The sequence below is a fragment of the Artibeus jamaicensis genome, unplaced genomic scaffold (assembly GCF_021234435.1).
Source record: "Artibeus jamaicensis isolate MK-2021 breed Jamaican fruit bat unplaced genomic scaffold, CSHL_Jam_final scaffold_847, whole genome shotgun sequence".
NCBI classification, from domain to species: domain Eukaryota; kingdom Metazoa; phylum Chordata; class Mammalia; order Chiroptera; family Phyllostomidae; genus Artibeus; species Artibeus jamaicensis.
The window spans coordinates 6,855,642-7,133,882 of NW_026522057.1; the positions used below are offsets into that span (position 1 = coordinate 6,855,642).

The 278,241-nt window shown below is 50.0% G+C and overlaps 11 protein-coding genes and 3 pseudogenes across 21 annotated transcripts; 8 read left to right on the forward strand and 6 right to left on the reverse strand.

Moving 5' to 3' along the window:
- Positions 1 to 1,911: 1,911 nt before the first annotated feature.
- UTP11 (UTP11 small subunit processome component) lies at positions 1,912 to 11,348 on the reverse strand. The gene is made up of 8 exons (XM_037149679.2): positions 11,191 to 11,348; positions 8,011 to 8,072; positions 6,735 to 6,837; positions 6,242 to 6,355; positions 5,691 to 5,784; positions 5,464 to 5,594; positions 2,881 to 2,991; positions 1,912 to 2,163 (listed from the first exon to the last, which is right to left on the reverse strand). Exons 1-8 carry the CDS (start codon positions 11,251 to 11,253, stop codon positions 2,080 to 2,082), a joined length of 762 nt encoding a protein of 253 aa, XP_037005574.2. The 5' UTR covers positions 11,254 to 11,348; the 3' UTR covers positions 1,912 to 2,079.
- A 5,219-nt stretch (positions 11,349 to 16,567) lies between these two features.
- FHL3 (four and a half LIM domains 3) lies at positions 16,568 to 24,140 on the forward strand. Its single transcript, XM_037149759.2, has 6 exons — positions 16,568 to 16,769; positions 21,314 to 21,487; positions 21,575 to 21,749; positions 22,741 to 22,910; positions 23,035 to 23,221; positions 23,348 to 24,140. The coding sequence occupies exons 2-6, from the start codon at positions 21,332 to 21,334 to the stop codon at positions 23,500 to 23,502; spliced, it is 843 nt and encodes a 280-aa protein (XP_037005654.1). The 5' UTR covers positions 16,568 to 16,769; positions 21,314 to 21,331; the 3' UTR covers positions 23,503 to 24,140.
- A 2,341-nt stretch (positions 24,141 to 26,481) lies between these two features.
- Positions 26,482 to 26,574, forward strand: LOC119052527 (uncharacterized; annotated as a pseudogene).
- An 11,205-nt stretch (positions 26,575 to 37,779) lies between these two features.
- SF3A3 (splicing factor 3a subunit 3) lies at positions 37,780 to 52,201 on the forward strand. The gene is made up of 17 exons (XM_037149595.2): positions 37,780 to 37,976; positions 38,244 to 38,291; positions 39,601 to 39,653; positions 39,759 to 39,864; positions 40,751 to 40,823; positions 41,199 to 41,290; positions 42,215 to 42,297; positions 43,442 to 43,580; positions 44,096 to 44,164; positions 44,614 to 44,681; positions 44,847 to 44,954; positions 45,815 to 45,884; positions 47,739 to 47,903; positions 47,998 to 48,108; positions 49,681 to 49,771; positions 50,777 to 50,832; positions 51,899 to 52,201. The coding sequence occupies exons 1-17, from the start codon at positions 37,881 to 37,883 to the stop codon at positions 51,974 to 51,976; spliced, it is 1,506 nt and encodes a 501-aa protein (XP_037005490.1). The 5' UTR covers positions 37,780 to 37,880; the 3' UTR covers positions 51,977 to 52,201.
- Positions 52,202 to 59,730: 7,529 nt separating this feature from the next.
- Positions 59,731 to 114,063, forward strand: INPP5B (inositol polyphosphate-5-phosphatase B). 3 transcript variants are annotated; one of them, XM_037149403.2, is made up of 24 exons: positions 59,731 to 59,811; positions 60,502 to 60,566; positions 60,918 to 61,012; positions 61,855 to 61,952; positions 62,062 to 62,091; positions 63,256 to 63,393; positions 66,831 to 66,962; positions 91,098 to 91,194; positions 92,840 to 93,007; positions 93,851 to 93,952; positions 94,861 to 94,975; positions 95,313 to 95,429; positions 96,067 to 96,254; positions 97,741 to 97,852; positions 103,193 to 103,302; positions 104,073 to 104,208; positions 106,245 to 106,355; positions 107,289 to 107,451; positions 108,251 to 108,486; positions 109,512 to 109,625; positions 110,934 to 111,027; positions 111,320 to 111,447; positions 112,853 to 112,964; positions 113,211 to 114,063. In XM_037149403.2, exons 2-24 carry the CDS (start codon positions 60,510 to 60,512, stop codon positions 113,324 to 113,326), a joined length of 2,769 nt encoding a protein of 922 aa, XP_037005298.2. In that variant the 5' UTR covers positions 59,731 to 59,811; positions 60,502 to 60,509; the 3' UTR covers positions 113,327 to 114,063. The 3 variants fall into 3 exon arrangements, with proteins under 3 accessions (XP_037005298.2, XP_037005299.2, XP_037005300.2); XM_037149404.2 differs by having other exon boundaries at positions 63,283 to 63,393; XM_037149405.2 differs by lacking the exons at positions 59,731 to 59,811; positions 60,502 to 60,566; positions 60,918 to 61,012; ... (2 more) ...; positions 63,256 to 63,393; positions 66,831 to 66,962 and adding an exon at positions 67,117 to 67,205.
- On the reverse strand, positions 84,011 to 88,419 carry LOC119052292 (zinc finger CCCH domain-containing protein 15-like; annotated as a pseudogene).
- Positions 114,064 to 115,127: 1,064 nt separating the features above from the next.
- MTF1 (metal regulatory transcription factor 1) lies at positions 115,128 to 161,031 on the forward strand. 3 transcript variants are annotated; one of them, XM_037149268.2, is made up of 11 exons: positions 115,128 to 115,207; positions 116,841 to 117,299; positions 133,723 to 133,961; positions 135,165 to 135,296; positions 137,224 to 137,297; positions 137,755 to 137,891; positions 144,562 to 144,639; positions 149,950 to 150,046; positions 150,732 to 151,327; positions 154,200 to 154,263; positions 155,395 to 161,031. In XM_037149268.2, exons 2-11 carry the CDS (start codon positions 116,892 to 116,894, stop codon positions 155,823 to 155,825), a joined length of 2,256 nt encoding a protein of 751 aa, XP_037005163.2. In that variant the 5' UTR covers positions 115,128 to 115,207; positions 116,841 to 116,891; the 3' UTR covers positions 155,826 to 161,031. The 3 variants fall into 3 exon arrangements, with proteins under 3 accessions (XP_037005163.2, XP_037005164.2, XP_053516260.1); XM_037149269.2 differs by having other exon boundaries at positions 115,134 to 115,207; positions 116,845 to 117,299; XM_053660285.1 differs by having other exon boundaries at positions 115,134 to 115,207; positions 116,845 to 117,299; positions 154,203 to 154,263.
- Positions 146,216 to 146,299, reverse strand: LOC119052558 (uncharacterized; annotated as a pseudogene).
- Positions 161,032 to 161,157: 126 nt separating the features above from the next.
- CUNH1orf122 (chromosome unknown C1orf122 homolog) lies at positions 161,158 to 162,353 on the reverse strand. 2 transcript variants are annotated; one of them, XM_037149275.2, is made up of 3 exons: positions 162,248 to 162,353; positions 161,826 to 162,027; positions 161,158 to 161,625 (listed from the first exon to the last, which is right to left on the reverse strand). In XM_037149275.2, the coding sequence occupies exons 2-3, from the start codon at positions 161,871 to 161,873 to the stop codon at positions 161,530 to 161,532; spliced, it is 144 nt and encodes a 47-aa protein (XP_037005170.1). In that variant the 5' UTR covers positions 161,874 to 162,027; positions 162,248 to 162,353; the 3' UTR covers positions 161,158 to 161,529. The 2 variants fall into 2 exon arrangements, with proteins under 2 accessions (XP_037005170.1, XP_037005169.1); XM_037149274.2 differs by lacking the exon at positions 162,248 to 162,353 and adding an exon at positions 162,114 to 162,217.
- A 20-nt stretch (positions 162,354 to 162,373) lies between these two features.
- On the forward strand, positions 162,374 to 166,597 carry YRDC (yrdC N6-threonylcarbamoyltransferase domain containing). Of its 2 annotated transcripts, none has more exons than XM_037149272.2 (5): positions 162,374 to 162,765; positions 163,331 to 163,445; positions 163,567 to 163,686; positions 165,283 to 165,425; positions 165,700 to 166,597. In XM_037149272.2, the coding sequence occupies exons 1-5, from the start codon at positions 162,374 to 162,376 to the stop codon at positions 165,767 to 165,769; spliced, it is 840 nt and encodes a 279-aa protein (XP_037005167.1). In that variant the 3' UTR covers positions 165,770 to 166,597. The 2 variants fall into 2 exon arrangements, with proteins under 2 accessions (XP_037005167.1, XP_037005168.1); XM_037149273.2 differs by having other exon boundaries at positions 163,606 to 163,686.
- Positions 166,598 to 166,649: 52 nt separating this feature from the next.
- MANEAL (mannosidase endo-alpha like) lies at positions 166,650 to 173,283 on the reverse strand. 2 transcript variants are annotated; one of them, XM_037149270.2, is made up of 4 exons: positions 172,656 to 173,283; positions 171,402 to 171,511; positions 170,470 to 170,546; positions 166,650 to 168,769 (listed from the first exon to the last, which is right to left on the reverse strand). In XM_037149270.2, exons 1-4 carry the CDS (start codon positions 173,197 to 173,199, stop codon positions 168,133 to 168,135), a joined length of 1,368 nt encoding a protein of 455 aa, XP_037005165.2. In that variant the 5' UTR covers positions 173,200 to 173,283; the 3' UTR covers positions 166,650 to 168,132. The 2 variants fall into 2 exon arrangements, with proteins under 2 accessions (XP_037005165.2, XP_037005166.2); XM_037149271.2 differs by lacking the exon at positions 170,470 to 170,546 and having other exon boundaries at positions 172,656 to 172,743.
- Positions 173,284 to 186,462: 13,179 nt separating this feature from the next.
- Positions 186,463 to 215,077, forward strand: EPHA10 (EPH receptor A10). Its single transcript, XM_037149496.2, has 17 exons — positions 186,463 to 186,594; positions 188,715 to 188,779; positions 189,517 to 190,195; positions 194,487 to 194,642; positions 195,148 to 195,501; positions 202,966 to 203,099; positions 204,631 to 204,802; positions 207,053 to 207,161; positions 210,279 to 210,340; positions 210,488 to 210,613; positions 211,699 to 211,884; positions 212,333 to 212,394; positions 212,632 to 212,835; positions 213,111 to 213,260; positions 213,497 to 213,690; positions 214,322 to 214,477; positions 214,573 to 215,077. The coding sequence occupies exons 1-17, from the start codon at positions 186,489 to 186,491 to the stop codon at positions 214,685 to 214,687; spliced, it is 3,030 nt and encodes a 1,009-aa protein (XP_037005391.2). The 5' UTR covers positions 186,463 to 186,488; the 3' UTR covers positions 214,688 to 215,077.
- Positions 215,078 to 221,912: 6,835 nt separating this feature from the next.
- Positions 221,913 to 234,272, reverse strand: CDCA8 (cell division cycle associated 8). Of its 2 annotated transcripts, XM_037149527.2 has the most exons (11): positions 234,117 to 234,272; positions 233,837 to 233,949; positions 233,573 to 233,701; positions 230,932 to 230,972; positions 230,042 to 230,114; positions 228,332 to 228,411; positions 226,968 to 227,032; positions 226,397 to 226,492; positions 225,112 to 225,238; positions 224,258 to 224,344; positions 221,913 to 223,174 (listed from the first exon to the last, which is right to left on the reverse strand). In XM_037149527.2, exons 2-11 carry the CDS (start codon positions 233,931 to 233,933, stop codon positions 223,130 to 223,132), a joined length of 840 nt encoding a protein of 279 aa, XP_037005422.1. In that variant the 5' UTR covers positions 233,934 to 233,949; positions 234,117 to 234,272; the 3' UTR covers positions 221,913 to 223,129. The 2 variants fall into 2 exon arrangements, with proteins under 2 accessions (XP_037005422.1, XP_037005424.1); XM_037149529.2 differs by lacking the exon at positions 234,117 to 234,272 and having other exon boundaries at positions 233,837 to 234,102.
- An 88-nt stretch (positions 234,273 to 234,360) lies between these two features.
- On the forward strand, positions 234,361 to 242,474 carry CUNH1orf109 (chromosome unknown C1orf109 homolog). Of its 3 annotated transcripts, none has more exons than XM_037149532.2 (5): positions 234,366 to 234,701; positions 234,892 to 235,166; positions 237,115 to 237,294; positions 239,716 to 239,838; positions 240,008 to 242,474. In XM_037149532.2, exons 2-4 carry the CDS (start codon positions 234,892 to 234,894, stop codon positions 239,816 to 239,818), a joined length of 558 nt encoding a protein of 185 aa, XP_037005427.2. In that variant the 5' UTR covers positions 234,366 to 234,701; the 3' UTR covers positions 239,819 to 239,838; positions 240,008 to 242,474. The 3 variants fall into 3 exon arrangements, with proteins under 3 accessions (XP_037005426.2, XP_037005427.2, XP_037005425.2); XM_037149530.2 differs by having other exon boundaries at positions 234,370 to 234,701; positions 239,720 to 239,838; XM_037149531.2 differs by lacking the exon at positions 239,716 to 239,838 and having other exon boundaries at positions 234,361 to 234,701; positions 242,050 to 242,474.
- The last annotated feature ends 35,767 nt before the right edge of the window (positions 242,475 to 278,241 follow it).

Consider the following 278,241-nt stretch of genomic DNA (forward strand, 5'->3'; position numbering starts at 1 on the left):
CTGGAACTTACGCTGCCCCACGAGGATGGACTTTCCAGCTCCCTTCCGCCCATGTACACGCCTCTTCAAGCAGAACGGGCACCTACAGACCATGTGAGGGCTTGCATGAGTGTAACCTCTGTATGTGAAACCCCGGCGGCATGTTCGCTCACCAGAGGGTATGCAGATGTGCACGCACCTGCGTTTGAGTCCTGAGTAGCATGTGCCTTTTGCCATCTATTAATGCGGGAGCTTAGAAGTATACCTTTGTGTGGGTGTGTGCTTAGGGAGAAGCATCTAGGCAACTACCCTACTACCTGCCACCTTCCAAACCAGCAGAGGCAAGGGACAGTCAGAGCAGCCATCAAGCCACTTTGTCCCAGGAAGAGAATGCCTATTGGCCTTCTGACTATCGCCATGTACTTAGCACCTCCCCAGAAGGGAGTTCACGAGCAGGCTTGGAAGCGCTTCCTTCCTGAGGGCAAATGCGGGCTTCCATTCCCCTGGCCCGCCTTCCTATTTTCCAGCCCCACGAGGCCACCAGACCTCAATCCCACTGGGTTTAACAGGGACAGGCTTTCATTTCAGGCTTTATACATAGCAATCATGGGAACTTACGTTTTAACAACTTTTTTTTTCAATTATTAAAACCCATGTCCTGCCCCGGCTGGTGTAGCTCAGTGAATTGAGTGTGGGCCTGCGAACTAAGGTATTGTGGTTCGATTCCCAGTCAGGGCACATGCCTGGGTTGCAGGCCAGTTCCCAGCAGGGGACACACAAAAGGCAACCATACATTGATATTTCTCTCCCTCTTTCCTTCCCTTCCCCTCTAAAGATAAATAAATAAAATCTTAAAAAAAAAAAAAAACCCATGTCCTGGTTGGTGTGACTTGGTGGATTGAGTGTGAGCCTGCGAACCCAAGGGTCACCAGTTCGATTCCCAGAGGACATGCCTGGGTTGCTGGCCAGGTCCTGGTGGGGGCACCGTGAGAGGCGACCAGACATTGCTGTCGTTCACCCTTTCTCTTTCCTTTCCCCTCTAAAAATAAATAAATAAAATCTTTGAAAAGAAATCCACACATAGCTGTTCCCCCACCAAGGGTCGAGGTGTAAACAACCCTGCTCCTCCCACATTTGCTGAGCATGCTCAGTTCTGCCCTAACAGCCTCGGCCTCCCAGGCCTATTGGGCAAGTAAAGGAAGGGTGGGGCTCTGACAAGGGAGGAGAGCTGCCACCCACTCTGGGGTCCACCTCTCCAAAGTGAAGGAGGGCCGTCCCAAGCCATGTATCACCTTGGATTTTCGAGCTGGCCTCGAGTGCAGAGGCCAGGGGCAGAGAGTAGGGTCTGAGAGCAGGGTCTGTTCAGATTAGAGCTTCAACAGAGAGGAGGGGGTGGGTCCCCGAGGGTTTCTATCAGTAGCTGTAATGAGTAGGAGAAAAAAATCCCTCCTTGGCTAACTTACAAAGCCACCTGCGTATCCGATAATGCAGAATGAATGAGGGTAAGATCAGCCTATCCACTGCATAAAACATGATGCAAACATTAAAAATAATATTTTATTTTTTACTATGAACATATATCGCCTTTTAAAAATTTAGTGATGCAACAAATGGGTAACAACAAATGAGTTAAGTGAAAAAATGAAAATATAAAATTGCTTACTGTATTTCCAACTACAAAACATAAAAACAGACACGAAATCCAGTGCACACCTTTATGAAACAGAGGCGATAAAGGAGAATGCTCGCCTCCTGTCAGCTCCGCCGCCCCAGCACCGTAGGTGCACAAGAGCTACTTGTTGTTCTTAAATGAGCACTAGGATTAGGAATGGACTCACTTCTTTCCCAAATTGGTTGTGATGAGATTATATAACTTTCATAATGAAAAAATAAGTATATAAAAATAAGACTAATTTCATAACCCAAAACCAGTAAGAGGAGAGGAGGAGCTTTAATGTTGTTTCTATCAAATGTTAGATCTGCAATAAATAATTACAAATAAGGAAACCATGTCATTTACATTAATGGAATTTGAAATCATTGGGGGGAAAAAGAACACAGAATTCTTTTCCAGGTGGAATGACAAGGCTTATAGAACACTCAGCGTTTCCGACGACTTTGAAATTTGTAAATAGCTGGGGAGTTCACCGTTTCTTTCTTTACCTTCACCTTCTGAGTTTTATCCTAGAGAAGAATAAAAAAAAGGTTACCAGTAAATAGTAAGAGGAAGTTTTGTAAAATAGGAAAGTTCGTAAACCACTTTGCTTATTGGGACCCCGAAGCCCTTGTCCCAGTGCAGGCAGGAGACAAAGCCCAACCACCCCAAGGCATCATCCCCGGGCACAAAGAACCAGCTTCTCCAATGGGCATCGACAGCGGTATCAGTGTGCAGGGGTTCCTGAGAAAACTAAGAAACATACTCAAATCTTTTTTTTTTCAGTAGAGTTTTTCTCTCACGAACCCTAAGTAGTAAGGCACAACTACATGATGTGCAAAGCCGAAGATTCTGACATTAGAGGAATCATAATATGAGCAAGGCACGTATATTCCTCAGCTCTGTTATTTATCTGCACATTGTTGCCTATTTTTAAACACCAAGGAGTGACACGCACTGTTTTGTTAACCTGTCTAAATGTTAAAGATAGCTGTTCATAAGCTATAAAGTTCATATGCCACCCGATCCTACCCTCTGCTGTTCCAAACCACTGACTAAGAAGACTCTTATTACCTTCTGAATCAAGGCCCGTCGCAACAATGCCAGAGTAACAGACACTGGCTTGAAGCGCTGCCCCTGAGGAGCAGACATTTTCGCTGGGGTTGATTGACACACAGCTGAAATCTAGTCCCTGTTAAGACCTTTACAAGGACGGGGAATGGAGGCCTCAGGCTCTCCCTCCTTACCAGAAGATCTTTGCGTGTTTGAATTTTCTGTGCAATAACGAACAACTTCTTCTCACGTTCGATCCGCTGTGTCAGGCAGTCATACTGCTTTTGCCTTTCTTTAGCTATCCGCTGCAGAGGGGACACATTTTCATGAAACACTTAACAGGATAAAAAAGAAGTAACCAGCTGTTTCTTAATCCACTTACGCCGCAAGGCATAAATGGCTCCACTCCCATCTCAGTCTGAATCAAAGGTACTGTAAATTACTATTAAGTCATGATACTACAAAGTTGTCCATTTTAGGGACTGACATTCTAGAGCTGAATGGAACCTTGGAGACTTGCCCCAGGGCACATGGTTCCCCTGGAGCAGAGTCAGGGCTGTCCTGAGTCTCACCGCCCTCAGGAATCTTTCCACTACTACACTAAGCTGCTTTAACCTTCATGTGAGCGTGCAGGTACCTAAGGTGGTACAGACAAGAACCGCTCCTGGTAACCCCGCACGCGGTGAGGAAAGAACAAGAGCAGCGCACCAGGCAGTGAGCTGGCACCCGAGAAGCGCAGACTCAGACTGCAGGAGGGCTTCTTCGGCAGAAGCCGACCTGAGGGTTCTCGCTGCTCACGGCTCCTCAAAGACCAGTGGTCCTTCCATCTGGGGGAGTTATAAACCTCTGAGACACTGACGAAAGCTTTGGACTGTTTCTTGAAATAAATGTACAGATGTATGTACAAATTTGTAGAGCTTACTCTCTCACGGAACCTCAGGCAAGAAAGGCAAAACTAAATGATCTAAATTTGTATATATACGTACCCATTTGCTCAAAACTCCGGTGTGGGAAGAGGGCGCTCACAGACTTCCTGAGCTCGTTTATGGACTGCCCACCCACCTCCAACTTACAGGCTGATCGTTCCTTGGCGGTCCACCCACCCGCAGTCTCTTAATGAAAATAATTTTGCCTTAAACACAACCATCAAAACCAACACCACTAGTAGGCATAAACAGCAAGACGCACACTCTCCCAGTTTCTCAAACGGTATGTTAGTGAGCTATTCTACACAGGAATTTGGAACACCGACCTCCTTAGGGACTACACCACAATACCTGAAAAGTATCAGTGACTCAGCTAACTGAAAACACAACTTATGGCAAACAGGGTTATCACGAGAACCCGAGTCAGCCAACTCCTCAGCTGGAAGTGTTATCTGCACAGAGGGGAATAGTACTGGGCCTCGATTTAAACAATTCCCTAATCCTAGCAGTCTCACAGCAGTGGTTTCAGACAGCTTTTGTTTTCACTTTACTGCACAGACTGTCAAATTTATGGGATTACCCAATATAGTCAAACTAATTAGGGGTATTTATATTACTAAAGCAAGTTTAGCTGCCTCTGAGCTAGAGAAACTGCTGTGAAATTAAACATTGGAAGCAAAGCTGATGCAGTGTAAATGATTCAAATCAAAATAGAACAGCTGTCTGACTGAAACACATTCACGGTGTTTTTTTTTTTTAAATGAATCAGTCAGAAGTGAGAGTTCAACTCCAGACGGCTTTGAGAAAAAGCATGTCTTCCGTACAAATCCAGTTACAGTGATGGAAAACACCATAAGGAAAAGTCAATTCAAAATTCTGGCACAGCCGTGGCCGGGTGGCTCAACTGGCTGGAGCATCATCTGGTGCACCAAAAGGCTGTGCGGTGACCTCCAGGAGGAACGCGTACAGGAGGCATGTCTCTCTTTCTCTCTCACATTTCCCCTCTCTCTAAAGTCAATAAACAGCCTGGCTGGTGTAGCTCAGTGGATTGAGCACGGGCCTGCAAACCAAGGGGTCACAGTTTGATTCCCAGGCAAGGCACATGCCTGGGTTGCAGGCCAGGTCCCCAGCAAGGGACACTTGAGAGGCAACCACACAGTGATAGTTCTCTCCCTCTCTTTCTCCTTCCCTTCCCCTCTCTCTAAAAATAAATAAATAAAATCTTCAAAAAAATAAAAATAAAAATAAAGTCAATAAACATATCCTTGGATATAGATTAAAAAGATTAAAAAAATTGGTGCAAATGCACATTAAAGACTTTTTGACATGCGTATTCACCACTAAAGATTCACTATCGAAGTGCCCCAGACCCGTTACCCTCCGGTGCCCTCTCCTTTCTATTTTAACTGTTGACATCTGGCCCTGGCTGGGTTGCTCAATTGTTTCGCACATCATCCCAATACACCAAGGTTGGGGGTTCAGTCCCCTGTCAGGGCACATGCAAGAAGCAACCTGTGCATAGATAAGTGGGACAACAAATCAATGTTTTCCTCTCCCCACCCCCTAAAATTAATTTTTTAAAAAATGAAAAAGAAAAAACTGTTGGCACTTGTTTACAAGCCTTAAAAGCACAAAGCCCAGGATCAGAGTTTGGATTCAAATGCAGGACAAAAAGCCAAAACCTGAGCTCCTGACCACTAGGCTACCCATCCTCTAAACTTGGAAACCAAGAAACTCTTCCCCGCTCCCGTTCCCACCATCAAACCCTCCTTCTAAGGGAATTTAATAAATCTTCCAGAAAAAAAAAGCATACAAAATTCAGTGGCAAAAAAGAAAAACAGAGTAAATTACCTTAAGTCGAGTCTGATGAGTGACTCCTTTCACTCTCTCCTTCCGCAGGGTCTCTATCGTGGGTCTGTTGAAGACCCTGTCCACCAACTCCGGGGCTGTTTGCAGGTGCGTTGCAATATCAAACTGTTCAACTAAAAGTCAAAACGATCCATGAGGCACCATCTCGGACACCAGACCACACAGATGAGTGTGCCAGACTGTCCCAGGAACCTTCCAACAGTTCATACCTTCCTTTTTGGTGTCGAAAAAGAACACGTGCTTATTCTGTTGCTTCCCCTGGAAATCCAGCAGGTGGAGCTCTGACTTTAGTCTTTCAATTTTCTAGGACACAGAATATGGTCTCATTTTATATTGGGTTCTTGTAGGGTATCACAAATGAATTTGCAAAACTTAAACTATACCAAGACCAGCCAGCAAAGAAATTGCTTCAGTCTTTTAAAGGGAAAAACCAGTAAAATGTACCAAGCACCAAATATGTGTTAGACTTGGTATAATCCAAAACTTGTTTAACCCTTACAATCCAATGAGACAGAAATGAAGAAAGAGCTTCACAGAGATTAATTTGCCCATAATTTGGGGGCCAGAATTCAAATTAAGCCCGTCTCATTCACCATATTCAACTCTTCCCATTCTACCATGCTTCTAAATCACTTTCACAACGAAGCATATTTCAAGACTGTAAATGCCAGAAGAAATCAACGTATAACTTTGGACTGATGAATTTATATCTCTTCCTAACCAAGAAAAATACACCAGAACAGAGAGTTTCAGTTGTTACCTTAGCTTCTGCAACCCTTTTCATTTCTATATATTTGACATCCTGCGTTCTCATCAGTTTCAGCTGTTCTGGAGTTACTTCTTCCTTAGTCTCCTTAATAACATGAACTCCATCCTAAAATCCAAATTCAAAAGATAGCGCCTCTATTAGATTAAAACCATTAGTAAGTTGTCGACATAGCTTATGATCAGAACAAAGACACCCCAATACAACAGCCATTCAATGCACTAGGCCTCAAGGTGCGTGGTCAATTTAGCACCTCCAGCCACCCATTCTCAGAAGAGCTCCAGGCAGAAGACAACTCAGAGTCAGGGGCAGAAACCCGTGCTGCACTGAAGGGGCAGTTTTGCCCAGGACACTGGTCAAGAGCACCTGGACCAACTGGAGAGAGGCTACACAAAAGCCAACGTTCTGTCCCTCCATCTCCTCCCCCATCTTTACTTTAGGTATTATGTTGAAGCTCAATACACCAACTGATCCATTAGACACCGACCTGGAGTTTAACGCGAGTCATTTTATAATAAAATTCATCTGGATTTTTTTCAAGAGCTTTCTTCCGGAGAGCTCTGAGGTACTCTTGCTTTCTCCGGTAGTCACTGAAAGGCAGGTTAAACAAAGTTCATAGCAAAGAAGAAAAAAAACACAACAGGCAAACTTCCCAAGCATCTAAAGTTCACACGAAATGAAACTTACAAATGCCACAGCAATGACGATTTGACCCACCCTCCACTGTCACTGATGTTGAGCCCCGGTCTCTGCAGGTCCTCTCCTAGCCCCGTCCCACTTGAAATTAACTGTTCCTATCTCACATGTATTTCAGTGTCCTTTCTATCATCACAAGGCAAAACCAAACAAAGCACAAACTAAAACTGGGTTCTGATGGGAGCTTGGGCACCAAGTGCCCCAGTGAGACTCAGAAGTCACAGTGCAGTTATACCCTAGTGGCTAGAACTGTGGGCTCTGGAGCCAGACACCCTGGGTTCAAACCTTGACTCCGCCACTTCCGGCTGAGCAATCTTGGGTAAGTTAGGTAACCACTGTGTATCCCTGTTTAATCTGTACAGTGAGTGTATTAACAGCAGTATCCCAGAAGGCTGTTGGGAGGAATAAATGAGCGTAAAACCTATAACTCTCCTAGAACACTATCTGGCCCAGTAATAGCCCAAGGTTATATTATTATCAGCCTTAAAAACTCTGGGACTCAGAGTGACCCATCACCCACCATCTGTACCATGAGCATGGAAAGGACTTCAACTGACACGCACAGCTAACAAATAATTATAAAGTATTTTGAGTGTTCTGCAAATGAAGTATGAGAAAAAGAATGGGAATAACTGTTTTATAAAACATTTTCAGAGTTCATTATCACCCACGCCCAGTCTCATGAATCCATCTTTCACTTCACTTCATTCCACACTCAATGACTGGAATTTTAGATTATATCTTGCACTTCAAGAAAAGGGAGAAAAAAAGACTCAGCTTTTGGCTCAAACACCAAGGCAGGGGCAAATCAAAGCCACTGAGAGAAAATGATCTGTAGCAATATAATAAAAAATTTCACTATGCAACTACAGTTAAAAGAAATAATGGTCTGCCTAAATAAAGAGAGAAGTCTAGGGTCACAGACAAGTATCTGACAGGCTGCCAGAGCTGGCCATTCCATCAATGGCAGGAAATTATCCCCTGCTGGACACTCAGGCAATTCAGCTGCAGCGCAGGGAGGCTGTGAGCTGCCTTGGCAGCATCCCTACCAGAAAGACTGAACTCACTTTGCACGAAGTTTGTAATCTTTCTTTTTTTCCAGCAGGCCCAGATGTTTTCGAAAGCCAGGCTAGAAGACAAAAAAAAAAAAAGTTAAGTTTCCTCACAACATGAAGGGAATAGGCGTCTGGAGTGCCCAGTAAACCCATGTCCTTGGAGCCAACTCGATACCCTGTTCCCTTCCCTCCCCCAGCTGGGCTCTGCCCAAGGATGAGAGGAAGGGTACAGGTGCCAGCGAGGTCACAAGCACTGCCGTAGTAGGTTTCTTGGCCTATTAAGGACAGAGAGAAGCAACAATGACTCGGCACTAAGCGAGCAGTTGCCAGTTGTACTAAAATTACTACAGACTTAATCCAAGGGTTTACAAAATACTATGAAGGGAAAATATAGTGACAGGGAGGCAACTGTGCTAAGAGAGCTAAATTTAGAGTCTGGAGAATTGGGCAGAAATCCAAGCTTTACCTCTTAACAATCTGTGACCTTGGGCAAGTCACTTAACTTCTCTGAGCTGCTGTTTCCTAAGTGTAAAATGAGAACAGTACCCACTTCTCGGGGTTATCGCGAGGATGAAATGAGCCTCTGGAGCAGTAGTGGCAGCACACAGCTTGGCACATAGCAGGTGCCCGGCACATGTTTACTGTGATTGTTGTACCTTTGGTACAAAGCATGAAAGGGAACCAAATATGACAGAAGACACTTTCTGCGGCACTTGGATAGCATGGAAGGTGCAAGGATTATATCTGTGTTATCTTTCCACGAGCCGCCATTTGTGGAACATCTGGTCTATTTCAGGGTCTGTGCTAGATGTTTGTGCCTGCGTCATCATAACAGGCCACGCTGATTAAGTACTTACTCTGCTACAAAGCAATCTGCTGTGCTCGTCACATACAATCTCATTTAACCCCCACAACAATCACAGAGAGTAGGCACAGCAGACAAAGAAATGGTTATCCCAGTACTCCAAAGGGGAATAAGGTTTAGAGAATGACTTGGCCAAGAACACAGAACTAGTAAGTAGCAAAGCTAGAAGCAGAGCCCACTCTATCTGGGGCCAGTCTGCACTCCTCCCCTCCCCACTGGACTGCACCCTCTTCCGCTTTGAAAAATTTCAACTTTTGAGGAAGTGCATCCACTTCTCTATTGTTTACACTTGCATAGTAATTTTGGTGGAATTTTTAAGTCATCTTTCTCATCTTTTATCCTTGAAGTAATGCAATTAAAATAACTCAATATTTAAAAATAACACCCAAAACCTCTCCTGATAATTTTTATTTTAATTACAGCAGACTAAGGGAAGCTGACAGAGAGTGGTGGAGAAATAAAACTCAGGGGCAACACCACGGGGCACAAATCCTGAAAGCTGCCATGTCCACTTGAATGCACATGAACTTTAAAAAAAAAAAAACTTGGCATCATATCTGAAATTGTTCACATAACTACACATCCCCCTCCGTACAGAATACCTTCAATAGTTCCCCACTGCCTCAGTGAAGGACCCATGAAATAAAGTCCAAACTTCACCCAAACAGGAGTGCTCTTGTCAATATGCTTACCAACCTTTCCAGCACAGCCTTCTCCACACAGCTCCCACAGACACCCTCTCTCTATTCCTTTAGCCATGGCCTGGGCCTGTTCATGACCAACCTCAAAAGCCCTCAATCTTCTATGCTAACCCAAATCTGCTACTTTGGACACACGGTTCAATCTCTTTAAGCAGCAGACACCTCATCTGTAGAATGAGGATAACACCCACCTCATACCGATGCCATAGGATTGTATGAGATAATCCTTGTACAGCATGCTGGGCTGTACCTAACAGCCAATGCTCAAAGCGTGGCAGCCATTATCACTGCCTTCCAAGTCCAACAAGCTTCACCACGATGCTTTCGCTCATCATCTCTACCCTTCCCGCCTAAACTTCTCACCTGGCATTTTTTATATGCCACCTCTCATAAAGTGGCCTCTTTATTCATCTTCTAGTAGCCTCTGGATTCAAAACACTTGGTCTGATTCCTGGCTTTGCCACTTACCAACTAGAGCTGTATGTCTTTGGGCAAATTACTTTACCCATCTGAACCTAGATTTCCCCACCTGCAAAGGAGAGAACGCGCAATTGCACCTACTTCCACACCCTGTTGAAAGTTAAATGAGACAATGAGAGCACAGCCCTTTGCACTTCGTCTGGCTCTGGCACACAGTAAGTAAGCACTTCTAGCTCCTACTACTTTTAGATAGATCCCCACATAGGTCCAAACAAGGTGGCAAATTATGCTATTGCTCCCAGCACACCATGGAGCACACAGTAGATAAACAATAAATGTCTGATAAATGCTATTAAGTAGGAAAGCTGAACTGTGGCTAAGGAGGCCTTGATTCTACCCCATCAGTTGGCGCCACAACTTTAGCCACATCCCTCTCCCTCTCTTTTCCATCTGTAAAAGGAAGCTAGACCAGATATCTCTAAGGGCATTTCTGGATTGGATATGAAGTGATTCCCATCCTTTGCCTTGCAGACGGGAGTGGAATCAATTGATTCTGCATACATTACGAGAATTCCTACTCAACCTTCCCCCACACACTCCCTCCAGAGAAGTCCTACAACTGTTTATTCGGCCTGAATTTGGTGTTTGTGACTGGGCAAGTCGCTCTGGCCCTCTGGACCTCAGTTTCCTCATTTGTATAATGGGGATGGAAAACACCAACATTACGGGGTGAGACACACACAAAAAGTACATGCGGCGGATCTTCATGATCCAAAAAACCCGCGATGACACCGTATTTATAATCCCCACCTCTTCAGGCAGAGGTCCTTTAGGCAGCGAGCAGAGCTGAGCTCCTTTAGATGTGGGTGCCACTTCCAACCGGGGATCTTATTGGCTGTGTGAGCTTTGACCTCAACTTCCGCAGAGGTCAAGCCCTTTACACACAGTACCCCCATTTAATTACCTCATTGAAAACTTGCAAGATAGCTTTGATTATGCCCGTACCCTTCCCAGAGAGAACAAGGCCCCCCCCTTTCCAGAGATCGTAGCACCACCCCAGGTACGCCGGCGTCATTACAATATTTTTGCATTCACTTAAACGCAGAATCTGTGTACCGAACAGACTGGTACCCGCAGGCAAAGAGGGGGCTGGGGCGAAAGACATGTGGAAATGAGCCGGCGCTCCTGGAGCCCGTGCGGTCCTACCTGGCTTCGCTCTCGGTGTTCCCGCTGTCGGGACTTAGCTGCCTTCCGAAAAGCCGCCGCCATGCCTGTTCACGCGTGGAAAAGCTCGGTAGACAACGCCAGTTCCACGCCACCTCAGTCGCCGGGTCCACGGATCGCACAGGAAACAGGCCCAGCTGCGGGAGGCTTAGAACCGCCCCCTTCCTTTCCGCAGCCTATGCGGCGCCTGCTGTTCCGGAAATACGCCCTCTAGCCAGAGCGTCCACCACAGGCTGCCCTGGGAACTGTAGTTCTCTAAGTCCAGTCTCCTGACTCTACAGGAGCCAGTTCTCATTCGCCAGAGTTTGTCTACGTGTACCTCGCCTTCGCGCTCTGCTCGCGTGGGCACCTGGGAACACGTGGCTGGCGCTGACTGCTGAGCCGAACTTGAGTGTGCGCATGCGCAGGCACCTAGGGCCGCGTTCCACTTGCGGTATTTAGGCGGCGCATTTAAAGTCTGGAGCTTTGTGAATTTTAGGATATACCGAAAAAAGCGCCCTATAGAGCAGCGGTCCCTAACCTTTTTGGCACCATGGACCGGTTTTTCAATGGACTGAGATGGGGTGGGGGGGGTCAGGGAGCTCAGGCGGCGGGGTGGGGGGGGGCGTCAGGAGGCGGAGCTCAGGGGAGCTTCACTAACTTGCTGTCGCTCACCTCCGGCTGCGAACTACGGGCAGGTGGGGGGAGGGGGGTTAACGGGGGCGGAGACAGGAGGCGGAGATCAGGCGAGCTTCCTTCGGTCCCGGTTTATAACAGCCCACGGACCAATACCGGTTCGCGACCCGGGGATTGGGGACCTCTGCTATAGAGAAACAACATATCTTAAAATCATGACTGGCTGTGTCACTTACTGGCTTTCTGACTTCTGACAAGCCACTCGACTTTGATGAGCATCATTTTTCTCATCCATAAAACAGTATTACTGGCATGCATTGCTTGCCTTATAGGTCCATCAAGGGGCTCACAGTTAAATGGAGGAGTTACATCAAGGCAGTAGCTTTACAATTGAGTTTACACCCTCAGGAGAACGGCTGGTTGACAGAATGATTGTCAGAGGCAGTACAATGTAAATGATTGGGACCTTAAACCATAGAGGTGTGTTCTCCTACCTGGTGCCAGCCAAGACAAAGTTAGCTTCACTCAACTTTGGTCTCCCCCTCTGTAAAATTAAGGTAATAATACTATTCCCAGAATGGTTGTGAGCATTAAATGAAACAGTATGTTTAAAATGCTGTGTTCACAATCAAGTGGAGCTATTATTGTTATTATCACTAAACGTAACTGTAAGGACAGAGAGAGGGTTGAGCACAGCAGAGCACTCCAGAGGCACTTCGTTTCCTTTCCACCACATAAAGCTGGACTTCAGAGAGTCCTGTAATTGTACCCATTTCACACAACGGGGCTCACTCCAGCTGAGGAGCTGTGGGGAAACCCTTTCGTCTGTCCCTGGAGGTGCTAGTCCAGTAGACCAGTGGGCATGAGAGCTGAGAGTAGCTGGGATCTGCAGTGTTGAAAACTTTTTTTTCTGCCTCTGAGTCTGAGCCTTCCCCAACTAGGGCTCTATGCACTAACACATTCCATCTCATTTGTTACTTAACCATGGAAAGACATGATCTGGCCTATGCCCACCTTTCCAGCTTCAATTAAGAAGCCCAGCCTTCAGGCAGAGTGAGGAGGTGGCAGCCCCAGTCACTCCTGCCACTTGCTCTGAAGAAGGCATTGAGTGATAGGTATACCCAGGAGAAGAGAGCTCTGTACACTGGGAAGGGAGAAGGAACCCTAGGCAGCCCAAGGGGTAAGAGTGAGCAATACACCCAAAGAAGGAAAGAAGTTTTCTCACTGTGAGGAGGGCTTGTGGTTACAAGCATCAGAGTGATTCAGCACCCAGAGGAAACCATGAGAGGCCTCTCAGTCACCACCCAAGGCCTCCTTTTGAAAACCCAAGGTGAGAGAACAGTTGGGAGACCCTGTGCAAGCCCCCTTTCACCACAAGATAAGGGTGTGTGGGGAGCTCCTGAGTGAGCAAAGGGACAACCAGATCTCATTTACCCAAGGATAGTCATCCAGCACTCAGGCTCTGCTTCCAGCCCTGGGCTCAGACACACCTGTTCCCTGGAGGGGGGGGGGAGCTGGGGGGGTGAGAGGGGGGAGACCGATGGGAAACAGGAACAGGGAGTCCATGTGGCTGATCCCTGGACCTCCCTGGGGCACGTCCTCCTGACTCACTGGAAATAGAGCAGGCAAGGAAATGTGAGCCCACTAGGGGAGCTGGAAATGGAGAGGGGAACCGGAGGGGGCACTTATAGTTTAGGCATCAGGAACAACAAAGATAAACAGCCCTTGCCCTTCACCAGTTCCCTTTCCCCAGGCTGGGCCAAGTCAGAAATCTCCCAACTTTTTTCTGGCCTCCAGACTCCAAGTCCAGGAGCAGAACCTAACTCTTGACCATGAGAGCGAGTGTGTGTGGCAGGGAGAGGTCCCACATATTGAACACCTACTGTGCGTTCTCATCCAACCCTCACGAGAATGCTGTGAGACAGGGAGTCATCCACTCTTTCCAGATGAGGAGACTGAGGCTTAACAAGGTGAAATGACTGCAGAGACTGTAGAGTTTAACAGTTAAGCTCTTGAAGGGAACCAAAGTTTTGCTACCCTGAAGCTGCCTTTTTGGGATATTGACTTGAAGCTGTTAATTGAGGAATGAAACACTCAGAAATCTAATACCCCATTCCCTTCACTTTCTCCTCTGTCCAAAAAAGTCTTCTGTGCCCCTGGTTGCCTTGACATCTTTGAAATTTTCATGCCTACGTGGATTCCCCATGAACATGTATTAAAATCCTTGATTTTCTCCTGTTCCTCTCCGGTGTTAATTTGATGATTAGTCCAGCCAGAAGAACTTAAAAAGGTGGGAGGAAAAGTATTAATATTTTTAGCCCCCACATTCTTTTTCGGCATTAGGAGTTTTGACACTTGATTAAATATGAATCCAGTCTGCCATTAGTAGCTCTGTCACCACTGGCAGGTCACTTACTTTCTCTGTGCCTCATTTCCTCATCGTTAAAACAGGGATACAAATACATATTGCAAAAGCTGTTGGGCCCCGGCTGGTGTGGCTCAGTGGATTGAGTGTCAGCCTACGAACCAAAGTGTTACCGGTTCCATTCCCAGTCAGGGCACATGCTTGGGTTGTGGGCCAGGTCCTCAGTTGGGGGCGTGCGAGAGGCAACCACACATTGATGTTTCTCTCCCTCTTTTCCCTTTCCCTTCTCCTCTCTCTAAAAATAAATACATTAAAATCTTAATAAAAAGAAAATCCTATAAAAAAAAAAGTTGTTGGAAAACCAAGTACATTAAATACATGGAAAGTGCCCGGACAGGGCTGGTGCAAAGTAGGAACACAGGAAAGATGGGCTTTTATTAAGGCTGTTCAAACCGCTAGTGAAAACCGGAGACCCCAACTCTACCTTTGACCCAGCACCATCCTTATTCGCTCATTCACTAGTAGCGCCCCCACCCTGTCCCATTTCAGAAGGCTGCCCACTGGTTCCCTTCCCCCAGAGGAGACTTTTTTAAAAAGATTGTATTCATTTATTTTTAGAGAGAGGGAAAAGGAAGGAGAAAGAGAGGGAGAGAAACATCGATATGTAAGAAAAACATCGATTGGTTACCTCTCACAGGTGCCCCAACCAGGCACGGGGGGCCTGCAACTCATGTGCTCGGACCAGGAGTCAAACCAGTGACCTTTCTCCTTGTGGGAGGACGCCCAATCAAGTCACACCAGTCTGGGACAGAAGGGACTGTTTTGCCATCTACTCCAGACAGGCAGTCTTCCCTGCACTCTCTAGGGCTGGGAGTCTCCTACACTTGCGAGACAAATCCCAGAGAAAGGGCCCACCCACGGGCTAGCTGCTCCCTCCCTGGATTCTGGATAGCTGGTGTCTGTGGTCCAAACTAAGGGGGAAGGAGGGATCTGCACTGAAGCATATCTGTTATTCGTGCATCACCAAATATTCGTCACGCGAACATTAGAGTAGGTACTGGGGATAGATAGGGTCATGATCAGAAAGGACCCATTCCCTGCCCTCATGACTCTTACAGTTTAGGCATCAAGAACAACAATAATCAACAAGCAATTAGTTAATTTGAAGGAAACCCGGCCTCAGGGGTGACTTGGGACCCAGGAAGGCAAGCAGTCGGTTCAGAGACGGCGGAGGAGGATACTCAGGACCCCAGCCTGGGTGGGAATGAGTCTTTACCCTGACAGCTCAGCTGGGCCCAGCCTCTGTGCCCACCTGAATCTCCACTCTAGATGCCGAGGTGTTTCCAAGGTTGGTTGGTTGTCTTGTTTTGCAAACAGCGCAGCAGAACCTCCTCCTCCCCCCTCCCCTTCCAGATTGAGGCTATTTATTCCTAGTGACAAGCCTGAGGATCCCAGGGGGGATGGCCTCAAAGACTTGGTCGGGCTTTGTGTCCCTGATAGGCGCCAGTCCACGCTCCGGGCACAGTGAGGAAGCCAGAGGGTTGGAAACTGTAGAGTGAGGAAGGAGGGGTTCCCTCCACTCCCCTCCGCCTCCGCTGCAGTGCCCTGACCGCGCGCACTCCTCACACCCCTCCCAGAGAAGCCCAAACTTCTAGAGGCCAAGGATTAGGGTCTCCCCTGGGCTTCAAAGGTCAAAACTATTCCTGGGCACTGTGGAAACCTAGGCCAGCCTTCTCGGTCCCAGGATGCAGCTGGAGGCGAGGAGGTGACTACTTTTGTTTTTGCCACTCGTAATTGTGGAATAAAACCCTTGGAAAGTCAAGGGCGTAAGGTTGCGGGGTGGGAGTCCCCCGTTCACTCCACGTTCCCAAAGATTACCTAGGTCACTGACAGGGCTGAAAGAGCAGGGTCAAAAAACCCACCCGCTCCTCCAGGCTGGATTGAGGCCTCTTTCACAAACTGGGGCTGAGTGTCACTCCTGGGGGCAATTTGGGGGCGGAGGGAAAACACGAAAAGGGCATGAAAACTCTCGGTCCCCAAATGGACCTCGGTTGGCCGAGTCCTGTACCCCTGCTTGAGACTGAATACAGCAATCGCCAGCTTGCAGCTGGGGGGCGGGGGAAGAAGAGAGGGGGAGCAGGGAGGGGACAGGGGCGGGGTCCTGGCCGCCCAGGAAGGTTGGGAAAACCAGGTTACGCTGGGCCTGAGGAGGGGGGCTGGGGTGGGGTCCAGTCTAAAAGAAAAGTGGGGGCGGGGTCTGTACCCCCCACCCCTCGCCTCGGGGACCAGGGGCCGGAGGCGGGGTCCGCACCCAGCCAGCAGGGGCGGCTGGGGGCGGGGTCCGGGCGGGGCGGGTCCCGGCGCTCACTTCCTCGGGGAGGGGTTGGGGCCGCGCTCCCACTCGCCCACACGGTCCGGGTCGCAGTCCGGGTGCAGCCAGCAGCCTCGCCGGCAGCTCGCTTGCTCCCCGCGCGGCCCGGCCCGCAGGTAGAAGCCGCCAAGGGACGCGGACCCGGTTTTTCGCACCACCCCCCTGCCGCCGCCACGAGCACCGCGCCCCGCTGCGGCCGCCGGCTTCGAGGTGAGACCCCCCCCCCCCCCCCCCGAGTCCGACTCCGATCCCAGCTCCCGGCCCCAGCCCCGGAGCCGCGGAGGGAGCGTTGGCGGCCCGCCCACTACCTCCTCCTGGGTCCCGCCGCGGGTGCCAAGGGCGCTAAGCCCCGAAGGGCGTCCTCCGGACCGCGCGGCTCCCGGCCGCCGGGAGGGGCGGGGATTGCTGCAGGAGTTAGGCTGGGGAGGGGGCCAAGTTTGAAATGGAAAAGCCCGAGTTTAGAAATAGAGTCCCGGAGGGTTTGGGAAACTGAGGCTCCCAGAAAGCCTCGTGGAGAGGGAGACCCGGACACGAGCGACAGGCTTAGACAGGAGGCTGCTGAGTTATTCGAAACAGAGACAGAGACTTGGGCGTAGCGTCACTGACATCTGACGCATAGGGACAGACCTAGGTTTTGCGGAGCATTTTAGGAAAAAGCGGACAATGACTCCAGCGAACACTCCAGGGCCCTTCCCAGGGCCTTGGAGGGTCCTGGACAAGTAAGCCTCCTTAGCGCGTGGTGAATCAGCCTCTGTGAGGCCTGTAGGACATTCAGAGACCGGAGACAGAGACAATGAGGCACACAGAGATGCTAAGAAGTGGAGAATTAGGGTGGGGTGGGGACCAAGACATTCCTCCCAATAGCGACGCTAAGAGACCAGAGCTGGGTGTTCAGAGGTAGAATTCACAGAGGCGGGCAGTTGGGAGATGGCCAGTCAGAGATATGGAGACTCCCACAACTTACAGACGGCTGTGAAGTGTGCAGAGGTAGGCAGAAGCCGAGTGGAACAGCGCTAGACACGGAGAGACTGAGATTTAATGGAGGCACACTGACAGCCTCCAAGACAGACCCTGAGAGCCTCAGGCCAGGAAGATTGGGAAGCAAGAATGTGGGGAAACACAAACTCTGGGCCAACTGAGTCCCCATGAGGACGAGACCTGAGACAGCAAGACTGAGATCAAGAAAGAGCCCCAGGCATACACCAAGACAGCCCCAACTTATTTTTAAACTCAGATCTTGGACGGACTGCTTCAGCCCTGGGGGACCTGGGGTGAATGAACTGTTCCTCTCTTGTCCCCAGAGCAGCTGCTCTTCCCATCCACCCCCCTTCCCCTAAACTGCTGTGACTCCCAGGCTCTCTTGGGGGGTGGGGAGGAAGGGAGAGCAGAGAGTTTGGGGTAGGTGCCTGGTAGCAACGGGTGGGGTGGGGTGGGGGGAATTAGATTTCTTGCCTTAAGTCTCCTGTCAACTCCAGAGAGCTGAGGGAGGGGGTCTTTTCTGATCCTGACTCACAGCTGTGGGGCCTGGCCCGGGTTCTGGACAGTGGGGGCTGGAGGGAGGCAAAAGGGTTGAGTGGTTGGCATGGGTAATTGGAAAGGCTCCTGGGTGTCTTCCAACTGAAGGGCTGGCAGCTGGGGAGAAGAACCAGGCTCCCGTACTACTGATGTCACCCAGCGTCTCATGTACCCCTGCTCTTAAACGCTGACTGCCCCCTCTACCAGCACGGCAGCACTTCCAGGCAAACAGAAACAGGAAAGGGCTCCTGGGCTCTCCCCATACCCAAATGACCTGGAGTACGCCCCTCCCCTCTCCCTGGCCTCTGTGCTCAGCTGTAAAATGGGGATGACCCACTACGCAGCCTGCCTTTTGTGAGATGAAACAGTGGGTGGGTGGGTGGGTGGGTGGGAATGCACTTTGCGAGAGGCAGAGCAGCATGCAGATGTGTGCACCTGTGTACCTGTGTGAGGGTCTCAGAGTTATGCTCGCTGGAGTCAGGCTGGCCCCATAGCCTGGGCCTCTTTGGTGCCCCAGCAGAACTAGGAGTTGCCCCTTTGTTCTTTCCCTGGGCCTACGCTGAGAATGTCCAGGTCAAATCCCAGGCAAGCTCCCTGACCCAGGCGGGGTGAGAAACTATTATCTGACCCCAGTATGAGGGAAGGGCTAACAATCAAAACACTAATATTCTCCATTTCATGACAACTAACTAACTGCGACGTGCTTTTCAAGTATCATCACACTGTAGCCCCAAAACAACCCAGTAGGCAGGGGGTCCTGTTAGATGGGAAAATGGGATCAGAGAGCTTGAGTGACTTGCCCAAGATCCCCAAGGTGTATGTCACAGCTCCAGCCTCTGCACACCACAGGCCACACCATTTATCCAGCCACTCTGAGCTCTGAGAGGTGCCATATGTGTGTGTTTGGGTCAGGTGTGGGGGGGGGGGGGGTTTGTTAGTGGGGGCAGGGGCTGAGAGCCATCTGGCCAATGGAATAATCTCCCTTGCATAGCCCTCCCCACCCAGAAGGAACACAAGACTGGCTCCCTCAGTCCCCTGGACCTGCCAGAGAAAGGGGGAGGAGGGAATGGGCAGGGACAGGTGGGCCTTGATAGTGCCCTTCACTCTGTCCTCACTGGAGCCCAGCTGGACAGACTGGGGGATTCTGGGAAGGGGAACAGAAGCCATGCCCATACCCTATTTGGGGTGCCCCTGTCTCAGAGCGATGACTACCTCTCAGGGCACAGGCCCAGGGCTAGCATAAACCTGGAAGGCCATCGCTGCTTAGAGCCAAGCCAGGAAGGAAGGAAGGAAAAGGTCTAGCATACTCCTGGACAGAGGAATGGCCACACTCCACCTGGGTGGCCCCCTGCTGCCCAGTGGCTGATGGCCCAGGCAGTCCTCAGATGTTGGGCCAGAGGAAACCCAGGCCTGGGTGGTGGGGAGTGGAGTGAGAAGGGGGGTTACCCTCCACTCTACAGCTAACCCCCTACCCCAGAATTCCCTGCTGTGATGACCCCAGCCTCTGGTTGCCTCATGCCCTGGCCTGGGCTGTCAACTGAATGTCCTCCCATGGTACAGAAGGACAGTTGTGAGCTCACGAGCCATCCCTTCACAAGAGCCAGACTCTACAGGCTTGGGGAGTCTGCCGGCGCCTGGAGTCTGAACTCCAAGCCAGAGCAATGCTTGATTGGGAGAATTTCCCACTAGGGGTGGCTTAGAGAAGGAGGGCTTTTCCTTCAACTTGAGCCAGGACAGGCTCTGGGGACTGCCAGTTCCTGAGGCCTAATGTGGAGGGAGTGGGTTGGTGGGTTCCTTTGTACTCCCCAGGCTCATCTGCAGCTGTGAGAACATCCCCTCCCTATGGGTCCTGGTGGTTTCTCTCCACCCACCCCGGGATCCCAGTCCTCAGCAAGCTTCATGATGGAGGAGGCTGGAGGTGGGGAGCTCTGAATCTGGGGCTAGAGACTGGAATCGGGCAGCAGAAGGGACCAGGAACCCCACTTCCCTACCCGCCCCACTCCCCATGCTCCTGTTCCAGAGGCAGCTGTGTGGATGACCTCATCCCACAAATATGCTTTGTTCCTGAGAAAATGGAAAGTGTCTGAGGTTTGGTTGGGGGGGGTGGGTATCTGCAGAACAGCTTTTAGGGCTCCCCCTTGCCGGACTCCCCATCTGAGAGGGGGCCTGATTGGGGAGAAGATATCTTCAGTGGCTCCCCCTCTCACGCTTGACTCCCCCTGCCCCAAACCCTCAGAAATCACGAAAGCTGGGGAAAAACTGTTTCTCCCAGAGGCAGGAGGGAAATCATGACCCAGGGGATGGAAAGCTACTGGGGCTTTGCCAGATGCTGCCAGAAGTGATGGCCCCCAGCAGGAGCAGGCAGAGAGGCACACTGCATAATCTATCTCCCCTTCCCCTCTCCCTCTCTTTTCCCTCCCCTGTTGCTGGCAAAACCTGACATCTGGCCATCTGGGCTGCCACAGCTGCTGCAGATGTTGCAGGCCAAGGCTGCCCAGGCTGGTGTGACCAGAGACTCAGTAGGGGGTGAGGGCAGAGGGTCCAGCTGGGGAAGCTTAGCTGGGTCCAGCTTGCAGGATTTCCTTCCTGCTTTAACCTAAGCTGAGCCTCTGAAGTCCTTGTTGCTGAGCTGATTCTCCGGGGAGGTGAGGCTTGATGACATCGCCGCTTCTACCTCCACCATTCATCCGCCCAGCATCCCCCTAACATTCCACTGTTTCCTGAATGGGGACGGGGGTGGGAACAGCCCAGTCCCATCCCTGAGCTCCCCACCTCAGCCCTCTGCATAGGGGTACTTTTATCTATATCTCAAGGTCCCTGCCTAGGAGTCAGGAGAGGGTGGGTGTGCTATTTGTATGGGACGGGACAGGGTGGCTCTCTGCCCCTGCTCTTGCCCCCTTGGGGACAGTAGTGACTGTGGAGGCTAAACTCGGGCTGGGGCAGGAAATGAGTCACTGACCCAGGAAAAGCCCCCTCCCCCCCAGATCTGCCAGGGCCCAGATAAGAAAACAACTTCTGCTTCCTGATTTTTTCCTGACCCCCTTCCACCCCAAAGTTAAATACGGAAATAAACATGCAGGGTTCCTGGGTTCCCAGAGATATCCCTTCCCCATCACCACCTACTCTGACCTAGAATTTTCTGCACCTGTTCTCTTGCTCTTTATCATGCCAAGGGCTCTTGCAAGGGGCTAGTCTACAGCCCCTCTTGGTGACCCTACTGCACTTTGTGTCCCTAACAGGGCTCACTCACAGCCACCATGAGCGAGGCCTTTGACTGTGCAAAATGCAGCGAGTCCCTGTATGGCCGCAAATACATCCAGACAGACAATGGCCCCTACTGTGTACCCTGCTACGACAACACCTTTGCCAACACCTGTGCAGAGTGCCAGCAGCTGATCGGGCATGACTCGAGGGTAAGGACCGGACTGGGCAGGGCAGGGAGTGGGTGGAGGCTGGTGATAAGGGGTAGAGGTGCCAGTGCCCCTGCCATGTTGCGGCAGGAGCTGTTCTACGAAGACCGCCACTTCCACGAGGGCTGCTTCCGCTGCTGCCGCTGCCAGCGCTCCCTAGCCGATGAGCCTTTCACCTGCCAGGACAGTGAGCTGCTCTGCAACGACTGCTACTGCAGTGCCTTCTCCTCACAGTGCTCTGCCTGCGGAGAGACCGTCATGCCGGGTACGTCCCCGAGGGCTTATCGTATGTGGGGCCGGCATGCCTGGCATCTTGGGACACGGTTCATGCATGTGCAAGGGACTGGCATGCCTGTCTGATACACACATGGAGGCCACACATGAAGACCTGCGCAGACAGCAGGCTCCTGGAAACTTAGTGTATGCGGGATCTGTCCTGCTAGGGTGCTCTGGGGGATTTAGCAGACAGAGGGACTGGCGCTCTCCGGTGTACACACGAAAGCCCAGCGTGTACAGGAACTGCCAAGCTTGGTCCGTTCCTGAGGGTTTAATATGTGCTGGACCAGTGGGCCTGGTGTACACCTGTGGTCTTACCACATGTGGGCAGACCAACACGCCTGGGGGCTTAGCATGTCTGAAGGGCTGCATGTTTGGTACGTGTAGGCGCTAAGAGTATGCTGAAACTGTCGTGCTTGGTGCACTGGGGCTTGGTGTGTGCGGGGACAGATAAACAGAGGGTTTGACGTGTGCACTGAGCTGCATGCCTCATAGATACATGTTAGGATTTAGAATATGTAGAGAATGACATGATTAAGGTATGCAGTGGCTTAGCATGTACTGAACTTATGTCCGAAACATTAGAACTTTGTGTGGGCAGAGACTTGCTAGGCTAGTGTAAGTGGGGTCTTTGTGTGTGTGCTGAAACCATCATATGCGGTGTGTAAGGGCTGAGCATATACTGAGTCATAGTGCCTGTGACTTGAGACAGTCATGTCTGGTCCATATGGGAACTTCACATATGTCAAACCCTCATGTCTAGTTTATGGGGCTTAGGAGGTGCTCCGCCAGCATGTCCAGTGCGTGGGGGAGGTTAGCATGTGCAGTATACGTGGTGGGGGCCCTGCTGCATGTGCATGGACACCGCCCTGCCCCGGCTGTGGAAGCTGTGGGGATTCCCCTTGGAGGGGGTGGGTAGCAGAGGGTGGCACTCAAGAGCTTGGGACACAGGTTCTGAGTGGGACCCCTGTTCCCCACAGGGTCCCGGAAGCTGGAGTATGGCGGCCAGACCTGGCACGAGCACTGCTTCCTGTGCAGTGGCTGTGAGCAGCCGCTGGGCTCCCGTTCCTTCGTGCCCGACAAGGGCGCTCACTACTGCGTGCCCTGCTATGAGAACAAGTTTGCTCCTCGCTGCGCCCGCTGCAGCAAGGTGGGGGCTGGACCAGCAGGGCGGGGACACTGCTCACCACTGCACGCATGGGTAGGGGTGAGCCAGACTCTGTTGTGGGGTGGGAATACCCACTCCCCCCTGCTGACAGATGCTGCCCCCACAGACGCTGACACAGGGTGGCGTGACATACCGCGACCAGCCCTGGCATCGAGAATGTCTGGTCTGCACCGGGTGCCAGACACCCCTGGCAGGGCAGCAGTTCACCTCCCGGGATGATGATCCCTACTGTGTGGCCTGTTTTGGAGAACTCTTTGCACCCAAGTGCAGCAGCTGCAAGCGCCCCATCACAGGTGGGATAAGGGTCAAATAACTGAGTGGGTAGGGTGCAGGCAAGGGATGGGGGCCTCGGATGGGGTGAGACTGAGGGCCAGGACTGCCTTCTAGACCTACAGAGCTAACCTCCAGCCTCCCTTCAGGACTCGGTGGAGGCAAGTACGTGTCCTTTGAAGACCGCCACTGGCACCACAGCTGCTTCGCCTGCGCCCGCTGCTCCACCTCCCTGGTGGGCCAAGGATTCGTGCCAGACGGAGACCAAGTACTGTGCCAGGGCTGCAGCCAGGCAGGGCCCTGAGCCAGGGCTCCTGGGCCCAGGCCCTCCCAAACCAGGGCTCGAGGACTAAGGCTCCTTTTCCAAACCACTTCTGGGTCCCAGCCTCTCCCCAAATTGGGGCTCCCCCTGGGCTCCAGGATTCAGCTTCCCCACTGCAACATCCACAGACTGGTACTCCTTGACCCAGGCCCCCAAACCTGGGCTCTTACAGAGAACCTCTCATTCAGATCCCCTCTCATGCCTGAACTCTAGAACTCAGCCCTGTCCGATATTGTCATGGTTCCCAGACCAATCCTCCTCCCCAAATCAGGGATCTAGACCCCAGCCCTTCAAAGCGAGACTCTGGGACCTAGGCCCCTTCAATCTAGGCTTCTCTGCAGAGACTCTAGGTCTGTGATGTGCGCCTGAGAAGTGCTATACTCAGGCTTGACCCCCCCCCCCCATTCCACTCCTGTCCCCAGGGCTGAGGCTGTTTGGGCAACAGATCAGAGGTTCGCTGGCTAGGGGGTCCTAGGGTTCAGGGTTTTGCCCAGCCCATGTTCGTTGAGTGTTCTCTCATTTCAGCTCCATTTCGCCCAGAGATGGGCAGAGGGGTGGAACTGTTTCATCCACTTAGAGATTCTGCAATAAAGCAGCGTGAGGTAGCACAGGCCTCTGTGTGTTTGTCTGGGGATGGAGGGGGAAGAAAGGTTTCTTTGCAGACCGGAGACTCTGGAGGCTATTCCAAACCTCCTCCATGCAGGGCAGAGGGGGAGCTGTGGGCCACAGGATGGGAAATCTCTCTGGAGAAAGGGGATCCCCGCCGCTGCTATAGTCCCTCTAGGGCTTAGCCTGCCTCCCTCCTGCTGGCCAAGGGCTTTTTCCTCCTGTGGAGAAGGGAGGGATTTGGGACAGATTCTGAACGGACGCAGGGGTGCCAGTGGGTTACCTCGTCTCATACAAATCCCGCCCCACCTCCCTTAACAGTCCTTTCCAAATCCCGCAGAGTACCGGTGCGGATCCCCAGTCTGGGCCCAGACCCTCAGCCCCCTTCCCCCTCTTCCCGAGGATTAGCCGAGGCGGCCGGGGATCCGCTCGTGGCCACACGTTTTTTGCCAAAAAAGGCAAGGATGCAGCTGCACGCGCCGCGGGAACATCTGGATCCGATTCCCGGCATGAATGGGTCATGGCCCCGCCCCCGCCCCTTCCCCCCCCCCCCAGTGCTTCAAGGGCGGGGGCGGGAATGAGCCAGTGAGCGAGGGGGGCTGGCCCCCAAAGTGGGGAGATGGGGTGGAGCGCTGCCCGCCTTGCCCTGCGTCCGACGCCTCGATTCGTGCCTGCGCCGTGGCCTGCGGTCTGGGCTCAGTCTCGGGAAGGAAGGCGGAGGAGTCTGGGTACTCCCTGCACGCCTGAGCTCGGGCGCTCAGGGTCCCGCCTGCAGCCTCCTGGGGTGGGGGCGATCGCTGCGAGGCGGGCGGACCCTGGCGCCCGGTGGAGGAGGGGCCCTCGGAGACTGCGGAACCGCGTGATTATATGTATCTCATATGAAATCCTCCCAGAAATACTATGGGGAGGGCATTTTTCCATTTCACAGAGGTGGAGACTCCACTTGCCAAGTTCCATAGGTAGCCAGTGGTAGATGTGGGATTCTAATCCTCTTCAAACTGCCTCCCTGACCCTATTCGGATTCTAAACTTTCTGAGGCCGTGGTTGACATTTTCAACAAACCTTAACGAATGCCCACTTACAATTAATGATTATATGTTTCTATTTTTGTCTCTTCCACCAGCCTCTGTGAGGACTGGGCTCCTGTGTGCCGTGCCCATCCCTTCATTTTCAGCTCCTGGCACTTGCTACACGTTCAATAGTTGTTGAGGAGGGTAGTCAAAGCCTAGAAAACAGCTAAGGCCAAGGCCTGGAGACCTGAAAAAAACATATGTGCTTTAGGGAAGCAGCAAGTAATTTTATTTGGAGGAAGTGCCAAGAGACTAAAACGCAGGCAGAGACCAGGTCGTAAAAAGTCAAATGTAAAACAGTGGAAATATTTAAGCAGGGACATGAGATGATCACTCTGGCTGCAGCATGAATAATAGATTGGGAGGTAAGATGAGCAGGCTGGCTAGGAGGCTAGTGCAGGGGTCCAGGTGAGAGATAATGAGGCAGGTGGCAGCAGGGGTGGAAAAGACTGGACTTCGTGATTGGTTGGACAGAGTGGGGAAGGAGAAGGTTTTAGGGAAAGGAAGGCATCAGGTGAATGGTGTTGCTTAGGCGACCTCCCCACCAGGAGGAAGAGATGTGCACATACAATACCGTGTCATTGATTTCAAGGTAAAGTTTTCAGATTTAACATAGCAGAAACCCAGATGCATTGTTCATTCAAAGATGCGACATAGTTTAATTGGCAATTTCCCCTTCCTCCCTCCCTTCCTTCCTTCCTTAGTGGAATATAAAATAATGGTGAGGTCAACATTTGACAGGATCTCATATCCAATGAAATATGGCAGATCCCAAACCTTACCTAAATAAATAAGTAAGATACCAGCTGAGTCTCTGCAATCCTGAATGGAGATTTCCTACCTCTTTCCTGGTGGTGCAGGAAATGCCTCTGGAGAGGAGGGGTCCTCTCCCTATTGTTGGGGCCTTGCTTAAATTTTTGGACATAAATAGAACCCTCACAACATCATTTGATGTGAACCCCAGAATTTAGTTGCTAAGCTGGACTCCATGGTCAACTGAAGACTCAAATTTTACGAATAGAGAGAGCCTAGCAGCCATCATGCTCTGTATACCATGAAAAATCTCTGGTTGAGCTCAGTTTCCCGCACTGCCCTCCTTGTTTGTGTCCTATGAGTCAACTATTACAAAGGAGTTCCTGGTTTCAACTGCTGGGCTGAGACTCAGCAGTCAGACCTGTGTGATTCAGACCAATCAGAACCATGTGAATTTGGATATCTCATTTACATGAAATGGTCCTAATGAGGAACCTGGGTGAGAACTTTTGGTATAAAGAACAGCCTCCCCCAGACTATACTTTCAGGGATCATTTCTAGAGTTTGTTACGAGAAGTTTCCAAGTACGTAGAGCACCTGAAACCATAAGGAGGCAGCTCTTGGTGTTGTTTTGTTGCTTTAGAGAGAGGGGAAGGGAGAGAGAAAGAGAGGGAGGGAAACATTGATGTGAGAGAGACACATTGATCTGTTGCCTCTCATTGGTACCCCCAGTGGGGACCAAACCGGCCACTCAGGCATGTTCCCTGACCAGGAATCGAACCAGCAACCTTTCACTTTTTGGGATGATGCCTAACCAACTGAGCCACACTGGCCAGGGTCTTGGTGTTGTTTTTGCATTTACTGTTGGTCATTGATGATCCTTCTCTTCCTTAGGAAGAGGAAAAGGATGTAGTCTAAGTGATTTTTGGTAGCGAGGAGCCCCCCTCTTATCTCAGGTGGAGCCCGCTTTCACCTGTTTGCCTGAACAAAGCCTATTCTTTTATTGTCCCGATACTTTTCAGATGTGTTTATATTTTGGTGGCAGCGGTGGGATCTGACACAGCACCCAGGCCGTCTTCCCAATGCCATCTCAGAGTCAATGCCCTGGTACCCCCAAGAGCCCTGCGTACTCGGTTGTTTCCTAGTGTGCAGAGAGGCCTCGGGTGAGCCAAACCTCCCACGCTTCCATGTGAGGTCTCCGGGACTCCGTTCACTTCAGGGAGGGGACCCTTCATAAAGTTTGATTCGGACTCGGTCCATATGGCTCCTAGAACCTCATCCCTAAGGCTCAGACTCCATACAGTCTTTGGACCTTGTCCATAAAGCTTTTGGGGGACAGTTGGGTTCAAGGGGCACTCAAAGGGATGAAGGGGCACCTTCACTGGGTGAGTGTAAATGGGGAGCCCATGTTCTAAGTTCTCTTTCAGTGAGACCTTAGCACCCTCTGGTACCCCAGCCGGCTTGACGCACAAGACCTACGGCTCAGAAAGTTATAAGTGGCTGGGTCTTCAGACAAAAATCACTGAGATCCAGAATGATCTTAAAATTTGCTGACCCAGATGGGCTCTTTTCAGATTTTCTAAACTTTCTTATTCGCACGCACGGTGGCAACAAAGAACACACCGAACCTCCCACGGACCATGGAGGCCTTCTTTAACTGGTACCTTGAGAATGCTAAACAAAACCTGTTCTCACTTCTCGTAGAGAGAAGAATTCTTAATCGACTAAACATCTTCATTATTAGAAAAAAGACTTTGCACCTGTAAAATTGAAGTCGAAGAGGAACCATGTGGAAACTCTTCCTCTAAATTTTGCACGTTATTCGGAAGCTAACTGCCCCCAGAAAAACCGCCGTCTCCACCTCTTCTGCCACTCCCACGTCACCCCGCTTTCTCCTCCCTTTCCTGCTCTTTCTGAACTTCCCTTTTTCTCCTCTCCTGGTATCTCTGCTTCCCTTAGTGCACCAGGTCTTCCATCCCTTTCCTTAACGGCTCCTTTAAGGTTGAATCAGGTGATGGAGACAACCAAAATTCTTACATAGCTCGGACTAAATCCAAATTTATGCCCCTAGTAAAGGATTTCCCTGACCTTAAGCTTAATTCCCTTGAATTTGAATGGCATTTCGATCTAATTATCAGTGCCTATCAGCCTGGATTTTCTGATCTTTATCAACTTATTCACATGGTTGTAGAAAATGATTAGCCTGGACATTTTTCTTGGCTACTAAATGGAATAAACCTCTGGAGGACGTTAACTGATGCCCAGGGCTTTGAGAAGGCTCAGCAACAGGCCGCTGAATTACGGAGTTGTCTCCTACATCTTTCCTTGCCAAGTTATTTGGAAAACCGTACATCATCACATACAGAAAAAGGACAAATCTGTTCTTGCCTATTTTGATAGATTTGAACAGACTTTCCAACAAAATTCAGGGATAAAAAAAATGTGAATGATGAAGCTCTCAGTCCGTTCAATTTCATGCTTGTGGCCGGCTTTCCTGAGCCTTCGGTACCTTAGTGGAACAAATGACGTTAGCTGGGCCACAAGACAACCACACAACAAAGCCTCTTCGCTTAACCAGCTAAGACTTTGGAGAAAGACGGGGAAGCCAGGGCTACTTGAGCCCCAGATTATCAGGAAAAGGCTGCTAAGCTGTGGCATTCCAACTCCAACAATTAAAAAGACACGCCCCACTCTTCCCTAAAGTGGCCAGCAGTAACCGCTGAAAATGGTTCGATATTCAGTTGACCCAGAAAACCCCACAAAATCATGCATATTGAGTTTCAGATCTTGTCCTGGTTGGTGTGGCCCAGTGGTTTGAGTGCTGGCTTCAAACTGAAAGGTCGCTGGTTCAATTCCCGGTCAGGGCACATGCCTGGGTTGCAGGCCAGGTCCCCAGTTGAGGGCCTGTGACAAGCAACCTGTTGATGTATCTCTTGCACTTTGATGTTTCTCTCCCTCTGTTCTCCCTCCCTTTTCCTCTCTCTAAAAAAATTCCTTTTTTTCCATTTCTATTTTTTTTTGTTTTTTTTAAATGTGTCTAGTTGCACATTTCGTCTCTATTTTTTATTTTTTTAAGATTTTATTTATTTATCTTTAGAGAGAAAGGGAAGGAGAGAGGGAGAGAAACATCAATGTGTGGTTGCCTCTCATGAGTCCCCTGCCGGGAACTGGCCTGCAACCCAGGCATGTGCCCTGACTGGGAATCGAACCATGATCATGTGGTTCGCAGGCCCGCGCTCAATCCACTGAGCTATGCCAGCCAGGGCCTATTTATTTATTTTTAGAAAAAGGGGAAGTGGGAGAGAAAGAGAAGGGGAGAAACATTGCTACAAGGAAGAAATATCAATCACACCTTCTCATACACACCCCACCTAGGGACCAAACCCACAAGCCAGGCACGTGCCCTGACTGAGAGTCGAACTGGTGACCCTTGCCTTGCAGTACAACACCCAACCAATTGGGTGCCACGCCAATCAAAGCTAAAATCTTTAAAAATTAAAAAAAAAAGTTTCAAGTCTTTGTGTTTATTTTAAGAACACCGATGAAACTGCCCAGGCCATCAAGGGTATGCATATTCAAAAAGCCACCAAGTATCTGAAAAATGCCACTTTTCGTGGTGGAGTTGGCAGGTGTGCCCCGGCCAGACAGTGGGGCTGGGCACAGGGTTGGTGGCCCAAAGAGAGGGCTGAATCATGTGCTGCGCATGCTTCAAAATAATTCTGAATACTTATTTCAGAGAATAAGGCTGAACTCGAGGGTTTATAGTAGTTTTTTCCCATTGACTAGATCTATCTATCTATAGATATCTATAGATATAGATATCTATATCTATAGAGATAGATAGATAGATAGATAGATAGATAGATAGATAGATAGATATAAACATCTATTTGTTGTCTCACTTATTTATGCACTCATTGGTTGCTTCTTGTATGTGCCCTGACCAGGGATCAAACCCGCAACCTTGGTGTATTGGGATGACGCTCCAACCAACTCAGCTGCCCAACCAGGGCCAAACTTGAGGGTTTAGATGTAGATTCTCTGGTCATTGAGCATAACCAGGTGAATGAAGATTCCCAAGATGCCACATAGAATTTACAGAGCTCATGGGCAGATTAACCCACACATGACCTGTCCCTGCCACACTGAGACGATCCTTGGTGAAAAAGAGCAGATTGTTCCTAAACAAGAAAATGAGGTTGCACAGCAGAAAAAGATATCCCAGGAGAAACTGAGCAAACTTACGGCCCAGGAGTAAATTCAGCATAAAATAAACACTAATAAAAGAAAAGAGAGAGAGAGATGCCCCAGAATTGCCAGCCCCTCAAAATCAAAATCAGACACTTCCTTTTTTCTGTAAATGCTCTGGACAACTTAAAAGGGACTCTCATGCTCTGGCCAGGGTGGGTCAGTTGGTTGGGCACTGTCCTGTAAACTGAAAGGTCATCAGTTTGATTCCTGGCCAGGGCACGTGTCTGAGTTTGGGGTTTGGTACCCAGTTGGGGTGAGTGCAAGAAACAACCAATCGATGTTTCTCTCCCTCTCTTTCTCACTCCCTTCTCCTCTCTAGAATCAATAAAGAAAAAAAACTTTTAAATTAAAAGGGACTGTCTCAAATATGAACAATGGTTGTAGCTAAATCCCAATAAAGTTTACCAACCCTCACTCTCTAAGCAGGACTAGGGATGCTCCAGGGACATTAAGGGGATATTCCCCCACTTAAATCAATTAGGGGAATTAGATATAAAAATCAGGGACGAATTCTACTTGACACTGGAGCCCTGTCGGTCATCAGCCCCAACATGCTTCCAGAACTCCCCCCAGTCCTGAATTTATGCAGATGTTCGGTGTAGCCAACCAGCCTCCAACAGTCCCTAGATCCTTACCCAGGCCTTTTCACTGGCAGTCATCACTTCTCACTCATTCCATCAGCTCCCATACACTTCCTGGGAAGAGATATTTTAGAAACCTACCAAGCCCATATTCCCTTTTCTCACCAGGGCATCCTATCTCTAGGTTGGTTCCCATCCCCATCCCCATTTATTCTACCAACCTCATCAACTATATACATTAACGGTGTACAGCCTGTCCTCCAAGTGCTGTCCAAAAGCCTTTGGACACAGTCCAACACTGACGTGGGCCATATCCATCCAGCAACCTCAATTAAAGTACAGGTAGACCCTCCTTAATATTAAACAAAACCCCCTAAGCCCTGAGGCCTTAACCAGGATGCAACCTACAGTAGATGACTATATATATATGAAGGTATCCAGTCATGCACTATGAAAAATAGGGACATTTATTGAAGAAGATACAAAATACAAGAAACATTGTACACAGGACAATGACGCCTCAGTCCCCTTTAAAATAGGCACCTTGGGACCTCACACAGTTCTCCCCATCACCACCAGCTGCCCCATTATATTTTTCTGAATCTCATGGACAGTCTGAAATCTCTCCCTTTTCAAAGGTGATTTTAGTTTTGGGAAAAGCCAGAAGTCACAGGGTGCCAAATCTGGGCTGTAGCGGGGATGAGTTACCTGAGTGATTTGATGTTTCTCAAAAAAACTCTGCATGAGACATGATGCATGAGTGGGTGCATTGCTGTGATGAAGGTGCCCATGGCTGTGGCCTTCTGAAACATCCGAATAGTTTCCATAGATAAATATTCAAGCTTAACGCAAAATTTGATGTAGATTTGTTGCTGTACTTGCTCGGTCATTTTGAATATGATGGCCACACAGTACAGATGCTCACTCAATAGCATCCGCCATTCCTACCGACTTCTAGTACAGTGAAGTCATCATTGTTCACACATGTGCATTGCAGTCCCCTCTCCTTGGCTACTGAGTTACACTGATGTTGCCCAAACCATTCTCATTACATTAACAATGGCTGGACTTTTCCCAGACAGACTATATATATATGCCCCCTTGAAATACTCCCATCTTACCCATCTGCAAAATGGAAGAGGATGGAAATTTGTTCAAGACCTCAGAGCTATGAATAAGTCATTCCTTGACATTCCATGGTTTCCAACACGCACACTCTGTTCTCTAATGTCCCCTCTGAAAGTTCTGCAGTGCATTTTTCAATAGATTCAGACAGCCAGTCTCTTTCTGCCTTTGTGTGGAAAGGCCAACAGTTTGCTTGGACTGTTCTTCCTCAAGGATTCACAGAAAGCCCGGCTTATTTCTCCCAAATCCTTAAGGCCAACCTAGCCACTATTTCTTTCCTACATTGATGATTTACTTTTTTAAAGACTTTATTTATTTATTTATTTTAGAGAGAGGGGAAGGAAGGGAAAAAGAGAGGAAGAGAAACATCAACCAGTTGTCTCTCATACCCTCCCAACTGGGGACCTGGCCTGCAACCCAGGAATGCGCCCTGAGGAAGGGTGCAAGGGTGGGTGGGAAGGAAGGGGGGGACGGACCACCGACCTTTTGCTGCACAGGACGGCACTCAATCCACTCAGCCACACCAACTAGGGCAATGATTTACTCTTACGTTTGCCTTCTGAAGACGCTTGCCTCATTGACAGCCTCCATGTACTTCCTAACCTAGTTTCCAAAGGACACAAGAGAAACTCTAATTTTGTCAAATCTCCATTAAATTCTTAGGACACCTCCTAACTCCTGAAGGAGTTTCTTGATCCACCTTGCCTACATGACATTTTAGACTACCCCCTCCCTCAAACAAAAAGGCAACTTTGGGGGTCGATAGCACCTGCAGGTCATTGTCAGAACTGGCTTCTTAATTTTTCTTTAATGTCTCAACCACTTTATGAACTACTCAAGAATCCCTCTCCACCCTGGCTGGATAATTCAGTTGGTTAGAGCATTGTCGTAATATGCCAAGGTTGTGGGTTAAATCTCTGGTCAGGGCACATATAAGAATCAACCAATGAATGCATAAATAAGTGGAAAAACAAATCAATGTTTCTCTCTGTCTCTCTCCCTCTTCCTCTCTCTCCAAAAAAGAATTCCTCTCCTGTTCCTCTACAATGAATCTCTGATGCCCAACAATCTTTTGAAAGGATAAAAACCGAGCTTACCTTAGCTCCCACTTTAGAGCATCCAAATTATAACCTCCCTTTTCACCGCTCAAAACCTTGAAGAGAATGCCCGAGGGGCTCTTACTCAACCTCCTGCAGGGCAGAATAGGCCTATAGGTTATTCCAGTCAGCAGTTAGATGCTATTGCTCAAGGACTTTCCCTTGCCTCAGGGCAGTTGCTGCTGTTCCCATCCTTATAAGGGTACGGAGAAGATGATTATGGGATATCCTCTTACTGTCTATGTTCCACACTCTGCTGAAATGCTCCTTAATTCCCATCATGCTCAGTATCTTTCTGCTCAATACCTAGCCAAATGTAATGTCCTCCCTCTGTCCTCACCCCACCTATCACCCAATGCAACTTTTTCCTGCTACCCCACTTCCTCTTCCAGAGGATAACATTCCCCCTGATTGTATTATGTTGACTGGCCAACTCCCTACCGAACTACTGGATCTACAAGAAAGTCCATTTCCAGTGCAGACCAGGGATGGTTCACCAATGGATGCTATTTAAGGGGAACCAATGGAAATTACCAAGCAGATATGTCAGTGTCTCCCTCAATAAAATCATAGAACCCAGCCTTCTTCCTGATGCCAAACCTGCCCAACAGGCAGAACTATGTGCTCATACTGATAGAACTCCAGAGTTAAACAGTTTAGCTTTAGTTATAGTTGATAGGCTTAAGTGATTAATGCACATGGAAAGCTGTTATTCCAGGAACTGGAATTCATGACCCAAATGACTCCAGGATGTGAAAAGCAATTCAACCTTTGTGCCCCAGAGTGTCTGCAGATGGTATCTGAGCCATTGTGTTCCAGGGAGCAAACACAAATAAAGAATTGTTGATCACTAGATAAAGGAAACTTATGCAGGACTATAACTTTTATCCCATTAACCTTTCTTCCAAACCTCTTACCTACCTTTTCTTTTCCTTATAAAAAGCTTAGCTTGAGCCCTGGCTGGCATGGCTCAGTGGATTGAACACTGGCTGAAAGGTTGCCAGTTTGATTCGAGGTCAGGACACATGCCTGGGTTTCGGGCCAGGTCCCCAGTTGGGGGGGCGTGCAGGAGGCTAGTGGCCAACATTTCTCTCTCTCCCCCTCTTTCTCCCTCCCTTCCCTTCTCTCTAAAAATAAATAATTAAAATCTTAAAAGGAAAAGGTCAGCTTGAGATGAAATGTTAAGTTGGTTTTTGAGGGACATAACCCACTGTCTTCTCAGATTGCCAGCATCTCAATAAAGCACCCATAAAAATTCAATTCTTATCTCTACTTATTGCTTCTGGTAGCAATGGGCAGCACAAAGGCCAGCTTTCCTGGTTTCATTACCGAGGCCTGCTTATTAGCCAAAGATAACTGGCAGCAGATATACTCTTGGAGTAACCCGTGACTTTGCCATGCTCTGGAAACAACCAAGATTTGCTACCTCATTTGGACAGAAAATTAAAAACAAAGACTTTGTCCTGGCACTCCCAGATGCCATGCTGACTTTCCAAGCCTTTGCTGTTATTAACATGCAGGGACATTCTTCTGCCCAAAATATGGAGGAACAAGAAAATGAAAGGGCTGATATGGTTCTGCCAAACTGGCTACTTTATAGGAGGTAACAACAGCCCTGCCTATAAAACCTCATCTACTCCTGCCTTACCTCATCTATACCAAAGGCTAGTTAAACCTCATGTCATTTCTCTGGAAGAGGAAAGGGGAAAATGGATTGAACAAAAAGTTGGTTGTTCCTTTGATTCTTCTTAAAGCATATGGATAGGCCCTACTAACTGCCCCATCCTCCCCAACAGTCTCCAAAAGGAGATTTTTAACCTCCATCCGTGAGTCAACTCCTGGAAACACTGAGAAAATGATCCAATGAGGAAAACAATATTACTGGGGCCCTTCACCAGTCCTGCCCATGGGACACGTCAGATGGGCAAAGTGTGTGCAAAATGTAATCCTGGAAAACTGTTGCACGCCTCTCTGGGCACTTTCCATTACCAAGGGGTCCTTTAGAGGTAAAGCAGTTAGACTTTACCCAACTCCCCCCTCACACGGTCATGGATATGTGCTGGTCACAACCTGTGTGTTTTCACCTAGGTTGCGTCTTTCCCTTGCCATGGCCCTGGCAGTAGCTAAGGCCCTATTAGAAAAAAAATTATTCCAACCTCAGGAATCTTAAGAGAACTTAGTGACTGAAGAACCCATTTTATAGGATAAACTGTTCAATCATTTATAAAATTTGGCCTATCCGTCAGCATTTCCATTATGCTTATCATCCTCAACCCCCTGGATTGGTTGAACAAACCAATGGAACAATAAATACCCAATTGGAAAAAATTCACACGGCATTTAGTCTGTCAGGGCCCACGATCCTCCTTAACCCTCCTGAACCTTTGTTCCCCCTCAACTGGAAAACATGAACTTTAGCCCCTTGAGATGATCACGGGTTGTCTCGCGCACCTAGATGAAGAGCTGCACTAAGCAGCACTTGTCAAAGGAGATCTCCTATAGCACTGCAAGGAGTTTGTCAACACCCTACAACATAACACTAACCTTTTAAAGATCACTTCAACCATGCGCTCCTGGGAGACAAGGAATGTCCTCACAGCCTCAAACCCAGCGATACCGTGTGCTGGAAAAGACACCAACTCAAAGACTCTCTTCGGCCCCTCTGGAAAGGGCCTTATCAGTGCTTCTGACCAATCCATGTGCTGCTAAATTCCACGGTGTTGACTCATGGATTCATGTTTCTCATTTTAAAAAGTTCCCAGACCCTGTTGCTGAATGGGTTTCCCAGCCCATGACCACCACCAAAATTCTGACCAAAATTTACACAACAAGAAGAAAGACGGCAGCTGAAGAAGACAACTTTTTCCAAGGAACTGGATAAGGACTGTAACACACCAGTCCTTACAGAGATTCTTAACTTGAATTTCTTGTCTTTATCTCTTGCTGATTTTTGTTTATAAGGCTACCTTGTGTTTTAGAGAAGATTATCAATATGATAGCAAACCCAATTGTTCTCCTTTTTCTTACTCTCTCCCTCATTTCTCTCTCTAATGCTTGAAAAGATAATATTTCAGTAAAATTGCTGCTGAGGGAGAAAATTTAACAGATTTTCAGTCAAGTCACCAAAACCCTAAATCAATAAAAGACAAATACATGCCACTTGTTACTCAGTTACCAACTTTAATACCGTGTCCAATGTCACTGTCTTCCCACACCAACCCATATCCAACTTGACCTTTCAGGTAGACGTGATTCAGAAACCAGAGACATCTGCTCCCACTTATCATTACTCATTGTCCCTGTCATGTCTACTGAATTTAAATTTAACTCTTCCCCCATCTCTTTCTTACCTGATCTCTAAATGTGTACATGACAAAACGAAAAAGAAAGATATAACCAAATTATGTAAACTTGTTTCTTCAGTTGGATACCACCCTGATGGGTTTCGAAAAGCATGTAAAGGATTTCACCCTGGGATGGAAAAACTTTTCTCAGTCATACCTGTGAATAAATCCATAAACTAGAACACTTGGGAGGGAGGGGATGGTTTGTGCACCTCCCGGGTTCATTTTATTTTTGGTGTAGGAGAAGATACCTCAACTAAAGGATGGGCACGTCAGTGTTTAGACAGTTGCTTGTTGGGACAACTTATCACTTCTTTATTCATAAGGATCCCTGCCTTTCTAAAAGTTCTTTCTTCTTTTTTCAAAGATGCAATTTATTTATTTTTAGAGAGAGGGGAAGGGAAGGAAAAAGAGAGGGAGAGAAACATTAATTAGTTTCTCTCATATGCACCTGAACCAGGACTGAACCTGCAACCCAGATATGTGCCCTGACTGGGAATCGAACCTGTGACTCTTCATACTTCAGGGATGACACCCAAACAACTGAGCCACAGCCCCACCAGTCGGGGGTCCAATAAGTTATTTTAACAAAGAACCATTTCCACAGGACCAAAGGCAGATCATGAAGCTCAAAAAGGAAATGCTGGCCATTTATGATGACAATTCAGGACAAAGTATACTCAACACACTAATCCCAAGTGCCAGAATAGATGTCAATAAGAATATAATTAGGAATTTATCCACCACCATTGGACAAATAGGTGAAGAAGTGGCCAAGACCTGTTGCTGCTCAACAAAAGTCCCCGGGGCCCTTTGTTCTGGTGGCCCTCTACAATCCCATAGCTCTTGAATACTTGCTGGCCAAGAGGGGTCTGAAAGAGAGGATTTCTCTGTCTTTTCGGAGGCGTGTTAACCTGCATGCACCAGAACAATGAACAGGGCTTACTTCAACTCTTTACTAAAAAGGTTATATGCCTGTGGCATGACTACTCACCATGACCTACCCAGTCAGGAATTCATGATCAGATCACCCCGTGAGGTTACATTTCTTCACCATGCCTATAGGTTTTATTATACGATCCCTTTTTCGTTCACAAAAGAAACAACATAAAACTACTATCATCCCCATTTTACTGGCAAGGACACTGAGGTCCAGAGAAGGGACAAATGTTGTCAAGAGTCACCCATCCTTGCTCTTCCGTACTCCTCAGTCCACACAGTCTCCCCTTGTCCGCCCGGCGGGCCCCGGGAAGGCGCAGCAAAACGACAGGTTCCCGGACTTTTGTATGCCCCCTAGAGGAAACCTGCAGACTACCACACCCCCGGCCAGCAGAGGGCACTGCTACCACCTCGATAGCACAGATTGGGTCTCCCTGTGGTGCTCACTTTTCCTCCATTCCCCGGGACACTTCCGGCACGGCGGAACTTCGGTGCAGCCGGACGCGCCGCGGTAGGGACGCTGGCGAGCAAGGCGGCAGCAGTTGTTTCCGGTGCTGTGGGTGGTGTGAATTGAGTGGCGGCGACGGAGTGAACATGGAGACAATTCTGGAACAGCAGCGGCGCTATCATGAGGAAAAGGAGCGGCTCATGGATGTCATGGCCAAAGAGATGCTCACTAAGAAGTCCACAGTGAGTGGGGCCTGGGTAGGGGGACCGCTTCCCCGTGTGTACCCTCTGAGAGCTTTCTTTGACTCTCAGGCCTGCCCCGCTCCCCGCCCCCTCCCGGGGCTCCCCCTCCAAGGTCCGCCCTTGGTAACCTCCTCCAAGGGCCCAGCGCCCCCGGGGGCCCCTGCTTTAGCTGCTGAGACCTGAGCGCCTAAGTTCCGCCGGCGGGCGGCCTTTTCAATTCCAGAGCTCGAACTAACGGCGTCTGTGTCACTCTTTGCTTTTCTTCAGCTCCGGGACCAGATCAACTCTGACCATCGCACACGGGCCATGCAGGATGTGAGTACCCCGCTGTCTGCTTCTTTTTGGGACAGAGCGAGCTGGGAAAGAGAGGCAAGGAGCGGTGCAGAATCTAAGATAACCAACCAACCAGATTGGCCAGTCGCGGGTTGTCTGCCCGGAGTTGTCCACGCGGCTGCTAAGTTTGAGGGCGCTGGACGGCCCTTCCTCGCTTCTCTGAATAGGGAATTCTTATTCATTCTTAGTTACTCGAAAGGACACCACTAATAGCGTCCTGTATCACATCGATGTGCAAAGTATAGTCATGACAAGTAGATTACTCAGACGCAGGAAGTATTATCTCTTCTCTTCAAAACAGAACGCATCTTTGACTTATTTGTGCCTACATTGCCTGCATTTACCTAGGAATAGTTCAATTTATTACTTTCAGAAAACTAATCAAAATGTTGATTCTCATTAAACCTGAGTGATAGGTAAATGGAGGTTCATACTGTGCTCTTTCTTGCGTTTGCTTGAAATCAGCTAAGAAAGGCATAAAAGACCTAATCGTTAAGTTACTAATCCTGTATGTAAATTCCCATATTCAAAATAACTCTGAAAACAAAAGGGTTTTTTTTGTTTGTTTGTTTGCTTTGGTAATTATTTGGTGGCAAAATCTTTATCCCACTTAGTAAGTAATGCATACGTTTTACTGCAGAACTGTTAATATTTGTCCCAGATTCCACTAGGGATCTTACATAGCATGTAGTACTTTTCTGAACCTTAAAAGTCTCTTCTGTAACAGATTTGTCCCCGAAACTTGTGGAGACGGGACCATGTGCCTCTTCCATCCTGAGTTGGAATCTAAAGGCACCTGTGTGATGTTTTATTTAGCCTGTGCCCTCTTCAGTCATGCTTTTCTTCTAACTTTATTTTTATTGTTGACACTATTACACATATCCCCATTTCCACCCTCTGTTGGCCACCTCTACACAGCCCCTCCCCCCCTTCAAAAGCTCAGTCAAGCTTTTTGAAGAAGTGCAAATCATCTTGAATAAAACCCTTTTGTCTTTGAGGGTCTTAGGTGGAAACTGCAGTTTAGCATATGGCTCTCTGACATGACTCTTTTAGGGAAAGTAAAACATCAGTAGCATGTAAATACAGGGACCTTCTGTCACCCCTTTATTGACCCATTTGAAAAGCTAACAGGAATCAGTGCCCTCCACTAAAGGTACCAGGAAGCACAGGAACTTGTTATACCACATCCCTGGAGGTTTCCCTGGGCTTTGAGGAGAGAGCCCCTCTTGGGTGCTTAGCTCTGTAGTTGTACAGAGTGCTTCGTTCTGATGGGTTTGTGTTTGTGTTCCAGAGGTATATGGAAGTCAGTGGGAACCTGAGGGATTTGTACGACGATAAGGATGGGTAAGTGACAGTCCCAGCCAGCCCAGGGGTTAGTACTTCTGAGGAGCCATAGTGAAAGGGCTGATTGTATGCTCTGTGTTCTCTGTATTTTTTATGAAATTACAGGTTACGAAAGGAAGAGCTCAATGCCATTTCAGGACCTAATGAATTTGCTGAATTCTATAATAGACTCAAGCAAATAAAGGAATTCCATCGGAAGCACCCAAATGAGGTATGGCCTCAATAAGTATACTCTGTAAACACGCTCGCAGCTAAATAACACGTTCTTTTTTGAGGGACATTTAAGGGGCACATCTCCATTTTCCCTGTACCTTCTCTCTAGTAGGCTCTTGCAGTTGTTTGCCTGGGAAATAATACAATAATCGATAATACAAGAGTAAACTCTGTTTCATGTACTCACAACTGTAAACCCACTTTTCCCCCACCCTGTATATTTAAATACATAGAGCAGTAGTTTCCAAATGCTGCTGCTCATTTGAATCACCCAGAGATCTTTAAAGAGCACCGATAGCTGCCCTGCCCCTTCTGTTTTAATTGGTGTTAGGTGCATCAGGGTTTTTTAATGCTGTTAGGTGATTCTAAGGTGCAGCAAACTTCGGAAGTGGCTGGCATTGAAAAAAGTCCGTTGATAGCGTTAGCTATTTGTAGGAGAATTAATGAAAGAGGACTTTGAGTTTTCATTTTATCTCTTATATTATTTGAGTTTTTGTGAGCGTGTGTTACTTTAGCAGTATTTAGTCAAACAATACAAAAAGGAAAAGAAGAAGGTAAATGGAAAACAATAGAACAGTAGTAGGCTCCTAAGAAAAATACAGACTTCCAGGACCAGTGTGGCTCAGCTGGTACGTCGGCCCGTACACCGAAAGGTGGTGGGTTGGATCCCTGGTCAGGCACATGCCTAGGTTGCGGGTTTGATCTTTGGTCAGATTAGTGACCAACCAATCAATGTTTCTCTCTCTAAGATCAGTAAAAATATATATATATTTTTTTTTAAAAAGAAAAATCCAGACCAAAGTGTCAGAAGTCCCACTCTCTATACAGCCCATTTTTGTGATGTTGCAGCTTTTTTTACATTGAAAAACCTTTTCTCTCATCAGATCTGTGTGCCAATGTCGGTGGAATTCGAGGAGCTCCTAAAGGCTCGAGAGAACCCGAGTGAGGAGGCACAGAGTGAGTGGGATTTACCTTCTCTATCCAGTACTAGCAGGAGTAAGAGTTAGTAACACAGCTCAGTTTGCCCTCCAAGCCCAAGAAAACAGGGCCCCAGAGAAATCTGTAGCCAGGTTCTCTTAGTGGTTTTCTCTTTGCTGGTTTCTCTGGTCTAGATTAACCTCCTAAATCGGCCTTGGACAAAGGATGCAATCTCGTGCTAGCCTAGCTCAGATTTACTGGCCTGGAGAGTTGGGGTCTGTTCACTTCGTGAGCATAGGGAGGACATTTTGGTGAAGGGCTGCTTCCAGAAACAGGGAATAGAAGTGCATTTGAAAAGCCGAGTCCAAGAAAATGGTCTTTCGTATTTGAATCACTGGTATCTGATTCCTTCAGATCTGGTGGAGTTCACAGATGAGGAGGGATACGGCCGTTACCTGGATCTCCACGACTGTTACCTCAAATACATTAACCTGAAGGCCTCTGAGGTAAGACACAGGAGAGGAGAATGTGGTTTTCATACTAAGGGGGAGTCAGGATGCCGGGCTGGGGCTCCCGGGCTGGGGCTGCCGGGCGTGAAGCAATTAGAGTGTCTTCCTTGGGTTTTGTAACTGTTGCATAATATTAAAGAGGTAAAGTGTTTTTCTTAGAATGAAACAGCACTCAAAATGAACGTCAGGTTTCTACAGTAACTGCAATAAGCATATTGTTAATGTTTATTAATACAAGTGTATTTTGCTTTTGTAAAAATAAATATTTTTAAAAACTCACAAATACATATGCTCCTGTGTTAGGCACATATGGTACCTGGTACCTGGAAGATACAAAACAATCTCTCCAGCAGAGGGCTGTTTGGTGTCTTTCTTAAAAGACATTTAAAAAATAACTTATTGTAGGAGATGTGATTTAATGTGACAATCTCAGAAAGATCTCAGGAAAGTGTATGATAAGTTCCTCTTGGAGTTGTGAGGCAATGTCCCAAAAGCTCAGTGACTAAACTTTAAGCTCCATGAGGGCAGATTCCAGGTTTGTCTTGTTCTCACCTGTATCCGTGTACTTGGCCCAACGATGCTCAATAAGTGACTGAATACTCATTGAGTATGAGTATGGGCTGGCACCATCCAGCATTTTATGCCAGGGTACAGCGGGTATCAGAGTCGTTAACCAAGTGCCTCCATGTAACGCTCAACGAGTATTTCTTTCAGTTTACCATTCATTAACCTGATCTTGATTTCGCAGCATTAAGTGTATGCCTGCCATTCTCCCCAGTTAGTGTAGGAATTAAATGACAGAACAGAAAAAGGCTAAAATGCTCGTTAGGCAACATTCAATTTTGACTTTACTTACTGGAGATTATATTTAACCTGGTGGGAACCCCTAACCGGAGCTCTCATCACCTCTTCTCTTTCCAGAAGCTGGATTATATCACATACCTGTCCATCTTCGACCAGCTGTTTGACATCCCTAAAGAAAGGAAGAATGCAGAGTACAAGCGGTAAGCAGCACTAGCCTCTAGGCCTCTGCTGGGTTGAGTAGAGTATTCGGTGTGAAGGACTGAGAGCGGAGTCCGAGTCTTGTGTGGAAGGCGTTCCTGGTGACTTCCAGGCTTTAGTGAAGGAGGGAGTTTGAGTGACACGGTTTTAAAACCTTTGTGACGCTCTGGCCCTGGAAGAACACACGTCCATGACGAGCGCATCTGCACTCTTACACCCGTGCTGGTCCTAATTTTGCCTCATTGTAGAAGGAAGTCTCCCATCCAGGGACCCCTCCCTCCGGAGTTTAATGGGGAAAAATTAAACTTTCTCAGGTTGTGACTGAAGTGAGGTGCCTGGGTCTGATGTGTAGATGTTAGGTTTTGTGTTATACCCCGGTTAGTGATAAAATAAAATTTTATTTTTACCTGAAATAAATTTAAAAAGGTTTTTCTCCCTCTTTTATCGAGTATATCGTGGCGATACTGGTAACAAAATTACACAGGTTTCAGGCGGCCTGTTCCACAGCGTGCCGTCTGTACCGTCGGTTCGCCAGCCCCAGTCAGGGTGACCTCAGATCTTTCATGTGTGAGTCAGGACTTGAGTGTCTGGGCCCTGGCCAGTGGCTCAGTTGGTTGGAGCATCGTCCCGGAGCACCAAAGGTTGTGGGGGTTCGATCCCTGGTGAGGGCACTCAGAAAGCAACCAGTTGGTCGATCTTTCTCTCTCTCTGTCTCTCTCTCTCTCTACCACCTCCACCCCACATAGTTCCTCTTTCTCTAAAATTGATGAAAAGCAGATCCTCAGGCGAGGATTAAAAAAATAAAAGACTTTAGTATTTGCAATTATTTTCAAAAATGAAAGAAGATAGGAAAGATCAAAATCAAGATGTCATGTTAGGGAAAAAGTCCATTGTAAGCTCATTTTAAAAAGTAGTAGTATTACTTTTAAAAACTAACATCATTAAAATGATAAGTATAGCCCTGGCCGGTGTGGCTCAGTGGGTTGAGTGCCAGCCTGCGAACCCAAAGGTTGCCAGTTCAGTTCCCAGCCAGGGCACTTGCAACAAACAAAACCAGAATTCTAAGTATGCATGTGTTTTACAGGGCACAACAGTTTGTCAAAATAGAGACCCTCTTTGCTTTTTCTGAATTGCTTGTTCCTCTAGATACCTGGAGATGCTGCTTGAGTACCTCCAGGATTACACAGATAGAGTGAAGCCTCTCCAAGATCAGAATGAACTTTTTGGGAAGATTCAAAATGAGTTTGAGAAGAAGTGGGAGAACGGTACCTTCCCTGGATGGCCGGTAAGCTTCGGTGGAGGTGTGGGCGGAGGACATGCCATGGAATTAAAGTAACTGTTTTACTTTAAACTTGAGCCCCTGCTTCAGGGCTTTCATATTCCGATCCTGCGATCAGCGTGGCCATGAGGAGCTCTGTGCCCACTGCGCTGGGTCTTCTCTGTGTGCTTTGAAAGGAGCTTTGTCAGGGCCCACTCGCCACTGGCTGAGCCCAGGCTCTCCATCAACCAGGTCATCACTGCTGTGTGCTTCCCGCTGATCAGAAATGGATGGATTGTGTGCTAGGAAACGCTGCTGTGTATTCTTACAGACCCCGCGGATAAACTTGAGTCTTCCTGAACTCTCAGGAAGAGAGGGTGCCATCTCTCGTTTTAGGGCTTGCTCTGCTCTTGTAGGACTTTGATTTGTATTCATACACGTATATAACAACAGAGCCAGCCAGCACCTGGTGATCAAGGTGGCTCCCATGCCTTCTTCCTAAACCTTGATCTTAATAAACGTTGTATTGTTTCTCTTGCCAGAAAGAGACAAGCAGTGCCCTGACTCATGCTGGAGCCCATCTTGACCTCTCTGCTTTTTCCTCCTGGGAGGTATGTTTTCTTTAGCCCGTGTACTCGTCTTGCTTGTTCCCTCCTCAGAGGGACCACTCATTTTTCCTGTTTTAATGCTGTGGACTTACAGTGGTAAGACACAGTTCCTGGGACCAGACGTCTCCAGAAAACACAGAAAAAGGAAAAGAAAAAAAAAAGTATAGTACTTTGAAAACTGTGAAATAATAATTCAAACTGTATTCAGCTATAGTGGAGGTCATGGAACACTCCCAGTATGGTTATTTATGGACTTGACCACAGAGTCAGTCAGTCCTTTGGAGGGTGTGAGCCGAATGCTGGCGGGTGGCTGCAGAATCTGTGGGCGTGCCACAGCTGCAGGAGCATCCGCGCCACCAGCCTGCACTGACCCACGTTTGAGCATTTGTTGTTTGTCAAATGCTCAAAATCTGTTTAAATAAAATTGTTGTAACTTGTCTTTTTTTATATAGGAGTTGGCCTCCCTGGGTCTGGACAGATTGAAATCTGCACTCTTAGCTTTAGGCTTAAAGTGTGGCGGGTAAGAGCCTGGTTTTTCTGTCGTAACTGTCCCAGTTACTGTGTTTGCACAGTCTGCGTGGCTCTGATGCCATTCGTCCTCTGCCCCAACCCCTCACCGCACTGCAGAAATAAGCAGGTCTGTATGAAAAGTAATCCTGAGACGCTTCCCCTCACGTCTCCTTAGGACTCTAGAAGAGCGAGCCCAGAGGCTCTTCAGCACCAAAGGAAAGTCCCTGGAGTCGCTCGACACCTCCCTGTTTGCGAAGAATCCCAAGTCAAAGGGTACCAAGCGGTGAGTGGCGGGGACAGCACCTCCGCTTGCAGTTTTAATGTGTGGTTCCCACGCAGAATTTCCTTGACAACAGACCTGAAACTCTATTTTGTCACCATTCCTGATCCACAGAAGTCTGGCCTGCTCTTTTTCTCTGCTAACGGCAGAAGGTGCTTCACTGTCACAAACCAAGCACAGTTTGTACTTGGCCGATTGAGAGTGGCTGACAGCTCTGCTGTTGCAGCTGCTCTGGGGACCCGCGTTACCGTAATAGTCTGTACATAGGTTCAAAAACTATTTCCCTAAGTTCGTGTTTCCTAATGACAGTTGTCTCTGTTCTTGAGCCACATGTGTACAGGGTACTTTCTGTATGTGCTTGTTCCGATTCTCACAACAGCCCTGAAAAGTACTTGTTATCCTTGATTTTTTTTTTTTTTACAGGGAAGGACTCAGAAAAGTTATGAGAAGTATCCACTTTTTTTAATTGTATTTTTTCCCATTACCACCTATGCCCCCCTTTTCCACCTCCACCCAGAAATGTATCCACCCTCTCGGTTGCTAAGTAGCAGGGTCGGGGATCGGCCCAGATCCTGGAGCTGCCTTTCTGCATCGCGTCTCCTCTGCAGGTTTTAGTGTTGGGAACTGACACTTCTGGACGTGCCTCCCACCTTTTAGACAGATGTCAAAGGAAGCTTCCGCGCGGTCCCAGAAGCAGCCTCAGTACTTCATCAGCAAGTCCTGGGCTGAACAGAGCATTTGCTTTCACAGCACCTTTCGCATGAGCTGAGAATTTTTAATGCACCTGTTGAATAAGTGTTTGGCACAGGAAACAAGCCATTGGTTAGAACAACCCTTGAGTGATCCAGCTCTTTTCTTCCTAGAGACACCGAGAGGAACAAAGATATTGCTTTCCTTGAAGCCCAGATCTATGAATATGTAGAGATTCTTGGGGTAAGTAGCCGACTCTGGTGAGGACTATAAATGCTCCAAGGTATGGAAGTAAGAGAAATATGAATTCAGGATACTTTTTCTAGGATGAAGGAAGAAGAGTAGGTGTTAAACTAGTTCAGCAGAAGATAGAGTTCTCTCGGGGCACTTGGCCCTTTGGCGAGGGCCTCTTCTGTGCTTAGGTGTCTGTTGTCAGGTGATACTCCCGAGGCCGCCCAGCTCCCAGGAGGCTGGGCAGAGAGAACAGGCTCCCCTCTCAGTACAGTATTCAGAATGGTGCAGGTTTGTTGCCTGAGAACCAGACACTCAAAAGGCAAGTAAGAGAAAGGCTATTCACAGCAGCTTTCAGCCCTGACTTAACATGAAAAGGCATTACGTGTTTGCAAGATGGCGAGAAACTTATTAGGGCTAGAACATTCATGGCACAGAGCTGTGTGTGAGCTGCTCCTTGAGTGTTCTCTCAGGAAGGAGGGCTAGTTGGGGGTGGGAAAGGCCTAAGCTGACCAGGATGTTTGTTTATCTCAGAAAGTAAGGGAAGGAATAGGAGGAAAATGGTTCTTTCAGGGACTAGGGCAGCGCTCACCGAGAGACGATGGCCAGCGTCCCTGCAGTAGGCCAGTCGGCCTGGTAGCGTCAGCTTTGCACAGTTTTCACTTGCTCTCAGAGACTCTCCCTTTGCAGATGCTCAGACAGCGCTGTGAGCGGATGACTGGGTCAGAGAGCTTGTTTCTGGGCTTCTGTCTGTTGCCGTGGATGTTCTCACTCTGCCCTTGTTTGAGGACCACACATAACAGCGATAAGTCTGGAGTCACCTATTGGTTCCCTCTGCTATACTGCTTTCAACAAAAGGAGGCTAGCTAGATGCTGGACACTGGGGACACTAGTATTCTCCACAGTAAACTTGGGCTTTGCTACTGTGGGCAGCAGCCCAAGGTGCAGATCCTCTGAAGATGCCCGTAGACCAGTTTTTCCCTTGTCTTAAGGTGCACTCACTACTTTCCCCTCCTTTGAGAGCGTTTTGCTTGCCCTGCCAGGAGGTGGCGCCATTCTCTTAGGAGTTCCGGACAGAGTGGTTGCCAGTAGTTGCTCTCATTGTACTGATGTGATTTGTATCGTTATTTCACCATTTAGTGCTGTCTGTTGGCTTCCAGACGTTGCGTTAAATCTTTGGATACAATAGTGAATGTGATATGGCCTTATGCCCCTGAAAGACCCACTTTGTGGTGGGAAGAGACAGGTGGATGCGGTAGAATGAGATCTATGCTGCGATATGTTCAAATTGCGTTTTCTGAGTAGAAAGAGGGAGGGAAATGTTTCTGTGGAGGAAACAGTAAGTGTGAAAAATTTTGTAAGCTATGCCAGAAATTTCGGCTTTGTCCTTCAAACAGTAAAAACCCAGTGCAAGGTTTTCATGTAAAGTGTACCATTAGATCTGTTTTCTTTTAAGCAGATAAATCAGAAAACAAAGTGGAAGCTGGACTGGAGTGAGGAGAGACTCAGAGCAAGTTAGAAGGTTCTCATCTGGGGGAGGGTATTAGGTGGGAAGGAGAGGAAAGGGCCGGTTCAGGAAACATTTCAGATACGACTCTGTCCTCTGGTTTTCATGGCAGTCCGTGGCCTCAGCTGAGTGATTTAGGCCAGTGACGTAAAACCTGTGACTTTTCCCTTGGGGTCAGGGAGGGCCTGCTGTCAGGATTCGTGAAAGGAAAGCAGACCCTCCTTTCATTATCTTCCCAGAAGGGAAACCTTGTCCTTGGAAGTGAGGGCCAGCGAGGGTTGTGGGAAAACAGGAAATTTCCTTTCTTGCTTTTCACTGCTTTTCTCTGACTTCCCTTTTCATTTACGGACCTGACTTAGGAACAGCGACATCTCACTCACGAAAATGTCCAGCGCAAGCAGGCAAGGACTGGAGAAGAGAGAGAAGAGGAGGAGGAAGAGCAGATCAGTGAGAGTGAGAGTGAGGACGAGGAGAACGAAATCATTTACAACCCCAAAAACCTGCCCCTTGGCTGGGACGGCAAAGTGAGTCCCGGCGCCACCGCCTGTGCCCCGTTCCCTGCTTTGGAGGCAGAAGCAGGTGTTCCTCTGATGCTGTTTGTTTCCTGATTTCTTTCAGCCCATCCCCTACTGGTTGTATAAGCTTCACGGCCTAAATATCAACTACAACTGTGAGATCTGTGGAAATTACACCTACCGAGGTCCCAAGGCCTTCCAGCGGCACTTTGCGGTAAGGGATTGAGAGCCATTTATTTCTCCCGGAAACCGATGTATAAAACACGAGTCCTTCAGTGAGGAGGATGGGAGCAGCCTGAGAGGGCCGCTAGTGTCCAGAGCTTACAAGAGACAGAAGGATTGGGCCTAAAGCCAGGCGTGCAGCGTGGGGCCTTCTCCCACCTGCTGTTTGAACTTCATTTCAGTTTTCTTTTGCTTACACTTTTCTCTGTCTTGCCAGCATCTTAGACCAGCGATTTTCAACCGGTGTGTCACAGAATTTTTAAAACATACAACACTTGACTATTTAGTCAGGGACACCAACCTCTTTTCCCTTAGAGTCAAATAAGGAAATGACAACACCCTGGCTGGTATGACTCTGGATGGAGGGCCAGTCTGCAAACCAGAGGGTTGCCGGTTCGATTCCTGGTCTAGGGCACCTGCCTGGGTTGCAAGCCAGATCCCCAGTTGGGGGCGCTCAAGAGGCAACCACACCTTGATATTTCTCCCTCTTTCCTTCTTTTTCCCTTTCTCTGAAAATAAAATCTTTTTAAAAAAATTCTTAAAAAAAGAAGAAAATGACAACAGCCAACGCAACAATAGCTGTTTGCTGTGAATAACTCAAATTACACATTTTTGTTGTTAGTTGGCGAATATATTTTGGGTGTGCCACAGAATTTTAGTCCATACCTTATGTGTGCCATGAGAGGGAAAAGGTTGCAGATCGCTGTCTTAGACCATCTCTGACTCCTTAGTCATTTCCCCACCCCACTGCTGGTAGTCAGGACCAAAGCAGCAATGGCTGCCTCCTTTGACTCTTAAAGGGCCTTTGCCTCTTTGGGGGAAAAAAAACTAAAGGGATGACAATTAATCAGACTATTCCTGAGACAAGGCATTATCTGGGTGTGCCCTAGTGAATGGATGCTCCCTGGTTTTGTTTCTGCCTTCAGATCTCAGGACTTGAAAGGAAATTTTACAGAATGAAAAAGACTTACTAGACCAAGGATGGCAAATCTGTATAAATTCCCTCCCTTCCTCCCTCCTTCCCTCCGACATACATGTTACTGATTGGTCCTGGGTCTTTTCTGCTGAGTCCTGAGTGGTCTCTGAGTCTTTCTCACACCACTTCCAACAAGTCAGAATTGGCACCAGGGAAAGCCCGTGCCGTTTGCCATCCCTGAGCCAAAGCTGTCATTGCATCGGCCTCTGTCCCTGCCCTCTCTCATGCCCTTGCTTGTCCCTGTTAGACATTCTTCTATACTTACAAAGGTGGCGCTGCCCTGCCACCAGTGGCCCTTCTCCTGCGGGCGGTGGGGGCTGCACGCGAGGCGTTTCTGTGGGCTTCACGCAGGTTCTGTCTGAAAGGCCTACTCACTGGATCTAGGGTCTGGGTTCATAAACCAGCCCAGCGGGTGGAAGCACAGTGCAGTGTGAGCTTTCGTGGTACAAACATGAACCACGAAGGAAGTGCTGCCTTTAGATGGGGTCCTTTGAAAAGGGCCAGGTTAGGGCTTACAGGGGAAGGGGGTCAGTGCCCTGTGTTCGCTGTTTCCATTTCACGGTGTTCTTGGTTTCTCTCTCCTTCCAGGAGTGGCGTCACGCGCACGGCATGCGGTGTCTGGGCATCCCAAACACTGCCCACTTCGCCAACGTGACGCAGATTGAAGATGCCGTGTCTTGTAAGTGAACTTTCTTCTTTGGTAGACCAGACCAAGGGCCACTCCTGCAGCTCACTGTCCTGGTGCCCTGGTGTGTCCAGGCTGAAGGCAGCTGTGGATGTGTGGAAGCCTCAACAGTCACGCGTTACCGTAGCTTTGAGGGTCAGGAGTACTGATGTTTCTCCTTTGAGAAGGGCCCGATGCTGAGCATAAAATAGGGCTTTTAGCCCTGACTGGTGTGGTTCAGTGGGTTGAGTGTCATCCCACAAAGCGAAAGGTCACTGGTTCAATTCTCGGTCAGGGCACATGCCTGGGTTGTGGGCCACATCCCCTGTTGGGGTTGTGCAAGAGGCAGTCAGTTGATGTCCCTCACGTGCATTGAAGTTTTTCTCCCTTTCTTTCTCCCCCCTCCTCTCTCTAAAAGCAAATAAAATCTTTAAAATGGGGTTTTTAACTATATGCAGGATTTTGAGCCGCTTCCCCCCACGGCCGTGTGTCTCCTGAGTAGTAAGAGACCTTACAAGACTTACAGGCAGGGGAGCATGGGCAGCGGCAGCTCGTTCTGGACTGAACCCCTGACCCTGTCTCCAGGACCCTTTTCACTGACTTCCCAGTGAGCCAGACCTGCCCCGGCTCCCCTGCTGCTTCCTCTGTGCTGAGCCCTTCCTTGTTTCACAGTCCCCAGCTTCAGTAAACATACTCTCAAAACAAACAAAAACAGTAAGGTCGCTTTCTCCGATACTTCCCATAGGTTGTGCCAGGTTTACTTCTTTCTCCAAGAGTATCAGTTCTCTATTTTAAGAGGTCTTTGGTTATATGTAATGCAACTTTCCTTTTACAGAAAAGATTGTGGTAAGTGTTGCAGTGGAGTTATCTACAAGTGGTCCAGAACCAAAATCCCAGTTTGGGGCAAGCCAGCACTTCAACAGCAGGGTCACCCTGGGGAGTCCTGATTGGGTGGGGGGCGGGGTGTTGTGAACACTGTGCAGCCAAAGGATACTCATCCTGTGCGTTCTTGTCCTGCAGTGTGGGCCAAGCTGAAGCTGCAGAAGGCATCAGAGCGGTGGCAGCCCGACACTGAGGTGGGTGCCACGTGCCGTCAAGAATGGCGTCACATGGTGGGGCCCCTCGCCGTGAGGAGGGGAGGCGGGACGTGGCCCCGGCTCACTGCAGCACAGAGCAGCAGTGTCCCACCTTTCTCATCTCACGGCACACGTAAAACTAGTTACCAAATTCTGCGGCACACCAAAAATACATTTTTTGCCAATCTGACCAAAAAAATAGGTACAATTTTTATTCATTCACACCAGATGGCTGTTTGTGTTGGCTGTTGTCATTTTCTTATCTGACACTGAGGAAAAAGAGGTTGATGCCCCTGACTAAATAGCCAGGTATTACATGTTTTAAAAACTCTTACAGCACACTGGTTGAAAATCACTGGTGTAGAATGTAATGTAACAGTATCCATATATTGATTCTCGGCGTGTAAGCCCAATTCATCTGTAATAATTGAATTTGTCAGGCTTTAACTCTGTGTCTTTAGACAGGCTGTATTCTCCCCCTGAAATTTTGAAGTGGCAAGAAGGAGCACCCAGTGTCTTGTCCTGCTGAGGGGCTGCATAAGCCGAGAGGTCAAGAATCCATATCTTACACGTTAGATACACTTGGAGGATAGCATCTCATGAGAGGTGGTCCTCGCATGAGGTGGGGAGGCAGCCTTTGGTCTTGAGATCGTCACCCCAAGCAGCAGTTTCAGAGCTGAGGATGCCATGTGTACGAGGGACGGTAGCAGCCTTTTCCTTGCAGATCAGTGGTCGTCGGCGTTCCTTTCCCAGTAGCGATGCCCTTTTCACAGCAGAATGTAGAGCTCATACACAGAAGAAGACAGAGCGGGACTGCTCCTGAAGTGCGGAAGCTCGGCCTGCCTGGCCTCCTTCCGCCCTTCTTACCTGCAGTGGCTTTCAGAGCAGAAACTAGGGTTCTTGGGACCATTTTGAACTCTTGTCTTAGGTCAGCCTTTCCCCAGCTGGGAAGGGCTGTCTTAGGTGAATGCCATGAGGTCAGGCGGGGGTGTGCTTGGGCACCAGACATTATTTCCAGCCATTTCGCCCAGGAGGCCTAGCTAACAGTGCCCCCCATCTTTTCCAGGAAGAGTATGAAGACTCGAGTGGGAATGTGGTGAATAAGAAGACATACGAGGATCTGAAAAGACAAGGACTGCTCTAGTGTTCAGGAGAGCACCGAAGCTCTCGGGCCTGCCCAGGCTTCCCCAAGGTTTCCTTTTTCTATTTCTCCCAACCAAGTGCGCCTAAAGACTCTGCTAGTCTCATGGTCTGGCGTGCGTCCTGTAGAGACAAGGCATGCTGGCAGATTGTGGGGTTGAAATGTGTTTATCTTTGTTTTATATTAAAAAAAAAAACTTCAGAAAATAAAACCAGCCCTTGTTCTCAATGCGTCTTGTTCTGAAGCCCTGGATCATGGACTCAGTCCTTTAGCTCCTAACACTTCCCTACCCCTTTCTCATCAACTTCAGTAGCCACTAAAGTTTAATGAGCACCTATTAGGTACAAATATTGTCAGTGTATCTGACCTAACCTCTTCCCCAATTCTTCAAAGGAGCATCACCCCAGGATACGCCCTGCCCTTGTGAGTCAGCCATTCATGCACACGCTGGGGAAAGATGGGGAGGGTAAGCCAGGGCCTCTGCTAGGGACAGTGATGTTGGCCCTGAGGTTTTCTCCATTTGCCCAAAGGAGTTGGGCTCCTTGGGAATGGCCCGCAGCCCTGCCCTTTCCCCACCCCTCAGCAGCCTGTCTCACAGTGAAACTGGGACAGCAGTGACTTCACCCGCTTGCTGGTTCAGAACACAAGTCTTTGGTGACCCTGTTTCTTCTGCAAAATCCCTATTAATATTCTTGTGTTCTCCAAGCCCAGGTAGCCAAGATTTGGGTGGAGTTGAGCCCCTGCCACAGGAGCTGAATCTGGTATCCCCAGTGGAAAGAATGAGGGGAGCCGTGGAAGCGCCAGTCTGCCCACTGGCACCACCGTCTGAAGGCCAGGGCCTGCCCCAGAACAGGATTCAGAGGCTCCTGGATCCAAGGAGGCTCGTGGGCAGGCAGTTGGAGCCCCGTGGCCAACTCCATCCAGCTCTGGGGAGCACAGACTACTAGGGAGTTTTGGGCAAACTTGGCATCAGAAATGGTTTTCCCCAGAGGTGACTCCTCAAAGTCTGGACTGCAGGGGGTCTACTGTGGGGAGACCAGGATTTCAGCTAAGCCCACTGATCAGACTGGGGCAGGAGTAGAGTGCTGCTTTTTCTTGGTTTTAATCAGTAGTTCTTAATCTTTTTAGGATCAGAGATTCCATTGAAAACGCAAAGATAACTGGACTTCCTCCCTAGGAAAATACACATGCATAGATACTTCTGCACACAATTGTAGAAGTGCACGAATCTCCAGAAGTCCACCCTTGATTCCTGAGTCTTTTAAGAATCTCCAATAGATACAGAGTCTGACCCCCTGCCAGGGTGTTTCCTGCTGAGAATGGGTGATTTGACTCACTCTTCAGGGAGGAAAGCCGCCCCGTCTCACCCAAGAAGCTGCAGCACTCTGCCTGCCCCTCCCAGGCCAGGCAGGAAGTATCTGGGAAGTTGTTCCAGGGACTGACCCCCAGACTGACCCTGCTGGGCCTGAGACAATCCTGGGAGGAACCTCCCTGGAACAAGAGCCTCCTCACTCCCCACCTCTGAGAGGAAAGCAGATAAATCTGTGTCCAGTCTCAACTGGCCATCCCTTCCTCCCCTCCTGTCCCCACATGCGGTCAGCTTGTACTGGACAGCTCTACAAAGGGGACACCCTAAGGGTAAGCAGCGTGTTGAGGAAGGTGAGGGACAAAGTTCTGAGACGTCCCTCCTCTGCATTTCTTTTAATCCTTGGGGTGATAGCTACCTCTCCCCTCACTGAATCCTGCCAGGAGCCTCGCCTCAAAGTTGCCGTGGTGGGGATGGGCCTGCGACCTCTCCCCACACACTTGCCCTTCCACTACCAGCCAGTCCTCCCATTCCAGGTGGGCTCTGGGAGGACACTGCTTTCCCCCCACTCTGCTCTCTTCTGAGAGCCCCTTCCACCTGCCAGACACGTCCCACTGGGATGCTGGGTCCTTTGATCTGCGCAAGCTGCCAGTTGGTTTTACTGTCTCCCTCCTGCATCAGCCTGGACTTCAGCTGTGCTTTCTTTTGTCTGTGGCCCCTGTGTGCCCCCGGTGGCAGCAACATCAGAGGGAATTCCCAGAGCTGGCCAATGATTGGAGGGGAGGAGGGGCAGCCACCAGTTTCGGGGGGGGGGGGCTGCGATTGCAGCCTCCAGGACTCACGCGCACAGGCTCACTGTGCTCCACACCTGCTGGTGTGCAGGGAGGTCTATAGCTGGGAGGGGGTGGGGCACAGGGAATACTGGGAATATTCTCTGGAGCCGTGGAGCGGAGCATGAACTACAGTCGATAGGCAAGGAGTCAGAACTAATATAGACTAGGAGGTAACCATCCAAGCTTTGCTGGCTTCCTGATTCTGTTGAGTGTCTGTCTGGCCCCCTCACTCCTGGACTGTTCTTGTAGCCTCATCTACCCATATCAGGGAGGAGGAGGAGGAGGAGGAGGAGGAAGAGAGAGCTTGTGGAGGAGGCCTGGGCTCTTCCTGTCACAGGGGCACAGGGACCTGGGTAGAACCTTTGGGCCCTTCTCTTAACCTGTTCCCGTCTGGGGATGGAAGTCCCATGGAATAGGTGCTGCCTGGATGAGAACGGCCTCCTGAGTGTAGTATTGGAAGCAAGGGAACACGGGAGGGCCAAGGCTCCCGGCAGTAAGAAGGGGTGAGGTGAAGGAAGAAGAGGCCCTTATTGCCAAGGGTCCCTATCCTGCCTCACCTCAGCCCCCTGAATCCTGAGCACACCCCCACTGATGCATTAAAGGCTGCTGCTGGAAGGGTCCCAGCCCAGGGTGGGTCCTAGCTTCAGCTGTCACCTGAGAGACAGACAGAGTGCTTATAGAGGACTATAGCCATGAGGACAAGGAAGCATACCCAGTTAGCCCTGGGAATGTTGGGGGCCGGACTGTGCTCAGCTTCTCAGGGTTGGGTGAGAAGATGGGGTAATGACCACTGTCTCATCTCCACCAGTTCTCTGCATGGAAAAACCTGAACTTGAGCTTTGCAGACCCTTATAGGTCTGACCCCTCTGTACTGGGGGAGGCAGAGCCAGGATCCAGATATCCAGGTTTCTGAGAGCTGTCTCCTGGCCTCGGCTCAGCTCTGATTTAAGATCAGGGTGAAATCTGAACCTGAAGAACCTGGTCAAGGTGAGCCCTCACTTCTGACCCCCTCAGTGACCCAGGGTTTCCCTGCCCTGGGTTCTGGGGCAGCCTGTCACCCCTACCCCAAACCCCAGGCCCAACACCATTGGAGTCAAATGAGACCAAATCAGTGGCAATGGCACTGGATGTCTATTTCCTGTCACTGCACCTGTTCCAGCTCTGTCTCCCTGGGATGCTGCTGTTGCCATGCCAACAACTTCACTCTCAGAGAAGCTGTTAACAGGCTGCAGGTCCTGTTGTGCCTGGGTCAATGTCACTGACAGCATGACTTATGGGAAACAAAAGCTCAGCCCCCCAGGATCACTTTTCCCTCACAGGTTGGCCTCCACTGCTCCCCAGCCTCAGTTTATTCATCTGTGCAGTGGAACAGTGGGACTCTCTCTGCAGCTCTCACCTGGGCTGCCCAGGACTGGTCCTGCACTCTCTCCGGCTCCTGCAGCGTCTCAACAGAAGATGTCTCTGGCCAATAGTAGCCCCAGGGCTGCTCTGCTGGGAGGTAGCTGTCCTGGGCCCAGGGATTCCAGCCTTTCCTGGACTCTGTGACCCACCCTAACCCTGGGACTGATCCTTCTTTGCCCTGACCTCATGACCTCTTCCACTTAACCACTGCATGACCTTTCCTTGACCTGTGACCCTTGAGCTGGTTACCCCTTGCAGTAGTCCCCTCTCCCCCTCTCCTTTTACCAGTCCTCCTGCTGGTCTCACTGACAGCCCAGAACCTGGTCAGAGGTCAGCTGACCCCTGCTCCTGTGCAGGTAAGCAGGCTGTGAAGGAGGAGAGAGCCTCCCAGATGCTTCATGCGTGGGAATGAGGCCACAGTGTTTGAACCCTTCCACAGACATGCCACAGCTTCTACTGCTTTGGAGAGACATGCTACCAGGAGGCAAAGTTCTCCAACCAAATGGCAGAGTGTGAGCCCGGGCAGCAGCGCCGTGAGGTGTGGGGTAGGGCTGCTGTGGAGGCCCAGGCCAGGGTGGCGGGGGGTGCGCTACTGTGAGGGGTTGGCAGTGGGGCCATTGGAAGGAGGAGCTGATGTACGAGTACATACAGGAAGGTGGTGGGAGAGAGACACTGAAGTGCGAGGGAGAGGAGTCAGCGTTTGAGATGCAGGGAGAGGCTGAGTTACAGCCCAGGACTGTCTGTGTCCCTCCCCCGCCCCCATCCTCATCCTCCTGGATTTCCCGGTACTCTCTGTCTACCTGACTCAACTCAGCACTTCCCATTACATGGCCTGGTGCAGCCACAGCTGTGAGAGGGAATATGAAACTGGTCTCAGCCCTTGCCAGCTGGCCAGCGCCTCTGCCCCCAGCCCAGGCCCCTGCTCTCTGCAACGCTGCAGCGGTGGCCCACACTGCCTGGCGCTCAGTGAGTTGGCCTTGGGTGAGACAGTCCCACCAGCCTGTAGCTTTGAGCCCCTTCTCCAGGGCCCTCCACCTCTGAGCCCTGCTCTGCTTCCTGCTCCCATGTGCCCCCCACGAGCTCTTAACCCCACCCCCTCTCTCCAGCCCTTGCCAATCTGATATCCCGCAGCTCAACCTCAACCCTTGACAGTTCCTCAAAGCTGAGCTCAGTTTTCACCAACTCCCCCATCTCTACCAACACCCTAACTTCTAAACCTTGTCAGGCTGACCCTTAGCTTTGAGGTCTACCCCATGCATCAATTCCCCGAGTCCGAGCTTTCTACCTTCAGTGCTCCCAGATGCCCCTCCCCAATGCCTCCACCTTTCCCCAGCCCAGCCTGGCCAGTGCCCCCTCTCACCAAGCTCCAAGGCGGCCAGAACAGTCTCCTGTGCTTGTCTAAGGTGGCAGCAAAGGGGGAAGTTTCAGGCTGGGGCTGTCCTCACACAAGATGTCCTCCATCAGGGTTGGGGCTGGGACTTCGCAGAATTGTCCCCAGGGGAGGTGTCACAGCACTTCCCTAGGCAATCCTGCTCTGCTCCCAGGTCTAGACCACCTGATTGTCCCAGAGGACAAGCTGGTTCCCACTCCACCAGCCCCCAACAGAAATATGTGTGTCTTATTCACACCTACCTGCTCTGGGAGGTAGAGGGAGGGATGGACTGCATGAGGTGGCTGGGGCCAGTGGGACAGGCATAGTGGGGCTCCATTGCCTCTGTCATTCATTCCCTGTCCAGTCTGAAGAGTGATCCCTACCCTTCCCCTCCCCTCCGCTTTCTCTTCTAGGAGAAAGCCTGTGCCACCTTCTCCTGCCAAGGCAGTGAATGCTTCAAAGGGCAGAAAGCTGTGGCCATGTGCCCTAAGGGCTTAGACTTCTGCGAGGTGGGCCCCTGGCATGCTCCAAGGATTGGGGTGCTGTTCTCCTTCATAAATGCAGGCCTTTCTCCTTCTGCCTGGACTCAGTAGGTCAGCAGCCAAATCTGGCTGGAGCTGAACCTGCTGGGAGCTAGGCTACTTGGGGTCTAGCATGCTTGACCCTCTTGACTCCACATTATGCCTAATCCAGGGCAGCAGCTGGAATTTTCCAAGTCTGCTGGACATGCCCCCTTGGTTCTGATCACCCTGCATGTTCTCTGAGGACTGGCTGGCTGACGTCATGGGGAGGAAGCTAGGGGCCCAGAAAGGTTCAGCTCAGCCCTGGCCTACTTAACACTTTCTGCTTCCGTGAGTAGGAGAGAGGGGGCAAGGAGAGGATGAATGGTCTCATCTCTCCTTGCAGCTGAAACTGTCCAGCTCAGGCTACACTGCAGGGTGCAGCCAGACCTGTGTGTCAAGGATCTACAGGTGTCATGGGGCCATGGTTCAGGCCTGCTCCCAAGCATCGGTCTCAGGCAGCGGCCTGCAGCTGGATGGGAACCTTGACTTCAACCAGGCAGCCCCAGAAGCCACCAGGAGTCCCCTGTCTGGTCCCTGGCTGGGGCGGTGCTGCTGCTCCTCCTCCACTCTGCCCTGCTCCCATTCTCATTGCCTTGGCTGGCCCAGCTGAATCAGGGAGCAGCAGCCAGGAAGACCCTGCAGGCCTGGCGAGCCCCTAGGCTCACCCCCAGCTCTGATTCCTGTAGCTGCATCTTTAGTGAAAGGGGTTTATCAAGTCCAAGCTACAAGCTTGAGGTTCCTCCCTCCTGTCCCTCAGCACCTGGGCCTGACCATGGTGCCCTCCAAGGCAGCAAGGCCTTAGCCCCAATTCCAAGGAGAGGTCAGGGTTTTTCTGGAAAAATAGAACAGAACAAATGTTTCCCCACCCCTGACCCCATGAAGTGGGAGGACCCCAAAGTCCTGCAGGGACAGATTGTAAAACGTGCCCAGCCCCATCCACTCTTCCCAGACCCTCCTCCCCAGCCTTTGACATTAAGAGTGGGGCTAGAATTTGGGTTCCCCTGCTTTCCTACAGTGAGGCCCACCTCCCTTTATCTCTAAGGGTACCCCAATCCCCCTTTCTCTCATCCCCCACATGACTTAGAAACCAAATTCAAATAAACTTGAGCTCCATTTGTGCTGTGGGTGTTTCCTGGGAGAGGAGAAGGTTGGGAGGAAGCTGATCTGTTCCTGGAGGCGGTTTACATGTACAGAGTTGGACTTGTCACTGGGGTGGCAACTCCTAGCTTAGGGAGGGGAGAGGGGCACTGGTTAGAAGTCACAGTGGTCATTCCTTCACCAGCACTGACGCTTCAGTTCGGGTCAAACTGGAGAGCAGGTATATTCATTAGGATACTTCATCCGCTGAATCACTAATTCATTCAGCACATTCTGAGAGCTGGGGTGATGAGGAGAAGGCATAGCCCTGTCTTCAGCGAGGTCACAGCTTAGCGAAGTAGCCAAAGGTTGAGAGAGACCAGTCCTGGCCTCCCTTATCTGAGCTGGCCCTTTCCGTCCACCTAGAGCAACCTCCTCATTTTCGACAGAGACATCAAGGCCCCAAAGGAGGAAGGCCTTGCCCAAGTGAACGTGACCAGGGGAATCAGGGGAAGGGGCTTGAGGACAACAAAGGACACCATTTCCGGAGGAGGAGGGAGAGAGGACTGGGTCACACCACTTACAGGGTGCGTTCACGTCCATTACTCCCAGACAGAGCCACAAGGCAGGCAGGGCAGGGCGCTGTTCATTGTACACACATTACACATGTGAGGCTAAGGGGGGAAATACCTCGGTGTGTGGCAACGTCAAAGGTACAGAACTGGACTTGGACTTGCAGGTGAGACCCAATTTTGCCACTGGCTAGAGGCAGGGCCTTGGCAAAATTGCATCACTTCTCCAAGCCTCAGTTTCTCCAGCTGGAAACTGGGGGTAATGGTCCTTCATAGTGTCGTTCCCCTTTAAGCTAGGGCAGGGTCGTTATCTGGGGAGGAAGAGTTCCAACAGAGGCCAGAGTTGGCCCACCTGGATGAGAGGAATTAAGAATGGAATTGAGGAGCAAATAAAAATGCACTGTTTTTTTCTCTAAGGCACTCGTGGCCATTCTCCTTCCAAGCCCTGGGTGGGGAAATCTGGCCCAGTGACTTAGAGGCTCAGGGGTAGAGGTTAGGGCATTTATTGGGAAAACCTTTCAGGAATAGGGAGCCAGCGCACCCGAGGCCCTAAGGGGTTAATGGGAGTGGGGAGACCACCCCCGTGATTGACGCAGGCGTGCTGGGACTTGCGGGCTGGGTGACCATCGGGCGCGCTAGGGCTGCTGGGAAACGTAGTCACTGGCAGGCCCAGAGCCACGGTGTCCCTCACACCCAGCGGTGACAGCTCAGGAGGTAGGCGGCAATGACAGTGGGCTGGGAGCAGGGAGCTCAGGGCAGAGCGTGGGCAGGAGGTTGTGGGCCAGCTGTGGCTGGGACCCCTGTCCTGCACACTGCCAGAACCAGATACCTCCCTGGCCTGCGGCTGATGCAATGGGGCCTACTGGGTGGGGTTGAGGGCGAAGAGCAATGGGACACTTTTCCTGTCTCCAAGGAAAGTGGAACAGAACTAGGAGCCTTGTCCAGGATGAGCCCCTCCCTTCCTGATAGTAACAGGATGCTTCCCTCAACCCCACGCAGACACAGCACTGACGGCTCCCAAAGAGGGGCCAGCGGGACTCATACTGCTCCCCAACAGGGAGGCAGAGCCTTGTCCCAGGTGCAGTGGGACTGTGTGTGCCCCTCTCCATTAATGGGACCAGGACCCCACTTCCCACAAGTAGACCGAACCCCTCTCAGGAACAACTAGACACCCTTCCAGTCAAAAGGCGGAACACCAAGTTGAACATCCCACCAGGGCAAAGAGACAACCCTTCTTCTTATAAACGTGACAAAGCCCGTCCTAGGGAGGACAGTCACTCTCGCTGCACAAGGGCTCCTTCTCCCTACCCCTCAGGCCTCTGAGGCAGCCTCATCACCTCCTGGCTTACTCGTTGACTAAAGGGGGCTCCCATCTACACCCCTCAGCATTTGTCTGCTCAGCAGGGGCCAGCATGGACCAGTCTGTGGCCATCCAGGAGACTCTGGCTGAGGGAGAATATTGTATCATCATATCCTTCCCACGCTGAGCTTTCAGCCCCAGGGCCTACCTGTCCTGGGAAGTGGAATAGATGGTGTCTATGTGCCTATGTGTCTATCTGCTCTCCTCCTTCTCTTTGAGCCATCAGGGGAGAAGAAAAATAGTATTCACTAAGTACTTACTGAGTACTGGAGTCTTCTTCCAACCGCCTGTGAAGCTGGGATTTATTATCTCCATTTCACAGATGGAGAAGCAACTTACCTAAGGTCACACAGTGAATCTGTGTGGGCCAGGGCAAAGCAGGGAAGGTGCAGGGGCTGGGTTGGGAGAGCCCTGGCCTTCTGTTTTGTTTCCTTTGGTTTCCCTTGACCCTGAGCAGCAGGCAGTGCAAGGTGTGCTGTGTGAGGGAGACAGCAGGCAGAGCCGTCTCCTGGGGCTTGTGCGCTACCGCCTGGAACGTGGAGGCCAGGAACACGCGTAAGTGGGGCGCTTGGTGCACCTTGTCTGTCGGGGCCATGGGGTTATTCTTCATGGTACCTTCCAGCTGAACTTCAAGCATCCCTCTGGGGCACAGTCTGAGTCTTCTAGAATAAGTATAGTAATGATAGTTAATAATTTTGGAATACTGTATCCTAAGACCTTCGGATGTATTAACTCATACAATCCTCAACGTTTGATGAGGAAGCTTCTGAAGAAGAGGCATTTCAACACCCAGGCCCAGATCTGGAGTCTCATGGCCTGACTGCCTGGGTTCAAATCCAGGCTTTGGTACTTTCAAGCCACACAGCCTAGAGCAAAGTGTTTCACTCCTCTGGACCTGTTGCTCCAGACTAAAGTGAGTTATCACTTGTAAAGGGTGTAAAACACTCTGAAGCACATAAGAAGGGCCCGGTAACACCCACACCCTATGCAGAGAGAATACTAGTACTTGTCCAAGGTCTCTTCGCCACCAAGTGAACCTCAGGGTCTCGGAGCTGGGAGAAGGGGCCTTGGACATTTTCCAGTCCACCACCCCCACTTTACAGATAGAGAGACTGGGGTTCAGGTGGGAAAGGGGGTGGATGAGGTTGCACCGTTTCTGTCACAAGCAGTGTTAAAATGGCAGTAGATAGATCCAGCTTGAGTTCTACTAACAAAGCACAGGCTCCTCAAACTGACCCAAGTTCAGCTTTGATGACCTCTCTGTAAATCGCAGTCTCTGAGAGGTACCGTGGACAGAGGGCAGGAGGATTGCGCGTAGCTGGGCCCCACCAGCACAGCTGTGTGGGCCTGAGGGACAGCCACCGGGCCCTCTCCTCACCTCTGCTTCCTGCCCTTAGTCTCTTCCTCTATACGCACCGGAGGATGGCCATTACCGGGGACGATGTCTCTTTGGACCAGATAGTGCCGGTCTCGCGGGATTTTACACTGGAAGAAGGTGCCACAGAGGGCTGGGGGTACATTTCTCCCCTTGTTGGGGGTGGGGCACTAGGAAAATTCTGGGGGTGGGGTGCTCAGTTGCTAAGGGCCTTTTTGCTTCCCCACAGTATCCCCAGATGGTGAAGTCTACATTCTTGGTGAGTGGTCCTTTCATTGGGGTTCGGGGTCTGGGGGTGAAGTCAGAGCACACTGCTAGCGTCACTGTAGCGAGCAAGGCTCTACAGGACCCGCCATGCCCACTCTGGGCTCAGTTCCTCTCACTTGCTCCCTTGCTTGCTGGGCTTAGAATCTTCTGAATTGCTTCTGTCACTTCAAACCTGACAAGTTCCCAGCACGGAGCCCTGCACATGCCTTTCCCTCTTTCTAAAAGCCCTCACGCCTCTTTTGACTTAGCCACTCATCCTTCAGGGCTTCCGTTCACACTTAACTTTTTCCAAGAAGCCTTGTTGAACTCCTGCAAGTGTATCTCACTGATACACATTGCTTTTTTCTCATCCTTGCCAGCTTCACAGGGATTTAATTACTTCTAGTAATTTAATGTCTATCTTCTTTGCCAGACATTACTAGTAGCAGTAATAGCAATGAACATTTAGTCAATGATTACCTTGTGCCAGGCACCATGCTGAGAACTTGACATACAACTCTATGAGGTTATCACTATTTTCATCCCCATTTTATGGATCAGGTAACTGTGGCTCAGAGAAATTAAGTAACTTAGTAAGTGGTGGAACCAAGATTCAAACTCAGAACCCAGACTCTAGAGCCCACACTCTTGATTATTCTGCTAGATTGCTCCTACTTTAAATTAGTTCAGCATATACATTTTGGGGTACTCCCATGCGGCTGCCCAGGGCTAGGGTTTGCCATGAACAAGATACCATCCAGGCTAGCCCCCTGATGACAGGCCACGACTGTTCTCTTCACCATAGTATTCCCGGTGCCTGGCACATGCCTGACCCATGCCTGGCCAGGCAGGTAGACTGGCTGACGGACAATCCCTCCTGTCTGCCTGCATGTGTTTTTCATTGCACTTGCAGGGGGATAGACTACAGGACAGGGAACTTGTCTCTTCCAGCTCTGTGTGGTACTGCTGTGGAAAGAACTAATAAGCTTTGAGAGCCTTGATCTATGCCCTCTACGGAGTGAGAGCCAAGGCTACAGAGGGTTCCCTTATTGCTCCAGCAGCAGCCTGTCATGGATTACTTTAGGGCTGAAGGGACTTTGGGAGCTTGGGCCGTTGATTCTCGATTCTAGAGACTTTAACCTGAAGATGCACCCATCCTAATCTCCTGATGTTCAAGGGCTCACTTCCGGCTTCCTCTGTGCAGGCTCAGATGTCACCGTCCAGCTGAACACAGCAGAGCTCAGCCTTGTATTCCAACTGCCCTTTGGTTCACACACCAGAATGTTTCTGCAGGAAGTTGCCAGGGCCTGCCCAGGTAGGTAAGACCCCAGGCTCTCTTGGGGAGGGTGGCTGGGCACTTATCCACTCCCAGTTGACTTTCCACACTCTGGACTCACACTCTGGTTTCTGTGCCCTCTGAAAGCTGCTGTCATGTGGTCATGGTGCCCTCAGGCCACCAGCCAACCATGGTGTTTGCTTTTCAAATTTTCTGTCTCTGGACCTGAATTGTAAGTCCAGCAGGATTCAGGCCTTTGTCCTCCTGGCTCTGGGCAGGGCTGCACAGGGTGGGTTATAATTCTGATGCAGGATCCTTTACAAGTTGTCAGGGTTAAGAGCTTCTAGAGGTCCATCTCCCCTCTCTCTGCCAAGCACAGCTAAAACCAAGTCTGACATATGGGCCCTCCTGCCCATGAACCCTGCTCTGTTCCCCAGTGCAGCTGAGAAAATGATCCAGCTTTGGTGTAGCAGTGAGACGTTACTGGCCTTTGGGGCAAGATTTGTTTAAAACCAGAAATCAGCCAGGCAGATTGGTAAAGGAGAGTTTGTACAGAGCAGAGGATCAGCCAGAAAACATGCAAATTTGAGCCACCAGGTGCTGGGGCTTAGATGTTCACCCAACACTATTACTTGTTTCCTTCTATGGAGCATGATGAATGTCTGTGGGGTGTGCCAGGAAAACAACTGCCTTTTGGATACAAACTGGGGTGTGCCTGGTTAAGGAGTTTAAAGTTTATTCTGTAAGTGGGGGGAAATTTTTCTCCAAACCTTCAACTAATAAGGATAACTTGTTTTATAATTATTAGTAGTACTTGTAGGAGGGGTAAAAATAGTAAAAACAGCAAAGAGCATGGACTTTGAAGTTACACAGCCCCTTGCATTTGAAACCTTTCTTTGCTGGTTCCTGGCTGTGTGACTTTGGGCAAACCACTTTACCTCTCTGAACCTTGGCTTTTTAGACTTCTATATGTAAAGACTATCTTCCTCTTGGAGCTGTGAGAATTAATGGATGATAAATGGGAAAGTACTCGGCTCATAGTAGCTCAGAAACATTTCCTCCTTCACTGTAAGTAAGACAGCTCACACTTAGCTAACATTCATTGTTGACTTGTGTGTTCAACACGGTTCTAAGAACTTTTCACACATTATCTCATTTTCTTTATTGCATCCCTACAAGGTACGCATGTATTATCAATGTCTCCGTTTTACAAATGAGGTCACTGGCTCAGAGAGGATGCATTGCCTAAGTACATAGCTGGTAAACAACAGAGCCAGGATTAGACAGGATTTAAGTCTCCTCCAGAGTCTGAGCTCTTGAGTTCTGCTCTAATGCTTCCTAAGCTCATGCCACCCTGTATCATATAAATGATTCATGGAAGGGTTTGAGTAGGAGGTGATGTTTAAGCTGAAGCTTGAAGGATGAATGAGTTTTTTTTTTCTAGGCAGGCAACAAGAAAAGAAGGGCAGTTGGAGGGAAGAACAGGTTGTTTGATGGGAGGAGGGTGTGGAAAGAGCTGAGTCGGGAGAAATCAGTACAGGCAGCTCATGAAGGGTCTTAAATAAGCAGCAAAAAGCTTGCACTTTGCCCTATAGCTTGTGGGGAACTGTAGGAGTTTTAATCCTAGGAATGACAAGGCAGGATTTGCATGTTAGAATAAGTTCCTCTGGCAGCTGGCACGGAAGGGGAGAGCCTACAGCAGGGAGATCGATAAGAAGTTTTGCAATGCTTAGGCATTAAAATTATGAGGCTTGGACCAGGGCCTGGTACTGGTGATGGGGAAGAGAGGATGGACTGGGGAGATCAAACAGATGAGAATGACGGCACCATGGGACAATGAGTTTGGGGGTTGACAACTTTAGCCCCAGTGCTTGGAATAGCACCTGTAATGTGGTAGGCACTTAATAAATGTGCTGAGTGGATGAATAGAGCTTGGTACCCGGCTGTGAGAAAGCAGGAGAGGAGTGGACGATGACTTCCCTCTTTTAGGCTTAGTTATCTGTCAACCCCTGTACCTATTTTTCCTTCTGGGGCCCACACCTGGAGTAATCAGTGGAGAAACTACTAACTCAACATCATTGAGCAGTTGTTAGGGTAGGGCCTGAGTGATAAGGGACTCTCAGAGCTGACAGTCTCTTGGATATCCACCAGTCCCAACTCTTCCATTTTCGATAAAGGGGCTGAAGTCCAGAATGGGGTTATAGGTGAAAGTAACTAGGCTTTTTCTACCCAGTCCTTGGCAGATAATGTGTAGCACAAAAAGCCAGGGAGCAGAAGTACCTTGGTCACAAGACCACAGTTACAGAAAAGAATTAACTAACATTAATTAGCATCTACGATGTGTCAGACATTTTTCTAGATATCTAGACAACATACAACAAACATATTCTCCTGTTCAGTCTTTTGAGCAGTAATAAAGACTAGATATTCTGTTATATAGATGAGTTAATTGACACAGAGAAGGTAAATAATTTACCAAAGGTCATTGATCAGTTGAGGTAATAGACTTGGAACCCCAGTTTCTCACCCCGAAGCCCACGGAATCCAGAGATTTCAGTTCAGATCCCAGCTCTGCCACTTCCTAGTTGTGAATGTGAATAATGTATTTTATTTCTTCAGGCCTTGGCCTTATTATTTGTACAATGAAAACATGAACTTGCCTTATTTACTACTCCAAGGGTTTTATGAGGGTCAGATGAGGCCCAGAAAAGGTTGATAACATGCAAATGCTGAAAATAAATTAAAAGCTGTGTCTGACAGTGCCAAACCTCTTAATTTATTGTGCCCTTGCAAATCCATTTTAGTTTGGTCAGGTTCATGCAGTTCTACAAGGGATGCAGGCAAGATAGAGTAGGAAGCAACAGCAAGTATTTGGAAGCCAGAAAGACCTGGGCTTGAGTGGTAAGCAGAGGAGAGTTAATAATTTCTGGAATCTGGTTAAGGGGTTATCGGAGGGCTCGTCTTGAAGGAGTACTTTATAACAAGCACACTGCTTTTAGAGTATGTATTTATTTGGAGTGGCTTGCAAGTTGCTGATAGAGATTAGTTAAAGTATCCTATCCACTCCCTAGTACTGACATCTATTTGAGTTCCCACTCTGCCTCCCACGCTGTGACTTTAGACTTCACCACTCTGAGCTCAGTTGCCATGGGATGATAAATAGTTCCCTACCCGCTCAGATTTGCTGTGAGGATTAAGGAGGTAATATACCTATGAAGCACAGGACTTGGCACACGGTTACCACGAGGCTGGAGGAATGGCACGGGTCTACCTCAGAAGGGCACTTTTGGTTACACATTTATTACTGCATTTGAATCACGGACCTACCCACCTACCCTGTGCGTGAAGGGAAACAGGGAAGCAGGCTTGGAGAATACGGAGAGGCTAAGCGATTTGCTCACGGTCATACAGTCATGCACAGGTGAAGCCAGTTCTTCAAGCCCGTGGCTGAGTATTTCTCCTTGTTATTGCCACAGGCTTGGATCCTGAGACCCCGAATCCGGAGTTCCTGTGGCTGTCTCGTTACAGGTGCCCGGAACCCGAAGCCCCGCCGCCTGGTTGGAACTCGGCCCTAGGCACCTGGACCGGGTGCGCCAGAATTGGCGAAGGCAAGTATCTATCTCGAAAGAGGCGGTGGGGATTGGAGGAGACCCGGCTGCAGGGGCGGGCTCTATTATGCCTAGGGGGCGTGACCATAGAGCCGACCCACCTTTGATTGGAGGAGGTGGCATGAGGGGGCGGGCTCCTCTGTGGGCGGCAAGGGGTGGGTGGTGCGGCGGCGAGATGAAGAGCTTGAGGAAGCAGCAGGGAAATGTCCTCCGCCGCGGGTTCTCGGGAGCGAGGCTCTGCAGGTTCGGCGGGCGGTGGGAAGCTGGGCTGGGGCTCTGGGCCTGGGACGGTGGCGGCCTGGCCCTCAGGTGGGCAGGGCCTGCGGTTTGGCCGGTGGAACGCACGGGGCAGTGACCGAGGTTCGGGCGTTGCGGAGGCGGAGACACTAGAGCTGAAGTTCTGAGGGAGAATGTTAGTTATTCTAGGTCGGGCGTGAAGAGGGCAGGGGGGCAACGACGGCATATTCCGGAATCCCGAGGCTGGAATTGTACAGCAAAGCTCCGTCTCTGACTCGCTGCGTGACCTGGGGCCGTCGCTGCCCCTCTCCGAGGCTCCGTTTCTGCATCCTAACCTTCTCCCGTCAGTTTCGTCCGTCCTGCCGTTCCGAGCTTGGCCAGTGTGGGGGTGCAGGCGCCGCGAAAGAACCTTCCCTTTGCGTGAGGGATGCTGTGCGGGTCGGGCCTGTGTGGCTCTGGTGCCCGCCCCTGGGATGGATGGGGCTGTGCGCAGAGCCGGAGCCGGAGCCCAGGCCAGCCCTGTCTTCCCCGGGAATGGAGACCAGGATGAGGTTACAGGTGAAGGGCCCGGGTTTTTTTCCACCCAACCCTTGGCGGATAATGTCGTGCTGGACAAACGGTCAATTGTTGAGCTGGAGATTGCCTTTTGGAGAGCGCGAGCTGAAGGCCGAAATTTGGGTCGGTCGGGTGCTTTGGGAGGACCTGCAGACCTGCGTTTTCGGTCCAGCTCCTAGGTTTTCTGCAAGGGCGCCCCGGTGTTTTTTCTCCTGGGCGTGCCCATGTGGCTCCAGTTACGGGCAGCTTTGGCATGACCGCTAGTACCCATTTGTGCCCCTTTTCTCAGCCCTTTGCTAGAGATGAAGAGTCCGTCGAGTAGCTGCGTGAAGTGTGGGCCAGCACTTCATTGCCTCTTACCGGGCCTGGAAACTATGAGGGGCAGCGGAATGGCATGTGGCACAAGTTTGTAGAATGAGAGGAAACCAGGCAAGCCAAGGACTGCCTCAGTGCTTATACTTTTCCTTCGCTGCAGCCACTGCAGCCACTGCAGCCACTGCAGCCACCACAAGAGGTGGTCAGAGCACCTGGAGGGGCTGACAGTTTGCATCTCTCATGGGTTTAATCTCCGCTCACTTGAAGTGCTGATCTTGGGACAGTTGGACAGCTATTGCCTCAGTTTCCATGACATTCTGGGCGATGGTGTAGGGCAGTTCAAGATTAAGAACATATCGTTGCCCCTGGAAAGAGGCTGCCGGGGATCCAGGCAGTGGGTGGAGGACAGGCCCAATGGCCACAGGAAAAGGTGGGTTCTGTGTCCTCGGCCAGCACACCAGAACCAGGCTGTTAAGTAGAGCTGGGGGGGTCTTCTGTGAGAGGTCAGCACAGCCCTGAAGCCAGTGATCTGCCCCTGGGTTATAAATGCTGCAGGGATCTCAGCATCATTCATTTCCTTTCAGAAAAAATGGAAAGTAGCCACTTGCTGGCAAGACATTTTTGTCAAGGTTTTGGTTTTATTTTTGGTTTGAAATGCTACTTTCCCATCATCATATTTACAGTAAGGGGGGGGATGGTGGTAGATTATCTTATTAATTGCTAAGTTAAAATTGGGAAGAAATGGCACCAAGCCCCCATTTCCATCTGTTTGGGTCAGCTGTGTTTTGAGTTGCTTTGGCTTCAGGAGAGTCACAGCTTCTAAAAGAGGCGGAAGGAAACTTTGGGCCTCCTCTCTGTGGCCCCAAGGGAAACAGTGGATTTGGTTCTTCCTACATGCACATAATCAAAATATCTATTTCCTGGTAGCCTGGGGAACCAACCTAAGCTGCTTAAAAATTCCATTTGTCATGCACATCAGGAGAAACATGGCTCCACCAAGGAGCAGTCAGGCCCGCCGAGAATCCAACTGTCCATAAATAGAAATAAAAGAGTGTAGGGTCGGCCCAGTAGGAGATGGTCTTTGTAGAGTGAGCCAAGAGTAAGAGCACCTTAAAGGACTAGGTTTTGGGGGGACAAGGTGAATCTGGTCTTTACTCTTCACCTTTGCCTTGGTAGAGAAAGGAAAGATCTCACTTTGATGCTTCTCTCCAACATATTTCTTTGATTGGTCTCTGTTGAATTCAGGGTGTCAGGGCAAGCTTGGTAGGGATTGTGGTAGAAAAGTGAAATGCAGGTAATTTTAGATTGGAGTGCATGTGTTCAAGTTCAGACCAGTGAGCTAAGTTATGAGGTTGAAGTGAGATGTAATGCTTCTCAGTGAGTGGCAGCCTGTTTATCTGATTCTCTTGGCCTCTTCAGCTTCTGAGACCTTGCATTGGTTTCAGATGAGTAGCTGCTGCAGGTAAGGGGGGGCCTCTGTTTCTCCCCTTACATAACTGTTCTTCTTTGTGTAGCTTTTCCTTTCCTTAGAAAGCTATAAAGAGAAATGCCTCCTTATTTTGCTCTAGCAACTGAAGATGCTGTTATCCAGAAAACCCTTTGGGGGGATTCTGCATATGGCTGAGTACATGCATGTCATTTTGTAAAGTATCCACCTGCATTTTGTCCTGGGCTAATGCAAAGACCCGGAGCTGTGTTCTTAGAGGATTCCGAGCTATGCACTAGAGAGGAAACAGCTACTCACAAGTCCCATTGGGGCAATTCTGGACCAATTTACCAAAGTTGTAGTAACAAACACATTTTGGTCTTTTGAAGTGGTTTTCTTATTCCATGGTGATTCAAAGTGAGGCAGCTTTGTAGTAACTCAGTAGTTTTTCCCCTGGACCCAGGAAACAAAGTTTAGAGTCTGACTGGCCTGAGAAAGGAAGTGGATGCTATTTATATCTCAGCGTAGCAGAAAGAGTAATCTAGATTATCAGGGTAGAAGCCGGAGAGAATGTCGGAAAATAGCCCCGGGGTGTGTCTTGTCTGTCTGTCTGTCTCTCAATAACTGAAGTCCGTGTGACCAACATCCTTTTAACCCAGAGAAAATCAATTTTCCTAGATGTTTATCCTACAGGTAGAATTACCGCCTGCCTGCCTACCCATCATCTCCCCCTTTGTGGCAAGCTCTGCAGGCTGCCAAGCAGATTCATTTGAATCACTTTGTTTCTTTAAACAACAGAGAATGGCGTTCACTTTTCTTCCTCCTTTTGTTGTTCCCTTCTCCATTTTCCCTCTTTGTCCCATTTAATCTTGTGTTTGTTTCTAGAACTGGAGAAACCCCTAAAGACTTCCTTCAGAAAACAGTTTGTTTTGGACTTCTACAGTAGGCCTGGAGAGCAAGTGACGTGACCACAAACATTCAGTTAGCAGTGGAGCCTTGCACAGAGAAATCCTCAGGGACAGAAGGTTCAGGAAGAGGGAGGCATCAGTATTTATTAGAGCAGAGTGTTGGAACATGGAGGCTAGCTTACCTGCATGCTTTCTTTGCTGCTTGAAACACACTGTAACAAATTTGTGGATTTTCCCAGTGATGCACGTGTGAACTGAAGCCGGAAGCCATGAATGACGAGGATTTGAACAAAGTATATGTCTGAGTGGCCTGGATGTTTTTATTTTTGTATTCCTCTTTGCGACTGGGTACAACATTAGACATGTCTCTTGACTTTCCTTTCTTCCATCTTTAAAATGGTAGTGAACGTTTTTGAGAGGTCTTAAGGAATGCTGAATTATTTAGGGGTGCCTTATTAGGAAAACTCCTGTAGGAACTGCAAATTCATCCCTTTAAAAACTTAGAAACTGGCTGCTGTCTTCAGGGCCTATCCTGGGCTGTTTCATTCCAAATAACTACACTCATTTTTCTTTTTTACTCCTTCCTTCCCTCTAGTTTCTTTTCTATTAATGCAGTCACTAAAAACCTAGGTCATCCTTGACTCTTCTCTCCCCTCTTATGTCTAATAACGAAATTCTGTTCATTCTTTTTCTGCAATTTAAAATTTTTTAAAATTTCAGTCTCTATTTATTGCTCCAGTCATCGCCAGTGGATCAGCATATCATGTCATTCAAAACAATATGATTAAGAATTTTTTAAAATAAAAAATGCTGTAGTTATGTTGCTATCCTCTTACCAGGAGTAGCATAGTGATGAATGTGCCTCCCTTAAGCCTCTTTCTCCCTTAGGGATTGCTTTAGAACATAACTTTTATCATGCCTTACTATTTTGTATGTGAACTTCAATGTTGCATCATTTCCTGTCACCTACAGAATAAAGTTCTGATTCTTTAGCCTGGAGTTCAAGTCCTGCACAGCCTGGCTTAGCCCCCTGCATCTAGTCTTATCTGCCCCAGTTCACCTTAATTTCCTCTGACTTCACACTTGACTGCTCACTATGTCTGGATAAACCCCTGTGCTTTTTCATCTGTTTGTTAACTGCTCATTCAGCTACCTTTTTTTAAGCTTGAATTTGCTGCTCTTAGCACTTTGCACCCTCTCTCCTCCCCAAATGCCACACTAAGGCCTTGTATATCATCAGTAGGTGCTCAAAAGTGTCTGCCTCCTTTGTTTGAATCGTAGAGACCTTTACCGTGCACAGCCCGAAGTGTTTTCAGCCTGCACAACTCCTGTCCCCTTCCTCTTCAAGCATGCTCTGCACGTCTGTCCCCTCTTCCTGGTTTGCTTCTGTCCACTTCTCTTTCAGCTTTATCACCAGACCACAGGCAGTTCACAGAAAGCCCACTGAAGGGAGAGCGTGAAGGGAAAAGTCAAGTCATCCTTCCAATATCTTATCACCACTACAGCCTCCTATTGCCTAAAGTAGCGTAATTGCACCGTCTCCCTCCTTGAAGGCTAAACGGGTTGTATTGAGTCCTTGCTAACCTAAGTGGGATGTGCACAGGGTGCACATTGAAGTTTGAGTCCAGAGCTAAGAGTTTGCAGGGCACAGGATGTGTTTTTAGTGATGTCTGCTCATCTTAAATGCCAGAATCTATGGTACTTTTATTTTAAGCCATGAGAGAATGGGAAATGTTAAAAAGACTGAAAAGAAAGAAAACTACCTGAAAACATGATAGACTTTTAAGAAAGTAATAGAACTATTTGGGGTGGTAGCCAGGCTGAAATAGGAAAAATGGATTCTTTTCATTCTTTTTACTGCTGGGTGCCCCATGTTAAGGGCTTCTCTCAAGAGTTCCCTGCCTTATGCGCTGTGTGCTGTGTAATAATAATAATAACGCCTATTATTATTAACAGCTGCCATTATTATATTAAGTGCTCTCTGTGGATGCGTGCCTCACACCATGCCACAGAAGTTCCATGAGTAGATGTCCATTTTCAGAGGAAGAGATTGAGGCTCAGACAGGGCAGGTAACGTGCCTATGACCACTCGCTGGTCAGTGACAGAGGTGAGAATAGAGCTCAGGTTGTCTGTTTGAATCCACTGCTTACAAACCCTGCTTTTGTATCCCCAAATGCTTCTCAAACAAAGCTTTACTACTTATTTCTACTACTTGCTAATTTCTGAGTGTATACCACAATGCCATGTTTGGTACTGAAATCATTTCCTCTGTCAGACGTGCTTTCTGAACACCATGCTTTTCCAATAATTTCTATAGTTTATTGGTTTAAGAGCACAGACTCTTGACCCAGATTTCTTGGGTTTGAATCCTGGTAGTGTTATCTATCTATTGCTATGTGTTCCTGGAGAGTTACTCAACCTCCCCGTGTTTATCTCCTGGCCTGTAAAGTACAGGTAATAGGAGCACCTACTCATGGAGTGCTGGGGAAGAACATTTGTAAAGTGATTAAAGGCATGCCTGCTAGGTAATAAGCCTTAATCTTTGCTATAAGTAGTATTCATGATATTACTGTCGTTGTCAAAATGAGTTCAGCCTGACTTGGGTTCTGGGCGGTTGGATCTGGATCTGTTTTATGTCCTCGTGTATTGAACATATGTGCCTCTTGCTGGTATGTGTTGCCCTGTCTTAGACTGATGGAGCCCGTGGGATGGCTCCCTGGTGCTGTGTGCACAGCATAGTGTCACTGATAAGCATCAAACCAGCCCACTTACTCCTGCCAGTGTGAACTGTCAGCTGTTTTGCTCACAGTATTTTACAGTCTCCTAGTGTGCTGGAAATGGAAGCGAAGGCCAGAGATTGAGAAGATAGGAAGGGACACCTCCTCCTAGACCTGTCTAGTAGCAGCTCAGGAAGGGTAGGACGAGATCTCCACCCAGCAATGACAGCCACACACCCACACATCCTGTGGGGACCGTGATGGTACATCTACTCTGTTATCCGAACAGACCCGACCCTTCTATTCACATAGTACTTACCTTCAAGAGGTCATAGTTTCATTGCAGATGTGCGCATGTTTGCAAAAGGGGATGTCGTGGAGTCCAGCAAATCTGGGTTTTACTGCCAATAGTGCCATTTACGGGTTTGGCTCTGTGTCTGTGGACCTGTCTGCTATCTGCTCTGGGCCTCAGGAACCTCATTTGTAGAAATGAGGCCCACAATCAGAAGTCACATATGAAACACTTAGCACAATAGCTAGCTATTAGAGGGTCCTCGATAAGCAGTTGTTGCCATGGTTGTGAGAGCGGCGGGGGACTGCAGAGGTGCAGTGGAGGGAGAAGGACTGACAGCTCCCCGCCAGCTGCTGTGTGCCAGGCGTTGTGCTGGGCTCCCGACCCATTTAAATTTCATTTGTTTTTCCGTTTGGCGTCTCCGTAAGTTGCTTGGTGTTATCCTTATTTCACAAATGAGGAAACAAATTAAGTAATTTGCTTGAGATTTCATATGAGGTAGTGGATAGAGCCAGTAAAATAGCCAGGTCTGTTGTATTCCAAAACCCAAGGCTTTGTCCAACACACTCCAATTTCTCTTAACAAGTTACAACTTGTTCAAACAAGTTGTGTGGCTAAGAAGGCCTTCAGAATCCAGAGAAACGATTACCGAGCACTCGTGTGGCTGGGGAGTGAAGAAGGGGGTGTGACCTGGTGTGGAGGCAGGAGTGAGGGTGGCCTGCCTGGGGAGCCAGTCTGTTTATTCTTTTAAAAACAGTTTCATTGAAAGTAAAGTAATGAAAAAGTGATAAAAATGACATCCATGTTTTTTTTTACCACATTGACTTAATCTCATTGATATTCACAATTAATTTTCAAGATCTGCACTGTCTTGTATATACTTGCAAGGGTTTCTGAATTAGCCGGCCTTATTTCAAACTAGCAAAGGTCTTATTTCCCTTTGAGTTCCTATGAATAAAGAAGGGGGAAAATAATGTTAATGTTCAACCTATTTCCCTAATTATTGTATGCCTTCATCATCCCATCATTAACTCAAGTGTATTTAGAAATTTAGGGGAAAGAAGTAAAGACAAATTTAACCTGATCTTTGTTGGAGATATTGACTACATTTTTGGTGAACATCTTAGTTCCAAACAGAGTTGCTGTATTTATTGAATGAAACTGTAAGAATACTCAGTTAAATTTGAATAACTGGGAAATAGCTGCTTTTTTTAATATAAATATGTCAGAAGAAATTATTGTCTATTTGAAATTCAGATTTATTGGGTGTGCTGAATTTTATCTGGCAATACTAGTTCTAAAATGAGTAGAGTTTAATGACTTGGAACCAGGCTGTTCAGATTGGGCTGTCTTTGCGTGGTGGGTTGGTGAGAGAGCGTAGGGCCCGTTTGGGCCCTATATGCCAGTTCAGCCAGTTTGGATGTTAACCTGTGGGCAGTGGTGTCATGCTGCAAGTTTTAGAGCAGAGAGAGATAAAATCAGGTTTGAATCTGGCCTGGTTTGGAGACTGCATTGGTAGGAAGAAGTGGGAGGACCTCAGAGTGGGAGACTCTTGAGGTGACAGGTGGGGAGAGGATGGCCTGGAGCAAGGCCACTGTGAGACTGAAGAGACCGTATGAATGACTGGCTCTGGGGGCCCCAGGAGAGGGATGAGGACTGGCAGGATGGCCAATCTGGCTGAAGGGGAGAAAGATGGTGCTAGTGACAGAGAGGGCCCGGATGTCAAGGCACTGTTTTACCTGGGACTCACCTCTGGAAAGAACGTCTTGCAGAAACCCCCAGTTGACAGTGGAGGGACTGAGGTCAGGTAGAGCTGGACAGCATCCTTCAGAATTGACTGTGTTGGCTGATGATTCTTGTAGAAGATAAAGAACAAGATCCAGGCAGGTAATGATCAATATGGTAGCCACTGGCTGTTTAAATTTAATTTAGGTAAATAAAATAAATTCAGTTTTTCATCCTGCCTGGCCACATTTTTTAAGTGTTCAAGTGTGACTAGTGGCTACTGTTTTGGGCAGTGCAGTTATAGAACATTTTCATCGTCACAGGAAATTCTACTGGGCAGCACTGGTCTCTGTACCTACAAATAACTAGGAGACCTGCAGGGGGAAGCGGAGCAAGAGGAGGAGAGAGAGGGAACAATTGAATTAAGAAAAAAATGTTGCTGCTTCTCGGACAGTTCTCAAAAGAAATGGGGTATTTGGATTTGGGGTTGAATTTACTTTTTTTCCTTATATGGTATGATATTTTAGTAAAAGCTCAGGCCCCAAGTCAGTGGTAGGCCTGGCTGCAAGACATTGAAACTGAGGCCTTCCCTCCTATCTTCGTCTTGTAGATCTGGGCCTTTAACAGGTCTGGACTGGCCATGCTGTTTGAGAGAGCCTCAAGTTAACTGTGGGAGAAGAAGACAGTAACCATATGAAGCAGATAACTTATCTTTGCTAAGCTGAGGAAGCAGAAGCTTAGAGAGAAGTCAGACAACTTTCTCAGGGTCCTACACCTAGTAAGTGGCAGGGCCAGAAATGGAACCTAAGTCTGATCCCAAAGCCTATTTTACATATATAACTGAAAATAGAAAACAGTGCTGGATATGTGTGTGTGTGTGTGTATACATGTTATAAATAAAATAATATACATATTATGTTAAGCAAAAAGAAAAATCCTATCACTGGGAAATGACTACTATTGACACTTGATGTATGCTCTTCCACACTTTCCCATGTGTTTATATGTATGTGTCTACATAAATATAAATAAGTGTATGTTGGTAAACATGTATATGTGTGTGTAGACATACACGCCAGTCATTTCTGATGCATGTCAGGCTGTGCTCTTACTCCCATCCTCAATCCTTTATCAGCAGTTCAGAAGACTGAAAAATTTTTTTCTAAACTTGGCCTTAGCTCAGTTTGGCAGTAAGACTTGCTTGACTGATATGAGACTATTTATAGGCTTTATTTATCTCACAAAGTGTTACTACTCATAAATTGTACTGTGGAAATATTAGAGTTTTGATTACTGGGTATTGGCTCAGACTCTGCTGGGAGTGTTGTATAATATATGGTGTAGGTAATGTGTTATCTTTCTTAGATTCCTCCTAGTTCTCAGTTCCCGAATACACTCAGCCCCAGGGATTTTAGTAAGGGGCAGGGGATCTGATTCATGCTACACAGCTGCTTGGGCTCCGGGAAGGAGCCTAGAGGGTTGTCATTTTCTAGTTAGTGAAGCATGTGAGAAGAGTTTTGGTTATATAAGATGTTCAGTGCAATGCTCAGAATTTGCAAGAAAAAATGGAACACTTCCGTCCTTTTACACATCCAGATCGAGCTTCACTTGTTACTCTGGTTGTAAGTTGTAGATGTGAAAAGTGGTCATCAAGAAAGCACCCAGAGATGGCATTGAGCTTTTGCCCGGTGGCTGTTGTTTAGTGTGTGGTTAGTGACTGTTTGGTTTGTTCCATACGTTGTGGTAAGTAGGGGCCATAAGAAAAGACACCAGTCCTTGGTTAGCTAAAGAGGTAAGGCAAATAAAAAGAGCTAAACCCGGTTGTAATTTTCCTATGATAAATGCCTTGATAGAGGGAAACACTGGGTGTGAGAATCTAAGGAGAGGACCAGAGAAAGACTTTTGAAGGAGATGCTTCCTGAGCTGAGTCCTGAAGGATGAGTTTGTAGTTCACATGTAGGTAGAATTGAGGGGTGGTGAGGATACACCTGGAGTCAGAAGTAGGGTGAGGAGGCAACATCTAAAAACATTAAGTCCTTTTGGTGTGACTGGATTGGAGGTGGGAGTGGGTGGTGGGAGATGGTGCTGGAAACATAGTCTGGGGCTAATTACAAAGGTCCTTATGTTAACGAACAGAGAGAGCTCCTCTGGCTCTAGCAGAGCCAAACTCAAACCACTGAGAATTGCTGTCGGGCAATATTGGCTATTTTATCATGAATGGTGCTGCCCTGGAGAACCGGAAGCTCACAGTCAAAAGCCTGAACTCCATAATCGTGTGTGGGTTGCAGGGTAAAAATCACTAGATACCTTGGGTTAGGAGTTTGGAGTCCTACAGGAAGCTGATCAGAGGTGATATAAGGGCAGTGAATCATTTCTTGAGGTCCTGAGAACAGCTCTGAGGTCTGTTCTGGCATCCCTCTGTCTAGTTTCATGGAAAAGTAGCCAGGGGGTGGTTCCACCTTTGGGCTCAGGAACTGAAACATAGGTCAAGATGTTATCTTTAGCCTGCTAGAGGTCCCCATTGTGTGACCATTAGTCAGGTCCTGATTGTTGAGGGAAAAGCTAGGTCTCTGAAGTGTAGAGAAAGAGAGGTGATTTCTAGAGCTGGGATTTAGAATGAAATGTAATCAAAGCCACAAGGACCCTCGGTTTCATTTGTATGGAATACTCTAGGGCTTGGGTTTTAGTCCAAAGGTGATGGAAGTTATTTAGGGATTTTAGGCACAGGAATGACATATGCAGATTCGTTTCTTCTAGGCATTGACATAATGGATCAGCGGGGCCGAGAATGGAGGCAGGGAAATCACCAAATGTGCTTTCCAGAAATATCCAAGGCCTAAGCTAGGGTATTAGGGGGTAGGGAATAGGGTGAGATATAAAAATATTTAGGAGAACCCTGGCTGGTGTGACCGAATTGGTTGGAGCATTGCCCTGTAAACCAAAAGGGCCGAGTTTGATTCCCGGTCAGGGTGCACGCCTAAGGTTACAGGTTCAGTCTCTGGTTGGGACACGTAAGAGGCAACCAACTGTTGTTTCTCTTCTTCCCTTACCCCCGCCCCCCGCACGACTAAAATCAAATAAGCATGTCCTCAGGTGAGGATCAAGAAATAAAATACATAGGAGAGAGAATTTATAGGACTTGGTGACGAACATAGGAAGAAGGGACCGAGTGGGCGTGGGGAAGCAGGAGAGGGGAGGAAGGACAGGAAGCTGTGGCCAGAGAGGGGCTGTGTGATGGCAAGTTTGGTGAAGAGCTGCTGACAGCCAGCTTCCGTGCCAGATTCAGGAGAGAAAAGATTCCGAGAAGACTGCCCGAGGCTGGAAATCCCCTGACCATGCCTTAAAGTTTCCGTACATAGCGTGGGGAATGAAGGTGCGCCAGTCCCCGCTGGACTGAGTCCTGAGCCAGACGCAGTGTGAAAGCGTGGAAGCAACGCAGGCCTGCGAGGCGACTCTGCAGTCAGTGCGCCGCCCACTTACGGACCTAACTAAGCTGCTTACGTGTCCTATCAGTCTGACTGTTAGTAGGAACTACTTACAAAAAAAAAATCCTGGGTCCATAGAAAGCACTGACAGGCAGAAAGAGCCTTTGCATAGTCTAAAACCCCATGAGATATTTACATTAAAGTCTCTGCTTTATAGATGAGGAAACTAAGACCCAAAGAGAGGAAGTAACTTGTCACACAGGAAAGTGATGGTAGAGCTAGGCTTCAGCTTAAGTTTCCTGATACTTTCACGCACTTAACACATTGAACACCTAACTGTGCACCAGATGCTGTTCCAGGTCCCTGTGAAATAGCATAAAGATGACAAAGTCCTTGCCTCACGGAGCTAACATTTTAGTGGAAATAGCATCCAATAAATCAGATGGTATTAGTAGGATGAAAAAAGTTAATAGCAGATTCCCAAACTGTTTGGCGATGTACTCTGGGGCAGTGCAATGAACTCACAGGGACACTGGGCCATTTAACATTTTGAAGGTAAACACAAAGATAGGTGGAGTCTTTTGGAACACCACATTTAGCTTGGGGGTATTCAGTTTCCACATTAGATGGTGCTGCATTCCTTTTGATATTAACATCATATCATTTTTTTAAAAGATTTTATTTATTTTTAGAGAGAGGGGAAGGAAGGGAGAGGAAACATTGGGGTGAAAGAGAAACATCGATGGGTTGCTGCTTGTATGTGCCCCAACAGGGAACCGACCTGCAACCCATGGGTGTGCCTTGACCAGGAATTGAACTTGTGACCTTTTGCTTTGTGGGATGATACCCAACCAACTTAGCCACACCGATCAGGGCATATCATATCTTTTCGAAGCTGGGTTTTTGGTGGCTGCTGTGGTCAAACATAAGTACCATGAAAAATCAAATGTGGAATGTTGTGTGGTGTCTAGTCCAACTCCAAGGTTTGAGAACACTTCAGTACCCAGCAGGCATACACATCTCATTTGTAAGTAATTGTGGTCATTTAAAATGAAATACTATCTTTTTCTAATTATGTGTGTTATTTTTTCATACTGCCACTAAGTTATTAGGATTTAAATACTTAGTAATTCATTTGTCCCTTACTGTTTGAACAGAACTGTTACTTAGCTTGTTTGTTTTTTTATTTTGGCTGAGAGGCACTTCAAAAAAATAATAATTGCAACAGTAAGGGTGCTGTGAACTGGGAAAGTTCAGGAACCTCTGGTGTAAGGGATTGGAGTGATGTGGGGCAATGGGACCGGCTTTGAAAGAGCTTCTGACATTTGGGCAGGGAGCTGGGTGAAATGGAGTGAGTACCGTGGGACGTAGAGGAGAAGTGTTCCAGGCAGAGGGACCAGCAAAAGCAAAGTCCCTGAGTTGGGAATGAGCTTGACTGTTCCAGGAACAGCAAAAGAAGTGTGACAAAATCAGATTGAGTGACATTTAGCACAGAACACAGTGGGCGACCAAGAGAGGCGTGGAGGCCAGGTTAGGTAGGGCCCCGTCAGTTCTCTTCAGGGGTTGGATCCTCTTCTCAGTGCCTGGAAAGCTTTTTGAAAGTTACAAGCAGGGAAGTAACTTCATCAGATATAGTGATATACTTACTTCATCAGATATAGCGGTATACTTATTTCCCATTCACTCTGGCTGCTATCTGGAAAACTTACAATAGCAGTGTAAGTGTGGAAGCTCAAGAGCATTTAGGAGCCCTCGCTGGTGTAGCTCGGTGGGTTGAGTGCGGGCCTGTGAACCAAAGGATTGTGGTTCGATTCCCAGTCAGGGTACATGCCTGGGTTGCAGGCCAGTTCCCAGCAGGGAATGCACGAGAGGCAACCATACATTGATATTTCTCTCTCTCTCTCCTTCCCTTCCCCTCTAAAGATAAAGAAATAAAATCTTTTTAAAAAAGAGTAAAAAAATAAAGAGCATTTAGGAAGCGGTTATTATCGACTTGGTGGGAACTTGCAGGTACATTTTTGAAAGTAGAACTTGCCCGAATCTGCTGATGAATTAGATTATGGGTATGAGGGGGGCAAAAAAGGGAGACACCAGTGAGTCTTACAGATTTTGATTTTGAGAGGCTGGCTGCATGATGGTGGCATTTACCGATCTGACAAGACTAAGGGGGAAAGTCGACTGCTAGAATCTGGAGCTTTTGTCCAGGCTGGAGATGTAAATGTGGGAGGGATCTGATGGGGGTAGTTTTTAAAACAGTGAACTCACCTGGATGAGAAAGAGTGTGGCTAGAGAAAGATGATCCCAGGACCTTGGCTGGGGCCATTCCTGCGGGTGAGGGGTAGGTGGTTGGAGAAAAACAGGTGTCTTTAGGGACTAAACAAAGTACTTACTGACCCTGGCTGTCATGGTTCAGTGGATCAAGTGCTGGACTGTGAAGCAAAGAGTCGCTGGTTCGATTCCCAGTCAGGGCACATGCCTGGATTAGGGGCCAGGTCCCCAATAGGGGGTGCTGAGAGGCAACTAACTACACATTGATGTTTGTCTCTCTCTTTCTCCCTTCCTTCCCCCCTCTAGAAATAAATAAAATCTTTTTAAAAGACTTTATAAAAACAGTAAGTACTGGAGGGAGGAGTGGTCATCTATCAAGGGCTGCCTAAGAGGCAGAAATGGAGTTAGCTGGAAACTGGGAATTGAGCACTGGATTTGGCAACTGGAAGGTTTCCAGTAACCTTAACACAAGCCATTGCAGTAGGATACAGCAGGTCCCTGAATAAGGTCGTTTCATTCAGCATCATTTCATTCTAATACTGACGAGGGGAAAAAACATCAATTCCTGGCCAGGGCTGCTGTCTACGGCTGCCGTCTGTGTGGAGTTTGCATGTTCTCCCCACGACCGTGTGGGTTTCCCCCCAGTGTCCTGAAGACGTGCCTGTGGTGACCTGGGTGTCTGAACTGCCCCAGTCCGAGTGAGCGGGGTGGGAATGGGTGGCCCTGGAAGCGTGTCCTGCCCAGGGTGGGTTCCCACTGCAGGTTCCCACCTTGCTGCCTGAGCTGCGGTCTTTAATGAGAAGTTATGTGATCAGAATTATGCCATAGGAACTTACTTCTTGTTTCTATCAATCAGCCTGTGGTAAAATGGGTTTTCTTATATGTCATGTGCTTAAAGGAAGTTTCCAAGAACCTACTGACAGAATTAGGTAAGGACTCAAAGAACATCTATGAAGGAGCCGTGGACATGGACAACATTGAGGGGACTGATTATGGAAGCAGGGGGCGGGGCAGCTGGGTGGAGGGAGGGCGACGGGGGGGAAAAGTAGGACAACCATAATAGCATAAACAATAAAATACTAAAGGAAAAAAGGAAGTACTCACTGTAATGGGGAACCAGAGGCCCAGCTGCAGGGGGTTGAGAAGAGAATGGGAGGTGAGGAAGAGACTGGATAAGCCTTTCAAAGAGTTTTGAGTTCATTCCCCAGTATGACTTAAAAAATGTTATTTTAGAACAGTTTTAGGTTTTCAGAGAAATTGTGATGATAGCACAAAGAGATCCTATATCTCCCACACTTGGTTTCCTCATATTACATTAGTTATGGCATGTTTTTCACAATTAACCAACACTGATACATTACTATTAGCAAAGTTTACATTTTATTCAGATTTCCTTTGTTTATACCTTATACCCTCTTTTTCATGCTAGGGCACCACCTTAGGCTTTGCTAGGCTGCGACTATTTCTCAGAGTCCTTTTTCTTTTTTTTTAGAGAGAAACATGGACTTTTCTTCGTTGTTCCATTCATCTGTGCATTCATTGGTTGTTTCTTGTATGTCCTGTGTGCCCTGACCAGAGTCAGACCCACAGCCTTGGTATTGGGATGATGTGCTAACCAACAGAGCTACCCAGCCAGGGCCTCTTCCTTGTTTTTGATGCCTGGGCAGTTTTGAGGAGTGCTGGTCAGGTATTGTGTAGAATGAGCTCCATTTGGATTTGGCTGGTATTTTTCTGACAGACTGGAGTTACAGGTTTTGGGAAGAAGATGATAGAAGTGGAGCAGCATTCTCATCATGCACAAGTGTATTTTTACCCACATCGCTGTTGCTGTGAACCTTATTCACCTGGCGGAGGTCACGTGGTCAGGCGTCTCCTCTGCAGTTAGCCTTTCTCCCGCCCCGTATCCCCCCTCTTCGGAAGGATGTCACTGTGTGTAGCCCATGCGTAGGGAGTGGGGAATTGTGCTTCCTGTTCTTGAATGCAGCTTGTTTACCTAAATTATCTGGAATTTTTCATAGAAGTTTGTTTCTTCTCCTCTATTAATTTTTTATTCAGTTATTTATATCAGTGTGGACTGATGGATATTTTATACTTTGAATTATAACCCAATACTGCTTTTTTATTTTGTTGCTCAAATTGTTCCAACTGCCTTTCAGTTGGCTCCTGTGTCCTTTTGACATACCCTGATCATGGTGGGGTTTTTGTGTTTGTTTTTTGAGCACTTTCTTATTTTTTGGTACTACAAAAGGCATCAGGCTCATCTTTTATATTTCTTGCCTCATTCCTAAAATAACTGTGTCTCAAGGAGCCCTGGGTCCTTATATTGGAGAATGGTATTAGAAACCAAGACCTGGACATAAAACGTGGTTGTTGCTACCGGCGTGTTCTTGCATCTAGGCCCTGATACTGCAAAATGCTCCAGACTAGTACGGTGACCCTGACAGTAGGAAGACAGTGGTTTGAGTGGCATTTAGGAAGCAAAATCGAAAGGCCTTGGTGATTCACTGGGGATGTTGAAATGTAATTCTTTTCTTTTTAATGTGTAATGGTCTTTATTTATAACTTTATTGGCAAAAAAGAAGAGGGGCGAGTTTGTAAAACAGACCATCACAGGGCATTGCAGCTGATCCTGTCAGATTACAGAAGTTTCTTTTTTTTTTTTTTTTCCAGAAGTTTCATTTTAATTGTCCATCGAATTGTCCAAAGACAAACAGCCCTAAATCTGCAGATGCAGTTTCCTTTGTAAAGTGCAGTTCTCATCTTTTAGGCAGTCTTTTAAACATAGAAATATAAAAGAAATAAAATCACCCTTTAAAAACTGCATTAAATAAAGGGTATCTTAAATTTAAATTTATGTTGTTCTTGTAGTAACATGGCCCGTGAAGATCAAAAGCTGGCAAGGCAGTAACACTTCCTGCTTGAGTGGACAGTTCAAAACAATCAATCATTTTCTGCAATGACCATATCTTCTTCAATTTATAAACTACTCTGAACTTACTGTGCGATGTAGCCAAAGACAAGACGTAGGGAGAATATTCCTTTTTTGGAGGAGACTAAGCCGTCCAAAATCAGTGTGGGGAATAAACATCCAGTTGAAGAATTCTAGGTGGAAAAAAATTAATGTCAATTTCAATTCATGCTGAGCTGGCTTCATTTCTTTTTCATTGACTTGTTTGATGTCATTCTTCTAAATCAAGCAGGTTGAATTCTTCTAGTTCATCCATGTCTTCCCTGCCAGCCTCCCTGCCCACCCCAGAAAAAGATTTTCATCAACAGGAATGGCATCAATGGCTCCATTTACCTGTTCCTCCCCTTAGTTGTCCTCTTCTAAATCACTTCTTTTTTACTTAATTATCAACCTGTTACAGTTGTTCCCATTTTCCCCCCTTTTCCCTCCTCTACCCAGCCCACCCGTCTAAATCACTTTACCGTTTTTAGCTCTGTCTCTGGAAGCTTCACTTAATTTGTTTTCATCTTTTTCTGAAGTACATGTGCTGAATCTTTCAAGACTGGCTACAGTAATACCTGTCTCATCTACAGCTCTTGGGATGTACAGGCTTAAATCTATGTCATTTATGCTCACTGAAGCATCAACCTCATCACCACCTACCTGTTCCTTGGGTGTAGCAGGCATCATCTGCTTCCTTCTCATCGTCATTAATCAGTTCAGGATGAAATTCAAAAACCTCATGGTCACTGGTCACTAATGCTTTCCCTGCTTTGAAGTCTGCTTTCCTTCTTTCCACATCTTGCTTAAGCTTATCAGTCTTTTCCTTTTCCGTGGAAGAAAAGATTCGCAAATAATTTTGGTAAAATTTTGACTAGGGCGGAACACTCTTTTCACTTAAATCTAATGAAATTTCGTCTTCTTTCTATTTATCTTTTTTCAGTATAAATCCAGGAGGACGTGCATGATGATACATGCAAACATTGCCCCTCCAGGTGTTCCCCAAACCAGCCACATTTGTTTTCAGTTGTTTCAAGGAAATGCTTGCACACTATTTGAGTTTTTGTTTTCCCTTCTTGCCTTACTGTGCTTTTTTTTTTTTTTTTAAGATTTTATGTATTTTCTTTATTAGAGAGGGAGAAAGAGAGGGAGAGAAACATCAATGTGGGGTTTCCGCTCGTGCGCCCCCTACTGGGGACCTGGCTGGCAACCCAGGCTTGTGCTCTGACCGGGAATTGAACCAGGGACTCCGCTTCACAGGCCAGCACTCAGTTCACTCAGCTACACCATCCAGGGCTCACTGTGCGTCTTGTTCACTACTTCTTCCAGTTTTTTTCCCCAGTCAATTGTCCATAGTATCTTTTTCAAGTTCTTTATCTCTTGGATCAATGTAAACAAACACTTCCCTTCTCACACTTCCTCTTCAGAGTGAGGTCATGAGAGAACTTAACTTCTCTGCAACTTTACTTATTTTTTTGAGCAGCAAGTACAGTTCTGAACAGCTCATTTAGCTTTTGCAGTTCTTTCTTCATATTTTTCTTCAGTTTCTTTTCAGCTTCACTTCATTCTACCTGATCTGGATTTTATTGACTAAATTTAACTTGACGAGTGGCAGCCTTGATAAACTTCTTTTGCTTTGCTCCTTATTCTTTAGGCCAAAAGCTTTGTCTTCGATAATCTCCCTTTTTTTTTTCCCCTGCACTGCCTTTTAGCTGCCCCCATCCTGAGCCCTGTTTCTTGGAGGACATTTCGGAGACAGGTGGCACCAGCCAGACTGAGGCACAGTTAGGCTCTGTCAGGGTGTCAGGGAGAAGGAGGAAGACATGGGCTCTGTCGTTATTTTCATGTTTCAAGTGATTGTGTTTTCTTTTCACTCTGAAGTTTGTTATATCTGGTTCATGTGAATGCATGGTTAAAAAGTCCATGTTTAGTGATAGTCCTCAGAACGAGAGTCTTTAGTGATGTTTCATGCCTCTGGTGCTCCTTATGACTGGCGTATGGAAGCAGCATCTCTCTGCGGCCTCTTCATGCTGTTCCCTGTTAACAAGAGATCTGGGTTTTAAGGTGCAGAGAAGCTATTGGCCCATAACTTTTCTTTCTTTTTTTTTTAAGTATATTTTAGGCCCTGGCTGGTGTGGCTCAGTGGATTGAGCACCAGACTGGGAAGCAAAGGATCACTGGTTCCATTCCCAGTCAGGGCTCATGCCTGGTTGCAGGCCAGGTCCCCAATGGGGGGCACGTGAGAGACAACCACACATAGATGTTTCGCTTTCTCCTTCTCTTTTCCTCTCTCTAAAAATAAATAAATAAAATCTTTTAAAAAATACTGTCTAAAAAGAAGTATATTTTATTGATTATTCCATTACAGTTGTTCCTTTTTTTCTCTCCCCTTTCTCCCCCTCTGCTCTGCACGCCCCCACCCCCCAGTATGCTCCCCCCTAGTTCATATCCATGGGTCATACATACAAGTTCTTTGGCTTCTCCATTTCCTATACTATTCTTAACCTCCCCCTATTTTGTGCTTACCAATTATGCTTATTTTATGTACCTTTTCCCCATTTTCCCCCCTTCTCCTCCCCACTGATAACCCTCCATGTGATATTTGTGTGAATCTGTTCCCCTTCTACTTGTTTGCTTAGTCTGTGTTTGTTTTAGGTTCAGTTGTTGATAATTGTGAGTTTATTGTCATTTTACTGTTCACAGTTTTTTTTACTTTTTAAAAATAATTTATTGATTATGCCATTACAGTTGTCCCATTTCCTCCCCTTAATTCCCCTCCCGCCCACATTCCCCCCTTTAGTTCATGTCCATGTGTCATAAGTTCTTTTTTTTTGCTATTGTATAAGGCATTTATTTTATTTATTTAATTTTTAAAATATATTTTATGGATTATGCTATTACAGTTGTCCCATTCCCCCTTCACTCCCCTCCACCCTGCACACCCTCTCCCATCCGCATTCCCCCCTTTAGTTCATGTCAATGTGTCATAAGTTCTTTAGCTTCTACGTTTCCCATACTGTTCTTAACCTCCCCCTGTCTATTTTCTACCTACCATCTATACTACTTATTCTCTGTACGGTTTCCCCCTCTCTCCTCCTTTCACTCCCATTGCTAACTCTCCATATGATCTACATTTCTGTGATTTTCTTCCTGATCTAGCTGTCCACTTAGATTGCTTTTGTTTTAGGTGTGGTTAATAACTGTGAGGTTGCTGTCCTTTCACTATTCATATTTTTTATCTTCTTTTTCTTAGATAAGTACCTTTAACATTTCATGTAGTAAAGGCTTGGTGATGATGAACTTCTTGAACTTGACCTTATCTGAGAAGCGCTTTATCTGCCCTTTTATTCTAAATGAAAGCTTTGCTGGATAGAGCAATCTTGGATGTAGGTCCTTACCTTTCATGACTTGGAATACTTCTTTCCAGCCCCTTTTTGCCTGTAAGGTCTCTTTTGGGAAATCCACTGACAGTCTGATGGGAACTCCTTTGTAGGTGACTGTCCCCTTATCTCTTGCTGCTTCTAGGATTCTCTCCTTCATTTTAATCTTGGCTAATGTAATTATGATGTGCCTTGGTGTGTTTCTCTTTGGGTCCCCCTTTTTTAGGACTCTGTGAGCTTCCTGGACTTCCTGAAAGTCTATTTCCTTTGCCAGATTGGGGAAATTCTCCTTTATTATTTGTTCAAATAAGTTTTCCACTGGTGGCTGTGCCTTTCCCCCTTCTGGTACCCCTATAATTCGGATGTTGGAATGTTTAAAGATGTCCTGGAGGTTCCTAAGCCTCTCTTCATTTTTTGAGTTCTTGTTTCTTCATTCTTTTCTGTTTCGTTGTTTCTTTCTTCCTTCTGGTCCACTCCGTTGATTTGAGTCTCAGTTTCCTTTTCATCACTATTGGTTCCCTGTGCATTTTTCTTCATTTCACTTAACATAACCTTCATTTTTTCATCTAATTTGCAACCAAAGCCAACCAGTTCTGTGTGTATCCTGATCACCAGTGTTTTGAACTGTGCATCCGATAGGTTGGCTATCTCTTGGTCACTTAAAAGTATTGGCTCTGGGGCTTTGATTTGTTCTTCTGTTTGAGCCATAATTTTTTGGTCAGGTTGCACCTGTTATGTATGAGGGGTGGAGCCTTAGGTGTTCAGCAGGGTGGGGCAACCCCGTTGCTGGGTTGTGACACTGTATATGGGGGCGGAGTCAGAGAGGGAGCAATGGTGCTTGCTTCACTCTCTCTTGGATTTCAGTCCCCTCTGCTGCTTTTCAGAAGCAAATTGGGCCTTTCTGATGCTGATTGGGGGCCAGGTCCCCAGTGGGGGGGCACGTGAGAGGCAACCACACACTGATGTTTCGCTGAAACATCAGCGAAGCCCACCCAGGTGGGTGGGCTTGTGTACGTTCTAGAACCCTGTGGGTCTCTCCAACGAACTCTCTTGTTAAGCTGAGAGTCTCTCCTGGCGCCTTTTCAATCGGTGCTTTTAGGCTTTATTTCCTGTTGCTGGGGCCCTGGGTTCCATGGGCTGTCTCACTGTCCATTTTTGCCTGGTTTATCTGTGCGCGATTGTATGACGGTCAGCCAACCGCCTTGTGCGCCTCATTGGGTCTGCTCGTTTTCTCCTCGTGCCTGGGGTCTGCTAGCCTCATGCCACCGGTGCCGCCCAGGTCTGCCAGCCACCGCCTTTTCTTGCCCCGACCTCTCTCTGCCAGCCACCAACTCCACCCCTCTTACCCATCTGGATGAATGGTTGTTGAACTTTCATACAGTTCAGTTTTCTGTCAGTTCTGGCTGTTTTTTTGTTTCTAAATCTTTGTTGTCCTTAATTTTAGTTGTGCAAGGAGGTACATTGTTTCTACCTACACCTTCATCTTAGCCGGATTTGTTCATAATTTTTTATCTTCATTTTCTTAGATAAGTACCTTTAACATTTCATATAATAAGGGCTTGGTGATGATGAACTCCTTTAACTTTGCCTTATTTGGGAAGCACTTTATCTGCCCTTCCATTCTAAACGATAGTGTTGCTGGGTAGAGTAATCTTGGAGGTAGGTTCTTGCCTTTTTCATGACTTGGAATACTTCTTTCCAGCCCCTTCTTGCCTGTAAGTTTTTCTTTTGAGAAATCAGCTGATAGTCTTATGGGAACTCCTTTGTAGGCAACTGACTCCTTTTTACTTCCTGTTTTTAAGATTCTCTCCGTATCTTTAATCCTGGGTAATGTAATTATAATGTGCTTTGGTGTGTTCCTCCTTGGGTCCCATTTCTTTGGGAATCTCTGAGCTTCCTGGCTTTCTGGAAGTCTAGTTCCTTCACCAGATTAGGGAAGTTTTCCTTCATTATTTTTTCAAATAAATTATCAATTTCTTGCTCTTTCTCTTCTCCTTCTGACACCCCTGTGATTTTAATGTCGGAATGTTTAAAGTTGTCCCAGAGGTTCCTAAGTCTCTCCTCATTTTTAAAAAAAAAATTTATTTATTTTTAGAGAGAGGGGAAGGGAGAGATAAAGAGAGGGAAAGAAACATCAATGTGTGGCTACTTCTCGCACGACCCCTACGGGGGTCCTGGCCTGCAACCCAGGCATGTTCCATGACCGGGAATCAAACTGGTGATTCTTTGGCTTGCAGTCTGGCACTCAGTCCACTGAGCCACACCAGCCAGGGCTCTCCTAATTTTTTTTGATCTTGTTTTCTCATTCTGTTCTGAATGAGTGTTTATTTCTTCCTTTTGTTCCAAATCTTTGATTTGAGTCCCTGTTTCCTTCCCTTCACTGTTGGTTCCCTGTACATTTTGCTTTATTTCACTTTGCATAGCCCTCACTTCTTCCTCTATTTTGTGTCTGTACTCAGTCATTTCTGTGAGCATCCTGATTACTAGTGTTTTGAATTGTGCATCTGATAGGTTGGCTCTGTCCTCTTGCTTAGTTCTTTTTCTGGAGTTTTGATCTGTCCTTTCATTTGGGCCACATTTCTTTGTCTGGGCATACCTATTACGTTGTAAGGGGCAGAGCTTTAGGTATTCACCAGGGCAGGGCAGCTCACTTCTCTGTGTTGTGGCGCTGTATGTGGGGGAGGGGTCAGAGAGGGGACAGTGCCGCTTGCTCTGCCCTCACCCTGCTTTCAGTCATTTCCCTCACTATCCACAAGCAAATTGGGCTCTTCTGGAGCTGATTCCCAGGTGAGTGTCTCCAGTGATCTCTCCTGAAAGACTGGGAGTTTCTCCAGGAGCCTCAATCCCCACAGGTTCTTATAACCAGAGGTTTTGAAGCTTTAGTTTCCTGCTCAGGAATCCTGGGTTGCGTGGTGTCTCACTCCCCAGTTGTTTCTCCCCAGTTCTTCCTCCCGGCTTATCTGCACACAAACATGGAACTGCCTGGTCCGCCAGTCACCCTCTGGCCTGCCCAGTCTGTCACCTTGCCACCAGTCCCCTGCCCCTGGGCTGCTCATCTCCCTCCCTCCCACTGGTCTGGATGAATGTTTCTTCTTTAACTCCTTGGTTGTTGGTCTTCCATACAGTTCAATTTTCTGGCACTTGTAGTGTGTTTTTGTTTTTAAATTTGATGTTGTCCTTCTTTTGGTTGTGTGAGGAAGCAAAATGTATCTTCCTATGCCTCCATCTTGGCTGGAAGTCTAACTTTCTAATTATTAATTTTCTAATCTCATTTTAACAGCTTTCCCCAAATATTTCTTTGTTGCAAGTGCTTGGACCCTTTGGTTTTCAAAGGCAATTTGTTGACAGTGACAAACTCTTCTCATTCTCTAGGGTACTTAAGCCCTTTCCAGTATTAGATATGTAACCCTTGCCTTTTTCTGCCGTGGAATTGAAGTGTCTTTTGCAGAAAGTGGTAATATGATTACTGTCTTACATTTTATAATATGTTGTGTGGTTTCAGAGTACTTACTCACACGTCAGTTATTTGATGCCTACAATATATCTGTGAGGAAGGTAGGATAGGTCAAGTTACTGAGATTTGGAGAGTTTAGGTGACTTGCCCAAAGTCAGGGGACAATAAATAGTAAAGCTGGTGATAGAACTTAGGTTTGCAGATAATTTAGCTTTATTCTTTCTGTAATGCACTCTGTCTCCAAGAAAAGGGAGTCAGACTCACTGTGAGTGTGATGTTTTCAGCAATAAAGGCATCCAGATGAAATCCCTCTTCCTCCCTGTTGGTACGCTGTGTGGGAGCTTCAGCCAGACATCAGCATAGGCCTTCCCAATGCGTTTCAGCAATATGTGCACTACCAATAACCCCTGGTACAACCTGAGAAGCTGCAGCCTGTATGTTAGAGTATATGTGAGTATGTTTTAATTCCTTCTCTCTCCCCTCAGGTGGTTCTCACTTGGATGATTTGCGGCCAAATGGGAAAGGCCTGTTTGTGGACCAAAGCTCCCGGGGTTGTGATAAACCAGACAACTTGTTGACAAGGTAATGCAGCTCTCCTTTCACTGCTGAGTGCACTCCTGTGTGTATCCTAAGAAAGTCCTTTCTTAGGACTGAGGTTTTCCTTGTAGAACTGAAACCATTACTGTGCGTGAAGTATTGAGTAAGTTGTCCTGGGGTAGCTGGTCTAAGCCCTTAGTGTGTGTGCCAGACCCCATGCACTTACACAGATCGTCTGATTTTAACCTCACAATAGGTACCATGACCTTTTCTGTCTTATAGCCAAGGAAACAGGTGAGAAGAGAGGCTCCATAACTCACCCGAGATCCAGACCTAGCAAGCAGTAGATCTAGGATGTGAAACCGGCAGCCTCACTCTACCTCAGAAATGTAGAAGATTAGAAATGTTTCCCTTTCCTCTCCTGTTATTTGAGGTGTTTCCTGACCCTGAAGGATTGTCTTCTTTCCATTTTTATTTACTCCTGTGTTTTTTCTCTTGTGCCGACACATTTAGTCTGCACTCTGGTTCCCCTACTGAGCATAGCCAGGGTCTTCTGGTCAAGATAATACTTTCTTGTGTCAGTATTTTAATTTTGTAGTTAAGAACTTTGACTTGGTAGCCTGTTCTACCATTCTCAATTCGCTTTTGAGCCTTCTTGGTATACATAGATACATTTTTTTTTATTGTCATTTGAGGATATGTTTTTTTAAAGTTCATTTTGGGGATGGTGGGAGGGATAAAGAGAGGAAGAGAGAGGGAGAGAAACATGGATGACAGAGGAACACTGATTGCTTCCTGCATGCACCCCAACTGGGGATTGAACCCACAACCTTTTGGTCTATGGATCAGTGCTCCAGCCACCTGCACCACCAGGCCAGGACCACACAGATACAGTTTTACATGGCCTTAATTAATACAGGGTAGGGCAAATAGGTTTACAGTTGTTTGTATAGAAAATAATATAATAATCAATAAATAACAAAAGAATAAACTCTATGTTTCACATACACACAACCGTAAACCTGCTGTTACCCCACCTATGGGTACATGGCCAGAATGATATCAGACACTTATGTGACATTTATTTAGTGTCAGAAATTACTTCAGATGCTTTACATATCTTAATTTATTAAATGATCTTCAACAAGAGTTTCTGGAACTATTGGCACGATTCTGTACATGTCAAATTTTGTTCAACTTTAAAGTTGGTATGTGAATAATTTTTTGTATAACTATTAAAACTGCACAAATAAGAATGAGATACAACTTCTCGTTGCCTTTTGGGGGGGGTTACTCCTCTGGAATAGAGCTGTGGCAGAATTGTCACGTCGAAGGGTCTGGTCGTTCTGCAGTCTCGCTGTGTGAGGCACCCCTGTCACCATCCAGCTGCATGAATCGCTGTTGTGGCTCTCGTTTTTCTCATTTGAAAAAAGAGTGGGTTAGAGTAGACTGTCTTCAAGGATATTTGAGACCCTCTGAATTTATCATCTGAAAATCTCCGGACCAATGTACTGTGTAACCAACAACATAGAAGTAGTGTTGTTTTGGCAGGTAAGTTTTACTTTAGCCTCCTTTAGTCTTCTATGACTCGGATGCTCATGTGTGGAAACTTCTAGCTCTATGTTTATGTATTTTGTGCTGAAAGACTCATTAAAATATGATAAAAGAATTTTTGTGTGTTTTTTTCTAGACAGACTAAATCTAGGTCAGAAATGACCGACATGGTTCGCTCGTCCACCATCACAGTATCAGACAAGGCTCATATTTTGTCAATGCAGAAGTTTGGACTGAGAGATACAATAGTAAAATCACGTTTGGTGCAGAAAGAAGAGGATTATACCTATATCCGGAACTTCAGGTAGCTAACTGGGTCTTAGATTGTTCTCAAAGGAAAATGCTCACTCAGCTCTCTGAAATTTAAGTACTTTCCCCCATCCCTACTACCCTGGATTTCAAAGCAAATCTTACTACAGAATGTCCCCCATCATTTTCTGAATGAGTGATTCCTTTCACTCTTCATTAGCAAGCCTTATGTGCCTTCTCTGGCCAGGCCCTGTGGGAGGCGCGGTGCGGCGGGCACGCCGCAGCCTCTGGGTAGTTACAGGAATATCTGAGGAGCGGTGTGGGTGCAAAAGAAGGAACAGTGTCCTGACGTTGGTGTATCCCCTGGTCGTTCTGGGTCTTTGGAGAGATTTAAGTTGAAGTTAGCAAGAGGAAGTTAGTGTTTAGTAACTTTTTAGGTAAGATTACTGAAACTTAAATGAAGATTGCATGATTCCGCTAGATCTTTTAAAATTACTGCATTGTGACCATAAGACAAAGGAACATTGCTTCTAGGGACAGAAGTGGTCAGTCGTGGTGAGTACTGTGGTTGCTTTCCTTCTGAAAGGAATTACCAAGGTGCTTTTCACTATTTTCATGTTTGTAGCATACACAGGGTAAAGAGTCATTTTGTGGATTACAGCTCTCTGATGACTGTTAAACTGAAGTAGGAATGTTCAGAGTAAGCTTGTACTGTTTGAAGTTATCACAAAAGCAACAAATACCACAGCAGACTGAAGTCATTGGTCCAGGTTAGATGTGGCGTTTTCTGTGTCATGAAGTTCTACTCCAGAGAGGCTGAAACCAGCATCAAATGTGTTCCCCTGTTGTCTCCATAGTCCTCCCGACTGACTGACTGATTGATTCTCTTTGGCGACAGGTTTTTTGTGGGGACATACAATGTGAACGGACAGTCCCCCAAAGAATGCCTCCGGCCCTGGCTCAGTCACAGCACCCAGGCCCCAGACGTGTACTGTGTAGGGTGAGTGTGTCTCTCCCAACCTTTGCGCTCTCAGAAACACGGAGCTGTGGCTGAAGGGATGGGGACATGAACACAGGGTGGGCCAAAGCAGGTTTACAGTTGTCGGTATGGAAAATAATTCAATAATTAATGTAAATAATGATACAAGAATAAACTCTGTTTCACACACTCACAACTGGAAACCTCCTTTTGCCCACCCCTGGGCACACCCGAGCCTTCACAGCAGGTGAAGGCACTGAAGGATAGACACGTGCTTAATAGCAGCTGCTCCTCCGTTTGATGCTCTACCTCCTGGTAAACACACTTCTGGCATGATTAAAGTGATGTGCTTGGCATTTACAAGCTAGTGTTGAATTTTTAGTATGATCCTCTGTTAAAATCACTGCACCTTGAACTGACTTGCATTACTTAACACTTCAACATGTTGGTCACGGAGCAAAAATATTTTTTTCCAGGGAAGGAAAGTTAGCTTAAAAAAAAAAAGGCCCATCAGTCATTCCTTTTCTTTCATACTTTTTGTCCTCTTACCACTATCCTGGGCATTGTTGACAGTGAGGGGGCAGCAAAGAAGCCTGTATGGTAAAGTGGGAAGGGCCAAGGATTTGGGGTGTACATAGACCTAGGTTTGAACCCATTTGCTGCTTGGTGCTTCTGTGGGTTTGTGGTTTTGTGGTCTCAGATGTAAAATGCAGGCGCTTCCAACTACATCACAGGCTGGTTATGAAGGGAAAATGACCTGCTGTCTGTGAAAGCACTGGTAAGTTCCTTAGCATTTTGACCCTCAGCTCTAAGTTCTTTCCTCATGAGGGCCCTGCAGTTTAACCAGAAAGCTAGGATTTACACGCCCCAAAGAATCTGAGAACATGTCACCTTGCACATTACCTTTCTCTGCTTGCTTCTCGTGACAGCTTCCAGGAGCTTGATCTGAGTAAGGAGGCCTTTTTCTTCCATGACACCCCAAAAGAGGAAGAATGGTTTAAAGCTGTGTCAGAGAGTCTACATCCCGATGCCAAGTATGCAAAGGTAAGAGAGGAGTCAGGGACCTTTGAATTTCAGGTTGTCACGCAGGGAAGTTCTAAGGCAATCTTTCACTTTTTCCATAAGCCAGTCCTAATTATCCTGCTCTTTTGCTTCTATGTCCTCCATGAGTGGGTGGGACAGATTTAAGTCTCGGCACTTACAGGCTGTCACAGAACATGTTAAGTGAGTTGAACGAGTGAGTACCCTGGGTCTGAGTGTGGGGAAGGAGACACATCAACACCCTCAGCCAGCTTTGAGACCACTTTTCCTTTGGGGTATTTATCCCTGTTTTCAACCTCTGTTCAGTACCATGACTTGAATGTTTGGCTCTGTTTTCCAGGTGAAGCTCATCCGACTGGTTGGGATCATGCTGCTGTTGTACGTTAAACAGGAACATGCAGCACACATCTTGGAGGTGGAAGCTGAGACTGTGGGGACAGGCATCATGGGGAGGATGGTGAGTTCTCAGTGGTGTGTTTGGCACTCTGAGGGCCTGGATCCCTAAGGTTTTGACCCCGCTTCTCATGACACCTTGACCGCATGTGTCCAGTTTGAGAATGCTAGTATCACAAGGTCAACTGTACCCTCAAGCAGGACTAGACCAAGCAGACCATTTAGAAATCATATTTGGGGGATTGCTGGCTGATTTGCCCAACTAGCACAGATCCTTGTGTTTGCTCCACAGGAGCGCCTCTAGTTAACCCTCCCATCTAATCTGAGAAATACATTGCAGAAACTATATTGGGTCACAAAGAGAAAGAAAGAGTGCTGATGGAGATGCGCATTTTCCTCTTCTTGCGGCTATGGAAGCCCTGCTCTTAGGTTCTACTGCAAGAGCTCGGCTTTCTGTGGAGGAGGGAGAGAGTGCAGCCCTCCTGCGGTTTAGCAGAAAGTGAACTCAGCTTCCCACGGGCTGGCTGGTCATTCTGCCTTTGGATCTGTCTTCTCACCTGTAAAATACAGGCAATAACGCTGCTTTATTTACCTCACAAGATTATTATGAAGACTAGTCATGAGAAAACATCTCCAGTCTGTGGGTTTAAATGACTAACACAATGAGGGGTGAACTGGATTTCTTTGGGCTCCTTTCGTAGGGCAACAAAGGGGGAGTGGCGATCAGGTTCCAGTTCCACAACACCAGCATCTGCGTTGTGAACTCTCATTTGGCAGCCCACACTGAAGAGTATGAGAGGAGGAATCAGGACTACAAGGACATCTGTGCTCGGATGCAGTTTGGCCAGGTTGACCCAAGCCTTCCCCCTCTCACCATCAGCAAGCACGAGTGAGTCTGGGCTTCCAGCCCAAACAGGTTACCACCCCTGGTGTGCAGAGCTGTGGGCTCTCTGCTTTGTGAGGGAGGTCGCTGGGGAGGCCCGCCACTGCTGGAGTGGGGCTCTATCAGCTCCCAGTTACACGTGGATCACGCCCCTTGGGAACGTGAGGTTTCCTAACTTGCCATCTGGCAGACCTCGAATTGTTCTCAAATCATTTGTCCCTGGAAAATGTATAAGATTGATTGTAATATGAGTCTGCCTTGACACAGCATCACAAAGAAAACAACCAAGAATGAGCACCTCAATTCGAGGTTGTAGAAGTCTGTCTTAGCATTTTATACATAAGTTCTTTCCAGGAGCATATATAATTGAGGATGGTGACTACATGTGGCTGCCTTCACTTAGTCTTCGGTACCTCAGCTTTATAAAGATAATAGTTGTAGCTGCTGGGAGCATCTTATGCTCATTTTTGTCTATCCTCTTCATTTCCTTTATCTCTAAAACTTCCTCTGTGTCTACATTTAAGGGATCTTAGAATTTCAGATTTGAAAGTAACACTGGAAGCTTGTGCCACTTCTTTTCTAAAGAGGAAGAAGCCACTGGGGCTGTGGTGTCTGCCAGGGAGTGTACAGAGTCAAGCCTCTCATCTTGCCCGCCGCTGTGGTGGAACTCTCTTGAGCTCACCCGTGTCCCAGAAGCCTACAGGATGACTTTTCTTCTCCAGGGAACATAGTGGGGAGTGTATCTTCTCTTCTGCTAAACCTGCAGCATCCTAGTTTGTGAGGTTGCAACTTGCATGTCACTTTGCTTTTGTGTTGGGGTGTGTATACGGCTGTGCAGATTCTCTAATGACTTGGTGCTTGGCCTCTGATAGAGCAGCATCAGACTTCAGTGCAGTGTGCAGTGTCATCCAGGAGCATTTGGTTATCTTTTCCCCCAAAGCTTCAGGTGTAATAAAACACCTGTCAAGCTCTGCAAAAAGAGCCAACCGATGCTATGGTAGTGGTTAAACCCAGACTCTCTTGTAAAGGTTGAGCTTTGTTTCAGAGGAATTCAGGTCTAGAAACAAAGGCTAAAAGTGTGTTTTGTGGCCTGGAGTGTGCATGGAGGCAGAGGTGACATTGTGGCATCATCTAGTTCGGGGTCCCTGGGTGATTGACAAGGCTCTCAGTACTGGATCTTTTTTCCTCTTCCCAAGAATGAAGTAAATTATTGTCTTGCTTTTAGATCCTCTTAAACTGTCTTTGCAACCATATAAGAATAATATAGTCAAGGAAAACTCAAGGTGGCTTCTAATTAACTTGGACCAAGATAATTGAGTAAGCAGCATGTTAGACATGGTGTTAAAGACAGAAAGATTTCCTGAGCAGCTGCATTGCTTTCCTACCCAGCTCCCAAGAGGCTGCGCCTCAGGGGCCTTCTGTGAGGAGCCCGCTGGATAAGACGGGAAAAGTCCCTGCTAAACCCTGTCACCTTTGTGCTCTGTCCTCACAGTGTGATCTTATGGCTGGGGGACCTCAACTACAGGATAGAAGAGCTGGATGTGGAAAAAGTGAAAAAGCTCATTGAAGAGAAGGCCTTTGAAACTCTGCATGCATATGACCAGGTACAGATGGCCACCTGTGCCCTCTCAGGCAGCTGTCCCCACAACTGTGAGGGCACAGGAAAGCTTGGCTTCCAACTCTCAGCCTCTTCTTTCTTGGCTTGGGAGGTTCCTTCTCCTGAGGAGCTGATGTCTAGTCATGGCTTTCTTTCACCTGCATTTCCCTCTTCCATAGTTGTCCCCTCTGTGGCTTGTCCCTGGAGGCGCCTAGTCTCCCTCGGGAGTAGGATCATGTCCTTTCTCTCTCTCTGTATCTCTGTCTGCCTTGTGTATGCTCAATCATTCATTCAAGCTGGGACTAAAAGGGCACCAGACTTCTCATAAATAAGATACTTGATTTATTTCATTTTATTTTTATACAGGGTCTGGCAGAAATAACATCTGCTTGAGTATGGTTGGTAGGGTAATAATATTGGTGTACTAATTTGTAGTTTCAATTTGAACATTTCACCTAAAATGCCATATGATATGCTTGAATGTGATATTGTTATGGTACTGAATTACACACTTTGATTTTGTAATAAATGATTTTGTAGTAAAAAGGAGGTGTTATTTGTGCTGGACCCTATATTTTATTGATTACACTACTATAGTTGTCCCGATTTTTCCCCCTGTGCACCCCTCCAACCCAGCACCCCTGCTGCCTCAGGTAATCGTCCCACCTTTGTTCATGTCCATGGGTCATGCTCATAAGTTCTTTGGCTGCTCCATTTTCTGGACTGTACTTTACATCCCCATGGCTATTCTGTTACTACCTATTTGTACTTCTTAATCCCCTCACTTCTTCACCCAGTGCTTCATATCTCCCTCCCATCTGGCAACCATCAAAGCACTCTCCGTATCCGTGATTCTGTCTCTGTTCTTCTCAGTTGCTTAGTTTGTATTTTAGATTCAATTGTTCACAAATATGTATTTTTACCATTTTATTGTTCATAGTTTTGATATTGTTTTTCTTAAATAAGTCCCTTTAACATTTCATATAATAATGGCTTGGTGATCATGAACTCCTTTAGTTTTTTTTCTGGAAAGCTCTTCATCTTCTCTTTGATTCTAAATGAAAGCTTTGCTAAGTAGAGCAGTCTTGGCTGTAAGTCCCTGCTTTTTATGACTTTGAATATTTCTTGCCAATCCATTTTAGTCTTTAAAGTTTCTTTTGAGAGATCAGCTGACAGTCTTATGGGAGCTCCCTTGTAGGTAACTAACTGCTTTTTATTGCTGCTTTTAAGATTCTCTCTTGCCCTGGCTGGTATAGCTCAGTGGATTGAGCACAGGCCTGTGAAACAGAGTATCGAGGTTCGATTCCCAGTCAGGGCACATGCCTGGGTTGCAGGCCAGTTCCCAGCAAGGGACGCATGAGAGGCAACCATCATTGATATTTCTCTCCCTCTCTCCTTCCCTTTCCCTCTAAAAAAGATAGATAAATAAAATCTTTTAAAAAATTAAAAAAAAAAAGATTCTCTTTATCTTTAACCTTCGGCATTTTGATTATGTTGTGTCTTGGAGTGGGCTACTTTGCATCCATCTTGTTTGGGACTCTCTGTGCTTTCTGGACTTGTATGTCTATTTCCTTCACCAAATTAGGGAAGTTTTCTTTCACTATTTTTTCACATAGATTTTCAATTTCTTGCTCTTTATCTTCTCTTTCTGGCTTCCCTTTGATACGAATGTTGGACCTTTTGAAGTTTTCCCATGAGCTGCTTATAATATCCTCATTGTTTTGGGGTTTTTTTCTTCCTGTTCTGATTGGTTGTTTTTTGGCTCCTCATATTCCAAATCATTGATTTGATTCTTGGCTTGTTGTTTCCCTGTAAATTGTTTTTTATTTCATTAGTGTATCCTTTGTTCCTGACAGGATCTTTTTTATGCTGCTGATCCTCACTATGTTCACCAAGCATCTTTGTAACCAGTGTTTTGAACTCTGCATTTGATAGATTGCTTATCTCCATCTTGTTTAGCCCTTTTTCTGGAGTTGTTATCTGTTTTTTTCTTTTGGGCCATATTTCTTTGTCTCCTCCTTTTGGCAGCCTCCCTGTGTTTGTTTTTATGTATTAGGTAGAGTTGTTTTGACTCTATGTCTTGGTTGTGTGGCCTAATGTAGTAGGTGTCCTGTAGGGTCCAGTGCCATAGCCTTCCCATTACCCACACTGAGTACTCAAGGTACATCTTCTGTGTGGGCTAAGTACACCCTCCTGTTATAGTTGAGTCTTGGTTGCTATCAGCAGATCAATAGGAGGATTTTACCCAGGCAGTCAGCTGCAGGGATTGGCTGTGACTAGTGCCCAACAACCTCTGCCCTCTGTGGAGGATCAGCTGTACAAGGGCAGGGTAGTGGTGCTCCGATGTGGTCTTTAGCTGACCAGTGGGTATGCTGGCCCTGTGATTTCCCAGGTGGTGCAGGCCAAGGTCAGCCCCCATCCGTGTTCTGTCCAGGGCCACCTTGCCTGAGCTATAAAGCAATCTGGGATGGCTGCTGCTTGCACTGGGCTTGGAGATTCCCAGGTGAAGCCCCGCTGTGAGTCTAGGCTGGATGCTGCTAGTGCTGGACCTGAGGCTCACTGAGGCCAGCTGTTGTTTGCTTGAGAGGATTCAGGAAGTTGTATGAGCTAACACCAGCCATTCATATGGAAAACCAGCTTGGATGATCCCACAAGTTGGGTAGGAGTCTCTGGGGATCTCCAAGGCAGATCAGTGTTAGCCAGGTTGATGGAGTCCTGGATATGGCACCAGCCTGCTGGCTCTGCTGGGGAAGGTTTAGAAAAGGGACAATGGCGTCTGCTCACCTTGATGCTGGACACTTCAGTTCCTCCCCATGTGTCACTCGTGCCTTTCAAGCTGCTACCCCGGTGCTGGAGCTCAGAGGGAGTGAGTCTGAGTAGGTGAGTCTGTGTCTGGGTTCTTTCAGAGGAACTACTTGGGGCTGCAGCAGTTTTTTCCCACCGACTCAATCCCTGCTGGTTTTTGCAGCCAGATGTTGTGGGGACTTATCTTCCTGGCACTGGAACCCTGGGCGGGGGGTCCTGGTGTGGGGCTGGGACTCCTCGCTCCTGAGATATTCCTCCCAAATTTTTATCCACCACACTTGGGTGAGGGACCAGCCCATTCTATGTCCTCACCCCTCCTACCAGTCTGCATGGATATGGTTCTATAATTCTGTAGTTACCAGACTTCTGTTCAACTCAATTTCTGACGGTTCTGAGTGATGATTGTTCTGTATTTTAGTTGTAATTTTGATGTGGTTGTGCGAAGAGAGTGAGCCATGTCTGCCTACGCTGCCGTCTTGACCAGAAGTCATGATACTTGGTATATATTAAATGATTTACTAATGGTTTTTGAATGTGCCTCCTGTTCCTTTTTCTTCCTCCTCCCCAGACCAGTCCAGTGTGAATGACAGACAGCTCTTTTTCCTGAGTGGTTTTCTTCACTCCCATTGGGAATCCATTCTGTGACTTGCTTTTCTCTCTCACCATCGATTGGGTTCGCATTTCTGTTGGGCGCGTAAGCCATTCCACAGGATAAAAGAAATCAGTTTCTCACTGACTTTCTTCAGGCGCCTCCTCAGTAGATTGAAAAACTGTTCCTTGGTCAGAATTGTTCAGAATATTAAGGTTCTTTTTCTTTTTAGTCTTTTCCCCCCTTTAATAATCATTAGTCTAAATCTTTCTGTTACCTTTTTCCCCGAGTATAGATCAGTTGGAGGGGGAAAACCCTCAATTTTATGTCTTTCTCTATGTAATAATTTTTTTATTAACCCTTTTTTTCTCTCCAGTTGTTTTCGTTTGTAAATTACTTTGATTCTCTATAACCTCCATTTCAGCCCTAACCCAGTGTGTTGTCTTCTGTAACTGCCTGTTCCTTGCCTCTGTATTCTGGACTGAGGCATTCTCATTTCCCTAGGAGTTTAATGCTCATCTTCTCTTACCTTCTTTTTAGGTCTTTTCTCCAGTAAAAGTACCTGTTTTATGTGTTCTCTGCTTTCCAGGTGGTTTCAAGGTCTATATATACCCATTCGAGGAGTATCAGCTTACCTTAATGCGTACACTTTTATTATTTCCTGTTGCTTTTTCTTTAATAGTTTATATTAGGAATTCACATTTTGGGGAATTTGGCAGCTGTTACCTTCTATGTTAGAGCTGACAGTTCTGCTTAGTACCAAGCTGAGTGCTGGGGCCACAGAGAGGCAGGGGCACCTGTGTTCTTCAGTCTCTTGCTGAGAGTGTGATTTGGATGGAGCTTGTAGAATTAGTGCACCAGGAAGGATGCTAGCTATTACTGTAATGTGTCAGGCAGTGTTCTAAGTTGACAGCGCACATTGCCAACAATCCTGTGAAGCAGATTCTGTTGTGAATCCAAAACTTACAAGATGGGGAAACCAAGGCACACAGCTTCCTTCGATTCATATAACTAATTGGACAAGCTTCTTTCAAAAGTGGTTTTTAATTTAAATTAATTCATAATTGGTTTGGTATATTTTTTCTATACAGAGGGTCTGGCACAAATAACGCCCCCCCCCCCCCCTTAAAAGATTTTATTTATTTTTTAGAGCGAGGGCAAGGGAAGGAGAAAGAGAGAGAGAAACATCGATGTGTGGTTGCCTCTTGTGTGGCCCCACACCGGGAACCAGGCCTGCAACCCAGGCGTGTGCACTGATTGGGAATCAAACCAGTGACCCTTTGGTTTGCAAACTGGCGCTTAAGCCCCTGAGCCACACCAGCCAGGGCTATAACACCCCTTTTCTATTACAAAACCTTTTATTACAAAATCATAAGCATGTAATTCAGTAACAACAATACCACACTCAAGCACACCATGCGACATTTTAGGTGAGATGTTCAAATGAAAACTATAAATTAGTACGGCCATATTATCCCCTACCAGCCACACTCAAGCAGGCCTTACTTCTGCTGGGCCCTGTGTTTCTACGTGCATGGGAGCTCCCCTTTGCTTTATGGACTGTATCTTTCCAGACTCTTTTTCTGTGCAGTTTTATCTCTGTGTAATTGTAATAATTATGCTACACAGACAAAGCATCTGGTGCCTACAAGGGAAAAACTCTTGTGTGTTGTTACAAAATCCTCAGAGGGACCTCTCAGTAAGATGGTACTCAGGCCCCTTGGATGTAGGTAACTCTTATATAAAAGCCTTAAAAACTGTATAAAAGCAAAGGAAAGGTGGGCTTGCTCATATTCCTGGAAGTTACTTAACTCAAGATCTCACAGAGCAGCTTTGTCATGGGCCTCATCCCTTTGGGTTAGGGTTCAGACTTCAAATTAATTTCCTTTCGGCTGCTAATTTAAGGTTTGACTTTTTTATTCTGAGATTTTTTTCTTCCCTCTTTTTGTATAGCTAAAAATTCAGGTGGCTGCAAAGGCTGTCTTTGAAGGCTTCACGGAAGGCAAGCTCACGTTCCAGCCTACATACAAGTATGACACTGGCTCCGACGAGTGGGACACCAGGTGGGTCAGAGGCTGCTTCAGAGGATCAAGCAAATGGAAACCCCGGAATTGGGGAAGCACCTGCCCTCGGGGGCCCAAAGAAGACGGGTTTACTGTGACTTCTTCCCCATGTTTGCTACTCGGGTTAAACATTTTCTCTCAGTATCTGCTCATTAAGCAGCCTGCCTTCCTCCATGGTTGTTTTTTTTTTACTACCTTTTCCTTTGTTCCTTAATAATTTTTGTGACTGATTTACTTTTAAGCTATGCTTAGGGTGATGGTTCCAACTAACTTAGCTTGTATTTGGTCATTGCATGGTAGTTCATATATTAGTGCCTATGGTATACCATGCCCTGTTCGATACGTTTTACTTGTATTATCTCATTTAATACTCTCATTTTCTAGATCAGGGAACCGAGGTGTAGAAAAATTTAAGAGCCTTCCAAGCAGGCAAATGTAGAGCCAGGATCTGAACCCAGGCAGTAGGAATTCAGAGCGTGTTTAACCACCATTTTTTCAGAATCATAGAGTACTTACTGTCAGATTACCTGTTGACTCTGACCTCATCCCCACAGGAGGCTAAAGAGCAGGGAATCAATTCCGAACAGTGTTTTGGGTGATCCACAGGATATGTGCTTTCTCTCAGTGTGCCCGCATCACTCCTGCCCCCTCAGGTCACTGGGCCACGGGGACCTGAGGACTCTGCCCTGTTCCCAGCCGAGACGGGGCGCTGGCTAAGCAGTATGTGTGTCTGTGCCTGTAACAGCCCCGCTCTGGACTTTGCATTTCAGTGAGAAATGTCGTGCTCCTGCCTGGTGTGACCGGATCCTCTGGAAAGGGAATAACATTGCTCAGCTGAGTTACCAGAGCCACATGGCCCTGAAGACCAGTGACCACAAGCCTGTCAGCTCAGAGTTTGACATTGGGGTAGGTGGGCTGCTGGTGCCTACTGTAATCGTTCCATAGGGTGTAGTAGGTCCTCACAACCATGTCCACTTTTATCTTGCTGGCATCTTCTTCCTCCCTGAATGTGATGTCGCTCCTTTAAAAATTGTTTTAATTTCAGTCCACAGCCAAACCATGCAGCATGCACCTGATCTCATCTGGTCTCCGAAAATTTGTTTTAATTTCACTGTAATTCATAATTGCTTTGGCATTCTACTACTGTATGTTTCTGCATACATGGAAGTTCCTCTTACTGTTTAGACTTTTTCCAGATCTTTTCCCCCGCATTTACAAATGTGTGTTGGTATTCCGTATGTAACATAGTAGAGGATGTTTTTAGAGGATGTTTTTCCTTTTGTGTGAAGGAGAGCATATGCATATTGTTTTGAGAACATTTTTCCCCACTAACTGTGTCTTTGGACATCTTCGTGTGACACTGAAGGCAGAGCTTCTCGCCTCCACCGAGACCTTGTGTTCTGTGGGACACCCAACTGAGCCACACTAGTCGGGCCACTCCTGATTGTTTTTGTTTAAAAGTATTATTATTTATTTATCCTTACCCGAGGACATGCTTATTGATTTTAAAGAGAGGGTGAAGAAAAGAGAGACAGGGAGAGAAACATTGATGTGAGAGAGAAACATGGATTGGTTGGCTCTCATATACGCCCCGACCTGGGCTGAACCCACAACCCAGGCATGGGCCCTGATCAGGAATCAAACCTGTGACCTTTTGGTTTATGGGATGATGCTCCAACAAATCAAGCCACACTGGCCAGGGCCGGCCTCATTATTTTTAAAGGCTGCAAAATATTTCACAATATGGATGACCCTAATGTGTATACTAATGATCATTTAAGTCATTTCCAAAGTTTTGCTAGTATATACAGTGCTATGGTGACCATCCTGCACATATATTTTTGTGTACCAGTGTGAGTTTCTATAGAATGAGATTCTCTGAGGTAGATTAGTGGTTCAGTGAAAAATGTATTTTAAATTTATTAGATTTTGTGCCCTGGCTGGTGTAGCTCAGTGGGTTGAGTGTGGGCCTGTGAAGCAAGGGGTTGCTGGTTCGATTCCCAGTCAGGGCACATGCTTAGGTTGCGGGCTAGGTCCCCAGCGGGGGACATGTGAAAGGCGGCCACACATTGATGTTTCTCTCCCACTCTTTCTCCTTTCCTTCCCCTCTCTCTAAAAATAAATAAAAAAATATTTTAAATTTATTAGATTTTGCTAAGTTATTTTACCAACAGTTTTTACCATTTTACACTTCTGACAGCCATGTGTGAGCTTATTTTCCCCACACCCTGGCTAATATTGGGTTTCAGCAGTCTTTTGAATTTCTACCAACACAGTCAGCCAACAGGAAAAAATACTTCAATATTTTAGATTACCTCTCCCTGGTTACTGGTGAAGTCGAACATCTTTTCGTGTATTCCCTATTTGCATCTCTTCTTCAGTGACTTCTGTGTTTCTTCACAGTTCCAGTTCCCCAGGGTGCAGGTGGAGGCGTATCGGCATCCGTGAGGGTGCGGGTGGTTTGAAAAAATCCCAATGAATATTATGATTAAAGTTCCATTATTGGAAAGTGACAAAAGTGAATTTATAATTCAAAGTACAGAAGGGAAAACCTGACAAAATCTTCGTTGGTGGAGCACAGGTTTAGAAAGCTTGAGAAATGCTGTTTTTTTAAGAACTGCCACTTTAGATCAAAGTTTCTAGAGTAGTTTCTCACTGCAGGCTTTTTGGCAGTAGCAAGCAAAGCAGAGCTAGGCACAGAGCATCTCTCCGTGGTCCCAAGACCAAGTAGAACCGCCAGCCAGGTTTTCGCTCCACACCTTCGTTCCACCTCTGTGAGACCCTTCTGTGTGTATTGTTAATTGGGTTCTTTGTTGAATAATTAAATGTATTTAGTCTTACTCTCTGTATCACTGTCTGTTCCCTCACGCGGCATGTCCTCTATCTGAGAAAGAGGAGATGGGCAGCAGGCCTGGTGCTCAGTCTCCGATGTTTCCTTCCAGGTGCGGGTTAAAAATGAAGACCTGTACCGCAAGACTCTGGAGGAGATTGTTCGCTCCCTGGATAAGATGGAGAATGCCAACATCCCCTCTGTGTCCCTCTCCAAGCGAGAGGTAGGAAGGAGACATTGAGGATGTCAGCATCAGGCTCTTCTCTTCATAGAGCTTAACTCTCCTCTACTAGGGCTCAGAATTCCAGGAGGTACCCATAGGCCTGCTGGACTCTAGTCTTTCTTGATAGGCTACTCCTAGATGAGGTGAGGCTGATGATGCTAGCTGGGAAGAGAGGGGTTGTTGGTTTAAATTATGTTCATCTCTTGATTTTCTAAACCAGGAGCCTTTAACCTTCTGTGGCTCATATACTTCACCCAAATGTGGGCCATCTGTGTGTTAAATAATGGCATAGGTGATCCAAAATGTGTTGTGTTTGATTTTGGCAAAACTGCTATGCATTCTTTCATTGCATTTGTCTTCCTACTGATGCTTTCTTTGAGATTAAATTGAGTCTGAATTTCTTGGGTGTGCATGAGTTGATGGTAGAGAAAACAGTTTAGAAAACCAGTGGGTGGTGGGAGGAGTAAAGTTAGGGCTGAAGATTTGTCATGAAAGAGCCACAGCATACATCATTCAGAACGGACAGTACCAAGAAGTCAATCAAATGGGGATTTACAGTGAGAGTATTTTTAATATCTTCGATGTCCAGCTGCTTGGAAGGATAAGCTTGGTCTTCCTGTTTGGGGTGGAACTTGTGAAGGGTGTTTTGGAGATGGTTTTTGGGTATAGAAGATATAAACATTGGTTACTTCAGGAAATTTATTTATAAAACAACATGAGTTCTCTGAGTTTTGGGGTTTCTGGGTTAAACATAGACAACTGTTCGTTAGTGGTAGATGTGGCCTCCCAGGTAAATACTCAGAGCAGGAATATGATTTGAAAGAGGTGGGCCTTCATTTTCTTCCCAGAAAGGGCAGGGATCGTCCAGCTGGGGGTTTGGACAGGTTGCCGGGAAGGGAGCACTGGCCTGACAGGCCCCGGGCTTGTTCCCAGTTCTGTTTTCAGGATGTGAAGTACATGCAACTGCAAGTGGAATCCTTTACGATTCATAATGGACAAGTGCCCTGTCAGTTCGAGTTCATCAACAAGCCTGACGAAGAGTCTTACTGTAAGCAGTGGCTGAGTGTCAACCCCAGCAGAGGGTTCCTCCTGCCAGGTAAGGCCTCTGTGTCCAGGTGCCAGGTTACTGGTTTGGGGGCGACTCTACCCTATCTCTGCTCACTTTCCAGAGTTTCTGTTTGTTTGTTTCTGTTAGTGTTTTGTTGTCTGCTTGAAACTTTTGAAAAGGCCTCGGATGAGTCACCCATAAGTAAAGTATAAAATAGTGAGGAGCATGACTTCTGCTTCAGAAGCATTCTCAGTGATGTATTTGTTCCATAATTTCACAGAAGAAAACCTGAGATTCCTATGATTCAGGAGCTGCTGTAAAAAGAGCCATTTTCACTCTCTGCCTGGCCATAATCAACTCCCAAGTATCTGCTTTTATGGGGAAGGATAATGGGGTGGTAATCCAGAAATTACACCTGACCCTGTAACTTCTCCTTTGTTCTACGTTGTGCTGTGTAGCAGCAGAATTAAGCCTGTTTTGTGGACAGTTCATGGGCTGATAGTTGCATTGTATTTTCTACTGGATCAGGTGTCTTCACCTGACCTTGCTCAGGGCAGGCTCTTTGATCCCTGCCTTCTTAGTGTAGTAATAATTTCTAGTTGAGCTCTGCTACTTGGAACTTGAATTTCACAGTTTGGTTGTTGTTTTCATATCCCCCCCTTGGACTATGAACTCTGTTCATGTGTCTCCTGAGTGCTGAGCACATAAATACTTTTTCGTTGGTTCTTATTCCCTCCTTTCTTCTTTCCCCAGCCCTTTAAACCTGGCTCTCTTTCCCCTCTGTCTTCGTTCCCCCCTTTCTCTCAACCTCCCACCAGCCAACATTACTTTTTAAATTTTTCTTCAGAATCTTCCATTGAGATTGAATTGGAAGTGTATGTAAATAAGACCATGGCTACAAAGCTCAACTCGGGTGAAGATACAATTGAGGACATTCTGGTTTTGCACTTGGACAGGGGAAAAGATTACTTTTTGTCTGTATCTGGGAAATACCTGCCCAGCTGTTTTGGAACTCCCATTCATACACTGTGCTACATGAGGGAGCCAATCTTGGACCTGCCACTTGAAACTGTCAGAGAGCTGGTGAGTTACATGCCACAAGAAAACACCTGGTACTGTGCAGTGGCCAAGCCAGGCACACTTCCCAGGGACACTTCCTGGGACTTGAGCTGGCTTATTGTGCCAGCTATGTATTACCCTGTAACAAACCACTTTGAAATTTTAATGGTTGAAAGCAACAAGTTATTGTTTTTCCTGACTCTCTGAGTCTCCCGTGTGTCTCTTCTGCCAGTCTCGCTCAGGCTCATTTGTGCAGTTGAGGCCAGCCCAGATTCCAAGGGCGGGAAGAGACCCCACCACTTGATAGGAACATCTGCGAAATATTGTACCCATGATTTTCAGTACACTCATGCATAGTGCATTAGAGCAACCAGCCAGGGATAGGATATAATGAAGGTTTCCTGGCCCATGGCTTTATTCCTGTTTATTTTGGTTTGGTTTTAATCATCAGTTGGTAGTATCTCATCCCAAACTTAATTTTCTGAGATTTCAGAGCTGCCTATGGAGACAATGCTAATACAAGGGAACTAGTTTGGAGCAGCTTTATGGTAATAAGTATGCTTCTTCGACCCATGCATTTTTTTATTTAGGTACTCTTGAACACCATACTCTCCATTATATAGATGAAAACAGAGGCCCCATAAGGAGAGTGGTCTGTCACAGGTAACGTGGCAAGTCGATAGTGGTCCTGGACCTTGCATTCGGGTTTGGGACTCCCAAGTCTGTGCTCTTTTCTCACTGGACCACACTGCCTTTTAGTTCTGACAGTGAAATGCTATAGGCAGGGTTTTTTCCCCTTAGAAGTTGATGCATATTTGACTCACCTGACTCATTGACACTTCTTGCTATGATCCACTCCCAATTCTCAAAAGTCACCTTTATACTTTGTGCCACCTAATTTCATGTTTGACTATGAAATGTTTGTTTAGGGACATTGAAATGCTTCCCTTCTTCCATGGGTTCATTGTCTCCATCTCATGTGTTGTCCTTAAGCCAGCCTGGCACAAGTTCTGTGGGTAGGGCTTCTTATGCTTTTTGCTTCCTTCCAGACTCTGATGCCGCTTTGGACTGAAGATGATGGCAGCCAGTTGGAGAACCCCATGGAAATCCCCAAAGAACTCTGGATGATGGTTGATTACCTGTACCGAAATGCTGTCCAGCAGGTGGGTGACGGTTATGCAGTCAGACCTGATTGAGACCAGGCTGCCTCGAGCATCAGTCCCTACAAGTCTGGCGTAAGAAGCGCATGCTCCAGAGAATCTGTGGAAAGCTGTTCTTCCCACAGGGAGGGAATAAGGGATAAATAGGTGCCTGTTTCATTCCCTTGTGGGATGGTGAAATTACACGGAACACTTGATTACCCCCAAGGGAAGCAGCCTGACATAGGACGGCCTTCCCAGTGCAGCGTGCTCCCTCCCCTGGCCTCTGGGGTCACCCAGGTGGAAAGCCATCTGGAGACTTCTCAGGCTGGTAGCCTGCTCTCCTTTTGAGGAACCCGCCCCAGCTTCCGGGAATGGGAGGGACCAACTTGTCGTCAAGCCAGACAGAGGCCGGAGACCAGATGGAATTCCCAGGCCATGAGTCAGGAGGCCTGATTGCTAGATGACTTTGGCAAGCTTCATGAGATCAGATGGGCCAGTTTCACGGATTCATTTGGATAGGTCCTAGGAAGGCAGAGCAACATACATTCTTATGATACTCTTTTCACTTTTTTCCTTCACACTTACTGAGTGTGTTGTAATGTTCCAAACCTCTTCCTAAGTGTTTTATAGCATTGCCTCATTTAGTTCTCAGGAAAGTTAAATAACTTGGTCAAGGTCCCGAAGCTGATAAATGGGCAGGATTGGGATTGGAACCCAGCAAGTCTGGCTATAGAAGTCACCTTCTCAAGTACCATGCTTTCCTGCCTTCTCTGCGGAGTTCTTCTCAAGTGTAACTTCTGAGCGATACTTATAATATGGTTATTATTAACAATTGGATGGCATTAAATCAATTTATAAAACATAAATTGACTTAATTTCTGGTAGTTCCTTAGGACTACCAGAAATACCTTATTGCCATAAATATTGTTTTCATAAAGCAATGGGCTTAGTTTTATCCATTTTACAAGTGATACAATTTCTTCAGATTTTTCTTTTTCTGGTTAATCCCTCTATACCAAATAGTGCAGGAAACATAGCTACTTTTAAGTTTTCCCTTGTGTTGGCTCTTACTGTTGTATAGTCTGCCCTACCCATAGGTTTATAATAGGCGTCTTATCATTCCAAAGGCCTGCTGTGGGAACGTGCCTGGGAAGGCCTGCGAGACGAGTTAGCCACACCGGCCTGAACAAGATTGTCCACGTGGGTGACACACGGGCCTCGCTACACTGCTTCTTTCTGTTCTCTGCTGACAGTTGTATTTCTAGGTCAGGAAATCACTGCTGATTTTCTGAGAATATAATTACTTTGTGACTTTCTCCCCTTTTATAGGAAGATCTGTTTCAACAGCCAGGCCTGCGGTTGGAATTTGAGAAAATCAGGGACTCTTTGGATACTGGAATGATTGATACCCTCGATATTCTCTGTATCCTTTGTGTGTGTGTGTAAGAGAGGTGAGAGAAAGGAAAGAGTAACATTTTAATGCTCAAAATCAGGTGTCCTCAGCTACCATGTTTTTCTTACTTAAAGATAACAGAGGAGACTCTACAACTTTAAGTAACCAATCTAGGAGGAGCACAGGAGGCCCAGCTAAGCTGACAGACCGCTTGGCCCCTTCACGCTGTCGGGCAGGCAGCACTTCTGGCATGTGCTCACTCCTGGGCCTTTTCCTAATCCTGGGCAGCAGCATCACCTGTTCCTTAACGATGGGCCAAAAGCCATTAACAATCATTCTGTAGCTGAAGCCTTGCTGCTTTTCCTGGAGAGCCTGCCAGAGCCCGTCATCTGTTACAGCGCCTATCACAACTGCTTGGAGTGTTCTGGCAACTACACAGCAAGTAAACAGGTGAGGGGAAGTGTTGAGCGTCAGCATACACATGTCGCAGCCCCCAGGCTCCGTGGGCCCTGAGGGAGCAGCGTGGTCTCCCAGCCTGCCGCGTGCGGTGTCTTAGAAACTCAGCTCCTGTATCTTTCCTTCCCAAACCTGTTTTTCCTCTCACGTTCCTTTTTTCTTGTAATGGCATCATGCTTAATTGCAGTGACTCAACCCAGAAACCTGAGTCATTTCTGACTCCTCCACTTCTCACCTCCTACATGCCCCGTCCCCCTTGATCTGTCACCCATCCTTTTCTTCCATTCTCATTCCACTTTCCTTGGTGCAAGGCCCTGCGTCCAGGCTCTCCCTGTGCTGATTTATTTTGAATACTGCCATTAGGTGGTGTTCTAAAACTCTCATCGTGTTACTGTTGGTCAAAGATCATACTTGGCTTTCCATTGCCAGTTAATGATTTTTTTAAGATATTCAAGACTTTCTATGATCTACTCTATTTGTTCACATATGTAACAAGCCATAGCAGAAAAATCTAGAAAACCTGCTAATATTACAGGTCCTAGTGCCTGACCCCACATCTGCTGAATCCGAATCTCTTTTGGAATATGTTTTGTACGAGCTCCTGACTGATTCAGATAGCAGACAGCTGGCGGACTCACTGAATTCTAGCCTGACCCTGTCCAGGCTTAGCACGTGTTAGTTATGCTTCTGACAACAGTGACTTCTCACAATGTGTTCTGTCTCCTTATCTCACTGTTTTCTTCCTCTTCCCTTGTCTTACACTTTTTTTTCCTTTGGCTCTAATACCCTAGTCCTTACCTCTGCAAGTCTAATCTTGTCTTACATCCAAGACCCAACTAAAGCCCTGGCTGGTGTGGCTCAGTGGATTGAGTGCCAGCCTGCGAACCAAAAAAGTGGTTTCTTAAGTTATATTTTAAAAAACCAAGATTTTATTTATTTATTTTTAGAGAGAGAGGGGAAGGGAAGGAGAGGGAGAGAAACATCAGTGTGTGGTTGACTCTCACACGCCCCCTACTGGGGACCTGGCCCACAATCTAGGCATGTGCCCTGACTGGGAATCGAACCGGCGACCCTTTGGTTCACAAGCCTGCACTCAATCCACTGAGCCACTCCAGCCAGGACTAAATAAAATCTTTAAAAAAAATAAAAAGACCCAACCAAAATGTCTTTGATTCCCTGTCTTTGGAGAGCACTTAGTTGGAAGTTTGACCTCTAAATTCATGTAGCATTTGATCTGTGCTTCTCTTTTGGCACTTGTGCCAAATGGTAAGTAATCAAGGTTTTCTGTGCACAGTTTTACTAACGTACTTGGGTCATGTACTCAGTTCCTGGAATAGAGCAGACATGTGACAAATAACTGAATGGATGGAAAGACAAATCCCAATTCTCCCTCTTTCAGGTCATTTCTACTCTCCCCACATTCCACAGAAATGTCTTCTATTACTTGATGGCATTTTTGCAAGAATTGCTGAAAAATTCAGAAAAAAATCATTTGGATCAAAATATTCTAGGTAAGCATCCAAGTACCTGTGGAAAGCACCTCTGCCAACTGAGAAACTCATTATGAGAAATGTGGCTGAGGTAGGTCCTAAGTCCACTCTAATAAAACTAAAATCTCAAACTCTGGGTACAGTTTACCCTCAAATTGATTTTAAAGCAGAAAATCTGCTTTGGGGCGCCCTTCCCCACTCCTAATAACACAAAGAATTAGTACATTCTTTTGCTGAATGATTTGTTTTCTGCGTTTTTTCATGCAGCTAGCATATTTGGCAGCTTACTGCTTCGAACCCCAGCTGGTCACCAAAAGCTTGAAATGGCAGAGAAGAAGAAGGCTCAAGAATTTATTCACCAGTTCCTCTGCCACTCACTCTGAGCCTCTCTGTCTCTTCTCCTATTTCACCGGAGGCAGCCAATTACCAGCCCTACCTGTTTCAGTTCAGGAGTGGCCGTAAAGTGGGATGTGAGGCCACTTGGAAGCAAGAGTGGCAGTGCCTGTTTTGTGAGTCTGGGCCATTTCCCCACCGAGGCTGCCACACTCAGTGCTGCTGGGGGTTGTGAGGACATGAGGAGAAATCCACCACGAAACTGACATTCGATGTGCAACTTTGGTTAATTTAACACAGAGAGAGCTCTATTTTTTTAAATTTTAGAAATGTTTAAATAACTGTACTTCATGTGCTCACTCAGCCTGCCTTCTGAGTATAGTCAGAGCCTTCCCCCATAGCCTGGGTTGAGCCCCCCTTGGTCAGATATTCGGACACACTTTGGAACTGAAGAGAGAATGAGCTGGACAGTAAGAATGCAAGTGGCAGCTGCTGGACGAACAGGCCACAGCCACCCAGACACTTCCAGCACCCTGTCTGAGGACATGTGTCCATGCATCTGCAGACCCTCTCCCCTGTCCTACTCGGGTGTGGCACAAGAAATAGGGCTGGCCACGCAGCCTCTGAGGTCCATACAGTGGCTTGGAAATGAAAATACTGAAGAAATTGGGGGTTCTGGTTAAACAAGTGGGATTTTCTCGGCTAGCAAAGCCTCCAACCTGTATAAGATGCATCTTTTCTCTCATATGTGTAATATATTTTAATGATAAATGTATTTTTAACAGTGGTTGTTTGTATGCTTTTATCTCTTAAGATATGGCAGCTCTCTGCAGCCAGACCTTTGCCATTAAAGCATTGGGGCAACTGGTCAGGGGCCAAAGAGATATTTGCCTGGCGTCTGGTGTGTACAGTCACTATTCACATTCTTCAATTAAGAGATGATACAGGCATGGCCTGAACCCCTTGACCCCTGATCTAGTTAGTTTATGGGGGTCGTTGCACTTTGAATATTGTCCATGAGAGTAGCTTAGGGGAAAAACAGGCAGTGGGTGCTGAGAGGTTCTAACAGCTAGGTCTTCCAGGGATTTAGAAAAGACAGGAGCATAATGAAAGCACAATCAGAATCACTTCCTGGGACTTGGGACATCACTACTTGGAAGAGCTGTAAAAATGTGATTTACCATAATTACGAACCAGTCGTGTGACAATGTGAACGGTTAACTAAAGGGAATGGCCAGTAGGTGGCGTACGCTGGCTCCTGCGCGAGTCCGGTTAAGAGCAAACAATTCTCAGCAGGAGTAAAAGTTGGGAGACAGCTCAAGTGGGCACGAGTGTGAGGGAACTGCGCTTCTTATTATGAGAGGCCAAGAGGCGGCGGCGAGCTCTGGCTGGTTTGGGATACTCCTTAGTTCTGCCACGTGGGTTCAATCTTCCTTTCTCGGGCCCTCCTGCCTACATTAACTCCAATGAGTGATGAGGGAAAGCTGGGGCCACAGAGAAATGGCGGGAGTGTCACAGTCTGACTTGGGATGACTGGTCCCCTCTGCTGCGGTTGTGGCTGCCATGGCGAATGGGGCCAGCGCAAACCGGATTAAGACTATTTTGGATTAGTGCAGGGGTTCGCACCCCTTTCCCGGTCCCGCAGGCTCCCTCTGGGCTACAGACACGGCGGGCGCCTGCCTGCGGCCGGGTAGCTCAATGTCAGTCTACGCCTTTTGGTGCCCCGTCCCTTCCGACCGCCAATTGGAGGCTCGAGTTCAGCCCCCTCACGCTCTAAACCAACCAGAAGCGCCAAGAAGAGGCGGAACCGGTATCTCCTTTTTCCTCCGGAAAGCGGAAGCGGAAGTGACGCTCGGGGAAGGTTGGGGCAATCATGGTGCCGCTGGGGAGGGGAGAAGCTGCCGCTGCCGCCGTTGCCGGGAGCCGCGGAGGTAAAAAGCGAAACTAGACATGGCTTGGGCTGGGGACTTCCCTGGGGGGCGCGGGACTTAGGCACCCTCCTGAAGCATTTCCCAGTAGAGACCCCATTCCGGTCACCATAGGGACCCCACCCCTCCTCCGTTTCCATGGGAATGGGTATCCAGTCCCCCTCCCCTGTTTCCATGGAGACCCGGACGGACCCTGCCCCTCTTCGCCAGACTTGGAGCCCCCCAACCTGTCTTCAGTTTTTCTGTGTAGCTCAGGCCGGGAGCTGTCCCAGACAAGCTGCTTTGCCAACCTTCTCTCAGGGGTGCTCTGTTTGTACTCCTCGTTTGCCATCCTCAAACCTCCTGGTCTTGTTTGTTTCGGACAGTTGGTCTCCACGTTGCCGCTGATGGTGCCTGGGCAGCCTAGTGGGGCCCTGGGTACTCCTCTCTCTCCTCGCAGATGCAGCGAAATGTGCATCTGCCGGGTTGCGTAAGCCAGAGCAAGGGGTCGGGCGGTTTCTTCCCTGATCCGAGCCCTTGGCCTGTCTCCGGTAACTATCTCTCTGTCTAGCCGCCCCACTACGTAGAAGGTTCACTTTCTAATCCTAATCCAGAGCAGAAGAGAAAGATAAAATGCAAATCCAGACTGAAAACTAAAAGTGATGTGATTATTTTTAAATTCTCTGTACTGCCTGCCAAACCCACATTTGTAGAACCTCTGTGTTTGCAGGTAAAAGAATCAATATTCCAAAACGAGAAAGCTTCAGATTTGCTATTTTTTTCCAGGAGAGCATGTCTTCACAAGCGAGCGAATCTGTAGGTGTTTCATTCATTTAGTTGACTTCTCGTGAACTCCTAGCGTCAGTGTGCTGTGCTAGGGACCCCAGAAACAAAAGTAAGACTCCTCATCCCATCACTGCAGAGAGCACATGATACCAGCATGGCTTCTGCTGGACACCAGATTGTTTTAGGAGATAAACGGATAAAATGAATTCATTAGATATGCTTGATGAGGGATCAGCCCCTCGCCCCAAAATCTGAAACATCTGTTCTGGGAAGGAAAAATGAATTCACACTTGTTTCCTCTGCTGTTGCTTTAATGTACATTATCTGTTTCACTCCACATAACAACTTTGAGAGAACAGGAATTACCAGTCCCACCTTATAAATAATGAAAATGAGGCACGGAAAATTTCCCCAATTTAGTAGGTGGCAAAGATGGAATTTGTAGGTAGGGGACCCTGCCTTCCAAACTCTGCTCCTTCCACTGTAGGCTGCACTGCTTCATGGTCTGTTTGGGGGCTATATTTCAGCGGGGTTTCCTTTTAAGATTTATAGCAACTCAGACTCGTTGCCCCTTTATCCCCTTTAATTATTTTGACCAACCTTCAAATTGTTTGGCAGTAAGTCACATTTGGAAGGTCTTGTGAACTGCTATTTATGGCTTCAATTTTTTAAGAAGGCATTACTTTTAAAATGACTTAATGATTTCAAAGTAAACCTTACAAATTATTCCCAGGGAAGATGACCCTTCATTTACTTTGACCTGCCCTAGAAATGAGTGGGGGGCTGGGGAATAGCCTTGTAGTTGCTGAGAAGGCCCCGAAGTCCTATGGTCCTGTGGTCCGGCTTTAACTTGGGCTTTGTTCTGTTGCAGACAGGTTGTTACCTTTCCATTTCTCACAACTGGGCTGAGCACAGTTGAACCATGGGGGAACACAGTCCAGACAACAACATCATCTACTTCGAGGCAGAGGAAGATGAGCTGGCCCCCGATGATAAGATGCTCAGGTTTGTGGATAGAAACGGACTGGTGCCTTCCTCATCTGGAACTGTATATGATAGGACAACTGTTCTCATAGAGCAGGACCCTGGCACTTTGGAGGATGAAGATGACGATGGACAGTGTGGAGAACACTTGCCTTTTCTAGTAGGGGGTGAAGAGGGCTTTCATCTGATAGATCATGAAGCAATGTCCCAGGGTTATGTGCAACACATTATCTCTCCGGATCAGATTCATTTAACAATAAACCCTGGTTCCACGCCCATGCCAAGAAATATCGAAGGTGCAACGCTCACTCTGCAGTCGGAATGTCCAGAAACGAAACGTAAAGAAGTGAGTAAAGCAGCGGGTGAGGGCTCAGTCTGGCCTTGGAATGTCCTCACACGGCTCTTGTTGGCAGTTTTAGCTGGGAATAGAAAGGAGTCTCTGGAATTAGGACCTACGGTGGCTTTGCTTCTCAGGGATGCATATCCTTCATGTTGTGTTGTGACTGCTTTCTGGAACTTGTCATTTGTAAGATTACAGTGAAATTTGGGCAGTCTAAATTGTAATTTTTCATATTTTCCTCCTCACGTCACATATATAGTAAGAATTTCACTGAGGTCAATCTATATATCTGATGCCGAAGGGACTAGATTTGGCTTACCTCGGGGTTGTGTATAATCAATTTGTCTTGGAGATGAGGATCTGCTGCAATATGCTTTTTTAAGTGAATGTTTTAGGAATATTAAAGGCTGGCTTTCTTTAAGAGATTCAGGCAAGAGACACTGTGAGAGCAGGTTGTCTAACATAAGCTTTCATGCTTATGTTTAGCTAATGTGAGTGAGGTCCTGCACGTCACAGTGATTGAAAACAAAACTGCAAAGCACTGTACTAGTGGTGATGATTAGAATAAGAGGTGTGGTTTAAAGGTGGTGCTATACATCATCCAGGAACTAATTGAAGACCAATTAGGAAAATACTGTAATCGCTGGTAGTTGCAGTGCCAGGGACTAAATGTAAAATGTTGCCAGACAGACATAGGATAAATTGGCAAAATAGTTTTCTCTTTTCTTGTAATTAAAGGCTTAAAACTGAGGAATTTTATTTTTCGTGGCCTATGGATTTTCCTTTGCTAGCCTTAGGGTCTCAGAGCTGGAAGAAGCCCTAAGAGACTGTCTTGTCTGACCTCCTTACCCCAGTCAGGAATCTCTGTAGCATCTCTGACATCCATTCATCTGGCCCCCGCTTGGACACTTCCAGAAAGATGACAAGACAGTGTTTCACAGCTCGGCCTAATAGATTTGTTGGCCAGCTCTGATTGTTAGAAAGCTCTTACGCGTACAGAGCCAAAATCTGCCTTCCTGCAGTCGCTGCTCACTCTTTCTAGTTCTGCCTTTCTGAGTGACAGTAAGTCAGACCTTCCTCTGGTGGGACAACCCGCCAGATACTTAAAGACCACGGGTTTCTCTTCATCTTCACCTGTACAGGCTAAACACCTCCATTCATTTAAATATCCCTCATGTTTCTCATCAGCTGAGTCACCTTTGATTGGACGAATTCCAGTTTTCCTAATACCTCTTAAAACTCATAATGAAGCACAGTCTCACAGATGTAAGTCAACTAGTGCTGAATACTGTGTGGCTCTTATCTTTTAATCTAGACACTGTACTACAATTACTATATAGTCCGTGTTTTATGAGCCATGACATCATACTCTCAGCTTGTGCTTGGAAACCTCCAAAATAGTGGTTGTTAATTGGGACAGTCTGTCCCCAGGAGACATTTGGATACAATGGAGACATGTTCGGTTGTCATATGGAGGAAGTGCTACTGGAATCTAGTGAGTGGAGGCCAAAGATTCTGTTAAACATTTGACAGTGCACAGGACGGCCCCCTGCAACAAAGAATTATGTGGCCCAAAATGTCCATTGGCCATGTTCCAATAAAACTTTATTTACAAAATGGGCAGTGGGCTGGCTTTGGCCCACTAGCTGTAATGTGCCTACCCCTGGACTAGAAAATAGGGAGCAGAAGGTAAAGATGGGAAGATAGTTGAGGTCCAGACCGGTAGGGCAGCGATAGAATGCTAAGGAGTTTGGACTGTATTCTGGAACTAGGAAACCACTGGAAGTGGCCGAGCCAAGGAGTGATGTGGTCAGAGAAGCCATTTAGAAGGATTGTTCTGGTGGAAGTGGTAGTTTGGTGGTCCAATTAGGACATAGTTGTAGTTTAGGTTTGAGATTTCATTTGAGTCTGATGAAGGATAGTGGCTTTGCATATGGGAAAAAAAAACCCAGAGTTTTTCTTGAGGTATAAGAGAACTTGGTATGTTATTAGAGTGTGAAAAATTAGCCATAACTTGGGTATGATTCAAAGGATCCATTCAATTTTCCATTATGTTGAGTTTCTTCTTTCTCAGCCCAGGGGCCACACAGATGATTGACAGAACTCCCAGTCTAGGAAATGAGCTGAGTGGTTACAATCAGCTGCGATAGGTACTTTAACAGAGGCTTATTCATGACGCTGTGTGCCTGCTGAGAAGACAGCTGATTCTGCCGCCCTCCTCACCCTCTGGGAATGGTGATTCCATAACAGAAATCAAGAAGACAAGAAGAGGAGGTGGTCTGGTGGGGAAGTTGATGAGTTTGGTTGGAGTACGTTGAATGCACAGTCCTTGGAGGAAAGGAAAGTGAGCGCTTGAGAAATCCATTGGAAATGTGAATCTGAAGTCGAGGAAATGGCTTGGGATTGGAATTGTGGATCCATGAAGGGGCAGCACTTCAAACTGTGGGCAGTGTACTCAAGGGAGAAGTAGTATTGACCTGAGAATTGGAGAGTTAGAAAGAGGAACCATAGATCACATAAAGAGATGGGTGGGACGCAGGGTCGTGGAAGCTGAGGGAAGAGTTTCTCCAAGTGTGACTATTTGTTTGTGACCCTGAAGAGGGACTGAGGGACTCAAGAGAAGCTGTTAGTTCTGCCTGTGCAGTTGATCACGTCATGAGAAGACTTTCAGCAGAGCGCTGGGGGCCAAAGCCAGATTTGGCGTGTTGGAGAAGTGAGTAGGTGGTGAGGAAACGGGGCAGGAAGTGTCAAGTTGTCAAGTTTTTCTTTTCTCTTCTTTTTTTTTTAATGGTAGTTGGAGGGAGAAGAGCGATAAGGCAGTAGTAACTCAAGGGGATTGAATCATACTTTAGCACAGAAAATCTGAACCTAGCTTTGGGCCCGTGTTAATGATTGCTAGTGAAAGTGTTTCAAGAGCAAATGGAAGGGAAACATGAAGTTAAATCAGGACAGAGGTTTGGTTTTTACAAGGTTTCTCAGAGCTTTTGATGTGCTGATAACTAAGAAGAAAGGAAAGGCAGAATTCTCCGGATGTTTTCAACTTGGGAAACCATTTTTCAGTCCCATTTTCCGGGTCGGTGTTTTGTGGAACACATTTTGGGATCTGCTGACCTGGGCAGAAGAGGATGTGGTAGGGAGGGGATGATTATGCAGTGATATGAGCTGTCATTTTCCCGCGATTTACCATTCCTGTCTTCAGGTCACTGATAATGATGTCGAATAGGACAAGGTCGAGGGTACTATGAACTGTGGATCTAACTCAGTGGACTTTCCTCCCATCCCATTTTTTTGTTTCTTTTTTAAATTGTTGTTCTATTACAGTTGTCCCAGTTTTCTCCCGTTGCGTTCCCCTGCCCTGACGTTTTTTCATTCTGTCCATAAGACCAACATGGAAGATTCTGTAAACTGGTTTTGAAATCATTAGGTGTGGAATTGGTTGGGGATTGAGAGAGAAGCAGCAGTGGCTTTTATAGTCTTTTAAAATGTTGCTAAATGACTAGGCATTCAGGAGACTTGCCTTCCTGAAGCACCATCTTACCGTAGCTTTAGCTTTAACAGTGATTTTATTTTTTTAGCATTTAAATCCATTTAATTGGCCTGGAGAGGCCAATGTTTATGACTGTTTCATAACACTCTTCATGATTTCTTTACTTTCCCTCCCCTCTTTTTTTTTTTTTAATAAGAGAAAGTTTATTTAGAAAGTCACAGAGACAGAAGAAGTGAGCTGTAGACCAAATGGGCTCAGGGAACAAGTCACAGAGGCAAAAGGAGGGCCCTGGAGCTTAGGAGAGAGAAGGGTCGGGTATCGACCTGGGGGGGAAGCAGGGGCTGGAAAGGCACTGGACACTCAAGGGAGCACACACCCCCCCCTTTTTAAACGGAGTCTTTTTCTCCCTCTCCCATTCATTCCCAGGTGTTACTCTTGAGAAAGCGAATCATTTGAAAACTAGTTAATCGTCTTGGCTTCTTAAGCAGCTTATTTTCTGAGTCAGATTTTATCCTGAATTTCCTGTTTACCCCTGATCCTTCCATTGCTTTCTGTATGTGAGGTTGCGATACCTGTTACAGTCATGTGCTTCATAACAACATTTCTGGCACAATAAACCTGTCAACAACAGCCCCATATACAGCGGTGGCTCCGTAAGAGCGCAATGGAGCTGAAAAATTTTTATCGTCTAGTGATGTCCTGGCTGTGCCAACGTCATAGCCATGGTGACGTCCTTGTGCACTCATTACTCACGCGTTTGTGTGTTGCTGGAGTAAACACACCTGCACTGCCAGTTGTATGAAGCACAGCACATACAATAGATGTGCAATACATAGTGCTTGATAATGATAGTGAACAACTACGTCACTGGTTTACATATTTACTGTACTGCTTGCTAGACTATACTTTCTGTTGTAAGTTTAGAGGGTGTTCTTTCTACTAAAAAGAAAGTTTACTGCAGAACTGTATGCTGGTTAGGCCGACAGCAGCCTCACACATCTTGTGTTTACCTTGTATCTTCATTACATCACTTTCTCTCGCTCTTGATTTAATCTCACATTGTTTTGCATAGTAACAGGCTGCATAGGCTTGTAGCCTGGGAGTAACAGGCTGTACCATCCAGCGCAGGTGTGCAGTAGGCTAAGCCATCTAGGTTTGTGTAAGTGCACTCTGACCTTTGCCAACAGCGAAAGCACCTGAGGACGTATTTCTCAGAATGTATCCCTGTCATTGGGTGGCACGTGATGGTGCTTCATTGCTTTTGCCTGGTGCTTGCCTTGTGCAGAAAGAAACCAACCAGAACCTTGCCACAGATACTGTCTTTTCCTTCCACAGGGACGTGGGTCGTTCTGACTCTAATTTCATGTGTCTTCTCATTCCTCCTGTCTTACTACTGCCTACCTGTTGATTTGGTAGCTTTGAAAATTTTTCAATCAAATACTGTCATTCTGCTCAAGGTCAGCATTCTTAAGAGCGGCTACTTGAATGCCTTCCTACTCCAGGTTTCTGAGAAGTGTTTCCTTTAGTTGGGCCATGCAGTCCAGGGTTTCCCATATTTGCATCCGTGCCCTTCCTGAGAACCTGCCAGGACTGTCTTGTTGCCTGTTCACCCATCTCTCTGTGAAACACACTGGTGAAAGTAGCGTACACCCCACCTGTTGTAGCACTGAACCCCCAGCCTCCCCAGCCCAATGGCTAACTGTCTTTGTCATTTTTATGCTCAATAGTTAGCCAAGAAGTGTGAAGAAAGCCAGCAACCATACACTAAATATGTTCTTTTTAAAAAATATATTTTATTGATTATGCTATTACACTTGTTCCATTCCTCCCCTTCACTCCCCTCCACCTGCACACCCCCTCCCATCTGCATTCCCGCACTTTAGTTCATGTCCATTTGTATGTTGTACATACAAATTCTTGGCTTCTACATTTCCTATACTATTCTTAACCTCCCCCTGTCTATTTTCTACCCACCATTTATGCTACTTTTCTCTGTATTTTTCCCCCTCTTTCCCCCTCCCCTTCCCCACTGATAACCCTCCACGTGATCTCCATTTCTGTGATTCTCTTCCTGTTCTAGTTGGTTGCTTAGTTTGCTTTTTTTTTGGTTCGGTTGTTAATAGCTGTGAGTTTGTTGTCATTTTACCGTTCATATTTTTATCTTCCTTTCCTTAGATAAGTCTCTTTAACATTTCATGTAATAAGGGCTGGGTGATGATGAACTCCTTTAACTTGACCTTATCTGGGTAGCACTTTATCTGCCCTTCCATTCAAATGAAAGCTTTGCTGGGTAGAGCAATCTTGGATGTAGGTCCTTGCCTTTCATGACTTGGAATACTTCTTTCCAGCCCCTTCTTGCCTGTAAGGTCTCTGTTGAGAAATCAGCTGACAGTCTGATGGGAACTCCTTTGTAGGTAACGGTCCCCTTTTCTCTTGCTGCTTCTAGGATTCTCTCCTTCATTTTAATCGTGGGTAATGGTAATTATGATGTGCCTTGGTGTGTTCCTCCTTGGGTCCAACTTCTTTGGAACTCTCTGAGCTTCCTGGATTTCCTGAAAGTATTTCCCTCACCAGATTAGGGAAGTTCTTCAGTATTTATTCAAATAAGTTATCAGTTTCTTGGTCTTCCTCCTTCTGGCACCCCTATGATTTGGATGTTGGAATGTTTAAAGATGTCCTGAAGGTTCCTAAGCTTCTTCTCATTTTTTAAATTTTTGTTTCTTCATTCTTTTCTGGTTGAATGTTTCTTTCTTCCTTCTCCAAACCATTGATTTGAGTCCTAGTTTCCTTCCCATCACTGATGGTTCCCTGTAAATTTTCCTTTATTTCACTTAGTGTAGCCTCCATTTTTTTATATAACTTGTGACCATATTCAACCAATTCTGCGAGCATCCTGATTACCATTGTTTTAAACTGTGTATCTACTAGGCTGGCTATTTCTTCATCACTTAGTTGTATTTTTTTTCTGGGCTTTGATCTGTTCTTTCATTTGGGCCATTTTTTTTTTTTTTTTTTTTGGTCTTGGCATGCCTGTTACGTAGTAAGGGGTGAAGCCTTAGGTGTTCAGGGTGGGGCAACCCATGTAGCTACAATGTGATGCTGTATGTGGGGGAGGGGTCCGAGAGGGAACAATGGTGCTTGCTCTGCTCTCTGCTGGTTTTCAGTTAATTCCACTGCTTCCCCCAAGCAAACTGGGCCCTTCTGGTGCTGATTTCCGGGTGGATGGGCTTGTGTATGTTCTAGGACCCTGTGGGCCTCTCCAACTAACTCTCCTGTGAGGCTGGGAGTTTCTCCCACAGCTGGCTCCACCCCCACAGGTGTTTTCAATCAGGGGTTTTGCGGCTTTATTTCCCTGTGCTGGAGCCCTGAGTTGCTCAGTCTGTCTCGCCCCCTGTTGTTCCTCCCAGTTTGTCCGCATGCAAATGTGTGGGACTGCCCAGTCTGCCAGCTGCCACCTTGCCTGGAGTCCTCTCTACCCCTCCTACGGGTCTGGATGAATGTTTCTCTTTTAACTCCTTGGTTGTCAGACTTCCATACAGTTCGATTTTCTGTCAGTTCTGGTTGTTTTTTGTTTTTTAAATTTGTTGTTGTCCTTCTTTCGGTTGTGCAAGGAGGAACAGTGTGTCTACCCGTGCCGCCATCTTGGCCAGAAGTCTCCCTAAATAATGTTCTTCACGTACCAAAGTACTCCACTCCATTGATAGAGAAAGAACATCCTTTTCTACCAAGAAGCACGGTTACAGAGATGCTTTATAAATTAGGCTGCTTGCTATATTGGTGGTGACGAGGAGACTTACCATCTTTAGTGAAACACATTCTAAGAGTAAGGGAGAATATTTGTCTTCAATGTTTTGGAACCTGTTTGCAAAGGCCCCTTTACTTTGGGAGACCTGTTTCCAATCTCACTCCTTATTATCCGTCTCTCAGGCTGTGGGGTAATCTTTTCAAACCCGTATGGTACTGACTTTCCGAGGGAAACCGCCCACTTCCACTCTTTGCATATTAGCATTATGTTTCTTTACAGGTTCCTTCCGAGCTCCCACAGGATTGTCATTCAGAACTAGGACAGGCAGAGACTGTGCTTAAAATTTTGATGTTAAGGATTCATTCACTCTTTCCACAAGCTTTTACTTATTGAGCATCTACTTTTGTTAAATACCAGGAAAGAAATAGTTCCTGCCCTGGGGGCTTGCAGTCCAGTGTGGAGACTGCTAAAAGCTGCGTGTGCGAGGTTCTGCAGCGTTTTCCGCTCCCTCCAGACGACGCGGTTGTAGCCCCTCCCCCACAGACCTCTCCGTGGCCATCAGTGATTTACTCGCTGAGGTTTGCCGGCCTCGAAAGGGGACAAGGATCATTTGTGTCCATACCAGTTTTCCAAAATGGTGCTATAGGAACAACAGGTCTCAGATTTACATTTTGTACAGGCTGTACCTCTTCTGTATTGCTAAAATTTTGCTATTATAGAACTTTGGAGAAAGAACTCATATTTTCATGGCTTTCTCTTATTCAAATCAAGTTTATTCTTAAAATTGTTTCTTCTGTAGTTTGCACAGGGATAATTTGCACATAGGTTCTATCTTTGTTTTGGTATATACTATGTAGCCTTGGGCAAGTTGCTCTGTTACCACTTTTGTAACATCGAAATAAAAATATTTTATTGCCTTTTATGAAGGTGAAATGAGATTTATCCATATATAAATATACCACCTTCTAAACATAAAACATTTAGCATGATGTCTGGTGCTTTGCGGTTGTTCAGTAAGTGTTCATGGCCTTGTCTTTCTCGTAGGCCCGTGTGGTTCTTGAAGGAGGTATGGAGGTAATCTCCAGTTTGAGAAGAGTTTACAGTGGTCTTTGTTAGGAACTCTGAGGGGAACATTTTCTCCTTAAAATAAGGGTAGGTGTTTAGGGACCTAAATTGTGTTTAGGTCCCAGGACAGCCTGCAGAAGTCCCTGCAACTCCTAACTAGCTGAGTGGTCATATTAACACCACTGCAGTGTGAACCACCATTTACACCTGCATTTTGAAATGAGAACAGGGCCGGAGTCCTACTGCAGGGGTTCTGTGCACACCAGCCTGCACCCCAGGCAATCTTCTGCTCACGTACTTGGCTCCCTTTTGGCACCAAACCACTGCAGCTTCCTTCCATGGTGGGCGCTCGGGGCACCAGGCAAAGCTGAGGCTCCTAGAGCTAGAGAATGAGGACTCCTCGTCCTGCTGGCGGCGGCCGTGGTGAGAGGGCGCGGGTGAGCATCTGTGGAGTGCCAGTCGCCGTGTCGGGGGCTCTAATGTAACTTGGTTAAACACAGTTGAAGTTTCATAGCAGTCTTACAAAGTAAGTACTATTGACGCTCACTTTACATATGAAAAAACTGAGGCTTAGGAACATTGCATGGGCAAGTGGTAGAACTGAGATCTGAACTGAGGAGTTTCTGGATGCCAACACCTATGATTTTTTTATCATAACACACTATTTTTGCAAAGATGGAGAGAATGGGACACTAAGACCTGTCAGCTGTGAAAAGGGCTGAGAAATGAGGGGCAGCAGGATGCCCTTAGTTTCGTAGGGATAAAAGGTGGAGGAGTGGGAACGGCGGTATGAGTTCAGCTCCAGCGATGGGCAGTGGAAGGCCTGTTGAAGAAATGAGGTCGGTTCGCCGTTCTGCTTCTCCTTTGAGCCCTGTGGTTGCACATTATGAGTAGAAGAAATGAGATCAGTGCCAGCATAGGAACGAGTTTGTATTATAGGGAGAGAGAAGGGGACGTCCCTAGTGATGGGGAGGAAAGGGCAGCTCCTCCAGCACAACATCTCCGCAGGTGATTGACTTGTGAGGACGCTCACATGCCAGGTGCTCAGGGTCGGAGACTCCCATTCCTAGTGTGGGGCTGGTAATGTGTGAGGTCTAGTTCTCTCTGACTTGATTCTTTCTCCTGCAGCAGAAACCCCACCTTTTCTCTTTCCTGAATGTTCTCAAGTGTTTGTCTCCTGGAGTACAGGGTTTAATTTTCTCATTTTTGCTTACTTCATTCACCTTTCCTTTTCTGCTTCTGTTAACTGAAGAAGGCAGTCGGCATTGTTAAACATTCTCTGTTCTGGAGCTGCTTAGAGCACTTTGTGAAGCGGCATCAGCTCGCTGAGAGCGGGGGCTTCCTGCCCGTCACTAGCGTTAGGCCCCGTCCTCGGCCTCTGACGGGGCTCTCTGAGCTCCGTAACTTAGCATCGACAGCCAAGTGAAGGAAAATTTACGGGATGCAGTTCGTAAGCTCTTTTGGAAAAACACATTTTATTATCCAGTGGAATCTGCAGGGACATTATGTCCACGTTATATATACTCCAATTAATTTTGATAGGCATATTAATTATGAGTCACCTCTCCCTCAAGTTCTTTGAATTTATCTTGGGCATCATCTCCTTTGAGAATCTTTTCTTAGTCACCCCCAAGTATAAGTGAAATGCTTTTTCTCTACATTTCTCTATATTCTGACAGCCACTATCAGCACAACTTTTTGTACTGTCTTGCTCTTGTCTGTTTATTCGATTCTCCTCTTCACTTTGCGCCCTAGCCCCTGAGACAGCATATACCGGGAACACGATTTTTTGAATGTATGGGTACATGATAAACCTTAATTGTATTGAAATGTACTGCATGTTGCAAGACCTCCTTTATGTAACCAGGAAAACTTAGGTTTTTTTTTTTTTTTAATTTAGCAACTTCCTGTTCTGATCTAGTTTTGAGGGGTTTCGTTTTTCCTTTTTGTGAAATCTGATGATTCTGCAAGACAGCACAGTGACTTCCACCTACTGGCTCCCTGCCGGTGGGTGAGAGGTTACTCATTATGTAGCTCGTTATTATGAGGGGCAGGCATTCGCTTCGGGAATCTCTCCCATCTCTATTCTATTTATTTACCTCTATGTTGTTTGTTTATGTATTTTTTAATTTTTGTAATCCTCACCTCAGGACACGTTCACTGAAAGAGAGAGAGAAAGGGAGAGTGAGGGAGAGAGAGAAATATCAGCGTGAGAGAGAAACGGGATTAGCTGCTCCCAGATGCGCCCAACCAAGGGATCGAACCTGCAACCTTTTGGTGTCCGGGACGATGCTCCAACCGACTGGGCCGCCTGGCCAGGCTCTCCCACCTTTAAATACAAATACCTTCCTAGTCTGTGTCTTCTCCTAACGCTCTCTCCTGTCTCTCCCTCTCTCTTCTTAACCAAGTTTTTTTTTGTTTTTTTTTTCCCCAGAGGGGAAAGGGGAGGGCAGAGGGAGAGAAACATTAAGTGTGGTTGCCACTAGTGCACCTGTACTTGGACATGGCCTGCATGTGCCCTGACTGGGAACTGAACCAGCAAGCCTTTGGTTCACAGGCCCCACGCTCAATCCACTGAACCAGCCAAGCTTCTTAAAGGAGTGGTTATATTCATTGTCTCCAGCTCCTTGCTTTTCCTGACTTCTCAGCCCATTCCATTCTCGTTTCTGTTCCTCCAATAAAGCTAGTCTTGCTGGGGCAATTATGACTGAGTCCGCTGAAGCCGAGAATTGCTTTATCAGTCAGCTCTGCTACATTTGACCCAGTTAGTATCCTTTTGAAACTAGTTCCTTTGTCACTTGTGGCCCTCGTTACAATGCCTCAGCATTAAGTCCTGCTGGTTTTTTGTTCATTTGCTTAGTCATTTATTCTTTCATTCAACAAATAGGAATCAAGCGCCACTTCTCCACAAGGCTAGTCCCTGCGGCTATGGCAGTGACCAAGACAGGACACACGTGGTCCCTGTTCTCACGGACCTAATAGCTCAAATGGAGAGTAGACATTCATTCATTTAACTAAAGAAATACTTGTTTTTTGCTTCCTGTTTTTTAGCTACTGCTGTGCCTAGGAGCTAAATAGATAATGGTGTAGATTGTTTATGAAATTATTTAATCCTGATGGTATTGTAGGCTTTCAGAAGCTCTGAGAACCTGTAGTAAGAAGACTTATTCTACTGTGCGGTGGGAGTCAGTCAGGATAGGGTTCCTTGAGGAAGAAACATTTATTTGAAGCTCGAACTGGCCAAGTAGAAACCCTGGGTGGGAGCAGGGGTTGGAAGGGCAGAGAGACAGGGAGGGATAGTTAATTATTGATCGCATAGTTACCTATAAAGATATCAACTGCTGTAACATCTTAGGAATGAAATTCCGCCCCTGTCACTCATCATTTTCATCAGCTCTGGGACTGGGTCTTGGAGACGCCATCACCACAGCGCTCACAGTCCTGGTTCTCCTTCCTGGTCAGTGATTACCTGGAAATCTCTATCTGGCAGCACCAAACAGACTTGTAGTGTTGGTGGGAAACCAGGATACATGTGTGAAAAGGATAATTAACAGCGTAAGCTAGGTGTCCAGTGAATGGTGTGGTTAAATATTGGAATTCAGAGAAGGGCTCTGTCACTTTGACATGGAGTGATTATGGAGGGCCTCGGAGGTAGGGCAGTGAAGCTCGAATTGAAGAAAAAACATTCAGAAAAGCAGAGAAGAAAGGAACCGAGGAACCAGGCACTTCCAGTAAAGAAGAAGGGAACGAAAGGCAGGCGAGTGGAACTTCAGTGCTGCTTTAGGGAGGGCTGTGCTGCTGCCTGGAGGCCTAGACGGAGCCTCTGACGCACCGGGGCAGTGCAGTGGGAGGTGGAGGAGGACCCGGAACATCGGGCTAGGGAATTGGGACTTTATCGTTCAAGTAGAGCAGCGGCATGTGCAGAACACTGTTTTTGAATAAATCTGGCAATGAGTGGCTTCAAAACTGGACACTGAGACGTGAGAATGCCGGGACTGCTGGGCCAGTGGTTCAGTTGAGCAGATGTTTATGGAACACCTCCTGTGTGGCAGTGGGGAGGGTCAGGAATGCATCCGTGAGAGAGCACTTGCCTGAGGAACCCAAAGGCTTGTGCAAGATCCCACTGAAGGCTGGGCAGATGGGAGAGCAGTGGGAGGAGAGAGGGGCGGAGTCGGGCCCTTCCCTTCCCCACGCCCACCACAGGCCAGGTCCTTTCAGATGCCTGTTTTTCTAGAAGGTTTTTTACATTTTTAAATGATATTTTTAATACAAAAGTAAGAATAGTCTTTCATGATATATGAACATGATGTGAAATTCAAGGTGCATTGTCTTTAAATAGTTTTTTGGAGCACAGCCTTGCTTGTCCATGTATGTGTTGCTGATGGCTCCTTTCACGTGTGGCACCAGAGTGGAGCAGTTGTAACAGACTGCACGGCCCACAAAGCCTGAAACATTTACTGTCTGGCTCTCCACGGAACCTCGTCCGTGCTCGACTCACACCCACCACTCTGTTCTCTGCAGCTCAGCACCTCTCTTCCTACCCGAAGCTTCCCCTCCGCCGGCTGCCACCCTTCTCTTCTGCATGTCCCTCCCCAGACCCTCAGCTTCTTTTTCTCCCAGCACCTTTCCCCTCCCAAATATGCTCAGACATGCACTGTTCAAAAAACAAAAGCAAAGAAAAACGCTTCATCAACTCAGAAGTCCACTTTTGCTGCTGCCCTCCGTCTCCAGTCTCCACCTCCACTGCGCCTTTTGTTCAGTTCCCTTCACCCAGGCCTCTGACCCCGGCAGGGCGATGAAGCTCATCTTGCTAAGTCGTTAGAGAATTTCTAGCTACTGGATCCAGTAGTTTCCCCGGTCCTTATCTTTCTTGTTTTTGTTGATGTTTAACATTTTTTAATTTCTTTTTTTACTTTACCCAAGGACATTTTCATTTGCTTTTTTAGGGAGAGGGGGAGAGAGGAAGGGAGGGAGAGAAACATTGGTGCGAGAGAAGCACTGATTGGTTGCCTTCCTGTGCACCCAGACTGGGGGTTGGAGTCTGGACTGGGGGTCACGTGCCAGCGCCTGGACTGGGGACGAACCTGCAACCCTGTGGTTATGGGATGCTGCTCCAACCACTGAGCCACACCAGCCACGGCTTATTTATTTTGTACACATTTAACATTTTGATCGTTCTCTTTTCCCAGAGACCCTTTTTCTGTAGGCTTCTGTGACGTCATTCTCCTTTGCTTCTCTTCCTGTTTCGCAACCCTCTTCCCCGCTCACCTATCAATGGCTTCTTTTCTCTTACCAGGACCTTTAACGTTGGTGACTTTCATGGGTCTAGCTTTTGTTCTCTTATAAGAGCTATTATTTTATTGAGTACCTTCTATATGGCAGTCACTATATTTAAGTGCTTTACACAAACTATCCCTAACTCTGACAACAACCCTAAAAAGATAGCTTTTTGTTTCCTCCGTGTTACAAGTAAGGGAAGCGAGGCTCAGAGAGCTTAAGTGACCCTCCCAGGGTTACACAGTGAGCAGCGGCTGGGGCTGCAGTCTGAGCCTGCTGGGTGTGCAGGCGGAGTCAGCGCTGTCTGCGTGCCCCAGCCTCCTGCCAGGCTTGCTTCTTAGCTTCCAGCCCTGGTGTCTGACCGGCTACTGGACATTTCCATCCGCAGGTCCTAGCAGCACCTCCGACCCAACTCATCATCTCTCCCCAGCTTCGCTCCATCCCCAGGTTATTAGTGTGACCTCCTCCTCAGTCATCCAGGCCATGATCTCGGGGGTCGATCTCAACTCTGTCTCCCCCCAGCCCCTTCTGCTGCTCAGTACCCAGTTGTTCCTGCGCCCATCGTCTCTTCCCCTTTAATTTCTCCGGAACCCATCTCTCATATTGGCCACTATTGCTTCCTTAGTCCAGATTCTTTTCATCTCTCTCCTCCACTATTGTCCCTCTTCTCTGAGTCTGTCCCTTCTTCTACTCCAGTGCATCCTCCACAAGGACGTCAGAACGATCTCTCCTAACCCCCGGCCTGATCGTGTTGTCCTCTTGGTTTAAACCTGCGGGTGGCTCTCCATTGCCCTGTCTCTCTACTCCATAGGTCAGCTAAGGAGGCTCTGCCTGCCTTTTCTAGATTCTTCTCCCCCTGGTCTCTCACACACTGCAGGTATGTTTGTGGGTCACTGTACCATCAGACTCTTCCATCTCTCCATGCATTGGAAAGGCGTGAACTCTTTCTGTAATGTCCTCAGTTTGTCTGAGGAATATCTTTTCAGTTTGACCCTAAAAAAAGTAGGCTTTAACAGATTAAGCAAAAAAAAAAAAAACCACCTTCAGTGCGGAGAGCGTACGTGGTCTCTGAGCCCTCACCGACTTCTAGTCTTTCCGAGGGGGAGGGTTCCTGTTTTACGCTGGCACACGCCTCTGGCATGTGTCTGTTGTCAGGCACAACACAGCGTATGGTAATTTGTGTACGGCCGCCTCCTTAAAATTGGCGTTCCTTAGAAGCAGATTTTGATATCGGTACTTTTTTTTATTTGTGGTATCTAGCTTGCTTTGAACAAGGATTGGGATTAAAGGATAAAGATGTTTGCTAGGCCCTGGCCAGGAAGCTCGGTTGGTTAGAGTGCCCTCCTGCTATGCCCCAAGGTTGCGGGTTTGATTCCCCTGGCAGGGCACATACAAGAAGCAACGGATGAATGCGTAAAAAGTGGGACAACAGATCGATGTTTCCCTCTCTGCTCTCTCTCCTCTCCCTCTCTCTTTTTCTCTTTCTCTAAAATTGATTTTAAAAAAGATGTTTGCTAAAGCTGAGAATTTACAAAGTATTTTCGCAAATGTTTGATTATCTTTGGTCCACTCAAAAGAACTGCGAGGCTACCAGGGCAGTCGTTAATATTCACATATTAGAGATAAAGAACCTGAAGCTCCAAGTGGAACAACTTGCTCAGTCTTGGATGTGAGTGCCAGAAATCAGTCTTCTTCCACGGAGTCTGATGCTGCTTCCTCCGCATCCATGTGGAGATGGGGAAGGTTCGGGAGATGAGAAGGGAGCTTTGGAGTAAACCCACACAGAGAGGTAAACAGAAAGGAGAGGCTCAGAGAAGATGAGAGAGCCCCAAGGAATTACTGTGTGGGGAAGGACAAGTTTTCAGAAGCGGGCTCATCTATGAGATATTTTTGCAAATAATGAAGGAAAGTGGAGAGGATGACAGAGTTGGACCACCAGGAAGTTCAAGAGGATAATTGCACACAGTGGAGCCAGCTCGCCAAGGGGCAGGGGTTAATGGGCATCGCGGGAACTGGAGGCGCGAGTGATAGCTGCCCTTTCATTGAGTTGGGTGGTGAAAGGAAACCCAGGGGCTGGCAGTTGGAGAAATGTCAAACTCCAGGAAATTCACGATACATTATTTTCACTGTGTAGACTAGAAAAATATTCAGTGGGATCTGTGCTAGTGTACACCTGCTAATATGTATGACTGAATATATAAACTTTAGGATGTATTGCACTCAATATTGACTGCACTCAATATTGACCAATTAACATTGGTCAGTTCCAATCAAGGTATAGTGCCATAGGGCAAGATGTTTGCCTTAAAGTGAAGTCAGAATTTTATTTGAGCCCTGGCTGGTGTAGCTCAGTGGATTGAGCACTGGCCTGCAAGCCAAAGGGTCACCAGCTTGATTCCCCAGTTCGATTCCCAGTCAGGTGACGTGCCTGAGTTGCAAGCCAGGTCCCCAGTGGGGGGCGCGTGAGAGGTAACCACTCACTGATGTTTTTCTCCTTTCCTTTCTCCCTTCTTTCTCCTCTGTCTAAAAATAAATAAATATTTTTTAAATTGTATTTTAATGTAGGTAAGATTATATATCCTCCTTTAGAGGACAGATGTGCACTGAAATCTGAAAACACCCGTCTTATGTTCTCTTAGAATATTCACCTACCTACAAGCTTCTCTGTTCCCCGTCACCCAGTCTCTGTTGTCCAGGTGTGATTCGATCTGCGGGAAGATAGCCCCGCCCTGTTGTTAGAGGTAGTTTTCTGTGTGTTGTGTCATCCACGTCGCCTGGGAACCAGGCTCATGAGTGGGGTGGGTAGTTAGACCCTGAGCAGCTCTTTGTCATGTTGCTGTGTCCTCTGTCTCCAGGTAAAGCGGTACCAGTGCACCTTTGAGGGCTGTCCCCGCACCTACAGCACAGCAGGCAACCTGCGCACTCACCAGAAGACTCACCGAGGAGAGTACACCTTTGTCTGCAATCAGGAGGGCTGTGGCAAGGCCTTCCTCACCTCCTACAGCCTCAGGATCCACGTGCGCGTGCACACGAAGGAGAAGCCATTTGAATGTGACGTGCAGGGCTGTGAGAAGGCGTTCAACACGCTCTACAGGTCAGCCTTCCTCCCACCGCGCCAGGATGGCAGAGCACTCCCCTCCAGCGGTGCAGAGGGGCACTCGCAGGGCTCAGCTGTTTCAGAGGATAAAGAAATCCTATAATGGATTTCATTAGAGGACTGGTCACTTAGAGATTGGCACATACCGGGTCGGTTGAAAATGATGGTACATTTGTGTTGGGATTTTGTATCTCCTGTAGTGTCATTCTGGCCCAGGTTTTGATTTGATGGTACTCTATTCGGCACAGAGTACCATCTCCCCTGGCGCAGAACCTTGGTCCTAAGGCTTCTGTCATGTTCTTGCCTCTCTCGCTTTGACGATTAATTTCTTTCTACCCTGAGAAGGGGGGAGTAGTCTGCTCATTAGCCATTTCTCTTTTCCACCATTGGAATCGGGAGACTTACCAGTCTTCACCATCAGGTAGACAGTAACAAACATAACAGTAGCCAGCGCTTTAAGGACCTCCCTGCGTTCTGGGCACTGTCCTGAGTGCCGACCGTCACAGCCCGAGTGAGGAAGCGGAAGTCCGGACAGGCTTCGTAACTGGCTCAGGATCTCCCATCCGGTGGGAGGCGAGACCAGGGTTTGAGTCCTGGGCGGTCTGGCTCTAGAACCATGCTTATATGTACTTCTGTTTGAGGAAAGAATTTGGAACAGATATATATAAATACAGAATTCTTATGCACTTAACCTTTTAACAAGGTTATAGATTCTCAGTATTTACAGAGTAGCTCTATAAGGTTTGTTACAAAAGGGGTACCTCCCCATTTCTCCCCCTTCACGTGCAGCCACTTTCTCTGCTCTTAGCTTAATATGAATGTTTTTATGCCTACTTCCATGCTTCTAAGTATCAGGGTTATATCGCTCCTTCTAGATTTTTCCATGTTAGGATATCGACTCCGCACTGTGGACGTTAAGGGAGCTCTGTTTCCTCCTCGCCCGTGGCCACCACACTTGGCACCCTTCCCGAAGCCCATTCTGCCCATGTAATTATTTTATTTCCAGTATATGTGCATTCTTTTTGTTGTTAAATCAGTATTTAGGACTTACTTAGCCATACATAAAATTACTTTGTTCTCTCACAAAAGATTTTCCTGGCCGTGGGCATGTGTGTGCCTTGGTCCCGAGGCCTGTTAGGCTGACGCGGGGAGGCCCTGCCATGCGTAATGACGCAGGGACTGTCTCTGGGGTTCTTACAGGCTGAAAGCACACCAGAGGCTGCACACGGGGAAGACGTTCAACTGTGAATCCGAAGGCTGCAGCAAGTACTTCACCACGCTCAGCGACCTGAGGAAGCACATCCGGACCCACACAGGAGAGAAGCCATTTCGGTAGGTCTCACCGTCTGCAGTTTGTTCCCGACCAGATTTCGGCTGGGTGTCGTGAGGCACTCTGAAATTTCCCAGAACGGAGAGAAAACTCCCCCCAGGGCTTCTTTGGCAGTGTCAGCTCTCCACGGGGCAGCTGTAAGCAATTCCTGCAGGTTGGAGGGCGGGAGTGGATTCCAAGAACATCCTCAGTTTGGCTGATGGTTTTTTGCCTCATTTTCCCTTTTATCTGAAAGAAGCATTTGTTGAAACTCACCTGATGGTAGGTATTTCTATCAGTGATAGGGAAATACTAAGGCACAAGTTTTCTTCTCGAGAAATTTTGTCTGGTGGGAAAGAACCACAAGTAACCAGACTGTATCTGAGACTGAGACGCTCAGGGGGCGTTGAGCCCAGGGGAGGGGGTGCCTGCCTGCGAATCGGTGTGCAGAGCGGGAGGGGCAGGGAGGGCAGGGATCCTTAGGAAGTGGTGCAAGTATTTTATTTTGTTGCTTGTTCAGTTATCTCTTTGTAATATCTCATGTATATACACAAATGGGCACATCCATTTCTTGTATACATTTTTCTCAATTTATGTATCTGTGCACATATATATTTAATATATGTAGGTATAAATGTTTAAGCTTAAAGGAAGGACGTGTATCATCTACTTCTGTGTTCGTGGCGTGTAACATGGTTCCGGGCATTCAGTAGGGACTCAAAAACAATTTAGGGACGATGATGTGACTGTTCAATGAGATAATCAGTTTGTAAGGATGCCCCCTAAGTATAATACAGACACATTACTGAAAATCGTGTCAGCGGTACCTTCAACGCTGTCAGGGAAGGTCGTCGTCATACGCACAGCATCACAGGTGCTGCTGTCCCTGCTGGAGCCGCTCATCCCCTCGTTAGGGCACCAGGAGGTTGTCTTCCGGGACAGGCAGCTCTTAAACACCAGCTAAAAGTAACTGCACTTTAACATTACAGGTGCATTTCACAGTCATGGCCTCTCTAAAAGCCAGAGTAGTTAGAGGCCAGTTGGTTAGTCTCCGGGGGCTGCGACACTTACTTACTTTTTTCCCTTAGGGCTGTTGAGACTGATTTCTATTCAGTCACTTGCATTTTTGTGATAATGCTGTTGATTTTTCTTGAATATTTGATGGGATTTGAAACACAATGATTACATGTAATCAGGAAGTAAAATGCTTTAGAGAAGCTTGCTATTAAAAGAAATAAAATATTTTGGCTTATGAGAAAAAGCATCCATTCACATAAATAGTCATTGAATGCCTGCCATGTGCAAGAACCGCAGCGGGTATGCAGAGCTGCTTGGACCCTGCTCTCCGAGGATGTCCAGTCTTGGAGAACCATAACAGGAGTGTATACTGGAGATCAAACGAGATTAAGTCTTAAATGCCTTAGGAGCTCTGAGGAGGGAAGGATTACTTCTGGCTTTGGTTATCAAGGACGTAGAGGAAGGAATGGCCCTGATGTGAACACTTTAGATGACAAGATGAGTTAGGACAGACAGCGTGTTCCGACCGCATCCGAGTTACAGTTCAGGCTCCACGTGCTGTGAGAGCCTCCGGCCCCACCGTAGGTACTTCTGACAGTGCACCGGCGGGAGGTGCTCCGGGGGCTCTCGTTGCCGACAGAGATCCATTAAGTGCTTCAGCAGAAGGCTTTACTGTCAGTGCTCTCAACCCGTGCCTTACCCAGGGGGCAAGAAATACTCACCCCAGGCCGTCAGCTCCCTCTGATCTCAGCTCCGTCCCCTTCCTTTTCCAGGGGCCTGTCATCATTCTCATGTCTAAACCCAGCTTCGCTGGTCTGGTCCTGCTGTCCCTGGCATTTGTTTTAGTTTGTGTTTGTGTTTACAAGTGCTGTGGAAGGTGAAGTTCAGTTGCTGATGACTGCTGTTTTCTTTTTGCTTCCATTGCTGCCGTAGGTGTGACCATGACGGCTGTGGAAAGGCATTTGCAGCGAGCCACCACCTTAAAACTCACGTCCGCACACACACTGGTGAGTGTGGGCTCGTTTTTATTTTCCATTTCCACCTTCATCGAGCCAGTAAACACACATGTTGCCATGGAGGCCTGCAGAGCTCTGTGGAAGGAGAGCGCCTAATCAGCTCAGCCTCCCCTGTGATGTCTGGCTTTCTTTCAGAGGTAAAAGGATCCACAGGCTGGACTCAGGGATCCAACCTTAAGCAATGAAAGCAATTCAAAGATCCTAAACAAAAAAGAACCTGGGAAAGAAAACTAATCTTCTCTTTAAACTTCCCAGGAGCAGGCTGTCCTCAGTGCTTTGCTCTACGTTAAGTTTTAGGACTGAGATAGGTGACGTATAATTTATCCAACTTAAAACAACCATTACCTGAACTCTCATAAGAACACTTCCCTCTTTTAGGGAATAGTAGGTGTCTTAATTCAGTGAGATGACTGCATGGTAAAATTAACACTACTTGTCATTCTTGCAGGTGAGCGACCCTTTTTCTGCCCCAGTAACGGCTGTGAGAAAACATTCAGCACTCAGTACAGCCTCAAAAGTCACATGAAAGGTCACGATAACAAAGGACACTTATACAATGCACTTCCAACTCACAATGGATCAGAGGTGTGCAGTGTTTTGTCTCTGGGTTTGATCTGGGCACTACGGAACAGCAGCCGTTGTGTGTGTATTAAAATAAAAGGTCGAAATATCTCTATGTATCTGTTAGTGAGGGGGGGTGGGAATTGGCCAAGATCTGTGTCTTGGGGACGGGCTGGTAGAAGCCAGAACTTTCACCAGGCTCCCTGGCCTCAGGCTGTGACTCAGCTCCACCCCCTTTCATCAGGTATGGCGGAAGAGGTCTGGAAACCAGAGGTCTCAGAGTGGCTGCCAAAGGGCCAGCCAGAATCTCTAAAAAGGTGTTGTTTTCCCATTCATATCCATGAAATGGAATATCTGGCAGTGCTTTACCTCACACATCTACTAATCTATCATTGAAGACCTAGGAAGAGTCTGGGCTGTCCCTTGCCCTTTTGAACTGTCTGCTGGCTGAAAGGTTTGAGAGCCCCAAGTTCAAGGCACTGAGCCACAGAACAAGCCTCCGCACAGTTTTGGGCGGTTTGTCTATTCTTTGACAAGCTCCTCCACCATATTTCCCTCTCCTACAGATCATTCCAGTGAGATCCCGGGATAAGTTTACTGTGATTACTTCTAACATGGAATTGGGCACTTACCATAGGTCCGTTAAACCTAGGAAGTGAGGACTACTGTAGCTCAGTGCTTCATAGGTAAAGAAACTGAAACACACTGACCCCCTTTTGAGTAGTGAGGTTCTTAGAGTATGTAATATGAGTTTGATTTAGGGAGAGACAACATACTTTAATTCTGTGGCATGCAATTTTTAAATAGCAAAGGACCCCTTTAAAAGGACTCTCTCCCTGTGTTTTGTATTAGTAATAATAGCTAACATTTACTGAGCATTTACTGTGTGCCGAGCACTGTGCTAAGTGCTTTTATAGGTTTTATCTCACAAGAGTTCTGTGAGGTCAGTACTATTACTATCCCCTGTACTGATAACTCAGTACTGATAACTATCCCCTGTACTTATCAGTATCACTGATAACTACCCGCAAGGAGAAATTACTTGCCTAGGTGTCCAAAGTTTGTAATTAGTCTTATTTAGGCAGGCAGGCAGATTCCAGAGCCTGGTGCTTGACCCCTATGTTATAAGAGGCAAGGCAGCCTTGGTTATGAAGACTACAGCCCCGGAAGCTCCCCTGCCTGAGTTCAGATCTAAGCTTAGCCACTAATCGGATGGCCTTAGGCAAATGGCTTCTTTATGCCTCAGTTTCTTTGTCTGTAAAACCAGATATAAATGTTAAGGTTTGAGAGCCATTGACTGCTAAGCTGCATTTATTTTTTAAAAGATTTTATTTATTTATTTTTAGAGGAGAAGGGAGGGAAAAAGAGGGAGAGAAACATCAATGTGTGGTTGCCTCTCATGCACCCCCCTACTGGGGACCTGGCCTGCAACCCAGGTGTGTGCCCAACCCGGAATCAAACTGGGGACCTTTTGGTTCGCAGGCCAGCACCCAATCCACTGAAGCACACCAGCCAGGGCATAAGCTGCATTTATTAAGTCATGATCGTTCTTTTCACTTTCGTAACAATCCGAGGACAGTTCAACTGTTGACCGCCCCTGAGCATCGGAGGCCCCAGCACACAGTGTGAGACCCCGTCTTCTCTGATCACCAGCCCCTCTCCAGTGGCAGGAGTCTCTTCTGGCCCAGGCTTTATTTGTCTGTTTATTTAATTACCTATTTGTTGTTCAGTTACAGTTGTCCCTATTCCCTGTCTATTACTCTCTCCCACCCTACCCACCCCCACCTCCCACATTCAGTTCTCCCCCTGCGTCGCCTTTGTCCACGGGTCCTTTAGACACGTTCCTTGAGGGCCCTTCCCTGTCTTTCCCCTGTTATCCACCTCCTCCCCAGTTACTGTCTGTTTGTTTGTTTATTTGTTTTGAGTCATTTATTTCCATGTCTCTGGTTCTATTTCGCTCCCTTGTTTGTTTTGGTGACTTATAGGTGAGATCATAAGGTACTTGTCTTTCACTGCCTGGCTTATTTAACTCAGCATAATGCTCTCCATTTCATCCATGTTGTTGTGAAGGGTAGGAGCTCCTTCTTTCTCTCTGCTGCAAAGTATTTCATTGTGTAAATATACCATGCTTCTTTGATTCACTCATTTACTACTGATGAGCACTTAGGTTGCTTCCAGCACTTGGCTATTGTGAATTGTGCTGCTGTGAACATTGAGGTGCATAGGTTCTTTTGGATTGGTATTTCAGGGTTCTTAGGGTATAGTCCCAGCAGTGGAACTGCCAGGTCAAAAGGAAGTTCCATTTTTAGTTTTTTGAGGAAATTCCGTACTGTTTTCCACAGTGGCTGCACCATTCTACATTCCCACCAACACTGCACTAGGGTTCCCTTTTCTCCACGTCCTCACCAGCACTTGTTGATTTGTTAATGATGGCCATTTTGACATGTGTGATGTGGTATCTCATTCTGGTTGTAATTGCACCTCTCTGATGGCTAGTGATGCTGAACATCCTTTCATATGTCTCTGGGCCCTTTGTATGTCCTCCTTGGAGAAGTGTCTGTTCAAGTCTTTGCCCATTTTTAAATTGGAGTATTTGTCTTCCTGATGGGGAGTCATGTGAGTTCTCTGTACATTTGGGAGATCAGACCCTTGTCTCAGGCTTTACATGCCATCTGCATTGCCTTTGAATCCTAAATTCTTACTCAGCCAAAATGTCTTCCTCCACTTTACACTTGGTCTTAGCCAAAAGGCCGAGAAGTGATTCTTTCTCACTTTGATTCTTTACATTTGATTCTTTGAATATACAAGTGATTCTTTAGACTTGTATATTCAACCTCCCACTTGACATCTCCACCCAGATATCATCTACTTTTCTTTTTTTTAAAAAACATGTTTTAAATTTATTTTTAGAGAAAGGGGAAGGAGAAAGAAAAGGAAACATCGATGTGCGAGAGAAGCATCGATCAGTCACCTCTCACACACCCCCAGCGGGAGTGACCTGGCCCACAGCCCAGGCGTGTGTCCTGACTGGGAACTGATTCAACAACCTTTTGGCCCACAGACTGGTGTTCAGTTCAGTGATTCACACCAGCCAGGGCTCATCTGCTCTTCTTAAACTTGACGTGTCTACACCCGTTCCTCCTCCAGTTTTTCTCATGTCAGCAAATGGCACCTCTGTGGCACAGGCCAAAAATCGTGGAGTTGCTTTGACTCCTCTTTTCCCCCCACACCCCACATTTACTAGCAAAGCCCATTAGCATTACCTTGAGGATACATCTAGGATCTGATCGCTTCTTCAGGTTGCATCATGTGAACCACTCTCATCTTTTGCCTGGTTTATTGAGGAAACCTGCTAAGTGGTCTTCTTAGCACCTTCCCCCTTCTCCCCACTCTTGCTGCCCCGACACGTTTTTCTACATACGTAACCCAGGGTGATCTTTCTCAACCGTAAGGCAGATAACGTCTGTCCTCTGCTCATCACCCGCCGGCAGCTCCTTGTCTCCCTTGAGGCAGGCGTCCAGGTCTCCGCGGTGGTCTGCAGGGTCCTGCACTCCGGCTCAGGCGCTCCTCTGACCCAGCTCCCGGCTCTGCCTCTCACTTCGAGCACGCTGTCCTTGTGGTTCCTTGGACAAAGGGAGCTCACCTCTACCCCTTTGTACTTGCCGATCCCTCTGCTGGGAGCACTTTCCCAGATGTGTGCCTGGTCGATGTCCGCTTTCCTTCAGTCTCTGCTCAGATGCCACCTTGTCCAAGAGGCCTTCCCTAATCTAATAAGAGGGGGGGCTCCTACCCCAGCAGTCCCTGTTCCCCTCAGCCTCCATAGTGCTTGTTACTGTCTCCTATACAAATACATGTTTGTCCCTTCCCCCTACCCCCAGCTCCTCGCTAGAATATAGGCTGTGTAGTGGCAGGAACTTTGTCTTGTTGATTATTGAATCCCTGGGCCTGGTGCCTAAGACATTGTAGATGCTCAGTGAGTATAAGCAGGGCTGCCACATGAAGTGTGCGAATTACAACTGGCAGGCTAGGAATCCAGAGTTCAGAGTCAGCCTGGGCAGCCGTATTTGAATAGTGAATCCTCAGACACACTCTGAGCAAGGACCCGTGAGAGGCCCATACTGGGGACACGGTGACGGAATGGGAGGGAGACGGACTCTCAGTCAGAAGCGCTGGGTTTGTGTTCTACTAATTAGCCATACAATTTTGGACACTTCACTGCCATTCTTCACATTAATGGAGACGTAAAATTATACTTCAGAGTTTTATGTGAATATCAAATGAGGTGATATGAAGTCACTTTGTAAATGATAAGACCAATTATACAAATCGTATTAATTTTATATTATCACAACTGCATTACCCTAGAGCTTGAATTGTGAGATAATTTTTAGAACTCTTGTCCTGGCTGGTGTGGCTCAGTGGATTGATTGCTTGCCAGTTTGATTCCCAGTCAGGGCACATGCCTGGGTTACAGGCCAGGTCCCCAGTGGGGAGCATGTGAGAGGCAACCACACACTGATGTTTCTCCCCCTCTTTCTCCCTCCCTTCCCCTCTCTCTAAAACTAAGTAAATAAAATCTTTAAAAAAAAACCTCTTTAGTAACCATCTTTAAGAAATGTAAGGGCTGCTGGCCAAGATGGATATGTAGGTAGACATACTGCCTTCTCGCACAACCAAAAGAAGGACAACAATAATTTAAAAACAAACAACTGACAGAAAATCGAACTGTGTGGAAGTCTGACAACCAAGGAGTTAAAGAAGAAACATCCATCCAGACCTGTAGGAGGGGCAGAGTCAGGCAGCTGGGTGGAGAGGGCTCCTGGCAAGGTAGTGACTGGAGGACCAGGATGGGCAAGGCAACGGCTGGCAGACTGGGCAGTCCCACACATTTGCATGTAGATAAACCAGGAGGAACAACTGGGGGGTGAGACAGGCTGAGCAACTCAGGGCTCCAGCACAGGGAAATAAAGCCGCAAAACTCCTGATTGAAAACACCTGTGGGGGTGGAGCCAGCTGTGGAAGAAACTCCCAGCCTCACAGGAGAGTTAGTTGGAGAGGCCCACAGGGTCCTAGAAGGTACACAAGCCCATCCACCCGGAAATAAGCACCAGAAGGGCCCAGTTTGCTTGGGGGAAGTAGTGGAATTGACTGAAAACCAGCAGAGAGCAGAGGAAGCACCATTGTTCCCTCTCGGACCCCTCCCCCACATACAGCATCACATTGTAGCTACATGGGTTGCCCCACCCTGAACACCTAAGGCTTCACCCCTTACTACGTAACAGGCGTGCCAAGGTGAAAAAAATAAAAATGGCCCAAATGAAAGAACAGATCAAAGCCCAGAAAAAAATACAACTAAGTGATGAAGAAATAGCCAGCCTAGTAGATACACAGTTCAAAACACTGGTAATCAGGATGCTCACAGAATTGGTTGAATATGGTCACAAGTTATATGAAAAAATGGAGGCTACACTAAGTGAAATAAAGGAAAATTTACAGGGAACCATCAGTGATGGGAAGGAAACCAGGACTCAAATCAATGGTTTGGAGAAGGAAGAAAGAAACATTCAACCAGAAAAGAATGAAGAAACAAGAATTCAAAAAAATGAGAGGCTTAGGAACCTTCAGGGCATCTTTAAACATTCCAGCATCCAAATCATAGGGGTACCAGAAGGAGGAAGACCAAGAAACTGATAACTTATTTGAATAAATACTGAAGAACTTCCCTAATCTGGTGAGGGAAATACTTTCAGGAAATCCAGGAAGCTCAGAGAGTTCCAAAGAAGTTGGACCCAAGGAGGAACACATCAAGGCATATCATAATTATATTAGCCAAGATGAAAGATAAGGAGAGAATCCTAGAAGCAGCAAGAGAAAAGGGGACCATTACCTAAAAGGAGTTCCCATCAGACTGTCAGCTGATTTCTGAAAAGAAACCTTACAGGCAAGAAGGGGCTGAAAAGAAGTCTTCCAAGTCATGAAATTCAAGGACCTACATCCAAGATTATTCTATCCAGCAAAGCTATCATTTAGAATGGAAGGGCAGATAAAGTGCTTCTCAGATAAGGTCAAGTTAAAGGAGTTCATCATCACCAAGCCCTCATTATATGAAATGTTAAAGGAGCTTATCTAAGAAAAAGAAGATAAAAATATGAACAGTGAAAGGACAGCAAACTCACAGTTATTAACAACCACACCTAAAACAAAAGCAAGCTAAGCAAACAACTAGAACAGGAAGGGAATCACAGAAATGGAGATCACATGGAGGGTTATCAGTGGGGAGTAAGAGAGGGAAAGAGAGGGGAAAGGTACAGAGAATAAGTAGCATAGATGGTAGGTAGAAAATAGGGGGAGGTTAAGAATAGTATAGGAAATGTAGAAGCCAGGAATTTGTATGGACATGAACTAAAGCGGGGAAATGTGTGTGGGAGAGGGTGTGCAGGGTGGAGGGGAATAAAGGGGGGGGGGGAATGGGACACCTGTAATAGTATAGTCAATAAAATATATTAAAATAAAGAAATGTAAGAGAGTCTTCTAAGAATATCAGGATTTTAACAGTTGAAATAGTTTCCACAGTCCTTGCGGTGGCTGGTTTACGTCTAGATATTTGGGACACTGGTCACCTGTTTTATGACGTGAGATGCTCCTAGAAACCCCGGTGTTTTGTTACTCAGTAAGTGTTGTTTCTCTTACACAGGATGCAAATCACTCTCTTTGCCTGAGTGACTTGAGCCTTCTGTCCACAGATTCTGAATTGCGAGAAAACTCAAGTACAGTAAGTATTCCCGTGATGTGGTTGTGGGAGAGTAAGTGCAGGAACAGAGTACTTGCCTGAGTGGGGGGAGTGAGGGGAGCAGACGTGGAAATCTTCCAGATTTGGTGCTATCCAGTTACTGCTTAGGGCTTTTTTGCTTCCCTTTTTTTTTTTTCTTTCTTTCTTTCTTTTTTGTTAATAAGTGGTCCCATAGGCGAGGTTGTTCTCTCTGGTGCCCAGTGCCTTTTGACCTGGTCACTCACTTGACAACCTCTTGGCCCCAGAAAATTTCTTTCTTTATTCATTTAACAAGTATTTATCAAGTGATTTGCTGGTGCTGAGCTTGTATGGTAAAAATGTAGGTGTGGTCTGTCTTTGAGAAGCTTACACTGAGTCCTGCCCTGACTGGTGCAGCTCATTGGATTGAGCCTTGTTCTGTGAATGGAAAAGTCACCGGTTCGATTCCCAATTAGGGCAAATGCCTGGGTTGTGGGCCAGGTCCCCAGCCGGGGGCATGTGAGAGGCAACAGATAGATGTTTCTCTCCCTCTCTTTCTCCCTCCCTTCCCCGCGCTCTAAAAATGAATAAATAAAATCTTTTTTAAAAAGTTGGTGCCCCATATAGTAGAGCCAGAATTCCGGTTTCTAGACTTGGTCAAGCCCTGCCAGTCTCCCTTCCCTCTGAGCTCCCCGCTCTTGGGTTCTGAAGGGGACCCCCACTCTGTGCCCCGTGCCGAGGCACAGCCCCACTGTCTGAGATCTGATTGCCTCAGGTCACTGTGTTCGGAATCCGCCACCTTTGCCGTGGCTCCACGCGGTGCCGTGCAGACGCTGCATTAAGCCCGAGCGTGTGCTTTGTGAGCATCTGTGTGCTTTAGTGTGTCACCAGCGCGGATTGTTAAGTGTGCAAATGTTGTTTTTCTTTGCTAAAAGAATATAGCTTAGGTTAGATTTTCTGAGTAGGTGAGTGGTAAATAAGAAGGGGTCAGTGAGATAGGAGCAGAGACTAAATGACTCGGGAATGCTGTGGAACAGTATTTCCCAAAGCGGGTCATCTGCAGCACTAAGGACAAGGTAGGTTCTGGGACAGCATCTGGGACCTCACCCCCAGCCCAGTGAGTCAGCGTCCCCGGGAGCAGCGCCTGAACTGCACTTTCATATGAGCACCCCAAGGCCTCACTCCCATCAGACCAACTCTTGCTTAGAAAACAACTATATATTGGGCAAAATATAAAAAACAGCTCCTTGAAGGCACCAGAGAGCAGCCCAGATAGGCAGAGCTAACACTTGGAAGAAGAGCCCACTTGAGAGATAGCACAGGCACTTGGATGGGCTTTCGGGTGTTATGGCTTACCCACGCAGCGCGAGCCCCAGCGGACACCAGACAAGGAGGTGAACTCAGTCTCACGATAAACCAGGGCCCAGAGGTCAGGGCTACCAAGGCACCCGGAAGATGAGGGGGTGTAGCCTGGAAAGGAGAGAACCACAGACAGGGAGCCCCGAGTTCTGGTTTAAACTGCCCAAACCTCTAGTTGACCCTTGAACTATAGATGTGTAGGGCAGACCCCAAGCAGCCCAACATGTGAGATTAAACTGATTTTTTTTGGCTGGGAGATAAATGAATAGAGTCATATTTCCTATCCATTTTTTCCTAGCCTGTTTCAGCATTGCAAAGTTGACAAGGGTGTTTAAGTAGCTCGAGGACATAAAGGGATAGGCTGGTAATTGGATAGATAGGAAATCTCAGCAGAGAAATAGAAACTGTAAAAACTGTACCAACTGAAAACTCCAGAACTGAAAATTTATCTGAAACAAGAAATTCATTGGATGAGCTTAACAGCAGATTGGAAATGATAGAAGAAAGGATCAGTTGCATTAAAAATAAGTCAATAGAAATTAATCAATCTGAAAAACAAAGAAAAACATTAAATAAGCACTTTGTATGATTTTTATGCACATTCACGTTTTAGAGCTAATGCACTAAGAGAAATTTCTGTCTTGGTGGCCCAGATAACCTCTGAGCTATGCGGCCTAAGATTTGTGGTTACACTCTCTCTCTAATCTCAGATCGTGTTGGGTGGTGGGGTTACTCCCTGGCTAGGCGGTGACATAAGATTGAAGCCCTGTCTGGAGCCGCGGGGCCACCAGGGGAGGGATCCTGTGTGAGAGACGTGAAGTACCGGTAAAGAGGGGTCCTTTTGTACTGCGAGGCCCGCCCGCAGGACCGAGCCCAGGCTGCTCCCTGGGGCCGGTTACGGGCTGTGCCCTTGTCGTCCAGCGTTTACACCCCTGACTGGGAAACAGCCACACTGGTAGCCTTTCGGGCCAAGGCCATACTTCCTTGAAGGCATAAGATTAATTTTGCTTTATTTTACTTTGCTTTAAAAAAGGATGGAGTGTTAAATGATAAAATTTCATGCGATCATCACTTTGTGGGTTTCTGGGCTGCCCAGCAGGTCCCAGCAGTGAGCTTCAGTTTGCTCAGATCTTCGTACAGGAGGGTGGCAGCGGGAGGGTCTCACCTGGGGGAGAAGGGGCTGCTGGGCCTCCGGCCTTTGAGCTGCAGAACTCGGTCTGGTCTGGTCCCACACAGCTTCCAGTGTTCTGCCCTCGGCTCCGGCCCCAAAAGCTCAGCCTGTTCTTCACTCCTCTCATTTGGGGAGCTGTGCCCAGGGTTTTGCCCTGAAGCCTGGCAGTGGCTGAGTCACAGTTCTCTCAGCACTTAACTTTTTTTTTAATTAAAAAACTTTTTATTGACATTAACATACATAAAGAAAAGTACACCTGTCATGAATGTATAGCCCAATGGATCAGCACAGTTCATCACATCTATGTAACCAGCCCTCAGACCAAGAAGCAGAATGGTCCCAGCACCCCAGCGCTCTCTCCACACCCCCAACAGCTGTTGCCGCCCCCTAAGGATGATCACTGCCCGGCTTCTAACAGTCTGTGAGGAATCTGGACTGTTTTGTACTTTGTATAATTGGAGTCATGAGATATATACTCATTTTATGCTGCTTTCTTTCTTGCAACATTATGTTTAAGTAATCAATCCATATTGTTACGTAAAGTACTAGATCATCCTTCTCATCAAACAGTATTACACTAAATGAACACACCCCAATTTGTTCTTTCTACTTCCCATGGGTATCCGGAGAGTTTCTAGTGTGGGGCCCATATGAGTAGCACTGCTGCGAACATCCTTGTACAGAATGTTTGCAGTCACACAGGCTCATTTCTCTCTAACAGTGTTATTGCTGATGGTTTGTAAGCAGGTGGAACAACCACAGCAAAAAAACAACCACGAGGAAGTTGCAAAGTTTATAGCTTAGTGATATGATAGTTGTTAGCCCACTAGCTTTCAAACTGAGTCATGCCTCTTTATTGGGTTATAAAATAATATTTATAATCAGCATTTTATGGACATCAGTAGAATAAAAAGCATTAGAAGACATTGCACATACTAAGGATAGGCTTTTGTTTCAGTTATACACATGGATGTGAATTTAATATGAAGCGTGCGTGTGTGTGTGTGTGTGTGTGTGTGTGTGTGTGTGTGTACCTTTACTCTAAAACGTCAAGTGTACTACTTTGCATCACAATGAAAAGTTTGCCGGCCACGGGCCTTCCTGTGATTCTTATCTTCCTGGGGACTGGAAGCTGGAACCCATGCATAGATTTCTGCTTTCAGGCTCCATCATACTGGCAGTCAGAGTCACCCAGCTTCCTCTCTCGTTCTTCCAGATGGTAGACTCATGCTAGAATGAGTGGCCCCTCTGGGCTCACAAGGGCAGCTTCCCCCCGAGGACCTCTAGACAGGCAGGCGGTTCTGCTGACTGCACTGTGCACAGCCCCAGGGTGATGCTCCTCCCTCCCGGAGGCAGAGTTGTCACGGAATGACCTTAAAGTTGGCTCCGAGGCCAGATCTGGCCTGGAGATAGGTTTTGTTTGGTATATGCAGTGCTTTAAAAGTGTTTTCAGTTACTTGCTTTTAATTACCAATCAGCAGATTCCTCCAAAAATGCAAATTCGGGACGATCCTTGAGCTTCAGCGCTCCCCAGCCTGCAGAGAGGCCCTGGCCGGTTCCCCTGGAGCCCTCCTGGTGACCGGGTGCCTGCTCTCCAGTCTGCCACAGCCACCCGGTCCCGGCCCCCGTACTTCACTCACTTCTACCACTTGTCTGCACTCCTGGAGGTTGCCTTTGTCACTCTTGCCCTACAAAACGGCATGGGTGGAGGTGGGCTGGAGGTGGGTTGCAGAGAAAAGAATTGCTGCCCCGGCAGTTGTGGCTCAGTGGACAGAGCACTGGCCTGTGAACTGTAAGGTCGCCGGTTCGATTCCCAGTCAGGGCACATGCCTGGGTTGTGTGCCAGGTCCCTGGTTGGGGGCAGTGCGAGAGGCAACCAACTGATGTTTCTCTTGTACATCGACATTTCTCTGCCTCTCTTTATCCCCCCTTCCCTTCTGTCTGAAAATAAATAAATAAAATCTTTTAAAGTTTATTTTTGGAGAGGGGATGGGAAGGAGAAAGACTGGGAGAGAAACATCAATGTGTGGTTGCCTCTCATGTGTCCCCCAGTGGGGACCTGGCCCACAACCCAGGCGCATGCCCTGACTGGGAATCGAACCGACGACCTTTTGCTTCACAGGCCTGTGCTCGATCCACTGAGCTATACCAGCCAGGACTTGCCCCCAGTCTCATCTTCATTATGAATCACAAAGAATCAGTATAACGACAGACAGTAGTGCATACGAGACGATCACTGTCACCTGTCATGAAAAGTTCTTTACATGGTTTGATTCACTACCATGTGTACGTAGTAGAATATATTTAATGACCTTGGATGGTGCTAACAGTATATTATTACATGAGAAAAACAAGTTGCAGGTAATAGGTATTCCTCAATCCCATTTTCATGTTGAATTTGGCCTTTTAGAGCAGGGGTCCAGATACTTATTTTTTTTGTAAAGAGCCAGGCAGTGGACACTGTGGCTTTGCGCACTGTCCAGTCTCTGTCACAGCTGCTCAGCTCTGCTGCTGTAGCCGAGAGCACGTGGCAGCTGGTGAGCAGCACGCCTGTGCTCCAGTAAAACTCCATAAAAACAGGCATTCGGCCCGCTGCTCACCTTGTCGGGTTCTTTAGAGTGTCCGAGGACCCACGTCTTGAGCGTCTGATGTTTAGGGACATACATGTCACCTGAAAAAGGGAAAGGGGGCAACAAGGAGCACATCAAAAGGTCATCGTGGTCCTGCGGCTCTGTGTCTTCTCACGGTGAAGAGCTCCCTCCGACGGCGGGTCTCACACCTTTGTCCTTGTCCGTCTGCCACAGGCCCCGGATCTCAGCACACTCTCACCAGCAAGCATCTTTAAATCGATGTTCCAGAATTCAGACGATGCGGCAGTTCAGGAAGATCCTCAACAGACAGGTTTGTGCTACAGACTCTCCTGCAGCTCAGATCTCCGCCCTGGGAGAGGGGACTCACACTGCTCACACACTGAGTGACAGGCATGATGACACCTCTCAGTCCCTTTGAGTGAAGTGACTTTCACTGAGCCGTTAGAAAAGTAAGGGCCCTTTCCCCTACTTCCCTCAGCAAGGGTCTACTTGAGTTGCTACCTTCCCTAGACCCTCAAAAAAGAGGGTCTCCTATTTCAAAACCTCTCATTGGCTTTAAAAAACAAGAGGAGCTGTGAGCTCTTTTCCCGATGGGACGCCCTGTTCACGAGTGGGCGGGGTCCGGAGGCTCAGCTGTCGGAGATCACACTGTGTTTGAATGGGAGTCTGTCTCGGAAGCTTCACAGTAGTCAGTGTGCACCCTGGTCGTGCCAGCAAAGGATGTCTAGCCCCATTTCTAGAAAAGCCTGAAGACATTTCTTATGCTAAGACCTCCGCTATAGGTCTTCACATTTGGAAAGCGAGATTGACCATGAAGCATGGTTTTGGGACCAGAGGTGTCAGTAATGAAACGCAGAAAGCCAGCCTGCTAGCAGTGAGGGAATCGGCTCAGACAGACTTCAGCTGTCTTTGATTTACTCCACAGTGACTGTGTTTTTGTGGCTCCTGTAAGGCTTGGGATATGTATATATATTTCTATTTCTTTTTCTTGCCAGCTGCCTTGATTGAAAGTTTTAATGGTGATGCAGACTCAGTCAGTGATGTTCCGCCACCCACAGGAAATTCAGCATCTTTATCTCTTCCACTTGTACTGCAGCCTGGCATCCCCGAGCCACCCCAGCCTCTGCTACCAGCCTCAGCACCGTCCGCTCCTCCGCCTGCTCCCTCCCTAGGAACTGGTTCCCAGCAAGCTGCATTTGGCAACCCCCCTGCTCTCTTACAACCTCCAGAAGTGCCTGTTCCCCACAGCACACAGTTTGCTGCTAGTCATCAAGAGTTTCTTCCGCACCCCCAGGCACCGCAGCCCATCGTGCCAGGACTTTCTGTTGTTGCCGGGGCTTCTGCACCAGCAGCGGCAGCGACATCAGCCGCGGCAGCACCGCCCCAATCACAAAGTACTACTGAGCCCCTGCCAGCCATGGTCCAGACTCTGCCCCTGGGTGCCAACTCTGTCCTAACTAATAACCCCACTATAACCATCACCCCGACTCCCAACACGGCTATCCTGCAGTCCAGCCTCGTCATGGGAGAACAGAACTTACAGTGGATCTTAAATGGTGCCACCAGTTCACCGCAAAACCAAGAACAAATGGTAAGTATTGTGTGTGAGCAGATCCAGGGGGGTAAAGTGTTTTTACATGGGTGACGTGTTCAGAGGCTTTTACCTCCAAAGGGAAAATGGCTGTCTTATCTGACCTGAAACGTGGAATTCTGTCTCTTAGTCGTTTCCCCCGGAATCGGGGGTGTAAGTCCAGGGAATGCTGTGGTCGTTCCCTACAACTGGGAGGCGGAGAAGCAGCCTGCACGTTTGCCCAGCCGTGGGCACTCGAACCAGTGTTCCACCTGCAGTCCAGTCCTGACTCCTGGGGCAGGAGAGCAGTCAACACACTCGAGAGGCCCTCGGACATTTCAGGAAAGCGGGTTCACTGTCCCAGGCAGAGTCACAGTGACGTGAGGGACTGACGTGACCCCGTCAGATGGGCATGTCAGAGAAGTAATCTGTGCTCCAGAGGCCACGTAGAGCCATTTTCTACAGAAGCGTTTGGTCTCGATGGTAAGGGAATGACTTGCTCATTCCATTAAGTCTATCTGGAGAGCCTGGTGTTCCCCAGGTACAATGTGGATAATAAAAGTTTAACATTCTAGTTAAAGAGGCTAAAATGCTTAAAGAAAGTATTACCGGCTTTGGCTGCCGTGACTCAGATGGATTGAGCGCTGGCCTGTGAACCAAAGGGTCACCAGTTCGATTCCCAGTCAGGGCACATTCCTGCGTTGCGGGCCAGGTCCCTGGTAGGGGACGCACAAAAAGCAACCACACATTGATGTTCCTCTCCCTCTCTTTCTCCCTCCCTTCCCCTCTCTCTGAGAATAAATAAATAAAATATTTTTTTAAAAAGTGCTACCTGTAGGTAAAGTGCCAAATAATAATAAAAACGGTAATGGAAAAAATAATAGCTATGATATATTGAGACCTTACTATGTATAAGTAAGGGCTTACTGTGCTAACCAAGCACTTTTTTAAACTGAGGTTCTAATTTGTAAGTGACTACCCTGTGTACATTCTTTTTAAGTTACGTTTTTTCTATTTTATTGGGTAGTAGAATTCCCACACACCCTGTTCCCCCTCTCGCACCAGTGAGGCACGTTTGTTATGGTTGGTTAGTCAGTATTGATACATTACTTTTAACTGAAGGCCATGGTTTATATTAGGGTTTGTTCTCTGGTGGTACATGACAAATGCACGGTGCCCCATGTCTACCGTCACATTATCCAGAATACTTAAACGACCCTAAAAATCCAGCTTCACCTGTCCATCCCTTTTTCCTCTCCCCCAGAAAGCGCCGGTCTTTTGACTTTTTCTATATGTCTGTAGCTTTAGAGGCTACCCACTGTGCACCTAAGCACTTTCTAATGCATTGCAGCAATCCTGGGAGGTAGGTATGATTTCACCAATGGCGAGCGGGGCCCAGTTAAGTGACTAGCCCAAGGTCACACATAAGTGGCAAAGCTAGGAGTCTGAGCACAGAGTGATCCCAAAGCCTGTGCCCTTGACTGCTACATCCCGCTGCTTGATGAGGGCTTTGGAGACTGAGGGCTTGTTGGCTAGCCACAGCGGCCAGGTGAGCCTTGAGGTGTGAGTAGGAACTGGTACACCAGGTAAGAGAATGTCTGGAGAGACGTGTGGTGGATGCTCTCAAACGAACTGTTTAGGGCTAAACGGTGCGAGCGCTCCAATCCCACAAGTCGGTGCCGGCCACCTCTGGAGCCAACCCAGTGCCATTTCAGCAGGCCAGCGTCTCGGGAAGGGCTGTTTCAGGGCTGTGACGCCTCTGTGTCCTGTGAGCGTTCTGCCCCGAGTCTGCCCCGGGGAGCCTGCCCCGGGGAGCCTGCCCCGGGGAGCCTGCCCCGGGGAGCCTGCCCCGGGAGCCGCGTGGAGCAGGGCCGTCCTCCCTGCCCCACACAGTTCGACGCGGGCCTGGCTCTTCCATCGTCGTTGCACAGTGTCCTCTTCGGCAGCTTCGCCAGGAGCTTCCATGTTCCTCCTGGGACTCCTTTTTTTTTTTTTTGAAGAGATAGAAAACAAAGCCTTTTTAAGATAAGACTTGAAGAAAGTAGAAACTCTGTAGCCAATTTAATAGGAAGTGTACTAAAGTGATTAGGCTGATTTCTGGGCATGACTTTATTGTCCTACTTAGTATGCTGTTCAGTGTAAGTAGTTACTGTTTGCCCAGGACCCACCATGTGTCAGGGACCCTCCACGGGCATCCTCTCACTTCATCTTCTCAGGGCTCTTCTGGGAGGTTCTGCGGTTATCATGCCCACTTTTGCAAATGGGGAAGGAAACTGAGTTGCTAAGAGGTTCAAGCACTTGCCTGACCTTAATAGCTAATAAGGGGCAGAGTTAGGACTTGAATCAGGTGGCCGAGTCCAGGGCCCACCCTCAAGACACCACCCTGGGCTCAGGGCCTTTGGCAGGGCTGTTCCGCCTGCCAGGGGGAGTCTGAGCTTGTCCTTAGCTTGCAGCTTAACCCTGGGAGGTGGGGGCAGAACTCTCCAGCCTCATAGAAATACGGGGGAATGGCAGAAAGCTTGCAGGGGAAGCCAGCCCTGGGGCTCCCTCTGAGAAGATTATCCACTTGGGAAAAGCAGCCTCGGAGGAGCCTTTGGGTGCACCAAAGCCCTGGAGTGGGCAGCCAGAGGCAGCCAAGTAGTGGGGGAGAGAGCGCTCCATTGTCCGCACTGAATGTCAAACAGTGGGTTGACCTCATGTCGGCGCACAAACAAAACATCGCTCAGTGCAAAAATCCCTTAACACTGAGGGTTTCTGTCCTCTTCGTGACCATTACAAATGGGGAGGCTTCGGGGCCTTGGAGGTCTGCCATATATTCTTTTTTTAATTAATTGATTGGGGTAACAGATCTGCCATATTTGAGTGGCCATAAATGTGATTTTTTTTTTTCCAGCAGCAAGCATCTAAAGTGGAGAAGGTGTTCTTCACCACCGCGGTGCCGGTAGCCAGTAGCACAGGTACGTACGTCTGCATGAGTTCTGAGGGAAAGGCAACTGTCTGGGCCCCCCGAGGCACAGTTAGTTGTTGCTTTGCCCCAGTTTTTAAGACTTTAAAATCAAGTTTGTCACAAATAACAAATCGTATGTTTATTTATTCGAGTATTTCATATTCTTATAAATCCTGGGGGTTATGACGCAAGTACCACATATAACGTTTTTCAACTAGTGAGAGTTCTTTCCCTTTCAGATACAGTTTTCAAATGTAGCCAGAGAAAAAGTTTGAATCACAGTTAGTGCTAAAGAGGGCAGTTGTTAATTCACTGGACTCTCTTCTAATTACCGCAATGAAGAAATAGCATCTGGGTCAGTGACTAGATAGAGCTATAAAAGGTCTTTTTTTCCCAAACTCTTAATTTATAGATTAAGAAACAGGCCCTGAAAGATTAAATGACTCAAGATTAAATGACTCCCCCAGAGTCACAAATGAGCTTGTGGCAGTCAAAGCACTGGTTCTCAGGCCTCCCGACTCCCACGCGGTTCTCCTGCCCCTTGGTCTCTAGCTCTCAGCAGACACGCGAAGCCTGTCTGAGTTCACAGAGTGTGTGTGCACGCAAGGCTGGTTGTGTAAGAAGAGGTTATGGACACCTACTGAGTGTCCGTGCCTGGGGCCGTGTAGGTGAGTGAGACGGGCGGGAGGGGCTCAGAGCCTGAAGGTCAGCTGGGACTGAACAAGGCCGTACAGTGTGGACAGAGGGGATGGGGGAACCCAGCTCTGGGCGTTAGTCAAGGCCACTGCCCTCTGGCTGGCCCTGGGTGTAAGCCTGCTGGTAATGTTGCCTGGAGGCATCAGGAGAGGAGGTGAGCTGGGTCAATAGGGGTAAGAAGACCATGTCAGGAAAAGGGAGGTGTCCGCTGTGGCTGGCGTGGAGGATGCGGGGGGTGGGGGGGAGGATGGCTGGCAGCGAGGCTGGAAATGCAGGGCGCCTCCAGATGGTGTGTGTGGCTTTCTAAGGAAGAGAGAGTTGGTCTTGGCGCATGGCATCGGTCCTTTCCATCTTCCGCGCCTCCGCGGCACTCAGCTCTCACCTGGCCTAGACCCCCTGTGCCCTGCAGCCACTTGAAGAGCAGTGTCTCTCGCCTCTCTCGCAGGGAGCTCTGTACAGCAGATCGGCCTCAGCGTTCCCGTGATCATCATCAAGCAAGAGGAGGCATGTCAGTGTCAGTGTGCGTGCCGGGACTCTGCCAAGGAGCGCGCGGCCAGCAGGAGAAAGGGCTGCTCTTCCCCGCCCCCTCCAGAGCCGAGCCCCCAGCCTCCCGATGGGCCGGGCCTGAAGCTACCGCAGCAGACTTTTTCCGCACCCTCCGTCCCCCTGTCATCCTCCTCTGCCACACCCTCCTCCTGTGAGCAAAGCAGGCAAGCAGAGACTCCTCCAGACCCTCAGACAGAAACGTTAAGTGCCATGGATGTGTCAGAATTCCTGTCCCTCCAGAGCCTGGACACACCGTCCAATCTGATTCCCATCGAAGCACTACTGCAGGGGGAGGAGGAGCTGGGCCTGACCAGCAGCTTCTCCAAGTGAAAGGGCCCCTGGCGCCCCTCCTGGAAGAGGGCCAGCAGGAAGCATCCGTAAGGTGTGATGCCTGCCATCTTGGAATCAGCAGTTTGAAGGATGAAGAAATCTACTGTTTGAAAGCCTCACCTTTCAGATAGATGTATTTTCTTTATTCATATCCCAGGAGCATCCATTTTAAGGAACTGATCTTTGGGGGCAAAAAAACAACAAAAAAAAAGCTAAGTTATAAACGAACTGTTTGGCTGCACTGTATGTCACTTTTGCTTATTGTCATGTGAACTTGGAAATTAAGGTTACTTGTATGCATAAAAATTCTGAATGAAAGGGTGTGGTTTCCATCAATCTGATGTTGCCCATCACTTGCACTGGGGTCTTGTGGACTGGGCAGTGGAATTGAGTGTGTGTCGTGTGGCTCCTCCCTGTGCATCTTTTAAGATTGAGGCTGAAGCTTGCTGGAAGGCCAGACCCTCACTGCATCAGAGAGGAGAGTGGCAGCTCGGGTCAGACAGCTGTGAGCCGGCGGGAGCTGGGCAAGACAGTTGTGTTTGCGCTTGGTGTTGGTGGGACTCTGAGTGACCGCGGCAGGCGCCTTCCGCATCCAGCTACAGTGCTAGTGGGCAGCTAAAAGCCTGGGCCAGAGCCGTGGGGATGATCCGGTTCTGCAGGGGCCCCAGCTGAGCTGTTTGCTATGCATCGGTGTCTGCAGAGCAGGCTTTAGCAGCCCGATCACAGCCTTTGCCTTCCTGGTGTTTTTGGTCAGTTGGTGGCCATTGCAGTGAGTTTTTCTGGAGAAACATCCCTATTTTGCCCTAGAGTGGGCATGTGGGCTTGTGGCCAATGGCATTTTTCCTCCTCAGAGCGGAAGAGTTGCATTTTGCTTATCAGAAGGTGTAGCTTTAAGGGAGGTCTTTTAAAAGTGGCATGTAATTGGTAGGCCAGGTATTCTGGTTCCAGATTCTAGCCAGGCTTTTGGTTGCCCCTCCCATCTCAGCCCCTCACCCCTCTGGATTTTGCATACAGCCTAGTACAGTGCAAAGAAGGATGTGACTTGCTCAGCTTAGTTATAAGATTTCTAAACAAAAACAAAAAGAAAAAATACAAAACGATGATCTTCTACTCAGGGTAAAACAAAATTCCCCTTCCACCAAAAAGCCTGAAATGTTGCAATAAGTTATCTCATTTGGAATGTTTGATTAAGTTGTGTTATATTTAGGAAAGAAGAATTGTTTTTTGATTTGTGTATAGAATTACATCCATCTGTCTGCCTTTGGCTCCCAGTCCTTGCCTCTAAACATAAAACCTAAAATACAATCCATGCTAAAATGGGAAGTTACTCTCAACTGGCTTTATTAATGTAACCATGAGTGCTCACCAGGCTCGCCGGGCTCAGAGGCCGGGCACAGCCCCGTGCCTCGCTGAGGCCTCCGCCTCCCTGCCCGGAGCGAGCAGCAGGGTTCCACAGACAGGGCAACGATGTCAGGTGGGAGGTAGCGTGATTTCGCCTTCCTTTTCCACTCCCAAATGTAAGGAGATCTGCATTTGTCACTCTCCTGTTCTCTGAGCCATTACTCAGGGCCAGCCAAGACAGTATCCAGAGCAGATCACTTTGGGAACCAGAAGCTCTGCCTTTAATAAAATATCAAGGTTCAGGCTCGTGGGGGTGAGCATCATCACTGCCATGAGGAGAAATGGGTTTCACCACACGCAGCTGGTGGTTCCTCATTCCAGGAGTCTAGGCAGGAGAACTGGTTTGACCTTCTGCACTCCCCTTCCCACGGGGCTGGTGGGTGCTGGTGACCACTGACCACCACAGAAACTGATAAGGAGGGGGAACCTGCTGTTAGCACAGCAGGTTCGTCCTGGAAAGCTAACTGCCCGGCATGGCTTGTCCTCGGCTGTCTCTGCACCTTGAACCCATAGGAAGCTTTGAGGTCAGGACCCTTGCTATTTTTCTCTACCTCTTCTGAGAGAGAGCAGCACAATGGGATCCCAAAGGTATGTGGGAGGAGGGCAGGAATGACCTCCTCCCGGGTACCTAGAGTCACCAGGGACTCGGTTCCCGGGGAGCTGAGGTGGGAATCGGGAGTCCGGGGAAAGCCACTAGCCGTGTCCGTGGGTTGAGTGTTGCTTCTACCTTAGTTGGCCAGGGCTGTGCTACCACTGAGCCACCCAGGGCAGTGGCTTTTCCCCTCTCCAAAGACTGGAGGTGATGAAGAAGCATCTTAAAACAGTGCTGAGGCTGACAGATTTTTCCAGTTGAAGTGTCTGCCTTTTGAGGGTGACTCGAGATTACAAGGAGGACTGTCAAATCCAATTAGCTTTTGAAAAATCAGGAGTGTGTTTAAAATGTTAGTGAGCAGTTGTAAAGAGTAGGTTTATTCCATAGGGTAGACGGTCTTTCCTTCCTCTTCCAGCTCTCTCTCCCCACACCCCCTTCTACAGACCTGGCCTTTAATGCCAAGGACCTTGGAGAAGAGCTGGCAGCTGGCTAAAGGGGAGCCAGGCAGAGCCTTCCTGGATTTCCTGCGGTTTCCTCAACCCGGGAATGAACCCAGGGCAAGGTCAGGGAAGGCCTGCAGACTTCTCGCAGATGGGATCAAGCCCTCCTTCTTCCCATGGTAACCGGAACCGTTTTCACCCTGTAGATTTATGTTCCAGTTCCCACCAGCCTCTCTAGCTCTCCTTCTCCTTTACAGGGTGCCAGCCAGCATCAGGAATTGGCGTTCATGGGCTCGGGGGGTGGTAGGAAACTTGGCTGGCACCGCCAAACTGCCTTAGTGAATTTGGCCCTTCCCAGGCAAGGGGGTGGGGCATCGAGGGAAAGTGGCCCTACCTTTCCTGGCAGGGCCTGGTCAACCTCATGAGGGCATCACGTTTGGTGACAGGAGTTGGTGTCATTTGTTGAATTCCTTGGTCTTCCTCCCGCCCGCCATTCTTTCAGAAGGAGATCGTGGTACAAAGCCTAGAAGGGTCCTTAATGTGTGGGAGACCTCTCTGAGTAGAAGCAGGGGACTTGTGTTCTCCACCTCTGGGAGCCAGTAGCTTGGAGAGTTGTACCTTCAGTGTCAAGGCAGTGGGCCGATGGGGATGATGGAGGGTGGGCGGGTTTTCCTGAGAGACTATGTTATAATGCTGAATGTGTCCAGAGGGACGAGTTTGCAGAACCTCATTTTGGTATATTAAAGAAATAATAAAAGAAAAAGCACTTTAGGTTATTTTATCTTTAACCCAATTGCTGCAATTTTTTGTGTGTGTGCATATATATATATATATATATACACACACACACACACACTTTTCACAAAGTTTTATTTTTTGCTCAGAATAAAAAGTTAAATTGAGGTGTGAAAAGAAAAGCACTTATCTCGGTGCAATACGTGTGGCTTGACGGTCGTTGTCCCATGTGGCCCTGGCCTGGCCGCATTTTCTGCTCCACCAGCCCTGTACCAGGAGGCTGTCTAAAGGGAAACACTATTATTATGCATTCTCAGCAACTGGTCAATCTATGCAAGCCTTCCCAGTGTGCCTGAGGGCGCCCCCCTCAGGCTCTCTACAGAACTGCCGTGGGTCCTGTTTCACCACTTCTTGCTCCCTTGTCGTCTTTCCCCTCTTCACCATTACAGAATGATGCCTGAAAGGAAGGACCGGATCGTTCCTACGTAGAAACCTGGCACCTTCTAGACTTTTATATTTGTAATCACGTCCATTGTCCATAATCTTAGACTTCTTCAGAGTCACACAAACCATTGATCTGTGAAACTGCAACAGTATTGCTACAAAGACTTCACAATGTTCCTACGTCACCAATCAGAAATATGTGCAGGGAGGTGTTAGTGGTGGGGCGTGGATGGGAGCCATTTCCATACTGCTCCTGTACTGCCCCTATTGGCTCTTTAAACAAATAGGCCTCCAGCCTTCATTAAATCCAATAAACAAAGCTGTTAATAATTTGCTTTACCAGCTTTCTTCCTTCCCCCTCACTCCTCTCTTATTCCCCCTCCCACTGCATTTTATCTTCATTCTCAGGCTACAATAGAAAAGTTTTAAAATACATTTCAGCCAAAGCAGAAAGATTTTCAGAGATCCAATATACACGTGATTCTGTGACGTAGGTTGGAATTGTTCATTCCTTAATATTGGGGAGGGAAGAGGCAACGAAACTAAATTATGCATATTTCTGATTGGTAATCAGCTTAGCCTGTTTCCTCTTGGACAGTTTGGAGGGAGAGGGGAAAAAGGGTCCCTTATTTCTCCCCTCGCCCTGTGGGGAAGCTGATGACCACTGTTTGGGCATTTCTCACTGTTACTCCTATTCAGGGGAGAGCTCAGTCTGCACTGAAAAATGCAAATTAAACTGGATCTTCATGTCAATGTGTACATAGTACAAGCTTTTTTACTGGATGCAAAGTTTAAAACCACATACTGCCCTTTTGGTGGTGTGTCTGTTGGGCCAAAAACTGGGTGAGAACAGTGTCACTTTCTCAGCTCAATGCAGTTTCTACTCTTTTTCTTATGGGACAGTTTTTCATAAAACCTTTTTTCACCAAAACCCAGGGGTGTTTTTTGCAATATCCTTGTTATCCTCGTAGTGGTGCCAAGTCAGAGGCCTCTCTTGCCCTCTCCCCTGTGTCCTCAGGCCTCCCGTAGGGTGATGTTTGACCCCACAGTCTAGTCCTCTGTTGTGTTTTGGTGAATGTGGGGGTGAGGGTCAGAGTTTAGGGTGGTGGTTTCCTTTCCCTGTGAACTCCGAGTACCTGTTTGGGGAAGGCGGCTAGAAACACGATTTACTGCATCTCTGACTCAGATCCTCTGGCCGGGAAAGGTGAGACCCACGCCAGCCTCCTTTTTCTGACACACACTAGTCATTGGCCAGAGGTCTTGGGGACAGTTCTTTCAATCCGAGATAGTTTTATTTGGATTACGTAAAGCCTATCAAATTCCTTTAAGTGTGAAACATGGGAACAACGGACTTCCACTGAGCGATATGAAAACGTTACAGGTTCAGTACTTCCAAAGGAAGAAAACTCCAAACCCAAAAGAGTAAATATGAATTTGTATTTTTGAAGAATGTGAAATAATGGTGTTTGCTTAATTGCTCATTTTGTATAAACTTAATATTGTACTTTAAAATATCTGCTAAGTGAAAATTTAACTTTTTGGAATTTAAAAAGCAATATTAAATACTAATGAAATCCTAATTAAATGCTTATTTAAATCTGGTAGTTATCCGTGGTATTTCTTCCCAACCCTGCCCGAGGTTGACAGTGATCAACCGCCTCCCTGCTCCCCAGCCATCAGTCTTACAGAAGGGATACAAAGGAAAGGTCTGCCACCACCATAGTCTGCAGGTTTCCTTTAATCAAGGCTCTGCTAAAAGTGTTTTGTGGGGGTAGGAGCCCCAAAAGCATGAAATGGACATGTAACACCACCTGGATCCCCCAAAGCAGGCCCGACCGCTCTGGAGAGCACTGCTGGGCTGCCCAAATCCGGGTAATCAGACTGGGTATTCCTTGGCTACATTTCAAAACTCAGCACTGCCTTCAGCCAGGATGAAGTGGGAGTGAACCCAGCTGCTAGCAGAGTTGCCACCCCAGGCTGAGGGCCGAGTTCCAGCCACTGCCAGTGAGGACTGGCCCCTTTATTGAAGGCAGTTGTTCAGAGTCCAGCCACCAGCCCCAAAGAGGGAGAAAACTCAGGGCCACCGGCTCGGTCAGGGCTCCGCAGCTCCATCGCCAGCATCCTTTGGAAAGCCGCCTCTGGTGGAGACAGCTGGCTGGGAGGGCGCTCCGGGTTTGGCTGAGACGTTCTGATTGGAACAGAAAGGAAAAGAGTGAGACGGGGGGAAAAGGCCTTGGATTAGGCCCCGCAAGGATAGCACTGAACTTTTTCAGAGCCTCTCACCCAGATATAAGGTGGGAAGTAAAGTGGTGGGGAACACTTTCACCCATCAGGGGAGGCTTAACAAAGTCCCCCACCTCCCAGGCCCAGCCCGGGATGGGCACTGACCCCGCCACCAGCCGGCTCCGGGCGCCGACGGCCCAGCTGCCGCAGCATCTCCTCGCAGGCTGCGATGGTGTCCAGGAGCTGCCGCTGTCGCTGCTCCACCGCATCCAGCAGCTGCTGGGCGCGCTCATCCCGGGACGGCTGCGGGGGTGGCCTCCCGCCGAGACCCAGCCCCGCCTTCCCACGGTCCACGCCTGCAGCCTCCCTGCCCGGGAGAGAGCGAGACAGTCAGGGCCGGCTCTGGCGCGGGGTCCGAGCCCATTCCCCCCGCCCCGACGGGCCCCCTCTCACCCCCGGGACCAGTCTGAGCCAGGGCCCCATTCCATCTCCACCTGCGCGGCCCGACCACCGCCCCCCTTTCAGCCGCACCCCCTCCCCAGCGCTGCGCTAAGACTCCGCAAAGCCGCGCCCCGCCCCGTCCCCACCGGTCTCCTTCAATTCTCCTGGGGGTCGTGGTCCCTTTAAGCTGCCCGGCGCGGAGGTGGGGCCGAGCCTCCCGGACCGGAAGCTGACTGGGCGCGTCACTTCCTCCAGGAAGCGGGCCTGGGCGGATGTCTCCGGCGCGTCCGTGCAAGGGACTGAGGGCCGCGGTGGCTGCCAGCGTGGGGTTGAGCGAGGGGCCGGCGGGCTCCGTTCGGAGCGGCCGCCTTCTCCGCCCTCCGAGTCCCGCTCGGGCGGTGCCGGGGGCCCGGCTGTTGCGGCTCCCGGGGAGAGGGGCCGTGCGGGCCGCAAGCCCGGAGCGCGCCGGTTGGACCGAGGCGCTGCGGGCTGCCGTGGCCGAGCTGCGCGCCGGCGCCGTGGTGGCCGTCCCCACCGATACGCTGTACGGCCTGGCCTGCTCGGCGACTTGCTCCGCAGCACTGGGCAATGTGTACCGCCTTAAGGGCCGCAGCGAGGCCAAGCCGCTGGCTGTGTGCCTGGGCCGCGTGGCCGACGTCTACAGGTAAGGCCTCCCCGACCCGGCCCCGCTGGGGGCGGCACCGCGGGAGGGGCTTCCGGTGACAGGCTTGGGAGACTGAGGCGCAGAGAGCGGGAGGGGCTTGTCCAGGCTCACCCAGGAATCCGGAACTGGAAATGTGTCTCGAGCATTTAATGTCTGCCTGTCCCTGAGCGGGGTGCAAGGACGCAGCGATGAACCAGGCAGGCAGGGTCCCTAGTCTCCCGACGTTTTTGTGATTAATGGTAGGGGGTGAGGGAGCGGCGGCACTCCCTGGTTTAAAAGATAGAGGAAACACAATAGCGTAATTTAGTAGGGAAGGGTTTGAAGAAAACAAAACCCAAAGCGTGATAGCAATGCAGCTGTTTGTAGCCTCAGACCGGAGGCATGTGGGCTCTGAGCCTGAGGTGCTTCTCTAGCCCAATCTACTCAAGCTCTTAGGTGAGGAGGGAAGACAGATGGTTTCCATTGTAGTCCCTGGGGTCCCCTTTTCTAGATCTGCCTGAAGCCGGCCTAGGAGCAGCTGTGGCCCTTCATTCTTGAATAAATTTGCGCCCCCTTTGTTCCCCAGGTACTGTCATGTGAGAGTACCCGAGGTGCTCCTGAAAGACCTATTGCCAGGACCAGTGACCCTGGTGATGGAACGCTCAGAGGGGCTCAATAAGGACCTGAACCCCTTCACTCCTGTGAGTCAGATTTGTCTTCGTCCCCAGACTCCTGCCATTTGGCTTTAATATGGATCCAGGCTGGACCCATTGCCCCACCCCTTCCACCTTTCTCATGCTCCCCTTTCACCTTGCTTCATAGCTTGTAGGCATCCGAATTCCCGACCATGCTTTCATGCAGGACTTGGCCCAGATGTTTGGGGGACCACTTGCTCTCACCAGCGCTAACCTCAGCTCCCAGGCCAGTTCTCTGAATGTCGAGGTGAGAGTTACCCAGTTCCTCCCAACCCAGAAATATCACCAGGCCCAGTACAGTTTTCTGTGAGCCAGTGGGGTTGATGGTTTGCTGGAATTGCCAGGCAGAAGAGTCCAGTGGTGGGCAGTCTGCCCATTTGGCAGGGGATGGGGTGGGGGGGGATCCAAGAACCTTGGAAAGGTTTCATTACAAAGTTCAAGAAGCGAGGGGGAAGATTGGTGTTTTCTCCTATCTTTTAAAAAGAAACATTATAAGTATAATCTCATTTTCCTCCTTTTTGTGAGGGTAGCAGTTGTTGAAGACAGGCAGTGGTCTTTTTCACAGTGCTATAAAGAAAGTTAAGGCTCTAAAAAGTGAAATCACTTTCCCGGGGACTCCTGACCCTCTTACCTCTGCCATAAGCCAGGTCAGAGAAAGGATCGTCCTTAAGCCCATCTTAGCTGCAGAACTTAGAACAAATGAGGACACAAATTAAACCTACCACACTGTTGTCTTCGTAACTGAACTTGAATGTAAAGCATAGTAAAGTGGTGGGGTTTCCCATGCCCAGGCATAGAGAGTGGGTTCAGGAGCCTTGGAAAGTGAAAGGTCAGCATCCCTTCTTATTCTCAGACCCTAGGCTTTTACTTGGTCCTGGTGGCCATACTCAGGGCAGTGGAGGAGGGGTGGTGGGAGATACCCCTACCGTTTCAGCACACGGTTGACTTACCTTTCTGGTGTTCACCACCCCCATCCCAGACTCCCAGACCTGACTGCCACTGCAGTGTCTTCATCAGGAGTCGGGGTTGGGGTCGGGCGGGCAGTGCTGTCTGGCCCAGAGGGGAGCACCCTTCCTACAGCCCAAGGACTGAGATTTGTTGGTGGCATGCACTTGGGAATACACCCTGTTTTCCTCTCTGTACCTCGACCCAGAGTCCCACTGAGACCCTGGGATCAGAGTGCTAGAGCCGGAAGGGCCCTCAGGGACCATCTTACTTTACAGCCTAGATGATGTAACAGGAATGTGGTCACATGGAGATTTGGAAAGTCTGTCCTGGAGCCCACATGTTCGGGCTCCTACCTGGGATTCCAGTCATTGTACTTATATCTGCACACCAGAAACAATGTGTGGAATTTCCTCTTGGCACAGCAAGATATTTCTCCATCTGGCAGGTGTGGCTCAGTGGATTAAGTGCCAACCTGCTAACCAAAGGGTCACTGGTTCAATTCCCAGTCAGGGCACATGCCTGGCTCGCAGGCCAGGTCTCCAGTAGGGAGCGTGTGAGACGCAACCACACACTGATGTTTCTCTCCCTCTCCTTCTCCCTCCTTTCCCCTCTAAAAATAAGGAAAGAAAAAAGATATTCTTTGAGCTCTAGATTGCAACTAATTGGGGCTGGTTGCGGGGGACTTCAAACCTCATAGGAAGTAATGTTCTAGGTTAATGCAGTGTCCTTAGCATGGCTGACCTTAACCACATGAGGCTCCTTCCCCTGCTGGGAGGAAGGTGCCCACTGTCTTTGGACTATGTAGCCTTTGTCTGACTGATGAGCCCTCCCTGCAGTATGATGTCATTGTGAAGGCCAAGGGTAGTGTCCATAGTCTTCCTCTCTCCCTTCCTAGGAGTTCCAGGACCTCTGGCCTCAGCTGTCCCTGGTAATTGATGGGGGACCAATTGGGGATGGCCAGAGCCCTGAGTGTCGCCTGGGCTCAACTGTGGTTGACTTGTCTGTGCCAGGAAAGTTTGGCATCATTCGTCCAGGCTGGTGAGTCTTTCCAGTGGCTTGGGAATAGAATGTGAGGCAGGTTGAAAGGTGCAGACGAGGCCTTGACAAAGTAAAGGTGGTCACACCCTCTTGCTGTGGCAGAGGTGGGGAGGTTTGGGGAAGTTGTGGGTGGAGTGAGACTGAGTTTGCTGGTGTTCTCTGGCTTTTCAGGATTCAAAAGGATTCATCAAGGGTTTGACAATCAGAGTATAGCAACACCAGAGTTTGAGGTCCCTGATCACCAGACTCTAACTGTCCTCCATTTCCTCCTCAGTGCCCTGGAAAGTACCACGGCTGTTCTCCAGAAGTACGGGCTGCTCCCCTCGCACGGATCCTGCATGTGAAACTTGGGAGGCAGGAGGGCCTGGGGACTGATGCTGGACACCATGTGTCTGTCCGCTGGTGGCTGGCATGGCCTCATTTGCAGAGGCCACTGGGGCTAGTGTCGCTAGTCTGATGCTTTTCAGGCAGTTTGTCTTTCTGAACTTTGTAGACCGGGCCCCAGAAGTTGCTGGTATAGCCTCACACCCCAGGAAGGGCGCTATATTTAATTTTATATGTCAGCCAAAAGCTGATTAGAGACCTTAAGAACATTCCTAGGATGCTCTTAATTCTGATAACTTTCTTCTTCTCTCTTTTTAAAAATTTTTGAAATGCAACTTAAATAACATTTGGAATCCAGTGAGAGGTGGTGGCATTTGAGGTCCAAATAAGCTAGAGCTGTTGGTGCTGTTTAAAAGTCTCAAGTGACCAAAGACATGAGCGTTCATGCCTCCTGAGGCGAGAACCAGGTTAAGTTAAAGGTTGTAGAGCCACAGGCCCAACGCCGTGTCCTCTGAGCCAGGAGCCGGCGGCGCTCTGCTTGTCTGGCGGAGGGTCGTCCTTGTGGTCCGATGATGGAATGTCAGCCCAGTTGGCAGGGGGTGAGGGCAGGCCGCGGGGTATCCAAATTAAAGCATATTGGAAAATCTCTACTCTCTCTTTCAGACACGAAATAAATTATAATTAATTATACCTGTAATACCTTTATTTAAGTCTGTGTGTACATATGAATACAGCCTTCATCTGTATTTATATGTATCCCAAGCATGAAACATAAGTATTGTTGGGCATTTGAACTTTGTTTTTCTTTAATAGAAAATAATGCTGCTATTAAACATCTTTGAAAATGGCTTGTTTTTCTTCTTTGAATTATTTCCTCAGGGTATGATTACTAGGTCAAAGTGTATGAGCATTCCTATGGCCTTTGACACAGATAAGCCTTCAAAAGAACTGGTTTCTATCAGACTGCCATCAGCATTGCCATACTTTTAGTGTTTTTCAAACTATTTACGAAATGAGGCCTCAGTGCTCCTCCTTCAGTAAATTACTACAGCTCACCATCCACCCCTTTTCACCTGTCCCTACTTGCCTTGGTTTCCCCAGCTGTGTCACCAGCAGGATGAGCAGGTTTACCCCATCCACTGGCCATCTCACTGCAGTGGGAGTCCCTGTGGCACCCAGTAGGCCGGCTGCTGCCTCTCTGCCTGGTACCCCAGATCCCAGAATTAGGGTTCAGTCTCAAGCCCACAAACTTAATATAGTGGCTCCCAATAGACATTTTTTTCAAGTAGATCCTAAGAATCTTGCCAAAAAGGGGGTGGGGAGGGAGGCTGCCTCTGCAATTAGCACATTAGTTTATTTGGAAAGAAGCAGTGGTTTGTTAAATATTCCCTCTAGAAATCTTGTCTGAGCTACCTAAGCACACTCTCCACTAAGTGAACACTAGCTATCCCACGTGTCAGTTTGTCAGAATCTGTGAAGAGAGCAAGAGGAATGCTTGCTTGAGAATACAACATCATATTTAATTAATACAAATCACAGTCACACTGAAAATGGCTCTAGTGAATGGGCCTCATTCAGTTTAGGCAGCTAAAGGGAGGGGCATGTCCCAGGCCTCTCCCTGGAGCTAAATGTTCATCTGGGAAAACGGCTTGAGCACAGAGGTATTTTCTTAGAAGAAACAACTCCCAGCTGGGGTAAAACTGCAACGAGAACTTGTGGCTGCGCTTCAGCACTGGCTACAAGGCCGTGCCAGATGAGGGAAGCTGGGTCCTGGTCATTTGCTCCCAGCAAATGACCGCGCTCCGTTCAATGAATGTGTGGATGCTCTGGATTATTTCCTGAAAATGGGGTCCAGGAATCCACTGGGAAGAGCTTAAACCTAGCATTTCCCTTTTGGACAGTCTCAGATTCTGTCCCCTAACTTGGAGAAGATAGACGGTGTTGGAAGGAGGCCTGAAGAGAAGACAGGCTGGCAGAAGGGGGAGGGTGCATGCTAGCCCAGAGCCCTGACGCCCTTCGGACAGCAGTGGCCTGGCTCACACCACACCCACCTGCCGAGTGCAAAGCCCGAAGGGATCATTTTAAAGTGCTCTGACTGGGGATGCGAAGCTTCCCTGGGCTAAGTCCAGTCTCCTGCCAGCTTCTACGTACAGTTCCCTCTCCAGAACACCCCCAGTTTCCTGTCACTGCAGAGCAGCCCCAGCACCACTTGCCTGAGGGACAGGCTCTGTTCCCACACGAGCCCAGGCTTGCTGGTCCACCCAGAAGCACTCAGCTGCTGACCGGGGGACAGTGAGGGCCTGTAACGTCAGCAGAGCCCCTCATGGCAATGGGACTCCAGCGCGGCTGGGACAGCAGCACCTCGTGTCCTGCATCAGGCCCCTCACATCAGCCACTGCTCCTTCTCTTTGATGAAGTGCTCTGCCCAGCGGCGAGTCAGCTCCAGGTACAGACTGGGCTGGTGAGGCAGGTAGTCCAGGTACAGGCGCGTTGGAGTCTTCTTGGGAATGGCCTTCTCGATCTGGGTGCCCTCGTGCCACTCGTTGAAAGAGGTGATGGAAACGATCTCAGGCCTCACCGTCAGGGCCGCCTGCAGGGCCGTCTCATAGTACTTGCCGTTGACCCTGTTCCGTGTGTTGTGGTTATTCCAGGGCCGGATGCTGGTGTCGATGTAGCCAGGACCCACACTGGGAATGAACATGAGGTTGTTGGCATCACAAAAGCTCTTCACAGCTTTCCAGTTCTGATGGGAGGAGCCAAAGGAGAAACCATTGGAAGCAAAGTAGGTGTACATGCCGTCAAATCCGGCGGCCAGGATGTCGTGAGTGTGGCCCTCTTCCACCAGCAGCGCTATGAAGACCCCATCATAGGGGGTGTTGCGGATGGAGTGGGGCCCATTTGGTGTCAGGAGATGGGCCCAGGCCTCAGGGGTTGTCAGGTAGGAGTCGTAGATGTAAAAGAGTGGGAGGCTCTTCCCCATGCTGTTCTTATAGCGGTAAAATGCGTCGTGGGAGCCATACCTGAAGAGCAGGAGGAAGAAGAGCCTGAGACGGCAGCACAACTGTGGGGCCAGCGGTGGACGAGAGCTTTCCTGATGCCCCAGCACAATTCTGGGTCCAGCCAGTCTCCGTAATTGGATTGTCATGGCTCTAAGCAAGAACCTATTTGCCTGCTTCCTCTCCCCAGCCCGGCATTTTTCTTTTTCTTTTCTTTTCTTTTTTTTTTTTTAAGATTTTATTTATTTTTAGAGAGGGGGGAAGAGAGGAAGAGAAACATCGATTGGTTACCTCTCACATGCCCCCAACTGGTGATCTGGCTAGAAACCCAGGCATGTGCCCTGACCAGGAATAGAACCAGCCTTTCAGTTTTCCCAATGATGCCCAACCCATTGAGCCACACCAGCCAGGTTCCAGCCTGTTAATTTCTTTATTTAAGCCTCACCCCCCTGCCCTAGGCCAAGCCACCACCATCTTTAATCTGGGTAACAGGCTTCCACTTCTACCTCCTTATAACATTCTCTCTTTTTTTAATCCTCACCCGAGGACATGCTCATTGATTTTAGAGAGTGGGGAAGGGAAGGAGAGAGAAAGGAAAGAAACATTGATGTGAGAGAGAAGCATTGGTTGGTTGTCTCCTATACACACCTTGACTGGGGACTGAACCCGCAACCTAGGCTTTTGCTCTGACTGGGGATCAAACCTGCAACCTTTTGGTTTATAGGAGGACTCTCCAACCAACTGAAGCACACTGGCCAGGGCTCTGTTCTGCATTTAAATCAGGTCTGACTGCTCCTTACCCAGACCTGTAAGGCCCCACCTACTTGATCTGGCCCCGCCTGCCTCCATCCGAGCGGATACCCCTCCACCTCTGCACGCCAGCCACACTGGGCTTCCTGTTCTGCTGTCAGGCTTGTCCCATCCTGTGGCCTTCGGATCTCACAGCCCTCTGCCTGCCCCCAATCTGCAGGGCCACCTCTTCACTTAGTTGTTAGTTCGCATGTCATCTCCTCAGAAAGCAGTCTCGGCCACCCATTCCGACACAACGCCCTGCTCTATTCTTTATTATTACTTTCCATAGTACAGGGCACGGTTTGACTCTGTGTGTAACTACTCTGCTCCACTGCATCCCCAGCATACACTAAAATGTGAACTTCCCTAGCCCTACCCATTACTAGCGAAGGCACAGGGCAACTAGGGCTCGGGACAGTGCTAGACACCTAAAGGCACTCAGTCAACATTTTTTCAATGAATGGATGAGCATGCAAGCGCTGTACAAGCCACTTTCACATGTATTAACTTGTAACTCTCACAAGACTCAAAGGTAAAGAGGCTTACCTCCGATTACAGATTAGAGGCTGTAGGACCGGAATTCAAACCCGGGTTGCCGACTGTAAGCCCAATACTTCTTGTAAAATAATCACTGGGGCCCCTGGCTAGTGTGGCTCTGTAGGTTGGAGTGCTGCCCCGCACCGAAAGGTTGTGGGTTTGGTTCCCGGTCAGGGAGCCTATGAGAAGCAACCAATCTAATTTTTTCCCCTCTCTCTCTCCCCTCCTTCCTCTCTCTCTAAAAGTACAGAAAAAATGTCCTCAGGTGAGGATTAGAAATAATAACAACTGCTGGGGACACAAGCATTCTGCCCTCTGTCTCGACCTGCCCCTACAAACCTGTCCCTACCCCCAATTTGATCCCCACCAAAATTCACTCGCCAGAGCAGCCTTACGTGTCAACAATGTACTTGATGTTGTCGTGCAGAGTGATGTCATCCCGGCCCTTGTAGGGTTGGATGTGGAAAGCCACCTGCCACAAACAGGAGATACTGGTCAGGTGAGTATGTCTCCAAGGTCACAACCTTTAAGGCTCATGGTCCCACATGGCTGAGAGGAGAAGCTGAGTTCAAGACAGGGCCTGGCAATGGTGGGCACAGCAGACATAAGAGCAGCCACTGCCCTCAGGGCCAAAAAAAAGAAGGGCAGGAGGTTTTCCCACCTCTCACACGGGGCATCAGGGAATCACCTGATGGGCAGGATGGCTAGTAGGCTTCACCTTCTGTGCCAGTTCCACGTGATCAGCACTAGGTGCCTGGAACTATGGGAAGAAGTTTACCGGAGCTGTGCCGATGGGAGAACGTGCTACAGCCTGTTAGCCGTGTTAGTGATGGGCTCGGGAATGCGAGTACAGCGCTTCTCTGCTGTTTTATCGAGAGGAAAAGCACTTACTTGATTGGTCCATTTGGGGAAATGACGGCACATGGGTAGCTCAGCTCCCTTGCCCTCTGGAAAGAACACCTGCCCTCCGCGCCCTGAGGCCCAGCACTGCCCGCCGGTTGGCAGCTGAGCCTGGAGCTGTGTGTGGGCCCGTTTGGCCCTGGCCTGCCTTCTATCCAGGGTCAGGGTCTCTGACTTCACCTCTGTTATTGAGATATTTAGTCTCCCGAGTCTCCTATATTTAATTTTCCGAGCTTTTTTTCAGGATGGAAGAAAATAAGAGTGACATAGGCAGTATTTATTAGACCCCCACCCCCAACACCACACTTGCTACTTAGTTGCCAGAGCCATGCTACTGCGGAGAACTCGGTGGAGGCACTATCCCTCTGGATGGCGGGGACTCTCCAAAATGGGTTGGGGGACACTTGATCCCTTCCTGGAGACTCACCTGGATGTCGTACTGATGGGCAGTGTCCAGGATGGCGGGCACCAGGTCATCGGAGGGCTCCCCGTTGTCATCAGCCATGCCCGGTGGGTACCAGGACAGGACCAGGACGCCTGAGACACAACACACACTCCTTCAGAGATGCACAGGTTCCCCACAACGGGGGTCTCTTTCCTCACAAGCCACGCCCGACTGCAACATGGTTTCCGAATGAAATCTCAGAGCAAGGCTCCTGCCAGGTTCCCCTGCCGGCCCTGGAGCTGTCCCCACCCGCGGTGCTGAAGTGCAGCAGCTCAGGGAACCTTCACGTGCCAGGCCTGGAAGGAGCCTGAAAAAGCTCCGGGTAGGAGCCAGGCTTTGGCTGACATTAGCAAGTAGTAGAACAAAGGGAAATAGGTGGACAACGCCACACCCACCCGGAAGCCACAGCCCTATCCCGGGAAGAGAGGTGCACCCTCGAGCTCCGGAATGGAGAAGAGCCCTGAACGGAGAGGTCATCCTATTCTTCCCGCGGGAAATAGCGTTTGTCTAGGCTGCCAGGCCCTCCAGACTGTAAAATCCTGCGGGATAGGCTTTGTGCTATTTATCTGTGAACTCCTCTTCCCAGCGTCTCTGGCATTCGATTTTTTCCCCCTCACTCATTAATCGTTTCCAGATAAGTTGAAATGCGCTGTAAAATCCAGCAGAATTCGGTGACAAATCTGAAACAGGTGAGCCTCCCACCCCAGGCTGCCTCAAGGAGGCTCCCAGGGACCTCTTTTCAAGCAGAGCACTTGATGGAGAGCTCCTGGACCCCACACAGAGCGGCATCCATCATGCAACCTGGACGACCTGTCCTGCCTGCAGCCGCAGAAGCAGGACGCGCTGCTGCCCTGCCCGGTCCCTGGTGTGCAAGCGGGGGCCGTCCCAGGCGCTACTCCTCCTAATCCCAGGCTCCTGCGGGGCCAGGAGACCCAGGCCTCACTCACCCAAACCTGGATGCCCAACAGACATGAAGACCCTGCTCCCGCCTTCCACTGGCTCTCCCAGCAGCTCCGGCCTAGGAAAGGGCCCTGAAACGTTGGGAGTCAGAAGGCAGAGGTGGGTGCGTCTGAATCCCAGAAAGAGGGGCAGGGCCTCGCGGAAGGGATAAGAAGCCAGGCGGAGGGGTGAGTGGGGCCGAAGGCCCTTCGACTGGATCGGCGGGAGTTGCGGTGCAGGAAGAAAGAAGGGCGAGGCCGGGTCGGGGACGCCCAGGGGCGGGAGGAACTAACTCACCGATGGCGGCTTCCTTGAGCTGGGTCATGTGCTCCCGCAGAACGTCGGGGTCCCGGGAGCTGTAGGGCCCCAGCTCTGGGTAGAAGCTGGAGCCCAAGTCGTCCGGGGGGCTATGGCGGCCGCGGGGGTAGCTGGCCGAGATCTTGGGGTCCCAGTGCGGCACCATGACGTGGTCCCAGTGAATGTAGTGGCCCTCGCGCCGCGGGCTCCCATACCACGAATAGTAGAAGGCGTGCAAGTCCGAGTAGACGCGCAGACTCTGTTTAGGAGCCGGCTCGGCCTCTGCTGGGGCCGGTCCCGGGGGGCTGCCCGGGCCCACGGTGCGGGGCGGGGGTGGCGGCGGGGGCGGCACGGCGGGGGCGGCCGGGTCCCGGGCAGCGGGGACCCCCTCCGGGCGTCGCTCAAAGGAGGCCACCTCCAGGCCCGGGCCCAGCGCCGGGAGCCCGTCCGGAGCCTTGAGCGTGCGCAGGCCCATGAGCGTCCCGAAGGCGAAGAGCAGCACCAGGAACAGCGCGATGCAGGCGCGGCGCCGCCGCCGGGCCATGGCGGTCCAGCGCTCCCCGCGTCCGGCGGGTCACCTCCCTGCGCGCAGCGCCATGGCCTCCCGCTCGGCTCCCGCGCCGCGGAGCCCGCGCGCGTCCCAGGGAGACGCCGCTGCCGTGCGGCGGGCGCGGCGTGGGCGGCTCCCGCCTCAACCCCGCAGTGCGGGCGGGCCCGGCACACAGAGGATGCAGGCGGCGCAGACCAAGTGGTCGCCAGCCGGGGGGGGGGGGGGGGCGTGGACGCGGAGACGGACGAGGAGGGGCCGCACTGCGCGTTCCTGAGCAGAAGGAGCAGGGCCCCGAGCCAGGCCGAGTGGCCCCCACAGGGTTCGTCGCCTTTCAGCTTGGGGCGGCGGGGTGGAGGCGCCCGGCGGGGGGAAGGAGCGCCTTCCTCTTGGAGCCCAGAAGGTCGGTCCTGGCAGCGGCGCTGGAGAGCGTGGGAGCAGGGGGCAGTGTGGGGAAGACGAGTGTCCACGGCTGTCCCTCTCCCCAGGATCTCCTTCCCTACTGCTCACCCTTTACTGACTCCACCGACCCTCCCTTGCTTGCCCCATCCGGCCTCCTGTGGAACCCCTCTCACACGCCCCTGGGGAAGGAGGCTTGCGGGGCGGGGGTGCCAGAGTCGGTCGCCACACGCGGGCCAGAGCATCGAAAGGCGAGGGGGACTGTGACTTGCACGAGGTCACCTGGAGCAGGTCTAAACCCCAGAGTCAGGACCGGCTTGCCAGAGCTCTTTTCGCTGTCAGGGCTGCCTGGTCTCAGGCCTGTTGTCCTCTAGAGCCATCAGTCTGTCCTTGAACAATCTCCTAGCGTCAGCGAGGACTAAATGAGAGGGTTACCCTAAAAGCCCGTTTTACAGGGCCTGACAAAACTAGCACCGAACCCACGTTCTCTGTTCTTCCTGGACTCTGAGTTTCAGAGGGCAGGCCCGGGTTGTATTTCCCTGTGTAGATTTCTAGGGCTGCGAGAACAGGGTCTGCCTCTCCGTTCCCGGGTCCGTGTGTTGAACTAGACCGTGGTGTGATATACTGTAAACAAAGGTAACTCTTTCAGTCGACACTGGTTGAGTTCCTGCTCTGCATTATTCATTATTGGATTCATTCAGAAAATAGTTTTGCTCATTGTCTGCCTCCTTCACTGGTCCACAGCGACGGCGACTTTGTTCCGTCAGCCAGTCCGAAGTGTCTAAAACCCAACTGGCCTAACAGCATGCACCTGATTCTCGTTTCTTAAGTAACTGATTGTGGGAAACCCAGGAGGAGGAGGAGCAAGACTAGGAAATGTGGGTAGGTCTGGAGGCCAGGAAAGTGAATTTGAGAGAATTCACGGTAGTGGATGGGAATTAAGTGGATGCCTGGGGCTCTGAGCCGCAGAGCTGATTCACACTGGCGTACTCACTATGGAAACGGATCATCTCGTGATGCAGGAGGCCCGGGTAGGCCAGAGTGTGCAGCTTCCATGGTTCAACAACGTCATTACAAGCCTGACGGGCTTCTTCCGCACTGCTCTGCTGCCCCTGCTCCCCCACTGACTTCATTCCACAGCCACGCCCCTCATATCACAAAAACAGCCATAATTGTTCAGTCCAGGGCTAAATTCTGACCCAAGATGAACCAAAGATAGTGCCTATTTCCCATTGTACCAATCATGGACACTGACCCAACAGTCATCAATTACGACCCTTCTCTCTGATGCTAAGGACACGTTCACTCTTTCTCTCCAAAGGTAATGTCACTGGAGGACAAGGAACAAGGGACAGAGAGGAGCTAGTGGTACTGGGGCCCCTGATTTCAGTCTTCCTTGGGGCCTGGTTTCAGTGTGAAACACTAAATAATCTTCTAGTAAGTTACCTTTTTATTCTAAGCAAAAAGAGTTCACGGAGCAGACTTGGTTGGTTGCCTGTCAATCCCCAGCAAAGACTGAGAAAGGAGCTTGGAAGCAGGGAGGTCAGTTGGGAAGTAATCCTAGGGACCAAGAGTGAGGAATTATGGAGAATGAGACAAAAAGAAAAGCTGAACTGATGTGCTATAGATAATGGGGCTGTGGCGCCACCAGGAATTTCAGGAAGTGCACAGATGCCACTCATAACTAGAAGCTGGGAGGTTAAAGCCACGCTACTGGCCCCTCCCCCACTGGTTGACCAGTTTCCCTAAGGCTGTTAACGTCCCGCACTTCTGGTTTCCTGTGTGCCAGGTAGGCTCCCCAGATACCAGGGAAGGCGCTGTGGCAGGCACAAAGACAGGAAGACACATTGTCATGTTCGGTGGGGCACTGCTGGGAGAGGTAAGTCTAGGCTTGCACAGAGCTCTCTGCCCTAACTGTGCTGCCATGACAAATTGCCACCAATTTAGCAGCTAAAAACAGCACAGAAGTGTGTTATCTCGAAGGTTCTGTATGTCAAAAATGCAGGCACAGGGTGGCTCAGCTGGTTCTCTGCCCAGAGTCACAAAACCCAATTTAAAGTGTTGACGGGACTGGACTCGTTTGTGGAGGCTTCAGGAATGAGTCCATGTCCCAGAGCACTGGCGGAATTCAGATCCACAGTTGTAGAACTGAAGCCCTTATTTCCTCGCTGGCTGTGAGCTGGAGGTCTCTCTCACGTTTCCAGGCTGCTGGAATGTCTTGGCTTGTGGCTCCCTTCCACCTTCAAAGCCCCAACTTCAAGTCCCATCTTTCTCACACTTGGAATGTCTCTGACCTCCTCCTCCGCTGCTTCATCTCCACTGTCTTTCTCTTCTACTTTTGAGAGTTCCTGTGATACATCAGGCTCAGTTGGAGACTCTGGAAGAATTTTTCTATTTTAAGGACACTTGATTAATAACCTTGACCCTGGCTGCCAAGTCCCTGGGCGGCAGTAACTAGATTGGTGTTTGAAGGGGTAAGAGAACAGGATCTTGGGGGTGGGGTCAGCTTTAGAATTCTGCCTATCACAGAAGCAGTTGCTGAAATAAAAGTGGGCCATGGTGGGGGGTGACATGTGGCTTTGAAGGTGTTTGCTGCAGCCACGCTGTCAGGTAAAATGTTTCCGGCTGCAACTAGGAAGGGAAATAGCTAAATATAGCTTCAAGCAGTGCCCCTCAAACTCTAATAAGCATATCATACCCTTGGAGATTTTGTTAGAATGCAGATTCTGATTCAGTCCGACAAGGGTGAGGCCCAAGATTCTGCATTTCTAATAAGATCTCAGATGGTGCACTTCTGATGGTCTCCAACCGCATTTTAGCACTTAAAGTAGAGTGGGCTTGTCACTCCACATTTTGAGGGGTCTGTAGGTAGGCTGGTTTTCAGGATGGTTAATCCAGATGTTCAAAGACACTGGGGCATCAGATCATCTTGTCTGTGGTTTCTTTGGCCTTCCCCTCATGGCTGAAAAGGAATGGAGGCCTGACTGGTCACTCAGTTAATTAGAGCATCATCCCAATTTGCCAATACACCAAGATAGCTGTTGGATCCTGGTCAGGGCACATAAAAGACTCAACCAATGAATGCATAAATGGGTGGGACAGCACATTAATGTTCCCGTTTCTCTTCCTCTCTCTCTCTCCCCCCCACCTCTCTGTCTCTCTCTCTCTCTAACTCAAAAAAAGAAAAGAAAAAGAATGGACGCAGGCCCGAGCATCACAATCCCACCTCACACTGTCCAGACGAGGAAGTGACTGTCTTATAACCCTTTTAAAGAGTAAGACACACTCTTCCAGAAGCTCTCAGCTGACTTCCCATCACTTCTCATTGGCCAGGATAGTGTCATGTGCTCATGCTTAAGCCAATCCCTCGCCAGGACATCACCAGTGAAGGGGAATGAAATCAGAAAGAAAGAAAGAAGTGGGGATTGGGCAAACAGCCAAAAACGCCCCTCCTGTCTGCCCAGAGTCTGTGCCTCTCCTTTTTCTCACTGTGCTGAGAGAGCCCTCCCCTCTCCCCCGTGGCAGGAGATGGAAGATTTACTCTAGAAAAGTGGAACGAGAGAGCCTCCTGACTTGGGGCACCAGGCACCAGCAGAGGGAGAGGTGAGGTGCCCTGCTGAAATCCAGGAGAAAAAGTACAGTTAAGCTTGAAGAGTGCTGTGAAGCCCAGGCCCTGGGAAGCTTCCTTCCAAGCATAAATCCGAATGGCTCCTCTCTGGGGAAAAGGAAAGAGCTTTGAGAAAAATCTCACACATACTGAAAAGTCAGCTCACTGCCCGATCAATCCAGAGTGAAATACAAGAGTCAGCAAATCGGCCCCTTGCATTTAAATATATGTATGTATGTATGTATGTGTATATATACACATATATATATGTATATATATATATTTGTTTCAGGTGTAGAGCATAACAGTTAGACAATCACATAGTTTACGAAGTGATCTGATAATTACAGTGCCCCCTGTATTTTACATCCCTGGGACTATTTTGTAACTTCTTACTCCCTTCACCTTTTTCACCCAGTCCCCCAACCCCTTCCATCTGGCAACCCTCAGTGTGTCCACTTGTATCCGTGAGTCTGTTTCTGTTTGTCATTCAGATCTTGCAATCAGCTCACTAGTGCTTCACTCTAAACATGAATAGCCAGCCAGTGATTCCCAGACATTTAATGAAAGCCTCTTCCATGAAAGGCAGAGACAAAAATAAGCAAACAAACAGAAAAGAAAGCGAGAGAACAAAAGCAACTAGATCAGAGGAAACAGAGATGGTGTGGCAAAGCCAAATAGAACACTGTCATCTAATATGCCAGAGATTTTACATTTATGAAAGAAGAACAAAGTGCTATATAAAGTGGAGTGGGGGGCAGTGAGGACAGCCTGGCTGGTGTGGCTCAGTGGATTGTGCTCTGGCCTGAAAACCAAGAGGTCACTGGTTTGATTCCCAGTCAGGACACATGCTTGGGTTGGGGGCCAGGTCTCTGTTAGGGGAATGAAAGAGGCAACCACTTCTCTTTCTCCTTCCCTTCCCCTCTCTCAAAAAATAAATAAAATATTTTTAAAGATATTTGAAAACGAAGAGAAGATCCAAAAAGCTTTTGGGTGGGGGGAAAGTCATATGCCAGGAATTTGGAAATAGAATGGCGCTGAAAACCAGAAGACGGGAGAATTGACTGCAAGATTCTGAGGGAAAATGGTTTTGAAGCTAGAATTCTAGAACCAGTTTTTACAGTGTAAGGAGAGAATAAAGACATTTTTTAAATATACAAGGTCACAATTTTTCCTCCTATGCCTCCTTTCTCAGGAAACCACCAAAGGATACAGTAAGGAGGAAAGTAAAAAAGGGGAGGGGAAACTTGGGTTCTGGTTTAAAAAACTCTAACACAGAAGAAAAGCTTTTGGGAGCCTCCGGATGGTAGTTATGCAGGTTCGAAGAGCAGCCTCCGAGGGCAGGCAGCCCCCGCGGGACTGGACGGGCAGAGGGCCTCCCCATTCTCCCCTTCCATTGCCCCCATGTGGCTGTACCCGTGTTTTAGGTTAAATCTCCGGTGGATACATTACACCGCATCACATTTTTATTGTTGAGCTGAGTGTAAACTATGATTACATTTGCTTTCCTGTCCAATTTTTGTTCCTCCTGGGGCGAACAATTCCTTTTTGCTTCCTTTGTACTCTCATTAGTTGTTTTCCTGAACTCTCCAACACAGCTGTAAACCTCCTCTGAATACTGTTTTCTACACAGTTCCCATAGTAGGACGTCTGCCAATCAGTGAACAAGGTGGACTGGTCAGGTGGCGGTTTGTGCTCCAGAGTAAAGCAAAGCCGCAGCGGCGGGGAGGGAGCGCAGGGTCGGAGGCAGTGTCATTTCTAGCAGGTTGGTCAGGAAAGACCTCACTGCCGGGGGCCTGAAGGCAGAGGGGAAGGAAACTGTGCAGACATTTGAAGGAAGAGAGTTCCAGGCGGAGGGAACAGCAAGTCCAGTTTCCTGGGGACAGAAGCACGCCTCCACTGGACTTTTCCCTTGTGTGGTTTATGGTCACTTCCACATCCTCTTTCCCAACCTCTCAGGCGCCTGTGTCCAACCTTCAGTCACTATCGGTGCACTTTTTTGTTCCCAGGAGCCAAGCGGTGACCGAGTCCTATTGACACCACTTGCAGAACCTTCCCCTTCTTCCCCCTTTTCTCTATCCCCACTGTCCACCATACCAACCCTATAGTAATAGAAATTACAGACCCTGGGACTGCAAGGGCCCCTAGAGATGACCTGGGATGACTCTCCTACCGAGGCCCACGTGAAGTCACTTCTCTAAGCCCTCAGCCGGGTCTCCGGAGGACCAGGCAAAGCTTCCCTGTGCCACCCTTGGGTGCACCCCTTCCCCTCTCTAATCCGTTTTGCCTGCTGCTCACTAATGGGTGCTCCTCACACAGCACACTGCCTCGTTCCTCTCCACCCACCCTGCAAATGTCACAGTGACCAGAAGAGCAATTCAGTCAGGGTGAGGCCTCTGGCAAGGCAGGCCCCTCCGTTTGCTGCTGACCAGATTAGTGCAGTGAAAAAAAAAATAAAAGGCATGAATTGGGTGCCTCTTCACACCTTCTTGCTTAAGTGGCCACCCTTCTATGGTGAGATCCTATTCCCTTAACCACAGCCTTCTGAACTGATATCAATCTGACCCAAGCTAGGCAATTAGTTAGATTCTTCCCTCAAGATTTTGTCAAAATTCACTGTGGGAAGGTAAGTGGAAAGGTTATGCAGAGGCAGAGCCACAGTGGAAGCCAGAGTAGACCCCATAACAAGCCAAGGTCATGGGCAGATCCGAGTTATGAGGAGGCAGAGGCTACACGTAGGCTGAGGTGAGCCCTCTGTCTGCAAAGAGGAAAGCGCAGCAACTGTGCTAAACGAAGAAGAAACCAGAGAGGTGTGGCCCGAGGCAGAGAGAGAAAGAGAGCAAGCAGGAGACTTTTAAAAAGGACGGAGCAGCTGCCTCAGAGTGTGACAGCCTCCCGACCAGCCCCATTGCCTGCCAGGCGTCAGTTCAGCCCTGGGAGGTGTTTCCACCCACCAGCAACTGCTCTCCCCTCCCCTGGAGTAGGTTTAAATAGCTCTGTCTGTAGCCCTGTCTGTGTAGCCCAGCTGGTTAGGTCATCATCTCGATACACCAAGGTTGGGGGTTCGATCCCTTGCCAGGGCACATACAAGAATCAGCCAATCAATGCATAAATAAGTGGAATAACAATTAATGTCTGTCACTCTCTCTCCCCACCCCCTCCCTTCCTGGCTCTCCCTATAAAATCAACATAAAATATGAATTGTTCTATTAAAAAGTGTAAGTGAATATTTCTGTCTGGGGAAGACAGACCCTGGAGCGGTCTCCACGACTCCGGTCCCCTGGTGTTTATGCCTTTCTGACCCTCCGCCCTCCCCCAGTGTCAGAGTGGCTGTGGTGGCTGCTGCAGGTCCAGGTGTCAAGTGCCGCCCTGACGTACAGAGAGGAAATGGATGCTGCCTGGCGTGCACCCCTTTTACGAGGAGAAAAAACTGTTTCCAGAACCCCCAATTCAGAAAGCCAGGGTTGGGTCACATCCCCATGCCTAAGCCAACCCTGAGACATGGGATGGGCTCAAAATGATTAACAGTCATTGGGCTCAATAACAATCTTTATCCATCCCTGAACTTGAGGACAATGTCATCTTCTCTGAGCAAAGGGTTACGTAGATGAGCACCCAAACAAAACTGGGGATTTCTCAACAACAAAAAACATGAGCGGGAAGAGGTGTTGGGGCAGGTAATCAACACTGTTTACCTGGCCGACAGATACACTCATTTTCTGTAAGTGTGTGTGTGTGTGTGTGTGTGTGTGTGTGTAGAAAACATCATGAAGCATGTGTACCAACCCAGTAACGTGATTTAAGTTTTGAAATGGGACTGTGTAGAGTGGAACCAATGGGTATTTGACTTTTTACTTATGAAATTTTGACTAGCTTGTATTACTTTGGCAATTTTAAAGCACTGCTTTAATCTTGGAGCTGGCTGCTCAGAAATAGAACTAAGGTTTTTTAAAAACTGAGTCAGAGAATCGCGTGTCAATGGGTCCCCACGCCCGGCCGGGCTCTGTCACTCAGATGCCCGGGGCAAGTCCATTCCCACTGAGGATTTGGAGGCACCAGGCTCTCAGAGCCTGATGTCACCGGATGTTTAGACCACCCAACCACCTCCCCACACCCTCAGAGCCACCCGCACATCCTACATCGGCTTCCTGTGCACGTTTTCCTTCGGAGGTGAGGAATCTGCTGGACTCGGCCACGTGAGCACGCTGGCCCTCGGCAGTTCCTTTTCTCCTCGTGTGTTCTCGTGCGTTGCTTCTTTGGCTCCAGCAGGAAAGGAGCGAAGTTAGGATGATCTACTGCCCAACCCCCCAGGGTACAGGCTCTCTCTGAGAACTGGTAGGTCAAGTGTATGAGCTTGGGCCTTGAAGAATTCACCGAGGTAAGTGTCACCTCTGAAGCCACTTGGCAGCTGGCCAGCCAGCCTGCGCTGACGATATTCCTGTCTCTTGTAACACGTTTCCTTCCGGCTCCTTGCGTCCTAGCCCGTGCTTCTCACATGGCTGCCTCTTTCCTTCCCTCGGTCCGTCTTTTCTTCACGACACTTTCTCTAATCCTCTCGCTCTCTTCCTGCTTCACCACCTAACCTGCCTCTATCCTTTCCCTTTTTTCTTTCTGATTTTTACCTTAATTAACCATGGAGTTGAATAATAAAACATCCTAGAACTATGCCAAACACTGTTCTGGGCCACACATAAATTATATTCCAACCTCACGTTAACTCTGACAAATATTTTCATTCTTCGTTTACAGAGAAGGGAGCAGAGGCTCGTTGAGATCATGTTGTGTTTGGTCATCTAAAGGGGTTTTTTGCTTAATTTTCTTTTTTTTAAAGTTTTTAAAAGATTTTATTTATTTTAAAATCTTTATTTCATTCATTTAAAGATTTCATTTCATTCATTTCATTTATTTTAGAGAGGGGGAAGGAAAGGTAGGGAAATACCAGTGTGTGGTTGCTTCTCACACACTCCCACCTGGGAGCTGGCCTGAAACCCAGGCATGTGCCCTGACTGGGAATAGAACCTGCAACCCTTTGGTTCCCAGGCTGGCACTCAATCCACTGAGCCACACCAGCCAGGGCTGTTTATTTATTTTAGACAGAGGGGAAAAGAGGGAGAGAAACATCAGTGTATGGCTGCCTCTTGTGCACCCCACACTGGGGAGCTGGCCCAGCATGTGCCCTGACTGGGAATCAAACCAACGACCCTTTGGTTAGCAGGCCAGTGCTCAATCCACAGCGCTCTTTGCTTAATTTTCAAAGTCAATGAATTAAATGTTTTGTTTAATTTGTTTTAAAAAGACAAATATGTTTTCTCTTACCTTAGAAAATTACAGTTGAAACATTTGTTTATAGCCTCCATCTTACTTTGCCAGCAAATCTCTTGTCCTAGAAAAGAATTCGCCCAGACTGGAGGCCTGTGGCTGCTTCCCGCTGCACTCGGGTCTGCGTTCCCTCGGCCTCCACGCGGTGTGGGGACCTGGCTTCCTCCCAGAGCCTTTCCCCCCCCCCCCCCGCCCCCCAGTCCCCACCACCCGAGCTCATGCCCCTGCGGGACATCTCCTGGGCACAGACCCACACACTTTAATCCATCTCGCCCAAGAGAGTTAGTGTCCTGTCTGCCTGAGCCTGGCGTGCTTTTACTCACTTTGCTTTAGGATCTGCACACCTTGTGTGTGCGAGTGTGCACGTGTACCGGTGTGCTGTCTGCGTGTCCCTCTCACTCCCTGGAGTTACACTCATGGGTGCACCAGAGTGGGGACTTCAAGGATGCAACATTTATGAAGTATGGCATGATTCCTAAAAATGAATGTAACTATTTATGAGAGGGGAAAAAAGAATCCACCCTAAATATGTTTATTTCTTTCTTAAGCTAGGGGTTGGGAGGTGGGTAAGAGGAAAGAGACAGATTGGAGCTGTTTCTTTAAGCAGTAGGGCTCCCCCTGGCTATTTGCGCCTTCCCTGTCCTTTTTCCGGAGCCCAGGGCTTGGCCTGAGTTCTCTGGAGGAAGCTTAGTCCTCTCCATGGAGGAGAGGACTTGTCCTGTCCTGCCAGGCTTAATGTACTTTCTGAATCTGTGCAGAAGAAACAGACCAAGTTTTCAGCCCCTGGGTTTGCAGCTTTCAGTAACTTGGTGACAGAGGCTGTGGTAAAGCTGGATCTGCTCCACGGAAGATGATGTATCATTATTTGGTGTTCTCCCCCATTACCTTGGAGACCGTGAGGTAGGCGCAGAACCATCGCTCCATCCCATCCCAGATACGGTCTGGGAGGACTAGAAGAGAGAACGGGAGCTTCTGCGTTGGTCCCAGGCCCCTCCACTCCTACCCTAGGGAGTAAGGCTGCTTGTCTCCTGGAGACCCCACCCACTGGACATTAGTTATCGGCTGGAGGAGTGCACAGCAGCCCCGGGGCCAAGGATTGGAGTGCAGTAGCCAAAATGTCCCAAGTCCAGCTGAAGATGGGGGATCAGGCCCTGGCTGCTGTGGATTAGTGGACTCAGTGCCGCACTCTGATACGAAAGGTTGCTGGTTCAATTCCCAGTCAGGGCACATGCCTGGGTTGTGAGCCAGGTCCCAGATGCAGGCAAGTGAGAGGCAGCCAACTGATGTATCTCTCCCATGTTTCTCTCCCTCTCTTTCTTACTTCCTTCCTCTCTCTCTAAAAGTAAATAAATAAAATCTTTTAAAAAGAGAGAAAGTGGCAGGATCCAGACTCTGGTGGGTTCAGAACCATAGCCAGAAAGCTCATCTCTATACTCACGTCCCTCACCCTACCCCCTGACCCACTCCCCAAACCCACTATTTCAGGGAGGCATCTAAGCTGGCCCTCGGTTGACTGGCCCCCAGCAATTAAAGGGCACAATAAACTGTGTCCTTCTAAGGCCCTCGTGAATTTCTTCACGAGATGTCTATTCCCCAGCCTGCTGCTAGAGGGGCGTCCCACCTTGGAGCGACTCTTACTCAGATCTGGCTGATTTGCATGTATCCCCATACTCTGGGGCTTCTCCGTTTTGTTTTTATCATAAATGAATTGTCCAGAAGAAGAAAGTCAAGTCTTATTTCACTACATCTTTTTCTCTTCTCTCCTCCATTCCCAGGGTCCAGCTCTGCCGCCCCCCTGAGGCGCCTGCAGGTGCATGTGGTGGGAGAGGACAGGAACCAGACTCCTGACAGCCAGGGGTTTACGGGGCATCCTATGTGACTGCCCAGAAAAATTCCCCTGTAGGTTTGTCTTGGGGACGATCCTTGCGAAGCTTGTGTAGAGTCTGTATTTTGTTTTAGCACCAAGGGCCAGAGCCTCTGCCCTGAAATCTCTGCAGTAGTTGGCACCTTAGAGACTGCCAAGGGGGTGGGACCTGGTTTTGAAGACAGGGGTGACGGGTGACGGAGTGAAAACTCCTTTTGAAATGAAAGGAGTCCTGGGTCTCTGAGCAGCTTCTAAAAATACCATCTCCCAACTCTGGGGGTGTGGGGGAGAAAAGTGAGCGTGAGCAGAATGAAGACGGGAAGGAGGGGGTGGAAGAGTCCTTCGGGTAGATCTGATTTCAGGGGCCCGGTCAGCACCCAGGCGCTGGCTGGACGCCATACGTCCTTCGGTGTCCTAGGTGGGCTTCAGTGTCCGGTGGAGTCGGAGCCCCAGCCCTTCTGAGGATCTCTCTGTCTACAGGCAAAGGAATCCAATTCCTCCCAACCACTTTTATTGCTACTGCCCAGCAAGTATGTCTGTAAGCAAGCAAGTGTGCTTGTAAACGTCCCCCCCCACACACACACAGAAATGACACATGAAAGCAGCTTGTAAACGGCTAGCGCTCTGCATTGCCAGAAAATTTCATCACACTAGGGGCTCAGGGAAGTGCCTGTGGCAGAGACAAGGCCCTCGACGCGAGCGTCCTTGGCGCAGAGCGTGGGCCCCACTGGCTCGTGGCTGGAGGAGTGAGGGATACACACATACAAACCGCACGGACGCTCGGGTCACACAGGTCATGTAGACCCGGGACTCCCACTCATTCTCAAGAACTGCTCCAACTACAAAAGGGAGAGACAGGGGTTGGGTTTCCCCAAGGAAAGCTCCGAGAAGCCACAGGGTGGGTGGAGCCATCTCCTTTCCAGTGCAGCCCAGATGGTGGCGCTCAGTAGCCGCCTTCCTCGTCCTGGAGGGCGCCAACCCTTCCCACACCAACGCCTTAAACCCTCAGCTTGCACACAAATGACCTTCACTAGATAGAGGTCGCGGTCCACATTTCCTTGAGGCTTCTTTGGCGCTGGTTGAACTTGGCGAGGATTGCTCCACCTTCCCCACAGACGCCTAGTAGTCCAGGCGCAGCACCCCTCACCAATCCCCTGGGGTGGATGGAGAGGGATTAGCAAAGGGGGGACTCCAGGCTCTGAGCGGACTGTGGGGCGGGGGGAGCGGGGCACGGTTGGCTGTGGGCAGTGCTACGTGCGTCCTGGCAGCAAGAGCAAGAACCTATGAAATCGATCATTCATGCAAAATCTACCACTGCCCCATCCCAGCATCTGCATGGTTTCCCAGCTTTGGAAGCATTCCTGGTAGGGCGGGACTCTTTCCCACTTTGCTCTCCTTTCTCAAGCAGCTCCCAGGGGTGGGCTTGGCCCCCTCCTCCAGCCAGGGTGTGTGTGTGTGTGTGTGTGTGTGTGTGTACGTGTGTGCGTGTGCGCGCGTATGTGAGCAGAGGGCAGGGAGAGAAGGGGGCGGACCCAGCCGTGAGACACCAGGAGCCGCAGACGCTGAAGAAGCCAAGGGCTGGGAGATAGAGGAGCTCCCGGATTTGGGGGGCAGGACATCAGAACCCCTGCAAGTCCTGGGAACAAGAGACCTTGCAGGCTAGCACAGAGGCTGCAAGTGTCGCTGGCTCCCTGAATTTCGCCCCCTTCTTAAGCCACGCCCACATTCTCTACTTCTCAGCAATGAGGGGCTGAGGTTGAAGCTTGGGGCCACGGACACCAGCTCACCCCCTCCCAGGAATCAAGCCAGCGCTCAGTACTGCCCCACCCCCCAAGGTCTGAAGACCGCAGGGACCCCTTCCTTTCCCCCTCCAGTTCGCGGTTCCGCCCCTGGCCTATGAAACTCCACCCCTCTACCCTCTGCCGGCGGGCATTGGGGGAGCTCCAGCGGCCGTGCCTAGTGATTGGTCCCCACGGCTGACGGTCACCGGTGAGATCCCGCCCCGCACTGGTGCTGGGGTCTGGGGGCGCTGCTCAGCGGGGCCGGGGCTGGCGCGGCTTTGAGCCGCCGCTGCACTGACAGCTCGGTCTGCGGACCATGGAGACCGGCGCTGGCCCACATCCGCTGCGCCTGCTCGTTTGCCTGATGCCACTTTCTCTTGCGTTGCTTTTGGGACCAGGGAGGCCCGGGACTGCTGAGGAAGGTGAGGAGACTGGCGACTGTTCTTGGAGCCTGGGATGCCAAGAGATAGGGGGCTGAAGAGCCGGAGCGGTGGTGGAGTAGTATGGAGAAACTGGAGTCTGTACTAGGGTGTGAAGCATGCGATCAGCCAAAGCAAAAGAACTAGAGAGACAGAGAAAAAGGTGGCTAAGCAATGGAGAGGAGAGGGGCGCTGAGGAGCTCGGGGGCTGGAGACCGGGGAGGCTGGGAAAGAAAGAGACCGGGAACCGCGGGAGCCAGAGGCAGCGGTCCAGGGGCCGGTGAGACGGACAGGCTGGGCCATTGGAGGTGGGAAGTGAGGGGGCGGGGAGAAGAGAGCGGAGGAGCGGGGAGATGCGGAGGTGAGATGGGAGTGGGGCGGGGTGGGGGGTGGACGGGATGGAGCCCGAACCGCGGGGGCTAGGGGACCATCGTGCGGCCGGCTGGAGGCCGAAAGCTGGTGGTGGGCGGGGGAGCTGGATCCGGGAGCTGCCCGACGTGCTGATCCAGGAGCTGTCCGCACCGCAGTGCTGAATTAGGAGGGTGGACTCCCCAGAGCGGTCCGCGTGGTCGGGTTTGCGGCTGCCCGCGGTATCAGAGCCCGGGTCTTGCCTCTGATTCTGAATCTGGGGGAGCTGTACGTTCAGTTGAATCCAGAGGCGTCATATCCAGGTGCAGAATCCTGAGGAGTTGGAATCTGAGGCTTCAGCTGCGAGGTTTGTAGGGGCGCTGGATTTCTGACGCTTTCCAATATGCAATGTCCTATGTAATGTTAGTTATACTGAAATCCGGGTGCTGCTGGCGGCCCTGTCCACTGTCGCTGATGATGTTGGGGTCAACCCTCTTAAAAGCCCTCACTTTGGAGCCCTATCCACTTGCCTAAGCCCCAGAGGAGTAATCTGCCAAGATGTGGCGATGGCCGGGCCTCCTGCCTCTGAGCCGCTGTTGCGCTGCCCGGACCCGTGCTTCTCCGGGACTAATACTGAGAGCAGAATTCAGATGCTGGACCGCCGCCTTCTGCAGGGAAAATGACTCCCAGCCTCACTGGTGCAGCAGAAGTCGTGGTTCTTGTATATAAAAGGACATTCTTCCAAAGGCAGTGGCGGTGACAGCCCTTGGGAAAGGGGCTGGATGAGGAAATGAGAGGGTTTTATTTCCCCCGCTGCTAAGAGGATATCTTCACTTTGCCACAGAGGCCCTAGAAGTTGAGTAAAAAGGTTCAAGACTCCTCTCTCCTTGACGACCCCAGGCCCCAGAAGAGCCCCTGAGTCTGCATGGATTCTGGGCTGTATACAGGAATTCTCTGATACACTCACTTTCTCCCTCATCTTGATGCTCAGGTATAATTTAAGAAACCTGGGAATGCTGGAGGGTCACTGACAATGCCACCCCCCCACACTATTTTACAACCACCCTTACAGTACCTGCCATGGACTGTGGCAGGCTGAATAACAACTCCTCCCAAGTCCACACCCTAATCCCCACACCCGTGAATGCCATCCTAAATGGCAAAAGACTTTCCAGGTGTAATTACGGATCTTGAGATGGAGAGATTGCCCTGGATTGTTTGGACTGGCCTGGTGTCACTGCAATGGTCTCTGTAAATGGGATGCGGGAGGAGTCAGAGCCAGAGGAGAAGGCGGTGGGCTGACAGGAGCAGAGACTGGATGTGCTTTGAAAATGGAGGAGGGGCCACAAGCCAAAGACTGCAGGGGACCCACTAGAAGCTGAAGTCGAGGAAATGGAACCTCCCCTCCGAACACCCAGAAGAAACCCATCCTGCTGGCACCCTGACTTTAGACCCATGAAACTGATTTCCAAGTTCTGACTTCTAGAACTATAAGAGAATACATTTCTGCTGTTTTAAGCCACCAGATTGTGGTAATTTGTTACAACAGCCACAGAAAACTAATACAGGCTGTTTCCCTGATCATGTAGCTACCTGTCCCTGGACTTGAGCTGCTCACATGCTCTCCTGGGGGATGTATGGAGTGAGAAAAACTTGTCTGTGTCCTTGGTCACATTCACCATCCCTTTAGGTAGCAAATTTTCAGTGAACTCACCGGAGGGCCCACCATCCTGACCTTCTGGGTTTCCGACATCTCTGTTCTCCCCTCTCCCTAGTCATCCTCCTGGATTCTAAAGCCTCCCAGGCTGAGCTGGGCTGGACTGCATCGCCGAGCAACGGGGTAAGTGTAACCCTCCCCCTCCTGCCCTGTGGTGGTCCAGGACTCGGGCCCTTTAGCTCCCCCTGGTTCCATCAGGTGGAAATGCTCCTGGGAACATATGATCTGCGGCAGCCCTGGCTTGGAGCCAGAGTCGCCTGTTAGAAAATGTTGAGTCTTAAGTCAGACAGTCAAAATAAGGAAGTAAATACAAAAGCGTAAGCGAGGAGAGAACTGGCTGTGTCTAGGACCAGACTGTGGCCCCTGGATGGAGCCAATGCTGGGCGGTGCCTCACACGCAGGAGATCCTCTAATCAGTGTTACCTACTGATGGATTGATGGAATAAGCAGGGCTCGGGATCCTAAAAAGGATTGGAAACAAGGTCGGAGTGGGGCCACGTGGTCATGTGGCAGTAGCTTGGCATCATGGAAAGGGCACTAGGTGGAGAGCAAGAGACTCCAGGCCCCACTTCCACCTCTGTCGCCAACTCCATGTGTATATCTAGCCCAGTCCCTCTCACTCCGGAGCCTCAGTTTCTCCATCTATAAAATGAAAAATTGGACTTGGTTGTCTCCAACGTTTCTCTTGGCTTTGCATCTCATAATCAGGAAGTCTAGCGAGTGGAGGGGGCCACTGGGGTTGGGCGGGAGAGGAGAATGCGGAATGATGGGGCCGGGGTTTCAGTCTGCGTCACCACCAGGACCCTACCTACCGGGGGGCGCCTTGGCCCTGAGCTGCCCGCGTGTTTGCTCCTCCTCAGTGGGAGGAGATCAGCGGCGTGGACGAGCGCGACCGCCCCATCCGCACGTACCAGGTGTGCAACGTGCTGGAGCCCAACCAGGACAACTGGCTGCAGACCGGCTGGATCGGCCGCGGCCGCGGGCAGCGCATCTTCGTGGAGCTGCAGTTCACACTGCGCGACTGCAGCAGCATCCCCGGCGCCACGGGCACCTGCAAGGAGACGTTCAACGTCTACTACCTGGAAACCGAGGCCGACCTGGGCCGCGGGCATCCCCGCCCAGGCAGCAGTCGGCCCCGCAAGATCGACACGATCGCAGCGGACGAAAGCTTCACTCAGGGCGACCTGGGCGAGCGCAAGATGAAGCTGAACACGGAGGTGCGCGAGATCGGCCCGCTCAGCCGGCGGGGCTTCCACCTGGCCTTCCAGGACGTGGGCGCATGCGTGGCGCTGGTCTCCGTGCGCGTCTACTACAGGCAGTGCCGCGCCACGGTGCGGGGCCTGGCGGCGTTCCCAGCCACCGCGGCCGAGAGCGCCTTCTCCACGCTGGTGGAGGTGACCGGTACGTGCGTGGCGCACTCCGAGGGAGAGCCCGGCAACCCTCCGCGCATGCACTGCGGCGCGGACGGCGAGTGGCTGGTGCCCGTAGGCCGCTGCAGCTGCAGTGCAGGATTCCAGGAACGCGGCGACGTCTGCGAAGGTACCCGGCGAACTAGGGGGCGTGTCTCGGGAGTGGAGCCCGCAGGTGGCAGCTGGGAGAGGGAGAAAGCCCAGGACCGGAGAGGCAGGGCGGGGGGAGTGGAGGAGCCAGGAAGTCCTGAGTCTTTGTGGAGCTTCAGTGGGTCCAGCTGGGACCAGTGAGTGAAGTTACTGGGAGGTGAACTGACTCCATGTAAGGGGGCGTTAGGGGCCTATATTTCAGGCACTGAGATAAGTACCTCACACGGGCCTTCTCATTTATTCAGGGCAATAAAATAATGTCATTATTATTTCCATTTCGCAATTGAGGAAACAGAGGCTCAGAGAGGTTAATGCCTTGCTTGCAAAGTTAGGAAATGGGAAACCAGGACTTGCATCCAGATGTGCTCAACTCTTACGCTCTTTCTAGTACACTGTGGCGCCTCCCCTGTGCGTGCGGAGGACTCTACAGCAGCCCCACCCTACCGGCTGCTGGCGGTGCGGCGATTTTCAACCCGTGTGCTGCACGAATTTGCTGCAAGAGACACACTGGTGCGCCACAGGAATTTTTTTAAAACATGAAATGCCTGAATATTTAGTCAGGAGCACTGACCTCTTTTCCCCTAGATTATCAAATTAAAAAAAAAAATGAGAACAGCCAACACAATAATAGCTATCTGGTGTGAATGAATCAAAATTATACCTATTTTTTGTCAGATCAGCAATAAATATATTTTTGGTGTGCCGCAGAATTTTAGTAATCAGTTTGTGTGTGCCGTTAGATGACATAGGTTGAAAATCACTGGGCCAATGGGATTGGTCACATCGTAGGGAATGGGCTGCCCAGCCCCGACATGCACGGCAGAGGCAGGCACCTGGATGGGAGAGACGGGGAGAGGGGGAGAGAGAAAGAGATTGGCTTAGGAACTGCCCTGGATGGCTACTGATATCCCAGCACCGCTCTGAACTAGAGAGTCGCCATACTCCCTGGGGGAGACCCTCTGTGTCCAGGGTTCTGTGGGGGCACCAGGAACAGACCCCTCTTTCTCTTCCATATTTGTGGAACTCTCAGGGTGAGGAGGGATTGTGGATGTGCGCACTGAATGGAGAAAGATAAAGTGGTATCTTTGGTTTTGTTTTTTTTAAAGCCGTGCCACTTTCTGGGTGCTAGGACAACAGAAATTAATGAGGCACAGTTTCTTAAGAAGCTCATGGCCTAAATTTAAAAACCACAACAGGGCGATATATGCTGTAATCGAGGGATTAACACAGTGGTGGGAAGACAGGGGAGGAAGCGAGGAGACTTGCTCTCATTTCTTCATTCAGTCATGCACTCATTGTGAATTGAGAACATAAGTCTGCATTTATTAAGGGTTCATGGTATGGATACAGAATTGAGAACATAAGTCTGCATTTATTAAGGGTTCATGGTATGGATACAGATAAATGTCACCATCTCTTCCCTAGGGGAGCATATGGCTTAGTAGGGGGTTCGGGGACATGAACCTTCCTGAGCTCTCCGGGTGGAGTCAGGCTCCACCCCTGTGCTCTCCAGCACCCACTGCAACCTCTGTTTCTGCACCTGCCCCATGGTACGCAAGGTTCTACTTACCTGTGTTTCTACCGCTGGACTAGGAACTTCTTGAGCTGCGGCAATGGGTCATGTTGGTCTCAGCAGCTCCCATGTCCATAACAGGATGTGGTATGTATTGTAGGTACCCCATGGAAACGTATCAGGTGAATGAGTGATTACCATGGGGCGTGATATGTACAACTGGGAGCTGGGGGAAGTGGGGCAGGAGAAGGGAGAACCGAGTTCCTAAGGGTGGAGAGAGATGGCGAGAAGGCCTTTCTTTCAGGCAGCTAAGAGCGTTCTGAGTTCAGGGACTGTGTGCAGAAGCCTAGAGGCAGGAGAGAATATGGCATGGTCAGGGCTGGACAAGTCAGTGTGGCTGGGGCAGGGGGCATTTGGGGGCTGGGGGGAGGGGCAGATCATGAAGGGTCTCGAATGTTGGGACACAGAGCTTAGACTTCACGCTTTAGACCATTGGGGAGTGTTTGAAGCAGGGATCTAACATGTTTGGATTTGTATATTCAAACGTTCACTCAAGCAGCAACCAAAAAGAAAAGACTAGAGAAGGAAGAATTAGGGGCCAGGAGGAAGAGCACAAGGCCTGAACTAAGGTAGTAGCAGAAGTCACTGAGAGCGACCCTCCCCCAGCCACTAAAGGAATTATTGAAAGACTTGGGGAGAAAGCTTGGGTGCATGACCTGTGTCTTCAAATCCTATAAAACTTCCTCGGAGCAGAGGAACGCTGGCAGATGTCCTGTAAGGCTCCTCAGGGCACACTGAGACCTGTGATGGGGTGGCACCAGGGGTGATCACAGTTAGGGAGGCTGACTGGGGTGCAACATAAGGCAGCCCCTTCTAACCACCAGCATCATTCAGCAGAGGCAGCCTCAGAAGAAGGTGGTTACCGCAAGGGGAGTTGTGGAGGACTCTGCCCGTCAAACTAACAGCCTCTGAAATTGTGACTCTGACCTTGAGGAAGAGAGGGAGGGGCTGGCAGTCAGGAGCCCCTTCCTGAGTCTGCCCCTCAACACAAACCTCTTCTAAACACAGCCTCTCCAAGTGGAGATAACCAATGCTGTCTGTGAGGGGACCACCCGCCTCTGGGACACGTGTCCACTTACATACACACGGAGAAGGGTGGCCTCCAGCGTCTCCAGCATTCTTTCCCTACAGCCGTGAGACCTGCAAACAGATCGCCTCTCTTATTTTACCATGGAGGCGGGCAGGCTATGGTTGCTGTTTTTGTTTGACCAAGGGTTTCTTGAGGCCAGGAAGGCAAAGGAAGTGGCAGAGCCAACACTGGAACCCAGGACCTCTGAATCCCAGCTGGGGTCGCTGCTGCTCGCCGGCCACGGGCCACAGTTAGTGGGTCCCATACTTTGCTCTGAGGTGGAGACTTCCAAAGCCCCCTGGGCTGCTGAAGCCCTGCCCCAGCGCTGGGTTGCAGGGGATTCCAGGCAAGAGGGACCCTCCCAAGACCCAGCCTTCCAGATGACCGAGACCTTCAGCTCTTCCCCTCTTCTCCTAGGCAGGCTGGAACTTCTTGCCAAGGACTAGTCTGTATCCCTGCCTTCCTGGGGCTGGAGGGCAGCCAGCCTTCCATAACCAGCTAAATGACAGAGGAGGGACAGAGAAGTGCTGGTGGAGCAAAGGGGACAATGTAAGAACCACCGGGGCCCTGAGAGGAGGGGCCAGGAGCCACTGCCCCCCTCCCTGGCCCAGCTGGTGAGAATTTTCTTACAGTTCCCACTTGGGGTGCGGCAGTTTCCACTTCAGGCTTGCAGTGGAGCAACGGTAATTAGTACCATTATTGTGTAAATGTTGTCTGTACTCAGCTGAGCAGTTTACTTGTTTTGTCTCAGTGAATCCTCCAACAACCTTTGGGAGGTATTCTACACAAGGCTCAGAGAGGTCCATCGACCTGTCAAAGGCCACACAGCAAGTAAGTGGTAAGCCACTTTGCAGCAAACCCAGGTTGCTTAGTCATAAAAGCCTCGGCTCTAACAACCGGTGCTCTGGTGGAGGTGAGAGAGAAGCACAGTAATTCCTGAGGTGTCAAGACCAGAAGCAGGGAAACGTCACTGTCCCTTCCTCTTCTCCACTCCCCTCCCCTCCACCTGGCTGGCTCCACTCTCAAACTGGAACCAAGTGTGTGGTTCAAGGATGTAGGATGCACTGATCCTGAAGACTGGTGGGAGGATGAGCTTTGACAACATGTGTGTGTCAGAGGGTCTGCCTCTGTGTTTCTGGGAGCGCCTGGGTGTCTGTCTGTTCCTTGGCAACTGCGGACACACCTCTCTTACCTCTTCACGCCCAAACTGGAAAGTTGGGCCCATTGTCCTCCCGAGGGCACTGGGGCTGCAGAACCACCAGGCTGCTGGGGGTGGAATCCCAGGTTTACTAGGCGTGGGACATTGGATGAGTTACTTAGCCGCTCTGAGCCCTGGTGCCCTCATTTTCAAAATGGGGATAAAGCACGTACCTCGTGGGTCGTTGTGAGGACTAGAAGAATTGCTAGAAGCAAAACAGTCCAGTGTGCTAACCACGTTGAGCTCTTACTAAGGTTAAGTAGCATGGGGTCGTTTAGTTGGGAACTGCCACCCCACCGGGCAGTCCTGGAATAGCTAAGAACCCCACACTCAGAGGCGAGAAGTCCCCCCTCTAAGAAGGGCAGGCAGGACAGTGGGGGAGAAAGGGGCTGTGGAGGAGCCCCTCCTTCTCACGCGGCCCCTCCCGGCAGCCTGTCCCCCAGGGTTTTACAAGGTGTCCTCGCGGAGGCCCCTCTGCTCGCCGTGCCCGGAGCACAGCCGGGCGCTGGAAAACGCCTCCACGTCCTGCGCCTGCCTGGACAGCTACGCGCGCTCGCCCACTGACCCGCCCTGGGCCTCCTGCACGCGTGAGTCCCCCTCCGGAACGCTGCGGGGAGGCGGCGGGGGGGGGTAATAAAGTCGGACCAAGTGTCAGCAAGGGCAGGGGGCTCCGCACTGCGCACTGCGGAGGGTAAAGAAAGGCTTGCGGGCCGGCGACAGTTATGGAGGGAGGAGAGCCTCGGTGGGGATGGGGGCCGGGGTTTGGGTTGGAGAAAGGCGGAGAATTCCGACAGTGGGAGGAGGTTGGGCTTCTAGGCAGGTCACTGGGTGGACAGCCCCCATCCGCCGACCTCCCCTCGCCTCTCTCTCCAGCTGGGGGGCCGGACTCACACCCCTCACGCTTCGCTCTGGGTCCCCATCCTCCCCCCCTCATCCGCCCACTAACCTCCGCCCGCCCCTCCCTGGCCGCCCCCCACTCCCACACCCTCCCCCTCCCCGGCCCGGGTCTCCCCACCCCGTACTTGGCCGCTGCCCCCCACCCTCGCCGCGCCAGCCCCGCGCTGCCCCTGACGCCGCACCCGTGCCCCGCAGGGCCGCCGTCCGCACCGCGGGACCTGCAGTACAGCCTGAGCCGCTCGCCGCTGGCGCTGAGGCTGCGCTGGTTGCCGCCGGCGGACTCGGGCGGCCGCTCCGACGTCACGTACTCGCTGCTGTGCCTGCGCTGTGGCCGCGAGGGCCCGGCGGCGGGCGCCTGCGAGCCGTGCGAGCCTCGCGTGGCCTTCGTGCCGCGCCAGGCCGGGCTCCGCGAGCGCGCCGCCACGCTGCTGCACCTGCGGCCAGGGGCGCGCTACACCGTGCGCGTGGCGGCGCTCAACGGCGTCTCGGGCCCGGCGGCCGCCGCGGGAGCCACCTACGCGCAGGTCACGGTGTCCACCGGGCCAGGGGGTAAGGCCGCCTCGCGAGTGCGGGGACCTCTTTGCGCGCCGGCCCTTTCCACACCCCGGCCCTCCCCCGGCCACCCCGTCTCTCCCCGGGATCATCCTCACAGCCCGCAGCCACCGTGAAGAAACCGCAGTCAGTGCCACCGCCATCGCAAACAAACGCCAGCGTCTCTCCAGGAGACGAACTGACTCCCCAAATCCCCGACCCCGTAGTCCCACCGAGGGTCGGACCCCTTTTGGAAGGCCAGTGGGAGGGGGCGAGGATGTGAGGCCGATGCAGGCGTTTAGGAGAAGCCGGCAGAGGCCTGGCCCGGAGGCTCAGTGGGTCAGAGCGTCCTCCGGATACACCGCGGCGGCCCGTGGGGCCCGCGGGTCAGGGCGCCTGCAACAAGCGGCCAGTGAATGCATACACAAGGGGACAACACGTCGGGGTTTCCTCTCTCTCTCTCTCAAATCAATATATAAAATACAATTTAAAAAGTGGGTGGGAGTCGGTGGGAGCGTCCCTGACCCCCGACTGCACACACAGTCTTCGCCCTGCACCCAGCTCTGCAGTTGTCTCGCCTCAACCTTCCCAGGCGAAAAAGAGGTGGCACGTTCCTCAGTCTTTTGTTGTGTCTGTAACAGTAGGAAGCAGACTCACCGTCCTCTCGTGTCCTGGAGGCGCCCTCCATCCGTCAGCCTCCCCGAGGCTTCCGTGGACCGGTCGGCCTCTTTCCTGGCCCTGGGGAAGAGCGAGGAAGCACGTGGGTCAGACTGCAGGGGCTGTAAAATGCACTGGTCAGAACACAGCAGTCACATTTCGGAGTCTGGAACTGAGATGATTAAATAAAGACCCACCGCCCTTTTATCCTACATTGTCCTCATTCTCGAAGTTACTTTTGAGTTGTCTCTCATTCAGCTGGGGCTCACCTGCATGTATCCTTTGCAAGAAGGAAGAGTGGTTTGGTCTCTGTCTTTTCATATCTGAGAAGATATAATTGGTTTGTCCCTCAGCTTCCCTATCTTCCAGTAGTTGTAACTGAAGAAAGTCCGGGGCCAGGGTAGTTTTTCATCCTTTCGTAAGTAACCTGGAGATTATATATATGTACAACACACGCACACACACACACAAATACACAGATGTGTGCATCACTCTTAACCTGCCAATGAAAGTAGAATTTAACTATTATCACTCTTTTTTCATTGAGTTTGGCTGAAACATAGTAAAACTTTTTTAAAGGATTTTATTTATTTGTCTTTAGAGGGGAAGGGAGGGAGAGAGGGAGAGAAATATCAGTGTATGGTTGCTTCTCATGCGTCCCCTGCTGGGAACTGGCCTGCAACCCAGGCATGTGCTCTGATTGGGAGTCAAACTGTGATCCTTTGGTTTGCAGGCCAGCACTCAATTCACTGAGCTACACCAGCCAGGGCTCATAGTAAAACTTTTGATCTGCATACTTTTTTTTTTTTAATTCCTGGAGAAAAAAATACGTTAGTTATTGCTTTGACAAGAACTTCTGGTAGCTCTGGTATCATCTTAAGAATTTCTCTAAGCCTTAGGTTGTACATCCATTTCCTGATTCTCAAATCTTGTCACTTCCTTTGTCATTTTTAGCTCTTAATCCTTTTCCTCTGCCTTTTGGGAAAGATTGCCCAATTTGTCTGGTTTGCGGGAACATCAGTTCTGGTTTTTTACAATCTCCATTGTGATTTCACATTTGCTATTGCATGTACATTAGAAAATTCAGTATGGGAAAGAAGCACCCCTAATTCCATTACCCGGAGACAAACAACTGTTACTGCCTTGGCGTCTGTCCATCCACATCATTGTTGCCTCTATCTCTACACCAAGAACCATCTGCTAAAAAAGTCCCGTCTGTGTAATTCTGTATGCAGTACAATATTTTATCTGGTATTTCCTATTAACCGTCCAGTTGCTTTTGATAGAGCTGAATTTAGAAATAAGGAAGTACTCTTTATTTTTACTTATTGATAAAAATACTAAGCTTCCACTGGCTGAGTGCTGCTCTGTGTTCCACATCATGTAACACGACTTCCTACACTGACTCACTGAAAAGGGTTGATAATCATTTTTCAAACAGGGAAACTGAGGTCCGAGAGGCCAAGTGAGGTGTCCATGTCAGTCAGCTGGTAAGTAGAGCCCATCTTTGAATTCGGGTCTGTCTACCGCCAAAGCCCCTTGGCCATATAATACTTCTACTTTTAAGTGAATTTTTTTTAAAAAATCAGGAATGGATGTTAATTTTATAAAATGCCTCTTAAGCATCTTTTAAGATGACCACGTGTTTTCATCTCCTTTGACCTATTGGTGTGATGAATTCTATTAATGGAATTTTCAGTGTGAACTCTCTACATTTTTACATGATACCCTACTGGATACGATCGCATTATTCTTTTAATATTTTGCTGAATTTGTTTGAATTTTAATATTTTTCTCCATCTACATACATAAGAGAGATTTTTGTAGTGTTTTTTATCATGTTCTTTGTCAAGTTCTAGCAGTACAGTAATTCTGGCTTTGGAAAAGCTATCAGGAGTAATCACTTCTCTTTTTCTCCTCTGGAACAATTTAAATAGCACAATTATACATTCCTTGAAGGCATGCAAAACTACCTGAATAAATCTCTGAGAACTGCACTGTTCTGACGGCGGTGGCAGGGAATTTGATGTAATTCTCAATCTTTAAAGTACCCCAATATTTAAACTACTCACCCAGTACCATACATAGTTACTACAATATAATTGACTGTATTCCCCATGCTGTACTTTACATCCCTGTGACTATTTTGTTACTACCATTTGTACTTCTGAAGCCCTTCACCTTCTTCAGCCAGCCCTCTTACCCCTCTTCCCTCTGGCAACTGTCAGTTTGTTCGCTGTATCTGTGAGTCTGTTTCTGTTTATTTTGTTCTACAGATTCCACATGAGTGAAATCATGTGGTATTTTTCTTTCTGTTTGACTTATTTCGCTTAGTACAATGCCATTTAGGTCCATCCATGCTGTTGCAAATGGTAAGATTTCATTGTTTTTATGGCCTAGGAATATTCCACTGTATGTATGTACCACACCATTTTCATCCACTTGTCTGTTGATGGGCACTTGGGTTGCTTCCATATCTTGGCTATTGTAAATAACACTGCAGTGAACATAGGAGTGTTGCATCTTTTCAAATTAGTGTTTTGGATTTCTTTGTATATATTCCCAGAAGTAGAATTGCTAGGTTGTAAGGCAGTTCTGTTTTTAATTTCTTGAGGAAATTCCATACTGTTTTCCACAGTGGCTGTACCAGTCTGCATTCCCACCAACAGCGCACTCCAACATTTGTTGTTTGTTGATTTATTGATGACAACCATTCTCACAGGTGTGCATGATATGTCATTGTGGTTTACATTTGAATGTCTCTGATGATTAGTGATGTTTAGCTTCTTTGCATATGTCTCTAGGACCTCTGTGTGTCCTCTTTGGAGAAGTGTCTGTTCAGGTCCTCTGCCCATTTTTTAATTAGATTTTTTTTTTTTTGGTATTGAGGAGTATGACTTCTTTATAAATTTTGCTGTGGCTATTTAGGGTCTTTGTGGTGCCATATAAATTTTTACCTTATTCTAGTTTTGTGAAAAATACCATTTTTGATATTTTGATATGGATTGCATTGAATCTGTAGATTGCTTTCTATAGTATGGACATTTTAATGTTAATTCTTCCTATTCATGAGCATGGCATATGCTTCCATTTATTCCTAGCTTCTTGAATTTATTTCTTTGGTGTTTTATAATTTTTTGAATACAGGTTTTTTACCTCCTTGGTTAAATTTACTCCTAGATATTTTATTTTTGTGATGCAATTGTAAATGGGATTGTTCTCTTTATTTCTCTTTCTGATAATTCATTATCAGTACATAAAAATGCAACTGATTCCTGAATGTTTATTTTGTATCCTGCTACTTTGCTGAGTTCATTGAACAGTTCTAGCAGTTTTTTGGTGAAAAAAGGTGTAGTATTTTTGTTATGTAGTGTCCCCCTCTCCTCTTCCCTTTCTTTCTTCTTTTTTTTTTAAATTTATTGGGGTGACATCGGTTAATAAAATCTTATAGGTTTCAGAATTTTATAGGTGGTGGATAGGCACATTCTTACCATCCAGAACAGAAAATGAATTCTTTCTTTCTTGTAGGTACCTTTTTCAGAGCATGAAAGCTTTTCCAGAATCGTCCTTCTCTCAGCTGGTTTCTCCTTTTGTCGGTCAGAGCTGGGTTGCAAGTCCAACCCTAACACAATCGTCGGCAAAGGGAATGAATGCACATAGATGTCTTAGCACGATCGGAGTTAACTTGAGTCATGGGGGGGAGACACTAGACCCTGAATCAAAAACTGCACTCGGCCATCAGGGGGACGTGGCCGTCACACAGGTGTCCCATAGCGCCTGCTGCACTCCTGGCCCCATGTGAGTGCTGGGTGACTCTCATCACAAATTTGCAGTGGGAGAGCAGGTGCTCGGGCTGTTTTTAGCGCCATCCCCAGGGTTTAGGAGGCTTCCATCTAATCTCTGAGGGGCTGAAATGGAACCTTCTCCTGCCTCTGTATCCCAGCCATCTGATGCTTTCAACAAGTGTGGTTTTGAAAAATGACGTTCCTAGCCTCTTATCTGCGCTGTCCATCTGCATCTGTAAGGGACTGTGCCGCCTCCTAGGATACTGCATCACCTTGACCCCCCTCATGCCGCATCTTTTCTGGGAGCTGCCGTGTTCAAGCGGATGTAGCTGAGAGGCACTCCACGGAGATAAGGAAGAGCACTTTTCCTGAAAAGCAGCCATGCAGCCGAGTGACGGCTGTGCATTGTCCAGTGGACAAAGACTTTGCTATTTTTTAAGGGTCAGACAGTGGGAGGAAGGATCCAGGACCTTTCAAATTATTTTTAGGCTGGGAGGCAATGTCACTCTGTGGGCAGCTTAGCCTGGGGTTGACTACAATTGCACTTTTCAGTCGAGTCCCACTGGCTTTATCACGGGGAGAAAGACGCCTCTCCACTCCTCCTCTGCCCTCCCCTGCTCTGGCAATCAGCTGTCAAGACAACTTTATGGTGATGTTCTGGGTGTTTGACTCTTTCTGTATCTCCATTTTAACTGAAATCCAAGAAAAACCAGAGGCGGAGCTGCTAGATGGATACCATTCAAAACTGGAAGCTGTGTGAACACACTTTTCAAAGCACGAGCTACATATGCCCTGTCCCCACTCCCTGTGCCCCTCCCCACCTGGCATCAACTCCCCTTTAGTCCCCTGAAGTCACTGGGAACTTCATATTGTTAAAGCCAGAGGGCACTTTGAATCACCATCTTACCCCCATCTCTTCTCAGCGCGTGACACTGCTGACCACTGGCCCCCCTTGTTGGCAGCCTGCATCAAGTGCTCGTTCTGTGTCAGCGTTGTGCTTTCGCGCTTATACTCGTTATTTCGTAAAATTCTCACAGCAAGCCTGTGAGCGGTCACCATGGTTTCCATTCTATGGGTGAGGAAACTGAGGCTCTTGCTCATGGACCCAGAGCTAATAACTGAAAGAGGTGGGAGAGAAGCTTCTTTTTCTTTTTAATTTTTTAAATGTAATTTATTTATCTTTAGAGGGGAAGGGAAGGAGAGAGGGAGAGAAATATCAATGTATGGTTGCCTCTCATGTGTCTCCTGCTGGGAACTGGCCTGCAACCCAGGCATGCGCCCTCACTGGCCTGGGAATTGAACCACGGTTATTTGGTTCACAGGCCTTTACTCAATCCACTGAGCTATACCAGCCAGGGTGAGAAGCTTCTTAAATGTTCTCCTCTGGGGCTTCTGTGACCTTGGTGGCTCTTGGTTTTCCTCCAACCTCTCTGGCTCCTCCTTTTCAATGCCCTCTTCATTTGCCTGCCTCTTTTTTTTTTTTTTTTTTTAACTTTCAGTACTTTATTTTTTAAAACATTTTTTTTGTTGTTGTTCAAGTACAGTTTTCTGCCTTTTTGCCCCATCCCTCCCCACCACCCCAGCCCTCCCCATGCCTGCCTCTTAAATATTGTTGTTTCTTGGGCTTACTTCCTTAAAAGTTTTCCTCCTCTTTGGGCAGTTCCATCCAACAATCACTTTCTGGTGGCTCGTAGCTCTGTACTTCCTCCCAGACACCTTTTGTGAGTTCTGGATTCACCCAGCTGCCTCTCCAGCCTCCTCTCTTGGAACCCCTGGGCTCAGCACGCTGGAGTGAAGTCCCATCTTTCCGCAGTGACCTGGGGTGGTCCCTGTCTTCTTAGTTCAGGCATGAGTACCTGTTTGCTTTTCTTAATGTTCTCCATTGACATTAAGTTTATTCCTGAGTATTTTATTCTTTTTAATGTTATTGTAAATAAAGTTTTTTCCTTACTTTTCTTTTCAGACTGTTTGTGGTTAGTATATAGAAATGCAGTAGATTTTTGTGTGTTGGTTTTGTGCCCTGCACTTTTGTTGTATTTGTTTATCAGTTCTAATAACCGGGGTTTTATGGGGTTGTTTTTGTGGAGTCTTTAGGGTTTTCTCTATATGAGGTCATGTCACCTATAGACAGAGATCATTTTACTTCTTCCTTTCCAATCTGGATTTCTGTTATTTCTTTTCTTGCCTAATTGCTGTGGCCGGGACTGCCAATACTATGTTGCAACAAAGTGGCAGGAGTAGACATCCTTGTCTTGTTCCTGATCTTGGAGGGAAAGCTTTCCACCTTTCACTGTTGAGTAAGAAAAGATATCGGCTGTGGTCTTTTCAGATGTGGCTTTTATTGTGTTGAGGTAGTTTCATTTTTTTTTTCCTTTAGATTTTATTTATTTATCTTTAGAGGGGAAGGGAAGGAGAGAGGGAGAGAAACATCAATGTATGGTTGCCTCTCGTGCATCCCCTGCTGGGAACTGGCCTGTGACCCAGGCATGTGCCCTGACTGGGAATCTAATCGCGATCCCTTGGTTCATAGGCCCACACTCAATCCACTGAGCTACACCAGCCAGGACAGGTAGTTTCCTTTTATTGCCAGTGTGTTGAGTATATTACCTCTTGACCAGATCATTAGAACAGTTAAGTAGCTGGTCTTCCTGCCTCTTATACTCTCTAATGTCTCTAAACCACAGAAAAGGTAGAAAGAGCTGGGCGGGGATTAGAATTAGCCACCACGAGGGGAGCTAAGGTGTAGGGGATGGGCAAGCAGCAGGAGCCCTGGCACTTTTCCCCTTAGGAGCCACTGAAGTGGAGAGCTATGTCGGGGGTGAAAGGGGCCTCCTCTGCTCTCACAGACGCTACCCCTCAGGCCCCGCCCCTTAGGAGCCTATAGCCCCACCCACAGTTGGTTAGGCCCTGCAGCTCAGCCATCCCTAGCCCCGCCCCCAATCTCCCCTTGCTGACCCTTCCAGCCCCGTACCCCACAGCCCCCCACAGCCGGCCTTGCCCTACAGGCCTGGTCAAAAATCCAACATTACTTCCTTTCAAGGGCCCTGGGAGGAGGATGAGATTCGCAGGGACCGAGTGGAACCCCAGAGTGTGTCCCTGTCCTGGCGGGAGCCTATCCCCGCTGGACCCCCTGGGGTCAATGGCACAGAGTATGAGATCCGCTACTACGAGAAGGTGAGTCAGGGTCTGGGAGGAATCCGGTGCTGCATGCCCCGTTGCTGTCCCCCTTTCCCACCCGCTTCCCCTTCTCCTCTTCTCCACCGTCTCCTCCCGGGAAGAGCCCTTCTCACTGTCTTTCTAAGCATTACCCACAGGCCTCCCCAGTGGCCTTCCAGGCTGCGGTTCCTTCATGCGCCGTGCATGCCATGGGCTCCCCTGCTCTTCCTCTTTCCCTGAAGTGGTCTGCTCATCACTAGCCACCATCTTCACTTCCACCATGTTTGCCCAGTGTTCACAGTTGACAAAGAGCTTTCTCCAGGGGCAGATCCAGATTTTGTGTGCCCCGATGGTAGACATACAATTGGCGACTCTTTTAAGAAAAAATGCAGAAATATTATATGATCTCAACTTTTACAAAAATGTGTGACTGTCGGAGCACATTGTGCAGTCAGGCGCACACTGGGGCTCAGCAGTGCGCGGGCAAGTGTTTGACAGTCGGCCCTCCGGAACCGTGAATGTGCGAGTTGTTGTTACAATTTTACTGATAGAAAGGATATGTAACATCACTTTAAAATAATAGTAAACACGAACAGTGCTCCTGCTGATCCACGCAGCTCTGCTTAAGTAATTCCCAACTCCACTCCCCCCGTGACAAGCAGTGGGGGCTCTGAACGCCATCACGGTTAGTTACCAGCCAGCCCGAAGCCCCAGGACGTCACTGTCCGAGAGCCTGCTGCACTGTGCCAGTGTGAGAGCAGGCCTCCGCCCACGCACCGTCCTTGTGGAACTTGGTGTGCCTCTGTCCCCTGCAACCAGTGTCCTGCTGTTACCTGAATAAGCCTGTAGTGCATAGATGCCTGTTTTTCTTCCGTGAGGGTCACGGGTGGGAGGGAAAGAGGAGGCTGATGGGCAAGGCGGGAGTTTCTCCCACCTCTTCCCGAGGAGGCGCCCACAGGCAGGAGAGCTTCCTGCTGCAGCAGCGGGGAGCAAAACCGCAAAACCGAAGTTCAGCTTTCAGCGGCCAGCCCTCCCCCACACTCAGTGTGGGCAGCCTTCTGCCCCAACTTCATAAAATTTCAGGTGAAATTTTAATGCATTTTTCAATTATACATATATAGTCAGAAAGGCTTAGAGGCTTAGAAAATACAGAAAATTAAAATAGCCCTATGTAACTTATGATTCAATATGGTACGAAGACACGGGTGAATGTAAAGGAGGCCCCAGTGAGGTTTTCCGGTGAAGCCATGCTAAGGAGATGGCCACCAGACAGCGCCAGGGCTGTGATTAGTGTGCAGCTGTAGAGTCCTTCATCTACAGTTGACATCCAAACCAGAACCTTTTCTGTAAGTCATCTGCCACCAAAACCTGGGGAAAGGGTTGGGGATCCTTTGGAAGAAGCCTGTGGAACCCCCAGGATGAGCGGATTCAGCTTCTTCCGGCTAAGAGTGCCCTCCTGCCTCCCTATTCCTCCCCCCCCCCACCACCACTTTCCCAGGAGCCTGGTGCTGGCCCTGAGCGGGGGCCTCATTTCTCGGTCCCTCCCCAGGGTCAGAGCGAGCAGACTTACTCCACGGTGAAGACAGCAGCACCTGCCGTCACCGTCACCAACTTGAAGCCAGCGACTCGCTACGTCTTTCAGATCCGGGCAGCTTCCCCGGGGCCCTCCTGGGAGACCCAGAGCTTCAGCCCCAGCATCGAAGTGCAGACCCCAGGGGAGGGTAAGTGACCTTTGCCGGTGGACCTGGGCAGGGCGGGGATGGGGCGGGGAGACAAATGGGAGGGGTGACTGTCGGTGTAATGAAGGGAGCCTGAGAGAGTATGAAACAGACGTCACTGAAGGCTGGAGGCCGTGACGGGGCTTGACTGCGACAAGCAACAAAACGAGAATTGTCCACCTTCGATGGTGAACTGGATGGTGTGTGAACAATCTCTCAGTAAGGCTGTTACCAAAACAAAACGAGAGCTGAGCATCAGATACGTGGATCCTAAATGGCTCTGGTTTCCCCGCAGCACTGCCCTACCACCTCCCCCACCCTGCGCTCCCCTCCCCGGCTCCTCTTCCCCACCCCCCCAAACTCCCTTTCTGGATGCATGGAGAGCATTTAGCTTCCTCTTTTGTCATTTCTCCTGCTGCTAACCCAGCCCTCAGGGTCTCACCTCTATCTATCCCAAGCAGCTCATGAAAGTATTTTCCTGGACAAAGGCAGTTCCCCCTAAGAGGCATTCTGGCACCAGCTGTCAAGATAATAATTCTCTCCAACCTGCTACATGAGTCTAATCCAAGATAGGAAGAGCTCTGAGCCCAAAGGGAGGTGGAGATAAAATGTTGGGGGAGTTTGAGTTCTGGGAAGGGAGGCAGCGCTTCTTGCTCGACTGCCCGTCTGTGCCAGACCTCAGCCAGGTGCTGGCAAAAGGAGATTAGAGCCATGTCTTCAAGGCTGGGGAGCGTGTGGATGTGTGGAGATGGGCGGGGAAGGCAGGTTGGGTAGAGGAAGCCACCTGAACGCGGGCTCATGGGTTTGGCCGGAGTCAGTGAGTGTGTTTGTGGGGGCGGGGGATGCAGGGACTAAGGACTTCCATTCGTTTGGTGCTTTTTTGGTCAGCGGCTGTGTGCCCCAGCCTCCTTTGCTGTGGCCCTGGCTGGGACAGGGAAGGGTGAGGTAGGAGGGTGCGCCTCCTAATCTGTACAGCATTTTTTCCCAGTGAGCTGTGACCCCAAATCAGGGTTGTGGGGAATGAAAGACCAGGTTTCAACACTCTGTTGTTCCATAACAAATTGCCCTGAAACTTAGCCCCTGAAAATAAACATTTGTTATTGTGGGTCAGGGGTAGAGGTGCAGCTTAACCGGGGGCCACTTGACTCAGGGCCTCTCACGAGGCCGCCATCAGGGTGTCCCCTGGGGTCTCAGTCATCTCAGGGCTTAATCGGGGGGAGACTGTGTCTCCTGCTCAGGTTCTTGCCGGCTCTCTGGTGGAGGCAAGCCTCGCGGGCTTCTCCGTAGGTCTACTCATCACACAGCAAGTCGATTCTTTCAGACACTGTGAGCGAGCAAGAAGGCACCCAAGACAGAAGCCTGTCTCTTGTGGCCTGATCTTGGAAGTGACTTCCCATCGCTTTTGCTGCATTCCGCGAAGGCTTTAGGAGGAAATGACCGTTCCTCAGCTCGGCCCTGCCCCTTTCTGTTTCTGTTCCCGTTCAGTTCAGGTTCCGTTTCTGTCTTTCCCAGAGGTTGGCACAGGCCTCCAGGCACGGATTCTGACTATTCATTGCTTTCTGCCCAGTGCCGGGGGGACTGTCTGATGGATGGACGGATGGATGGATGGATGGATGGATGGACAGATAGGGCCGAGAGCTCGGGGTCCTCTTGACCTCTCCCTTGGTGAAATAATCCGGAGCAGTGGCTTTGGGAATCCAATTCAGATTTTAGGTTCATTATTTATTAGCAGCGTGACCTTCAGCAAATGACACAACTTCTCTCTGTGTCAGTTTCCTCACCTGAAACGTAGAGACAGTGACACCTCACTGGCCTGTTGTGCTGATGACATAGGGTCATTCAGTTCAGGCACGTGGCACAGTGTCTTGAATGGAGTAAGTGTGCGTTAAATGTTTACTTTTGCTATAATTGCTGGGGAATAGTCTCGCTGGGTACTTGGGGAGCTCAGACAGGGGCCGTTCCCCCTGCAGAGCCACCTTAAGTCTCTCATTGTGCAGCTGAAAGGCAAAAAGGGAGTACCAGGCCTGTCCGTCCGGAGCCCTGCCCCTGTCTCTCAGAGCTGGGCTGCAGGGGGAGGCGCCCTGGCCCCAGGCGAAGAGGAAGCTCCAGGTGCCACCGGGTTTGGCGGGACTGCCGAGGCGGCTCTGCTGCTGGGAGGCAGAGGGGCTGCGGGAGTCCTGCTGCTGTGGGCTGAGGACACTTACCCAGCAGCCCCGTCCTCTGCCAGCCTCAACCTCCTGCTTTTCCTCCCAGCTGCCTCAGGCTCCAGGGACCAGAGCCCCGCAGTGGTCGTCACTGTGGTGACCATCTCAGCCATCCTTGTCCTGGGCTCTGTGATGAGTGTGCTGGCCATTTGGAGGAGGTAGGTGGCTGGTCCAAGCTTGGCTGACCTCTGGTGAGGCATGTCCCTGTGCTCACAGACACCTATATCTATGCCAGCATTTGTGCACATGCAGGTTTGCACACGCAAGCACACTGTAGAGATACAGGCATGGCTAGCATATCCCAGCCCCTCCCCCCTTACTGCTGCTGCGGCAGCCGGCACTGCAGCTAGCTCAGCCGCTCCGGGATGAAGGGGATTTAGCTCCTTAACTCATTAAATGTCAGAAGGCATCACTGAGGATGGAATCAAGCTGCGGCTGCTCTAGTGTGATTAGGGTTCTCCTGAGGCGCTCAGAGGCCCCCAGCCCCTGCCCACAAGGGGTCCTGAGGCCCTTGAACATGGGCAAAGGGAAGAAAGGCATTAATTGTGGTGTGTGTGTGTGTGTGTGTGTGTGCACGCGCGCATGTGAGGGAGGAGGGTGTGGGGTGTGGGGCTTATAAACCAGAAACCCCCACCCCCAGCAGAAGGAAGCTTGCAGGAGAGTAGGCAGAGGAAGGGAAAGCTGTGGCTCCTGAGTCTGGCAGGAGAAGATCCCAGTCCTCTCGCACACAGCGGAAGCCTCCTGGCACGGGCTCCCCCAAGCAGGTACCAGGATGGGGCGGAGCTCAGAAGGTCTGAGGCCTTGGAAATTCTGTGTGCAGAGGGTTGGAGTTCGAGATGGAGGAGAGAAATAGGCCTGAGAGCCACAAGTCAGTCAGCACTGGAACTGCCTCCGCACTGGGGGGACAGTGAACATTCATTTGGCACTGACTGCCCTTGGATGAGGCACAGAAAGTGACAGGTGGAGGGGACCTAGCTCCACCTGGGCCCAGAGGGTGGGGGACGGGGGCGGCAGGAGGGCAGGACAGGACAGGAGGAGTGGCTCCCTCCGCACAGAACTGCAGGCTCCTATGTTGGACCTGTTGGAAAAGCAGCCACAGACAGGAACCTAGAGCACTGTGTCCTGGCCATGAGTCTGGGGGCTCAGCAAGGCCGAAGGAGGAAAGGGGAGACTCTGCAGCCAGCCCAAGCAGCTGCCACCCACCCGGGGAGTGCCCGGAGACAGGTGTACTAGGCAGGCAGAGGGAGCCAGGGGGTGGCAGTGCGTTTCAAAACCTGCTCAAGGTCAAACGGCAGTGAGGTGGGGAGCACCAGCCATCTGTGCCGAGCAAGGGGCCTGGGGGCAGACTCCTCCAGCAGGCAGCTGCAGTGTAGCAGACCTCAGCATCTCCACCACGCACCCACTCCTGTCCGGGGCTCTTCGGAACTTGCTCTGTGCCATGGTCCCCTCCCCTCCACTTCCCTCCTCTGTCTATCCTGGCTCACCCCGCCGGAGGGCATCTTCCAGGGGAAGCTTCTCGATTTCGCTGCCATGCCTCCATCCACTCAGCCTGTCTCCCTTCTCTTCATCTCTGCCCCCCTCTCCTGAATGTCCCCGCCTCCGTGGACGTCCTGCCACCATGCTGAGCGACTAGTGTAGCTTGGGTGTGGCCAGCGCCAGTCCCTGGCCTCTGGGTTCCTTGACTTCCTTACTCCCAAGGACCTTCGCTTCTGTTCCACACCACCCCCCATCCTTACTCGGTCGCTGCCCCAAATATCAAGCCACTTCTACTTTTGCCCTGCGGGCTCCCTCTCCTGGAGGCTTGTTCCCTCAGCCACTCCCGCTGCCTGCGGCCCTGCTCTTTATCGGCACCGCGAGCCCCTCGCCCTCTGCCCACCAGGTCCGCACGTCTGCCTGTCTCCACAGCCACCCTTTCCCTCCGTTTGCTCCAGAGGGGGTGCCTTCCTCCTACCTAGGACCTGAACCCACTCCCTGTCACAACCCAGGAACTTGTACTGTTTATAATGCCCCCCCCCCACATAACATCTAACGCTTACTGAGGGCTTAGCATGGGGACCATCTCCCTGCAGCCTCCGTTAGTCCCCCCACTCTGGCCTTCCCCGGACCCCTGCTCTGCCTTTCCTTGGTCCCTGTGATATCACCACCCCGATTTCCCTTTATTTATTTTTGACTTCTCTGGCGGTTCTCTGCAGTCTCCTTGGCTTCCCTCTCTCCTCCCCAGTCTCTAAATGTTGGGGTCCTCAGACTTGTTCCTGGTCCCACTTCTCATAGCTTCTGAATTCGTATGTCCACAGCACACACACACACACGTCCAGCTCCCTCCTCGCTGGCCCACCCTGCTTACCCCGTAGTCCCTGCAAATTCAAGTGTCCACACATGTGCCCTTCATCGCCACCCTGCCCCAGTCTTGGTGAATGGTAGCACCATCAACTCTGCTGGGCAAGCCTTCCCCCGCTCCCCTTCTGCCTTCTAGCAGTCTCCAAGCCCCGTGGCCCTGCCACCTAAATGTCTGAGTTCTCTCCCTTTCCTCTCCACTGTCACCCCCCCACCCCACCTGGCCTGAGCCTGAGCCAGCACCACCACTGGCAGGGAGACAGCAACAGCTGGGACGATCTTTCTGAAATGCGAATGGCGTCATGGCAGGCCCCTGCTCCGAATTCCCTTGGGGCGCTCCTCTGCTAGGAATGGAAGCCCAGCCTTTATCTGGGCCAGCAGGGCCCGGCCTCAGGGGGCCCAGATGCCTGGCCTGCGGCTTTGTCGATTGCCCTGAAGTCCTTTAGTCCCACAGCTGCCTCTGCCTCAGGACACCGTCCCGTGGCCCCGGGAAGGGGTCAGGGCCCTTTGTGGTGTTCCACAGCGCACAGCCCTTCTCCGCTGGCCCTGCGAGTGGGCCGAGGTTGCCTCTCAGTAATGATGCTTCCGGCCAGACCTGCGTGTGGGGCCTGCCTGTGTTGTTCACCTGCAGCGGGGCTGGGGTGGGAGGCAGCTGGAACTTCAAGTCAGGGGTGTAGATTTGGGCACCTTCCCAGCAGCAAGAAGGTGCACTGCGTCTCAAAGTGCATGCACCCCTAGGCGTGCAGGTGGGGGTGAGGGGTTAGGTGAGGTGCTAGGATTACCTATGTATTTGCTGGGTTCAAACCAGCAAAACAAGAAGGTCCCTCCCCTGGGGCACAGACCTCGTCCTTTTGAAGAGGTGCCACCCTGGGTGCTGGTGAAATGGGAAGGGCTGGGGCAGCCTGGCTCAAGGAATGACTCTGCACCCCCTACATCCCCAGGCCCTGCAGCTATGGCAAAGGAGGTCGGGACGCCCACGATGAGGAGGAGCTGTATTTCCACTGTGAGCTGTCTGGGCCTGCTTGGGGTGGGGTGGGCGTCCCCCCACCTCACTCCTTATCCCCTTTCCTTGCTGCCATTGCACACCCCACCCTCCAGCCACGGAAGCCCCCTTCTTCAGGACCATCTCTCTCTTTCCCTGTGTTCCCAGTCAAAGTCCCGACACGCCGCACGTTCGTGGACCCCCAGAGCTGTGGGGACCCACTGCAGGCTGTTCACCTGTTTGCCAAGGAGCTGGATGCCAAAAGTGTCACCGTGGAGAAGAGCCTTGGAACAGGCAAGCTGGGCATCCAGGAAGCCTTGTCCCTGCTGGGGCAGCAGGGCAGGCGGGGGGGGGGGCAAGGGGGCAGGGGGACAGGGGGGGCTCTGCCTGTGCCCCAGCCCCGCCCACTCTAGAAGTCCCACCCCCCACTCTGCCCCACTCTGATTCTAGAAGCCCCACCTTCACCCCTGTCCCCACTCTGCCCAGGAGGCCCCACCTCCACATCAAGCTGCACCTTCGCCACCCAGGCTCCAAGGTAAAGAGATGGCAGAGGGCTCTGTTTCCTACCTTCTCCCAGTCCCCAGGGTCACTGGGATGTCTCCATACAGGCCCTTTCAGAGCTGGCCGCTGGCAGAACGTTCATCCAGGCCTTCGTGGGGCAGTGGGGAGGGGCCTCTGCAAGCCCGGGGGCCAGATGTACCTGAGTTCTAGTTCTGGCTCTGTCACTAACTAGCTGCGTGATCAGGGGCACTTCCTTCTTCTGCTCTGAGCCTCAGTTTCTCACCTATGAAATGGGCCTGATATCTGCCTCAAACGGGCTGACACAGGGGCTTCACAGGCTCGGCGCACGGCCTGGCTCTCAGTGGGTGCTCTGCCCCTCATGGTCAGCTCCTGGCTTGCTTCTTCCTGTCTGCACACCCTCAACTCCTGTGCTCAGAGAAGGCAGCCACTGTCACCAGGAACCAGACTCTAAGCCTTGACACTGGGCAGGAGCCAGGGAGGGGCAGTGTGGCAGAATGGATGCAATTGTCACCCTTCCTGGGCCACACTGGGCTGCAGTAGCCCCTGACGTGCTGGCACACACAGAGTCCTCTTTCCGAGGCTCTGGACCTCCCGCTGAGGTAGGCGGGGAGGAATCATCCCCCCTCCCCTCGTTTCACACAGCAGGAAACTGAGGCTGCAGAGGGCAGGAGAAAGGAAAACCACGTTCCTCTGCTGGTGCTCAGTTTATCACGACCTGAATGAGCCCAGGAGCTCCGAGCCCCAGGCCAAAAACAGCTCATGACCCAGAAGCTGCTCTCTCCTCAGCTCGCCCAGCCAGCCGGGCTGGCCAAGGCAGCAGCCTCCAGGGCGGTGTCTGAAGCGCTGTTTCCCCACAGGGCGGTTTGGGGAGCTCTGCTGCGGCCACCTGCAGCTCCCCGGCCGCCAGGGGCTCCCTGTAGCTGTGCACACGCTGAGGGAAGGCTGCTCCGATGCCCAGAGACTCAGCTTCCTGGCCGAGGCCCTCACCCTGGGTCAGTTCGACCACAGCCACGTCGTGCGGCTGGAGGGTGTCGTCACCCGAGGTAGGCCCGGTGTTCCGCGAGTATGGGGTGAAAACAACAAGGCGGGAGGCGGGGTGCCCCTGTGCCCCGAGGCCCTTTCCTTAGCTGTGAGAGGGAGCCCCTAAATGCCCAGCGTGGAGGGAAGGTCTCAGCTGTTCTTCACTGACTCAGGGTGGCCCCTCGGACCGTGAGCCACTTACGGTTCTGACTTGTGGTGACACTCTGTGGGAAGGATGGCTTGGACCCTGGGTGATCTGTGTTAGCAAATTTACTGCAGCTCCTGACCTTGGCCTTTGCCCACCTCCTCTTTTGTCCGTCAGCATGGGGGGTCCTGGGCCCCAACGGAGGGTGACACAATTAGGGGGTGTGGTCGTGGTTCCGGCCTTCTAGGCCCAGGTCAGGGCCAGGTGGGGGACACGTGCCGGTTGGGGAGCAGACAGCCCGTGTGCCTCTCCGTCCCTGGGCACAGGAAGCACCTTGATGATCGTGACCGAGTACATGAGCCTTGGGGCCCTGGACGGCTTCCTTAGGGTGAGTGGTGTGGGCCCTGGGGGTGGAAATGACCTTGTTGTTTTGGGCCCCTTACTCTTCTCTTTGTCGGGACTTGGAGTCAGCATCATCCCCTGAGAAGGTGCCCACTGGCCGGGCCAGCCCGGTGGGTCGCAGGGCAGACTGAAGCCTAGTGAGGGCGACGTGACTTCCCTGGGGCCGTGCAGCAGCAGGGGAGCGGGCGTGCGGCCCCGGCCCCCATCTCTCCCTCTCCCTCAGCGGCACGAGGGCCAGATGGCGGCTGGGCAGCTGCTGGGGCTGCTGCCCGGGCTGGCATCAGCCATGAAGTATCTGTCGGAGATGGGCTACGTTCACCGGGGCCTGGCTGCCCGCCGGGTGCTGGTCAGCAGTGGCCTTCTCTGCAAGATTTCCGGCTTCGGGCGGGGACCTCGGGACCGGGCAGAGGCCGTCTATACCACCATGGTAAGGAGTCCTTCGCCCCAGGCAAGCCCGCTCCTCTGTTTCCCATCGGACTGCCCCCGGGTCCCTGCTGCCCCACTTCCAGCCCCTTCCCTGCCCCTCCACCCAGTTGGTCCGGCATAAATGCCAGCGTGGACACCACCTTGTGGCCAGCCTGTGTCCCTTCTCCCGATGTGCAGCTGGGAGGGTGGTGGGTGGGGCTCCATCGGGGACCCCGTGGGGAGGGAAACCTGCGGGTTGTCCCTCCCTGAGCCTGACCTGCCCGCCTGCCTGCCCAGAGTGGCCGCAGCCCGGCGCTGTGGGCTGCCCCCGAGACGCTTCAGTTTGGCCACTTCAGCTCTGCCAGTGACGTGTGGAGCTTTGGCGTTGTCATGTGGGAGGTGATGGCCTTCGGGGAGCGGCCCTACTGGGACATGTCTGGCCAAGACGTGAGTGACTGGTGGCTCCAGCTTCTTGCCTTCTGACCCTCTTGCCCTCTGACCTCAGCCCCCAGTTTCCTGCCCCTTGACTTTCCAGCCCCAGGTTCCTCTTCACTGTTTGTTTGTTTCTAGGCCTGCCTGGCTACCACTTGCGTCTTCCCGGACGGGGTGGGTGTGGGTGCACATGCATGTGTGTTGGGAGGACGTAAGGCCCCCTGCCTGCTCTCCTCACGCCCATGGCCCAGGTAATCAAGGCTGTGGAGGATGGCTTCCGGCTGCCGCCCCCCAGGAACTGCCCTTCCCCCCTGCACCGACTGATGCTTGACTGCTGGCAGAAGGACCCAGGTGAGCGGCCCAGGTTCTCCCAGATCCACAGCATCCTGAGCAAGATGGTGCAGGACCCAGAACCCCCGAAGTGTGCTACAGCCGCCTGTCCAAGGTATATTCCCACCTTTCCCCAACCGTGGCAGGCATGCTGACCTCTCACCTGTCCGTGGGCGCCTCCCCCATGGCCCAGTACAAAGGCCCTGTCCCTCCTACCCCACCTGTCCTGGTATGACTGCTCACCAGCCGCCCCAGGTAGATCTAATACTCCCACCTGCCTTAGGCTCCTGGAACCTTCCATCCATCCTAGCCACTTCTGCTTGTCCTGGACTTTGCTCACAGATCCCAGGGACAGTGACAGTTGGATACATATCTGTGGTAGCAGTCCTAACTAATTCGTAGTTCCAGTAAGTACAAATGAGTGAAATTAGTATGAGTTGTCCCAAATTACGGGTTGCCTCCCCAACTGTCCTGGGTATGTCCTGCCCCCAGACTATTCCAGACACTCCTGGTCCATTTGGCTGGCTCAGGGGCAGCTCGCTCCGTACCTGCCTGAGTGTGCCGAGCCGTGAGCGTGCTGAGCACGCACCCACTCTGAGAACACGCAGCACCCAAGTGAGCCAGGCCTGTCCGGGGCCAGCCGCCTCCCAGCCCCTTGTCCTTCTGCAGCTGGCCTGTCCTCAGAAGAGGGACTGGGTCTGGGCAGCAGATCCCTGCTGTTCACGGCTACTGCTGCTCTGCCCCAGGCCTCCCACCCCGCTGGCGGACCGTGCCTTCTCCACCTTCCCCTCCTTCGGCTCTGTGGGCGCGTGGCTGGAGGCCCTGGACCTGGGCCGCTACAAGGACAGCTTCGCCGCGGCTGGCTACGGGAGCCTGGAGGCCGTGGCTGCCATGACCGCGCAGTGAGTCTGGGAACCCAGGGGCCCTGTCGAGGCCGAGAGAGGGAGAGCAAAAGGTGGGGCTGAGCCAGCTGGGTCTGACCAGTCCGTCTGCACAGGGACCTGGCAGGCCTGGGCATCTCGTCGGCGGAGCATCGGGAGGCCCTCCTCAGCGGGATCAGCGCCCTGCAGGCACGAGTGCTCCAGCTGCAGGGCCAGGGCGTGCAGGTGTGAGCAGCCCTCACTCTTCTGGGCCAGGACCCCAGGGGGCTCCAGACGCTGCTTGGACAAGCCCCCCCCGGGCAAGCTGCACTCCACTTGTGGGGAAGTTTCCCCCATTTCACTGCCTACTCCTCCCACTTTCCCCAGTCTGAACACCTTGGCTGACTCAGTCCCCCTGGAGAGGGGCCCTGGACAGAACAGCCTGAGAAGATGCAGGGTCTGAGACACTGAGGTGGGGCTGGGTGGGGAGGAAAGACATAGCTTTAAATCACCAGGCCCCTGCCCTTCTGTCTTCCACATGCACTGGAGCTCTGGGGCCTGCCCCACCATCCCGCAGACCCACGGGCCAGCAGGCAGCTCGAGTCCCTGCTGGGCTGTCAGTGGGCTCGGCAGCAGCCACAGCTGCCTGGCAGCCCATCCTGGAGGGGCCTGTAGGGGCAGGGTCCTCAGCTTCTGGTGCTGGGGCTCAGCCCTGTCTGGGCACTGGTCCCAAGGCCCAGGCAGCAGAGCTCAGGGGCCGGTTTCTGCCTCCCTTGCCATTGGGCTGACAGCTCAGGATGAGGGTCCTGGCGGCGGGGCCACGCAAGCCCTGGTGCTCCCTGAGGCCCCACTGGCCTCCCCTTCGCATTCCTTTTGTAAACTCGCTGGCTGGACTCCTGGGAGGGACATGAGGGGAGATGTCTTCTCCCCCGAGGGACCCCAGAGTTTGTTGTCCAACCTGGAGGGATGGTGACAGAGAGACTCTCAGAGATGGACCTTGTCTCTCTGGCTGGTCCAGTACTCAGTGTACAGGTGCGGAAGACCAAGCAGGGCCCAGTGAGGAGCCAGAGCCAGGCCTGGGTCAGAACCAGCTGGCCCAGCGCCCTGCCCTGGGGTGAGGTTGGCTCTGGAAGGAGGCCTTGGTCCCGCCCTGGGACACCACCACTCTTTCCCGGGGCAGCCAGGGCCACTCTGAGGGGAGCTCCGGGGAGCACTCCATCCCTGGCCGCCGCCCAGCCTCCGAGGAGCACCTCCCCACTGGGGCTTCTGCGGGCCTCGGACGGAAGTGGGCACACTGAGCTGGCTGCAGAGTTCCTTGTCCAGAAGGGCTCCCCCAAGCAGTGGTGATGATGAGACCACACTTTCGTAGCACAGGAGGAAGGCAGCTGGATCTGGATAGGGCCACGGGGCTGTCTTTCCAGGTTACTCCCGGCATGCCTCCTGGGTTTGCCTGTGGCCGGGTGGGGCGGGCTGGAAGGAGGAGCCAAGGGCTGGAGGAAAGGGGTGAATGAGACACAGAGCCAGCCCTTGGTGGGGCGATGATCTCAGGCACCAGGAAGCGCCCAAGGCTACTTCCAACTTGGGGCTCCCGGGCCCCATGGGAGACCTTGGGGTCTGTGGGCTGGTGCGCTAGGGCAGCCGCTGGCCCCTCTCTTGACCTGTGTATGTGGAGGGGTGTCTGGAGAGCCTTCTTGGCTGAGAAGCCAACTCGGAAGTTGAACAGGGCCCTAAAGGCGGGGGAGGGCTCTTTCTTTCGGGTGGACGAAGTGGTCAGCAGGCCAAGATGGAGGGCCTAGGCCAAGAGGAGTCCAAGCAGAGCGGCTAACCAAAGGTGGAGCCCAGAGGCTGGAAGATGCAGTGCATCTTTGGGGAGCACCCCTTGGTGGGGGATGGTGCCTCACAGCAGTGCCTTTGGCCTGGCCCCGGCAGCTCTTCTCTCCTTAGGGTCCCCCCACCCTTCTTCCTGTTTTCTGGGCACCTGCCCCGTTTCAGTGACTCCGGAGGTACTGGGGAGACCCAGATACCGCTTCCATCTCTGACAGGGCTAGAGGGTCCCATGCCAGGTGTCCTGCAGGCTCTGCACCCCAGACCCTTGCTCCCGGGAAGCCTGGAGAGGACGTGGCGTGAGGACCAGCGTCCTGTCTTGTGGAGGAGCCTCGGCTCCAGCAGTCACGCTCTGAAGGTCAAAGTCCCCTTCCCCACCAGCCGTTCTGCAGAGGGGCCCCCATCGGCAGGACTTCGGTGTCCAGGGTAGACCTCCCTCCACTGGAGCGAGGTCCCAGAGTCCTGAGGGGCCCGGCCTCGGCCCCACACGGGTGCTAGTGTGATGGGAGCTGATGGCTCTCCGGGCGCCCGCTACAGATCTATTTTTATATGGAACTTATTCACTGGACAGCGGGAGGGGCCTGCAACCCCCCACTACGCTGTCTGAGCCCACCCAGGGAGGGGAGGGGCCCGTTGGGGAGGTGGTTCCTTTGATCCGTGCTGGAGATGTTTTTATAATTTTGGGTTCTATATGCAAGGCACAGTAATAAAAACTTGTCTGTGACTTGGTGCCTCCTTCACTGACAGTTGTTTCACCATTAAGTAGTTTGTGTGGGAGGGTCCCTACCCCTGCCCCACGTAGAGGGGCTCCAGAGTACGTGTTTGAAATCTCGCTGCCTAGAGACTAATTAGACTGCCCCTGCCACAGAAGGTCCCCAGTCTAGTGGGGGGCATGTTTAGGAAACATCACAGGACAGTGTGATCAGGGTCTCCATGGGGGCAAGCACGAGGTAGCCTGGGGGGTGTAGAGAAGGATGTCACCCAGTTCGGGAGCAGTAAACCAAGGAAGGCTTCCAGGAGGAGGTAACACTCCGGTGGTGGTGGTGCCATCCCCTGAGGTAGACAGCATGTGGGGAGGGAGTAGCAGGCTGGGCAGGGGTGTGAGGGGAGGTCAGGGAATGACTAGCTTGGTGTTGGATGTGATTTGAGATCTGGCGGGACACACAGGCAGAGATGTGTAGGACGTGGGCGCATGCTCAGTCTGGAACTTGGCACAGGTGTGAGCCGGAGGCAGAGCTTTGAGGGTCATCAGCTTGCAGGTGGGGGCAGAAGCCGCGGGGAGAATGAGGTTACCTGGGCTGGCCGGTGGAGGAAGAGGAGCTCTGGGGGCACTCTGACCCTGGGGGGCAGCTGGAGGAAGAAGAGCAGAGACAGAAGCTGAGGGAGCAGTGAGAGGAGCCAGGATGGAGTCATGCCAGAGCCAGAGGAAAAGCAAGTTTTGGTGTTAAATGCACAGAGGCCAGGTGAGAAGGGGGGAAGAGGGGCTATCGGTGTGGGTGTGCAGTGATTGGGTGCGTCCTCCGGGGCTGCGGTCACGGAGTACCCCTGGCGGTTAAACAACGGGAATTTGTTATCCCACAGTTCTAGAGGCTGGAAGTCCAAGACCAAGGTGTCGGCAGAGTCTGCTCCTTCTGAGGACTTAGGGAGGGGCCTGCTCCAGGCTGCTGTCCTTGGCTTGTGGGTGGCTCTGTCCCTGGTGTCCACGTGGTCTCCCCTCTGTCAGTGTCGGTGCCCAGGCTTCCCCTCTCTCCTAGAAGGGCACCAGTCACGTCGGACCAGTCCACGTCAGCCTGCCCTGGTGGCCTCATTTTAGCTTGGTGCCATCTGTGAACATCCTGTCTCCAAATCCAGTCAAGTTCTGGAGGTATCGGCGGAGGTGTAGGGCTTCATACGAATTTTGGGGAGGCCAGAGTTCAGCCCACTGCAGTGACCTTGATTGAGCTGGCCAGGTGAGAGGATTGAGTTTGAGGGGCTACTGAGGACAGAGGGGGTGGGGTGAGGTGGTCACCAGGGTGGGGCAGGGGTGTGGGCTGAGGAGTGCTGGCGCCTCGCCTGAGCCCTCACGAGTGCACACCCATGCCTTGTGCACACACACTACACGCACACACACTTGTACTGCATGAGCCCTTGCTGTCCTTAGTTGACTTTCTAGTGCTTCTGTTGAGCTTGGCTGGGCCGTTCATGTTCCTGGTATGGAGAAGGTGTCATATTTATCTGCTTAGTCCCGGCCACAGAAAGTGCTTAGTGATGGGATTGGGTGGCAGGGGTGGCAATCATTAACACCCTTTCCTCTGCCCCTGCGCTCAAAGCCAACCGAGCATCAATTCCCTGGGGCAGATGGAGACCCCGCCCTTTGCTAAGGCAGACTGGAGAGTGCTGCTTACCAGGTTCCTTCGAGTCTAAGATGCCATGGAGGGTCAGATGCACCATGCAGAAATGTCCCAGCCAGTTAAATCACATCATGCGATCTGCTTGAAAGATGCACCCCAACCTCAGAGATACTACTAAAAATGTGTAAAATGCACACCTTTGATAACTGAGATGTGGTATACCGTGGACAGAGTGCATTTCCCATCATTCCCCTGAATTAGACCCACCCAGTCCCAGGCTGAGCCAGAGGTCCAGGAGTCAGCTCCACCCAGCTTCCTGCATGATGGGGGGCAGACCAGGGTGCACCCTTCTTACAGGCAGGCAAACCTGTGGGAAGCCAGAGGTCATCCCTCTGTCTCCCAATTCTATTAGCTAAGTCACTTCTCCCCCAGCCCCGAGGGAAGGAATGAGTGAGTGAGTTGGAGACGTCAGGAGTGTTGCTCTGCGGAGGTCTATTGCCTTAGAGGCACGAAGCCAGAGAATGGAGGACCCCTCCCTCCCTAACACTTAACGCAGTGCCTGGCACACAGTAGGTCCTCACTAAATGGTATCAGCAAGTTGTGAAGAACCAGGTGGTTGTACAGTATACAGCTAGGAACTGAAATGAACTTCTCCAGGCAGGGAGGCCACTGACCAGTCTGACGAGGCATTTATCTGCTCATTTAATGAGTGCGTGCCCAGCAGAAGCATCTGCCAGGCGGTCGGCACCTGGAATGTAAGGAAGCCTAATGGGGCAGTCAGTTAAGTAAAATGCACAAGAGCCGTGGGGGTAAGTCCTGGGTGCTGTGGAGTCCAGTGGAGGGCTTTGCCTGACCTAGTCCTTGGGGAGGTGTGAGAAGGCCCCCAGGGGAAAACCAAGTAGTGAGTTCTAGACTCAGTTCCTTACGTGGTCTCCATCACACTGCTCAGGACGTGAAGAAAGCTCCTTATCTATCACACGGCACTCTCTCTGAATCTTTTTGTACCCTTTGCCATGAAACTTGCGTGTCTGCCAGTATCTTGAAAAACCCTGCTAGCCTCTTAGGATGCTCCCCACCCCTTATTAGCAGTGGGCCCCCCCGGCTCTTGGGGCAGGGGAGAGAAGTCAGAAACTCCTTCAGTTCATGGACAACCACTTGGTGCCTACTAGCATCTTGCAAAGAGATCCTGGGTATCTCAAATCTCATGTAAGTGAAAAACTAAACCAAAACCAAATTTGTTTTTGGCAAACATCTCCCATCCCCTCCCAGTTAACTCCATCCTGCCCACTCTCCTTTTACCACCACACTCGTCCTTGGCAGTCAGCTGGGGCACCGTTAGGAGAGTAGAGACCGGTGGGTTTGCTGGCATGACCTTTGCATTGGATTTGAAGGGGTCTCCTTGGAGACTGTCCGTATCCATCCTGATGCCTGTTGGCACATTGGGACACACAGCATGTGCTTGCAGGCACTGCTATTGTGCCAATGTGGACCTGGGCTCTTCCGAGTATATTGGTGCCAAGGGGATGTTACATCCTCCGCCATATCCCTGTCTGAGGGTCAGAAAACACCAACTAGAGTGGATGCTGATATCACCTATGGGAAAGATGAATAGTGAAGTGTGGAAGGCAAGCAGTGTGGGTTACAGCGGTGGGAAGCGGGTGGTGGGGAGATGGGGCTTGTTCTCCAGGCAAGACGATGCCAGTGGGGATGAGAAGGGGCTAGGAAAATGCCTAATGCTGTAAAGGGCCAGGACAAGACACCTCAGCCAGAGCAAACTGGGTCCCAGACTCCCGTTAAGAGGGAGTTTGATGTGCATCCCAGTTTTGATTGACCTGTGTCTCTCACTCCTTCCATTTCTGAAGCCACATGAGTTACCTACTATGAAATCTTCAGCACACAGGTGTCATGCTCAATTTTAGCTACGGCTCCACAGCCACCGCTGTGTGAAATTAGAGAAGGAAAGTATTAGCGAGGCAGGTAACAGGTAACAAAGGGAAGTCACTGAACAGAAATGCTTTCACGGGGGTGGGGGTGGGGGGATCTCTAAGGGCTGGAGAGCTGCTGCTCAACTCCTTGGCTGTGACCCGTTGCCAGATCTTGTATTTTGGAGGCTAGCAATCATTTTTGTGAACCTTGGTGATTTTTAAATTCTTATCAACTAATTAAAAAAAATGTTATCAACTAGTTTTACTTTTTTTAAAGGACTTCATTTTTTTTAGAGAGAGGGTACAGAAGGGAGAGAGGGAAGCACCAGTGTGCGGTTGCCTCTCGAATTCCCACCACCAGGAACCTGGCCTGCCACCCAGGCGTGCGCCCTGACTGGGAATGAACCTTCCACCCTTTGGTTCACAGGCCGGCACTCAGTCCACTGAGCCACACCAGCCAGGGCTCAACTCTTTTAAAGAACAAACAGTTGAATGTGTGTCAATGGGCCATTTTTGGTCTGTGGCCTGGTGGGGAGATTTCAGTTTCCTTTGCAACGTTCCAGCCCCGTGATGGTTCAGCCCGGGCTTTAAACCCCGGGGCAGGGAACTCATTACCCTGCGAGTCAGTCTGTTACACAGAGTGGACTGCTCTGTCTGCGCCACAAGACTGGCTTTTACCGGGCACCTGCTGGGCCCGCACACTTCCCAAGTTGGGGCCGTCTGGGCAGCGGTGCTCAGGGAGTGGATCGGGTGGCCTAGCTCTGGGGAAGCATGTTGGATCTGAAGTGTTTCCTTGATGTCAGGCTCTTCCTCACACTGTGCCAGGTGATGATGGCAAATGTAGAAACCTCAGGTTTTGGGCCTTGATGACTGGAAATGAGTAACCTTCACTCCACATGCTGTCACTGACCCAAGGGTCCTTCCCCGCAACCTGTCCGTGCCAGATGACCGAGCTAAGTAATGACCACTGACTGCTTAGGTGATCCATGCTGATCCTTTCCAGCGCAGGACTTCCAAGAAGGCAGACCTGCCAGACCCCCGAGCTCTGAGAACTGAGAGCGTGACCACTGAGTGACCTGCGCCTGGCTGTGTCCTGGCTTGTGAGACTAGATTCTACAGGCGAACGAACTACAGGTACCCTAGCTTTCGTCCTCCCAGATGCAAATCTCTAGCTCACCGAACAAACGTATTGCGGAGAAAGTTCTTGGGGTAGGTTCTGCGTGTCCTGGATCTTGGGGTGAGGGCCCCTTCTTCAGATACCAGAGCAACTCTGCCCAGAGCGGAGACCTGCACATCTGCCGAGGGAAGCAGCTGTTCCAAGACCCACACCCCAGTAGCTTCAACCCCAAAGCTGCCACTAGGTCAGGCAGCCCAGCTTGGATGCAACAGGCAGGCTGAACTCACAATTTATTGAAAACAGGTACCTTTCAGTAGCTCTGATTAGAAAAACCAGATTAGAGATACCATTACATTACTCAGGAAAACATTATGTACAAAAAGTCTCAGGGTAGGGACAATAAAACAACCTGAAAATACAACTTAAACAGGACTGGATTACTAGAATGGTCATGAAGCAAAATGATACAGAGTACAGCAAAGAGCCACACGTGAGAAAACTGTGGGCCCTCAGGCCTGGGGCGGGAACGCTCGGGTCCCGTGTTCTTGGACCACATCCCATGATTCTTTGGAGTGGAGGCACCAGCTGGCATGCAGGGATCTCAGTGCCGACCCTCAGGAACTCCACACTCGGAGCGAGGCTGCACACCAGTTACGCCTGCTCCCTCAGTGAAGCCAGTAAGAGAAGCGCACGCTGCAAGGTCTACAGGCCTGGCAGGGTCCTCTGGGCGTGGAGAGCCAGTCACACAAATTCCCAGACTAATCTAAGCCCTACAAGTCCCTTACCAAATTCCCACTAGCTAGAGAGGTAGAGGAGCAAGCCATGGAAACCGCCTCCACACCAATTTTTGGTCTTCGGTAAACAGAGAAACATAACACACTGTTCCACATATCAGCTGGAAAGGACAGCACGTGTGAGAGTCCACAGGAGGAGGGGATGGCGTGGGGGGGAGGTGTGTTCCACTGCGGTCACTGCGGTGACAGGCCCTGACTCGCTGTCCCGACCCCATCTGTCCGGTTCCTCCCAGCTTTCTGGAACTGCCCCCTCAACAGTCCTGAACTCTCACTTCTCTGGGCCCAAACCTCCCGGGCCCAAGCACACACACAGCGAGAATGTCGGACGCAGAGGGTTCTCCGACGAGGGCGAGTAGCCAGTCTTTCCAAAAACATGAGGTTCTCCGTGCTGCCCGCACTGGAGTCAGGGCAGGGTGGGGAGGCGGATCACAGGAGGAGGGAAGGGGCAGCTCTGAGAGCCGAAGGACCATTCGGCAGAGAGACTGCGTACACGCAGCAGGAAGTGTCTGTCACCTGGGCTGGGAGGTGCAGAGAGTGAAACTGATGGGGGAGCAGTGCCTCCCTGTGTCCCGAGTTCTCTGAGAGGAGCACCGCTCCTGCTCTGAACTTCACACTCAGAGAGACCATAAGCTTGAAGGGGAGAAGCTCCCAGAAGTGCCCACTGAAAATCCATCCTGTCAAGCTGGCTTCTTGGAATAGCAACCTCATTTGTGAGTCTGTATGCTGCTGCAAATCTGGGCAAGACGGCTCTAAAAAGAAAAGAAAACGCCTCGTTCAGTGATGACGGCACTGGGCATGCACCGGATGTGGGGTGAGGCAGGTCAGAGGGGACCTCAGCCCCCCATCCTCTGTTTCACAAATGGGTTCGCCTTTCCAAATCTCCGTTTCTCATCTGAACAAAGGAGCAAAGCAACATCTCAAGTGAGAGAGTGAAGGTGTGGTTGGGGAGAGGGATGCAGCAGGCCCAGCTGGATGCTGGGAGTCGCCAGCTCTGGCTGGTGGTGCGCGTGATCCAGCGTTGGGCCTGCGTTCAGTAGGACGTGTTTGGGAGAGCAGCCCGCCCCGCCCCCTTCCTCGGATGTGCCCTTCACAGGAGCCCCAGGGCACGGGCAGCCACGTGTGCAAGAAGTGTTCCCACCCACCAGCCAAAACCATGCAAGACCAGGGAGGCCCATCTGACCGAAGCTGAGCCAACTAAATCCTTCCTCTTGAGAATGTAAACGAAGACAGGAAACTGGACAGCTAGTGCTGGGCAATGGAGCAACAGCTACAGGGCCGAAGTGTGGCTGCTCAAAGCCACCTACAGACCAACGTTCCGAGGGAGCAGAAGCAGGAGCCTCTTGGAGCAGTGCATCTGCTGCGGCAAGGAGTGAGGCTGTGTGCGGGGCCCAAAGGCAGAGGAGCTGGAGGAGCTGGTGCACCCGCGGAGCCGCCGCTCTGGGGCCTGGCTTCTCAGTGCTCTGATCCAGTGCATTCCTTGTAACAAGCACCACCCCCTCCCCAGTCCTGAACTGCTGCGAGGGAGTTTCAGTTCCCAGAGTTCACCTGTGCCCTACACAGAGGCACCGACTAACTGCCTGGACCAGGCAGAGTTTCACTTCTGTTGCGGAACTCTGTGGCAGGCACTCTGGAATGACCGAAAGGCAACATCAATTCGGGGATGGAATTGCTGCCAAGTAAGCAAGGTAACAGTCAAAATCCCTTGAGGGAAAGAAGGCAACACAATTGTGAGGACAAAGCATTACTGGCCCAGACCTGAAAGACAATCCTAATACAGCGAACAGAGAAAGCTACTGCAGGCCCCCCAGGGGTGGAGGTGGGCGTAGACTTACAGACAGTTGCTTTATGTTGCCCAGGGCCTCTGGGTCCAGCTGTGCGATATCCACCCTCTTCAAGTCACTGGCCAGCAATCGCATGCTCTGTATGGAGGGAAGAGGATGTTAAACTGCATGTCCTTCAGGGTAGGAACCTCCACCCGGCAGCCCGGTGTGCCCCTGGGGGTCCCCTGCAGGAAGGGGAAGGTTAAGGAAGGCAGACAGGACGCAGGCTGTCACCATGTCCCTGAGGATACAGGGATACCAGTGCTTATCACTGGGTCAGGGGCTGAATCACCCGTAGCAGGGCATGCCCCTTAGCAGCAAAGTGCCCTGCAGACCACATCTGAGAGAGGCTGAATCTGAGATAAACCACCCTTCCCTGCCAGGAGGTGAGGTCAGCAACTTGCTCTACTCAGCCCAGAAAAACTGGGCTCAGCCTGCTTCAGAACCCCTCGAAGCTAGACCAAGAGGAAGGGACAGCACACACCCCCCGACAGTGCACCCCACCCCCAGCCCTGCATTCTGTCTCCATGACCGCGCACACCACACGGTGGTGTTAAAGCTAACTGTGACCCCATCTGGACTACCGAACTGCGTCTCATGGGCGGGAGTGTCTCCCGCACCTTGGGCCTGCTGCAAGACAGGCACACTGATGTTGGCCCATGAATGGATGGACCCAGAGCTGGCGAGGACATTCCCAGCCTGGGCCTCCAGCCTGGGAGAGGAAACCAGGTTCTGGGTCCTACACAAGCGTGCAGGTCGGGGTCCATGCAACCCCAAGAACCCGGGGAGAGTGGTGGGTGACAGGCCAAGGAGAGCAATGCCGGCCACGAGGCACACCGGGCCAGGTTTCCCTCCGAAACGCTTACCTCTCCACCTCCCACTGGCACAGTGAGGAAAACCTCTTTGCTGTCGGCTAGAGGGCTGCCGTTCACTGAGATATTGTAAATCCGCTCTCTGGCTGCTGGAGTGCGCAAGCCCGGCGTCTTGAAGACCCTACAGAGTGGGAAAATCTCTGTGAAGATGGTTTGGCAGATTGCATGACACCAGGCACTCTGAGCCCTTCCAAACCCCATCTGGCCTCAAGCTGCAGTTTTCAAATCACACATTTCTAAGAAGGCAAGTTCTAAATTTAGGGGAAAAAATCTTTTTAAGCAGTAATGACTAAACACAGCTGGAGTAAGGAGACTGTAATTATCAAACATACATCTAGCAAAAGTCAATTCTTATTCATATAAGTTTTAGGTCCAGAGCGCCATACAAATGCCAGTCATCCACCCATCCATCCATCCATCCATCCATCCATCCATCCAGAAATAAACTATGGTTAATGTATTTGCAAGTACAGTTAAGTGCTTCTATCAAGAGCTGTTTTCCAGGGTCAAAGGAGGATTCAGAGATCACATCCTTATATTAATTCCCAAACTGACTTTCTCAAGACAGTTAAAACGCTGCTTGCTGCCTGGTTTCCCCGAAATGTACTTTGCTGTATGCTCATGTGAAAAACATACAGAGTGGGAATTAAAAGCAGAAGGTAAGTCTTCCTCACTCCCCCCACCCCAGCAATAACTACCCTTAATTCCTTCTGCATCCTTCCAGAATGTTCCACCTATATAAACACAAATGGGACCATTAGGGACACGCTGTGTTGCAACTGCTTGGAGATGCCTGGAACCCTGAAGCTGCCCCCTCCCCCACCAGCACACACAGATCTGTTTTTTAAATGTCTACACAGCGTTTTCTGTTGAGTTGACCTGCCCTAGAGAAGGGATAAATGCCTGCTGCAAGAACACCCTTGTTTATGCTCGTCTCCCAAAAGAGGGCATCAATGTTCCTCAAGGATATAGGAGAATGCCTACCTATTTAAAAAACAAAACTTTTGATCAGAATCAGAAGAGACCAAAAGTCAGCAGAGGCTGCATAGTCATCTGAGACAATGTTCTCTGTCTCTCATCAGATAAGGAATCATTGCCTTGCTGACAACCCCCCCACGCCCCACACTCAAGGGCGAGGCAAATGCATCAGCAGCAAGCTCAGAAGTCACCCTCCTCTGAGAAGGCCTCCCAGGCCAAGGAGTCAGGAGTTACTACCCTGCTTTTCTGATGTTAAATGTTGGACTCCCACCCAAATCCAAGCCCAGCCCTCAGTACTCACCTTGAGTCAAATCTGGGTGTCAAGCCTGGAGTTGGTTTCACCATCGACAGCTCCATCCGGCCCACAGCCGGGGTGACAGTGCTACAATTGCTTGACCTGCAGGTAAGAAACGGCTGTGAGGCGCGGCCACTCGGGTGCAACAACAGCGGCGGCAGCAGGGGCAGGTCACACTTGGAGAGCACTGACCTTGTCAGACACTGTCCTGAGTACCCACATAGTAACATTTCAAGAACTAACTATCGATAAGTGACAGCAACTTTGTGATGGGGTAGCTCTGCACAGGGACTGTCAGGCGGCTCCACAAAATAATCTGCAATGCCCACCATATGTTTCTGGGCCCCATTCTCCCTGTTTGTATTGAAAACAGTGGGGGAGGGTGGAGAATGTGGGCAGAAGAGCTGGAAGAGGTGGTGGGTCAGGTCATGTCTAGAGGGCCCTCCGTTTAGACACTCGAGGACCTGTTGGCGTTAAGCTCTTCTGGAACACAAGGTGCAAAAGCCTTCCCCCCTGGTGCTGCACAATGAACATGGCTCTGAAACCAACAACACAGCTGAATTGGGAGGCCCCTTACCTTTTGCTTTTGCCTTTTCCTTGTATGGACTGGGTTCTCTTCCTGGATGGAGGACACCTTTTGACCTGAAGTCACAAGCAAATGAAAGGTTACAAAAAGCCTTTCCTGCGAAGGGAAAGGTAAGAGAAAGGACAGCCACTCTGGAAAAGAACACTAATTAAGAAGGTCTATCTCACAGACTTAAATAACTCAGAACATAGTTGGTTTTGGCCAAAATCCCCGCATCAAAGGGTTTTTGAACTGAGTGCAGCAGGGCTGGTCAGCCCCCTCCCCACCTTTACACAGTGTGTCAAGGCAAAGGTCACTCTGGGTAGCCCAGGTGCCCAGTACAAGGAACCATCCTCGGTCCTCACCCCTCCTGAGTCTTCAAAGGCACCTGCCAGGAATCGCCCCTTATCTTCTGATGATTCTTCCCCCCTCACCTTCCAAGACTGACCCACCTCCCCTGCTCCTGTGCCGACCCTCTGCAGTCTGCCCCACAAGCTCCTTCTCTCTTCCCTCACCCCCTCTCCATGCTCTCCTTGGACCTCATTGACTCCCCACACGGGACCACCCAAAGGCCTAGATGTCAATGTGGCTCTCAACCTCCTCCTCCCTGAGCTCCCGCTGAAAGTTCTATCCAGGCTACACGTCCCAGAGAAGTACTGAACACTCAGCACGCCAGACAACTGACACACGAGCTGCTCCTGTTCACCCGAACCCCACACCACTCCTCCTCCTGTGCCAGGAACCACGTCGTCAGCTCCGGTTCCTCTCCTTCCCTCCACCAATCCTGCCCACTCTCCCTTTTAAATCTTACCGCAACACCTTTTCCTTTCATGGGGTCAGAGCCTCGGTTCAAGACTTACAAAGCCTCCCCACTGGTTTCCTTGTCCGCAGTGTGCCCCCTCTCCCGTTTATCCCGAGCACTGGTCTGAAGTGCAGATTTGGTCGTGTCACTTCCTATTATCTACCTGAAGACACTGAACGCCCACACCTGGTGCACGAGGCCAGCCATTAACCAGCCCCTGCCCCACGCACGCTGCTCTCAGAGCTTGTGCCCCAGCCGTTCCACGCTGCTTCCTGTGCCTTAGTGGCACTGTCATGCCTCCTCTGGGAATTCCCTTCCCTCTCTTTTCTAGCTAATGAAATCTCACTAACCTTAAAGGCCTGGTTGTGTCTTAAGGGACTAGGCAAGACTTAATAGCTTCCTGTTCCACATTTACGCACTTTCTGCATATCTCTATGATTACTGTTGCTATTAGCCACTTCAGTGGGATCGTCTCTATTAAACTGCAAACTCTGGGAAGGCAACACTGTATTTTAAGAATTTTTGTATGTCCTCATCTGCCAGCCCACGGCCCTAAATCTGAGTACCTACTTACTTTGGCAGTTTGAAGTTTCTTATTTTTTTTTTCTTCTTCTTCCTCCTCTATCATTTCATCCACTTGCACCGCCTTTCGTGCTACAAGAAACAGTTTCACAGAGTGATATTTCTCACGGGAATAAACTCTCATGCATCCGCATTTCTTATAGGGAAGAACACTTACGCAACCTTAGGCTGTAAGCAAGAAACAGACCCGATATAAAGATGATTTTTTAAAAAGAGGGCCTAGATCAAGGAAACTGACCGAGTGCTTAAGAAACCCCTGCGACACCCGGTGTGGTCGGCCCAGCACTCTGGCCCTTCCGCAAACTAGGCCCGCGGCTTCCGGGTAGCACCTCGGTCTCCTCCTCTGTAACAGGCAGGGGTCACTGTACATGGATGTTATAAGACCTGGAGTGTGTGCTCCCTAAGGACAGGGTCTTTGCTGTTTCTATTCCAATATCCCAAACCCTAGCATTGTCCTGATAAATGTTTAAGTGTTTGTGGATTGGATAGTACTGGAGACATGTTATAATAAATTCCACTATTTGTGATAATATTACGTATGTAGATGCCATAGGAAAACTTAGAAAGTGTCTCATTGCTAACTACGTCCAGCCAGGAGCCAGGCAACCAGAGCAGGGATTCCATAAAGGAAATTCCGTACTTACTCACAGGGGGAGAGAGAAATCAGACCACGTGACCTTTCAGACACTTTCTACTGTTGCTTGACCCTGATTCTGGTGTGTTCGGTTCCAAGGAGTGAAATCAGAAGACATGCCTGCACCCAAGTTAGCAAAACTGATGGAACTCCAACAGGAAACTGGTATTACCTAAATGTAGGAATATCCCAAAGGGACCTAACAGATCGTAAATATGGGGCTGACAAACTCTAGGAACAGCCAAATCCACTTACATTACAACCTCTGGTGGGCAGAACTGGAATATAACACCATGCATTCTTCATACCACGAAGCAATTCTGATGGAAGCCAAGTTGGCATGAGAACTGGACAGTGTTTCTGGCTCTGCCCAGCCGAGCAAGTGCCCACGTGGGCAGTCCAGAAATCCAAGGTCAGACAGTCTCACTCACAGGAGTTGGCTGCACTGAACCACCAAAGCTTAACGACAGTGACCTCAAGTCCATAACAGAGCTCATCCTGGCCTGATGCCATGCTAATTACAAACTGGCTCCCCCCAAACCTTCCCTGTAAGACAGTGTTTCTCAGTGTGGGCGCATGCGTGAGAGACTCATTTACATGGTGGGTCACTGAATGCAGCGACATGGAGTGAACATGCTGAGAAAGTCCTTTTACAGTTCTCTCTACCTTTCTGATCAGGGAGTCGCAGCTGGTATGGCCACGTCCAGCGACAGCTCAGGAAATCGCGCTAACCCCTCCAACCCAGGGGAAGCGAGCAGACTGCATGTTCGGTTGGCAGCGCAGCTTGTTTCTCTCCTTTCACTTTTGCTCACACGTCTGCCTGGGGAGATTGGTTAGCACTGGCCTAGCATACAATTAATTGAAGGCAGTGCCCCAAATCAAATGTTTTGATTTATGAGCCCGAAGACTATACATTCAGGGATCATTTCTGTACTTTGTTATAAGTTATAAGCCCAAGGACCGGACATTAAGGGAAGAGGCCCCCTCACTGAGGCCCCTGCGGCAGCCAGCCAACACCCCTGGGCCTCAGCTCTCTGGGGGCGACAAGGGACTCTGAGAAGCACTCACTTCTGGCAGATTTCAGGGGTGTCTGAATAGCTTCTGCTGTTAGTTTGTTGATTTCTCTGATGTCCAGGTCAGCCTGTGGAAAACAGCCAGAAAACCACTCACATTCCACCAAATATTAAGATGGAAAACAATTACTTTTGAAAACATATTATTTGATACATACAGACTGTTCATTACAACACAATATAATAACTTTCCATAAACCCACCATACAACCCAAGACCCAAAGCACTGACAATATGCTCCTAGCTGTGTACTTCCCTTGTCCCATTTCCCTGTGTCTCCCCCAAAGGCGACCCAGTCCCCTGTCGTTCTCCAGATAACCACTCTCACTGCATTCACTTGCAAGTGCAGGTGTGGTGTGTACACACGTATTTCTTCACAAATGTGTATGTGCTTAAATACTATTTTGTTTGGTTTTGTCTCTCACCACTGCTTGTGGTGGTAGCTCATCTGTTTTCACTGCTATAAAATATCCCACTGTGCGACTGTATAGCACTAGATTTGTCCCACCTCCTGTCCAGTCTTTTGCCATCACAAACACTGCTACTCTGAACTGTCCCGTAGATATGTCCAAGTTTCCTCTTGGCTACATACTTGGCAACCAACATAGTCCTAGCTGGTGTGGCTCAGTGGACTGAATGCCGGCCTGAGAATCAAAGGGTCGTGGGTTCCATTCCCAGTCAGGGCACATGCCTGGGTTGCAGGCCAGGTCCCCAGTAGGGGGCACGCAAGAGGCAACCACACACTGATGTTTCTCTCCCTCTCTTTCTCCTTCCCTTCCCTCTCTAAAAATAAATAAATAAAATCTTAAAAAAAAAAAAACAACCAAAAAAAACCAAACAAAAACCACTAACCAACATAGTTCCAAAATAGGACAAGTCACTCACCGTTGCTGCCTCTTCCAGGGCCTGCTTGCTTCCTCCAAGGGCTTTAAAAAGATCATTTTGTCCAGTTACTATGAGATTGTAAGGCTAAATCACCTTCCCACAACCAGATTAAGCCCTTGGTCCAACACTGAAGGACCTTCGTAATCTAGTCTAACCTTTCTCTGAGCTTGACTCACACCTCTCATGACCTAGTCTACCTTCTCCCACACCAGGAAGTTCCTGTTATTTCCCAAGTGTGCCACTGTCTTTCGTGACTCAGGTCTCTGGTATTTACTATCTTTTCTGCCCCCAGTATTCCTCTGCATCCAACAAATTTCTTAATTCATCCTTCAAAACAGCTCAAACCCTAAACCCCATCTTTTACATCAGACTGCTGTAAAATGCTGAGTCAGTGCCCCCCCAAGAGCCATGCAAAGCAGTGCACACATCCACCCATTCTGAACTGAATTCCTTGAGGGCAGAGAGAATATCTATAGCTTCCGGCAAAACAGGGCCTGCAGTAGGCATGCAGCAAGTGTGTTCTGGGTGAAGTGGCCCGAGCGAGGTTAGATGTGGAAGGGAGAGTTACTTTAGGTCTTCCTGCAGAAACTCTCAGTTTCCTGCTGGAGAGTTGAGCACTCAGGCTTTGGCACCAGCAAATGCCTGTGTTCAGATGGATTCTGCCACTAACTAGCTCATGAGAGCCTGAGCAAAGTAAGCAATCTTTCTGTGCTTTAATCTTGCCATCTATAAGACAGGGATAATATTAGTAATACCCTTGTTAGGAGGATAAAATTAGTTAGTATATGAGTCCTTGAATAACATAGTTTCATTCAATATTGTGTCATTGTAAGGTTGATGAGAAAAATCAACCTTCCAGTTGGGTCACTCTCTGTGGGGTTTGCATGTTCTCCCCATGTCCGTGTGGGTTTTCCCCAGAAACTCTGGTTGCCCCCACCCTCCAAAGTTGTGCATGTGAGGGGAGCTGATGTGTGCGAACTGTCCCAGTCTGAGAGAGTGTGGGGTGCATGACAGGAGCATGCCCTAGATGGAGGGGCATCCCGTTCAGGGCTGGCTCCTGCCTTGTACCTAAGAGGCTCTGGTCCCCTCTGACCCTGAGCTGGAATAAATGGGTTGGAAACTATTAATTCTCTCATTTTTGTTAATCTTTCTTTTTTTTAAAAGATTTTATTTATTTATCTTTAGAGGGGAAGGGAAGGAGAGAAGAAGAGAAACATCAATGTATGGTTGCCTCTCGTACGTCCCCTGCTGGGAACTGGACTGCAACCCAGGCATGTGCCCTGACTGGGAACTGGACTGCAACCCAGGCATGTGCCCTGACTGGGAATCGAACGCGATCGTGTGGTTCACAGGCCTGTGCTCAATCCACTGAGCTACACCAGCCAGGGCTTATTTTTGTTAATCTTTCTTAAATGTATGTACAGCTCACACTTCAGCATTTAAGAGTAGAAGTGTTTTGGGTCTTCATTTAGAAATTTGGTCATTTTTTGTGACCAGAAATAAATACACTGTAGGAATTTAGCACTTGTTTATATCAATTAGCCTATGGAAAACTGGTTCGTTATATGTCTTTTCACTTAAAGTCTCAGTTTCCAGGAACCTATCGAGGACATTAAGAGAGGACTTGCTGTGCGTGTGAAACACTTGGTGCGCTGTCTGGCATAGGAAGCACCACATAAATGTGCTTGCTGAGCACTGCTCTATTCCACCTCTTTTGCAGTACTTGTAACTTTACTTCTAATAATCATACGTGAATTGTTAAAGTGATCCTTCCCCACTAACTTGTAAGTTCCCGATTGCAGGTACAACATCTGTTTTATCCCCCAGTGTGTCGTCAGCACTAGTCCTGGGGCTGATACATGCTCAATGAGTATTTGTAGAAATGTACAAATACATTACTAAATTAAAGGGCAAGCCAAAAGAATCATTAAATGCGTACTCTTTGAGGAGACCATGCATTTCCATCCCAGAAGGAGGCTACATACTGGGTGATTAAAAATTAAGGGTAACCCAGCAGAAAGGGCAACCTCTTGCATTTCCTTGGACATTTAACAAGGGGGTGGGGCACAGGCTGGGATTTTTCTCTGGCCAAGAAAACTCTAGGGTCCTTGCATTTCACAATTTGATTTGCACTTTTTTAAATTGGCAGTTTCCATAAGCAGCCTATCCTTTCATCTGAGCTCTGGTAACAAGCCAAGGTATTCTCACTCATTTATTTTTAAATGGTTGGGTAAAATATCAAAAAAAGATTATTTCCTGACACATGAAATTTATGTCGAAGTTATTATTTCAGTGTGTCCATAAATTTTATTGGAATACAGCCATGTCCACTCATTACAACCGGCTTGGAACTCTGACAGCAAGAGTGAATACTTGGGCAGATAACCTTCTGGCTCAAAAGGCCTAAGATACTTCCTATGCGGTCTTTTAGAGAAAACATTTGATTACCCGCAGGAGTAGATGACCGAAGTGCTAAGATTTTTTAAAAGGCAGGGAGGGAAGTGAGATGGGCAGTGGCGGGAAGCATTAAGTCTGCTATCTCTAACGGTGATCACGGGAGACCTAACTAAGGGGAAGGCTGTCACCGTGACCACAGCGGGGGCTCCAGGCCGAAGTTCGGGGAAACTCGAGCAGCGCTTACCGAAGTAGTCGAGCCAGTTCAGCTCGCGCAGCGCCTTGGGGAGCCGCAGGATCTCGATGTTGTACATGTTGTCTAGCTCCTTGAGGAGGTTCAGCTTGTCCGACTGAATCTGCTTGGATCGTATTTGCACTGAGATAGGGCAAAGTCGACAGAACACGGGTCACCCGGTGGGTGAATAGAACCTGGATCCGTGCTGCCCGCGTAATCCGCCAGCACCCCGCGATCGGCCCAGGTAGCCGTCGCGACCCGGGCGCGGCCCCTTACCTTCACGATCGAAGTCCTTAAGAAAGGAGGCGAGCTTCCGGCTCCGTAACGAGTTGGCCTTGGTCACCCCACTGCTGCCCTTCCTAGCCGGAGCCATGGCGCTTCGGTGGGGGCTGCGGGGAGTGGGAGACCGAGCCACAGGGGGTTAGAAGCGGAAACGCGGAAGGGAAAGTAGGGGGCCACGAAGAGGCGGGAGAGGGCGAAGGGGCGCCCCAAAGGGTTCGTGGAGTGCGGGCCGACCTTCAGGGGCTGGGCGTAAAAGAGGTTGCGTGGAACGTACCTGCGGGTCCCAAAACAAGGGCTGAAAAAAAAAACCTCGCCGCTCTAGCCCGCAGAGAGCGGCTCAGCGGCTAACAGGACGTGCTACCGCCCGCACGAAATTCAAACTGCCACAGGCTGACGAATGAGAAGTCGCCATCTTACAAGGAAGGTCCACAACATCCAATCACAAGGAAGCTCCGCATCCCGTCTCCAGCTCACCCGCAGGACTACAATACCCAGAAAGCATTGTTGTAACGACACATTTCCGCGACTTAACTGGGTAGGGGGCTAGGCTTAGACAACTACGGGCTCAAGTGGGTGGGCTCTGGCGCGTTTTCGAGCTTAGATCGCAGTAAGCTTTAAGTTTTCCCGCAGATTTAAGGGTAGCGGTCGGCAATCTCAAAGAGAGGAATGCAAGATTCCAGCTCCTGAAACGTACGTCTGGCGCGGGGGAAACCGGGCTTGGACCCGGGAATCCGCAGTTTGTAGCAGGAGACTGCCGAGGCCCAGAAGGGCCTCCCCCTGGGGATAGTCGGATTCCCGACTCGGAAACACTTCCCGAGCTGCGAGACGCGAGCCCTGACTTCCGAGAGCCCCTATAAAGGTAAGAGAGTGCCTCGAGCCGGGCACTCCTGTGGGAAGGGTTAGACAGCCCTACCTTGGAAACCCTGGTTTAACTGAAACTCATCTGAGAACGAAATTAACGCCCACCCTCGACCCGATACCTCCCTACCGATTTAGGATGCGAATGCTCTTTATTTTCTTTCTGTTTCTCCCTCCCTCCCCGCCAACAGATGACTCAGGATCGGCCTTTGCTTGCGGTGCAGGAGGCCCTGAAGAAGTGCTTCCCGGTGGTGGAGGAGCAGCAGGGACTGTGGCGGGGCGCTCTGATGGACTGCCAGCCCCTCCTGGCCTCCCTCAGCAATCTGGCGGAGCAGCTGCAGGCAGCGCAGGGTGTGCGGTTTGAGGAGGTGCCGTCGCTTCGGGCCTTCCCAGATTTAAAGGAACGGCTGAGGCGCAAGCAGCTGGAGGCTGGTGACACCGTCCTGGACAAGCTAGGGGAGAAGCTGTAAGAGGCTCCCTGGCTTCCTTTCTTGGGAGAAAGATTTCAAAACCCGGTGTCCTCTAAGTAGCTAGGATCAGTCAAGGTCAGGGTTTTTACTTGACAGCATGGGATTTGGAGATGTCTCAACCTTCCCTCCCTTGCATATGTTGGCAGTGGGACCCCTATCAAGTAAAACCACTTTCTGTCATTTCCATTGTCAGAGGCTGGGCATGGCAGTGGTGGGCTTAGTAGAAGTTTAAAAAGTAAGACAGAGAAGCAGTGGAGAGTGCCTATTACTTCTTCTGTATAGTTTTCTTTGGTAAAATGCAGGGAGAAATTACAGTTGACTATTGAATGACACAGGGGTAAGCGATGACCTCCAGTGCAATGAAAATCTACATATAACCCCAGTTCACCCTCCCAGGACACGGATTCCCAATCATGAGTTAACCCTTGAACAATGCAAATCCATGTATAAGTGAACCTGTGCAATTAAAGCCCATGTTTAAGGGTCAGCTGTATACTTGGTGGAAGTCAGAGCTAAATATTTTATATACATTATTGCATAGAATCTTTTCAAAACCTCTGTGGTTTAGTCTCATGTAATCCCATTGTGCAGGTGAGGAAACTGAGGCTCAGGCTGATTGCCTCACTGGACTCACAGTTAGTAAATAGCAAAGCTGAGATCCTAGCCCAAGTGTGCCTGACACCAAGACCAGAGCTCTTTGTTCTGCTGCACGTGGTATCTCTGGGCCCAGGGGTAGGGGCAAGCATATCTCTCGGCCCTTATTAAGTCTAACATCAGACTCCCCATCTCAGAGTTACAGGTTAGGAGGGTAGAGAAAAGACAGGACACATGTGACCTTTCCTTGACCAGAACAAAAGAAGGTTCTAGCATATAGGGTTATGTGCCATAGACTAATACAAAACTGTCAAAAATGGAGACCTTCTTTGTGTTCAGTTGTACAAAATACATTTGTTAAGCACCAATGGGCTGCCCAGCACAGGGTGCTGGGAATACACAGTGAACCAGAGTTAGTTCCTTAGCTGAGCAGAAGACATAGTCAATTAAATTGTGTGGATAGTTGGCTGTTGTTTTAAGTCTATTTTTAAATTGTGGGTCAGGGTCAAACATTTTTTCAAGGCCACAGTTCTAAGCCAAGGAATGCCTTGCCCCTTGGGAAATTGTAACCTTTGTCTTGGTGGCCGGGCCCCTCAAAGTCACCAGTGGAATAATAACAATATTTATCGTGAGCTGGGAACTTCTCTAAGCACTTTCTATGCATTGTTGCATTTAATCTCCAGTTACCGTTTGCATTCATTCACTAGCTGTTCTCTGTGCCAGTCTCAATGATCTAGGTTCTTGGCTGTGCAGCAAGCACAAATTTTGGTTTTGTGTGCAGTGGAGAATAAGTAACTTTCTCAGTTCACAGGAGCCTGTGTGTACCAAGAATCCAAACCTGACTCTTCAGAAATGTCCTGGGGCGGGGCTAGGTGGGATGCAGATAGTACCGACTTGATGCTCAGTTTCTGCTTACTCCGTTCTCATGTATGTGGCATGGGACTCTCTGAGCAGTTGCTTTTCTTATATAGCTTTATGGCAGTCCCAGATGGGCCCCTTGGTCTTTACTTTCGTTGCCAGTTGGGCTAATGATACAGCTTTAACTCTTGAGTCACCCCTACCTTCAAGGCACCGTCACCAATCTCCTTAGATGAATGGGTGTCCTTTGGAGGCAGTTTTTCCCATTGGGACATTTGGCAATATCCGGAGATGTTACTGATCATCACACTTGGAGAGAATGGGGCGTGGTTTGGCTCTGTCATCTGGTGGGGAGGGGCCAGGGATGCTAGTAAGTGCAGGGCAGCCTCCACCACAGAGAGTCACCTGGTCAGAAATGCCAGTGTGCCAGGGTGAGGAACCTGCCTTCGGCCTTTCTCATGATAATGCCTAATATCAGACTCTTTCCCCCAGAGCTGTCCTCCTCAAGGTGCGAGACACAGTCAGCAGCCACGTGGAACAAGTACTTCAGGTCTATGAAAAGCACGCAGACGCCATCAGCATCGAGGCTGTTCTGCAGGCTTCAGTTGTGAGCCCCTCTGTGGCTGAGATGCTGGAGTGGTTGCAAGATATTGAGAGACATTATCGAAGTTCGTATCCTTTGTGCAAGTGCCAGACAGTGTCCAGAGCTGTTCCAGGAAGCCTTTTAGTTTCAGTCTTCACAGGATTACAAAATTGTGTAGTACGGGGCAGCTCTGTGGCTTCTGAACTTGGGTTCTCCCCACAGTTATTCCTCAACTCAATTGTTGGGTGTCTACTCCCGGCCAGACGTTGTTGTGGTGGCTGAGGGGTAGGCCATAAAAAAGGAAAGCATAGAGAACACCAGGCGGTGGTGAGTGCTGCGGGGGAGAATAAAGCAGAGGGGGCGAGGGCGGGATTGTGATCTTGAATAGGCCTCACTGAGAAAGGGACATTTGAGAAAAGCCATCAAGCGCAGAGGCCCTGAGGTGAGCGCATGCCCGATAGGTTCTGGAAATAATGAGGAGGGCAGTGTGGCCAGAGCAGAGCAGAGGGGAAGCCTAACAGGAGGTGGGGTCAGAGAGACGAGACTCAACCTCATAGGGTCTTAAGGTCTTTGAAAGGATTTTGGCTTTACTCTGAGATGGAAAGCTATTAGTAGTTTATAACGTAATCAAAACAATGTGTTTAATAGAACCACCTGGCTTTATTATTATTTTTTTTAGTTCCCACCCAACGACATGCATATTGACTTTAGAAAGAGGGGAAGGGAGCGAGAGAGAAACATCAACGTGCAAGACACATTGATTAGTGCTGGTTGCTCCAGCTGCTTCTCATACAGGCCCCGACTGCAACCAAACCCACAACCTTGATATGAGCCTAAAGCTGGGAATCTAACCCACGATTGTCCAGTTTACGGGAGGATACTCTGACCAACTGGGCCACCCTGGCTTTGTTCTGAAGAAAGAAGGACTTTGGGTGGTGTGGGCCCAGGGTAGAAGACGAAAGATCATCTCGCTCTGGTCTTTCTCAATTCTTGCCTGATAGCCACGTCTACCCACTGGCTGGTTTCTGCCTTCACTTGAACTCCCAAATGCAGCCTTTATTCTCATCGCTCATCTCGATTTGCATTTTCCTGTACACGCCTCCAACTGGATTGCTCACGCAGCTGCAGGCTCAGATTTAGGCTTGAACGCCTCTACCTAGCACTCACACTCGGCCCCCTTTTCCTTTCGTTGTAGAGTCAGCCCAGTGTAATCGCCTGGTCTGGAGACGTAAGCAGCATCATCCCCCTTGTCTCTGTTTTCTTTCCGAATCGCAACAATGGCGGTGGTGGCAGCCACGTGGGGCAGTAGGAGCTGTAGCTGCAGTTGACATTACTGAGCGCTTATTCCATGCCGGGTACTTTCTGAGCATGCTCACACAGTCACCTGGCAAGTCCTTTGATTCTGTTTCCCTACTGTGTTTTGTATTTTCCTTCCCTATCCCCGCTGCTTCTCCCATAGTTTCTTCCCACTCACTTGTTGTCTTTATCTTTTTTTAAGATTTTATTTATTTATCTTTAGAGAGAGGAGAGAGAAACATCAATGTATGGTTGCTTCTCATGCGTCCCCTACTGGGGACCTGGCCCACAACCCAAGCATGTGCTCTGACTGGGAGTCGAATGGCGACCCTTTGGTTCACAGGCCAAGACTCAGTTCACTGAGCCACACCAGCCAGGGCTCACTTGTACTTTTAATCACATGCAGCCTCTTGGCAGCTTTCTTTGTCTCTAGCTTCTGTCCCTGTAAGCCACACCCAGTGAGTGACCTCACCCCATATTTCTTCAGGAAGTTGAGTTCTGATCCTGTTGCTTGTATAGGAGTTTTCAGTAGTTTCTTTTGGGAGGAGGGCAAAATGCAGGATCCCCGTGCTGGGCTGCAGGGGTCTGTGTTCTGGCCCAGCCTGCCTCCTCAGCCACCTTTCCTCCTCCCTCCACGTTGTGCCATGCCAGCCAAACTGGAAGGTGTCCTTGTCCCTGAACCCATTCCAGGTTTCCCCACTTCCGTGCCTTTGCTTCTGCTTTTCCGACCCACTGGCATCTTCCTGCTACCTTCTAAACTGCCTGAGTTCATCCTCAAACTTCCACCGAGCTTTACCTTGTATGCCACTTAGGTTCTTTCTTTTTAGTTTCTGGTTTTCCTCACCATGGTGAGGCTCTGCATGGCAGGCGTGACGTTCTGTTCTTTCCCTGTGGTCCAGGCCCACACAAGTGCAGAGGTGCTGGGGGAGGACTGGCAGGCCTTTCACCCTGGGAAATTCCATGATGGCACCTTCACTCTCATGCTCCCCGTAGCTCTCTCCAGGGTTTGTTCCTTTGTTTTCTTCCCTTCAACATTCTTTGTTTTCTTCCCTTTCTTTCTTTCTTTCTTTCTTTCTTTCTTTCTTTCTTTCTTTCTTCCTTCCTTCCTTCCTTCCTTCCTTCCTTCCTTCCTTCCTTCCTCCTTCCTTCCTTCCTTCCTTCCTTCCTTCCTTCCTTCCTTCCTTCCTTCCTTTCTTTCATTCCTTAACTTCCAGGAAGATACCTGAGGAGGAAGTACCTCCTGTCCTCAATCCATTGGGGAGACTTGGCAAACATCCAAGCTTTGCCCAAGGCCTGGGACTGCATTTCGGAAGATGAACACCAGGACCTGGTACAAGGTACTGGCTCCACTGACCCCTTCACGCCTTCCTCTCCTCCTTCCCTTCGTCTCACTTCTTTGGAAGCATTATGGGGAGGCCCTCGCAGTGGCGCTGTGGCTTTCATCGGTCTGATGTTTTGTGTCCTCCGGAGAGGCATTAGGTCTCAGTTTCTCTCTTCCTACTCCAGATGTCCTGCTGAACGTGTCCTTCTTCCTGGAAGGGTAAGGAAGCTGTGCGTTTTTGCGGAGACCCGGGGTGCACAGTTAAAGACCGACAGAGCTGAACTGTGGCATTTCTGAAGACACGTGAACGTCGCCACTGGACATACTGGAAAAATGGTCTAGAGCCCAAGGACTGGCTCCTGGGAGAATTGTGCCAGGTGTTTCTGACAGTGGGGCTTCTCCCTGCCAGGTCACAGCTGAGGGGACTCGGGCCACCCCTCGCTCTTTCCTGAGGCCCGGGGGAGCGGGTGGAGGCCAAGCGTGCAGGGAAGGCAGTGCCAGACACCAGGGTGAGGAGCCATGTGACGTGGTGGGTAGGGAAGGAGAGGACAGGTTAGAGGGTGGCCCGCCCTCAGCCTCACCCAAAGCTCTGAGCCTGGTTGACACCAAGGCCTGGTTTTGTGTGTTCGTGTCAGTAACCGATTCTGACAGTAACATTGTTAACTAACATTCTGTCAGTAACAAGAAAGTGACCGATGATTTAAAGAAATAAGGGCAATGTTGGCAGAAAACAGCCATTGTTTTCCGATTGCAGTAGCTCCTTATCGGCAAGCCCGTTTCAGTTCCCAGAGCCTGCCGCCAGGGGGAGCCGGTGCGGCATGGACGGTTCTGAAGGCTTTGCTTGGAAGGCGTTCGTTCCCCTATTGCTCTGTCAGAGAGGGAGTAACTGGGGCCAGGGGGACCCCTGAAATGGCGGGGGTTTTACGACCACTGCTGGCAACCCCATTCCTCTGATCTGGGAGTAGCTGCATGGGTGGGAGCGCCCCAGCCCAGAGTCGGGTGATTGGGCTGTGTGATGTGCTCTAGGGACCAAGATGGAGAGCCCTCGAGAGGATTGTACTTCAACCAGGGGAAAGATTCAGACCAGCACTTCTCAAGCTTTAATGCACAGTCTAAATCCCTGGCGTCCTGTTAAAATGTAGGTTCTGAATCTGTAGTTCTGGGCTGGGGTTTCAGATTCTGTCTTTCTGACGAGGCTCCAGGTGATGTTGACGCCCATGATCCAGGGGCCAGACTGACTGAATAGGTTTAAATTCTGTCACAGCGATGAAAGTGTTGTGTCTGAGGTAAACACAGGTGCCGTGGGAGAAGAGAGGTGAGGACGAGCGCTGGTGACAGTGCTTCACAGTGACATGCCAGGCGGGCCCGAGGCTGGTGTCCCTCGGCGCTAGGAGAGGGGTGCAGGGCGTTCCACGGGCGGGGGGGGGGGTCTCGGCCAAGTTTGCTGTGCGCCAGGAGTGCCTGTTGCTTTACACAACATTCAAGGGGTGTAAGAGCGTATTCACGGAAAAGTCCCCCCACCCCCCCGTTACTCAGTTCCCTTTCCCAGAGACAACCAATTCTTAACGTTTCTGGCGTTTCCTTCCCAAAATATTCTTTGCCTGTATAAGTGCAGTGCTGGGTAACCTCTGAGGTTGCCCTCGTGGTCCCCGACCATCTCACACCCCAGTAGGTCTCTCCCCCTCAGTGCAGGCTGCACTCAGACGTGCTCGGGGAACGGAACCCTGCGCTGGTGGTGGGGCGTCACTGCCGAAACTAGCCTGGGGAAAACTGCAGCTTCCACCTTGGGGGTCGTCACTCACTTGCTCACTTGCCCTGGAGGAAGTCAGCCGCGATGCTGGGGGCGGCCCTGTGGGGAGCTCGTGGGAGACCCGTGCTGGCAACCACCTGCGAGAGCTTGGAAGCACCTCCCCTCTCTTCCGGTTGAGGCTTCAGGTGAGACCACAGCCCCAGCCGGCAGCTGGACCACAGCCTCATGAGGACCTGCGCCAGAGGCAACCGGCTACGCTGCGCCCGGGTCCCTGACACAGGTGACAAATGTTTCAAGTCATTCGGTTTTGGGGTGATTTGATCCGCAGCAATTGATATGTTTCTGTGTATGCCCTATCGTTTTATGTAACTAGTAGAATATATCCACGGTTTTTTTACCTGCTCTTTCCTACTTACTGTATCTTGGAGAGTGTTCTGTGTGAATACATAAGAGCTTCCTTAATTTTCTCGAAACCAGCTGCAGTTTTCCGCAGTGTGTGCATACCGTGCTTCATTTAATTAGCCCCTTACTGAAGGACATGTGGGCTGTTTCCACGTCTCCGTCTGTCCCACCCCTGCTCCCCTGTGACGCTGTTTTCCAGTGAGCTAATCGCATCCCACCCACTCAGACCGAATTAAAAAAAAGAAAAACAACTTGCGTGGGTATTTTTATTGGAATCATTTTAAACTTAGAAATTAATTTAGGGAGAATTGCCATAACTGGAGTCCTTCTAGCACTCTTCCAGCTGTGCTGGGGGCTTTGGTTCAGGCAGCAAATGTGAGTTCCTTTCTCTGTTTTCCTCAGTTGGGGAGACAGACTCTGTGTGTTCAGAACCGCATTACTGTCAGTGAGACGATCTGTTGGGATGAATGAACTCGGGTTCCTTCTTTCCTGTCTCTGCCCCGTCCACATTTAGAAATCTTAGAAATCTACCTCAAGAGTGTTCTTGCGGGCGGAGTAGGTGTTTTTCAAAGCCAGTGGGATGCCAGGCCCGAAAGAGAAGGACTTCTCCCCACCCGAGCGGAGTCCTGGCCTTGTGATTGCACTGCATCTGACTTTAATCAGCAAGGCAGGGGCCAGGTCCCAGCTGCACCTTGTGCGAGCACCGGGCTGTTAATCATTCCTTCTTGTGAGAAGGTGAGACTGCACGTTTGGAGAAGCAGGTTTGGGGGGCGGGGAAGGAGCCGGTGCGATGACAGGCAGCTCAGGGCAAGCTTTCTGAATTGCAGGTGACCCAGATCTGGGTTTGAGTCTCAGTGCAAGGGATCCTGGGTAAGTCATTGCCCCTCTAAGTTTCTCTTCATCTGTATAATGGAGATGATGATATACAGGGTCCGGCAGAAGTAACTAACGCCTGCTCGAGTCCGGTTGGTAGGGTACGTGCATGTCTCACACAAGATGCACAGCAGTTTGAACATGTCACTTAAAATGTCATACGATGTGCTTGAGTGTGATATTGTTACAGAATTACATGCTTATGATTGCATAATAAAAACAAGGGGCGTTATTTGTGCCAGACACTGTATGTCCTCACAGGGTTGAGTTTTAAGTGAGAGGAGGTACGTGAAGGCTTTTCATAAATTTATGAACATTTAAGGGGTTGAAATTACTAGTTACCTACTAAGTGCATAGCTCTGTGCCGGGAAACAAGTGTGCTTTGAAGGCCGTGGTGTTTCTGAGTGCCCATAGCCCGTCAGTGACATTGCCAGGATCCACTCAGTTCCGTGAAAGGGGTCTCCCTTTACACCACCGTTTCCTGTCTGCCACAGGGGCAGAGGTGCCCCCGACCCTACTCAGTTGTGACAGGAGTTGGGTTTCGTGGAGACCCTCCCTGCACCTGACAGGCTCCCTCCAAATGGCAGAGACGAGCACGGCGCTGCCCCTGTCTGGCGTGGGAGGCCTCCTCGGCAGCTTCAGCGGAGCGAGTCACTCTCCCTTCTGACCCCACAGCCAGAGTGAGTCCTGGGGCTGCCTGCCCGAGTCTCACACTTCTGCCCTTCATGCAGGGGCTGGGAGGAGAGGCCACGGTGGGGCTCCGCCCCTTCCAGGCCCTCTGCCCTCCTCCCCGTCATTCCTGCAAGGCTCCCTCTTGCTGTCTACAGTGCAAAGTCGGGTCTTTTTTTTCCGAGCCTGGTATAGCATCTTAGGGCCCCAGCCCCAGGAATTCTGGCCCAGTATGTGTGGGGAGGGTCTGGGTATGAGCCTTATCAAGTACCCCTCATTGTCTTTAAGAAATAACCTCAATCCTGAGAAAAAGAAGCTGCTTAGAGAGAGGGAGAGCTGGGTAGAGTAGCCACAAAGACTGCCTTGCTCTGGGGCAGAAACTGGCTTTAAGTAAGTTCCTCACTGCACTGCTTCTTCTCTTTCTGGTGCTTCCCAGCACCCACCCCTTCCTCCATTCCAGCGGGCTCTGTCCCCCCGCCCCTCCGTGCCATTAGGAGTGAGGTAGTCATAACACATATGTGGTGCCTTGCAGCCTGCCACAGGGGTGTTTACTCATTCAGAGGCCTCCCTGTGTGCCCAGCGCAGAAACGATTACCAGTGGTACAAAGATAAGTCAGAGAAGCGCACAGCTGAGTAGGCCAGGCAGGTAGGTAAGCCCATCGTGAGAAGCGCTTTCATAAAGGGCGTGTGGGGCATGCAGTGGACGGAGGAGAGCGGCCGATTCCCTGTGGGGTTTTGTGGGGGGGAATGTAAGAGCAGATCCCCAGCAGCTTCATTTCAGCAAGAATCTTCCCTCTGGTCTCCAGTGGTGTAAATGATGTGGGAGGGAGCCGGCACGCCGGCCAGATGGATGGCCATCGTGTGAGCCGGAGCAACCCTCTGCGCGCAGGCTCTGCTTCTCCCGATTCAGGCGCGTGCAGTAGTACTTAATTTGCACCAAGAGCCCAGACTAATAAATCCTCTACTCAATTGCAATCCCCACGGCGTGTTTATAGGCAACAGCTGACTTTTATCAGCTAGTTTGTTCTTTCATAGAAGAGTTTTATGAGGGTCTCCTGAGCTGGCTCATAACGTGATGGAACGTCTGCAAAGCGCACCCATAAATCCTCGGCACCTGCCAAGCGGAGGATGCTGTTTTCCAGGCACATTTTGTCCAGCTGGCGGGTCTGTCCCTTTGCCCAGTTTGCATTTTTGCACTTGTCTCTTTAAACTTGGATTTGTTTTTCAGCTCTCTGTGGCCTCTTTAAAGCCAACTGAGAGATGAGGGGTAGGAAAAAGGAACTAGAAAGTTACGTCTGGGCTAAAAATTACCCCTGGCTTATGTTGCTCCGAAAGCTGGTTTTGATCCTTCTGGTGAAAGGGAGTCATCAGGCTTCCCAGCCACACACGCCCTGGGGCGGGGACTGAAGGGCAGGGCCAGCCAAGCCTCCCATTAACAACTGGACTCTTTTCTGGGCCATCCCCGTCGGTACTTGCCAAAGGCCAGTACCCTAGGTTGTCCGTTCTGTAAATCAAAGAAACAGCTCCAGAGGCCCTTTTCCCAGATGGTCTCCGAGCATGACATCTTTTCCCAGCATTTTGAGCTCCCCCAAGCCAGAGATGAAATTTAAATGCCCTTCTTCCTCCAAATAAGGCAAGACCTGGACACTCTGAGGTGGACTGGTAACTTGGGAAAGCGGCAAACGCCTCAGTGGAGTACGCGGTCCGCTTAGGAAGTGTTGGTGATTCACCTCTGCGTTTACAGGTTCTCTGTGTTTGCTCAGGAGACCTTGAGGCCCGAAGACCCCTGTGGCCGCGCTTCATGTGGCCCCACCCTTTGCTCACTTTCCCTGGGCCCCGCTTCAGGGCGACTTCCTGGGCGTGTGATCTGCACTTACAAGGATCCCCAGCTTGGTTTCAGGCTGTGCCTGAAACCCTCTTAAAACTCTAACAGTTTCTGGGCACCAGGCTGGGTTTTCATTTTACATCGCGCACTGGAAATTATGTTGCTCGTCTTGTTCCACTTCCTCTGGTCCTGCTGCAAGTAGTTTCCCCAGAACTGTGGACGGACCCTCTCCTCCCAAGTCCAAGTTCAAGCCTGCACGGAGCAGGTTACTTGTCTGTTAGTGAGGAATCTGGCCCTGCCCCACTCCCAGAGGCTCCTGTTACCCAGTCTTCTGGGCACAGCCACTCTACCAGTCTCTAGCACCGGACAGTGTCTCTAACCTCCCTGAAGAGGTGCCTCCTAATACCAACTCATTAAGTGTTGTCACCTGCTTCTGACCCCTTAGCACCCTTCAGAAGAGACTTCTAGTTAACACGATTCAGAGGAAGCGGCCTGTTCCTGCAGGGAGGCTGGGCTCCAGGAGCTGGATCAGGTGATGGAATTGAAGAGGACAGGAGTGGACCCCACCCCAGTGACAGAGTCACAGGCCAGATGAGGCACAGCATCCCCTCCCTTCCCCAACCCCTCCTGTCTTGGGTTCCCAGATCCACCCGGCATTGCCACACCAGCGGAAATGGGGGTGGCTGTCCCAGCCAAGCCCTAAGACTGGCAACAGACAGCCCCACTGGGCCCAGCCACCACATCAAGGGCCGGCTCCACCCTCCTATTTGTACCCCCTCCCACCTCAGGCTTTCCCGCCTCTCCCCCAGAGAACCCAGCCTGTAACCTCTGCCTGGGGCTGGGGTCAGCCAAGGGCCTCTGTGTGGTGGAGAAGGCTCTGAACAGGGAGTGGGGACATCTTCCGCCTACCCCCGTGGGGTCCGAGCAGGCAACTTGACCTCTCTGGGCCCCAGTGTCCTCATCAAAAGCAAACACAAAGTAGGCGATAGGCAAAAGTTCAAACTTCATAGGGCCGCCACCAGTTCAGTGGGCTCATACACATGAAAGAACTTTAAATCCCATACAAATTTAAGTGGTTTTCCTCTGGGAAGCAGCAGCGTGTAATGGAAAGAAGGGCTTGGGGGGCCACCGAGAGTAATACTGTAATGACCACTCATCGAGCAGTTTCTCTGCTTCATGCTTATGTCTAGTGCTTTCACTGGGTTGGCCCAAAAAATTTTTTTTTCACCAGTAACTATCGATTTGGGTATTTTGAGGATGTGTGGTAGAACGTTTATTCTCAATGTCTTGATTTGATCGTTACCAACTACAACTGGTCTACCCACCATGGAGCATCGTCCAGCAAGAAATCTCCAGCACGAAACTTCACAAACCACTTTGGACACATTTGATCAGTCCCAGCACCTTCTCTGTATACTGCACACATCATTTTTTGCATTTCAGCTGTGTTTTCCCCTTTCTTGAAATAGTAAAGCATAATGTGCCAAAAATGTGCATTTTCTTTCATCTGTAACATTAAAATGGCTACACAAAAATTCACCAATTTTGACACGTTTTTTAAAAAATGCACGCTGATATGACAGCTGTCACAATACAATCTAACAACATTGTTTCAAATGAAGTTAAAGACAACTAAGAGCCACTGGTCATCTTACGGAAAAAACAAACAAACATGTTTTGTCCAGCCCAGTATATCCATCTAACAACCCTTTGAGGCAGGTACTATTTCCTGGATTTTACAGATGAGACTGACTTAGGAAGGTCAAGTGACTTCACCAAGGTCACATAGCTGGGTTGAGATCTTTTTTAAAAAGATTTTATTTTAGAAAGGGGAAGGGAGGGCAAAAGAGAGGGTGAGAAATATCAAAGCACAGTTGCCTCTCATGTGCCCTTTGTTGGGGACCTTGTTGGGGACCTGGCCCACAACCCAGGCATGTGCCCTGACTAGGAATCGAACCAATGACCCTTTAGTTCACAGGCCGATGCTCAGTCCACTGAGCCACACGAGCTAGGACTGGTCTGAGATTTTAATTCTCGATGAACTCTACCTAGTGTTCCAATCTACCACATGGTTGTCTGAGACCGAGCTGGCTCGGTGTCCTCAGTCACATCATCGAAACCCCTCTGCGCCCTAGTTTTTCCCTGTGCAGTGAAGACCCTCATCTCCCTGTGACAACCCCTGGGAGGAAAGAGCTTGTGTGCGGAAAGCCCTGGGCACAGTGCTGGGCACCTTTTTTCCCACCAGCAGGCCCGGCCTCCAGGTCCTTTGGGTTGGATGGGGACTGACTGCAGTCTGCTGGGGGGGGGGGGCAGTGGTTCTCAACACAGGCCTGTGATTCCGTGACACAGGCAGAGGTTCTGGTGACCTCCCCGTGAGGGCAGCACGGCTCAGGTAGGAGCAGAAGGTATGTCGTTTCTAGCGACACTTGGCTACACTTCAGAGGCAAGGCCGGCAGACGTGAACCTCCTCGCCCAGGGTAATCCTGGGACCTGCCTCATTTCCATCTCTATCTATTGAGATCATGATTCTCCGCAAGTCACCAAAGCCCCAGAATTCAGGTGTGTGTGAGAAGCCCCAGCATCAACTGTGCGGGTTGCAGATCCCATCGCTTCGAGGCGGGGCCCAGGCTGTGAGGAAGGCACTTCTCTCCCACAAAGGACTTCATCCTGGCGGCTTGCTCCACCAAGTCGTCCCTGGGCCTGGCAGCTGGGCCCGCCACGAGACAGCCAAGGGGACGTGGGGCTGCCGTCATTCACGCCCTGCGCGAAACTCCCACCCAGTGAGGAATGAACAGGCTCTTGATTGGCGAGGATTTAAGAATTTACACCAGTGGTTCTTATTCTTGGCTGCCGTTGGAGTCTTTTAGGGAGCTTTACCGAGCATGGATGCCTGGGTCTACCCCAAGATTCTGATTTAATTGGCTGGGATGCAGGAATTTTGAAAGCACATTCCCTCCCCAGTGACTTTACTATGCAACAAAGGCTGAGAAAAACTGCTTTTACACAACTCATTTGTTTAAGAAGCTTTCTTTGGGTGTCTGCTGTGTGCCAGGCTGGGCTCTAGGTGAGCAGAAGAGTCTGGGCCCTGGCACCACGGGAGTGCACTCTGATGGGAGGGACGAAGCAACAAGAAACGGAAGCGGATACGTCCAGATGGCAATAAGTGCTGTAAAGAACACGTAACAGCATCGAATGACTTGGAGAGGGGATGAGCAGAGCAGACGAGGCTTTCTGAGGACATTTGTGCTGAGACCTAAAGGACGTGAGAGAGACGTGCGTCCTCTGGCTTAGCAGTTCTCAACGTGTGGTCTGGGGATGCTGAGACCTTTCCAGGGCGTCTGCAAGGTGAAGAGAGGTTTACCAAGGCGCTGTATGTCTTTTCTACGCTCATTCTTGCGTGCGTGCGTGCGTGCAGGGAGTGCCGAGATGCCTGGGAGGCGTGATGATGTCAGAACTCAGCTCACGGTAGAATCCACGTGACTGTGGATTCTAATGTTTGAAAACATTCTCAAAAAATAAAACGAAACAAAACATTCTTAGATTTAGTTTCCATTTTGGCAAATGTGGAGAGAGACAACCCACATGAACACAAACAGAAGTTCACTGGGGCCCTCAACTGTGAAGAGTAAAATGGAATCGTGGGACCACAGAGTTTGAAACTGCTGATCTGGTGGAAGAGCCTTCCAGAGGATTTCAAGGTGGGACCCAGTTTGGGGTAAGTGAGACTAGAAAAGAGCAGGAAGGCCAGGGGACTAGGGTGGAGGGAAGAGGGGTCCGTGGCAGGGGGAGTCCCAGGGAGCATGAGAAGTGTCAGGGGTGGGGGCGTCCAGCTGGCTTCTGGAATAGAGGGGTCAGGGGGCACTGGAGGAGCCAGGGCTACAGGATAATATCAAAGCTCCAGGAGAATATGCGCATCTGGGGAACTTTGCTGGGGAATCCCAACCTGCACAACCATGGTCCAAGTGTTGTCGCCAAGGGTCAGAGGGACCAGGGCGGAGGCGGGAGGGTGAGGGGCAGGAGCCAAGGAAGAAGACGGTTTTAAGAAGGAAGGGAGTGTGGGAATGATAAGTGTGCAGAGGGGTCATATGGAAGGGGGGGGCGGCAAACAGGCTGTGGGGAGAGTTTCTTGGGGGGAAACACTAGTTTGCACTGGGGTGAGGGCAAGAGAGGAGGATGTGGAAGTGGTGCGCGCAGACTTTGCAGGGGGAAAGGAAGAGAGTAGCTTGAGGGAGATGCAGGTGGCGTTTTCTAGGATGGAGGAGACAGGCACCTTTTGTGCAGGCTGGGAGGGGATGGTTGATGGCACCAAGTCCCAGAGCACAGGTGAGAAGCCGTTTTAGGCCTGAGAAGGGAAGGAGAGAAACAGTTACAGTGAGTTTGAGGGGAGGGTTAGAAGAGGAGGGGGTGTCTTCTGGATGGCAGGTGGGAGGAAGGTGGCTTGCTCAGGGGGGATCAGGCAGGTGGAGGTTTGAAGAGAGAGGGAGGGGTTTGGATAGCCGCTAAGGATGCTGGGTGAGGAAGCTCTGGGCTCAGCAGCCTGCCTGGGCTTGGCACTTATCTGCCCCTGCACTCGGAGCAGACCCGGGGGGCTCAGAAAGCACCAAACGCACTGGCTTGAGAGCGGGATTCCCTTCAAAAAGCCCCTCCTACCTTCTCCAAATGTTTCCCAAATATCCTCTCCATATCGGGAGGCTATGGGTGGAATGGGGTGGGAATTAACATCCTGACCGACGTGGGGAAATAGAAGAGGAGCTGTCGGGAAACCCGCGAAGGCCAATGGGCAAGCTCGTGCTGTGGAAGTCACGGTTCCTCGACCCCGCCCACCGCGCGGCCTTCTTCCGGAGGACCCTCCTCCTCCTCTCCCCATGGCTCCCTTCCTCCCACCGTCCACACCCCACCGCCTCCCCTCTCCCCAGCCTTGACCCCTCCCTCCTTTCTGCCTCCACCCCCACTCCAACCTATCAGTCCCTGATACGGTGACACCGTCCATACCTCCCATGAACCTGTCCTTTCCTCTTCTTCCTCACTGTTGGGACTGTTGCTGGCCTCTGCCCCCAGTCTCTCTCCCTCCATCCAGTCCATTCTGTACCAAGAAGACTAATAAAAAATGTAAGTAACCATGTTATCCTTTTACTTCCAAAGTCTTTCAAAGATTCCCAGAGTGTCTTGGTAGAGACCCAAACTGTTCACCTTCTCCCCTTACCCTTTTACGGCTCAGCTGGAAGATCGCCTCCTCTGTGAAGTTGGCCTTGACCACCCAAGCTGAGCCTCCTCCTTCATCTGAGTCCCCCTAGTACCCTGTGCTCCAGTAGGACAGCCCATCCCGCTTTGTGGTGACTGGCTGTTAATACATCTATCTCCTTTCCCTGGACTGTGGGCTCCTCCAGGCCGGGGGCCAGGTTGGATCCTCTGTTATGACCCAGCAAGGAACAGTGTTTGGAGCCTTGTGGGTGCTGAAATGAATGAATGAATGAATCAGTGTTCCCATGCGTCTTGTGTCATCAGTGAGGGAACCACAGGTAGAGCTATCTTTATTTGAAGACATGTGTCCAGTTTTATACAACCCCCAAATGCATAGTGGCCCAAAGACCCAAGGAGGCGGCTTTGCAGCGCACGTGGAAGAGGACTCCAACCCTCAAGAGTGTGCCCAAGGACTGCTGGCCCCTTGCATCCCGCTGCCCCTGCAGAAACCCTCCATGAAGTCATTGGCCAGGACCCCTGGGGAGCCCCGCCTTGCTAGCAGGGCCTCTAGACAACCCGGGCTCAAGAGGCACAGGTGGCCGGGAGGCCCAAGAGAGGTAGCAATCACTCCTCAGGCTGGCACAGTTTGCCCTGCCCTGAGGCAGGGGGCTGCGTAAAACGAATCCTGCTCCAAGAGGCCCTGGCTCCCCCGCCCGCACGACAGCCTGGACAAGCACAGTCACATCTGCAGGTAATTTCTGCATCCATCTGCATGGGAATGGATCTCATTCAATTAATTAGAACAACACTCTGTGTCCCAGCACCATCTCGGGCGGGAGGGCCCGGGGCCCCTGGAGAGCACGTTGCTCAGGCTGTGTGATGGAACCCACTGTCTCCTCCTGGTCTCTAATTGCATTAGGAGTAACCATGAGGTCATCGGGCATGCTCGTTCCGGGCGGCCGGGCCTCCTGCCGCCTGGGTGCGTGCGCAAGGAGCTCCCAGGCCGTGCTGCCTGACATTTGCAATCGCTTAATGGGAATAAGTTCCATCTTTGAGCTCTGCTCAGCCTTTCATACAGCAGCCAAACTGTCCACCCAGGACAGGACATAAATCCTGCTGGCGCATCACCAGGCCAGCTGTCCTGGAGCTGCTTCCTTCCCAGAGCTCGCCAGGGGCAGCTGTTTGCACCCCAGTTCGGGAAAGGTCCTTGGGAACTTTGGTGCTGGGAGCCAAATTCCAGAGGAGCAGTGTCCAGGCCTGGTGAGTGATTTAGCAGTCTGGTTTTCGGTTTTCTCATTTGTGAAAGGGGATGATACCTACTTCTCTTAATTGTTCTAAGAACGAAAGGCCTCATTCAGCTCTTCCCTACAATCTGTACAGAAAGTGCCTCTTTCCAGCAGTGACCTTGGGTGGGATACATTACTTCTCTGTGCCGCAGTGTCCTCGAGTGTGAGTTGAGACCATGATAGAGGCCATCTCATTCCACGGTTGTGTGGACCCAGTGAGGTGGCACGTGTGAAGCAATGCAAACCGCGCCTGCAACGGGGGGTCCATTCAGTCCACGTCAGCTGTCATTGCGTTTTTTTTTAATTGACTGCATTGGTTATATTTGGTTTATAATTTTTATTAAGTTTATTGGGGCGACACTGGTTAATAGGACCATACAGGTTTCAGTTGTACATTTCTAGGACAGCTCTCGCTGTTTTTATTTCTTCACAGGATGCGCTAATAGAAAGGCCTGGTAGAAGGGTGACCGGGGGTGGCTGTGCAGGTTAATTCTCTCCTTGGTGAGGTTCTAAGCTGAGACCCGTTGCGGTTGTGAAGAGGGGCCGGTGGGAGGGCTGAGTTCCCGACTGACCAGATGCCTTGCTCGTCTAACAAATGGTTACTGAGGTCCTACTGTGTGTCAAGCATTGGGCTAAAAATATAGAGTTGACAGGGACGACTATCCAGGCTACAGTCATTCATGCAATTTGGTGATTTTCTTTTCACTGGGCTAGCCATATTTTGAAAATCACCGGTGAAAGCAACAGGCTCCCCGACACCGTCCCGGCTGAGCTGCTGGGTGGCTCTCAGCGGGGCACCGGTCCTGGGTGACGTCTTTCCAGGCTCTTCTGTTTACTGCCTGCTTTCTTTTTGCAGCCTGAGCCGAGCCCCCCTCTCCCTCCAGGTAGTGCTTCCCAGTTTCCCTCTAGACTGGGCCACTCCCTGTCCTCACCTCCCGATGCTTCGTCTTGCCATGAACAACACACGTGTTGAAGTTGCCCTGTGGCTTGTCTATGATGTAGGATGGCCAGGCACCAGCTCTTGTTCCCTGCTCTTCTCCAGAACCAGGCAGGCACCTGGCATGGAGTAGATGCTCAGAAAATATTTGTCAGACAAAGGGGTGGAGCACGGACTTTGGGCCTGTGGCAGGTGTGGGACTGGGGCCCCTAGGAGTAACCTAAGCCTCCATGGAATGTCTCCAGGCCCAACGATTTCACTGCCTTGTCTGTCTCCCATTCCTCTTTGTAAGACCCATGTCGGTCAGGAAGGTCTTCCCCTCATCTCCCAACCTGCAGGAATAGCTGAAGCCCGTTGCCCCCGAGTCAGGCAGCATGGAGGCAGAGGGGTGTCCCCGCTGTGTGCCTCTCCTTGCTTCCCCAGGGAAAAGGCTGCACAAGGGACCAGAACAGGGAAGTACATGGGAATGTGGGGCAGGTTGGGAATGGAACTGACGGTCGTCAAGCACATGTTCCCCAGGAAATGGAATGTCGGTGTGGTGAGCGGGGCTTCGCAAAGTGGGCCTGCGCTGACCAGAACCTTAAGACCTTTCCTGGCGGAGGGGCATTGGCAGAGGGGAGGGGAGGGTTCTCAAGCCATGGGCAGCCCGGCCTCCCCAAGTGTGGCAGGTGCAGTCCGTGCGCAGGGTGGGGCATCAGGAATCGGGAGCGCCTACCAGGCAGCGGTGGAGGAAGCAGAGTCAGGGCAGGGCTATCTAGAGACTCAGTCTTCCCGGGCTGGGCTGCACTGAAAGGAGAAACTCAGCCTGGCCTGGACAGAGGACCCCAGCACCTGGGTCAGGACTACTCCCCACCAGGCAAGAAGGGGCCTCTGGCTGGGCACCGTGCAGGAAGGAAGGGCTTCGTCTACAGTCTGGGTCAGCCCCAAAGACGGGGCCCAGCCCAACTGCAGATGGGCCACTGCGGTCCTCTCTGTCCTCACCCCACTGTCCACTGTCACCTCTGCTGTGCAGGCCTGGCGCCAACCTGGAGAGACAAAATGACAACTTCATGAGGCCCCGGGACCACCAGCCCACACCCTCCTTCTCACCCCCTCACTCCCTAAGTAGCTTTTTGGAGTCTCTCTGGTGTCCCAAAGTCACATTTACTGCAGCACAGGGCAGTGGGACAGCTCCGGGCCAGGAGGCAGGTGACTTGCAGTCAGGTGGCAGCTTTGTGAGACCTTGGGCGAGTCTCTTCTCCCTGAGCCCTGGGAGATTTCACCAGCCATGTGGGCGAGGGCCAGGATTTGGAACTGCTCTTTGTTCTCCACACTAGTGGGCCGCTTTGTATTGTGAAGAGAACTCTGAGGTGGAAGGTCAGTCGGCAAAACAAATGCAGAGCTGCTCTGGTTGGAGCAGGGGAGGGCTGGGGTCCCGCCTGCTCAGCCTGGGCGCCTCCTCCAAATCCAAGGCTGAAAGCTATGGGACCACATGACCTCAAGGGACTTGCTGCCCTAAATTCAGCGGGGGTCCGAAGCAGGTTAGGTAGAACTGGGAGGCCAAGGGCAGGGCTATGGGCTGGGGAGATGTTAACAAGTTCAGTAGCAGGGAAGGGGGAGGCCAGTCCCATTGGGCCTTGTCATGAAGAAGACAGGTCTCAAATAGAACTAGCTTCCTGGGAAGGTCTTGCTCCAGGTGAGGGGGCAATTTGAACCACTTCCCTCCTGGGGCTGCACATGGAGGGAGGCAGGCACCTGAGCTTTCCTCAGGAGGCTGTTGGGGACCCAGTGCCTGGAGGTGGCAGATCTCCTGGGGCCTGCACCTTGGGTGGGGGTGGCGGGAAGAAAATGTGGAGGAAAGCCTGCCTCCCTCCTACCTGGAAGTGACTTGAGTCCTCAGGCCTAACCTTGCAGGAAAGCTGACTGAGAGAGCCCCAGGCCAGACCCTGCCTCCTGCCTCTGCTCCGGAAACCCCCTCATTCCACGGTGTCTGCTTAATCCCTGTGAACAGCCGGCTGACCTCCTGGCTCCAGGGCCTCACACTGAGCCCGCCCCAGATCCTCACAGGCCTCCTTCGAAAAATAAATAAATACTTTCTCCATTATCCCATTAGCAGCTTCACAGGTTTTTCTGCTATGAGTTCCCAACTCCAGTGAAAGTGGAAACACGTGTCCTGCGGGGCTTCCGCCCGCCCCCCAGCCGCCGTGAGGCCAGTGCTAAACTCCAGTGGGGAGTGGCGCCCGTCCACCTGCAGCTGCCCACTAGGCAGACGAGGGTTCAGAACCAGCTCGGCTCCCTCCAAGTTCTGCCAACCAGCAGATACCGGGGCCCTCGAGAAGATGCAGCTTCTGCACACGGCTCCTTCGGGGCTGAGTGTCTTCAGGCAAAGCTCTTTACCTCCCCGGGCCTCAGGTTCTTGTTTTAGAATGAGGTTATAAAAGGAGACTGTAATTCCTATCTTGAAGGTCTGGAGGATCAAAATAATCTTAGAGAACAAGGGAGAGTCTTAAGGGCCATAAGAGCTTTGCCAACGGCAGTGGGGTGCTTGGGAAAGATTCTACTTTTCTGGGCTTTGCTCCTGAAATCCAGAAAAGGAAGCAGACAGGGCTCCCCTCACCACACCGTCCTACAGCTCAGGAGAGGGGCCTGTGGAAGCTCAGACTCTCGGGAGTTGTCCCGTCCGCCTTCCCCGTGGAAGTGGAAGGGAGGCGCCAACCTCACTCCGCTTCCTGTGACCACAGCTCTCTGGGAAGGGTCTGAGGTGCCAGATGGGTGGCTCCTCGAGGCCGGGTGGAGGCTGCCCAGTGGCCTCCTCTCACAGCCGCAGAGCGCAGTGCGGGCCCTGGCACAGACAGCCCGGCTGGGAGCTGGGGGTGCCTTTGTCTCCCCATTCCATCTCTTGGCTCCTCACCCTTCCTCTGCATGTGGCCCCGAGCAAGGGGGCCCAGGGAGAGGCAAGGCAGAACAGCTCTTTGACGCAGGTGGGCTGCAGTGCGGACTCTTTCTGGCTGCCCACTGGGCATCAGGCAGCTCCATTAGTCCGGGCAGAGCCTGTCAGCAGAGCCTGCGAGGTCTTTGCTGTGCCTTCCTGCTTCTAATGAAGGAGGCCGGGGCCCCAGCTCAGGTCATCTCTGAAACGATTTGTCCCTGAAACCCCACCCTGGGGCCCCTCCCAGCACCCCAGCCCTCTTCACTTCTCTCCTCTGTGAGCTTCTTGAGATGGGAAGGGTGTCTTGTTACCCTTGGGTGAGTGGTGTTACCGAGCTATTGAGTCGGCCTTCCTCCAAGCAGTGCTATTCAACGGCACTGAGAGAGTGGCACAGTTTCAGTGGCCACTCTCTCCTTGACTGGCTGTGTAACCTTACACAAGTGACCCCACTTCTCTGCACCTCTAATTCTCTCAGCTTTAAAGTACAGTTAGCACATTGCATTGCGGTGAGGGTCCGGCAAGACCCGGTATATTACAAGCCCTCTGAAAAATAAGCTGTTGCTATTCCTCTCCCTGTGTCCCTGGAAATCAGCACCAGGCCTGAGAGAGTGTAGCAAATGAGCAGGCAAATGCACGCTCAGCCCCAGGCCCAGGGCGCTGGCTCCGCAGCCCCTCCTTGCAGTTCCTGGCTGGGTGGGAGATGCTGTCAGCTCTGCATGGTTTCTCCACGTGGGGAAAGCTGCCCAGGCACCTGGGAGCAGCAGCAGGTGACTCTGCCCAGGCAGCCTCACAGCCCCCAGCTGCCCTGAGCAGACAGGACCCTGGAGCACATTCCTGGGTGGGGATCTGGGCCTGCCTACCTGCACCCACTGGACTCGGCCTCAGTGTTTTCTGTCTGACGAGTTGGCCTCATCCATCAGCCCGCTGCTCCTCATTGTGCATCCATGTCAGCTGCACGGGGCAGCACCTGGCTCTCCTTTCCATGCCCCTGGGAAGCCCCTTCTCACCTGTCTACCAGCAGCTCTCACTCTCGTGGCTCCTCGCAGAGTTTCTTGAGGAGATTAGCCCAGGGCCCTCTTCCACCTTGGACCTGCTCGTCCCCATCTAAGTCACCTTCGGAGGGTGAGGTGAGGCTGGGGAGCAGCTGAGGGACACCCTAACCTGCTCCCTCTGTCTCGGTCAGTGCTGGCCCCCCAGGGAGCAAAGGGGAGGCCTGAGTCTTCTCCCTCCCAGGCTCTCTCTGAGGCGAGGGACTGAGGGTGTTTGGCGAGGGTCTCCGGGCTACTTGGGCACCAGTTGCCTTGCAGACCAGGGTGGGGGAGGGCAGGCCCAGTTCCTCTTACTGAACATGAGTGGGTGGCTGGGCACAGCCTGTGGGGAGCTGGTCTGGACAGACAGAAGGCACGAGGCTGGACCACCTGACCTTTGTGAGCCCAGAGGCGACAATTCCTGTGTGATTATTCCCTCCGAGGAGCTGTCCTGGGAAAGCTGGCAGGTCTGGGTCAAGGGGAGGGAGTCTGGTATGGACCATATTCAGGGGCGGATTAGCTGGGGGAACTGCTCCCACCAGCAGGGAGGGGAGAGATAAAGCCTGGGAGCTGGAGAAGGGGGCCCAGCACCGAGACGCTCCCTTCCCTGACCCCAGGCCCGTGCAGAGCTGTGCCTGTGGCAGGGGGGCGGGGCGCCCCTTTCCCAGGGTATGGCCGGTGGTGGAGCCCAGCATTTTCTCAGGCCCTTTATTAAATTTCTCAGGAGCATGAGGGCGGGTTATCCCTCCCCCTCTTCCCTGGGCTCCCCTTCTTTTGTCTCCCTTCCCAGGAGGGTCGGAAAGGAGCTTTTCTCATTATTGTGGTTATTAAAAAATAAATGAGCCAGAGACAGAGAGACGCACACAGAGACAGGGAGGCTGAGAGACCGAGGCTAGCGAAGGGGGACAAAGGAGGACTGGCCGGCAGGAGAGGGAGCCGGGAAGCACGAGCGGAAGGAGGTGGGCCTGGGGACTTCGAGAAAAGAGAGTGGAAGAAAGGAGGCTTTGGAACCGCTCGGCTCCGCCTGGAGTCTCACTTGGTACATAGCAGCGTGGCCGCGGGCGAGCTCCTTCCTCTGCCCGACCCTCAGTTTCCTTGTCTGCAAAATGGAAGTAGTAACTCTCACTTTGTACAAGAAGAGTGTCACTGTGAAACATGGAAAGAGGTCTGTGTGATACTGAGTGCAAGGCCTGAACTCTGATGTCCACAGCATGGCTTCACGTGCAGTGCCTGCTATGTGTGCAGGGGGAGGACGTGGGAGCCAGAACTCGGTGGCCCCCGGTGAAGCCCCGTCAGCGAGGCAGGGGCAGGCCTGTGAGTGACAGACAGAAAATCTTCTGCAGGGGACGACTGTTCCAGGGGGCAGCCCGCTTCCTCTTCCTCCCTCCTGTGAGCTGGTACTTGGCTACTGAGTGGAAAACAAACATGTTCTTCCCAGTTTCCTTTTATCTTCCAAATTAAGGACCTGAATAATGAGCTCTGGGAGCAAACACACCTAGCATGGAGTTCCAACAGGTTACTGGGAATGCCTTTAAGGACAAAAGGGCTGATGCTGTTTGTCCCCTAGGTTGCTTTTAGAATTGCTTTCCTGAAGTGTAAATTTCACTTGTACGACCACGCACTTTAAGTGCACAATGTGATGACCTTCGATGAGAGTCATGTGACCGTCATCACGGTGCAATTGGAGAACTCTCCACACCCCACCCCAGACACCCCTCGAGCATGGCCGGGTTCATTCCCTGTCCTCACACCAAAGGGTGGCCTTTGATGTCTGACTTCTGTCACTGAGCATCACCTTTTGAGCCTGACCGTGCCACGGCCTGCAGTGGTGTCTCACTCCTTTTTGCTGCTGAGTGGTGTTCTGTTGACGTGTGGACCTCAGGTGGCCTGTTCGTTCACCCAGCTGATAGATGTGTGGGTGTCCACAGGGCATTTTAAGGGTTATCAAAATACTGCCCACAAAGTGATGAGGTCAGTATGCATCAGACAATTTTAAACAGAGGAAGGAGAGAAAGAAAGTTCTTTGCAGGCTGACCCAGTGCCAGGCCCAGCTGGGGGCCCTTTACAGTAATTTACTCCTGTCTCCAGCCCTCTGGGGTGGGCTGGCTAGCACCCTCCCTGCTTGATAGAGGAGGAGACCATGGCTTGGAGAGTGGACTGGTCTGTCTGCAGTCACCCTGGGTAAGTGTGGAGTGGGGATTGAGCCCTGGGAGCTGGCTGCTGCCCTGCAGAGCAGAGCAGGGCAGGGGCAGGGGAGGGACAGGACCTTCCCACTGCCCTCCCCCCCCCCCCCCCCAGCTGAATTCACACAGGCCTGCACTCTGCCTTGAGACCTCCTCTCCCGCCACATTCCTGCCCAGGCCACAGGTGTGTCACAGCCACCGTGTCAGGCACTGCTTCACAGGTGCTGCATCAGTGATCCGCTGTAACCCGCAGGCAACCCCGGGGCGTGGGGCCATTGGTGCAAGGACTCAGAGAGGTTCGGAAGTTTGCCAGAGATCACATAGTTCATGCAAGTGGTGGGGCCCAGATTCCAGTATCTGCAGCTCTTTGATTCCAGAAGCCACTCTCCCTCTCCCTCCCTCTGCTCCCACCCTCCCAGGGGCTGGAGCTCCACATCTGGCTCCCAAATGACCCCCCAGGGAAGGCAAAGGACACTGGGCAAGGGAAGGGGGTTCAGGGGGTAGGCAAGGCTCCTCTTCCCTGGGGCTGGCAGGCGGCTCAGCCCCGAGGCCCTCCCTTGAGTCCTAGGGCGGTAAGGGGTGCTGACCTGCCCTCTCTTCCCAGCTGCTGCTGGGAGACAGTGCTCTTCACAGTGGGCTGGCATTGGGATTTGCAGACCCTGAATCTGGCTGTGAAGGTTTGGGGGTAACTGCGCATCTCATCTGTGTGAAGGGAGGGGGGTCAGGCCTCTCGCACTTCCCCGGGTGACTCCCAGCACTAGAGACAGCTGTGCCCTGTCGGTCCGAGTGCCAGCCCAGAGGGGCAGGGAGCCGGTCTCCACGGAGAAGGCCATCAGAGCAGAGGTGTCAGTGGGGGCTGAGGGTAGGCCACACGGCCTGCCTCTGTGTCTGTCGCTCTGTCCAGGGATGGATGAAGCCTCCGCCTCTGCATTCCTCTAGTTATCTCTCCTGAGTAGGGCTCCCTGAAGGCAGGGCTGGGATCTCAGCCTTTCCCCACACCCAGCGGGAGGACAGCAGAAGGCGGCAGAGCTGGGCTGGGGGTGTGGCACCTGCCCAACTGCAGCTTGGGTTCACAGTGGAGAAGCTGAGTGATGAGCATGGAACTGAATTAGGCCCAGGGGAGCCTCCCAGGCTCCGGTTTCCTCCCCACCACCGGTCTGTCTGGGTGACTGTGAGGGGCTGGGATGTAGCCACCTTCTCAAAGGTTCCAGAATCCTCTGAGAGTCTGAACCAGGCCTGGGGCAAGGCGGGGGGCCACCCAGGACAGGGCAGGGTGTGAATGTCCCGTTGCCGGAGCTCCTTGTTGCTTCCCACTGTGCTCAAACACACCCTGTCACAGCCACACAGAGACCCACACGAGACCCTCGCTCCAACACACACACACTCAGACGCCCTCTGCCCGGACGTGCAATGTCTGTCCTTCTAGTCACACACACTGCCAAGGGCTAACACACATGGACAGCCGCCCTGCGCAGGCACTTAGAGTCACTTGCACACTCACACTCACTGCTGGGGGCACACCCAGGCATGCACACGTCACTGGGCTCACTGTCAAGTGCACAGATTGAGACCTGTCGCAGACACACTCCGCACGCCCTCATTCCCAGGGCAGGTTCAAGGCTGAAGGAACCTTGAAAGCACACCTCTAGTAGCCTCAGCCCCCGCCTGGCAGCCCCCCACGCACACCACAGCTACTACACTATCACCCAGGGAGAGCCCAGCTCTTGCTCCTCACTCCAAGGTCAAGGAGTTCTCAAGACATTTACTGTAGTCCGGTGGACCTTGTTGATCTGGTCCATTGGGAACCGCCTCTGGTGACTCAAAACCTCAGGTGCTGGAGCCCAAGGCTGTTTCTCAAAGAGAAGGGGCTCTGGGAAGGGGTGGGCCAGTGGGAGGGTTCACAGGTGGCCCCAGCCAAAGAGAATTGGTTTGGATTAGGGAGGACACCTTGTCCCATCCAAGCTCAGAACAGCCGTTTTGTTTCTTTAAACAAAAGGAGGAGCAAGAGGCCCAGTCCTTTGTCCCTGTGATGTCCTCAGCAAACAGGGGAAACACAGGGGTGAGGTCCAAGGCAGGGAGAGGTCAGAAAACCTGGGCAGGAGGGCTGGTCTCCACGCCCTCCCTCTGGTTCCCGCCATCTGTGCAGAACGGCTTGGTAGGGAGGAGAGGCAGCCTGGGCTTTGGGGGAAGGGAAAGGGAAGGGCTGAGGATCAAGTGGAGGAGGAGACCCCTGCCCTGTCCACAGCCAGAGGACCAGAGGGAGCTCCCTGAGAATGAGCTAGAACAAGACTTGCCTCCAGTGGGGCCTGACGCCTGAGCTCGAGGTCACCGGAGCTCCATTCACTTACTCCCCTCATTCATTCCTGGGTTAGAGCCTTGCTCCGGGCTCCCACGGCTCCTGGACCGCAACTGGCATCTCTCTATTGCGACTAGTTATCCGCCTTTCTCATGAGATGGTGACCTTGATGTCATTCGTTCATTCACTCATTCATTCATTACTAGATGCATAACCTGGGGCCATTATTCGTCTTCTCTAAAGGATGGATAATAATAGTACCCTCCTCAAGGATGTCCAGATCAGACACGTTGTTATATGTGAAGCTCACAAACATCACTTGGCAAAAGTAAGTGCTGTGGAAATGTTAGCTTTAAAAATGTATAGCCACGTGCCGGACACTAACAGGCACTGGGGACACAGTAAGGTGGACGCAGTGTCTACCCTCAAGGACCTCCAAGTCTTGGGGATTGGGGAATAGAATGATGTGTCTCCCCCCTCCCGCCTTTTTTAAGAGAAAAAGAGAAACATCAATATGTTGTTCCACTTAGTTATGCATGCATTGGTTGACTCTTGTAAATGCCCTGATCAGGAATCGAACCTGTGAATTTGGAGTATCTGGAGGATGCTCTAACCAACTGAGCTACCTGGCCAGGACTATGGGTGCCATCCTTGATCAGGTAGTCACCAGAATGGGTGATGGCTGCTGTGGTGGGGGAAGCAGGATTTTACAGAAGCACCGGGCAGGGGGCCTCACCTACACAGTGGCCTGGGAAGAGCTCTGGAGTCAGGGACTTTCAAGGTGAGACCTGAAGCTCCCCTACCCTCACTCTTCTTCCTGAGCAGGGTCTCTGACATCAAAATCCGTCCATCCTGCCCCAACGGGTGTGGCTCAGTGGGTTGGGTGACGTTCCACAAAGCGAAAGGTCACCGGTTCGTTCCCCGGTCAGGGCACAGTCTGGGCAGAGGGAGCAGCACGTGCAAAGCCCACAGGAGAGGCCGACTGGGCCCAGGACACGCGCTCGGCCCGCAGCTACGCCCTGTTGGGTGCAGCTGCTCCGCTCCACTTCTAGCTCCGATGGCGGACGTTCCCGTTTCATCTCGAGGAAGATTCGTGGCGACCTCGTGAGAGGGAGGCCGATGTACGCCCACGTCACAGAGACCCTGAGGCCCAGTGGGTTACACAGGTGACCGATCGGAGAGCTGGTGGGTCAGTAGTAGAATCGGGACTCTCCAGCTTCTCTTTCATCTGGCTTTACAGGGTCAGAGGACTCCTGAACAGACACCAGGCATGAACTGGCCAGGCTGGGGGCAGGCCCCTGAGACCCTCTCCTTTGAGACGCAGCCCCTAGGGTCCCTGACATCAAAATCTGTCTACCTGCCCTGACTGGGGTGGCTCAGTGGGTTGGGCGAAGTTCCACAAAGTGAAAGGTTGCCTGTTGGGAACCGCCCTGCCTGCTGTCAGAAGCTGTAACCCCCATGGCTGAGGCTGAGTGAGTGACCTTCGGACCATAAGACACTGAGAAGATAAAGCTTATCTCCCTGTTAGGGGCACCACCTCTGCCCCTTTTACTTCACCCTGCCTGGCCCCAGTGCATGATCAGTTAGCCAATGATGGGTAAGAGTCCTCAAGGGAGGGATGACCTAAGACAGGCATGATCACAGGGGCCCCCAGGGAAGGACTTGGGGGGCTATAGCAAAGGAGGTGATGGACCCTCGCTCCTCAGCTTTGACATAGCCTGAGTCCTCATCCTGTCTGCAAGAAGTCGCCTAATCTCTTGGCTGCTTTACTTCCCCTGCCTGACTTAAGCCAGAAATGATGACAGAGGGCGGGTTCCCCAGGTGATCAGGCCTAATAAAGAATACATAAAATCCCGTGAAACCTGCTTTGATAAGAATGCTCTCAATTAAATGATAAGGGTGAAACAAGAAGTGAGTTTGTTTCCCAAAATTTTGTAGCCCTTTAGCTAACAGACCCTGACTCAGAATAAGCCCTCATAGTTCTTTGTATGTTATCTATTGTTTGATCCTTACTGCCTGACAATGAGTAATGAGATTTACCTGTATTCCTATGCTAATTGAACCCAGTAAAAGCTCAGTGAGGAAAAGGCTCTTGGCCCTTCTCCTTTGAGAGATCGGCCACCTTTCCTCCCCAAGCAGATCTGTCTTGGTAGACTTATTCTCATCCGTGTCGGCTGGCGGGGCCCTGCGGGCAGAGCCCCCTCAGTTGCCGGTTCATTTCTTGGTCAGGGCACATGCCTGGGTTGCGGGTTCAGTCCCCAGTCTGAGCCTGTATGAGAGGGAACCAGTTGATGGTTCTCTCTCACATTGATGTTTCTCTCCCTCTCTTTCTCCCTTCCTCTTTCTCTAAAACTAAATAAAATCTTAACAAAAAAATCTGTCCATCCTGAGCCCCTGGTCTGACCTCCCACACCTGTCTTCTCAGTGGCCTGGACTGGAGACCCTGGCTCACTAGGCCCACCTCTGCCCACCTCTCCCTCCCTAGAATTCCTGGGTGCTGCATCTGGCTTCTGTCAGAGCACGGCCTCGGGGCCTGCACGCCCCGGGCAGTTCTCAGGAGTGTGTCTGCAGCTGTGGCAGATGTGAGCCTGGACCCAGGCTGTGGTGCGGGGTGGGGGCGAGGCCTGCCGGCACACCCCTTGTCCGACACCCCTCGCTAGGCCCCTGCCCTGCTCCACCAGCCCAGCTGCAGTTTTCTTACCAGACCCTCAGACCAGCACATCTGGGGACAGCAAGGACAGCATGTCTTTCTCCGGAAAAGTGAAGTCCGGGTGGAGGCCGTGTGTGACTGTGAGGGTGCGGGGCCGGGGGTGCTCAGGCCTCGCCGGTGGCCCTCAGCACCGTGTCTGGTCAACCGCCAGCCTGTCTCCAAGTTTAAAAGGCTTCTCCCTCAGGGTGCCACGTCTCAGACCCCAGCGCAAACACCAAGCCCACTCCACAGGCAGGAAAACCGAGGCCTGGGATGCTCGGAGGGGTTGGGGGCAGGTCTGTCTGCCCATCCTCCCAAGGCAATCTGTCTTTCCTGGGAGAGAGGAGGCCAGTCTGTCTGTCATCCCACCCTCCTGTCCTCTGGCCACGCAGCCCCCAGCCCCTCTCCATGCTCCCTGGCCTGTCCCCATCGACCCCCTTCCAGGGAATGTGATGAAAGGTCTATTTATTATACTTTAGCTCACACAGTTGTTTCAGATGTTTCCAATTCGTTCGCCTGCTCAGACATCTGTTCCTGGTTGAAGTCAGAAAAGAGAAAGAAAAAAAGACCACTTGGTGCATTTGCACACCCTCAGTCCAAGACGTGGCCTCGCATTTCCCACCCTCTCTCTCCCATGCCCACCAACGTACCCTCACAACCCCCTCCGTGCCCCCACCCACACTCAGGTCCCATTCGCTGTCTCCACCGCACGTGTGCGCACGCCCCAGGGATGCGCTCAAACCGCAGCACAGGCGTGCCTTGTTTTACTGAGTGGTGTGCTTCGCAGAGCTTCACGGAGGATGTTTTTTACAACCTGAAGGTGAGCCCTTCCACCAGCAGGAGATTATAACTTGCTTTATTGCTATGCTGTCTTCATTGTGGTGGTCAGCAAGTGACTGGCAACATCTCCGAGGTGTGTCTACACCCAGCTGACACTTGCAACCCTGCTTGCAGAGCCTCATGCCTGCACGCCTCCTGCATCTGTCCCCTTTCAGGGACACACACCCCCTTCTCCAGGTCCTTCACTATCTGAACTCCCTACAGGCCACAGATGAGCCTCACAGCCCCAGAGGGTGGCCTGTAGGCTGGGTTTCTGACCCTCTGAGTCCTGTGACATTGCTCTGGTTCTTTGAGTGTCCATTCCCTTGTTTATGGAATGGGGTCATCACCTTCCTTACCTCGTGGGGCTACTGGGCTGGTTAAAATCTTGTGTGTAAGCACCTGGCCTGGCACCTGGCAGCTAGTGCACCTGGATCAGCACCTGGTCATTGTTACTGTCTCTGCTCCCCCTTCGGCTGTGCGCGCACATGCACCCCCACACCCAGCTGCTCCAGCACTAACTACACAGGCTCAGGACGGGACCAAAAGGTCTCCGGGTTCCTGGGAACCTTGAGGTTCTCTGATTCCTGACGCCACCCCCCCTTGGATGTGCACAGCTGCACATGCATTTGTGCTTAGCAACCCCAGGCCAACACACACACAGGGCAAATGCACGTGCGCTCAGAAGCAAAGCCTCCCACTTACACATTTCTTTTTTTCCTACTGAATAAATGATCCTTTTTATTTAACTTTCAGAACTATGAATTGACTCATTTAAATAGAAAAGTTTGCATGTGTGTGTGTCTGAACACTGTTGTAGTTGAGATTAAACCATTTTTTTTTTCAGTTACGTATACTGGAGATGATAATGCAGTGTGAGTGTAGGCAGGTGTGCTTGTAAATCACCCATCATGAAATGGCAAGTACATTGAAAGAGTCTTCAAAAAAAATTCACTGAGGCGGAACACAGCCTCTCACAACAATGCCAGCTGGCAGACTGTTACAGATGGGTTCCTAGAACACTCACCTAGTTGGGGAAGCCTGTACTACAAGGGGCCTGCGCTCCAGAGGATAATTCCAGTTTTCTTGGAAGGGTCCCCCTTTGTACTCATATTATTTTTTCTTTAAAAAAAAATCAAAATACGCAAACTTTTTTTGTTTCATAAATTACTTTATCGTTGTTCAATTACAGTTGTCTGCATTTTCTCCCCACCACACCTCCCCAACCATCCAAACCCACCTCCCTTGCTCCCACCCTCCCCCTTGGTTTTGTCCACGTGTCCTTTACAGTAGTTCCTGAAAACCCTTCTCCCCACAGTGCCCTCCCCCCGGCTGTTGTTAGATTGTTCTTAATTTCAGTGTCTCTGGTTATATTTTGTTTGCTTTTTTCTTTTGTTGATTATGTCCACTTACACACTTCTTCACACATGCGCAGCACCACAGTGCACACTGTACTTGCACTACCCTTCTCTCAGCTCATTCACACATTTACACGCAGCTGTACACACGGTAATCTCCAGGGGGAGGGGTTAAAGATTAGTGGGGTGGGGCAGGTCTGTGTTCCTGGGACCAGGGCTGGTGTGGGGATGGAGGGTAGGAAGTCGGCCTCTCCCCGGCTTCTCTGGGGCCCAGGGTTGGAGAGCGGGGAGATGATAAACCTCTCCTGATGCCTGGCCTTGTCCACCCTAGCCCTGTCCCCCACCTCTGGAGGAACCCCTGAGCAGCTCCGAGTGAAAGGGATGCTCTGGGTGGGGGTGGGCGAATCCGTAGGGTCAGAGTGATGACTCTCTTGCCCATATGGTCCATTGGTTGGCACTTCAGACCTAGGCCATGAACTTGGAAACAGAAACCCCCCTCTTTCCTCTCGCCTCTCCCAGTTTCCTGCGACCACAGGTGGCCTCCATCACGGCCGGTCAGACCAGCCCAGGACCTCTCCTGCCTGGGGTGCTCCAGGCAGGCCTAGCTGACCCCTCGCTAGGCTCCCGGAGGCCCCAGCAGGACGGGTGTGGTGGTGGTGGGTTGCTGTGGGGCTGAAGAGCTCTGAGAACAGGGGGCAAGGAGAAGGGTGTCCAGAGCCCCACTTGGCACCCTCCGCTTTTTCCCCAGCTGACCGGCTCTGGTGTCTGTCTATGAGTCACCGCCCCTACCCCCAACACTGCACACCACAAAGCAGCTGGGAGGGCAGACTTTGCTTGTTAGATCTCAGTGAACCCAGAGCAGCTGAGGCACCCCTGCCCCGGCAGCCAGCTCAGCACGTGTGTGTGTTGGGGGTTCCTGAGTCAGCCCCGCTGTCAGGAGCACCCCAGTTCCCCAGCTCCCTTCCCTGCCTGAAGCTCGGGGTTCTTAGGCAAACCAGGGCCGCCTCCTCCTTCTCTCCTCTGTTCTTGAGTCAGAACAGACCTGAGCTCTCAGCTGCTGACTTGCTTTGTGATTTGGGGGTGAAGCATTTAACCCCTTTGAGCTTTGGTTTGCTTCCCTGCCAGGTGGGAGGACAGAGACCTTGTGGGGAGAATCCGTGGAGATCGCGGCCACAAAGGCCCGACCCGACCTAGGTGCTCACGGGAAGCTTGTTGACTCTGGGCTGGGATTGGGGCTGGGCCGCCTGTCTCCCCTCCAGGGTGGGCTGCACCCTTGGGAATGCCCTCCATTCCTATTCGTGCCTCCACCTCAGTAGGAGGGACGTCCTTCCTGGATGAGGAGGGGCAACTTCCCCCTCAGGGAGCCTTCCCTGGCTCTTCCAGTGGTCCTGTCAAATCTCCTACAGGCCCTCGGGGACGTAGGGGTTCTACTTGGTGGCAGGCAATGCGGATGGTGCTTGGAGATGTCCTGTGCCCTCTGAGGGTGACCTCCTCTCCCAACCACAAGGGGGGACTTCCGGGACATGAGCCCTTCTTCCCCTCCCCATCCCAAGGCCAAGGGCAGCACTTGCTACTGCTACGCTTTTGACTATTGCACATCTGCAGGCTTTGCAGTCACGTGCCCTCCCCATTTCTACCCTGGAAGAAGGCTTCTTGGGTTTGTGGGCTGGGCCAGGCGCTGTGGAGGGAGGAAAGGAGGGAAGGAGAGGGGCTCTTGCCTTGATCCTCACCCAGGAAATAACATCAGATGGGAGGGGAGAATAGGGACTAAACATTGATTGCTGCCCACAGTGTTCTGGGCACCGCGTCGGGATAGCACGTGTGCACCAGGACGCAGCTCCATGAGGGCAGAGGTTGTTCACCCCAGTGCCCGGCACGTGCTGGGCGCTCAGTAAACATATGCCGACTGAATGAATCGTACCTGTCATTATCTCAGAACACCGTGAAACTGGCGTAACTGTCATCTCTGTGTCGTATTATCTTCACCTGAGGCTCAGAGGGGTTAGGTGACTTGCTCAAGGTCACACAGCCAAGGGAATGGCAGATGTAGGCCCGTCTCCGACCACCTGACTCCTGAGCAGGCCCAGATGATTGATCTACAGACACACACGTCACAAGAGTGGATCCGGTCTCACCCTGGGAGCTCCTGCCTGACTCGGCTCCCCAGCCCACCTACGCTGTCCCTGCACCTATGCCGCCCTTTCCTCAGACCTGAGTGCATTGCAGGGCGGGGGAGGGGCTCACTGTCACCTGTCTCCTCCCCTCAGAGTCCAGGGCCCCAAGCACTTGAACCTCCTTGACTGTCCAGCCTGCTCTGGGCAGCTCCTGTCTGAGGCAGGCTGGCAGAAGGAAGGGCTGGCAAGGGCTCTGTGGACTCGGACCCAGGACCCTGCCCTCCCACCCTACCCTCAGGCCAGCTCTTCACCTGGGTCTCCAGGGACCCATGACCAAGCCCCTCCGCCCCACTGCCATGTGCGTGTCTCTGGCTGGCCACCTCACCTGCACACTGTCCCCCTCGGGCCTGCCGGTCTGCCCCACGCATTGCGGTGAGGGTGGCCGGGCTCTCAAAAACCCAGCTGTGTGACTCCCCTGCTCAAAAAAGGAGTCCTTGTGCCTCACACTGTGAACTCCATCACCTCCTACTTCTACCTCCAGACCTTCCCCTGAGGCTTATGGAGGCTAAGTGACTTGGTCAAGGGCACACCGCCTAGTAAATAGCAGACCAACCTGAGAGTCAGTTCCTCTGGGAATTTTTAGGGCTTGTCCCTCTCTGTTCATTGATTGCTTCTAATTCACCTCAAAGGAAGCGCAGTTCCTCTGAACTGCAACAGCCGTTGCGTTATTTGTCCCTCTTCCCCTCTGGGCTACCCTCAAGGGTAGGAATGAAGTCTGTCTTGTCACTGTTTTCTAGTTTTTGTTGTTGTCTGTCGTGGTTTTAGTTTAGAACTTGATATATAGTGAGTGCCTAACAAATTCCAGTTGAATAAATGAAATGAGCGAATGAATAGGAGCTTCAGCTGGCTCCCTATAGACACCCTGGTTTTGCTTGGAGGGGCTGGGTGACTGGAACTGAGACTCGTGGGTTCTGTTCTCTAAGCTGCAGTGTGACCTTGGGCACGTCACCGCTCCTCTGGGGCTGGTTCCCTCGGTGAGGTGCAGGAGAGCTGATGGCCAGAGGCTTCTTGAGGCTGTTTTGCTCTGCCCGCCATGTGCCCAGGGTGTCCGGCCTCCCAGTCTTGGCCCCGCAGTCCCGGGGCAGTGGGCCATCGCATTCCAGGAGGGGCAGAGGGTGTGGGTTGAGATCTGAGTCTCCTTCATTCCACAGAATAAAGCCTGACTCTCTGGTTTGGCATTCAAAGGCAATCCACTCTCAGCCCCAAGTTCTTCCTGATTTCCTTCCCTCATTCCATGCAATGCACGCACACGCACACGCACACACATGTACTTGCTCACGGACATTGGGCAAAGCAACTGCTCGGCTGAGGCTGTGAGTCCAGCCGTGAGAGAAGAGAGGGGCTGGGGCCAGCACGTGCTGCTGGTTCCTGGCCTGGGCTTCCCCGGCATCTCGCTTGGGGCGACAGAGGAGCGTGGGTAGCGGGACACTTGAGTTCGTATCCAGGCTGATGGAGTGCTCATGGGCACGTCACTCAGCGTCTCTGCACCTCAGCTCCCTCAGGAGAAAACTGGAAGCGGTAATACTGTCCCTGTGGGGGAGCTTCGATCGAAAGGAAGGAGAGTGGCCACAAAGCACACTGGGTGCCATGTCACCCAGAGAACGATTTAGTCAGCACCTGCTCTGTGCCTTGGCTGGTGCGGCTCAGCGGGCTGAGCACCAGCCTGCAGGGCACTGGCCTGGGTTTCAGGCCAGGTGCTGGTTGGGGGTGTTGGAGAGGCAACCAATGGGTGTTTCTCTCACACGTCTATGTTTCTCTCCTCTTTTTCCCTACCTTCCCCTCTCTCTAAAATAACTAAATGAAACCTTTTAAAGCAAATCTGCTTTGCGCTGATGCCCCTGGCAAGGATCTGAGAGACCCAGACACGTCGAAGGTCCAGGTGCTTCTGCCTCGAGGTCCCTCCAGGAGAAGGGACACACACTCGGGAGTCTCGCTGGTCACGTGATGGGCAGGATAGATCACAGGCTGGGGGAAAGTGTCACAATGAATATGAGAGGCAAATAATTACAACTCCGGCCACATGACAATTTATGCGACTTAAAGGGAAAACCCCTCACAGACCCAGCACACCAATAGCTCAATCATATGGATATAAAATTCACAGGAGACAAATTATAAATGTTTGGTGGTAGGCACTTGTTAAGTATATTCCATCTTACCGATTATCAACGAGAGAGGCAAGTTAAAGGAATGATAACACTGAATCATTGTTACTATCATTGTTGCTATGGAATCAGCAGTTACTGGGCTTGAAAGAAAATACCCGGTGTAGGCAACAGCATTATGGAAAGACGACCTCAAACACAGCCCCCTTTTCATTCATCCGTTCAGCGTTTCTCAGGCACCACTCTGGGGGTCGGAAAGCAGGTTGGCAAATAGAGCTGCAGAGGCTTAAAGGCACTCACACCAGTGACGCGCCCAGGAGCCGAGTCTACGGGGCTAAGTGACAGGGTTGAGTCAGGCGGCTGCTCACAAGGCTGTGGTTCCAAAACCAGAGTCTGTCATTGCTGGGTGTGACACCTCACAGGGGCTGCCTCGGGGGGCAAGCCCTGTCTCCCTGTCTGCACAACCAGGATAAGAGTACCCAGCCCATGGCATGACCGTGAGCACTGAGAGAAGCAGCAGGTACCGGCAAACCTTGGAGATGTGTAGGTTTGGCTCCAGACCACCGCAGGAAAGGAAATATCTCCATAAAGCCGGTGACTCACACAAATTTTTTGGTTCCTCAGTGCATATAAAAGTTATGTTCATACTGTAGTCCATTAAGTGTGCAATAGCGTTATGCCTAAAAAGAGGTGCATACGTTAATGAAAACATTTTATTTCTAAAACACGCTAACTATCACCTGAGCTTTTAATGACCTGTAATCTTTTGGCTGCTGCAGGGTCTTACCTTTAATTTGTAAAAAACGCAATATCCTCAAAATGCAGCGGAGTGCAGCGCAGTGAAATGAGCCGCACTTGCGCAAACCACCAGGCCTCCCGCGGCTGCTCTGTGGCGGGGCCTGTTTACAGCAGGGGAACCCACCTAAGGGGCCAGCAGTGGAGGAGGGGAAACTGCTGTTACATTCACCACTTCACCTACAGGAGCCGTTCAAAATGGCACTTCAAAGGATCTTTAATGACACAGCTCAAAACTAGCAAAATGACAGGTGACAGAGACTGTATATGACAAGTCACATAATTGTTGCAAAGCAGCCTACGTGGAAGGAAGGAATTCTACCACAATGGCGGGGGTGTGTGTTAAAGGGTAGTTCTAATCTCTCAGACAGTCACCTGTGTCCTCTGACCTCAGTACCCCACCCCCAGGGACTGCACCAGGGGCTGACCAGAGCCTCCATGTGGGGCAGCTGAACCTTGTCTCCCTGCAATGGGCTGGGACACTGAGCGACAAGCAGACACTGGGCGGGATGATGTGTGGTCACAGAAGGTTGAGGCCCTGTGGGGCCACGAGTGGACGTGCAGAAGCAGAAGAAGCTGGTCTTCAGAAAGAAGGCACAGACTCGCGCCCAGAAGTGGTGCAGAGTGAGAGCTGGACAACAGTGACTGTCGCTGTCCCGGTTCCTGGGGAGCAGCCGGTCTCTCCTGCACCTTCACTCCTCTCCCAGACCCTTATCAGATTGCGGGTGCAGCATTTTAATAAACCTCCCTTTCCTTAAGCTGGCTTCAGAGGATTTCTGGTGGGTTTTTTTTTTTGCCACCAAGACCTTGAATTAAGATGGGAACATTCCATCTTACATGTCAAGTTCCCGGCGAAGTGCTTGACTCATTACTAGCAACAGAATATAGTTGACATTATTATTTCATTTACTCTTCAAAGTAACTGGATGAGACAGAACACGTCATACCCATTGGGAAAATGAGGGAATTGTGGCTCACCAGTGTATTCACTGATACTACCAGAGGAGTTCCAGTGCTGGGCATATAGAGAGACAAGGTCCCAGCCTCAAAGATGCCTGTGTTCTAATGGGGAATGTGGACCCTGAAGAAATAAGTCATAAACAAGAAAGCGTCAGGCAGAGATGAAGTACCATGAAAAAACCATGCAGTCTGGCTCGTTAGAGCTGCTGTGGACAAGAGCAAGTTTCTTCGAGGAGGTGGCATTTGAGCTGAGACCTAAATGACAAGGGGCAGGCCACATAGCAGAAGGACATGCAAGAGAAAGGCTTTCCAGCAGGATGGGGTTTGGGGCCTTCAAAGGACAGTGAGGGGACCCCCGTGGCCAGGGTAGGCAAGCAGGGGCAGGCCACCGAGAGTCTTATGAATCAGGGGATGTGTTTGCCTTTAATTCTAGGTGCAGCAGATGGATTTAAGAGTGTTTTGCTAAACAGTCCCCCCAAGATACCTACATCTGAATCCCTAAAACTTGTGAATGTGGCAAAAGGGATTTTGCAGAGGTGATTAAGTTAAGATTCTTGAGATGGAGAGAGTATCCTGGATCACACAGGTGGGCCTGATATAACCACAAGGGCCTTTTAGAAAGGGAGGCAGGAGAAGCAGAGTGGGAGAAGGATACGGGATGATAGAAGTGGACGTCGTAGTGATTCAGGAAAGGAATGTGTATGGCCTCCAGAAGGTGGAGGAGGCAAGGAGACAGACCTTCCTCAGAGCCTCCAGAAGGAATGCAGCCCCAATAACCCACTGCAGACTACTGACCTCTAGAACTGTCAGACAATGACTTTGTATCTTAATCCACTGTGTTTGTGGTAATTTGTTATAGCAGCAGCAGGAAACTAATACAAGCGCTATGACATGATTGATGTTTTTTCAAAAGTGAAAGTGACGTTGCGGACGTAGGAGGGCTGTTGCAGGTGCAGGAGGGAAGCCAGAGACCCGGCAGGCAGTGGTGGTGCTTGGAGAGGTGGTGGTAGAGGAGGGGGAACCCCACTCGTGGATCCAGACCTCTTCTGGAGGCAGAGGAGAAACTGCTTGCTGCTGGGTCAGATGTAGTTAGGGAGTGAAGGCAAGATGCCACCCAAGGACAAAAAACTCTTGGGTTTTGCCTTGAGCAGTTGGGTGGCCGGAGATGCTGTTTATTGAGATGGGAAAGAGTGGGGGAGAAGCAAGCCTAGAAAAATCAAGGGTCTTGGATGGGACCCTCTAGCCAGCAGGTGGCAGATCTGGGACTAGAATCCGGTGGCCCAGCAGTCACACTGGTATCTGTGAGTAAATCTCATTAATGAAAAGAGTTTAGGAGATTTTTAGTTAACCTTTAGTTAATACTGGATTACAATTCCCCAGAGAAACAGAACCAATAGTGTGTGAGTTTTAAGGAATTGGCTCAAAATCTTTAGGGCAGGCCAGCAGGCTGGAGACCTAGGGAAGAGTTGGTGTTACCTTTGAGTCCAAAGGCCGTCTGCTGGCAGAATCCCCTTTTCCTCTGAGGAGGTCAGTCTTCATTGCATGGAAGCCTGCAACTGATTGGGTAAGGCCCACCCACATTATGGAGGGTAATCTGCTTTACTTAAAGTGCACCAGCCTAAATGTTAATCTCATCTAAAAACATACCTTCACAGAAACATCTGGAATAATGTCTGTACCATGGCCCAGCCAAGTTGAGACATAAAATTAACCATTACACTTACTTTTTTTTCTTATTAGATATTATACTTTTTAAAATTATTTATTTATTTATTTATTTATTTTTAGAGAGAGAATGAAAGGAGGGACAAAGAGAGGGACAGAAACATCAATGTGTGGTTGCCTCTTGCGTGCCCCGTACTGGGGACCTGGCCTATAACCAAGGCATGTGCCCTGACTGGGAAGTGAACCAGCGACCCTTTGGTTCACAGGCCGGCACTCAGTCCACTGAGCCACACCAGCCAGGGCAGATGTTATACTTTTTATCTACATTAGTTCATGGTGGAAGAGAAGGGAAGAAGGCCAGAAGGCCAGAAATAAGTCTAGGCTTACCCACAGTTAAGGGCCGAGAAGAGAGGTAGGCAGAGGGACAAGGAAAAGGAATCAGGACAGTGGAGAAAAGCATCCCAAGAAGGAGGGGATGTCAAGAGTTGCAGAGCCATAGAGAAGGAGGAAATAAAAGGAGTTATAGAACACAGTGATTAGGAGGTTGTTGGCAACCTTGGCAATGGGTCGTGCAAGAAGAGTGAGGGTGGTAGACGGAAGAAGAATTCTTTCACAAGCAGACACTGGGAACTCGAGTCCAGTGGGGGAACAAGCCAGCAAGCGGTTACAAAACACAGGTCCAATAACACAGGAAGGCAGCTGTGGTAGGGAATGATGGGGCACTACTTAGACAAAGAGGTCAGGAAGGGCCCTTCGGACAAAAGGGTGTGTAAGCTGAGATTGGAAGGAAGAAAAGAAGCTGCCCACGTGAAGCGCCATAGGAAGGGCAAGCCGGCAGAGGAACTGTGCAAAGGCCCTGAGTCAAGAAAGAGTGTAGAGTTCTCAAAGAACTGCAAGAAGGCTGAAGCTGAGAGGCGATAAATGAGGCCGGAGGGATGTGGCCTTATAAGGGATGGTGTTTGGATTTCATTGTAAGTGGGATGGAAAATCACTGGAAGGTTAAAGCAGGGAGTGAGTGATGGGACCTGCTTCATAATTTTCAAAGTTTTCCGAGGCTACTGTGTGAAGCCTGTGTTGGTCGGGGATAGTATAGAAGTGGGGGAACCAGTCAGGGATGCTTACAACCACCCAGGTAAGCAGCGAAGGTGGCTTAAAGCGGTAGCAGCAGCGAGGTGAGCAGTAGACGTGTTTTGCGAAACGGTCTGGAGGTAGGTCCAACAGAGTTTGCCAATGGAGTGGATGTGGGAGGTGAGAGAGGGGGAAGAATGAAAAACAACTCCCAGCTTCCTGTTTATCAGGTTCGCTGCTGTTTACCAACGGGGAAATCTGGGGAGAAAGAGGTTCTGGGTAGGGATCACGAGTTTGGTTTTAGGGGCAGGAAATTGAAGGAGTCACTCTTGGCTGTCTCAGCTGTCTTGACGAGGGTGGGGCTTGAGTGGCTGGGGGCCCAGCTGAGGCTGGCTGTGACTTCCCAGTGGCACTGTCCCAGGTAGCTGGAGGATTCTCCTGCGGAACTCAGCAGAAAGGGGCGGAGGGATGGCAGGGTGGCTGAGATATGGCGGCAAGGCCAGCGTGGAAGGCATTACTCAGTGGTCAAAATGTCAAGAATCCGAATTAGGAGGAAGAGAGCAAGAGGTTGGGAGCAGAAGAAGGTTCCGGTGGGCATCTGGGGGTCTAGGAGCCTGGGGTCTTGTCCACTTTCTCAGGGATGGAGCGCTTTGGGTGAGGCCAAGGGGGAATGGGCAAGTGATTGGGAGGCTGAGTGGACGAGAGCGTGGAAGGATGTTGGGCGTGGCACGGGCCAGGAAAACGAGGTCCCCAAAATGATGCTAGAGCCCGAAATGGAAAAGAAGACCTTGAGACAGGTGTCAAAGTCCTGTGCGAGCAAAGAAGTCACCAAGGGCCACTTGGCAGGTCCCCACGGTGAGAAGAGGAGGGAGATACCAGCAGGATGTCGAAGGAGAAGGCCACAAAGAAGAAAGGATGCGAGAGGGAAAGGTGCTCACTCCTCCTTTTGACAGAATGAGTGGTTTTCCAGACCCTTCCAGGTGAGGGCTGCTTCGTTCCGGATGAGTGTTGGGGGAGCCCAAGCTCCTTCCATCACACAAGGTGGAGAATTGGGGAGGGAGTGTTTATGGTGTAGCAGGTTCCCAGCTGACACAGCGGGACCTCTGGAGGGGACATTGCGAGAGGAAAGAGGAAGAGCCAAGCGGCACTCCTGTGAACGACCCCCTGACCCTCTCTAACTCCTGAAGGAGGTGGGCTCCCTCTCTGGAGACTGGTCCGGAGAGGTGGGCCAGTCTCTCCCTCCCCCATTCAGCCTTCACAAGACCTCCCAGGGACTCCTTCTAAAGTACATACAACTCCAGTCCTGCCTCTCGCCCACTTCGTAATCCCCAAGGGGTGGCCACTGCCCTCCAGGTAAAGTCCCTGCTCTTCAGCTTGCTATCCGAGGCCCTTCTGGATGGAGCTCATCTGCTGCCCTCCTCCTGGCCTCTCTCATCTTAAACCCCTGCAAACCAGCACCTCTTATAGCTTCTGAGCCTTTGCACATGTCATTCCCTCTACCTGGCAGGCCTTTTCCGCATGTCATGTGCCAGGAAAATGCCAACCAATCTCCCAGGCATCTCCTCCCAGGAGAAGCTTCTCTGACTGCCTCAAGGAGCTACGGTCGCCCCTTCCTTTGTGCCATCACCTGCCTCGCCCACCTGCCTCTCCCACTAGACCAGGAGCTCCTGAGGAGGACAGACAGTGTGATACTCCTTTCTCCGTGCTCCATTCCCAGCCTGGCACTTGGGACACAAGAGCACTCAGTGACTATGTGGTAAATAAAAGGACGGCATTATAGGACATTATAAGAGCCAGCGTACTGCGGACTCATTGTCATCCCCGGCACTGCATTAAGCTCTCTTTACATGCACCCCCTGTGTCATCCTCCTAAGGACTGTGGGGTGTAGATATCGTTACTAATATCCACTTCTCGCATGAAGAAACAGGTGAAGTGACTCGCCGAGGACAGGTTCATCAGTGGGAGAGATGGATTTTGAACTCAGAACTCAGGGCTAATTCCATGCACTTACCCACTGTCCCCTGCTGCCTCCATAAAGGACAGAACCACAGGATCTCAGAGAACAGGAGGGCCAGGGAGACTAAGGTCTACGGGGGCGTCTGCGAGAAGTTGACAATAACGAAGTCAGCTTTTCTTCGGGTAACAGTGAGGACCACAAACACTGTTGGTTGCCTACCCAAACACCCATTCCACCCGCCTTTGGTGCTTCCAGTTTTCCCCCTGCCTATGAACGCCCTTGGCCACACAAGGCAGGTACACCCCAGCTGGTCTCAGTTGATGTCAATGGCATCACCTCTCTTGTCCGTGATTGGTTCATTGGTGGGTGTGTGATCCAGTTAGCTCCTTAAAATTGTGGTAAAATACACATAACACAAAATTTACCACTTGAACCATTTTAAAAGAGACAGCTAAACTTGTCTCTTTTGAGACAAGTTGCAGGACTTGGTTGGTGAAGACGTAGTGCCTGGAGCTTCTGCAGCCTTCCTGGGGTCGTGAGGAGAGGAGCCAACACATTGAGGTCAATAGAATGAAAATACAGGAAAGAATCTGCTGTGATTGCAGAGCTACCGGATCACCCAACCTCAGTCCTTCTTGATACGTGACATAATAAACCACCCTGCTATCTAAGCTATTTTGAGTGGGTCCTCTATTACTTTAGCTGAAAGTATATTGACACAGTGTCAGTGCAGGCGGTAGAAGAGTTTTTGCCTGGGAAAGGATGACACAAACTGTATGAACTTGAACAGTCTCTAGGAGCTACTGCCCTGGTCGGGTTCACTGACCTTTGGTCTTCGAATGAGAATGATGATCTTGGCCTGGGTGAGTAGTGATAGCGACTTGGGACTTCACCTGCAGGTACAGTCTGGCAGCCTTGGGGTTCAGTTTACCAAACATCAAACACATATGTCCATGGTGCTGGGACCATGAGGATGCATCAGACACGGTCCTTGCCCCTCAGGGGTTCCCAGTGGAATGGGAGAGACAATCCCAGGCCAGTGATGAGTGACGTACAGTCTACATCAGGTCCAGAGGCTGATGGGCGAGGTGGCAGGTAAAACTTCGTGCAGGCATTTCGGAGGATGATATGAGAAGGGTCAGAGGAAAAAAGCATCCTAGGCAGAATGAACAGCACATGCAAACTGGGGGCGAAATGGTTCTCTCGGGGAAACTACAAGCTGTTTAGCATAATAGGAACTAGGCTAGCAACTTTCTGGTCATGTGTCTGAGCAAATTACTTGACCTTTCTGAGGCTCAGCATTCACATTTATAAGAAAAAGAGGAAAAGAAAAGCAAAGCAAAATGGTTGCAAAATTAGGCAACAGAATGCATGTAGGCAAGCACAGTGCTTGGCGTATATTAGATGCACAAGAAATCCTCTTTATTATTCACACGCTGTTGTCACACGCTTCTAATTCCTTATCTCCTCTGACCCAGGTGGCTTGCTTC

Coding starts and splice junctions, on each gene's coding strand:
- FHL3 (XM_037149759.2), top strand. CDS start 21,332: ATGAGCGAGGCCTTTGACTGTGCAAAATGCAGCGAGTCCCTGTATGGC. Junction 21,488..21,574: donor TGATCGGGCATGACTCGAGG/GTAAGGACCGGA, acceptor ATGTTGCGGCAG/GAGCTGTTCTACGAAGACCG. Junction 22,911..23,034: donor GCTGCGCCCGCTGCAGCAAG/GTGGGGGCTGGA, acceptor CTGCCCCCACAG/ACGCTGACACAGGGTGGCGT.
- EPHA10 (XM_037149496.2), top strand. CDS start 186,489: ATGGAGACCGGCGCTGGCCCACATCCGCTGCGCCTGCTCGTTTGCCTG. Junction 211,885..212,332: donor GGAGGGTGTCGTCACCCGAG/GTAGGCCCGGTG, acceptor CCCTGGGCACAG/GAAGCACCTTGATGATCGTG. Junction 214,478..214,572: donor GTGGCTGCCATGACCGCGCA/GTGAGTCTGGGA, acceptor CCGTCTGCACAG/GGACCTGGCAGGCCTGGGCA.
- MTF1 (XM_037149268.2), top strand. CDS start 116,892: ATGGGGGAACACAGTCCAGACAACAACATCATCTACTTCGAGGCAGAG. Junction 137,892..144,561: donor CAACTCACAATGGATCAGAG/GTGTGCAGTGTT, acceptor TCTCTTACACAG/GATGCAAATCACTCTCTTTG. Junction 144,640..149,949: donor TGCGAGAAAACTCAAGTACA/GTAAGTATTCCC, acceptor CGTCTGCCACAG/GCCCCGGATCTCAGCACACT.
- SF3A3 (XM_037149595.2), top strand. CDS start 37,881: ATGGAGACAATTCTGGAACAGCAGCGGCGCTATCATGAGGAAAAGGAG. Junction 41,291..42,214: donor TTAACCTGAAGGCCTCTGAG/GTAAGACACAGG, acceptor TTCTCTTTCCAG/AAGCTGGATTATATCACATA. Junction 45,885..47,738: donor AATATGTAGAGATTCTTGGG/GTAAGTAGCCGA, acceptor GACCTGACTTAG/GAACAGCGACATCTCACTCA.
- CUNH1orf109 (XM_037149530.2), top strand. CDS start 234,892: ATGACTCAGGATCGGCCTTTGCTTGCGGTGCAGGAGGCCCTGAAGAAG. Junction 235,167..237,114: donor GACAAGCTAGGGGAGAAGCT/GTAAGAGGCTCC, acceptor TCTTTCCCCCAG/AGCTGTCCTCCTCAAGGTGC. Junction 237,295..239,719: donor GAGAGACATTATCGAAGTTC/GTATCCTTTGTG, acceptor ACTTCCAGGAAG/ATACCTGAGGAGGAAGTACC.
- YRDC (XM_037149272.2), top strand. CDS start 162,374: ATGTCTCCGGCGCGTCCGTGCAAGGGACTGAGGGCCGCGGTGGCTGCC. Junction 162,766..163,330: donor CGCGTGGCCGACGTCTACAG/GTAAGGCCTCCC, acceptor TTTGTTCCCCAG/GTACTGTCATGTGAGAGTAC. Junction 165,426..165,699: donor GGCATCATTCGTCCAGGCTG/GTGAGTCTTTCC, acceptor TTTCCTCCTCAG/TGCCCTGGAAAGTACCACGG.
- CDCA8 (XM_037149527.2), bottom strand. CDS start 233,933: ATGGCTCCGGCTAGGAAGGGCAGCAGTGGGGTGACCAAGGCCAACTCG. Junction 233,702..233,836: donor TAAGGACTTCGATCGTGAAG/GTAAGGGGCCGC, acceptor GCCCTATCTCAG/TGCAAATACGATCCAAGCAG. Junction 230,115..230,931: donor CCCTGGAAGAGGCAGCAACG/GTGAGTGACTTG, acceptor TGTTTTCCACAG/GCTGACCTGGACATCAGAGA.
- MANEAL (XM_037149270.2), bottom strand. CDS start 173,199: ATGGCCCGGCGGCGGCGCCGCGCCTGCATCGCGCTGTTCCTGGTGCTG. Junction 170,547..171,401: donor CCCATCAGTACGACATCCAG/GTGAGTCTCCAG, acceptor TGTTTGTGGCAG/GTGGCTTTCCACATCCAACC. Junction 168,770..170,469: donor ATCAAGTACATTGTTGACAC/GTAAGGCTGCTC, acceptor CCTGCTCTTCAG/GTATGGCTCCCACGACGCAT.
- UTP11 (XM_037149679.2), bottom strand. CDS start 11,253: ATGGCGGCGGCTTTTCGGAAGGCAGCTAAGTCCCGACAGCGGGAACAC. Junction 5,595..5,690: donor TTTCGACACCAAAAAGGAAG/GTATGAACTGTT, acceptor TTTGACTTTTAG/TTGAACAGTTTGATATTGCA. Junction 2,164..2,880: donor AAACACGCAAAGATCTTCTG/GTAAGGAGGGAG, acceptor ATTCTTCTCTAG/GATAAAACTCAGAAGGTGAA.
- CUNH1orf122 (XM_037149274.2), bottom strand. CDS start 162,148: ATGGAATGGGGCCCTGGCTCAGACTGGTCCCGGGG. Junction 162,028..162,113: donor GGCTCAGACTGGTCCCGGGG/GTGAGAGGGGGC, acceptor TCTCCCGGGCAG/GGAGGCTGCAGGCGTGGACC. Junction 161,626..161,825: donor CGGAGCCGGCTGGTGGCGGG/GTCAGTGCCCAT, acceptor TGTTCCAATCAG/AACGTCTCAGCCAAACCCGG.
- INPP5B (XM_037149403.2), top strand. CDS start 60,510: ATGGACCAGTCTGTGGCCATCCAGGAGACTCTGGCTGAGGGAGAATAT. Junction 61,013..61,854: donor CGTGGAGGCCAGGAACACGC/GTAAGTGGGGCG, acceptor TCCTGCCCTTAG/TCTCTTCCTCTATACGCACC. Junction 108,487..109,511: donor TTGAAACTGTCAGAGAGCTG/GTGAGTTACATG, acceptor GCTTCCTTCCAG/ACTCTGATGCCGCTTTGGAC.